The following is a 288358-nucleotide window of genomic DNA, read 5'->3' on the forward strand; positions in this document are numbered from 1 at the left end:
CTAAACACCTTGACATATTGCTTTACATACTGATGTACACACACACACACACACACACACTCTAAAGGGCTTTATCTAAACATTTGAATGCTAACATATTTCTGATTTACACGGAACAAAAATATAAACACATGTAAAGTTTTGGTCCCATTTTATAAATGTCCCAGCAATTTTCCATATGCACAAAAATCTCCTTTCTCTCATATTCTGTGCACAAATTTGATTACATGGCTGTTAGTGAGCATTTGTCCTTTGCCAAGATAATCCATCCACCTGACAGTTGTGGCATATCAAGAAACTGATTAAACAGCATGATCATTACACAGGTGCACCTTGTGCTGGGGACAATGAAAAGGCCACTCTAACAGGTGCCGTTTTGTCACATAACACAATGCCACAGATGCCTCAGGTTTTGAGGGAGTGTGCAATTGGCATGATGACTGCAGGAATGTCCACCATAGGATTGAATGTTACTTTCTCTACCATAAGCATTTTAGAAAATGTGGCAGTATGTCTAACCGGCCTCACAACCGCAGGTCACATGTAACCAGGCCAGCCCGGGATCTCCACATACGACTTCTTCATCTGCGGGATTGTCTGAGACCAGCCACCCGGACAGCTGATGAAACTGTGGGTTTGCACAACCGAAGAATTTCTCCACAAACTGTCAGAAAACTGTCTCAGGGAAGCTCATCTGCGCCCTGCTGAGATGAAACAATACATTACTTGAAAGGTATATGCCTTCAATCTTTACAGTATCTTATAGCCACCCAGGATTTGTCTGGCTACTGTATGTCTCTTTCTCTCTCTTACTCTCTCTTATTCTCTCTCTCTCTCTCTCTCTTTTGCTCTCTTAATCTACTCTCATCCGTGTACTGGTGTATTCACACCTTCAGTAGTCACATGTTGAGTGGGCGTCTGTGTTTGACCTGGGGGGGTTGTTATACGTTGTTGTTGTCTATCTCTGAGCACACGTATCTCTGGCTTCCTCCTGTTGCAATGAAAAAGAGATGAAAAGAAAAGATGAAGAATCCACAAAAGGGAGAAGCTGATGAAAAAAGGACAGTGTTAAGAGAAAATTGTGTGTTTTTAGAAGGGTCTCTCTATTCAGAGAATAAATTAATGTTTCTTAGTGGGAAGGCAGTATAAAAGCCGGTCAAGATGGGCTCTGGCGATAGAGAATGGATTGTGGCTGAATTGAGAAAAAAAGCTGCCATGATAAAAAAAAAACAATGCTTCCTTCTGTTTTGCTCCTCTTCCTGCTCCCTAAGCTTCTTCTCCCTGGTTGATAGACTGGATTAGAGTTCCCTCTGCAGTCAGGGAAGCCTTGTACCTTTACAGGTGGCTGAAAGCTGCTAGCTCGTCAGAGAGCCAATACCAAAGAGTGCAGAGTGATCCAACCTTCTAGTGGTTCAAGCTCAAATGAAAAAAGGGCATTATGAACTGAAGGGCTCAATCAAAGGGGAAACCGGAGAATGAAAGGGTGAACCTGAGTTCTGCAGACCTCAAGGTTGAACTCTTTATTGAATGAAGAGAGAGAGAGAGTTTTCCCATAGGGTCTGTTCACCCTGTCAAGAGGTGTTTGCCGTGTTAAAGCCACAGGGCACTGAAGGGGTTAATGATGTAATCATGCCAGTGATTAATTGATATTCCGAGTCACAGGGACATCGCAAAGGTTATTGTCTATTTGCCCTTTTGTTCCAAACCTCTCAAAATGTATTTATTCAGACTTTTACAGCCAGGGTTTATTTTCCTGGAGTGGCTTCTAAAGAGTAGGCAGAGAGAAGAAGATTAAAACTAGTCACTAGTGTCATACATTTTCTCCTTTTTACCCCTCTGTTATATAATCAAAGCCCAACAGGCAGGCTATCTCCGGTCGGGACAACCTTAACACGACAATTTAATGAGAAGGCATCATATCCCATCATCCTATGACTCAGGAGCCTAGCAGTCGGGGATCGGGGGACTGGTGCATGGGGCTGGTAGATGGGGCTGGTAGATGGGGCTGGTAGATGGGGCTGGTAGATGGGGCTGGTAGATGGGGCTGGTAGATGGGACTGGTGCATGGGGCTGGTAGATGGGGCTGGTAGATGGGGCTGGTAGATGGGACTGGTGCATGGGGCTGGTAGATGGGGCTGGTAGATGGGGCTGGTAGATGGGGCTGGTGGGGGAATGGAATATGGGGTTGGCGGGGGATACTGGTGGAGCTGCAGCGACATTGGAGGAGAGAAAGAGCAGATGGATGACCCCAGGGCTCACACTTTGGCAAAGCAATCGCACTTCTCATGTCTCAGCCCACACCTGGGTGCCTGCTGGCACATATTGGACGAGGTAAATGTGAGGATTGCAATAACCAGCTCTGTATGAGATAGGACTCACTTATCTCCCCTTGTAGTCCCTTTCACGTGTGCATGCATGCGTGCTTGTGTGTGTGTGCATGTGTGTGTGTGTGTGTGTGTGTGTGTGTGTGCGTGCTTGCGTGTGTGCGTGAACGTGTGAAAGTGCGTGTGAAGGTGTGCGCAAACATGTGTGTGTGTGAGCGAGCGTGTGTGAACCCGCTTCTTTACCTATAATTCTTTACACAAGACAGAATCCCGAATCCCATTAGAGCAAACCTGAATACAGCAGCTGTAATATATTGCAGAGTAGGGTGATGTGAGGATGTTTGAAAATCTTAAAAACCGTGGAAGTCTAATTGTGTACTTGGTGAGGTGTGTGTGTGTGTGTGTGTGTGGCTGGCATCAACTGTGCAGGTTAGACAGAGGTAGGATGATGTTCAGAACCACCTTTGCAGGAGGGAGATGATGGCGAAAGCCCCCTTTCCTCCAGCACTTTCTCCTAATGAGATGATCAGCGCTATTAATTACTCCGACTCAGTGGATGGAAATGGCCGTGATTGCATTCGACGAACGAGCTAAACGTGTTCATTCAATTACTTGACTTTCTTTAGATATTAGCAGATTTGAATTTGGTGTGGGTTATTCCCCACTTTAACCAACGGTCGGGATGTGAGATGAAAACCAAAACACACACTCTCCCTTCTATAGAGTGTCTAAGCGGAATACCTTTTCATATAAAAACAAAGAATTATGTGAAAGAGAATAGACTGTGGAGTCTTTCCAGGAAGGGTGATAGATGATAACCAGGCATAAATGTCAGTGAAAAGTGAAAGCAACATGCCACAGAATGTTTGATGTTTTGCACTACGGTATACCACAAACACACCTTGGTCTGCTTGGTGAATCCACCTGAACTTTGTTCCAAGGTGAGTTGAGTAGAGCCTGTTCCGAGGCCGTGACTATATTTCACATGCTAACGACGTTCGACAAGAGACCATCAGGAATGTCACTTCCACTACCGTTAGGAAAATCAGACATCAAGTAATTCAATTAGTGCCCTCGTCAAGTACACAGCACGGAGTGTGTGCCGGGATCACGTCGCTGTGCCGAGCCCTCTCATTAACGTCACCTTCTATTAGGCCCGCTCTTTACAGGAAGCTACGAACATAGAGTAGACTTGTTCAATGCGTGGGAAGGAGTTATTAGTTATTTGAATGGGATGGGATAGTGTGTGAGTGGGGGGGGGGGGGGGGGTGTTGATCATGGGGGAGCGTTGATCAGGTGAAGCAGAACTCTCCATAGGGGCACAGACAGGATAGTAGTCGGCGTTTCCATGACAACGCTGCCTTGAAACACCTGTACAAAGGAGTCCTCAGGCAAACAACATGGAGAGGTCGCTGGAAGGTTTTCATGCAGTCACTGTCGAACAAGGTTCCTCCCTATGCAAAATATGGATGGCTGGAAGGAAGAGTTAAATGTAAGTAATTTGCCAGAAGATGACATAGACTTGTTGATAGTAACATATGTGACTTGTTGTTGGACGCTCAGTTCTGTGCACACTACAGGACAAAAGCAAATGTCTCGTGAATGTTGGTTGAGCGCAGAGCTACAGTATATCAGCCCACATGGCGTAAGTAGTTTCAATACATTTCATTTGAAACTGTATGAAAGTGAAAATTCTTCTCTCTTTGTGCTCTCTAACCATGGTTGATGGCTTCTCTCTTTGGGCCCATTGTCTTCTTTTGCACACTACGTTCCCACTGCAGCTCAAGGACATCCATAGAGAGAGAGGGAGAGAGAGAGAGAGAGAGAGAGAGAGAGAGAGAGAGAGAGAGAGAGAGAGAGGGACAGCAGCCACCCCCTTTACCTTCCTCTTTTCCTCTCCTCCGCCTTCCTCTTTCTCTCCTTCCATGGCTATGCCAAGGCCCCTCCATCTCTCAGCGATGTCTCTAATTGTCCAATGCGATCCAGTGACCTTGCAGAGTGAAAGAGGCTGGCTTGACAGAGCTTGGTCTGTCACAGAGTGGCCTCCAGTGCATTCTCCTTTCGCCCCCGTCCTCACCTAAGTGCTAGTGCTTTCCTATTCATTGGTTGGAATATCTATTCACATTTTACCTTAACCGTTTGTGTATGTAAGCCATTCATTTGATACGTGTTCATAATGTTGAGTATATTTGAACACATAGAGAATGTGGTGTTACAAGGCAAAAGCTGCTGTGTACAGTCTGACGCAGGGAATACGGAACTCTGGGGGCTTCCTCAGTATGTTGTGCTTTCTTTCATGATTCTCTATTTGTTGTACATTTTACTGCATATTCCTACAGTCTGTTCTATGAATCATCTGTAATGAGTGTTTGACGCATAAAGTGAGATTAGTAACCGTGCACCAACTGGGAGTGAATGAATTATTCTCAATCAATAGACACATAAACTTCTCATTTCAAAAGGGAATGGATTTCCAAGTAAGCAGAAATCACCTGGTCGTAAAGGAGATCCATTCTGCCTGTAAATGTCACGCCGGTCTGATTGGTTCCTTTTCTTTGCATTCACTATTATTATTTATAAGGGCTTTATGTTGATGTCAGGTTCACTTATTTCTGAGATGCAGGCGAAACTATTTTGGGCATTCTATATTTATTAAATACACACAAGCACAAATATGCACGCACGCACGCACATATGTACTCACACACACACACATTCTATTCTAGGAAAATACAGGTGGAGCTAGGTCTATCAATTCAATCAACACAATTATATGAGTTCTCGGGATTTGAATTGAGCGGTCATGCTCTTCCCCTGAATCCATCGCTGTGCTGTTAATTTCTTCCCAAAGTGGTACTTAGAGTCGGGACTTATGGGATCTGGAGAGCAGCCGAAATGTTAATATGTAGCATCTGTTTAATCCTTGATGTCTTGGAAGCGGATTGTCTTGTTACTACATAACCTCTAGCAAAAAAAAACATTGTCATAAAAAGCCAATATGCTTCGTATTCTTAAGCTTTGGGGGTGTCACGCCCTGACATTAGAGAGACGTTTTATTTTATTTAGATATTTTTATTTATTTATAGTTATATATTTCTCTATTTGGTTAGGTCAGGGTGTGATATGGGGTGGGCATTCTATGTTATGTTTCTTTATTTCTATGTTTTGGCCGGGTATGGTTCTCAATCAGGGACAGCTGTCTATCGTTGTCTCTGATTGGGAGTCATATTTAGTTAGCCCTTTTGCCCTCCTTCAGTGTGAGTAGTTGACTTGTGTTAGTGGCATTTAGCCCTGTTAAGCTTCACGGTCGATTTGTATTGTTTATTGTTTTGTTGGCGACATTCAAATAAAAAGGAAGGTGTACGCTCACCACACTGCACCTTGGTCCGCTTCTTACGACGTCCGTGACAGGGGGCTTCTGTTGTACTGTACACTTATGCCAGTTGTAAACACAATGACTGAATACACTAAAACCTACAGCCTCATGATGAAAAATATGTGGATCCATTGAATCCAGTGATTATGGCAATCAATCGCAAATTGAGCAGCTGTTGACTCATAATTCACTTTTTTTACAAGCACTTACCAGGTACAAATATGGTAATGAGCTGGAATTGGCCGCTGTAGATTTCATTTAATTTCTATTGGAATGCATTAATTTCGTTTAACATCTTCTTTTTTTAAGTTGGGGTTTTTAAGTTCTTACAATATAGTATATGTACCCAAGGGAACTCTCAATTATGCACTGTGATGATGCATCCATTGAAATGCACAGTATGAGTTCACAGCACATACTGTATGTGTTTTTTAAAAACAAGTATTTTTCCAAAAAACAAAGCATATCATACATGTAAATTACACCTTTCAAATAACTATTTTATACATGCTTTGTGCATGTTTTTGCTCCCTGAGTATATTATTTTCAAGCTTTAGCTGAGAAAATTCACTTGTGCAGTGTTTTCGAGCTTTTATGTAATCAGACGGTACATAAAAGCATTGCTCAAGAGAGTGACTTTTAATAAAAGCTCTGCTATTCCCTACAGCTGGCTTGCCCCTCGCACCATCTGGACAGGATAGACACCTCAGAATCCACATTGCCTCAAACCATCGCCCCATCTGGACCAGCCCAGCCAGGTAGGGGGCCACAGCATTTCCAGACGGGTCATCAATGTTGCATGGCATCAGCAGCCGGAACATTAACTCATTCCACATGGATGTACATAGTTTGTCCAGGAGGATGATCAAATGTGAATATTGAAAGCAGCAGGATTTGCTGAGGTAAAATGACTTGTGTATAAAATGTTTATGGATGGCGCCGGAAGAGATGGATGCCGTTTTACATGCTCCCAACTAATTGTTCTATTGTGTGTGTTTTTTTTTTTGCGTTATTTGTAACTTATTTATTTCTGCCACTGTCTCTTATGACTGAAAAGAGCTTCTGGATATCAGGACAGCGATCACTCATGCCGTAAAAATATTTTCAGTCAGACGGGAAGAGTCAGACGGGAAGGATTTACTTCAGTCACCCGACAAGGCCCAAATCCCCGTCATTCGCATGAAGAAGAGACGGAGATATTGGGGACGTAGGTTGGCGTCGAGACATGACCTTGACTAATGTAATGACTGTTATTTATCGAATCAACTAACTATGTTTATTTGTTACTCGATTAAATGAATCATGTAACAATTAACTCATTAGGAATTTGGGGCGCCACGGAAGAAGTTGTTCTTCTTATGGCTGCCATCCCGTTAACAGGATAATTGTCATCAACAACCACTGAATTGCATAGGGCCACAATCAAATAATATTACTAAAAATATTTATATTCATGAAATCACAAATGCAATATAGAAAAACACAGCCTAGCCTTTTGTTAATCCACCTGTCGTGCCAGATTTTGAGAATATGCTTTAAAGCAAAAGCAATCCAAGCGTTTGTGTAAATGTATTGATCGCTTGACAAAACATTATGTACACCTAGTATCAAGTAGCTTGGTCACGAAAATCAGAAAAGCAATGTAATTAATCGTTTACCTTTGATGATCTTCAGATGTTTTCACTCACGAGACTCCCAGTTATACAATAAATGTTCCTTTTGTTCCATAAAGATTATTGTAATCCAAAATACCTCAGTTTGTTTGGCGCGTTATGTTCAGAAATCCACAGGAAAGAGCGGTCATGACAACGCAGACAAATTCCAAATAGTATCCGTAATGTCCACAGAAACATGTCAAACATTTTTAATAATCAATCCTCAGGTTGTTTTTAAAATATATAATTGATAATATATCAACCGCAACTGTATTTTTCAGTAGGAGAGGGAAAGGCAATGTCTGCCCAAACTCATGCGAACACCTGGCTCATTTTTCAAAATAAAAGCCTGAAACTATGTCTGAAGACTGTTGACACCTTGAGGAAGCGATAGGACAAGGAATTTGGTTGATATCCCTTTAAATGGAGCAAAGGCAGGCTATTTAACATGGAGATTTCAAAATAGAACACATCCTGGTTTGATTTTCCTCAGGGTTTTGCCTGCAATATCAGTTCTGTTATACTCACAGACAATATTTTGACAGTTTTGGAAACTTTAGAGTGTTTTCTATCCAATACTAACAATAATATGCATGTATTAGCAACTGAGACTGAGGAGCTGGCCATTTACTCTGGGCACCTTTTCATCCAAGCTACTCAATACTGCCCCTGCAGCCATAAGAAGTTAACAAGTTTCCATCTCCCGAATTAAACTCAACATGATATATATAAGATATATATCGATAACAGTAATATATGAATCATTACCTCATATCAGTCTCATTCTGAACATTGCAGACTTCTTGAATCCGCAAAAAAAACAGCCTTTTCTGATTATTCAGTTCTACACAAATGCATTTAATTATTTATTTATTCACTAACTAAATAATGACACAGAGAACACATACACACTTACATGAGAGAAAAGTCCCTAGTGGACTGAAAATATTTGACGGCTTGTTACACAATGGAGAGGGGGCGGGGAAAAAGAGAAATAGAGAAAGGGACATTTATCGTGGCTACTTTCTAAAACTATTCTCCCATTACTCAAATTCCTTGCGCATGAACCACCACCTACCTGGGTAAGTAATGTATTTCCGTGCGGTTGTCTTTGTTCGTCATCTCTTTGTTGCAACCAATCAATCCTTCTATGGGAAGGGCTCGATGGGTCTAAGGCTCTGGTTGTTCACCAGAGGTCACAATGTCCTTCTTCTGCTGTCTTGGTCTTGTGGTGGAGTGTTCAAATAGAACAGATCTTCAGATGCACCCATGATTGTCTGAGATGGGATCTTCTCCTTCCTTTCTCGGATAGATAGTCAAAGTTCTAGATCCTTTTACATGCACAGCTGCAGACTGTCAATGTTTTGTCTAGTGAGATTATCTTCTTCAACTCATGTTGAGTTTTGTGACGTTTAGCTCATGTTTCGCATCTGCTGGTCTGAATATGTTAATTCTTAGCAAGTCATTTTAAGCACTCTAGTCGAAAAGGGTGGTTCCATCACACTGACATGCTCTTCTGACCTCATTTGGGGCTTGGCTTAGTTAATGTGCAAGGGACATAAAAATTATGATCTCGAAAACTAAAATCACATTCCTATCTTAACAAAAATAGTTTAATTGTCCTTAATATTGTATTAACATCATATTGGATGGTAACTTAATAATAGCTGAAGGGGATTTCCTTCCTAAGTTATTGTATTTTGTTCATACAGTTTGTAATAACATCACAAAATGAAAAGCAATATGACATGACTATTCTTTAGATCCCCACTGACCAATCGTAACATTTCTATCTTAGAAATATTCTTCCATTAGTCACTTTTTGGACATTATAGTTTTTGCTGCAAAAATTTCCTGGAGGACAAAGGCATTCCATTGGTTGGTACTGAAGAGCAGGAGACGGTTCTCTGCTGCATAAGATTTACGATTGGCGTGAGGTATCATAAAACTGGCCTAGCTCCCCACTCCTCTCCTGTGGGAGAGAGGGGGGTCTGGCTATCTGTCAGCTGTTTGCCAAACTGATCTGAGGCCTTGGATCCTCGACCAGGAGAGTCATGACATCAGGGTGCCTTGTAAGGGTCTGACGGCTTGTGTGTAATACCATCAGACCTATTAGCCAACCTGCAATCATTGGATAACAAAATGGATGAGCTCCAATCACGACAATCCCTACATGGGACAATAAAAACTATAATATCTTATGGTTCACCGAATCGTGGCTGAACAACAACATGGATAACATACACCTGGCAGGGTTTTCGGTCCATGATAGAACAGCTGCCTCTCGTAAGACAAGGGATGGCGGTCTGAGTCTATTTGTAAATAACAGCTGGTGCATGAAATCTAATATTAAGGAAGTCTCAAGGTTTTGCTCGCCCAAGGTCGAGTATCTCATGATAAGCTGTAGACCTTCATCTATATTTTTCATAGCTGTCTATTTACCTCCACAAACTGATGCTTGCACTAAGAAGGCACTCAACGAGCTGTATAAGGCCATAAGCAAACAATAACATTTTCATTCAGAGGCAGAGCTCCTAGTGGCCGTGGAATTAATGCAGGGTAAATTAACTATGGATCGGTTTCCCTAAACCAGGATGGTTGTTGCTAACGTGCCTAGAATGAGGTTGTAAACAGCAGCCAACATGTCTTAAATGGGCAGAAAGCTTAAAATCTTTTTAATCTAACCGCAGTGCCCAATTTTCAGTAGCTATCACAGTGGAAAAATACCATACTATTGTTTGAGGAGAGTGCACAACAACAAAACACCCTTAGCATGGCAACTGGTTTGATACATTCAACTCTGAAGGTAAATAATGTGTGAGGTTCCCAGAGATAAAATGTAGCATAGTATAGTTTGATAAAATCAATTTTATATTCCTATGTAGGAACTGGGTTTTACAGTTTGTACCCCTGCTGTCTCTGACCATAACTCTATCCTTCTGATTCCTGCTTACAAGCAAAAACTAAAGTAGGAAGTACCAGTGACTCACTCAATAAGGAAGTGGTCAGATGACACAGATGCTAAGCTACAGGACTGTTTTGCTAGCGCAGACTGGGATATGTTCCTGCATTCTTCCGATTGCATTGAGGAGAACACCACATCAGCTTTCCCAACAGAACAAAAGGAACACCTGCGTGAGAATGCTATTCATTGACAACAACTCAGAGTTCAACACCATAGTTCCCTCAAAGCTCATTACTAAGCTAAAGACCTTGGGACTAAACACCTCCCTCTGCAACTGGATCCTGGACTTCCTGACAGGCTGCCCTCAGGTGTTAAGGGTAGGTAACAACACATCTGCCACGCTGATTCTCAACACAGGGGCCCCTCAGGGGTATGTGCTCAGTCCCCTCCTGTACTCCCTGTTCACCCATGACTGCATCGTCAAGCACGACTCCAACACCATCATTAAGTTTGCGTATGACACAACAGTGTCACAGATCACAGACAACAATGAGACAACCTATAGGGAGGAGGTCAGAGACCTGGTAGTGTTGTGCCAGGACAACAACCTCTCCCTCAACGTGATCAAGACTGGGTCCTCAGATTCTCAAAAAGTTCTACAGCTGCACCATCGAGAGCATCCTGGTTGCATCACCGCCTGGTATGGCAACTGTTTAGCCTCCGACCACAAGATGCTACAGAGGGTAGTGCGTACGGCCCAGTACATCACTGAGGCCAAGCTTCCTGCCATCCAGGACCCCTATACCAGGTGGTGTCAGAAGAAGGCCCAAAAAATTGCCAAGGACTCCAGCCACCCTAGTCATAGACTGTTCTCTCTGCCACCTCACGGCTAGAGGTACCGGAGCGCCAAGTCTAGATCCAAAAGGCTTCCTAACAGCTTCCACCCCCAAGCCATAAGACTCCTGATCAGTTTATCAAATGGCTACCCGGGCTATTTGCATTGTCCCCACCCCACATTTATACTCTGCTGCTATTCTCTGTTTATTATCTATGCATAGTCACTTTACCTCTACCTACATGTACATATTATCTCAATTACCTCAACTAACCGGTGCCTCCGCACATCAGCTCTGTACCAGTACCCCATGTATATAGCCTCACTATATTTTTAACTTGAGTTTATTTTAGTGAATACTTTCTTAACACTTTCTATTTGATTTATTATTATTATAACATTTTTTAAAGGGCTTGCAAGTAAGCATTTAACTGCAAGGTGAAAATGGGACTCCCGAGTGGCGCAGCGGGCTAAGGTACTGTATCAGAGGCTTCAGTACTAGAGGCTTCACTACAGATCCTGGTTCGATTCCAGGCTGTATCACAACCAGCCATGATTGGGAGTCCCATAGGGAAGAGCAAAATTGGCCCAGTGTTGTTAGTGTTTGGCTGGGATTTGGCCGCCATTGTAAGTAAGAATTTGTTCTTATCTGACTTGCCTAGTTAAATCAAATTTTAAAAAGCTGTTGTTTTCAGCGCATGTGAAAAATAATATTTGATTTGAGTATGAGTAGTGAGTATTGAGTATGAGTAGTGAGTATTGTAGGCAACTAATTTAGGAATGTCAGCAATAGGCAACAGTTTGATTTTGCAAAACGTTTGATTTTGAAGTTCACAGTGTTCTACGTTGCAATAGGACTACTTTAATACAGTATATACGTTTATTTAAGTTAATTTAACTTGGGGATAGGAAAATTCCAACTCAAAATGTTATTGGGGCTATTTGATTCATTAGTCAATTGTTGATATAGCTCCACAATGTTTTGCATGTCAGCAATCAAGTTTTCAAGATACAGCGTATATAACTTTCAAAATATAGAAATGCAGCCGGTTTGATGCATTTTACATCATATGATGCGGCGTTTTGTATCCTATGATGCAAAATGCTTCATAGCGGCTCTAAAGGCAATTCGTAATCCAATTCAAAACTTGCCTTGCAGGCCACAGCTATGTGATGCCATTGTCAGACCCACTTCCAAACAAGAGTAGAGGGAATCCACAGCTCCAATAGTGTACACAAACGTTTATTTTCCAAACAAAAGGACATTTTCATAGGCTGTATTACATCAAAGTCAAAGTGATACGATTTATACTGTAAACCAAAGAGCACCATTCTTAGTAGCGTAGCGGTAAAAAAAAAAACTGTAAGGTACCGACATACTCGAGGCCTAGTAAACCCATGCTGCAAAAAGCCTAGATAGGTAAAGGGAAGGAGAACATGGGAAAAAAAAGGTGTGTCCAGGAAAGGCTCCAAAATGCTTTGAAATACCCATGATAACTCCATAATTCATAAAGCAATATTTATACATATATTAAACAATACCCTTTTTCTAAATGGACCAAAACAATAAATATAGCACAAATAAAGAAAATGGGAATTTGGCTCCAACGCGGCTGTATTTCTGTACTTTGAAAGTTCTACATCTTGAAAACTTGATTGCTGAAATGCAAAATGTGTTGGGACTATGCCAACAATGGACTAATGAAACAAATGCACTCTCTCCAAGGATAAAAGTTAACCAGTTATATAACCTGTTATTTAAAAAAAAAAAAATGTTACTTTACATTTTATGTCCCAGTTTTCCTTTAAGACGCATTTGCATGTCCTCTTTTCCCACTCGCCTCTATGTTCTTTCATTTGAAACATGGGACATACTGTATACAGTTCTGCCAGCAGCAGAGACGTCAGGGGGTTTGAATAGTTGATGCAGCAACAGTCTCCTTTTCTTGTACCGTTATAGAAATCTCCCCATTATGCATGTACAGACATGGGCATCCCCATGGCAATTCTCTAGCTTTAAAGGGGAGGTCACCATGTCTAGACTTCCCCTGTAGCCATCATTTGCTGCCAAAGGGAAAGATCCATCACACTGATGGTTGGGCTTCTGGCATATGTATTCTGCTTGATGAGATGAAGCAGAGACTTCCTGCCTCACTCTTGTTAGAGATAAATATATTTTTTTCATCTTCAGTTAGGATGTATGTAGATAAGATAAAGCCAGTTCGACCTCGTTGCGAACCAAACCTTAGTTTAAAATTCACCATATCAGAAATAGTTCTGAAAATCAATGCCATTTATAGAGTAAAACGTAAATATCAGTACGAGCCAAGTGTACTGTATGTCTGTATCAAATGAAGGGCACAACATTAACAGGAGGGAATGATGTGTCACGCAGCCACTAAGAGGCATGACATCAGCTGTTAAAGCCATCCCTTTGAAGCAAAGTGCATGTGACTGGGACTGGGAGTCAGTGTTGACATGTTCCACGAGTGTCTCCCTGTAGGGTTGACAGGGTCATGGAAATGAACAACCTAATGGATCACTGCAGACTCTGACAAGTTGCGAGAAACAAGATACTCTGTATATGACAATAAGTTATAAACAGACAATTTTTTTGGCAAAGGAATTCCACGTGCATACATGTTAACCTGGTTAATGTAAACAGGTTAGGACTTGGTTTGTAAACCTATATAATTAATTTACTATAAGGCATTTCAATTTTAACTGCAGGCATGTTCCATCATCTATCCAAACATGGCCCTCATTGTGTCACTCATTTGTAGTCATTCAAAATGCCATAAATAGTTCATCACAAGTTAGCATCTCAATGAGTTAGGATCCAGGCTGAATAATTTAGCGTATTTTACAAATTCCACTCTGCTTTAGTTTCAGGTACAGTATTCATTGAGTCCGTACGTAATATACTGTACATACGACAGATATGGCAGCAGGCATCACACGTTCGAAGAAGAAATCTCCCAGGACTATTGCTTGGAACAATAGCAGATGTTTGTTTACCTGCTTCCAGGGGGCTTTTATTTTTCTGTCAAACCTGTTCCCCGACACCTGTGCATTGTAAATAATGAACGACACATTGAATACATATCCGTCCGCTTTGATTGGGCAGGTATTTCCACAGCTGACAACAACACAAAAAACACAACACAAACCCATGCATCAGTTCCAGAGGGAAAAAAACTAAACAAACTGGAAGTCAAATGATCTTTTAACAGTCATAAAGCATCTCCCGATCTGCCATTGGAAATCAGTTAGAGATTTTCTGATGCTTTATGCATGCACTTGCATGACTAAGGAGTTCCCTAAAAACGCCATGTTGACTGTCGCATCAATGACTGCCGTTGACAGTTTCCCCCAGTGACCGCAGCTCTGCTCCTCTGCTATCTCACTGGCACAGCTTTCCTGTCTATCATCACATGACGTGCGGCAGTGTCCCATCACTGCAGTCTTCAAAGGTAGGGTCCTTTTTTGTATATCAACAGACAAAGCTTGTGAATTATGTGCTAATCATTTCATTACAGCTATACGGGACGTTTGGCTGGGTTATTGTGAATTGCTACCATTAACTGGTTTATTAGGAAAGTAATACTGCTGTTTTAAAGGATGATTTATACCTATGATATTGCAAGAAACACTCAAGTGTAATGATCATCACCTTAGGTTAATATGCTGGGATTCATTCAATTTGTTTGGGCGCAGCAAGCATTGAGCCTCCATTTAGAAAACCATTTATTTAGATGGAGATGCTTTACTGTCGATGATTGCTTTTCCAAAAGCAAATACAAAGTAGAAACCGCAAAATAGTTGAAAGTTTTTTAGCAACTGCATGTACAAACTTCACAACGTAGGAGCCAAACATGTTTTTGACAGACAAGGTGATGTGTCGTGTGAGTTGTGGACCTGCCAACCGTCTTTTCCCCCACAACCATCACAGCCACCACATCCAGATCAAGCAAAGCAACACAGTTCCATCCAAACGACTGAAGGTCAAAAACGGTTTAATTGAAAACCTCCACAGCTGAAATCCGACTGTGTGATAAAGCGTTTCGGGAACTCCAACTGTCCTCAGAACACCCCTTTGTCTTAATGAACACAGTTTGTTCTGTCATTATTGAACCAAGGACCTTGAGTGTACCATTCTCCCCTAACACTGAACCGCCCATAGACTACACACTGGGAATGAGCAAACATAGTCATTTTGCCTCTTGCCTGGTTGGCGCTGGCTCAGGCTCACTTAATCATCCATTATGATCCAGTGAGGGCTTCTCATCCCGCCCCAGACTCCCACAGCCGACATTTGGTGCAGCCTATCCCAGCTTACACTGACCCACTGCCCGTGAAATGTGCATGAGGCCAAGACAATCCACTGGAACTAGGGTGGGATGGTGGGACAGAGGAAAGGGCTGTGGTTGCAGATGTGGGACTAAGTGCCCTGTCAGGGATTAATTATTCCACCAGTGATTATACTGGTGCACCCAATGCCCTTGCAATGCGTCAGGCTAGTGCTTTTTGTTTTGTAAAGTCACACAAGATAGAGAGCTTTCGAATTTAACCAGAATTTAACCAGAACAAACTGGCTAGACATCTTCTCAATGACTTGGCCCTTCCACACAAAACCAAAAAAAAGGTCCTTGATATTCTTTTTTTATTTACAGTAAATTTAAAAGGAAAGAAAAATATATTCAGGCCTTCCGATTATAGTTCCATCTACAATCCATTATGCTGGAGACGTAATATGATTAAACTTCAGCGCACGGATAGTATAATCATGGGCCGGTGCAGTCTGGCCAGGAGAGTGGATCCTGACACAGGTAAACACATGCAGATCAATTTCAAAGGGGCCTCCAATTGCTACTTCACAAAGGACACTTGTGAGACACGGACCGATTTTTGTTTTATTCCGTATTCAATGAGACACATTTCAATTACGGTCACATGTTACAAATCCATTTACGTCAACTTTGACATTCCCTCTACATCCAAGGGGCCTATGTTCAATTGCTCGAAGAGATCAAATGCCAAAAAAGTGCCTTGATCTATTTAGCCATCACAAAGGACATTTTTCAAAGCCCTTCCTGTGTTTTTTTTTCGGTCCTTGTGGAAACCACTGAAGCAGTAGATACAGATTAGATTTGACAAGGACAAGGCCTTGTGCCAATCCAACAACTCAAGGTTCACACTACTATCATACAAAGGCATACACACAAGATTATCAGAAGCAACAGGTATTGTATCCACACGTCTGCAATAACTAGTCCCTGGGCTTCTCTCTTGCATTTTGACAGTTTTTTGCCGGTCATGGAAATAATGGAAGCCTGCAATTTCCCTGTATGACGGATCAGGCTCGAAATCATAATCCCTTACATCACCCTAACAGGCTAATCAGTTCTCATTAATGGGGATATGTAGGAGTGATGTAACACTGCTCCTGTTTGGCTAAAGAGATCACGGAAACCATAGCAGCCATGGCTGCCCTTATATCCCTGCATGGTTTGGGATCAAAAAGGGATTTCTCAACTGTAGCGAATAGTATGAAAGGGAGAATATTCTGCCCACTTCCCTTGAGTATAAAAGCCTTCCGTTATAGGCCTAGGCCTTCACATCTTATCTCTCTCATTACTCTCATGTGAGGAAACATTATTTTCTCCTCACGATCAGATTTTGTTCACTGATGACTAATCTGAATTGCTGTGAGCATGTGTGTGTGTTTGTGTGTGTGTGTGTGTGTGTGTGTGTGTCACTGACCTTTTCAGTAGAGGTCTCTGAGATAGCAAACACACTGTACTTCAGTAATCTTGGCTTTGGAGTGAATGAAACACTGCTGGCACTGAGAGGAATATTGTGCACCTCGCCTGTCAAGTTTTTTTTGGTTCTTCCCTTCCCTTTTCCTCCATCTAAATATACCATAGGTCAATATTTTACCTTGCCAGCTCGGGGATTCAATCCACCAACCTTTCGGTTACTGGCCCAACACTCTAACCTGTCGCTGAGGCAGAGGAAGGGCCGAAATGGTTCATGATGATCGTCCACGAGGAACATGGAGCGGAGAGGGATTAACACACTCGTATCAGGGACCTAGCTACACACGCAGCACACACAAACAAATAAATCAAATCAAATTTTATTTGTCACATACACATAGTTAGCAGATGTTAATGCGAGTGTAGCGAAATGCTTGTGCTTCTAGTTCCGACAATGCAGTAATAACCAACAAGTAATCTAGCTAACAATTCCAAAACTACTACCTTACAAGTGTAAGGGGATAAAGAATATGTACATAAAGATATATGAATGAGTGATGGTACAGAGTGGCATAGGCAAGATACAGTAGATGGTATTGAGTACAGTATATACATATGAGATGAGTATGTAAACAAAGTGGCATAGTTAAAGTGGCTAGTGATACATGTATTACATAAAGATGCAGTAGATGATATAGAGTACAGTATATATGTATACATATGAGATGAATAATGTAGGGTATGTAAACATTATATTAGGTAGCATTGTTTAAAGTGGCTAGTGATAGATTTTACATCATTTCCCATCAATTCGCATTATTAAAGTGGCTGGAGTTGAGTCAGTGTGTTGGCAGCAGCCACTCAATGTTAGTGGTGGCTGTTTAACAGTCTGATGGCCTTGAGATAGAAGCTGTTTTTCAGTCTCTCGGTCCCAGCTTTGATGCACCTGTACTGTGCCTTCTTCAAGATGCTGTCTGTGTGGGTGGTCCAATTCAGTTTGTCTGTGATGTGTACGCCGAGGAACTTAAAACTTACTACCCTCTCCATTACTGTTCCATCGATGTGGATAGGGGGGTGTTCCCTCTGCTGTTTCCTGAAGTCCACAATCATCTCCTTAGTTTTGTTGACGCTTGAAGTGTTCGCCTCTTATGAGCTCTGTGAAAGTTCTGGCAACACTTAACTTAAATCCGGGCAGGTTATAATGCTTCGTAACTTATTACAGGCGTCTACAGTATGAACTTTCTAATGTCTTCTAAGAAAGATGTTGATATGTTTTGCTCACCGCATGTAACCCCACACATATTAGGCCACGATTGATAGTAAATCAATGTCTTACCTGTCAGTGTTGGACCAAAGAGCCCCGGGTCATAAGGCAAGTATAGGCCTAAGCAGGATTGGGACTATGGTCTTAGCTTGACGTTCGATAATTTGAAAGTCAAACAAATAACGAGCATCGAGCTAACCTCACAGTCACAAGTTGTGATTAGCTGAAGAATGCTCCCTGAAATATTGCATTTCTGTTTGTCTAATAGTAATCATGTTTACCAGCTATATTAAACATATCACTCAGGCATTCAAAGTGATCAAATTCATATATTATTAAACCAAATATGAGAGGAGTTCCAGTTTGTGATAAATATTTTGTCAATTCAGATTGGTCAATATTTAATGAATTCAGGTGGCGGATTTGTTTTGGATTTGAGTGTGTCAAGTGTAAATGTTTGCTGAAGACTAAACACTAGCACACTCACCTTGGAGTATTTGGTTCCAATAACAGGCTTGTTTTTTTCTCTGTTTCTCACACTCTCCTTCACTTCCCTTCCACCCTTTCTCTGTCTGGTTTTCTCTTTTTTTTGTTTTTCCCTCCCTATAACACCCCACTTCTCTCTATGTCACTCTCTCCCTACACTATCCATTATTACTCTCATATTCTTTCTTTCCCTGTCTTCCCGTGTGTTTGTTGTCCACTAGCCTTCTTCTTCCACCCTCTCTCTTCTGTCTAGCCCGCTCTCCTTCTCTCCATCTCGTTTACACAGCACTCTGTAATTCATAGCTATTTGTGCTGCCTGCCAAAAGGTTGCCTGCCTCTCCAGCAATCAATCAAAGCTCATTTTCCTGTGCGTGAGAGGAATGAACAGCGGCCCTCTGCAGGAGAAGGAGCGAGACTCTGCTTCTGTCTCACAATCCCACAGCTCATACAAACACCTGTTTCTCTTTCTCGTTGATATTCCCTCTATATCCTCTCATCTCATCTGCCACATCAAAACTTGAAAACAACATCCAACCAATGCATTCACTTTCAGGGGTAAAAGATAAGAGGACACAATGTATTTCTTTGGTAGATTAAAGGATACCCAGTTAGCATAATGTTTGGATAAGCATATGTTTCTTCGAGCTTGGTAAGAAGGTGGTTGTTCTACGGTTACTTTTCATTCAACCTTCCCACAACTTTCTGGGATGGGTGCAGGATAGTGACTTGGCTTTGGAACATTCTCAGCACCTTTAAGGAATTTAACAAAAAAAATCTACATTTTCTTGGTAGTTCATTACTTTAACAGAACATTTCCTAAAAGTTCAAACATGGTTGCATTTCATTTAAATTTGGTAATGTTTTAGGAATGTTCTCAAATAGTTCAGAGAACCTTAAGAAACAACGTTCTTCTGCGGGAATGTCAGTACTTCAGCATTCAATTTCCTACAGGTTCCATTTAATGTCATGTTCTCCAATTTTTGCAGAGGACAGTAAGAAAACATACCAGAAAAAAAAAACAAGACAACGTTAGTAACGTTCAGAGCACGTTCTAAGAATGTTATTTAAAAACATACGTTCCGTTCTCAGAACGTGAAGAACCTCAGAGATTTCCTGAGACGACGATGTGAAAAATCTGTCGATATGCCCTTGAGCAAGGCACTTTAAGTCTTATTGCTCCTGTAAGTTGCTCTAGATAAGAATGTTTGCTAAATTACTAAAGTGCAAAAAATGGAAGAAAACATTCCATGAAAAAAATCAAGAAAACTTTAGTATCTTTCAGAGAACATTCTAAGAATGTTATTTAAAAACATACATTTCTGTTCTCTTCATCAACATAACACATCTCTTTCCTCTATCATCTAGGTAAGTGTGTTCGGGAGTGTTGGCCACGCCCACTAACTGGCCACACCTGATCTTAATTAGTGCTTGTTTCCTTTGACATGGGGCCTGGATAAGTAGGCTAAAATTAACCGCTTGTATTTGTAAAAAAATAAACATTGAAAGAGAACAGATGATTATAGGCTGGAATCTCACTTATGCTTAAGCCTGTCAAAAAAAATGATGTGTTTGCATGATTATAGATGTTAATTCTCCCGTTTTGGGGACTTTGAGTGGTACTGGACAGATTCGGACTGACATTTAGGTGTCTAAAGCGCCCTGTGAATGCCGTAGTGTACCGTGCCTTATAGTGCCAAGCAGCCCCATCTGTCTGCTCTCTGTTTCCACTCTCTCAGCAGTGCTGACTTGAAATGTCAGGTTTCAGACCCCACATTTGCATTGGAGTGACGGGTCACATGTTCTGGTCTATCCAGACCAAAAAAATCGATTCTCTCTTCCTCTGAATGGCTGAGGCCAGCCTGTGTTATGGCATATGAACGAGTCCGGCTATTGTGGTTTCATCTCACTGTGATGATATTCTCAGCTGGATTTAGAGCTCTCAACATGGCAAAATATGAAATAGAGCCAATATTGTACCGTCACTAAGTATGATCATATTTATTTCAGAGTTGGAATAAATATGAAATCGTATATAGTCAGTCGCTTATAACGTCATTTTCCAGAGTTTTATATTTTCAGAATAATTGTACCATGTGCTTGAGCTTGTGTCCTCAAAAGTGAATCTCTGCAACTGTACCAGTTATTGTTTGTGGCCGTCTCATGAAAAAAAAAAACATATATGATGGAAATGAAAAGTTCGTTCAAGTGGTTTCAATTTAAAAAATTTACCGCCTGGTGATGGCAGGCCAAAGCTCCATCAAACCAAACAGACTGAAATTTCAGGCGCTCTCCGAATAACCTATCATTTCCATTCCCCAGAGCGATGGTAAAACCTCCCAGGAAAACTTTCAAGGAACAAGTGTGAAATATTCTCAGATCCTCCTAAAAAAAAAAAAAAACATTCCCAGAACAGCCGAAATGTTCACTTCTGTTCTCAGAACATAAAAAAAAAATAATAATGTTTTAACCGGTCAGGAAACATGTCTTTGTTCCCACAATCAATGTGAAACCAAAAATATACGTTCCCACAACTTCTAAGTGACCAAATGTGCTACCAGGGTATAGAGATGACTGCATTTTTCATGACTTCTGCCCACTTGGGAGTGCCCCCCAAAAAGGGTGTGCTCCAGTGGAGGCGGGTAGGATGAGTTACAGGAGGACGGCCTCATTGTAATGGCTGGAATGGAATAAATGGAACGCCGTCTGACATTTGGTTTCCATATGCTAGAGGTGTTTGACACTGAGCCTTTTTCTAAAATGTTTGACGAGACTGGAGAACGTACGGTGCATTTGGAAAGTATTCAGACACCTTGACTTTTTCCCCACGTTTTATTACGTTACAGCCTTATCCTAAAAATGGATAAAATGCATTTGTTTCCTCATCAATCTACACGCAATACCCCATGACGACAAAGCAAAAACAGGATTTGAGATTTTTTTTTGTAAATGTAAAAACAAAATACAGAAACACCTTATTTACATAAATATTCAGACCCTTTGCTATGAGACTCGAAATGGAGCTGTTTCTACACCTTGATTGGAGTCCACCTGTGGTAAATTCAATTCATTAGTCATGATTTGGAAAGGCACACAGTTGTCTATGTAAGGTCTCACAGTTGACAGTGCATGTCAGAGCAAAAACCAAGCCACGATGTCGAAGGAGTTGTCCACAGAGCTCCGAGACAGGATTGTGTCAAGGTACAGATCTGGGGAAGGGCACCAAAACATTTCTGCAACATTGAAGGTCCCCAAGAACACAGTGATCTCCAAATGGAAGAAGTTTGGAACCACCAAGACCCTTCCTGGAGCTGGCCGCTCAGCCAAACTGAGCAATTGCTGTTTTTCAGCGGCAGGGAGTGGGAGACTACACAGGATCGAGGGAAAGATGAACGGAGCAAAGTATAGAAAGATCCTTGATGAAAACCTGCTCCAGAGCGCACAGGACCTCAGACTGGGGTGAAGGTTCAATTTGTACACACCTGGTTTCCATTCCCATAATTATGTTCCTTATTTAACCCTCTGGTTCCCCCCATTGTTTTGTGAGTGTTTGTTCTGTGTTAAGCGGTCGCTTATATTTGTGAGCTGGTATATTTTCCCTGCGTGGAATATTTTGTTGTTTTGTTGAGTAAAGTCTGTTCTTACTCATTCACTGTGTCCGGCGCCTGACTCCGTCCCACCTGCTGCACATTGACTCTTAACACAGTGTATATATTTTTTCCCTTATATTGGGTCACATATAATGTAGGGAGAGTGGAGTATGTTGAGCCACTCTTGTTTCTATAAAACCATACACAAGATTAATAATTTGACCAAATATTTAGGAAGAGGTCATCGTCATGGAGTGTGTGAAGGGAGAAGCCACATGGAAAAAGTGGTAAGTAAGTTAGGGCTGAAGGACTGCCATTTAGAACTGAAGAGGCTCCAACCAATTTGCATCACATCACCTGCTCTTCAAAGACCCCCCTTCAAAATGCACCAGTGCACGCTTCACTTTGAACTTGTTGCCAGGTTAATACTTAACGAGCCTCCCATTTGATCTTTTGCTGTGTAAAGGGCACTGGCCTCAGTAGACTTGTTAGCAGAGATGCTCTCCACCAAAACCCCTCCATGTGTGTTTGTGTTTGCGGGCAAATCAGCAGTCGCAACCCATTCAGGCTTTCATTTGCGTAATTGTGCGCCCTGTATTAAAAACCTATGTTTAGCCGTCGTCCCGTAAAAGCCAAATAAATACCTTGGAGCATTTGTAGATGTTTAATGTTGGGGACGGCGTGGTGTGGGCCTCATGCAACGTTTCCGTAGGATAAGCTTTGTGAATGAAATATTCAGTAGGGTGGAATAAACCCCTCTTTTAATGATTTGTTCATGTGCTCTGTTTGGGTTTGGGGGTTTGGCAATAATTGTATTCTTCAAGCTAAACGACATGTCAGGGAGAAAATAAACTGCATTGAAAAAGTGTCTCTCTCTCTCTCTCTGTCTCTCTCTCTCTCTTCCTTCGTCCCCTTTTTCTATTTATGTATGATTGCATGTGCAGGTGCCTCTGTACATTAACGCTTGTTGTTCTGTTAATTGAACTCGAGTTTGTGTGTGTACTTCTGAGCCCATCCTTGTCTGCTTCTGCCAATCATTTTTTTATATATATATATGTGTGTGTGTGTGTGTGTGTGTGTGCGCGCGCCCGCCTTTTTGAGCATTTGTGTGTGTGTGTGTGTTATGCATGTGAAAAAACGAGGCACGTAGAATTTTATGAAAAATTGCTCACGCACTTTGGTAAACAATGATTCTTTACTCTGGAATGGATGAGTGATTCCAGGAAATGTTTCTTCACAGTGACTTTGTAGCCTACTGTACATTCACCGGAGACAGTTTTCTGTGCTCTACCACAGCAATTGGAATCGTACTATAGCACTGTAATATCTACGCTTCGCCTATGATTCATTTATTACTAATTTATGACTGTTTCATTTGGACTGATTGTAATGTCGCAAACACTTTATTGAAATCATTGAAGCATTGAAGGGTTATTCCCCCTTTGAAACAAACGTTGTCGTGTGTCGTACACCACCGCCTTTATTCCATACATTCACGTGTCGTCTTATTTCCCAGAAGGAATGGGGAAACAAAACAAATGAAACAATGTGCTGCAATGTATCGGCACCCAACTTTTCAGATATGTGTATTTTCACAGTATGCAATGAGACGGTTCAGTCAGAAGTCAAGCAAAATGGCAATGACTTGACCAGGAGGAGATTAACATCCATTCCAATCAAACAGAGGAATCCATTCACTATTCAATTGGGCCTGTTGAGCTGTTGTGCAAGTCAAACGTGGACTGTCTCCAGCTATTCTTAAATGCACCAGACAACTTGATTTGGCTGCAAGGTAATCTGTTATTGGTGAGTAGCCTCGAGGATTTCTTAACGGGTATTCGCCTGAGTTAACAAGCTTTACAAACATTGATGAATCTAATAGTACATGATTAGAGAAGAGCCGCTTGTGATTTTCACTCTTCCATCAAGCAGTACAATCTTATCAATGCACACGTGGGTGTACACACACACACACACACACACACACACACACACACACACACACAGGAGCCAATAGTCTGAATCAATCATGGATATTTAATCAAAGCTGTGACCGTGGGGCCACGCCTCTGCAGTACAGAGGATACATTATCGCAACGGAGGCATCAGGAAGTGTAGGCATCCAAATCTTGGAATGAGAATGTGGGGGTTTGGAATGAGATGCTCCTTTCTCTTCCCTCCACCATCACTCTCTTCTCTTTATAGCCCAAAAGTGGACACAGCAAACACAGCCATATAGCTCATATGATACAGTGCAGCCCGGTGGAAGTGATATACTGGGAGCTATATGGGGTCTATGTAATTGAAATAGAGACAGTGAAACAGTCCAAGACTAAAATAAGTGCATTTGAACGTCCAGTAATGTCAAAGATAGAGAAACGTATCATTCAAAGAACTTAAACCATTTCCACTGTATGAAATCTCATTCCGGTAGTTATGTAACTATAATTATGTGGATCACCGGACCTACAGTCTTGGAAAAAAGGGTTACAAAAATGAGCATTCTTCTAAAAACCGTTCTTATAATGAAATGGGATAGGGTTCAACCTAGAATATTTTTCATCCTAAGAACCGATATGTCCCAATATTGGCCAACATCAATTGGATATTTGAGTGATAAATAAAAGTGAACTATACCTGACAAGTACACGTGGTTTAGGTTAATTTATCATCTTTTGTTGGCTCTGCCTGTCAAACAGCTGAAGGGCGCATTTGCGGTGGTACTGTTAGCTGACAATGTTTACTTTGCAAGCTACTTGTAGAAACTTTGCACAGTTGACTGTGTAAGGACCGACGCTGGATGACAAGCAGGTACGGGGAGTCAAACATTTAATGAGGAACAGACAAGGTGTCACGCCCTGACCTTAGAGATCCTTTTTACGTCTCTATTTGGTTTGGTCAGGGTGTGATTTGGGGTGGGTATTCTATGTTTTATTATTTGTATTTCTATGTTTTGGCCGGGTAGGGTTCTGTCTATCGTTGTCTCTGATTGAGAACCATACTTAGGTAGCCCTTTCCAAACTGTCTTTGTGGGAAGTTGACTTTTGTTTATGGCACATAACAACCGTGAAGCTACAGGCTCTCTCGTTTGTTGTTTTGTCATTTTTTATAATAAAAGAACATGTACGCTCACCACGCTGCACCTTGGTCCACTTCCTTCAACAGTCGTGACACAAGGAACAAGACAGGAACAGCATCAGCACACGGGTAACGTTAATACGAACGTTAATGCGGAAGCGGGGAACAGAGCAAGGGGACAGACAGATATAGGGAAGGAAATAATACAGGTGATTGAGTCCAGTTGAGTCCAAATGATCGCTGATGCGAGTGACGAGGGAAGCAGGTGTGCTCGAGTGCCAGGGGGGTATGAGTGGGAGCAGGCGTGACAGTAACCCCCCTATAGGGGCGCCACCCGGGGTCCCACCTGGGCGAGCTTGAGGGGCTAGCCGATGAATGGACGCTGGACAAGCTGGCTGGGCATAAAATCCAGACGAAACGGCAGAGGCGTGGGAGCCTGGCGATCCGGCTGAGGCATGAAAGCCTGCTGATCCCATCGGAACATGGGAGCCGAGCCTTCTGAAGCGTGGACACCTGGCTGAGGCGTAAAACCGTGGTGATCTGGCTGAGGCCTGACGTGGGATGGGTGCCTGCCGGGCCAACTGGTGCAAGGAAACCTCTCAAGATAGCTAGGGTGTAGAAGGCTTAGGCACCCCCGGTTCTATTGACGGCGGCACCCGGACCCGACATCCCCACCAACCGAAACGTCAGCACTCCCCAATGCTTTGTTTGATTGCTTCCTGATATGGGATTTTTACGAAATGACTAAATTATGTATACATTTAGCTTAGAATTATAGCTAAACAGAATACTACTCTGTGACTGTATGAATGTATGAATCTTATTATAATCATAATACTGAATATAAGGTGTGTAGTTTTAGTCAAGAATTAGAACAAGGACTTTCTGTTCCTTGTTAGAAACGAATGGAGCTATCGTCAGACCGGCTGGAATACTGTGTTCCTTACAGGACATTCTGTCCCCACCCAGGGAGGGGAGAGACCTTGGTCTTGAAGTAGATTGTTTAACAGGTGGCAGACAATGTGAGAAGGCTTGTGAACTATATTGCTATTTTATCTGAGAGGAGGAGGGACATTTATGACGAAATGTGAGGTATATAGACCAATGTACAGGAAATGATAGGTAGAACGTTCCCGTGAATAAACATTGAACTATTGTAGACTGGGCCTCTGTCTGTTTTTATTTCTATCAGTATCCTACAAATCCTGATATAGCAGACTAGTGATTTTATAAGCATTAAAATTATTTATGAAAATAAGTTGCAGTTCTTAGGGATGGTAAAATACTGTAGATAAGGTATCCCACACTATGCAACATATATTAAATGATTGATGAGATCGATTTTACGGTTAACCCATGTTATTGTTCGATAAAACACAGTGGACTCCTGAAGGAGAGATTTCATTAGCACAGAAAGCATATGATATGGTTAGCATTCGTTTTGGCTTCATTTGATCATTAGAAGATTTTTATTTAAATAGTATAAAGTGGACAGGGATATATGACATCTGTGGTGATTCATGATTATTGATAGGATCGAGAACCTATGTGAGGACTTTAGAAATTGCCACCGTAGACATGTATTTTCAAATCCATGAGTTCAGATAAAGCCAAACAGTGAGACACTTAGTTCATGTTTGGAAACAACACATAGTTGTTACGGACTGTTATGAGAAAGAGCTACAAACAGATAGGGGAAAGGGCAGACAGAGGAGCCCTCCCTGCACCGCTGAGATCTTGAAGGTTTGAGAGCAGAGAGGAGAAGGTTTAGAAGGGGGGCCAGGACATGAGCAAGATAGGAGTGACATCGAAATAGTAGCATTGACTAGTGTCTGTGAAATAAGAAAGGAGAGAAAAGGGTTACTGTTTAAATAGACAAGTACATATACATCTAAGAACATACAAAGCAGCACAGATAACTCTTAAAGTAGATTGTCAAGTGTCCTGAGAATTGATACAGGATAGACATGAAAGGACGCCCAAGGGAGATTTGGACATGTGGAGAATGAAAGGGGTGCTCCTAAATGATAATGTCAGAACATAAGGATAATTTACTAATCTTACCTAAGTCATTGTTTAGAGTAGGCAAGTTTGTTACCTGGGCAGAGCCAGATATCAAAGGGGGGATGGGTAAATTGTGGTCTAGGATAGGACTGGGCCTAGGATAGCACACTGTGGTCTATTGGATAATAAACAAAAAATATATAAAAAATTCTAGCTAACAAGTAGGCATAGAAGTTGAAGATAGAACATATGAGAAACTGTTTGTTAACCAAACCTGTATGTCCAAGATTTTATGCATTACAGGTGAATTACAGGAGAAGGTGATTAACTCAATCCAGTCCCTGAGGAGAATAGACGGGAAGCAGCCCGTTGGGAGGGGCCATACCAAGTAATCCTGGAGACAACATTCGTTCGTGGTGAGAATAGCTGAAGGAGCTACCTGGGTTCATATCACATACTGCAAAAGGGTAAGACACGCTGACACTGTCGAACAATCACAGTGTTAGAGAGGAGAACCGAAACCAACAGGGTTCGGGGGTCATCTCTCTAATGAAGATTCCCTGATCCAGTCTTGTCATCCAGATAGCAAATGTTCATTTTTTCCAAAAATATTATTTGTGTAGACGAAATAGCTCCGTTTTGTTCATCACGTTTGGCTAAGAAAAATACTGGAAAATGCAGTCACTTACAACGCCAAACTTTTTTCCAAATTAGCTCCACAATATTGACAGAAACATGGCAAACGTTGTTTAGAATCAATCCTCAAGGTGTTTTTCACATATCTATTTGATAATCTATCAGTGGTGGTAGCTGGCTTCTCAACAGAAGCAAACGGAAAAATACTGCAGCTGGAGATTACGCAATAATTGCAACGGAGGACACCAAGCGACCACCTGGTAGATGTAGTCTCTTATGGTCAATCTTCCAATGATATGCCTACAAATACGTCACAATGCACCTTGGGGAAAATGTGGAAAACGTAAGCTGACTCCTAGCTCCTTCACAGCCATATAAGGAGTCATTGGAATGAAGCGGTTTCAAAAAATGCGCCACTTCCTGATTGGATTTTTATCTGGGTTTCGCCTGTAACATCAGTTCTGTGGCACTCACAGACAATATCTTTGCAGTTTTGGAAACGTCAGTGTTTTCTTTCCAAAGCTGTCAATTATATGCATAGTCGAGCATCTTTTCGTGACAAAATATCTTGTTTAAAACGGGAACGTTTTTCATCAAAAAATTAAAAGAGAGCCCCCTATATCGAAGAAGTTAACCAAGCATAAAAGATCACTTGATCTGGATAAACAGGGAGTGTAGTGAAGGTAAAGGTTTCGGTTGATACCCTAGTGTCATTCCGGGTAGAAGAAGTTAGGGCAGATGATAGCTCTATAGTCAGCCAGAATACAAGCAGAGCCCCTGACAAAGCAGATACTGACCGTGGAGTCGTCCAGAGCCAAGGGCCGGTGAGGATAGTGCAGACAAAAGTAATTAAGGAAGTGATTGAGGTTGAAACGGATTTTGGGGATTCTAACCTTTGGTTAGAATGGATTCAGTATAAAGCCAGATCAGTAGCGAAAGAAGAATGCTAGGCCTGCGCCACAGCAAAACCTCAGTTGACAACCATTCCCTTTCCATTTGATGGAATTGATGCACCCAGGGGAATGGCCGTTATGGTAAAGCTGTTCATGAGGGCAGGGAAGCCAGACATTGACAGTTGCATTGATCTGCATTATCTATATCCCCATGTGCCCATTACATCCAGACTTCCCCCTTTCTCAGTTATAGGAGGACATTATTATTGTATGGCTTGCTACATCACACACGGATGGGAGTTAGGGGAAGTAAGAACATACAATAGGACAGAGAATGTTACAACCGACAAGACAATGAGGGACTTGACTGACAGATGAAAAGGCCTGGAGTTGATGTCAGATGATTTGTGGGGGTGTGAGACTGTGACCTAACCTGCCTACCAATTGGACCGGTAGTTGTGCACTAGTGCAGCTAGGCATGCTCTTTACCCTTACCCAGAGCCAGGTAGAAGAGAGAAAAGGAGGGCTCCGTCAGGATCTTTTGACAATAGAGTTTATATTGATAGCATTGAAGTTCCACGGGGGTTACCTGATGAGTTGTGGATTGGAATCAAGCATCTTCTGGTGATAACGGCTGCAACTAGGTTGATGGGATGTCAGGATAGAATAGCTTTGGATATGTTACTGGCTAAAAAGGGTGGGGGGTGTATGAGGTTTCATGCCAGAATAACACAGCTCCAGACGGATCAGTGACCAAGTCCCTGGCAGAGAACTCTGGGGTAGATAATTCTCTAACAAATTGGTTTGATAGTGCGTTTGGGAAATTAATAAACGTCATGATCACTGTGTTTTGGGCAACCTTCACCTGTGTGACTGTGTTAGTTTTGTGCGGATGATTCCGGTGTGAAAGGTTCTCATTTCCAGGACTCTGGAGAAATCAATGATGCAACAGATGGTGAGACACGGACCGATTCCGAGCTCTGACCAGTGGAATGATGAATACATGACTCCAGATCTAGTAGATGGACCCGGCTCCTTCAATCATGAGGAGCCTATGTTACATGAGACCATTTCCAATGTTTAGGTTTTTTCTTGTTTTGATGTTTATTGGTTGGTTCTCAATCAGAGGCAGGTGTTAGTCATTGTCTCTGATTGGGAACCATATTTAGGTAGCCTGTTTGGTGTTGGGTTTTGTGGGTGATTGTTCCTGTCTTTGTGTTTGTTACACCAGATAGGGCTGTTTTTCACGTTTCTTGTTTTTGTATATTGTTCATTTATCATCATCAATAACCACGCTGCATTTTGGTCCGCCTCTCCTTCAACAGAAAAAAGCCGTGACAATAATATTTAGTCATAGGGTGGATATGTTATTGGATTTTTATGAATAATTACTACATGATGTATACATTTAGCTTAGAATTATAGCTAAACAGAATACTACTCTGTTACTGTATGAATCTTATTATAATCATAATACTGAATATAAGGCTTCTAGGAGTAGTGGGTGGAGGAGTCAGGCGCAGAGAGCAGGGTAGTTCAAAACGTGGATCTTTATTTCAAGACAGAGTAACGGTCACGCCACACACAAGGGCGCATAAATACCCAGTCCAACAAACAGGACGAAACTGTCAGGAAAAATGGTATCCACAATAATCCACACACCATGAACAGAAAAACAAACCCGCACAAAAGCCGGCAGGCCTACCGGGTTTAAATAGCCCAAAACAAAACTCAAACAAGAAACAGGTGAAACTAATCAGACAAAACTAACTGAAACAGAAAAGGGTCTCGGTGGCAACTAGTTGGCCGGCAACGACGACCGCCGAGCGCTGCCCGAACAGGAAGAGGCACCATCTTCGGCGGGATTCGTGACAAGGTGTGTAGTTTTAGTCAAGAATTAGAACAAGGACTTTCTGTTCCTTGTTAGAAACGGATGGAGCTATCGTCAGACCGGCTGGAATACTGTGTTCCTTACAGGATATTCTGTCCTACAAATCGTGATATAACAAGACTGAGTAATTTAATTGAATAGGTTGAAGAACATGAGAACTTAATTCTCCTAACACTTCCACATTCTGTGAGGATTCAACACTGGAGTCGTGAAGCAGGTACAGGGAGTCAAACATTTAATGAGGAACAGACAAGAAACAAGTCAGAAAAAGCTCCAGCACACAGGTAACAAAACGACATAATGTGGCAGCAAGGAACAGAGCCGGGGGACATACAGATATAGGGAAGGAAATAACACAGGTGATTGAGTCCAGGTCCAAATGATCGCAGATGCGCGTGACGAGGGAAGCAGGTGTGTGTTCGGGGGAGAATTGCTTTGGCCAGCGAGGTGACCAAGAACCCGTTGGTCACTCTGACAGAGCTCAAGAGTTCCACTGTGGAGATGGGAGAACATTCCTGAGGGACAACCATCTCTGCAGCACCCCACCAATCAGGCCTTTATGGTAGAGTGGCCAGACGGAAGCCAATCCTCAGTAAAAGGCACATGACAGCCACTTGGAGTTTGCCAAAATGCACCTGAAGGACTCTGAAGACCATGAGAAACAAGATTCTCTGGTCTGTTGAAACCAAGATTGAACTCTTTGGCCTGAATGTGTTCAGCGTCACATCTGAAACATCTCAAGGATGATCAATGGAAATAGGATGTACCTGAGCTCAATTTCGAGTCTCATAACAAAGGGTCTGAATACTTATTAAATGTGGTAATTCTGTTTTTATTTCTAAAAACCTGTTATTGCTTTTTCATTATGGGGTATTGTGTGTAGATTGATGAGGATTTATTTTAGTTTAATCAGTTTCACAATAAGGCTGTAACATAACAAAATGTGGGTCTGAATACTTTCCGAATGCACTGTACATTGGTAGTAGAATGGCATTACTGAAGAGCTCAGTGACATTCAGCATGGCACCATCATAGGATGCCAGCTTTCCAACAAGTCAGTTCTTCAAATTTCTACCATGTTAGACCTGCCGCGGTCCTCTGTAAGTGTTGTTAATGTGAAGTGTAAATGTCTAGGAGCAACAATGGCTCAGCCATTAATCAACCTTCCATACACAAGCTGACAAAACGGAACCACAGAGTAAAAATGGTTTGTCCTCAGTTGCAACACTCATTACCAAGTTCCAAACTGCCTCTGAAAGCAACATCAACACAATAACTGTTAGTCAGGAGCTTCATGAAATGGGTTTCCATGGCCGAGCAGCCGCACACAAGCCTAAGATCACCATGCGCAATGCTAAACATCGTCAGGAGTGGTGTAAAGCTTGCAGCCATTGGACTCTTGAGCAGTGGAAACGCGTTCTGTCGATTGATGAATCACGCTTCCCCATCTGGCAGTCCAAGGGACGAATCTGGTTTTGGCGGATGCCTGGAGAACGCTGCCTGCCCCAATGATTAGTGCCAAATGTAAAGTTTGGTGGAGGAAAAACAATGTTCTGGGGCTTTTCATGGTTCGGACTAGGCCCCTTAGTTCCAGTGAAGGGAAAACTTAATGCCACAGCAAACATTGACATTCTAGACAATTCTAGAATTTGACTGGCCAACACAGAGCCCTAACCTCAACCCCATCCAACACCTTTGGGGTGAATTGGAACGCCGACTGAGAGCCAGGCCTAATCGCCCAACATCAGTGCCCAACCTCACTAATGCTCATGGCTAAATTGAAGCAAGTCTCCGCAGCAATGTTCCACTATCTAGTTGAAAGCCTTCCCAGAGAGTGGATGCTGTTATAGTAGCTAAGGGGGACCAACATCATAATAATTCCATGATTTTGGAATGAGCTGTTCGGCGAGCAGGTGTTCACAAATGTTTGGTCATGTAATGTATTTTCTGTGTTTGTTTTTTTGCATTGAGTAGGAGAGTAGAAAAGAGTATTAACCAGCAGTGTATTTATTATATACAGTAAACACCAAATTGGCCAGTTATACCTAGTGTTGATTTTCCAGTGTTTCATTTGTAGTGTTGAATCAGGAATGAAATTAACTTAATTTGGTGGTGTAAAAGAACCTTAATGTTGTTGTTGTGTTGTTGTTGTTAATAACCAGGGTTGCATGTTTACTCTGTTTTGTGTAAAACACTCAAAACCATGTCCATCATTATCATATTTCCCAGCATACTCTATTGCAGGTTGCTTTTCAGAATTGTTTCAAAATCTGTGTTTTTGGATGTATTGGCTGGTGTATTACTCTTATGCTACCCAAAGATAAATAACATATTATACACAAATCCAATCTGTTATTAGTTAGACTTACTGCACCCATTACTGAAATAATTGTTCAAAGTTAGATGATTTAGGTCGTCCCATTAATCAACCTGCCCTACCCTGGCAGTCATTCTGAATTCAGATTGTGGGTGATTTAAAGTGCCAATTGCTGGATATCCTCACTCTGGCTTGATTCCAATAGGAATTACACTTCACTTTGCAAGCCAGCATAATGCCATTTGCAGGCCTGATGTGACCTGTAAACCAGGAGTTTCCTAACATCCCCGTGTTAGGGTATAACTAGGCCCTCACAGAAAACCCTTATGATGTGTCTATTCTCAGAAAGAGTTACATTTTAAAGACTAATAAGGCTGGTGGAACTGTTCATAGAGGGTTCCAGGAAGAACCCTTCATAAAGGGTTTTAGGTAGAACCATTTAAAGGGGGTTCTATGAAAAAAAAGAACTCTCTGCAAATGGTTCTAGATAGCAACAAAAAGGGTGGATAGAAAACACTCTGAAGTTTATAAAACTGGTTAAATCATGTCTGTGACTATAACAGAACGCGTTTAGCAGGAAAAATCCCAAGGAAAACTGTTCACAAAAAAAAAACCAAATAATATCCCTCCGCCAGTCTCGGAATTGTCTATGGCAAGGGAAAATAGATAGGGCCCTGTTTACAATGCCTACAGCTTCCACACGATGTCGCCAGTACTGTCAATTGATTAAATTAATCCTTGGTAACATCATCGACCACACCACAGGAAGTAATGAAAGAGAGAATGTGGACCACGATTTTAAAACGTGCTGCTATTGAATACAGATCGCCCCGTGATCAATTTGATTGATTATTAACGTTTACTAATACCTAAAGTTAGATTACAAAAGTAGTTTGAAGTGTTTTGTCAAAGTTTATAGGTAACTTTTTTAATTTAAAAAAATGACAGTGCGTTTTGAAACGGTGCTTTTCCATGGATCAGACGGGCTTCATAAATGGACATTTTGGGTGTACATGGACGGATTTAATCGGGAAAAAAAAAACATTTGTGATGTTTATGGGACATATAGGAGTGCCAACAAAGAAGCTCGTCAAAGGTAATGAATGTTTTATATTTTATTTCTGCGTTTTGTGTAGCGCCGGCTACGCTAATTATTCTGTTTACGTCCCCTTTGTGTATTTCGGGGGTTGCATGCTATCAGATAATAGCTTCTCATGCTTTCACCGAAAAGCATTTTAAAAATCTGACATGTTGGCTAGATTCACAACGAGTGTAGCTTTAATTGAGTACCCTGCATGTGTGTTTTAATGAAAGTTTGAGTTGTATCGAGTACTATTAGTTGTCACTCTGAAATTTCCACTGATGTCCGCTGATGTTGATCCCTGTACAGGGACAGCAGCCGTAACAGGTTTAAGACAAAACTGCTTGAAATTGAATTGGCAGAAAATGCTGCAGTTTGTAGTTATCATTCCATGGCCTTGGAGGATTAAAGTATGTGAGCACAGCTATTTCCCAGTTTGAATATTTTCGTATTCACTACACGGCTGTCTTGGCCTTGTTCATTTGGGCTGCATCCTCTTCCTGCTGCAGCTCCTTTCCCAGGTTCCTCGGCAAGTGGCAGGGTCATTTTCCCCCCTCCCTTTTTACCGGTGTCCTGTGAATTCACTTTACACAAGAAAACTGCTGATAGGAGCAAAAATCTTGAGGCTGCCGGAAAATGGCAGCAGCAGAAATGCAAGTACCAGCAACTACCATCTTTAAAATGAGAAACTAATTGCTATTTTCTAATGGTTCCTTAAGGACTCCTAGGCCTCACCTTCACATAAATTCCAGAGGCTATGATATTTCCAAATGATAGCCCTAATTGAAGCACGCAGGTCTTTTGCTGACATGCAGATTCAAAGGATTTGACTGGGGTGAGGTACATATGCTAATACGCACTCATAATTCACACTTTGGAATTGTTGTGCACAGCATCGGCTAAGCTGTGCAATTATGCATGTCATTTGGACAAACAGGTTGTTTGTCTGGAGGCTTATTATCATAAAAAAAAATCAAGAGTACAGTGTGCTGACACGGGGCTATCAGTACCCTATGCAGTGATCCTAAATGCCTAGCTTCCTGAGTATTAGCATTAGCTCCAAAATGCCAAATCCCCTTCTTTATTGAGCTACTTTGCCACTCCATCTCGCTCCTCTCCGGCGGTGGGATAATAGAGGCTTCATTAAGCAAGCAGCTTGCTGAGCTTCTTCTGTTTCCTGCCTCACCACTGCTTATATGGGTCATGTTATATTTTTCCAAGGGGGAGCAGGGTGTGATGCAGCCATCCACGTGTGGGTCCTGGCGAGCAGCCGAGCGCACATTCTCATGCATTTTCTCCTTAAATGGGCAAATTATGAAAACTTTGAGATGGAAATGATACATTTTGGACTTGGGAAGCAACGCTGGTTATGAATGATTTAAAGAAATGAGAGGCACATGCAGTTTCTACAACTCTACCCAAGTAAGAGAAATATTATATTTTTCTCCCTCGACCTTGCAGTCAGTCTAAATCAGAGTGTACAACCGAAGCCCAGAGCGGCTGCACATGATCCTTAAAAAAAAAATCCGTGCTCTCTTAAATGTCACAGTTTTTACCATCCACTCAGTGCTCAATACATACATGAATTTAACCTGATGACTATCCAACCAAATGCACACAGTAAGTCAAAAGACACGGGCGTGTGTCCTCTTACGCTGCTTCATGTCAGCGGTATCACTTAAAGTCAGTGTCACAACAGTTACAGTGTGATATACCTTTTTTGGTGTGTGTGTGTGTGATATCACGCTATGTCATTTTAGCCAATCAGACTGAACAACATGGAACACCACAATGTGAAAGTTAGATGAAAAATGACGTCCGGTTCACAACAGCAAAATGTAAAGATATTATTTGACCTTTTTTTTTTATGTCTTGGTGATGGTGAATGAAATGGCCAGGATGATAGAGAGTATATCTGTGGTGTATACATTGTATGTGTCATCTTCACAGCATTTCTTAGAAAAGTGTTTGGAGCTCTGCCGAAACTGTTGCGTCTGACTGTTCCCTATAAAATGTGGTTTGATTTGATTTGATAAGAGAACGCGGTTACATACAGTAGATCATAGTTCTCTCTCTCTCTCCCCCTCTTTCTGACGACCTAGATTTCACAAAGCCGCAATGAGTCCGCTGCAGTCCCGTCCTCCTCACTGAGAGCAGTCGCAGGCACACGTTGTATACTCTAGTATGGTTTATTTATCACATACTTAATTGATGGACTGTATCACCATCAGGAGTTACAGTACACACACAGGGAGTTTGGTCAAAGGACTCTGTTCTCTCTGTCAGGTCTCTGCATTTTTTAAATTATCTTGTAGAGCATCATTATCTGTTAGAATAGACCAAATAGACGCAAATAGAAAGAACATACATTTTTATACCTAGTAGGCAATAGTCTGTCTTTATGTTTGTCGTGCCTTTTTTCTAATAGCTTATTTGGGGTGCAAAACAGTATTTGGGAAACTCTGGATAGGACTCAACAGCATCTATAGGCTATCAAGTTGCGCAGCGGTCTAAGGCACTGCATCTCAGTGCTTGAGGTGTCACAACAGACACCCTGGTTCGAATCCAGGCTGTATCACATCCGCCTGTGATTATTCCCAAAGGGCGGCACACAATTGGCCCAGCGTCGTCACGGGTTTGGCCTAGGTAGGCCGTCGTTGTAAATAAGAATTTGTTCTTAAATGACTTGCCTGGTTAAATAAAATCAATCTAAGTTTACATTTGGCGATATTTTACTTTGCCTCTATGTGTGACAAAGCGATGACAAAGGTGTCTGAAATGTCTCCAAGGCTCTGGTGAACTCAGCACCATTAAGTTTAATGCACCCATGGCTAGGTGCTCAAATTCAGACCTAGTATTCATCTCCAAAGTTAATTAATCAGCATTTTGAACAATTAGGTCAAAGTGTCCAGAGCTTTGGGCTTAACAGTTCAATCCAGCCTTGTAAGGGAATAATGTTGATTATTGCATGCTTTTGCTTGGCCACTCATACCATGCCTGAGGCCAATGCATACGACAGCACTTACAGCTGAATGTGTCACATAGGGCTTGTGAAGAAGGAACCAATCTAAATATATTTCAGATTCTTCAATGTAGCCTCCCTTTGCCTTGATGACAGCTTTGCACACGCTTGGCATTCTCTCAACCATGAAAATGAGGTAGTCACCTGGAATGCATTTCAATTAACAGGTTTTGCCTTGTTAAAGGTTTATTTGTGGATTTTGTTATTGCTATCTTCTTAATGCATTTGAGCATTCTTAATGCAGTTGTGTTGTGACAAGGTAGGGGTGGCATACAGAAGATAGCCATATTTGGTAAAAGACCATGTCCATAATATGGCAAGAACAGCTCAAATAAGCAAAGAGAAATGACAGTCCATCATTATTTGAAGACATGAAGGTCAATGCGGAAAATGTAAAAAACTTTCAAGCGCTGATGAAGAAACTGGCTCTCATGAGGACCGCCACAGGAGAGGAAGACCCAGAGTTATATCTCACTATATTGTATCACTCCAATATATTGGTATCACGCAATGGCGGAGTTATACATCCGAGGTGCGGATTTACAGATTTACTCTTGTGTACACCTGTGTCACAGCAGGGGTCCGCCCCTATATATAGACCCCATGGCCGCGACACACGTTCTCTTTCATTTTCTCACCAGAGGTCTGTATGTTTTGAGGTACAAACTTTCTGATGTTCACTTGGTAAGTCACTGGTAAGTGTAATATCTTCCATGGAAGTATACTCACTGGCTGTTTGCAGCATGGAGCAGCTGCCCACATGGCCAGCCCCTCCTCTTGAGTGCTCCACTCGCTGCGTGCGATTGATCTGTATCTTCCGCCTGTGGTTTGTCGTACTCGTGTTTCGTTAGCGTTACACTACGTTTGCGTTACACTACGACTCCGTGTGCATCCATTAGTATGGTGGCTCTTGCTGCCACAAACTGTTATTTACCTTACACAACTTGCCGACTGGCTTGTTCTGTGTGTGTGTTGTGAACAGCTTTAACATGCTGTTCCCTGCGCCATAGACGGGTTCTCTGTTAAAACCTCTTAAGGTATAGGGGGCAGCTTTTTCACTTTTGGATAAATAGTGTGCCCAATTTCAACTTCCTGCTACTCATGCCAGGAATATAAGATATGCATATTATTAGTAGGTGTGGATAGAAAACACAGTGAAGTTTCTAAAACTGTTTGAATCAGGTCTGTGAGTACGTAGCAGGCAAAACCTTGAGGACTAACTGTTCAGAATTATTATAATTTTTTGCCTCTGACAGTTCCCTGAGTTGTCTTTGCCAAGGGATATTTCATAGAAACCTGTTTTCAGTTCCAACCGCTTCGATTGGATGTCACCAGTCTTTGGAATGTGGTTGAGGTTATTCATTTGTGCAACGAAGAAGAAGCACATCCTGGAACAACGTTACACTATTGAGAGTTGCACAAGACGTAAAAAGGAGCATGGTTTGTTTACTTGCTGTAATTGAACACAGATAGCCCCGTCTACAATTTGATCGATTATTAACATTTAAAAATAACTAAAGTTGTATTACAAAAGTAATGTGAAATATTTTGGCAAAGTTCATAGGCAACTTTTGAAATGTTTTGTAGTGACGTTGCGTTTATTGACAGCTGTTATTTTCTGGATCAAACGAGTCAAATAAATGGATATGTGGATATATATGGATGGAATTAATCGAACAAAAGGACCAATTGTGATGTTTATGGTACATTTTGGAGTGCCAACAAAAGAAGCTCGTCAAAGGTAATGCATGATTTATATTTTATCTCAGCGTTTTGTGTAGCGCCTGCAGGGTTGAAATATGCTGCTCCCTTTGTTGACATTGTGCTATCATCAGATAATAGCTTCTTATGCTTTCGCCGAAAAGCTTTTTAAAATCTGCCATGTTGGCTGGATTCACAACGAGTGTAGCTTTAACTGAGTATCTTACATGTGTGGTTTAATGAATGTTTGATTTTTATATAATTATTTGAATTTGCCGCTCTGCATTTTCCCTGTTTTTTTCCCCAAGTGGGACGCAAGCATCCCCTATACCATAAGAAGTTATTAATTTTTTTTTTTTTTTTTTTGGTTCTTTCCCCTGCAGAGTGTAAGTGTATCGGGGTGGGCTTTCCACTACGTTGAGACATTAACTTTGGAGTTCCTTGCCGGAGTTACTCCATCATATGGTTCTGTTTTTACTGCATGGATATTAAACCAGTAGGTAACATTGCAGTTGGCGAAAAACAAAAAAACAAGTCAATCAAATCCATTACAGGGTTGCTGTTTTTTTTGTCTGCCTGCTTTTCCCACACGTGTCTTCGCCATTTTTTGCAGAGGTAATTTATCCCTCTCCGGGTTCCTATTCCTCCAAGCGGGTCACAACATAAGCTCTCCTGGGGCGTCGGACCCCTGCTCCGTGGCCTTGTTGGCTGAGCTTATGGCTTCCCTTTGTAACAGGTGTGATGGTGACAACATCTTCATACCTCGTATGCACTGCCTGGGTCTGAGCCACGCGCAGAGGGTGGTGGAGCATCCTACTGGAAAGCTGCATGCCCTGCGTCAGGAGGTTGATAGCTTCGATGGTGACGACAGCTGTTCCCTGTTGACCAGTGATAGGCTGTTCCTGGGGGACGATGCTGGCACTGTTCACCAGCGTGAGCGAGGCTACCAGGCTGACAGTCCATCAGAAGCCGGCAGCGGGGTTTCATCACACCCCAGCCTACTCACTCGGGTAGCCACTGCACTGGACATCAAACTGGTGGATAGTGATGACTCTCCATCTGTCCTCATCTCTGCTGAGTTCCTCAAGGTTCCGGGAGTAACCAACCATGGATACCATGATAGCTGCCATGGTCCTCCCGGACCCCCTAGAGTCCTTGATGTGGACTTGAAAGCCACATATGGGTCCCTCTGCTCTCTTGGCTGCCTTATCAATGTGGCCATGCTGCTGCAGGCCTACCTGCAGACTCTGTTGCCCCTGCTGCAGGAGGGCAAAGAGGAGCTCCTCCGGGAAGCGGTTGAGGTGTCTCGCCTCCTTACTCTGTTCCAGAGGGATATGGCCACGGACGGGCCATGGCGCAGGTGGTTACCTCCCAGCACCATCTCTGGCTGGCCCAATCCCGTCTGCTCTCCAGAGCACATTTGCCACTCTCCTCATCACCCTAGGGTTGAAGTACTGCCCAGGGTTTGATGGCGGTCGTAGGGACCGGGAGACACTGATAACACCTCCTCAGGCCCCAGGTCAAAGGCAGACGGACCGTCGCCACCCACCTGCACCAGAACGACGGTGGGGTCCCTCTCCACCCCCATCGCCTCATGCTGAGGGATAACAGCGGGGAGGGGCACAGTGTGCAATGGAGCAGCAACCTGTCATCCATCACCGCCATATGGACGGTGAGCGCCTGGGGGACCAAGGCGCTCAGGGCGCCAGAGGAGAGGCGGGCCCCAACAGGACCCCTGACGCCATCTTCCCCGGCCTCGGCAGCTTCTCCTGGTCTCAAAGGGCAAGGTGGGAGGAGGGTGTGGAGTGGCCCTGGGTGTTCACAATGCTCTCGAGGGGTACCGACTCCAATTCCGGTCCTTCATGGGCCTTCGTGTCACCACGGTGGCCGACCCCCCTGAAGAAAACCCTACAGCTGGAGATCTCCTCACTCCTGGACAAGAGACATCAGAACGGCTAGATGGGTCCTACTCCACTTATTTTGTGGTACATTTGCTAGGTACTATCGGGTAAATGTGGCACATCCCTCTGCATTTGGTTCAGCGGTCCTGGGCATTACCTCCCTTTCTCCTTCCACTTTGATGGCCCCTTTTCTCCCATTTTCACCTGAAATGACTTGCAAGGATATGCATACTAACTACCACGGCCTGACGGTGACATCTACCTGAAAACGTACATAGTCAACCCCTCCGGATATTTCATCTGCAGCCCTTGGCTTCATCTGGTCCATTCTCATTTCCCCAATGAATCCTCATTCTCATATTCACTCCATTTCCTCAATAAATATTCTAAACCCATTTCATGTCCGGTCCTTAAACTTGTGAATAGAAATAGGGAATTAAAAGTGCATGAGTGCCAATATATTTTGCTGCAACTGTACATTGAAGTGCTTCCAGAGAGCCAGTCTGGCTGAAGTCTATATAGGCTTCTCAGCTCCGCCACAATGACTTTATAGAGATACAGTGAAAATATGACATCCTTTGTGACTTATTCATTCTTCAAATAAACAACATGCCTGCTCTCTTATTCAGTGATGATATTGGAAAACCACTTTTTGGTGATGTTTAATTACAAAAAAATATGCTTTTTTTGGTATGGATATAGGCCTGTATGGTATGGATATAGGCCTGTCAGATAAAGGACATCATCATCCATGGCATCCGTGAAGACCCGTCACTCAGGGCAGAGCCTGAGGCCCACCTGTTTCGCTGAAAAAATGTGTATATACAGTACCAGTCAAACGTTGGACACACCTACTCATTCCAGGGTTTTTCTTTATTTTGACTATTTTCTACATTGTAGAATAATAGTGAAGACATCAAAACTATGAAATAACACATCATGTAGTAACCAAAAAAGTATTAAACAAATCAAAATATATTTGAGATTTGAGATTCTTCAAAGTAGCCACCCTTTGCCTTCATGACAGCTTTGCACACACTTGGCATTCTCTCAAGCAGCTTTACCTGGAATACTATTCCAACAGACTTGAAGGAGTTCCCACACTTGTTGGCTGCTTTTCTTTCACTCTGTAGTCCAACTCATCCCAAACCATCTCAATTTGGTTGAGGTCGGGTGATTGTGGAAGCCAGGTCATCTGAATTCCAAGTCGAGAACTCTGGCCTCTTTCTAGAGCTCTAACCTGAAGGTCACTGATGTCATGATTCAACCTTGTTTGTCTCCATGTTCCCAGATGTCGTGAAAGCATCATAAATCCAGAGAATGCCAGACTTAGATGAAAGTTTGATGACAAAATTTCCCCAAAAGGACCGCCGCGCAACTTCCTGTTCAAATGAGCACAGCACAACAAGTTGAGGCCAAAAATGTCTTGTATGCTGCTGCATACATTATGTAATATGCCAGGGAGATACTGTAGGTCACTAGCTAAGAAAGTAATACAAAGTGTATGTTGTGTTGTAAGATGTTAGTATCGCATGTGCCTCACCCTAAACATTTGGTCTCTTTCCCTTTCATAACTTAGCCTACTGTTCTGACTTGGTGGTGCACATGTAGCCTATAGCATGTTTTAGAGAAATTAAATTGTAAGAGCCCTCTCTAATTATCCTAAGTTTCTGACTTGGTGTACAGGGAGAATACTGTAAGAACTGCCCATGTCCTGAATTCTATCGCTGTACATTTCAAAAGTGCTGAAGAAATAGTTACATTGACTAGGTCCATCCTAGCTTGCGGACACTGTTGTCTTGCTCCAAGACAAGCTAAATAACTTATTTGCAAGCTTTGGGGATAAGACTGTGGGCCCTTGTTCTCAGTGGCCGACGTAAGACATTTAAGCGTGTTAACCCTCACAAGGCTGCCGGCCCTGACCTCAGGGCATGCACAGACCAGATGGCTGGAGTGTTTACGGATATAAATCCCTCCCTATCCCAGTCTACTATCCCCGCTTGCTTCAAGATGTCCACCATTGTTCCTGTACCCAAGAAGGCAAAGGTAACTGAACTAAATGACAATCGCCCTTAGCACTCACTCATGTCATCATGTGCTTTGAGATGCTATCATATCACCTCCAACTTACCTGACAACGTAGACCCACTTCAATTTGCTTAATGCCTCAATAGATCCACAGACGGCAATCGCCATCGCATTGCACACTGCCCTATCCCATCTGGACAAGAGGAATACCTGAGTCAGAACGCTGTTCATTGGCTATACAGTGCCTTGCGAAAGTATTCGGCCCCCTTGAACTTTGCGACCTTTTGCCACATTTCAGGCTTCAAACATAAAGATATAAAACTGTATTTTTTTGTGAAGAATCAACAACAAGTGGGACACAATCATGAAGTGGAACGACATTTATTGGATATTTCAAACTTTTTTAACAAATCAAAAACTGAAAAATTAGGCGTGCAAAATTATTCAGCCCCCTTAAGTTAATACTTTGTAGCGCCACCTTTTGCTGCGATTACAGCTGTAAGTCGCTTGGGGTATGTCTCTATCAGTTTTGCACATCGAGAGACTGAAATTTTTTCCCATTCCTCCTTGCAAAACAGCTCGAGCTCAGTGAGGTTGGATGGAGAGCATTTGTGAACAGCAGTTTTCAGTTCTTTCCACAGATTCTCGATTGGATTCAGGTCTGGACTTTGACTTGGCCATTCTAACACCTGGATATGTTTATTTTTGAACCATTCCATTGTAGATTTTGCTTTATGTTTTGGATCAATGTCTTGTTGGAAGACAAATCTCCGTCCCAGTCTCAGGTCTTTTGCAGACTCCATCAGGTTTTCTTCCAGAATGGTCCTGTATTTGGCTCCATCCATCTTCCCATCAATTTTAACCATCTTCCCTGTCCCTGCTGAAGAAAAGCAGGCCCAAACCATGATGCTGCCACCACCATGTTTGACAGTGGGGATGGTGTGTTCAGCTGTGTTGCTTTTACGCCAAACATAACATTTTGCATTGTTGCCAAAAAGTTCAATTTTGGTTTCATCTGACCAGAGCACCTTCTTCCACATGTTTGGTGTATCTCCCAGGTGGCTTGTGGCAAACTTTAAACGACACTTTTTATGGATATCTTTTAGAAATGGCTTTCTTCTTGCCACTTCCATAAAGGCCAGATTTGTGCAATATACGACTGATTGTTGTCCTATGGACAGAGTCTCCCACCTCAGCTGTAGATCTCTGCAGTTCATCCAGAGTGATCATGGGCCTCTTGGCTGCATATCTGATCAGTCTTCTCCTTGTATGAGCTGAAAGTTTAGAGGGACAGCCAGGTCTTGGTAGATTTGCAGTGGTCTGATACTCCTTCCATTTCAATATTATCGCTTGCACAGTGCTCCTTGGGATGTTTAAAGCTTGGGAAATCTTTTTCTATCCAAATCCGGCTTTAAACTTCTTCACAACAGTATCTCGGACCTGCCTGGTGTGTTCCTTGTTCTTCATGATGCTCTCTGCGCTTTTAACGGACCTCTGAGACTATCACAGTGCAGGTGCATTTATACGGAGACTTGATTACACACAGGTGGATTGTATTTATCATCATTAGTCATTTATGTCAACATTGGATCATTCAGAGATCCTCACTGAACTTCTGGAGAGAGTTTGCTGCACTGAAAGTAAAGGGGCTGAATAATTTTGCACGCCCAATTTTTCAGTTTTTGATTTGTTACATTTTTTTGAAATATCCAATAAATGTCGTTCCACTTCATGATTGTGTCCCACTTGTTGTTGATTCTTCACAAAAAAATACAGTTTTATATCTTTATGTTTGAAGCCTGAAATGTGGCAAAAGGTCGCAAAGTTCAAGGGGGCCAAATACTTTCGCAAGGCACTGTAGCTCAGCATTCAACACCATAGTACCCTCCAAGCTCATCATTAAGCTCAAGGCCCTGGGTCTGAACCCCGCCCTGTGCAACTGGGTTCTGGACCTCCTGACGGGCCGTCCCCAGGTGGTGAAGGTAGGAAACAACACCTCCACTTCGCTGATCCTCAACACAGAGGCCACACAAGGGTGCGTGCTCAGCCCCCTCCTGTGCTCCCTGTTCACCCATGACTGCATGGCCACGCACTCCTTCAACTCAATCACCAAGATTGCAGTAGTAGGCCTGATTACCAACAATGACAAGACAGCCTACAGGGAGGAGGTGAGGGCCCTGGCAGAGTGGGGTCAGGAAAATAACCTCTCTCAACGTCAACAAAACAAAGGAGCTGAACATGGACTTCAGGATACAGCAGAGGGTGCAGCCTCCTATCCACATTGACGGGACCACAGTGGAAAAGGTGGAAAGCTTCAAGTTCCTCGGCGTACACATTACTGACAATCTGAAATGGGCCACCCACACAGTCAGAGTGGTGTAAGTGCAACGTCGCCTCTTCAACCTCAGAAGGCTGGAGAAATTCGGCTTGGCCTCTAAGACCCTCAGAAACATTTACAGATGCACAACTGACAGCATCCTGTTGGGCTGTATCATCGCCTGGTACGGCAACTGCACCGCCAGCAACCGCAGGTCTCTCCAGTGGGTGGTACGGTCTGCCCCACGCATCACCGGGGGCACACTGCCTGCCCTCCGTGACACATACAGCACCCGATGTCACAGGAAGGCCAAAAAGTTCATGAAGGACATCAACCACCCGAGCCACATCCTGTTCACCTGGCTATCATCCAGAAGGCGAGGTCAGTACAGGTGCATCAAAGCTGGGACAAAGAGACTGGAAAACAGCTTCTATCTCAAGGCCATCAGACTGTTAAACAGCCGTCACTAGGCAGATACCACTCGGCTACTCTACCCTGCACCTTAGAGACTGCTGCCCTATATACATAGACATGGAATCATTGGTCACTTTAATAATGTGTACATACTGCTTTTCCCAACTCAAATGTATTAACTGTATTCTATTCTACTGAATTTAGTCAATGCCACTCTGACATTGCTCATCCTAATATTTATATATTGTTTAATTCCATTCTGTTACTTTTAGATTTGTGTATTGTTAGATACTACTGCACCGTTGGAGCTAGGAACACAAGCATTTCACGACACCCGCAATTACATCTGCTAAATATGTGTCTGTGACCAATACAATTTGATTTGATTCATGTCTTAATTGAAATTACGGATTGCCTCTTATCAGCTCGTCTTCCCCTTATGCAATAGTTTGTACATCTCAATTGACAGTAGAAACTACATTTGTAGTGTCAGCCATGTCAGCAATGTTTTATTTAAAGACAGTAAATGAGGCTGAATGAACTGTTTCACTGCCAGACAAGGCTCCGCTGATTTCCAGGTGTAGCGGTGGTAAGGATTCACTCCATGGTGCTGAAATGACACCTCTGGTGTTGGGACAGCTTTATGTAGGCCCTAACAGTTTTATGGGCACCGTTTGTCACTGTTATAGTGCAATTTAATGCATTAAGTGTTGTGTTGTGTTATGTTATGTTGTGGCTTTGCTGGCATGCATCTACATGCTAAAATGCTGCTCATAATCATCAGAACACACCTTTACAGCTTTTCAAATGACTTCACAAGCTGTCACATAAAGGTTAAGAGACTGTCAGAATATCTCTTTCCTGTAGTCTGAGGGAGGAGTCTTGCTAGGGTATTGAAGGAAACAGGAAATGTGCAGTTGAGAAAACTGATCCACTAAAAGCCCCTGCCCCAGCAAACCCTAGGCGAAAAATTCCTCTCAGAAGTGCAAAATGAGTGAGGCATCAGCGGGGGAGAGCTTCTGTGGCTGAAAGCAGGGTGCCTGACCAACCATATCATACCAGCGGGATTACTCGGAGTGGGTTCCCTGGGGGGAACAGAAAGTATGTCTGCTGCCACAGAGGAGGCAATGCTATGCCTGCACAGGCACATGTGATACAGGTTTGTCGACATCTGATGTTTTCACACAAACACCGCTTGGGTAAATCCTGTCATGTGTCTGCAGTCGCAGCCAAAGCCGTCATTACATGAGTCTGCAGGTGTCCTCTAAAGCCTCTGTCTTCTAGGCCACAGAAAAGATCAGCGGAGACAGGTGACCAAAGCTAACAAGCTAACAAAGAAAATAAAACCAGAAGTGACAATAAAGAGTGCACAGCTTTACTGTCAAAGGACACAACGGATACTGGGGATGTATACTAATGACAGTATATTTTAAAGCTGAATTGTGTAATTGCGATGTACATATCTGCAGTACAGTATGTGAAGTGAAGAAACAGAGGCATTTTAGAGCCCATTTTCAAAAGAAGTTGGATTTCACTACTTTTCAATTAACATTTCAATAACTTAAACTTCTACATCCCCTCCAGCATGAGACTTACACTGGAAACGTTAACAAAAACAATTATCTTATATCAGCCTTTCTGTATTAGCCAAATGGGATTAAACTCAGTCATATACAGTATCAAGAGAAGATAATCTTACTTTAAAAATAATTTCAAAATTCTAGGTTGAGGATTTGAACCCTTTTTATAAGCGATTACAAATTGCTGCCAACCGGAGTTGGGGGCAGATTGACAGACCGTGTGCTCAATGTTATCTCTATATTCAATAAAACACTGGCACAATGGTAGAAAATCATTTCAAATGGCAGAACATTGTTTGGTTGCAAATTGGATATTCTATTTACAACCATTTTATATGGTTGCAGTGTTATGATAGTTGGATGACAAGTCCCAGCTGGTTGGCGTCTACTGTGACAAAATGGGAACACTGGATAATATGCTAATCAGCCCTCATGGCTACAATACCAAATAACATAGCTTCCACTAATCAAATAAAATCAAATGTAATTAGTCACAAGCGCCGAATACACTGACATTCTTACTTAGGAGCCCCTAACCAACAATGCAGTTTAAAATAAAATATGGATAAGAATAAGAGATAAAAGTAACAAGTAATTAAAGAGCAGCAGTAAAATAACAATAGCGAGACTATATACAGGGCGGGGTACCGATACATAGCAAATGTGGTGGGGTACCGGTTAGTGTGGTAGTATGTACATGTAGGTAAAGTTATTAAAGTGACTATGCATGATAACAGAGAGTAGCAGCAGTGTAACGGGGGGGGGGGGGGGGGCAGTGCAAATAGTCTGGGTAGCCATTTGATTAGATGTTCAGGAGTCTTATGGCTTGGGGATAGAAGCTGTTTAGAAGCCTCTTGTGGACGTGACTTGGCGCTCTGGTACCGCTTGCCATTCGGTAGCAGAGAGCACAGTCTATGACTAGGGAGGCTGGAGTCCTTGACAATTTTTCAGGCCTTCCTCTGACACCGCCTGGTATAGAGGTCCTGGATGGCAGAAAGCTTGGCCCCAGTGATGAACTGGGCCATTCGCACTATCCTCTGTAGTGCCTTGAGGTCGGAGGCTGAGCAGTTGCCATACCAGGCAGTGATGCAACCAGTCAGGATGCTCTCAATGGTTCAGCTGTAGAACCTTTTGAGGATCTGAGGACCGATGCCAAATCTTTTCAGTCTCCTGAGGGGGAAATAGGTTTTGTCGTGCCCGATTCACGACTGTCTTGGTGTGCTTGGACCATGTTAGTTTGTTGGTGATGTGGACACCAAGGAACTTGAAGCTCTCAACTTGCTCCACTGCAGCCCCTTCGAGGAGACTAGGGGCGTGCTCGGTCCTCTTTTTCTTGTAGTCCACAATCATCTCCTTTGTCTTGGTCACGGTGAGGGAGAGGTTCTTGTCCTGGCACCACACGGCCAGGTCTCCGACCTCCTTATAGGTTGTCTCGTTGTCTCGTTGCATTTTCTTCATCTGACCACTTTATTGATCTAGTCACTGGTGCTTCCTGCTTTAGTTTTTGTTGTAATCCGGAATCAGGAGGATAGAATTATGGTCTGATTTGCCAAATGGAGGGTGAGGCAGAGCTAATATGTGTCTCTTTGTGTGGAGTATATGTTGTCCAGTGTTTTGTTTCCTCTGGTTGCACATTTAATTAACATGCTGATAGAAATTTGGTAAAACGGATTTAAGTTTCCCAGCATTAAAGTCCCCAGCAACTATGAGCGCTGCCTCTGGGTGAGTGTTTTCTTGTTTGCTTACGGTGGAATACTGTTCATTCAATGCTGTCTTAGTGCCAGCCTCTGACTGTGGTGGTATGTAAACAGCTACAAATAATAGATGAAAACTCTCTAGGTAGATAGCGTGGTCTACAGCTTATCATTAGATATTCTACCACAGGCGAGCAATAGCTCGAGACTTCCTTAGATGCTGTGCACCAGCTGTTATTTACAAAAATACATAGTCCGCCGCCACTTGTCTTACCGGACGCTGCTGTTTTATCCTGCCGGTACAGCGTATAACCAGCCAGCTGCATATTGATAATGTTGTCGTTCAGCCACGACTCCATGAAGCATGAGATGCTACAGCGTTTAATGTCCCGTTGGTAGTTTAATCGTCTGCGTAGCTCTTCGACTTTTTTCTCCAAAGATTGCACGTTTGCTAGCAGAATGGACAGAAGCGGTGGTTTATTCGATCGCCTACAAATTCTCAGAAGGTCAGCCCGCCCTTTTGCCCCTCTTTCTCCGCCTCCTCTTCACGTAGATCACGGGGATCAGGTCCTGTTCCTGAGAAAGCATGAAAGAAAAAAAACGTGAAAGAAAAAAAACGGATTCTGCTAGTCAGTGGTGAGTAATCGCAGTCCTGATGTCTAGAAGAGAGGGTAGAGGCAACATTATGTACAAAATAAGTCAAAGAAATAAGTTACAAACAATGCAAATAAACAAACCAAAAAATACAATGAGTTGGGGGCATGTAAAACGACTGCTTTCTTCTCCAGCGCCATTTTACATGCATGTATTATTATTCCCCTTGTCAGTATGACCACAAACTGCTGCCACAGCACTCAATTTGAATTAGCTGACCTTATTGGGTTGTAGTGCTTTCATGAAGTGATTGAACTAAATACTATGAAAACTAAAAACCTGCAGTGAATAATACACGCAGAGAGCAGTTTAGAGTTATTTTCGGTGACACTATGCAAAGTCTGTGCATAATTGCTTCACATATGGCCCAATTCGGACACCTTTTCCGCATAGTGTATTTAGAGGGTATTCAGACCCCTTGAATTTTTTCCACATTTTGTTACGTTAGTCTTATTCTAAAATTGATTCAATTGTTTTGTTTCCTCATCAGTTTACAAACGGAACCCCATAATGACATGGCAAAAATAGGTTTTTAGAAAAAAAAGTATTCAGACCCTTTACGCAGTACTTTGTTGAAACACCTTTGGCAGAAATTACATCCTCAAGTCTTCTTGGGTATGACACTACAAGCTTGCAGACCTGTATTTGGGGAATTTCTCCCATTCTTCTCTGCAGATCTTCTCAAGCTCTGTCAGGTTGGATGGGGAGCATCGCTGCCCAGCTATTTTCATGTCTCTCCAGAGATGTTCGAACAGGTTCAAGTCTGGGCTACTCAAGGACATTCAGAGACTTGTCCCGAAGACACTCCTGCATTGTCTTGGCTGTTTGCTTAGGGGTGATCAAGGATCTCTCTGTACTTTGCTCCGTTCATCTTTCCCTCAATCCTGAGTAGTCTCCAAGTCCCTGTCGCTGAAAAACATCCCCACAGCATGAGGCTATTACCACAATGCTTCACCTTAAGGATGCCTTCTACTGAGGAGTGGCTTCCGTCTGGCCACTCTAACATAAAGGCCTGGTTGGTGCAGTGCTGCAGATATGGTTGTCCTTCTGGAAGGTTCTGTCAGAGTGACCATTAGGTTCTTGGTCACATCCCTGACCAAAGCCCTTCTACCCCGGTTTCTCAGTTTGGCTGGGCGGCCAGCTCTAGGGAGAGTCTTGGTGGTTCCAAACCTTTTCAATTTAAGAATGATGGAGGCCACTGTGTTCTTTGGGACATTCAATGATGCAAATATGTTTTCATAACCTTCCCCAGATCTGTACATCGACAAAATTCTGTCTCGGAGCTCCAAGGACAGTTTCTTCGACCTCATGGCTTTGTTTTTGCTCTGACATGCACTGTCAACTGTGGGACCTTATATAGACAGGTGTGTGCCTTTCCAAATCATGTCCAGTCAATTGAATTTACCACAGGTGGATTATGATCAAGTTGAACAGGAGCTAAATTTTTAGTATCGTAGTAAAGGGTCTGAATACTTATATAAAAAAGGTATTTCAGTTTTTATTGTGTGTAGATTGACGAGGGGAAAAATTATTGAATCAATTTCAGAATAAGCCTGTGATGCAACAAAATGTGGAAAAAGTCAAGGTGTCTGAATACTGGTCTCAGACGATCCCGCAGGTGAAGAAACCGGAGGTGGAGGTCCTGGGCTGGCGTGGTTACACGTGGTCCGTGGTTGTGAGGCCGGTTGGACGTACTGCCAAATTCACTAAAACGACATTGGAGGTGGCTTATGGTAGAGAATTGAACATTAAATTATCTGGCAACAGCACTGTTTGACATTCTTACAATCAGCATGCCAAATGCACGTTCTCTCAAAACTTGAGACATGTGTGGCATTGTGTTGTTTTACAAAACTGCACATTTTAGAGTGGCCTTTTAATTGTCCACAGCACAAAGTGCACTTGTTTATTTTTGATTTATTTCACCTTTATTTAACCAGGTAGGCTAGTTGAGAACAAGTTCTCATTTGCAACTGCAACCTGGCCAAGATAAAGCAAAGCAGTGCAACACAAACAACACAGAGTTACACATGGAATAAACAAACATAGTCAATAATACAATTGATAATACAATTGAAAAAGTATATATACAGTGTGTGCAAATGAGGTAGGATAACGGAGGAAAGGCAATAAATAGGCCATAGTTGCAAAATAATTACAATACAGCGATAGATGAGCAGAAGATGAATGTGCAAGTAGAGATACTGGGGTGCAAAGGAGCAAAATAAATAAAATAGATAACTGTATGGGGATGAGGTAGTTGGATGGGCTAATTACAGGTGGGCTATGTACAGGTGCAGAGAATTGAACCCCCATAGAGACTGCCAGAGGTCCGGACAACATGCCCTCCGATGTGACACACTGAACTCTGTCTGAGAAGGTGTTGGTGAACCAGCCGAGGCAGTCATTTGAGAAACCAAGGCTGTTGAGTCTGCCGATAAGAATTTGGTGATTGACAGAGTCGAAAGCCTTGGCCAGGTCGATGAATACAGCTGCACAGCATTGTCTCTTATCGATGACTTGTGTCATGATCATGCTGTTTAATCAGCTTCTTGATATGCCACACCTGTCAGGTGGATGGATTATCTTGGCAAATGAGAAATGCTTACTAATAGGGATGTAAACAAATTTGTGCACCAAATTTGCCAAAAAATACACTTTTTGTGCACAACAAACATTTCTGGAATCTTTTATTTCAGCTCATGAAACATAGAACCAACACTTTACATGTTGTGTTTATATTTTTGTTCAGTACAGGGAATGGTGCACATCCATGCTGCCCTGCACTCTATAGTATGAGACAGACTTCAGTTTGACCTTTTTCTTTCGACCAAAATCTCCAATAACACTTAGAACATCCAAATGAGTAGATCAACTGGATGAGGTCCTGGTAGGGTGTAAGTGCAGTGGATATTGCAGCTTGTACAATCACTCTGTCATAAATTGTTTCCTTGATCACTCTGAAGGTGTTGCATGATAATACTGCACAGAAAGTCTAACCAGTCAGTCATTTCTTTGAATTATTTTGACAGTCAACTGACTTGTTGATTAGCCAGTCTGTTGTATTGCAGTATTGCTGCTACTGTTGTTGTTGTTGTTGTGGAGGAGAATTAGGCCATGTTTTACAGTTCCCTAACGGCTCCCACTCACTCCCCCTGCCATGTTCATTATTAAGGCTTGGCTGACAAAGGCAACAATACCAGCATTAAACAAAGTTTAGCTTGCTAGAGGTGATGTGGAATGTACAGTACCTCCAAAATGTAGCCTACTAGGCATAAACGCTGCACTATAGAGATGTCTTGATAGGCCACACGTGCTTTCGGAATGGGTTTGCATATGTTCTGTGATGGCTACCGCTCATGGGACTATCTCAGACAACCCTGAGGCTACGGATGACGACAGGAACAAGTACAAGAAGTCCCGCAACGACCTCCGCAGAGTCATCAAACGAGCAAAAGGTGTAATCATATTAGACAGACCTCTGTCTATCACATTAGACAGACTTCGATGCCCGGATTTCAAAGGAAGACCCAGCCGTGATCTGCCCAACGGTGCCTCTCTTCAATACGAACTCCCTGCATTTTATGTATACTTCGACAATAACAACACAGTACTGTGCTTGAGGGCCCCCACCAACCCAGAGGACTGTGGGATCTCATCTCGCTCTCCGAGCCTGACAGGAGTAATTTCTTTAATCAGTTCAACACTCGCAAGGCCGCAAGGCCGGACGATATTCTAGCGTGTGTACTCAGAGCATGCTCAGATCAGCTGGCAAGTATATTCACTGTAATTTTCAACCTATCCTTGTCCCAGTCTGTATGTTTAAAGATGACTACAATCATCCATTTCCAAAAACTCTAAGGCTTCATGACACAATGACTACGGCCCTGTAGCACTCACGTCTGTAATCATGAATTGCTTTGAAAGGCTGGCTATGGCACTAATCAATTCAATCCTCCCAGACACCCTAAACCCACTCCAATTCCATACCGCCCCAACAGATCCATAGAAGACTCCACACTGCCCTCGCCCACTTAGATAAGAGCAATACCTATGTGAGAATGCTGTTCATTGACTACAGCTCAGCGATCAGCACCATTGTTCCCGCCAAGCTTAAGACTGGATCCGGGACTTCCTGACGTACCAACCCCAGGTGGTGAGGTTAGGCAATATCACCTCTGCCATTCTGAATTTCAACACAGGGGCCTCACAGGGTTGTGTGCTTAGTCACCTCATGCACTCCATGTTCACCCACGACTGCGAGGCCACACACACGACTCCAACACCATCAAGTTTGCTGACGACACAACGGTGATAGGCCTGGGCAGGCCGGCTACCCAAGCCATGGAATGTTCTCTCTGCTTCCAACCGGCAAGCAGTACCGGTGCATGAAGTCTGACACAACAGGTTCCTGAACAGCTTCTATCCCAAGCCAAAAGACTGGTAAATAGCTAACAAAATGGCTACATGGACTATTTGAATTGATCCTTATATTTTATTACTATGTTGTACTGTCTCTATGCACACTCACAAGACTCTACACACGCACACACCTGCACACATAACATGCACACACGTTTGTACTGACTCTACACACAAGCACATACACTCACATACAATCTTAATTTACGCCGCTGCTCCTCTGTTTATCATACATCATACATACATCACTTTACCCCTATGCATACAGTATCTACCTCTCACTCCAGTGTCCCTGCCCATTGTATATATGGTATTGGAACTGACCCTGTACATAACTTCTCACTTTCTCCTGTTCTTCTTATTGCACGTTTTTATTTCCTGTGTGTTTTTGTTCAACCTTATGTTCTTTTTAAATCCACATTGACATTGGTTACTGCATTGTTGGGTTTAGACCTTGCAGGAAAGGTATTTCACTGTACTTGGGCACGTGACATTGAAACTTGACGGGCAATGCAGACACTTTTGCCTTCAGAACGCTTTGCTCTCGGAATTTGACAGAACATCGGTTCTGCTCGCACATACAAGAGCACAGGCGAACTGTCAGGCTCAGTAAACTATCTCATGCAGAGATGCCATAAAAGTTCATTCATCCTCTCCATCTCAGTTCATTCATCCTCTCCACCTCAGTTCTTTAATCCTCTCCATCTCAGTTCATTCATCCTCTCCATCTCCTGTCCACCCCACTGTTTTCTTTCATTCAGCGTGGAATGTAGATTCTGTTTTCACCTCAGTGCAAAACAAACGGACGCTCCCTAAATTGGCTTGGTTAATCATTCAAAGTTTATACGAAGAAGAAGGAAACCTGAATGTTCATGTTCGCAAAGACCGTTTCAAGGTGGTCATGTGTACTGAATTGTTTTTGTATTTACAGGGTAGATTTGTAGGGTGAGCATTACAGTGTAATTAACTGCATTGGGACAGCTATGAACTCATGCCCTGAATTAGTTTACCATATTCAAAGAGAAGAAAATGAGACTGATGCAGACAAACAGTGGTGCATCACAGTAAACTATTTTTACACATTCAGACAATTGTACCCGGTTTCCCTAGTGGTACCAATCAAAAACTACACATTCTAGAAAACTCTAATCCTATATTCTGAATCAAAAGGGGTTACAATCAGGTCAACAAATTGAGAGAAAAAAAATCGGACCGTTGTAGATGTTGTAAAACAGCCTCAGAGAAATAAATACCTTGTCAGCAACCTGGGTTCAAAGATCAAATTAAGTGGGGAAATGTCATATTTTCAGTTGGGAAGCAGGCGTTTTCGCTGTCGAACAAGGCTTTGGGGAAAGGAAAGAGCTGTAAATATCAGATCATAGCTATCGGTACTGTAGATGATCTTCCAACCCCCTGTTGCCTTTGCTGGTAGCTTTCGGTATTAGATGCCTAGCTAGAAGAGGGTAGTGTCGGTTGTATCAGGGTCAACGTCATAGTGCGTTCGCTCACTGCTGCCCTATGCTAAAAACAGACGGCTGGATCAACAGCCTCAGGATGAAGATGTATGCACTGCCTTTTCTGTCAAGACTTCAACTCAACAGCCCTGTTATGCCTCATCCATCCCCTGACAGCAGCCATACTGTACCGCACAGGATCAAGCTTTTCATCAAACTGTGGGTAGACAAAACTAGCATTCATAAAACATTCGTCGACATGGCAGCAGGTGAGCAATTCTCCTTTTCCTCGTGCAACACAAAACATAAATGGAAAACATTAAAACGTGGCGCCAAAAAGAACATGCAGGAGACATCTCCACATATCCAGAACATTGGGCATCACTAATTCCTGGACAGGTTAAGGCGAGCTCTAACCACTGGAAGGAAGCACCGGTTGATGTACCTCTCAGGGGAGGGACAGTCACCTACTCTATCTATTTCCAGATCCCTTTGAATTGTAAATTCTTTAGTGTACAATGCACTATCCATCCTTTCATTCTATACTGCTCCCTGTGTTTGCTGTGGTTCTGTGCAATAAAACAGTGGGTGTGGATGATGCTGGACTTAGCCGTCAAAATGGATTCAATTGCACGAATCATGTCTCACTGTGTATGATTGTTACCCAAAGTGAATAGGGAATATACGTGAGGTGGATAACCCGAGGTGTCTCCAGGGGATGGCTGGAAAATGCCCTGTTGTTATTCCCGCCTGAATTCGGGATACAGAAAACTCTGGGGTTCTTAAGAGATCCTTACTCACTCAAAGCCAAACCCCACTTCTGCTTTAGAGTCTACAAAGCGAGGGGCACAACAACAAAAAAAATCAGTACATTGTACATTTCAAGACTGTACATTTCTAGATCTTGATTCCTCATCCGAGCGAGGCGGACCGTCTGGCAGCACCGCACCAATTCTCCCTGATAAGTGGTCCGGCAGATACGATCAGTACATGAACAAGCCCTACAGCTTGAATTAATCATGAGCTGAAATGTAACCTCCTGTTGGCATCAGAGCTGTGAAAGGAGCTCCACTCTCCCTAGTCAACAAGGTCCCTTGTCAACACCATAGAAAGGAGACCGAACATGGGGTGTGCTTCAAACTGCTCGCTTGCAACACAACTTTTGTTGGAGACCATTTTCACAATAGTGGAAGAAGGCGTCGGTAATGGACGTGGGGCTATTGACAAGGGCCCGGGTTCCCAAAATAATCTTAAGGTTAAGTTCATCGTTAGCCTTAAGATGCTTTTGAGAAACCGGGCCCCGATCAATATTAGCCTCCAGGTCATGCTACATGGACTTTAAGGCACGTTCTGCTGACTACTTCCATCCACTAACCACCATCCCCACTTTGCATTCAAGGCTCACCTTAGAATGCAATCCCTTTACAAGATATTGGTCTTTACCCCATAGTCAATCCATGTTTCCTTAGTATATACAGAATCTCAGCATAAATCACATTCAGTTTGAAAATATATATTTTTTCATTCATTTGTATTTATGTGCATGAGGCAAGTCTGTACCCAACGATAGTGGTTTGATTTGATTGTATACAGGGTGCAAGAGGACACAATCTAATTATTATTCAAGAAGAATGTTTCTGCCATGTATAGTATTTTTCAAGCTTTTCATTGTCAGATCCCTTATGAAAAGAGTTGGAGTGTACAATGGATATCGGTCACAAACACACGTCGGAGACACAGGCCGCTCTGGGACCATTCATGCTGGGAACATTCTGCAGCTAAGGCCTTGGCAAAACAAACACAGTCAGAAGAAGAGTATTTGTACAGTTTGCTGTTGTATAATAACAGAACCCACCACATGATGTACAGCGTTATAAATACTCCTTGGCAGTAGCCTTGCATCATGGCCCAGTGTTTCCCTTCAACCCACACAGCTTTGTTCAGCCCAAATATCTACCTCTTTCTCTGTGCCTCGGCACAGAAAGCCCTGGCAGGCTGGCAGCTCTCCCTGCTTTCTGTCCCACCTCCCCCTCGTTTTTGGAATGCCGTCCAAGGGGCCTCTATGGACTGGAGGCTCCTAACCTTTTGTCTTCTGTGGATCTGCCACAAATGTCCCTCTCTGAGTTGATCTGTCAGGGCTAGGGTTACAAAAAAAAATCCCACCAAAAATATGTCTCCATTGTCCATTATCACAATCTTTGGGCAACTCAACCACCTGGTAGAGCATATTTTTCGAGAGTTCCTAAAAATTGTCAAACAATAACATATTAGTAATTGAATCATTCTTAAATTATGTTTTAGAGGTCAACAATTTTACCACGTCGTAATTTCCCATTTGATACACAATTAGTACAAACAATGTGTTGGTAAATGAGGTTTGGTTTTGCTCAAGCTCTCTTCCTGGTCTTCAACCATATTTGAATGTGTGTTTAAAAAAAATATGGGAGTCCGGTAATGAAAAACACATGATCATTTTACTAAATGGCATTGGTTGAGGTGATGAAACATGCCAAACAAAATTGTGTTTAATTTCATTTAAAATTTGAAGTCAAAATTACCTCTCCCGCAAGGTTGCCTGTGAAATGGTTATAGTCCTGCTGTAACGATTTTCCTCCTCTTCTGAGGAGGAGTAGGAAAGATCGGACCAATGCGCAGCGTGGTAAGTCTCCATATTTTAATGAAATAACTGAACACTGAACACAAAAGAACAGGAGAAATAAATGAAAATGAATGAAAACCATTCTGTATGGCAAAACACAGACACAGAAAACAACTACCCACACCCCATAGTGGGAAAACAGGCTGCCTAAGTATGGTTCTCAATCAGAGACAACGATCGACAGCTGCCTCTGATTGGGAACCATACCAGGCCAAACACAGAAACACAAAACCTAGAATACACAACATAGAATGCCCACCCCAACTCACGCCCTGACCAAACTAAAACAGAGACATAAAAAAGGAACTAAGGTCAGGACGTGACACCTGCACTGAAAACATAATAATTGTCTCTGTTAAACTCATACTGATAAAGTCACTATATTGCGGTGCTTCAGTCCACCAAATGTTCTTCCTATATAACCATGTAAGGGGTATTGGAGAAAGGAAACTCTGTCTTAAAGAGAGAATAATGATGCAAATGAGGTGCATACATTACCTCAGTGAAAGAGCTTATCTAACATGTTAGATAATGCGAGTGAATGAGCACCATGTATCTAGCCTTCCGGTGAGTTCTGCCATGCATTTCCAAGACTGTAATGAAACAATATATCACCTCCCGCAGCCCACATATCGGGCTTCAGGAAGCGCTTGCTCACACTTCAACTTTCATCTTGAAAACACGGGTGAGAGTATATATAGAGTGCAAATGCTGCTCGTCGTCATATCTACTGTGAAACCAACCTGAGAGGCGGAGGAAAGCTAAAACCAGTCCGCAGAGGGTTCACACACACCGACCAAGAGCATACAGTTGCCTAGAGAAGTGATTGTCAAGCCAATACATTCCTTGGAGAGCAATTCTTTCAACTGTTATAATGAATCATGCTAAGAATATCTGTGGGCCCTCGTCTTTTTAACTTGGTGTTTCTCTGTCATTGCCTTGCTTGCAGATCAGGTGTTAGGTTCAGAGGGTGAGTGGGAATCTTGCAAAAATAATAAAAATAACTAAATGATAAGATATGCTGATAAGGCATGACAGGCAAGCCAAGGTGTTGGTTGACCCTGCAATCTCAAAGGATAAGTAGACCCATGAAGATATTTATCTTGACAGAAAACATATTTTATTAACGAGTTGGCAGCTTTTATTTATACCTTTGCGGTTTGGTTATGGCCCAAAGGGAAAACGTCATGTCCTGTGACGATGAGAGCCAGTAATAACGGGTGCAGGGGGTGAGTCCTTGGTTTATAGCTTACAGTGCAGATCTAAAAACAGCTGCTCTTTAAAGCTCAGTTCCTTGTGTTTGCTGGCCCTTTAAACCACAGCCAAGGAAAGCTAAGTGAAGACCTAGCTTAACAGGCTTTGGGGTACAGAGGCCAATGCAAGCCAGTTGATCTGGTGGAAAAAGGGTTGGGTCGGTGTTTCTATTCTTGTCTCACCTGTGAGCGCTCACCTGCAGACCACTTGTCATAGGTAGAGGGATGGATGATAGTGCCTCCAGCTATACTAGGCTACCACCCACATACATCATGTGAAAAGGTACATAAAAAAACAATAATAAAAAAAACATGAATACGCATGCGTTTAAATATGACGATAAGATGCAGAGGCACACACAGACCCGCACGCACGCACGGCACACTCACAGCCCTGATTTGTCCAGCACTTTTAGACTTTACCCAAATTCCTAATTGCCATAGTTTTTTTATTGTGGTGATTCAATGACTCTCTTTAAAAACCTTTGTATCCAGAGGGTATGAACAGAAATAAGGTGTGTCGTATTGTCTATTATGTTTAACGCTGTCTGTGCATAATTGGCTTTGACCGCAACACAAACAGCTTCATCACAATTAGCATATAAGCAATAGGAATGAAGGCCAGCTGGGGGGAAAACAAACAAGTAGACACTTTATTTGTCTCGTACGCCATATAACTTTTCAACTGGAGTTTGCTATGAAATAATGTAGTAAGAGGTTCGCAATCGGCCTGGAATCTTTCACTGTGTATTAATTGGCTCGAATCTGCATGGAAGTGAATGCAGATATTTTGCGACTGAGCTGATTCACCAATTGTTTTGCTGTATTTAAAAAAAGTTTGAATTTCTTCTATCAGCCATGAATTGAGCCTCAGTCGCCGCTCAATTAGGGACCTGGATTAAAAAGACAGAGGTTAGCTTAGTCGCACAAATCAGCAGAAGTTCTTCTCTATGGTACATTTTTTGTAGAATTAGAGGATTTGGGTTGCAATTATGCTCTAGATGACAGCGAGTGTTTGTTATTCGGGAGGAGCTCAAGTAATCTTATTTCGACTGAACTGCAGAGAAGCACTTATTAACACACTATTTTCCAATAAAACCTTTATAAAACAGGGGTTTGAACACTGACCTTGACTGTGATGAGAGGTTGTAAACAGCTATCTCAGAGGTCATTGATGGGTTTCACTTTTAGCTGGGGGGGGGGGGGGGGGTTAATAACAAGAAAATAACTTGCATTGTATGTAACTGACAGATGAGTGGTTGAAGGAAGAGGCTGAGTTGCTAGGGCTCGGAGCTGTCCGCGCTTCTACGCCTGCACTGCTTGCTGTTTGGGGTTTTAGGCTGCGTTTCTGTACAGCACTTTGTGACATCAGCCAATGTAAGAAGGGCTTTATAAATACATTTGATTGATTGATGGTTGCTGCAATAAGGCATAGGGTCACAGGTGGTGCTGAGTGTACAGCAACACTGTGTGGCTGTTCTGTGCGCTGCTGTCTGTGGTCCTGAAATGTCCATTTAAAGGGTAAGTCTCAACCCCAATATCAGTCTTTGCCCAACCCCTTAAAATTTTCATAAAATGCATTCAGGAGAGAAGTTGTGGGTGGCAGCAATTACTCGTAAATATTCATTTTGGGGCCCAACACTTTCTCACTAAAGCATACTTATTAGAATTCACACTCTCTGGTAATAAAATTATGAGCATCGCAAACAAATCTCTGGACAGTTAGCTCTCAGATGAAAGGCACCAAGTTCCTGACATCTGCTGGCACTTGTAGTCTAAGTTCAAGTCCCACATGGGGTGCAAATAAAATCTCACTTTTTGTGTTGGAAGGAAAGTGCAATTATCACCTTGAAAAGTAAGATTTGGGGTTAAAGCCAACCCGCGTTGCAGTGTTTATGCAATAACCCTATAACCAATGGTCTAAATATCTCAAAGATTGGTCTTGGGTACCGTATAAAAACATACTACCAGGTATGCTTTCACTTTCAGAATTAGCCCCCAAACAGTGACAGTAGTTAGTCAAAACTTCAACAACTTGACCTGACCACCATTGTCATCTATTGCTTGTTACAATGGATGTTGTTACAAGTATAAATGTACAATCCTTATAGCCTACATGTTGTTTTCTCCATAAAAGCAGATACTTAGATGTGTATGAAACACTAAGCAAAAACGTTGAAATGCGGAAATGTAGTGTTATTCCTTTAGAATTTTGTGTAACCTCAGAAGTCCAGTCAAGGAAGTACAGTGCCTTGCGAAAGTATTCGGCCCCCTTGAACTTTGCGACCTTTTGCCACATTTCAGGCTTCAAACATAAAGATATAAAACTGTATTTTTTTGTGAAGAATCAACAACAAGTGGGACACAATCATGAAGTGGAACGACATGATTTTAACAAATCAAAAACTGAAAAATTGGGCGTGCAAAATTATTCAGCCCCTTTACTTTCAGTGCAGCAAACTCTCTCCAGAAGTTCAGTGAGGATCTCTGAATGATCCAATGTTGACCTAAATGACTATGACTAATGATGATAAATACAATCCACCTGTGTGTAATCAAGTCTCCGTATAAATGCACCTGCACTGTGATAGTCTCAGAGGTCCGTTAAAAGCGCAGAGAGCATCATGAAGAACAAGGAACACACCAGGCAGGTCCGAGATACTGTTGTGAAGAAGTTTAAAGCCGGATTTGGATACAAAAAGATTTCCCAAGCTTTAAACATCCCAAGGAGCACTGCGCAAGCGATAATATTGAAATGGAAGGAGTATCAGACCACTGCAAATCTACCAAGACCTGGCCGTCCCTCTAAACTTTCAGCTCATACAAGGAGAAGACTGATCAGAGATGCAGCCAAGAGGCCCATGATCACTCTGGATGAACTGCAGAGATCTACAGCTGAGGTGGGAGACTCTGTCCATAGGACAACAATCAGTCGTATATTGCACAAATCTGGCCTTTATGGAAGAGTGGCAAGAAGAAAGCCATTTCTTAAAGATATCCATAAAAAGTGTCGTTTAAAGTTTGCCACAAGCCACCTGGGAGATACACCAAACATGTGGAAGAAGGTGCTCTGGTCAGATGAAACCAAAATTGAACTTTTTGGCAACAATGCAAAATGTTATGTTTGGCGTAAAAGCAACACAGCTGAACACACCATCCCCACTGTCAAACATGGTGGTGGCAGCATCATGGTTTGGGCCTGCTTTTCTTCAGCAGGGACAGGGAAGATGGTTAAAATTGATGGGAAGATGGATGGAGCCAAATACAGGACCATTCTGGAAGAAAACCTGATGGAGTCTGCAAAAGACCTGAGACTGGGACGGAGATTTGTCTTCCAACAAGACAATGATCCAAAACATAAAGCAAAATCTACAATGGAATGGTTCAAAAATAAACATATCCAGGTGTTAGAATGGCCAAGTCAAAGTCCAGACCTGAATCCAATCGAGAATCTGTGGAAAGAACTGAAAACTGCTGTTCACAAATGCTCTCCATCCAACCTCACTGAGCTCGAGCTGTTTTGCAAGGAGGAATGGGAAAAAATTTCAGGCTCTCGATGTGCAAAACTGATAGAGACATACCCCAAGCGACTTACAGCTGTAATCGCAGCAAAAGGTGGCGCTACAAAGTATTAACTTAAGGGGGCTGAATAATTTTGCACGCCCAATTTTTCAGTTTTTGATTTGTTAAAAAAGTTTGAAATATCCAATAAATGTCGTTCCACTTCATGATTGTGTCCCACTTGTTGTTGATTCTTCACAAAAAAATACAGTTTTATATCTTTATGTTTGAAGCCTGAAATGTGGCAAAAGGTCACAAAGTTCAAGGGGGCCGAATACTTTCGCAAGGCACTGTAACACGCTGAGTATAATGGCACACTTCACTTACCAGGACCATTGCCACAATCAGTACCAGTCAAAAGTTTGGACATCAATTCCCATGTTATTTAATGTATACAATACTGCAATTTTAGTTATTTCACGTGTACACCATATTGCCTTGTGTAGTGATTCAATTACTGCACTGAGGCCAGTCACTTGAAGTCAGGTTTTTATATATTTGAGGAGCATTGTCTAGCTGTGTACAGGCTACAGTACCAGTCAAATGTTTAGACACACCTACTCATTCAAAGGATTTTCTTTATTGTTCCTATTTTCTACATTGTAGAATATTAGTGAAGACATAAACTATGAAATGACACATATGGAATCATGTAGTAACCAAAACAGTGTCAAACAAATCAAAATATAATTTATATTTGAGATTCTTCAAAAGTAGCCATCCTTTGCCTTGATGACAGCTTTGAACACTCTTGGCATTCTCTCAACCAGCTTCACCTGGAATACTTTCCCAACAGTCTTGAAGGAGTTCCCACATATGCTGAGCACTTGTTGGCTACTTATCCTTCACTCTGTGGTCAATCTCCTCCCAAAAACTATAAATTGGGTTGACATCAGGTGATTGTGGAGGCCAGGTGCAGCATTCCATCACTCTCCATCTAGGTCAAATAGACCTTACACAGCTTGGAGGTGTCCTGTTGAAAACAAATGGTTGTCCTACTAAGAGCAAACCAGATGGGATGGCTTATTGCTGCAGAAGGCTATGGTAGCCAGGTGCCTTGAATTCTAAATAAATTACAGACAGTGTCACCAGAAAAGCACCATCACACCTCCTCCTCCATGCTTCATGGTGCGAAGCACACAAGCGGAGATCATACGTTCACCTGCTCTGTGTCTCACAAAGACAAGGCGGTTTGAACCAAAAATCTTAAGTTTGGACTCATCAGACCAAAGGACAGATTTCCACCGGCCTAACATCTATTGCTTGTGTTTCTTGGTCCAAGCAAGTCTCTTCTTATTATTGGTGTCCTTTAGTAGTGGTTTCTTTGCAGTAATTTGACTATGAAGGCCTGCTTCACGCAGTCTCCTCTAAACAGCTGATGTGGAGATGTGTCTGTTACTTGAACTCTGTGAAGCATTTATTCAGCCTGCAATTTCTGAGGCTGGTAAATCTAATGAACTTATCCTCTTGCCCCAGAGGTAACTCTGGGTCTTCCATTCCTGTGGCGGTCCTCATTAGAGCCAGTTTCATCATAGCACTTGATGGTTTTTGCGACTGCACTTGAAGAAACTTTCACAGTTTTTGAAACTTTCCAGATTGACTTACCTTCATGTCTTAAACAATGATGGACTGTCATTTATCTTTGCTTATTTGATCTGTTCTTGCCATAGCCCAATTTGGTAAAAGACCAAGTCCATACTATCTTCTTCAGACCTTGACACAACACAACTGATTGGCTCAAATGCATTAAGAAGGAAAGAAATTCCACAAATTAACAAGGCACACCTGTTAATTGAAATGCATTCCGGGTGACTACCTCATGACGCTGGTTGAGAGAATGTCAAGAGTGTGCAAAGCTGTTATCAAGGCAAAGGGTGGCTACTTTGAAGAATCTCAAATCTAAATTAAATTTTTATTTGTTTTACCATTTTCTGGTTACTACATGATTCCACACAGTATGTGTTATTTCATAATTTTGATGTCTTCACTATTATTCTACAATGTAGAAAATTGTCAAAAATACAGAAAAACCCTGGAATGAGTAGGTGTGCCCAAACTTTTGACTGGTACTGTAAGTTGTGCTGTCCACTGTTTGCCACCTTGAGGTGGTACCGCACAGCACATCTAGAGGGGAATGTATTTCATATCTGAACCCCTCTGTTGAGATGAGGTATCGGCACCTTCTCAAGCAGTGGAGGCTGGTGGGCGGAGCTATAGAATGATGGCTAATTGTGATGGCTGGAATGGAATGAATTGAGCGGTATCAAACGCATCAAACATATGGAAGCCACATATTTGACGCTGTTCTACGGATTCCATTCCAGCCTCTCCTGCTATACTACCTCCACTGTTCTCAATGTGCCTCTGCATCATGATTTCTATTGTAAAGTTGAAACGCTAGAGGCCCCAAAAAAAGCTAGATTTACTACTGAAAGACCAAAATAAACTTAGTGAAAAAAGAAATATCCCTTTTTCAGGACCCTGTGTTTCAAAGATAATTTGTAAAAATCCAACTTCACAGATCTTCATTGTGAAGGGTTTAAACACCGTTTCCCATGCTTGTTCAATGACCCATAAACAATTAATGAACATGCACCTGTGGAACGGTCATAAAGACACTAACAGCTTACAGACGGAAGGCAATTAAGGTCACAGCTATGAAAGCTTAGGACACTACAGAGGCCTTTCTGACTCTGAAAAACACCAAAAGAAAGATGCCCAGGGTCCCTGCTCATCTACGTGAACATGCCTTAGGCATGCTGCAAGGAGGCATGAGTACTGCAGATGTGGCCAGGGCAATAAATTCCCATGTCCGTACTGTGAGACGCCTAAGACAGCGCTACAGGGAGACGGGACGGACAACTGATCATCCTCGCAGTGGCAGACCACGTGTAACAACACCTGCACAGGATCGGTACAACCGAATATCACACCTGCGGGACAGGTACAGGATGGCAACAACAACAGACCGAGTTACACCAGGAACGCACAATCCCTCCATCAGTGCTCAGACTGTCCACAATAGGCTGAGAGAGGCTGGACTGATGGCTTGTAGGCCTCTTGTATGTAAGGCAGGTCCTCACCAGACATCACCGGCAACAACGTCGCCTATGGGCACAAACCCACCTTCGCTGGACCAGACAGGACTGGCAAAAAGTGCTCTTTACTGACGAGTTGCGGTTTTGTCTCACATGGGGTGATGGTCGGATTCGCGTTTATTGTCGAAGGAATGAGTGTTACACAGAGGCCTGTACTCTGGAGCGGGATCGATTTGGAGGTGGAGGCATCATCGGACTGAGCTTGTTGTCATTGAAGGCAATCTCAACTCTGTACATTACAGGGAAGACATCCTCATCCCTAATCTGGTACCCTTCCTGCAGGCTCATCCTGACATGACCCTCCAGCATGACAATGCCACCAGCCATACTGCCCAGTGTTCTGCCATGGCCAGCGAAGCGCCCCGATCTCAAATCCCATTTTTTGATTTTGAAGTTTGCTGAAAACACAGTTGACAGTGAGAGGACATTTCTTTTTTTGCTGAGTTTATATCACTTTTTGCAATGAACTGTCAAAATGAAGACCGGAATTGACGTGTTTCTCTATAACTAAGCCTAAAACATCTGGTTTTCAATTATTTCATTTTATTTGTGTAATTTTGACTATTTAATGATGCTGATTCTTTCTTCAGCACCATGTCAATGCATGTATTATTCACTTGAGACAACTAATTAACTGAAGAACAAACAAAAAAACACCCTATCCTTTAGACTTGGCCTTGAACAACATTAAAAGGGAGCTCATAAATATGCTGGCGGACGATTCAAGACCAGGCCTGGTCTTCCATGCCAGAACACAAATATGCAGCTGTTGGACCAATTCAGAATAATGCTTTGTGGAGTTGTTCCCTTGTTTTTTCACTGTGATCAGCACATGTTTAAGCCTGCGGCTGTCTTTATTGTACAAAGACAACAGTGACATGAAAAACTATGGGTTGGTTCCCAAAAAAAATCTGTTTTCTATTATTTTGCCCTGAACAGTTGCGCCGTGACGATCACTTTCAAAAATCCTGTTTGGTTCCGGAAGCTTCAGCCAACAAATAAGAGGATATTTCACTGAGACATGGACAGTCAGAAATCCTTCTCACAACCACAAACCACCTTTGGGATACTTAAACAAGTGCCATTGGTTGGCACAAGTTCACTGAACACATAGCATGTATTCCAGCGTCCATATAGTACTATGGATGCAAGCGGACAGATGAATTACCTACTTTATGTACTTCGTGTCAGTTCAATGTCAACAGACAACATGGGAGCATCATTGGGTGTGACTGTTAAAGGCTTACCAAAGGACAAGGTGTTACAGATGAGGGCAAGGTGTATAGGGTAATAGGATTCTACCTTATCTAACTCTAATTTAGTGGCTCCTTCCTCTGGGACCATGGCTAACAGTCTCCAAGGCAGTCAGACAGCAATGTTGTCCCTGAAAACCACCCTCAAGGTCGCCGGTGGAGTGACATCCATTTGTCAGTCGGACAACAGCTATCGGAGACACACAGGGGCATAAAGCCAGCACACTGTCACTCTGCTGGCCTCATTGTAATTTAGTTTGGATTATGCTTGGGTGGTATATTGTATATATCGCATACCGGGGTATTTGGAAATAGCCACAGGGTGTTTTTTTTGTGTGCTACTTTTAAGTAAATACCTTCAGTCAAGTTGTGCAATACATTAAGAGATAAAGAAAATTGCGTCACAAATTCACCTGTCACAATTTTTCATTATGAAGTTTTCCGGAAGTCCACGGTCACGTGGTGTTTGTTTACAAGCACACAATAATGAGAGACCGGAGCCTTGTGAGTCACTCACTGTTGTGCAGCCAAGTGATATAGGTGATCTAGTTAAACGTTTGTCAGCTCGATATCTCATAACGATTAAATACTGTAAACTGTCTAACATGTGCTAAATGCTCTGCAGTTTTGCATTTGGTTTGCTATCTAGCTACATGATTAGTGTCTTCCAAAACTAATTTTCGCTTGGTAACAACAGAGAATCCCCTCCTGGATCAAGAGTCTAATATTTGTTCTGTGCGTGCAGCAAACTATGATTAGCATTTTTGACTAACTTGTATAACTTTATGAGCTGGGATGTCTGTCCTGCAAATACTTTAGGTCAGAGACCGTATATAATGTTTGCAATTCACTTATTAGCATTTAGTTAGCATTCTCTATGGGATTTGACATGTACTTGATAACATTGCTAACCTTAGGATTACAATAGCGCCCCCTGTGTTCTGTGTCGGTATTACCAAATATCCCAGTATGGCACAAGGTATGACAATCTGGATACCGCCCAAGCCTAGTCTGGACTAGTAATTAATGCAATTTCAGGTCACATTTCAAAACCCATTAAGGTAATGGTTTCCATTACCTTTGATGTTGAGTGCATCTAATGAATATAGTCTAAATAAAAAAGATAAGGAACGTTTTGCCTATTCAAACATATCGGTGCTATGATGTGCTTGATGCATGATTTGTTACATTGTGTACATAAATACATCCTGTACTGTGCCTGCGCTATTATGTGCTCTTAAGTATCCCCAGAGAAGATGGCATACTTAGCATGTTAACATATATCTTTGTACTCTGGCTTTTTGTAGTAGTCATTTATTTAGAACGATGTATTCTCATGACTGTATCTGGAAGAGTCAGTGCAGAAGCCTGGCTTAATGTCAGCACTTAAACTCCAAGTGATGAAGCCACCATCCACTTGTGAGAAATTACAAATATGAACTTATCGTAACTGTACTGCACTGCAGTTATCTTGGAGACAGGGATATGATTTATAGTGTCTGAGCTTGTGTGTCAAGATCCAAAGCTTGAAACACGTCAGTACTTCCCTCTCAATACTTTAAAGTGACAGGGAATGTTTTACAAAATGGCTTTGAGGAGGGTGAAGTGGTCTGGGTAACACGGAACCCAGGAAAAAAAGAGAACATTCCATTATTCATGGGATGTCCCTGAAAGATGGAGTCTGTGGTTGAGCTATGATTGTTTGAGTATATTGTGGCAGGGTAGTGGCTTCTCCACACACCCCCTTATCAGGGAAGTTAAGACTTCAGCACAAGGCATGTCAGTCTGCCTGACAAAATGTTCCATCCCTTCTCCATTGGGACTCGGCGAGATGTCACCCATCAATTATATACAGTATTTCAGCAAACCACTTTGTTTGTCATTTGGAATTCATATCAGCGGGCAATGAAGTTTTATATTGTGTGGGATGGGCACGTCACGAAGCTCTCCCTTACTCTTTCTTTTTTGAGAAAGCACAAATAGTCCTTGCCATAGTTATTCAAATAAACTATCCCATGACATCATTAGAAGTTTAAATCCCATTACTATGTATTCATGTGGATTCTCATTGGTCAAACACACCAGATCCAGTAGCACGTTAGTTCATCAAAGTCATCTAATGTGGTCAGTGAAGTTGAAGTTGGGTGAGAACCGTCCACAAAGTGAGTAACAGCATTTTCAATTATTTCATACCATTAATGGGTTTTCCGTTAGTGCCTGTGTTTCGTGAAGTGTGGGACAGAGTTAGAGAGTTAGAGAGTGAGAGAGAGAGAGAGTGAGAGAGAGAGAGAGAGAGTGACAAAGAGAGAGAGAGAGGCTCCATAATTATGTCTGAAGTACCACGTTTCAAACTCCTTTCATTTGTCTGGTTGTCAAAAGCAAGGTGCAGAGGTACACATTCCCAAAATGCTAATAACTTAATGACATTTACACACTTAATACACAAAGCAAGAGGTGGTCCTCTGTCTCTCCTTGGTGAATATCATTATCCTGCACTCAGGCTGGTAGAATCTGAGAAACAGTAGTGACCTCAGATTGGAAAATCTTTCTCTCTCTGATCACTGGTAGAAGGCTGCTCATCTCAGATCTGAGACATAAGGCTAAATGGCGAAAGGAGATTTTAGCATTTTCTTAACTCCTCTCGTGTGTGTGTGTGTGTGTGTGTGTGTGTTTGTGCTAATGTGTCTGGCGTAACCTCAGTCCCTTGATGACACTTTGAAAATCACTGAAAAAAATCCAGATAACATTTAAGTAAGAAAAAATGTATTCAATATTTTGTGTCCAGAAAATTGTGATTCATGTTTACTCCTGAACCAGTCTGCAGAGTGCTGTGTAAATCCACTCTAGCATGCTAAAACCGTGTGTCCCTGCCAGGTACTTGGGCTCCACTATCTACATCAGTTTTCTGGATAAGTGCATCTCAGCTAAGGTCCAGTGGCCTGGTACTGTATGGGCTTAGGCTCAGGGGCTTGTGCATGCATTGTTAACCATATAAATGTCTGACCTATATCATTGTCACGTCCTGACCATAGAAAGCCTGTATTTTCTATGGTAGAGTAGGTCAGGGCGTGACTAGGGGTTTTAGACTAGTTCATTACTTCTATGTTGGTGTTTGTGTACGATTCCCAATTAGAGGCAGCTGGTAATCGTTGTCTCTAATTGGGGATCATACTTAAGTTGCATTTTTTTCCACCTGTGGGTTATGGGATATTGATTACGTCTAGTTGCCTGTTAGCACTGCATTGTCGCCACGGTTAGTTTATTCCTTATGGTTTTGTCTTTGCTAAAGTTTCACTTCTTTAATAAATGATGTGGAACTCAAAGTACGCTGCGCCTTGGTCCGACATTCATTATAGAGAATGTGACAATCATGCAGTACTCCAATTTTCAAATAAGTAGCTTGGTACAGAGTTAAGGTACACGACAGGTTACACATGTATGTAAAAAAAAAAAAAAAGAAGCCTTTACCCTCTGAAATACTGCTGAATATCACTAGACGGTTTACATATTTTTCCTTTTCCGCAATATTATTGTCGAGATGATCCACTTTAAAACTAGAGTTAGCTGAAATGTAAAAGCAATCTCTAAATTAGCCAAACATAAACCCCAATGGCTAATTTGCATCTGGAGTAGGCTGGAAGTCTGTGATTCTGTTCCAGTGAGTGTCCTCTCTCTTAATTGAGTTACAGTCATTTACGTGTCATTTCATAAATGAGACGAGAGCAGAGTAAAGGCACCCGCGGATAAGGCATTAATCATGCGTTTGACCATATGAAAGCTTCGCCGTCGCTTTCGACAAACACTCAGCTTATCGGCGGGCCCATCGCTTGTGTAGATAGCTGGTTAAATCACTCAATTTGAAGCTTGACTGCACTGTGAAATGAGTGTGGGTGAGGGTCAGCCACATCAGCCTATTTGGCTCCAATTAAGGGGGCCCTCACAGGAGTAGGGGTGTAAGGGGCGATGGCAGTATTGTCACAGCTGCAGCTGTGTGGTGGTATTTATAGGTAAAAAGCCTTGTACTGTATGTCCTAACATATTCATGACCAGAACATACCTCTCTGGGTGGTTCTGGGGAGGAGTAAAAAAGGCAGGGAAAGAACAGCCGACCCTCCACCGACCTCATCCGTTGCTGTTGGAAACACATGTGCTATACATTCCCACAGTCACGTTAGTAGAGAGAGTGTCTGATAATGTTAAATGTTGAATGCTGACACATAGCTGTCACTGGGTTGTGTGACGTTGTGGAAGGTTGAGTTCCCCAGTCTTTTTGCACTGCCAGTGGGTTATGGGATATTGTTTATGTTTAGTTGCCTATTGTGTTTTTCTACCCGCAGTCGATGCCTCCGCAATACACGTGCCTGCTGCCATGTGTCTGTGGTACTGCAGTATTGTGGTGTGGTCTCTCCAGAGGTATCGTTGTTCCCACCTGTGGACTACAGGGAGATATATCCACTAATCACATGGATTTGAGGGAGCTGCTCTAAAGATGCAGCTGATCCCGATCCAGGAAGGTCCCTGGTTCATACCGAGACATAAATTAAGATGACATGTCCAGATTTAGGATCTCAATTTGAGGCAGTTTGCTACAGCAGTAAAATAATCCAGCAGCAACAGGAAATGTGAATTATTATGTGTATTATAATGAATGGACATTTTTTTGTAGTTCAAATCACAAACTTTAGAAGCCTTTTTAAATCTTGAATGCACTGCAACTTTGAATTTTCTGCCATGCAGGACAATTCTCAGCAACAAAAGAGTGGTCAAATTAAGATCCTACGTCTGTAGTTGAAACTAGATAGAGGGCTCCACAACGGCAATCAAGGAAAAACATGTTTTTTTCCTCTTTCTCGTAGGAAGAATCATGCTGAAAATTCAAACCCTGTAAAGTGCACAAACTCATGCCTGGGTGCTGAAAAAAAGGGAGGAAAAATGTCATGAGTGTGAGCATTTCTTACCTCAGGGTGAAAGTATACGAATAGCAGTATGTAGACTATAGTATGTATTCACGCACTACCAAGGCTAAACTGTCACTAAAGGTTGCATATTTCAAGAAAAATTTAATATTGGAAAGGCATTACAAGAACTGAGTTCTAAAATATTTACTAAGCAAAACTTTGTGTGGCTAATATATGGGCTAATTCCTATGATCAAGGTACCCTTCTTTTTAACGGTTTCCAATAACTAATTCTGCAAATGCATATTATTGTAGTATTTAATGTCATGTTCAAAGTATTGTTGCATAGCTCAGAAAGATGAAGACATTTCCTACGACGATGATACATTATACAACCTTGGGTTAACGAGTGTGAAATGTGGAAATGTGTTTCTTTCTGAGAAGGGTGAAGTTCACAGGAAACATATAGGATCCAACCAGGCAACGTGGCACAGAACAGGGATTTTCTGACCATGTCCTGTTCACATTGTTTTGCAGTACAGCAGACCTTTTTTTTCATCGTCAATCTGTCTAAGTCTTGCAAAAAATGTACTGTACTGTACACAACATTGACCGTGTCTACTCTTCAATTAGAGAGAGACAGAAGAGGGTGGGGTTATTGTGTGGTTGGCTCTGTGTACCCCATCCACTTCACCGCCCAATCTCCCTTACCCTACAGTAGACTGGATTCTCTTTGCCACTCTGCCCCATGTGTGCCTCTAGCCTCAATACTCACCACAATCAGTTGATGCTCACCCTCAAAAACAGCTTCATTCAGCAGCTCTGACAACCTTGAAGATGCAATTGGCAACACATAATCTCAAAGAAAGGTTGCATTTGAAATGATTCACTTCACTTCAGGACCAAATGTAATAATCAAATGGTAGTCATTGACACAGTGTTAAACAGTCCTGCCTTGCTCTCCCCTCATTTCATGGCTATTGAGTTGATTATGATCATGATGTTACGTCTACTGTCTGGCATGTATGAGCGGTGCTCTGGAACAGTTGAATGCAGCATGTGGTGAAGAACAGCGTGAGACTGCGATTCGTCGCCTAAGCCACAACAGCTGGTATTATTACTATGAATCTATGCACCTTGTGGCAAGCTATCTTTACCTTCCTGTCAATGAGGTGCAACTTCATTTACAACTGTGGATGAAATCAATTTCAAGTGACAGGCGATAGATGTGCAACAGTGTGAGCAAACACACACATTGGGCAACAAACACGCAAGCTTGTCAACTTAGATTACTGTTTGCAAATTGCATAGTATTGCACAGAGTTGACAAGGACATTGTAGCATAAAATGCTATACCCACACACCTACAGTAATTGTCCCAAGATGATTTCCATGGAGTCCCATAGTAGCTAACCTCTCCATAAATACCTCCTCAAGTGCAGATTAGTGTTCTCTCCTTATTCATGTGTCTGTCATCAATTACACAGACAGAGGTTTTATGACATTGGGAGACGGTTAGGTACCGGGGAGAAAGAAGGGGAGAAAGAAGAAGGAAGCCCAAAAATAAAATCCTAGATGATCCCATTTAAACGTTAATCTCAGCACAAAAACAGAGATGCAAGCAAATAACGTGATTAAGAGGCACTTTGATTAAAATTGGCAGCCGGCGAATTACTTTCAACACGCTCTTACACCTCTCAAGGAGGACTGTATTTGAAGCTAAATAGCATCCAATTTCTAAACAAGTAGTCTGCAGACCATACGAAAAAGATCCACACACAATTAGGGAGGACACCGAATACGGTGCGTAATACAATGACAAGACTTACAATTATCTGTGGTCTGGAAATATACGACAACTGGGCCAGTGAGTTGAACGGAAACAATACTAGATATTTTAATAATTGTGAGTGATTGCTAATGCTGAACGCTCTGAGCTGTGTCCCACTACTACGCGCCTCAATCATCATCAACACACTCCGCTGGAAATGGCCAGCGAATCTAGGCCTATGGCATTACAGCAAAACAAATAGGAAAGGCGTATTAGGGCATAGCCGTCGTGACATTGACCTTCTGTCAGCTCCTGTGTTATTTGTAGCCATCCACAGTGGGTGTTTTTCCTCAGATAAAGGGGGCTGTTCTTAGAGCGTAAAGAACAGTGATTGCATTGTGGGGAATAATTGATATCGGATAGTTTGGGATTTACACTGTTGACTTAGGAATTCTGGTGTGTACCTAGTAACCAAAGGCTTGATTTGGACACCTGAAGGCTTTAAAGAGAGATAGTAATTTGGGGGTTTGATCTGTGCTTGGATCAAAGGTGTAATTGGGCAACCTGCTTTGGAGGCTTCATCTTACATGTGCACGGCATGCAACTGGGTTGATACGCCAGCGTTATATTGGAACAGAGTGAGCCGCTCGTAATGCGTTTGAATAAAACATACAGACCTTACATCAATGCTGTGAATGTGCTGACTCCCGTGTTCCCCTCTAGGCGGTAGACAGATGGGTTAATACTAGTCATAATTGCCCACCCCTCCCCTAGTGTCAACATTGGCTTTTTTTTTTTTGTTCGCCTGGCAGCCATTTCTAAAAAGCAGTCCCACACACACTATTTTTCCATCACAGCTTTTCCTCTTTCCTTCCCTTTCTAAAGTGACTGGTATGAAAATATCGGCCACCTTTCCGTTACCTTAATAACCTGACTTTAACATGAGCAATTAACATGACGCATTTCTTTCCGTTGTCAGCTTGTGGAAAATGGCCCATTTGAAGGAATTTGTTCAGGGCTGTGGCGGAGCAGTGCTCTCAGCCCATGCCCACACGTTTGAAAAGAGGGTGTGTGGCGTGACCGAATCAAACGAGGCAGAGGGTGAGGAAGATTGAATGTTCTCATATCAAACGCGGTGTAACTTCAAAGGGAGTTCACACCAGTCACTCAGTCTTTCAAACAATAATGTATGTGCAGAGCGCTCTATTTGACTCACCAAACCACTTCATTAATGAAGACGTAATATGAATAAGTCGAATAGTGTAAAGAAAAGTGTTCGTTACTTTCCATCCGTTAAGAATGTCTGAAAAAAAGGGGCATTCGGCAAAGATGAGCTGAAAAACATTACCGTGTCTATTTTGTGTTGTTTGACCCTCTGTTAACAACCAAACTCCTAGAGTAAATGTCTCTGTGGGGAGAAAAAAATACATTGATACCACTATCTCAGTGAAACACGAATACTCTCTCAATAGTCCGCCGTTTTTTGGGAGGAAGAGCCACACAAAATCAGCCTGCGAATGCACCAAACAGATAGTTGACTGCATGGTCATCCACCCACTCCACAGAAACCACGGGAGGTAGTCTTCCCCTGTCTGTCAATCCGCCAATTAGACTCCTACACCAGGCAAGCCGGCAACTCAGATACAATGGCAATTAATGGAACGGAAACACACTCCAGCAAAGGGAGTAAACACACCCTCTTTTCATGTAAAGAGCTGGCCAAGCTAAACAACAAGGAAACATCCCTCTCTCGGTACTCAGCCCCCTCCTTCAGGTAATACATTTATGCCGCAGCTCACCTGGGTTAAGGTGTTACATTAGAGGCGAGCTCCTATGATGACATGCTGATGAAATAATGCACCACGTCGGCCATTTTATTTACTCGAAACAAGCTCAGCGCCTGTTACCGGGCTGCTGAATGCTTAAATCAATGGTGTTTTACAAGACGCTCTCCACAATTAAAATGCATTGTCCCCGAGCCAGGTTGCTCTTTCATTATTAATTGCTGTGGATATCAAAGGCAACGAAGCACCTCACAAATGTCCGTCTTTACTGAGCTTCACTGGTGTTTCACCAAACAGGTCAGAAGCTAATCTCTGGCAGTGGGAGTTTCGGTCCTCCTAACAACAAATGGAGCCAACTTTACAACATACTGTAGGCTACAGTAAATCACAGGCTCACAAGCGCATAGAGTGTGAAAAGATCTGCAGTGCATGACATTATAATTTGTCCCAGTTTTCAATCTTCCTCCCACTACAAATTCTGCACTGTTGTGGCCCAAGACTAACATTTCCGATAACGGTCCTCAGACCAAGATTTGCCCTATTGTATCTTGTCACGGTAATCTTGTTTTCCTACTTATTCCATGTTGTTTCACAGGTTCGACACCACACACCTTTTCTCACGCCAATCTGTTTAATCTAAATCACCCAAAGAACAAAGAATTCCCTAAAACGGCTTTGGCTAAAACAGAAGCAAAAAAAGAGAAATGTTTTCTTGCTCTCTGAAAAATCGCTGCCTGCCAGCTATTCCAATCTGGGTGAGAAATACCCAGTCTGCGCCACAATGATTACAGTGAATAGCATTAGCCTAATCACGTGGGAGAATGGAGAGCTGCAAAGGCTAACGCCCGAGGCCATGTTTTTATTCACACAGGAGACGGCTGTGGCAGTGGAGGAGAATCCATGTCTCCTGGTTCCATGGTTGGAAGCCATGATAGAGATATGATGACCTTGCATCACAATGTCCATTCCACAAAGGTAGTAGTAGCTAGCCTGCAGCGGTGGACCAGTGCCAGGAATGGCCCTCCAAGGTAATTGAGGCCAATTTGCAGATATAGCAAATCATCCATTTTGGTTGCATTTATTTCTTAGCCATTTAGGTGAAATCAAACACAAATAAATAATACATTTTGTTTCTAAGTCTGTTTTTTGGAGTCAAGAAAATGTAATGAAACGAGGTCAATGTAAATGTATTCCTATTGGACGACGATCTCCAGCAGATCAAGCTTCTCTCTAAATCACAGATTGGAAAATGATTGCTCTTATACTCAAATTAAAGATTTGCAACGAAGCGATAGAGAGAACTGAGAATGAGGGTAGGAGAGGAGGAGAGCTCCACCAGAGTTTAGCCGAAGTTAAACTCCATCTCAGGAGTTATGACTTTATGGAATCCGACCCTGGTTTATCACCCAGGAGATGCCTATCTATGGAGACAGATTATTTGAGGACGACCATGACAGTGTACTTTGATTGAGATGTGAGTGCCTGTGGCCAGAGCTGTCCCAGACACTTGTCTCTTATCAGTTATTGGATAGATGGCCGGATGTCTATATGTGCTGCTGTCCCAGCTCTTTCCCTACACTTCACATCAATCACACTCTTCAATTCAATCTGAAAACACTTTACTTTTTCAAATTTCAAATTTTATCTTCATGGCTTTGCAAGTCTTTCTTGGATTAATCTAAAATTGAATCCATCTCATCAATAGATGGTTGGGGCAATACCTAAACAATATTCAGGTTCATGATTCATGTAGAAGGGAATAGTTACACAAGTTATATCTGATCATAAAACCTACATCGATAAAATTCAAAGGCGACCGTAGCCTGAGGTTCAATGTGAATTCGAAGCAGAACCTTCACTAAAGGTTTTTGGCTAAAACGGAATAATCACATTTGAAATCTTAATTTCACTTTATATACTCCAAACTGAGTTTAAGTGTTTCTATGGACGGTTTATTATTCACATCAGATTTCAGGAGTCTTGACTCCTGTCTGACTCAGTTTAGCATCACAATTGGCTCAGTTTGTGATTTGACAGACTGACACCAGCATTCATGGTCATGCTATCATTGATGCTTGTCTGATTTCAGAATGCATCATCTTAAAGTAGGTCCATGTGTGGTAAGAGCTACTGAGAATGCCATTCTCAGGAAGTGCTCGTTATGCCATGGTTGAGAGCAACACGCAGACACCCCTCAAATCACTGTTTATAATAAAGCCAACAGCCAACTCAGCGATCAATTTACAACTGAATATATTAAAATGTGCACTGTTCAGATAAGCCAGGCACCAACACACATCCACTCTGTAGATACAAATAATATGAGAGGAACTATAACAACCCCCCCCCCCTGTCCAGATGTTATCCTATTGCACGCGTGCTATACCATTGTCCATACTGTCAATCATGTGCATGGAACTTAATATTATGAAAGAACTGCGTTCAAAACTACAATGGCTCTAGAAGACATCGCACACGTCAATCACAATCATTTGAAGGTTAAAACGTTTTGGAGGTTGATGACAGATAAATTCCTTTGTGTCAAATTTGACGTGCAGTCTGATTAAAAACGCCCTCGCTTTCATTCACTTTAGAATAAGGGAAGGTTCCACCAAGCCTTTCAGAGAATCTCCCAGAGCATAGCGTACACAGTTATGGACAGAATGCCCAAAGGGAAATGAGACAATACACTATTGTTGTGAGTATCACACCTTCAGGAAGTGATCCAAACTCATACTCCTACTCCCACAAAGAGCCTCAATAGAATTATAAACTGAAAGTCACATACTGTTGCAGTCAGAGCACTCAATGAACTCTCTTAGAATCCTCGTTGATAATATGACAAAGTTATCAGTCAATCATGTGAACAGAAAGGCCCGGGTAGATCCAGCCAATTGTCGTCTATAGTCTCCCTCTGCATATATCCTTAAGTGAGAAGGTATTTCATTGAGCTACACAAAAAGGGCAGCTTTCTCTTGATGCTTGGTTAAACTACATCCTTGCTCCTCTCTGCTTAGTGTCATCTGGTAAATTATTTATTCCATCAGTCTTACCTAACAGACGTGCCCACTCCACAACTCCTTACTCCTCTCCGACTCCTTCACGGCAATTTTTTGTTGCTCAATTCAAAATCATCTGTCTAATTGTAACGTGGCACAGGGTACAACTGATATAAAGCCTCCTTATTGTTGCAAGGTTACATTGCCTACCTTAATGATGCTGCAGAAACAGCAGGGTAACCATCTGTAGTGCCTTTCACGATTCAATGCATTTTCCTCAAAAAAATTATAAGAACTTTCTCAGTTTTAAACATTCTGTAAAACTCAAGAAGAACCTTGAATTATGATCAAAAAAATATCGTTACATATTTAGCAGATTGTGTGCCATTTTTGCAGCGATATGTTAAGTGTACAAGAAGTACTTGATAAACATAATTATGTTTGTAATGAAGTTATGCAAGAGTTAGTGAATCAAGATGATGCCATAGGAGATAACAACCGTTCTCTCATTTGTTAAACTTGAAAGAAGAGCTGTGGCGATCTCAAAATATTTTTTCCCATGAACATGTGGTACATAATTTGGTGGCATCAACCCTTTTCCATATCATGTTCCAAATCATCAAGTTCATCAATGACTAGCCTTTTCCTCATACTGGGTCATATTGTGTTTGTGCAAGACAATGCAAGACAATCGACTACAGAACTGTTCTATCAGACTACTTCACACAAACCTTTCTACTGTCATGCGGAGCAGAACAGGTGGACCCAAGAGCAGACTCCGACGAGGAGACTGGGATGAGGTAACCAGGGTATTTATTGAAACACGGGGGGGAAGATTGAGTGCAGGCCAGGGGAAGCTCAGGTGGATTGCTGGAAACCAGGTGCGGAGGCTGAGGCTGGAGCGAGAGGTTTGGGGACAGGGTAAGCATGTCCGGAGGGGAATCCAAGGGAGTGTCGAGTGGGGAATCCAGGACAGAGTAGCAGAACTGACGAGAAGTTGGACTGGAGACAGGGACCATAGTCAGAGCGGGCAGAACTGTAGCGGAGAGGAAAACAGCATCAGACAAGGGAAACCAGGTACAACAGGAACTAATGGCTAGTAACATGGACTGACTGGGCAGAGATTACAATCTGGCAGTGAGGAAGTGGCAGGACTGAGTATTTGTAGAGGTCTTGATCTTGATTATGGAACAGGTTGCAGCTGGTGGGGATCTGCTCTGACTCCAGAACACCTGTCTCCGCCCACACAATCACACACACACACACACAGAGAGAGGGGAAGAGGAAGAGAGCACTGGGGGAGTGGCGGCAGGTCAAGGAGACACCGGATGAGCACGGCAGGAGCAGATGTGACATGCACTCAACAACCCTTTTAATGTATGGAACTAACACAGCCGTTACATACATTAGTGGGGCAAAAAAGTATTTAGTCAGCCACCAATTGTGCAAGTTCCCTCACTTAAAAAGATGAGAGAGGCCTGTAATTTTCATCATAGGTAAACTTCAACTATGACCGACAAAACGAGGAAAAAAATCCAGAAAATCACATTGTAGGATTTTTAATGAATTTATTTGCAAATTATGGTGGAAAATAAGTATTTGGTCACCTACAAACAAGCAAGATTTCTGGCTCTCACAGACCTGTAACTTATTCTTTAAGAGGCTCCTCTGTCCGCCACTCGTTACCTGTATTAATGGCACCTGTCCACAACCTCAAGCAGTCACACTCCAAACTCCACTATGGCCAAGACCAAAGAGCTGTCAAAGGACACCAGAAACAAAATTGTAGACCTGCACCAGGCTGGGAAGACTGAATCTGCAATAGGTAAGCAGCTTGGTTTGACAAAATCAACTGTGGGAGCAATTATTAGAAAATGGAAGACATACAAGACCACTGATAATCTCCCTCGATCTGGGGCTCCACGCAAGATCTCACCCCGTGGGGTCAAAATGATCACAAGAACAGTGAGCAAAAATCCCAGAACCACACGGGGGGACCTATTGAATTACCTGCAGAGAGCTGGGACCAAAATAACAAAGCCTACCATCAGCAAGGGCATTGAAGATGAAACGTGGCTGGGTCTTTCAGCATGACAATGATCCCTAACACACCGCCCGGGCAATGAAGGAATGGCTTCGTAAGAAGCATTTCAAGGTCCTGGAGTGGCCTAGCCAGTCTCCAGATCTCAACCCCATAGAAAATCTTTGGATGGAGTTGAAAGTCCGTGTTGCCCAGCAACAGCCCCAAAACATCACTGCTCTAGAGGAGATCTGCATGGAGGAATGGGCCAAAATACCAGCAACAGTGTGTGAAAACATTTGACCTCTGTCATTGCCAACAAAGGGTATATAACAAAGTAGTGAGATAAACTTTTGTTATTGACCAAATACTTATTTTCCACCATAATTTGCAAATAAATTCATAAAAAATCCTACAATGTGATTTTCTGGATTAATTGTGCCTGTCATAGTTGCAGTGTACCTATGATGACAATTGCAGGCCTCATCTTTTTAAGTGGGAGAACTTGCACAATTGGTGGCTGACTAAATACTTTTTTGCCCCACTGTATCTACATCCCCATCACTTTGGTAAGCATAGCAGTCTTCAAATGGGCTACATGATGACATAAAACATCAACTCATTCTCTGGACAGAGATCCCCTGGGGACGGTTGGGGCTCTGAAATGGAGTCTTCAAGCACGAATTGAAGTCTAGAGGAGTTGGGTGCTCACAATGAGGTGGCGGTAGATCTAGTGTTGCGACAGCGGTGTTGGCGTGTTCACCTCTAATCATAGGGATAAACCTGTCAGAAAATGATGGCCAGGGTCCACAGGGACTCCTGTTCCATCCCAGCTCTCCTGTTTCTCTCTGAACCAATTGTTGGCATGGCAACCGGTGTGCAGGTTTTGGGCTGACCTTTTTCCAGTATGCTTTTATTTTGTCCATGGTGTGTGTGTGTGTGTGTTTGTCTGTCCATGGATGTGCGTGTAGTATATTAGGTTTTTACGGGGAAAATATGTCTCTGCTCATTAGGCAACTTCCCTTTCAGATGTTTTAGTGTCTGACACATGCGCCTCCTTATTATGATCATTATTGTCCTATTCATCTCCATTATCAGGTAAGGAGCTAATGCATGTGGCTAATGTACAGCATTTCAAATAATGAGCAGTTTCTTGTTTGAAACAAGACAATACAAGCCACACGTGTGGCTGTTGATGTGTAGCATAATATGCTTATGTGTGAGAAACCTCTTTATGCACACCATTTTCCGGATCAAGCAACATGAGAGATTTTTCGGAAATTGTAGAAATCTACTTAGCAACACATGAAAACACAGAGTGCAGTTTGCAAATCAGGCCGAGATGGTCTGATGGGATCCAGGGAAGTGATGTAAATCAGGTGCAGGGGTCGAGAGGGATCGAATCACACAGATAAATCTTTGTCAAAATGGAACCATCCCATCTTTTGTACTTCTGGAATTGTAAGCATTTATTTTATTATAGAGACAAGCAAACTGCCTTTCTCTCTCTCTCGAGCCTGGTATAACATCCATGCGGTAACAGCCATATGTATTCTAGCACTACTCATAGTAGATGCTGAAAGACTGCCAAGTGAGGTCAATCTTTATAAGTGCCCTTTACAAGGTCCCATCTCATTGGTCTTACTGTAGATTTCAACCTGATTCTACAAGCCTCCTCTCAGCTGAAGGATGTTGGGGCATCCATCTGCCTGTGTTGTTTGTGCTTCGCCCTTGATGCCTCAGTAAGCCGCGCTGCCTGCCTCCACTTGGGGATGTTTACATAATCACAGACGCACAATGAACTCCCAGAACAATCTGCTCCTATCTCAGCACCCGGATTAGCTCCTCCGGCCCCGCCTTTATCTGAGACTCAAGCCAGACTGAGAGATATAGTCTCCGGTGGTGGTGGGTCTTTGTGATGCACCAATCGTGAAGGTTACCATGTCTCTGTTAAGGGACATAATGACCTCCTTCCCCTCACTCGCAACCGATAATGCTGTAATTTGTCTGTCTACACAGGGGGCCTCATAACCCTTTCCTTCATGGTCATTTTATGTGTGTGTGTGTGTGAGTGAGTGTCCGGAAGACATATGGTCCCCTCTGACAGAACACCTCTGAAAAACCAAAATAATATTTAAAGTTTGAGAACAGGTGGATTTGTCTTTAATACAGTGCCTTGCGAAAGTATTCGGCCCCCTTGAACTTTGCGACCTTTTGCCACATTTCAGGCTTCAAACATAAAGATATAAAACTGTATTTTTTTGTGAAGAATCAACAACAAGTGGGACACAATCATGAAGTGGAACGACATGTATTGGATATTTCAAACTTTTTTAACAAATTTAAAAACTGAAAAATTGGGCGTGCAAAATTATTCAGCCCCTCAAGTTAATACTTTGTAGCGCCACCTTTTGCTGCGATTACAGCTGTAAGTCGCTTGGGGTATGTCTCTATCAGTTTTGCACATCGAGAGACTGAAAGTTTTTCCCATTCCTCCTTGCAAAACAGCTCTAGCTCAGTGAGGTTGGATGGAGAGCATTTGTGAACAGCAGTTTTCAGTTCTTTCCACAGATTCTCGATTGGATTCAGGTCTGGACTTTGACTTGGCCATTCTAACACCTGGATATGTTTATTTTTGAACCATTCCATTGTAGATTTTGCTTTATGTTTTGGATCATTGTCTTGTTGGAAGACAAATCTCCGTCCCAGTCTCAGGTCTTTTGCAGACTCCATCAGGTTTTCTTCCAGAATGGTCCTGTATTTGGCTCCATCCATCTTCCCATCAATTTTAACCATCTTCCCTGTCCCTGCTGAAGAAAAGCAGGCCCAAACCATGATGCTGCCACCACCATGTTTGACAGTGGGGATGGTGTGTTCAGCTGTTGCTTTTACGCCAAACATAACGTTTTGCATTGTTGCCAAAAAGTTCAATTTTGGTTTCATCTGACCAGAGCACCTTCTTCCACATGTTTGGTGTGTCTCCCAGGTGGCTTGTGGCAAACTTTAAACTACACTTTTTATGGATATCTTTAAGAAATGGCTTTCTTCTTGCCACTCTTCCATAAAGGCCAGATTTGTGCAATATACAACTGATTGTTGTCCTATGGACAGAGTGATCATGGGCCTCTTGGCTGCATCTCTGATCAGTCTTCTCCTTGTATGAGCTGAAAGTTTAGAGGGACGGCCAGGTCTTGGTAGATTTGCAGTGGTCTGATACTCCTTCCATTTCAATATTATCGCTTGCACAGTGCTCCTTGGGATGTTTAAAGCTTGGGAAATCTTTTTGTATCCAAATCCGGCTTTAAACTTCTTCACAACAGTATCTCGGACCTGCCTGGTGTGTTCCTTGTTCTTCATGATGCTCTCTGCGCTTTTAACGGACCTCTGAGACTATCACAGTGCAGGTGCATTTATACGGAGACTTGATTACACACAGGTGGATTGTATTTATCATCATTGGATCATTCAGAGATCCTCACTGAACTTCTGGAGAGAGTTTGCTGCACTGAAAGTAAAGGGGCTGAATAATTTTGCACGGACAATTTTTCAGTTTTTGATTTGTTATAAAAGTTTGAAATATCCAATAAATGTCGTTCCACTTCATGATTGTGTCCCACTTGTTGTTCATTCTTCACAAAAAAATACAGTCTTATATCTTTATTTTTATTTTTTATTTTATTTTACCTTTATTTAACCAGGCAAGTCAGTTAAGAACAAATTCTTATTTTCAATGACGGCCTGGGAACAGTGGGTTAACTGCCTGTTCAGGGGCAGAACGACAGATTTGTACCTTGTCAGCTCGGGGGTTTGAACTCACAACCTTCCGGTTACTAGTCCAACGCTCTAACCACTAGGCTACCCTGCCGCCCCAGATGTTATGTTTGAAGCCTGAAATGTGGCAAAAGGTCGCAAAGTTCAAGGGGGCCGAATACTTTAGCAAGGCACTGTAAAAGCACTGGAAGACATTGTGCTTGTATGATCTGAACCTCACACACTCCTACTGCATCATATCAATATAAATCATGATTCATATCAAATTGATACAGGACAGATTATGTACATAACCACAAAAATCTGCCAAGCATTAAACTGTTTTTAGTATCATAAATTACAGATATTACATTCCATATGCACAAGAGCCTTCCATTATGAGCAATGAAAGACAATTCTCAAAAAAGTGAGATGTGATGATATTATTGTGTCTGAGAGGTCGCATTTACTGTAACTCGGAATGGGTCTGCTTTCATTCATTTGGCTCATCCATTAGAAGCTAATGAGATCCCATTCATCCAGTACGCTCCTTTTAACAGCCATCGAGTGAGCAGCTAGTATAGCCAAACCTCAGAGTAGACGCAATTAACTTGGCATAACCCTGTATGTGGGCTATCGATTTCATAATGCAGGACCCAAGGTTGCGGTGCATTAGCCTGCCAGTCTATACCCGCAACCAACTCGATGGCAGCCTGCCCGCGTGTGTAATAAAGGAAGTGCTTCTTACATTAACAGCTTTGTTCAGGGATCCGTTCACGGATGATTCATATTCTATTGACGTACAGTGTGGTCCAGGGTTTGTTTGGTAATGGCACCAAGTGAAATGGAGCAGCATCTTTGATGGAGTGACTGTGGGGCACGTATCACAGTGAGGCTAACAGGACCTGTCTCTTGTCCTTTAAATGCAGTCCCCAAAGGCAGAGAGAGAGAGAAGGTCACCAGTCGGTGGGTTGGTAGACTGACGGGTGCCGATTTAACAGACATCAAGTGTGTTTCCGCATGCTGGCACGTTATCTCTCAAACACACATGCACGCACGCACATGCATACAATCACTGTCAAGTACAGGCAAGTAAACACTCTGATCGTCGCACGCACACACATGTCCAGGTCATTTTTTCATACCACTGTCATTTCGATCCCTTGAGTCACTGATGCATGAGACAGGTTCAGTTTCTCATGAGATGTCTTAACAGTGAGGAAAATGCTCCTTAAAGGTGCCTTTGTTTCAAATTCAAGACCATGTTTGAAATCTAGCTTCTTTAATATAAAAACTGATGCTATTGGGCCATTGTTTTGAATGCTAGCTTCTATAGCTTTTATCCAGCTAAATTACTGTAATATATTACCACTCTGAAACAGAGAAACACATTTATTGTGCAGGGGAAAAGCACAAATGAATTCATCTTACTTTGAAGAGTCAGATGCTCTTTGAAGAGGGGAGCTCTACATCTCATTTAGGGGGCAGACGGCAATGAGGCCTAAGCCTGTTCAGAGCCTGGGCCCAAATTTACAGACATAAGAGGAGACACATTTTTTATAATCTATAGGGACCATAGCATTTATGACTACATAAACTACTGAGACTATAGACACTGAGAGACTATAGATACGCAAGACTATAGAGAGAAAATATACTGTAGAGACTACAGCGACTGTTGAGACTGTAGAGGAACCGCGGCAGTGATACGTATGACAGAGAAGACTAGAGCGAGTGTAACGGCAGATCTCCTCTTCGTCTGAAGAGGAGTAAGGATCGGACCAAGATGCAGCGTGGTAAGTGTCCATAATGTTTTTAATACAGACAAATGAACACTCGAACAAAAACAATAAACGATAACGTGAAATCTACAACAACCGCAACAGTACCGTGTGGCGACAAACACACACACGGAAACAAACACCCACGAACCAACAGTGAAACCCAGGCTACCTAAGTATGATTCTCAATCAGAGACAACTAACAACACCTGCCTCTGATTGAGAACCATACTAGGCCGAAACGGAAACCAAACATAGAAAAACAAACAGACTGCCCACCCCAAACTAAATAAAGACAAAACAAAGGAAATAAAGGTCAGTACGTGACAGCGAGGGCAAGTAACGGTACCATGCCCCACTGACAGCTGTCTGTAGGTATTTATAAGAGAAGTGTCTATGTGGTCTGCAGCCACTGATAATAGCACAAGGTGCTATTCTAAATGTATAGAAATATAGATATGGTGCATGGGAAGTAACGACAGAGAATATTTGAAGATGCACATGGGGTAGAAAGGGAGATCAACGAGTCAATTTGGGAATAGTACTAAGTGAATGTGGATGTCAAAGTTGTGTATGACTGTGTGAGTGTGGAAAGGACGTGTTAAGTTGATTGATTGAAATGTGGGTGTTAAGCTGATCAGAATTTGGATAACAAGATTGAAATGTGGGTATTAAGCTGATTGAAATGTCGATAATAAGATGATAGATGGAAATTTGGATATTAGGTTGATTGAAATTTGGATAATAAGAGATTGAAATTTAGCTATATCGTACTGAGTGAATGAGAGCTGTCATGGGACTAGCTCCAGTGTGAATTTGAAGTGATTGTGTGCTGAGTTTTCCAGGTCTGTGTGAGAGAGATTTTCAATCTATATCGTTATCTAGGAGTTCCCATCCACCACCGCCCAACATAGTGTGGGCTTACTAGCACAAGAGTTATTGAGCACTGGGTGTTGTTTTATATGTATAGGAAGTAGCGGTCAATAGGCATTTCTGGGAATTGTCTATGTGGTCTGGGAACACTGTACCATAGTCTCTGGGAGGATAGAGAACCATTGAAGATACATATGGTGCATAGGATGCACATGGAGTGCTGTGGATGTGAATAGCTAAGCATAGTTACAGTTGAAGTCGGAAGTTTACATACACTTAGGTTGGAGTCATTAAAAAATAATTTTTCAACCATTCCACAAATTTCTTGTTAACAAACTATAGTTTTGGCAAGTCGGTTAGGACATCTACTTTCTGCAGGACACAAGTCATTTTTCCAACAATTGTTTACAGACAGATTATTTCACTTATAATTCCCTGTATCACAATTCTAGTGGGTCAGAAGTTTACATACATGAAGTTGACTGTGCCTTTAAACAGCTTGGAAAATTTCAGAAAAGTATGTCATGGCTTTAGGAGCTTCTGAAAGGCCAATTGACATAATTTGAGGTGTACCTGTGGATGTATTTCAAGGCCTACCTTCAAACTCAGTGTCTCTTTGCTTGACATCATGGAAAAATCTGAAGAAATCAGCCAAGACCTCAGAAAGAAAATGGTAGACCTCCACAAGGTCTACAATTTCCAATGCCTGAAGGTACCACCTAAACCAATGCCTGAAGGTACCACATTCATCTGTACAAACAATAGTACGCAAGTATAAACACCATGGGACCACGCAGTCATCATACCACTCAGGAGGGAGAACTGTTCAGTCTCCTAGAGATGAACGTACTTTGGTGCAAAAAGTGCAAATCACTCCCAGAACAACAGCAAAGGACCCTGTGACGATGCTGGAGGAAACAGGTAGAAAAGTATCTATATCCACAGTAAAACGAGTCCTATATTGACATAACCTGTTAATATAGGTCGCTCAGCAAGGAAGAAACCACTGCTCCAAAACTGCCATAAAAAAGCCAGACTACGGTTTGCAACTGCACATGGGGACAAAGATCGTACTTTTTGGAGAAATGTCTTCTGGTCTGATGAAACAAAAATAGAACTGTTTGGCCATAATGACCATTGTTATGTTTGGAGGAAAAAGGTGGAGGATTGCATGCCGAAGAACACCATCCCAACCGTGAAGCGGGGTGGTAGCATCATGTTGTAGGGGTGCTTTGCTGCAGGAGGGACTGGTGCACTTTACAAAAGTAGATGGCATCATGAGGTTGGGAAATTATGTGGATATATTGAAGCAACATCTCAAGACATCAGTCAGGAAGTTAAAGCTTGGTCACTTCCAAATGGACAATGACCCCAAGCATACTTCCAAAGTTGTGGCAAAATGGCTTAAGAACAACAAAGTCAAGGTATTGGAGTGGCCATCACAAAGCCCTGACCTCAATCCCATAGAACATTTGTGGGCAGAACTGAAAAGGCGTGTGCAAGCAAGGAGGCCTATAAACCTGATTCGGTTACACCAGCTCTGTCAGGAGGAATAGGCGAAATGGGCCAATATTCACCCAACTTATTGTGGGAAGCTTGTGGAAGGCTACCCAAAACATTTGAAGTTAAACAATTAAAGGCAATGCTACCAAATATTAATTGAGTGTATGTAAACTTCTGAGCCACTGGGAATGTGATGAAATAAATCATCCTCTCTGCTATTATTCTGACATTTCACGTTCTTGAAATAAAGTGGTGATCCTAACTGACCTTAAGACAGGGAATTTTTACTAGGATTAAATGTCAGGGATTGTGAAAAACTGAGTTTAAATGTATTCGGCTAAGCTGTATGTAAACTTCCGACTTCAACAGTATATATGGAAATGAATGAAGACCCCAACCAGTTCTGTGTGAGCTGAGTTTTTAGATCTATCACGTTATCTAGGGGTTCTGTCCACCACCGCCCATTGATCTACAGGTAGTGAATGCTGATAGGAGAAGCCAATGAAAATTTTGAGAGGGGAACAGCCCCCGGACACTAATTTCCTCGATAACATGATATGTGTACTCTACCTCTCGTGCTGCTGCGCTGTGATCGTTGCTGGTGGTGTGGGCGTGAATAACTAAAAATGGACAACTTTATATAGGGATTATGTATGGAGATATGAAAGAAGAGAGTATTATTTCCAAACATAATGTTAAATAGAAAACTAGAGTGAATATTTAAACCCCTGTATGATGTAACACAAATGTATAACGGGATACTAGAGATTAAGTAACATAATATTGAGTATAATGGCTTACTAGAGTTCTGATGAAGTAACAATAGAAAATATATGTGTACACTACCAGTCAAAAGTTTGGACACACCTTCTCATTTATTTTGACTATTTTCTACATTGTAGAATAATAGTGAAGACATCAAAACTATGAAATAACACATCATGTAGTAACCAAAGAGGTGTTAAACAAATCAAAATATATTTTACATCTGAGATTCTTCAAATTAGCCACCCTTTAGCAGCTACAATTTGGGACAGATACAGATACTCCTGTTTACGGATACTCCCCGTAAAGCCCAGCTCATTGGTTATCTAGCTAGCTTTGTTTGACCCGCGATTGGTGCTTATTTGACAAAGTTAGAGTCGTTCAAGTGAAGACCTTCCATGTCATTGGCGTGCCATGAAGGCGTCGCTCTTTGACCAAATTTGTCCTATAGGATATACTACACCCCTAATGATATGGTGAAGTCTGATTACAGTCTAGGATCTCTGAGGAATACATACGAATGTGATTTGACTGGTTGAAACAACGTTTAGGGTTAGATTTTCAGATTCCTTTCTTTGCAAACTGAACGCATGGAAATACAAAATCGATCATGCATGCTATATGGACCTTTTAAGGATATGATAATGTATTTAATCTAACAAAACGACACTTCATGTTATCTCTGGGACCCCTTGGATGATAAATCAGAGCAAGATATCATAATGTAAGTACACATTTCACTTTCAGAGGTGAATTGATCAAACCTATCGCGGTGAAAAAAGTGTTATTAAAAGTGTTAAATTTTTTTTCATAGCTACTTTAAATTGGACAGTGCAGTTATATTAACAAGAATTTAAGCTTTCAGCCGACACTTATATGTACCGATATTTATTGTTTCTCTAAAATCTGCGATCGTGACACAGTTCGCTGCCTAAGTTTTAACCATTTTCTTAAAGAAGTGTTTGTGCTTTTCTAATAACCAATTTCTGTGTTCATGCAGGTGACTGATTGAACAAACCCTCACTAACAGTATCTGCAATTTGGCAGTACGCCCAGACCTTTGTTTTGAAAAGCAGACAGCAGAAAGAGAGGGGGAATTAGAACCTCTGACAAACTATTTTTTTGCCTGGTCACCTGTCTGTGCACATCTCTTTCAAGGTCAGCATTTCACATTGGGGAAAGATGTCTTCTATTACATGAATGGGCCTCCACAGGGTGCTTATTGGAAAAGAAAGAGTGAATAAAAACCTATTTTCCCTGATTCACCATGGCGTAGCAGATCTCCTACCTCTCTGTTGTTTCTTCTCTCCTTCCTTCGCACGCTCCCTTCCCCTTTTTGCCTCTCTCTCATCTCAAATGTCACCTCTGTAATTCTCCCTTTTCCTTTCACATTCCTCTTCATCATTTCTTACTATGTCACCTCTCTCCCCATTTTCACTCTCTCTTCCCTCCCTCTTTCATTTGGTGGTGAATATTCAGGAGGGAGATGGCCTTATAAACATACCCTCCATTTGCTTTTCTCTGCTGGCTTGAGTGGAACAGCAAAAAGAGAAATCCAGCCAAAGGCTGATCAAGCGCTCTGTTCCTCCAGTTTTGTCTCCCAGGATGGTTCTCTAAATCCCCCCCATCCCTCTGCTGCTGCCTCCAGCACGGCTCTCCAATGGCATGCTCCTTGGCATCAGCTCAACCAATCAGCATGTGGGGTTTGTTGACTTTGATGGCTATTTTGCTTGGCCCTGTCCCACTGGCCCTTGGCACGGAGGAGAAGAGAGTGAGAGGCTCAGCCTCTCTCCCTCACTCTGTCCTTCCCTCCTCCCTGTCGTCCTCGGATGTCTACCAGGTGGCTTCACACAGGTGGGAGTCCATGGGGTGGAAGGTGGTGTAGGTCGGCTACATATACACTCTTTGTCTTTAGAAAGAGGTCAGACAGAGTGCTCACTGTGCAGTGAATTAAAAGTCAATCAATTGAAACGGCTCGCATTAGGCCTGCTTTATCGCTACCCTGTGAATTCCTCCTCCTCCTTCATGAGCAGTATTTGTATTTGTATTTATTATAGATCCCCATAATAGTAGGGGTCCGGTAAAATGAAGGCAGTTATACAATTCTAAAAACCAAGGTAACCTGCCCAAATGACTACCGACCCGTAGCACTCACGTCTGTAGCCATGAAGTGCTTTGAAAGACTGGTCATGGCTCACATCAACACCATCATTCCAGAAACAGTTGATCCACTCCAATTTGCGTACCACCCCAACAGATCCACGGATGGCGCAATCTCTAATGCATATAACACGGCCCTTTCCCACCTGGACAAAAGGAACACCTATGTGAGAATGCTGTTCATTGACTACAGCTCAGCGTTCAACACCATAGCGCCCTCAAAGCTCATCACTAAGCTAAGGACTCTGGGACTTAAACACCTCCCTCTGCGCGAAGTCTAGGACCAAAAAGCTCTTTAACAGCTTAAACCCCCAAGCCATAAGATGGCCACCTGGACTACTTACAATGACACAACACCCCCCCCCCCCCCCCCCCCCCCCCCCCCCCCCCCCCCCCCCCCTATGTTTTGTACACAGCTTCTACCTGCTGTTTATTATCTATGCATAGTTACTTTACCCCTAACTACATATACAAAATAAATTGATGAACCTGTACCCCCGCACATTGACTCGGTACCGGTACCCCTGTATATAGCCTCATTGTTGTTATTTTACTATTTTTACTTCAGTTTATTTAGTAAATATTTTCTTAACTCTTTCTTGAACTGCATTGTTGGTTAAGGGCTTGTAAGTAAGCATTTCACAGTAAGGTCTACACCTTTTGTATTCGGAGCAAGTGACAAATAAAATGTGGTTCATTGTTTAGCTAGCTAGCTACATGTCTTAACAAAAGACTCCACTATGCAAGTAACCATTTCGGGCGCGTTCGTAAATTCAGTCTGACCGTTTACTCCGAGAGCTCTCTTGTCTGTGTGCCAAAGTTCATAATAATGTATGAATTTATGAACGCTCAACACCCATTGAATACGGCCGGTGTCAGTAAACGAAGGCAAAAAAGCGTAATTAAATTGTTGCCAGCAGCACAGTTACAGTCACTGCCTGTCTGTGCACATCTCTTTCAAGGTCAGCATTTCACATTGGGGAAAGATGTCTTCTATTACATGAATGGGCCTCCACAGGGTGCTTATTGGAAAAAAAAGAGTGAATAAAAACCTGTCACCAACAGTCACCAACGTTCTGGATAACACGGAAACAGCCTAACCAGCTCTGCTACGGCGAGTAAAATGGTCAAAGTGGGGTGTCCCTCATTATTTGTCTGGAAGTAGCTAGCAACTTAGCCAATGGTAGCCAGTTAGCTTGGGTGCTTGACTGCCGTTGCGATGTCAACCCTACTCATTGGCTAGAGCGTCCGGTGTACGCTCTGAATGCTCTGAGAGCTACATGTTTTGAATTTACGAATGAACAATCTGACAGCACATTTGCAGTCACCAACGATCTGGGTAACATAACAGCCTAACCAGTTATGCTAGGGCAAGTAATGTTCAGTGAGCTGTTCAGTTGTGTCTGGAGGTAGCAAGTTCGCTTGGGTGCTTGACTTCTGTTGTTAGCAGTGGTGTAAAGCACTTTTAAGTGAACATACTTTATAGTACTACTTAAGTTGTTTTTGGAGGTATCTGTACTTTGTTTACTATTAATATGTTTGGCAACTTTTACTTTTACTTCACTAAATTCCAAAAGAAAATAATGTACTTTTTACTCACACCCATTTTCCCTGACACCCAAAAGTACTCGTTACATTTTGACAGCAAAATGGTCCAATTCACACACTTATCAAGAGAACATCCCTACTCTGATCTGGCGGACTCACTTAACACAAATGCTTTGTTTGTAAATTATTTTGGAGTGTGCCCCTGGTTATCCGCCAATACATGTAAAAAATAATATGATGCCGTCTGGTTTGCTTAATATAAGGAATTTGAAATGGTTTATACTTTAACTTGTACTTTTGAGACTTTTAAGTATATATTAGCAATTCCATTTACTTTTAATACTTAAGTATATTTAAAACCAAATACTTTTAGACTTTTACTCAAGTAGCATTTTACTGGACGACATTCACTTTTACTTGAGTCATTTTCTATTAAGGTATCTTTACTTTTACTCAAGTATGACAAATTAGGATTTTTTACACCACTGCTTGTTCGTACAGAACGCTCAGATCAACCCTTAAAGAGATGGTTGGGGCTAAAGATTAAGAGGGTGTGAACTATGCTGAATGGGTGTACAGTAGACAAAGAAGGGCTCTCTGGTAGTAATACCAAAAGATTCAAAGGCTTTTTCTCAAAAGTGAGTTTACAACTTTATCAACTTTCAAAGCTAAAATTACTTTCCCATTGTTCCTCAACTGTAGTGTTTGAAATATAATTTTGTAGCTTTGAGTCTCTACTTTTATCCAATGTAAAAAAAAAACACAATTTCAAATTTTGCTACATAAGACCGATTTGAGCCGGTCGGTCACAATTTTTTTTTTTTATCATTCTATATGAAAAATGCATTTGTGGAATATTTTTCCAAAGAAAACGTTTTGTAGAATACAAAATGGGTAACATATCAACAATTCCCTCTGGGCAAGTCTGGACACTATATCCAAGGATAACCACACAAGATTTGGTAAATGAGTTGGCGTGTGAGTTTGACTTTCGGGAAAGGGTAGTTAAAGACAAGTACACTGAATTTAGACTACCAAATGCCAAACACCTATTTTGACCCAATCCCCATACTTTTAAAGTAAGTTACTAAACATAGTCCAGTTTGTAACATCCTCTATGAAATGGGCTATTAATGTAGGGAACTTTGAAATGATTGATGTGTCCATTTTAAAGTGGTTAAAAATAATTTAAATGTTCATGACGGTAGTATGATACACTAAAGAAAATATACATTTTCATCAAGTTTTGGATTTTTTTTTAAATGAACCAAAATAAGAACAATTCTCAAAATTGATACAGTGCCTTCAGAAAGTATTCATACCCCTTGACTTATTTCAAACGTTGTTGTGTTACAGCCTCAATTAAAAACAGATTCAATTGTTTGTTTTCCATCCCATCTACACACAATATGAACTTAGCTCTATTCTTTTTCATTTTATCCTAAAAAAACCTCCTCTAGTCCTTGCCGATGACAAGCATACCCATAACATGATGCAGCCACCACCATGCTATGAAGAATGGTACTCAGTGATGTGTTGGATTTTCCCTCAACATAAACCTTTGTATTCAGGGCACAAAGTTATTTGCCAAATTTCTTGCAGTGATGGACTCCATCCTAGCTGGAGGGGTGCTTTCATCTTATCTCAACATAGACAGGGCTCTAACTCCTAGCCTGTTGCGACGAGCAATCCCGTATCCGGGAGCGTAATTATAGCCTCAAGCGCATTACCATAGCGCAACGTTAACTATTCATGAAAATCGCAAATGCAATGAAATAAATATATTAGCTCTCAAGCTTAGCCTTTTGTTAACAACACTGTCATCTCACATTTTCAAAATATGCTTTTCAACCATAGCAAAACAAGCATTTGTGTAAGAGTATTGATAGCTAGCATAGCATTAAGCCTAGCATTCAGCACGCAACATTTTCACAAAAACAAGAAAAGCATTCAAATAAAATAATTTACCTTTGAAGAACTTCGGATGTTTTCAATGAGGAGACTCTCAGTTAGATAGCAAATGTTCAGTTTTTCCAAAAATATTATTTGTGTAGGAGAAATCGCTGATTGGCCTGACTGAAACATGGCTTAAGCCTGATGAATTTACTGTGTTAAATGAGGCCTCACCTCCTGATTACACTAGTGACCATATCCCCCGTGCATCCCGCAAAGGCGGAGGTGTTGCTAACATTTACGATAGCAAATTTCAATTTACACAAAAAAAAACAAGTTTGTCTTTTTGTAGTCATAGCAAATAATATTCTAATTTTTGGTGATTTTAATATTCACATGGAAAAGGCCACAGACCCACTCCAAAAGACTTTCGGAGCCATCATCGACTCAGTGGGTTTTGTCCAACATGTCTCTGGACCTACTCACTGTCACAGTCATACTCTGGACCTAGTTTTGTCCCACAGGATAAATGTTGTGGATCTTAATGTTTTTCTTCATAATCCTGGACTATCGGACGACCATTTTATTACGTTTGCAATCGCAACAAATAATCTGCTCAAACCCCAACCAAGGAGCATCAAAAAGTCGTATTATTAATTCTCAGACATCCTAAAGATTCCTTGATCCCCTTCCAGACTCCCTCTGCCTACCCAAGAACGTCAGAAGACAAAAATCAGTTAACCACCTAACTGAGGAATTCAATTTAAACTAACACAATACCCTAGATGCAGTTGCACCCCTAAAAACTAAAAACATTTGTCATAAGAAACTAGCTCCCTGGTATACAGAAAATACCCGAGCTCTGAAGCAAGCTTCCAGAAAATTGGAACGGAAATGGCGCCACACCAAACTGGAAGTCTTCCGACTAGCTTGGAAAGTATCGAAGAGCCCTCACTGCTGCTCGATCATCATATTTTTCCAACTTAATTGAGGAAAATAAGAACAATCCGAAATGTATTTTTGATACTGTCTCAAAGCTAACTAAAAAGCAGCATTCCCCAAGAGAGGAAGTCTTTCACTTCAGCAGAAATAAATTCATGAACTTCTTTGAGGAAAAGATCATGATCATTAGAAAGCCAATTACGGACTCCTCTTTAAATCTGCGCATTACTCCAAAGCTCAGTGGTCCTGAGTCTGCATAACTTTGCCAGGACCTAGGATCAAGAGAGACACTCAAGTGTTTTAGTACTATATCTCTTGACACAATGATGAAAAAAGTAATGGCCTCTAAACCTTCAAGCTGCATACTGGACCCTATTCCAACTAAACTACTGAAAGAGCTGCTTCCTGTGCTTGGCCCTCCTATGTTGAATATAATAAATGGCTCTCTATCCACCGGATGTGTACCAAACTCACTAAAAGTGGCAGTAATAAAGCCTCTCTTGAGAAAGCCAATCCTTGACCCAGAAAATATTAAAAACTATAGGCCTATATCGAATCTTCCATTCCTCTCAAATTTTTTGGGGAAAAGCAATTGCCTTCCCGAAGACAAAAAATGTATACGAAATGCTGTCTGGTTTTAGACCCCATCATAGCACTGATACTGTACTTGTGAAGGTGGTAAATTACCTTTTAATGGCATCAGACCGAGGCTATGCATCTGTACTCGTGCTCCTAGACCTTAGTGCTGCTTTAGATACCATCGCTCAACACATTTTTTTGGAGAGATTGGAAACCCAAATTGGTCTACACGGACATGTTCTGGCCTGGTTTAGATCTTACCTGTCGGAAAGATATCAGTTTGTCTCTGTGAATGGTTTGTCCTCTGACAAATCAACTGTAAATTGAGGTTCTGTTTTTAGGACCAATATTGTTTTCACCTCTTGGGGATGCAATCGAAAACATAATGTTAACTTTCACTGCTATGCGGATGACACACAGCTCTACATTTCAATGAAACATGATGAAGCTGTCACGCCCTGACCATAGAGAGCTTTTATTCTCTATGTTAGTTAGGTCGGGTATGATTTAAGGGTGGGTTATCTAGGTTAATTATATTTCTATGTTGGCCTAGTATGGTTCCCAATCAGAGGCAGCTGTTTATCGTTGTCTCTGATTGGGGATCATATTTAGGTAGCCATTTTCCCATTGTGCTATGCGGGATCTTGTCTATGTATAGTTGCCTGTGAGCACTATATTGGCTTCACGGTGCGTTTGTTCATTTTGTTAAATAAAGGATGGATACATATCACGTTGCATCTTGGTCCACTCCTTATGATGATTGTGACAGAAGATCCCACACAAAAGAACCAAGCTGCGTGGCCAGGAGGAGAAGACATCCTGGACTTGGGAGGAGATTATGGCAGGAGACGAAAGCCTTCCATGGAAGCAGACGCAAGAGGATCAACGGCGACTCCGAAGTTCACAACCACGACAGAAGCCCGAGAGGCAGCCCCAAAACATTTTTTGGGGGGAGCACACGGGTTGGTCGGCGAAGCCAGAGGCGAGTCTGAGAGTGAAGAGGAATATTGGGATAGACTGTGCGAGGAGTAGTTGAGGGGAGTGATGAGGTAGAGTGGTTTGGTGTCTGGAGCAAGAGAGTTGCCGTGAGGAGCGTGGGACCACCATGTTTTGTGGAGATACGCAATGTGTCTCAAGTGAGCATCCACAGCCCGGTGCGTTCTGTGCCAGCTCCTCGCACTTGCCGTGCAAAAGTGAGTATCCAGCCAGGACGGGTTGTGCCGGCTCAGCGCTCCTGGTCTCCAGTACACCTCCTCGGTCCAGGATATCCTGCGCCGGCTCTACGCACTTTGTCGCCAGTGCGCTTTCACAGTCCAGTGCATCCTGTGCCAGCGCCCCGCACTTGCCGGGCTAAAGTGAGCATCCAGCCAGGACTGGTTGTGCCGGCTCAGCGCTCCTGGTCTCCAGTATGCCTCCTCAGTCCAGGATATCCTGCGCCGGCTCTACGCACTGTGTCGCCAGTGCGCTTCCACAGCCCAGTGGGTCCTGTGCCAGCCCCCGCACTTGCCGGGCTAAAGTGAGCATCCAGCCAGGACGCATTGTGCCAGCTCTATGCTCCAGATCTCCAGTGCGCCTCCACGGCCCAGTATATCCTGTGCTTCCTCCCAGCACTCGCCCTGAGGTGTGTGTCATCAGCCCGGTGCCACCTGTACCAGTCCCATGCATCAGGCCTCAAGTGCGCGTCCACAGTCCAGTATGTCCTGTGCATCCTCCCCGCACTCGCCCTGAGGTGCGTGTCATCAGCCCGGTGCCACCTGTACCGGTCCCACGCATCAGGCCTCCAGTGCAACAGTTCCCAGTCCAGAGCTTCGGGTGACAGTTCCCAGTCCAGAGCTTCGGGCGACAGTTCTCGGTCCAGAGCTTCCGGCGACGTTTCACAGTTCGGAACCTCCTACGACGGTCCACAGTCCGGAAAATCCTACGACGGTCCGCGGCCCGGAACCTCCTGAGACGATCTGGGGTCCGAAGCCTCCAGCGTGGGTTCTCAGTCCGGAGCCTCCGGAGACGATCTACGGTCCGGAGTCCCGGGCGAAGATCTACGGTCCGGAGTCCCCGGCGACGATCTACGGTCTGGTTCCTCTGGCAACGATCCACGGTCCGGAGCCTCCGGCAACGATTCACGGTCTGGTTCCACTGGCGGTGACTCACGGTCCGGTTCATCCGGCAATGAGCTACGGTCCGGTTCCTCCGATGACGTGTCCACAAGCGGAGTGGGTACTTCGCCCCGCACCAGAGCCGCTCCTGACGTTAGATGGCCACCCAGACCCTCCCCTATTATGTCAGGTTTTGCGTCCGGAGTCCGCACTTTGAGGGGGGGGGATACTGTCACGTCCTGACCATAGAGAGCTTTTATTCTCTGTTGGTTAGGTCGGGTGGGATTTAAGGGTGGGTTATCAAAGTGAATTATATTTCTATGTTGGCCTAGTATGGTTCCCAATCAGAGGCAGCTGTTTATCGTTGTCTCTGATTGTGGATCATATTTAGGTAGCCATTTTGCCATTGTGCTTTGTGGGATCTTGTCTATGTATACATGCCTGTGAACGTTATATTGGCTTCACGTTTCGTTTGTTCGTTTTGTTGTTTTCTTTTCCAAAATAACGGATGGAAACATACCATGCTGCGTACCCATACCCACTCCTTATAACGATCGTGACAGAAGCCCCAAAATTGCCCTCGCTAGAAGCCTGTGTTTCAGACATAAGGAAGTGGATGGCTGCAAACTTTCTAGTTTTAAACTCGGACAAAACAGAGATGCTTGTTCTAAGTCCCAAGAAACAAAGAGATCTTCTGTTGAATCTGACAATTCATCTTGATGGTTGTACAGTCGACGTTACTCTGGACCCTGATCTCTCTTTTGACGAACATATCAAGTCTGTTTCAAGGACAGCTTTTTTCCATCTACGTAACATTGCAAAAATCAGAAACTTTCTGTCCAAAAATGATCCAGAAAAATGTATCAATACTTTTGTTACTTCTAACCTACCTAAAGCATTATATGGGCTTGCTCCTACCTATCTGTCCGAGTTAGTCCTGCCGTACATATCTACACGTACACTACGGTCACAAGACGCAGGCCTCCTAATTGTCCCTAGAATTTCTAAGCAAACAGCTGGAGGCAGGGCTTTCTCCTATAGAGCTCCATTTTTATGGAATGGTCTGTCAACCCATGTGAGAGACGCAGACTCGGTCTCAATCTTTAAGTCTTTACTGAAGACTAATCTCTTCAGTAGGTCATATGATTAAGTGTAGTCTGGCCCAGGAGTGTGAAGGTGAACGGAAAGGCTCTGGAGCAACGAACCGCCCTTGCTGTCTCTGCCTGGCCGGTTCCCCTCTCTCCACTGGGATTCTCTGCCTCTAACCCTATTACAGGGGCTGAGTCACTGGCTTACTGGTGCTTACTGGTCCCTAGGAGGGGTGCGTGAGTCACTGAAGTGATCTTCAGCCTCAGGACTACCTGGCATGATGACTCCTTGCTGTCCCTGTTCTGCCAGCGGCTATGGAACCCTGAACTGTTCACCGGACGTGCTACCTGTCTCAGACCTGCTGTTTTCAACTCTCTAGAGACAGCAGAGCGGTAGAGATACTCTCAATGATCGGCTATGAAAAGTCAACTGACATTTACTCCTGAGGTGCTGACTTGTTGCACCCTCGACAACTACTGTGATTATTATTATTATTTGACCATGCTGGTCATTTATGAACATTTGAACATCTTGGCCATGTTCTGTTATAATCTCCACCCGGCACAGCCAGAAGAGGACTGGCCACCCCTCATAGCCTGGTTCCTCTCTAGGTTTCTTCCTAGGTTTTGGCCTTTCTAGGGAGTTTTTCCTAGCCACCGTGCTTCTACACCTGCATTGCTTGCTGTTTGGGGTTTTAGGATGGGTTTCTGTACAGCACTTTGAGATATCAGCTGATGTAAGAAGGGCTATACAGTATAAATACATTTGATTTGATACATGTTTTGGGATACTTTAATTCTGTACAGGATTCCTTCTTTTCACTCTGTCATTGAGGTTAGTATTGTATAGTAACTACAATGTTGTTGATCCATCTTAAGTTTTCTCTCCAATCACAGCCATTAAATTCTGTAAACTGTTTTAAAGTCACCATTGGCCTCATGGTAAAATCCCTGAGTGGTCTCCTTCCTCTCCTGCAAACAGTATCTTTGTGGTGACTGGCTGTATTGATACATCATCCAAAGTGTAATGAATAACTTCACCACGCTCAAAAGGATATTCAATGTCTGTTTTTTTTTGTTGCCCATCTACCAATAGGTTCCCGTCTTTGTGGTTGAATCTTTGTTTGAAGTTCAATGCTCGACTGAGGAACCTTACAGATAATTGTATGTGTGGGGTACAGAGATGAGGTAGTCATTAAAAAATCATGTTAAACACTATTATTACACATAGTGAGTCCATGCAACTTATTTTGTGACTTGCCATTTTTTTTCGAAACTTATTTAGCCGTGTCATAACAAAGGGGTTGAATACTTATTGACTCAAAACATTTTGGCTTTTCATTCATTAATTTGTAAAAAATGTCTAAAAGCATAATTCCACTTTGACATTATGGGATATTGCGTGTCAGCCAGTGACACAACATCTCAATTTAATCAATTTGAAAATAAGGTTGTAAGATAATCAAATGTGGAAAACGTCAAGGGGTGTGAATACTTTCTAAAGGCACTATACGTAGATGCAATTTTTTTATTTCAGCCAGTGGTGCCTGACTTTAACAGGCCTATTCTTCATTTCGCTCTTCAGAATAAGGTAGCGGTCACTGCTTTTTCAATACAATACACTTAGCATTCCCTTCACACCATTGACAACTTCTCAACAATCTGTTAATGTCACAAAGAACCTCATTCTTCAACTCTGGAGTTACAGCATCTGTTAAAGTGGGACAAGAGAGAGAAGGGTAGTGTTTGAGCGGTTTGCCAAGGTCCTTAACAAAGATTATTTTTTACCTTTATTTAACTAGGCAAGTCAGTTAAGAACAAATTCTTATTTTCAATGATGGCCTAGGAACAGTCGGTTAACTGCCTTGTCCAGAGGCAGAACTACAGATTTTTACCTTGTCAGCTCGGGGATTCGACCTTGCAACCTTCCGGTTACGCTCTAACCACTAGGCTACCTGCCACCCCAAAACTGTGTGGAAATTACATGACCCAATATATGGTCTGTTTTATGCCAACCAATCCACACTATGCTGAAAATATGCATTCAAGGCCCAGTTTTGTTGAGAAAGAATCCAGGAAATAACTAATTCTGAAAAAGCTTTGGGGGATGTTGTGCGAGCTGTGAATTTGGTGACAAAGTTCAATGTGACAGAGTTCGTAATACATTTTCAGACAATGAAAGGTTTAACTTGAAGATAGAATTAAGTAACCATTTGTTGTCCCAATGTGCATAAACAATAACTTATAGTATAACAGAAATATCTAGCCCACACAGTAAGTACCAATATCGTCCCAAGATGAGTTAGAGCCAGTCTATTACTATCTCGGTATGCTAGCGAATGTAACATCATGCTCAATATTTAAAATCACCCTATCACAGACGGACTTTTTGAGTCAGCTGATAAGTGCCGATTTCCTCTATGACCGTTGCCTATATTTACAGAATGGTGCATTACAAAAGTACTGTTGTCTACACAAGTAATGAATACCTCAATAAAGAAATCCAATACACATTCACACGCCTGCTCCCCCTCCCTGGCGCTTGAGGGCGACAGGCTGCCCGTCATTACGCACACGTCACCATCATTACGCTCACCAGCGCAATATTGGACTCACCTGGACTTTCCCCTTCTACATCTGTCTGTTCCTCAGTTTCTTCCCGGTGTCAGCATTATTGTTGTGATGTTTCCCCTGTTCAGACGCTATCCTTGTTTGTTTCATGTCAGTTATTTATTAAATGTTCACTCCCTGTACTTGCTTCTCGTCTCCTAGCTTCTGTCCTTAAAGAATGTCCTTACACACATGGCTTTCAACCATCACCTCTGTCCCACATTCCATCAACTGGAAACAAGTACTGTCTGTGGTGGGGAAAAAAGGAAAAGGGAAAATCTAGGGTGAATGTGGACCGTATGTGGGTGTATGTGTGAGAGAGTCCAAAAGACAGTTTCCTAAATCAAAATGTCCCCCCAATACGTACAGTACCAGTCAAAAGTTTGCAACTCTCTTCAAGGGTTTTTCCTTATTTGGATGCTTTCCTACATTGTATAATAATAGTGAAGACATCAAAACTCTGAAATAACACTTATGGAATCATGTAAAAACAAAAAAAAGTGTTAAACAAATCAAAGTATATTTTATATTTGAGATTCTTCTAAGTAGTCACTTGATGACAGCTTTGCACACTCTTGGCATTCTCTCAACCAGTTCCATGAGGTAGTCACCTAGAATGCATTTCAGTGGGCCTTGTTAAAAGTTAATTTGTGGAATTTGTTTGAGCCAATCAGTTGTGTTGTGACAAGGTGGGGGGGTATACAGAAAATAGCCATATTGGGTAAAAGACCAAGTCCATATAATGGCAAGAACTACAATATGAATTAACTAATAGAAATGACTATTTATAATTAATCACATCACGGGTGAGCTTACCATTGATCAAAATAATTGAGTAAAACACTCTCTGGAAATCGAAAGTAATCCGACAATGGGTTGTTTCTGCACGCTGCCATTTTTTCTCTCTCACAGAAACCAAAAATAAGAAGACAAGATGAGTTTGGTCTATTTATAGTATGCATGTTGAAGGGGTTGTCGTCTACCATCGTTCACAACCCACCATGCATTTCCGGAAGTTCTCAAAAAATGTGTGAACCCTTACTCACCTAATTTTGTTATAACATATTTGGTTCGACAGACGATTACATGAAACCCAGAATGCATTGTATGTCAACAAACATGGCTCTACACACAGCTGGATTTAGCTTAGCTCATCATAATCAGTACAACCTTCAAAAAAGTATTTTACACACATTTGTGCCCATTACAATCTATGCAAGAATCGGAATGCCTGATTTGTCACCAGAACTTGAAAACGTGAATAAAACAGTAAATATATAAACAATTAACACACAAAACATTTTCTGATAGTCATTTACTGATACAATTGGTGCGTACTGACAGCCATTCACGTAACCTCTCACTCCCACTCTGAGCCGGTCAGTGTTGTTGTTTCTATATGTAGCTAGTGAGATAAGCTGTAGCATTAGCAACGTCTTTCAAAAGGAGACAACTCACAAATGCGTACATTTTGAAGATTTTTTAAAATTCTGACAATGAGTCTGAGTGTGAAAGTCAGGAATCAGATTCTGACAGTGAGGAGCTGCCCCCCACCAACCTCGTAGCCATTGAAAACCCTGAATCTGAGGACTCATTGTCCACTGACGAAGTCCCAGGTCCCTTTGAAGATGCTGGTGGTGATGAAGGCAGACCGACAGTGGATGAAGTACAGGAGTTCTGTGGTAGCTGGAAGGCCGCCAGCCATTTCACCCCTCCTGGCCCTGCGGTTTGCTTTGATGAGTCCCAGTCTGGAGTGCAATGCCCCTTGCCATTTCCATCTGAGGCAGAGTGCTTCAAGTTGTTTCTGACAGAGGAGCTGGTGGGAGACATAGTAGAGGAGACCAATCGCTGTGACTTGGAGCTACAGGAGAAGAGAGAGCCAGGAGTGAGTGGGAAACTCGCTAAATGGGTGACAACCACAATTAGTGAAATGTATACCTTCTTGGTGACAGTCCTTCTCATGGGAATAGTAAAGAAGAACTCCCTAAGAGAATACTGGAGCACAGATCCTATGTTTGCAACTCTCTTCTTTGCCACCCTCTTTTCCTAGTTCTATTTCATCAACAATGCTACTGCCATCCTAAATGACCCGTTATACAAAATAAGAAATGACATTAGCATTTGGTCGAGTCTTTGTGCCATACAAGGACCTATGCACTGATGAGTCCCTGACGTTCCGTCAATATATTCCCTCCAAAAGGCACAGGTTTGGTGTCAAGTTCTTTGTCATGTGTGACGTGAAGAAAGGATTTGTCCATAAAATTATAGTTTACACAGGGTCCACCAACATTATGAGGGGCTTGGGGTGTCCGGGTCCATGGTGATGACCATGCTGGCTCTTCATCTCAGCAAGGGACACACTTTGTATGTGGACAATTGTTACAGCATCCCACATTCTTCCAGCATGTGCTCTCCAACAGCACAGGGGCCTGTGGCACAGTCAGGTCAAACAGGAAGGGGATGCCGGTATTCGGATGCAGGAAGATGCGGAGAGAGGAGGTGGAGTTCAAGGAGAACGGTCAACAGCTGGCAGTAAAGTGGCATGACAAACGAGACGTCCATGTCCTCTCGACTGCCCATACAGCAACCATGTCAGCCACAGGGAAGGTGGACCACCTGACGGGAGAGAGAAAAATCAAACCAGACCGTGTGCTTGACTATCACCTCAAAATGGGGGCAGTGGATAAGGCGGACATGATAAACAGCTTTGTGGAATACACTCGGAAAAACGACCAAGTGGTATAAGAAGATATTTTTCCATCTGACCGACACTGCCCTCAATGGCCACATAGTTCACCGCCAAGTAACAGGTGAGATGATTACTGAACAAGGTATTTTTTGTAATTGGACATACAGTTACAAATCACATATAGAAACTATTAACGTAATAAGGCACTTACTTTGATAGAAACGCAGCCTGGATTTGAGATGCTGTGCCCTAGACCGCTGCGCCACTTGGGAGTCATAAGGCCAGGGTAGCTTCAAAATACAACACAAGCTAAAACTTCTCTGATGCAATTAGCATTGTTTTACAGAGCTAATAGAAGATTGTAGCTAGCACGATAAGCACGATTGAATATAACACCATAAAGGTTATGAAATGAGTAACGTTACCTCGCGTGTCCGCAGTTATAAGGAATATACACAAATATATTATGCTCCATACATACAGTGAGCTGCAGTAGAAACACCATAACACCACATGCAGAAACTATTATAACGTAATAAGGCACTTACTTTGATAGAAACGCACACATGTCCAAAGTTAATATTGGTAACGAAAACAACAATGACTGCGATGCGGGCAACAGATGGAAAATGTGAACACGTGTGCAGATCCTGCTCTGACGAGAGATGCGCAAGTGTCTGCAGACTTGAACTGCACAAATAATTGGGAAGTGCTTGGGGAATTTTGTCCGGGTCAGAAATGTCTAAAGAATTCATTGTCCGCAAAAGTAAAAAGGACTACTTTTATGTACAGTATATGAATGAGGAGGCGGAACACACCTCAATTGAAACTGTTCTTAGAAAATAAAAACATGTTTGAAAATCATTTGAAATTGACAAGTTGAAAACAAGCCTATAAATAATGGCTTGAGGGCAGCGCGGATTAAATCTACTGCTGCGTAACAATCACATTCTGGAAAGGAGAGAACATTCTAGCATCACGTGCATAAAAAAACTGTGACATTTGGAACTCACACATGAAAAGGTTAACATTATTTTTGGTTACTACATGATTCCATATATGTCATTTAATAGTTCTGACGTCTTCACTATTATTCTACAATGTAGAAAATAGCAAAAACAAACTGTGTCCAAACGTTTGATTCCAAACTTTTGACTGGTACTGCATATCGAACGCACTTTGACTCTCAAATTGACTGAGGTTAGCATTCATTTTCTGCTAGGCAATCACCTATTTCTGCACCTCAATGTTCCCCTGTGTTGATGACAGTCAGATCGTTCGATCTCCTGTCAAGAGGAAATACTGATGATTTCTCAATTTTATGACGTATGTAATAACAGCATTACGATGATTTAGCACAATGGCAGACAGGCATTACTCTCATGGCACACATCTCTCAGCAAGCCTTTAGGAGGGCTTTAAGGATAACTGTAAACAGCCATAAACACCAGGGTCTAGCACTTTAAATAAGATATCCCATTCACACGAAGCATTCTGTTGGTTCAATGCCTGACTTGGATCAGATTCACAGGCAACAGACGGTGAAAAACACCACCAGAGAATCTGTGCAAATTGCAGTGTTTGTATTCATGTCGGCTTTGAGGGTCAGGGGGAAAAACACAAAAAGAAGTCAGTGGAATTTAGTTTTCAGAAATAAAGCCTACTAGGTAGGGAAGTGAGGCTAACCCCGATACTAATGATGAATAACTCCATTAGGAGAAGGTTGTAGGACTAGTGGGGTAATATATGGTGGGGTGGGGTAATATATATAGAGAGAGCTGGACTTTTCAAACCTCATTTATTTTTTACCTCTGGGATCCCTTTTTCCCTCTAAAGTAACTTGGATTGGCTGCCATTGTGTTACAACCATCGGGTAACACAGGTTATTGGCTACATGGTGCCATGAGGCAGAAATAGGCGAGGTGGGGATAGGGTGTGGGTGTAATAGGTTTGTATAGGGATAATAAATGAGGAGGGGATGGATAGAATAAAACAGGAGAGAAGAAGGTGTAACAAGAAGGTAAATCAGCCACAAACAGGCCTGTTAGTCTCTAGGGAATGAATCCACTTTTTTATTTTATTAGAAAAATTTCACACACCAGAAAAATTACATGTACAAAACTATAAGATTTGGAATTGCGTTATGTACAGATACAAAAGATAAAGCCAAATAAAAAGTGACGGAGAACACAGAAGGTGAGTCCCCAAGCAGTGAGCGTTTATTCCCCTTTAAGTCTGTCTGTTCGATTCAGTTCTCCCTGGGTTCAGCTCAAAGGTGAGAAAATAAATAAACGCAACACACAGGAGGAGAGGGTGATGAAGACCATTGTGACGAAGAGGTGGTGGTGATGCACAGACATGCGGTTCAGTTTGCTTAGTCCCTTCTGGTTGGAGTTCTTCCTCCTATATATCCTTGGGTCCTCGGAGTCTGGATGGACGAAACACAGCACATACCTGCAGAGAGAGGGGAGAGAGAGACAGGGAAATCAGTGAGGAATATGTTCTATTCTGGCCTAACGTCGGTTACGGTTGACCACACATACAACCCCACTTAATCCAGGTTGATAATTGAAAGGGCTTCATAAAGATCAGCCAACAATTTAGCCCCTGAAGTATAGTGATGATACTGGTTCCCCTTGACCAGTGTTAGATTCATTGAATCCCTGCCATACTAAGGCTTTATATATGTATATATATACATAATGAAACAGAGAACATTCATAACATGTCCATAAAGACAATAGACCCAAGTACATCAGTTTAATACAAACACAGGAAGCTTTCACAAACACTGGCAGCCATACGGCCACCGTGCTTGGACAATGCACTCGGATGGATCCACGCAGTGTTGTGTTCTACTGCTGTTTGATACAAATGTAAAATGACTGGTTGCCATGACTTGCAGCCTCCCTCACAGCACTGGCCAAACCGTGGTGGGCATGCCTGCTGTGGCTATGAAACAAAACCGGATGACAAAACAACAACCCAGTGCCATTAAACAGCCATTGAAGTGACCGGATGCTTTCCCCAGTATAACGCAAGATTACATTTGGGACTCCTCGGCCTTAGACTCATCCTCAATGTCTCACGCACTGTCCACAGAACAGTGATAGGAGTTAAGCTGGTCAGCTCAGACAGCCAAGCCTGACTAAGCCTCGCATCGGGCTGGACATATCATGGCCATGGATACCTGGCTGGTGGTGAGCTGAAAACGAGCCTGGCAGACATTTTAAATTAACACTTTTGCTTACGTCTACACATGGAACTAGGCACTTTGAAAAATGTTGCTGTATAAATCAATTCAAATTGTATTTGTCACATGCACCGACTACAACGGGTGTGGACCTTACAGTGAAACGCTTACTTACGAGCCGTTAACCAACAATGCAGTTTTAAGAAAATACCTAAAAAGAAAATTAAAAAAAAAGGTTAAAAAAAATAAGTCTGGGTTTCCGTTTGATTAGCTGTTCAGGAGTCTTATGGCTTGGGGGTAGAACCTGTTTAGAAGCCTCATGGAAATAGACTTGGTGCTCTGGCACCGCTTGCCGTGCGGTAGCAGAGAGAACAGTCTATGACTAGGGAGGCTGGAGTCTTTGACAATTGTTTGGGCCTTCTTCTGACACTCCCTGGTATAGAGATCCTGGATGGCAGGAAGCTTGGCCCCGGTGATGTACCGGGCTGTACGCACTACCCTCTATATATAAGCTCTCTGGTGGCGTATCATTGTGTATGGCACCTGGAACTAGCTGGCACTGCAGGTGGTTTGAATTGGAGAGAAGAGGCTGAACAGGTGCGAGAGCTACAATTATGGATGCCATTTTGGAAATGCTGTTCCCTTGTATATCAGGCTAACATGTTTGTGCTGAAAGCACTGAGTGGACTGAGGCCTATAAAGTGGAGGGAGTTCAGAGGGTACTTATTTAAGCTCAAGCTTATTTATTTTCTCAGTTGGCTGTATGTACTAGCATGTCAAAAAAACATAACTGCATGACAGTGTTTTCAGTCAATTATTGCTGACTTCACGAGGCAGAAGTAGATTGTCCATTCGAAGCATAGGTGGCCATTACATCTTCACCCCCAACGCATTCAAACAAACAATTTGCTTTTCAATAACAAAGTGTACTGTAACAAGTGACTTGAATTGTTATTTTTTTAAACATTCCTTTATCCTGTGAAAAAATGTATGGCTTTAAGTGCGACATATTCCTCTTCAAGACCTTAGTGACCATGGGTGTTCTCTGCCACTCCCTCCCAGCGTGGGAGCGTTGATAAAGTCAGCTAGCATCTACCCAAAGCAGAACCTGCCTTCTCTACTACTCTCTCATTGACACAGCAGGAGAGTCTCTCTTGAAGCACAACCAGACATTACGAAGCGCTTGGATTCTGCAAAAGTGCAGACATATATTTCTGTACTTCCTTACCCACTTTAAACGTGTAAGTATCAAACTGAGTAAGGGAGACCTACTTGTACACTAGATTATAGCGTCATACCGTAGCTTGCTTTCCATTAGACCTGCCACTTGTTCTAAACCATTCATGGTGTTGCATCACACACTATTTCTAGCGAGTGTATACGAAATAGCTTCGTTTACATCCATTTACAAACAAATGCCTGTTTCCTTGCGCTGAGCGTGCACCATTGAGCTATTTCTATGATCTTCTACCACCATCCGGGAGAAAGGATATTGGACCTGAATGAGGACCGGACCAACATTGCATCCGCCACTCTAGAAATGTTCGAGAAATTTGACAATGTTCCAAGGAGGGGTCAGTCCGATACACATAGTCAGACTCTTTTACTGTCACGCCCTGATTAGTATCACCTGTTCCTATGATTGTCTCTACCCACTCCAGGTGTCGCTTATTTTCCCTGGTGTATTTATCCCTGTGTTTCCTGTCTCTCTGTGCCAGTTCATCTTGTATGTTAGTCAAGTCAACCAGCGTGTTTTTCTAGCACTCCTTTTGCCATTCTCTTTTTGATAGTCTTCCCAGATTGACTCTGGACTACTTTCCCGCCTGCCTGATCATCCTGCCTGCCCTGACCTTGACTCTGCCTGCTCTTACCTCGATTCTGCCTGCCCTTCGGTACCTTTTGGACTCTGAACTGGTTTTGATCCTTTTGCCTGTCCACGACCATTCTCTTGCCTTATCCTATTGGATTAATAAATATTGTAAGACTCCAACCATCTGCCTCTTGTGTCAGCATCTGGGTCTTGCCTTGTGTCATGATATTTACACTACCCTAATTATGATTCCCATCATCACACCTTGCTTCTCATCAGTACCTATTGATTATGCAATTCATTGTGGCTTGAACAGGAGATATAAATTGGGAGCGGCTGTATTATGGATTGCAATCCGCCCACTGGGGCAATCATCCAGTGATCATCTGAAATTAATCACCTCAGTGTGTCTGCCACACAAATCTCTCTCTCCGAATGCCATCCAATGCCTGCCGACCCAGACACTGTTCAGGGGGCAGACAGTAATTTATTCTCCACACCACCTTTCATCATCTCACCATTTTACATGGGATGTTGATGTTGTTGCTGTTTCACATTGTCTGGCTAGAGGGCGAGTGATAACAGCAGTATTTTGCCCTTGGTTTTAGGTGTCTTTTAGTCACCAAAACTGGCAAATTCTCTTTAATAAAACCATCACTGTGGTATCGTGAAGCTCCCGTAGCCTCCTCTGCATTTGCCCTGATCAGAAGAACATGATAAAGTGACAAAATGAAAACAAATAGAGCCTACAACCTAATGTCCCCTGCCGCCTCGCTTCTGCCCCATGATATCTGAGTCGAACATCATTCTGTCTCCTAAATAATAACAGAGCTTGTTTGCATAATGTTTGCATAGTGACGCCATAGCTGAGACTTCAGACAGTTCAGCACAGACCATTTAGCCTGCTGTTCTTGACTTCCATTAGTGGGGAGACCTCTGTGATCTCACTCTAAACAACCTGATCATTGATGCCAGGGACCTGTGATCATCAGGCGCTATGCTGCTGCTGATACATTGGGTAACAGGCTTTTCGCTGCGTCATCAGCTTGAAGCAACGATTAGCCACATCACGATACTTTAATTGCCAGAGAAATGAGGCAGGAGACTTGACACAACTTAATGCTAAGTGTGGGAGGATGGAAAGATGGTTGCCATCAAGCCATACAACACGTCATAATTGATTTCTCCCAGGCCTATTTGAGCAAAGTGGTGATAGCAATCTAAAGTCTGCTGCAATCTCAAATTTTGTTTGTTGTTTTTGTGCAGATCTTTTTTTTTGGGGGGGGGGGGGGGGGCTCCAGAGCAAAAAGGATCATAGCACATACAGCCAAAAAATGTCAGCCCCCAACTTGATTCTGTTCTTGCTCAATACAAACACGAAGAGACAAGAATGTATAAATATTTTTTTCTGGGCGCAGACCGGCTGTGTGACAAAAAGAAACAGAATCCATGTCTTTGCAACTGTTTGGAAATAGGGCCAAGTTTAAATTGAGCTGCAGCACGCCTCTGAGGCCCAATGCTTCATACACACAGAGAGCAGAAACTACGTCCCTGATTAAAGCAGCCATGACAATAAAGAAAGCTGCAAAATTTGCTAAATAAATTCCTCTCTGACATTTGCCGGCCTCTTGGTACAGTAGTAATTAATTACATTTGGCAGTGGTTGTGATATATAAAGCATCATCTGATTTTGGTTTGTGTCGTCTATGTATTGTAGGAGCACCATAATTGGCCTGAGGGTGGAATCTTGTGTAAATATGAGAGGCATGGTGTTCTGTTCTCACAACAAACACATACACGCACACACACACACAGGCATGCACACACACACACGTATGTATGAAAACACCGCACACGTATCCTACAGATTGCTAATCAAAGCAAGGGCGATGAAAAGACAAAAACACTAATTAGGAAATTACACCAGCAGCAGAATTACGATCCTCTTAAAATGGTTCTTTTTTTCCAATCCTCATGTTATTTTGTGAGACAGAATGCTGACGATACCAGGCTGTTTGAACTCGGTTTTAGATGAATGAAATAGACACACACATCTATCTTGGCCTCATCTCTTTCAAGTCTAACCTTAAACCCGTCTCATTTCTCAAACTCATGCTTGATGGTGAGATATGTCTTATCAATAGTGATTTCATGGCCCTGGCCTAGGTACTGACAGCCGGCTGAGCCTTTCCATTTGTCCCCGTCCTCTCTGGGAACGGTGAGAGCTTAGAACAATGGAGTCCCCTGATTTCACACATCACAACTCCTCAACCCTCTCCACATTACTATCCAACGAAAAATACAAACAAAAGCACCTGTCCACCCGCCACTCTACATTTTATTAATCAGACAGGCACACAATTAGTTTGCTGATAAAATATATTGATGGTCAGTTTACTCTCAACTATCAAAGGCTAAAGCCATCAGAGTCGGAGTAGGGCGAACCTATTTGTTAAGACATAAAGTGATGCTCCAGTGCATGTTCACATTGCACTCTCCTCTTCATTTCCCCTCCCTTCTCGACACGCTTCTGTGCTCTCAGATGTTAGCAGGTAAAAGAAAAGAGTTCGCAGGGGAATTGATGGCAAGTTTTACGTCTGAGGCGAGAAATAGCTGCAATTATCAATTATGCATACCTCCCTCCCTTGCTTTTTCAGAAAAGCCGATATTTAATAGCAGAAGCCCTTTCACTGTAACATCCCTCCTCTCTACCACACGATAGGGCCAGATCACCTTGTAATCACCTTGTCGTACAAATTGTAGAATGGCCGTCACCCAAGCCCTGTCTGAACACAAGCTGGGCGAGGGTGAGAAATAACCTGCAATGAGTTGTGGGATCAAATGTTCACGGGATTGATTTGTGTTTGGCTGTACTACGGTATACCATGACCACTGCAGTGATCTAAGATGTCATGGCTTAGGTCTATGTTAAGGTCATTGGATAAATCTCTAGAAAGCACAAACCTTTCATTGACTTGAGAATAATTAAGTATGATCTCATAGGCCTCCCGGGAAATGACCACCCACTTGCATGCCCTCCAAGAAACGTATTAATTGACTTAAATAAACAAAACATTTCATGTTAGCACGTAAAATAGGGCAGCAGGTAGCGGCAGGTAGCCTAGTGGTTAAGGGTCTTGGGCCAGTAACCAAAAGGTTGCTGGATCAAATTCCCAAGCTGACTAGGTGAAACATCTGTCTATGTGCCCTTGAGCAAAGCACTTAACCATAATTGCTCTTTCAACTGTTTAGCACTGCTGGCTTTGCCTCGGCAGCGGCCAGTCCTATGTGGGCCAAATACGGCAAACGAGTCCGTATTCATTATGGCAGGGCAAATTTGGGGCGAATGTGGCTTGCGATATAATGGCAACATATATTTCTTTTTTTCTTTTTATTAAATATGCACTCAATATTTTATCCCTATAATATGTACATATCAATTTCACTGTTATATTTAATTTCTTTTAACTGCCTGTTTGCACATTCTCTGTACCCTTTGATCCATTGTTATTCATCTTTTAGATTTTGTATCAGTATGTTTTGTTCTGTTGGCCTACATGGGAGTAAGCATTTCATTGTAAGGTATTACTCTAGTTCTTCATATGACAATAAACATACATTCCATACTTGCCTTGACAATGGATTGAAATTAACCCCCTATTTTGGTGCTATATAAAGTTGAACCTATTTACTGGTTTAATGGTTCTTTAGAACCATACAGGTTCCATTCCTAATCTTAAGCATGGCTTTAATATAAGTACAAATAAAATAAACATAAAATAGGGTTTAACTATCTTTAAGGCAACGAACTTTCACTATTGAAAACTGAAAGAGACACCTGAAAGTGAATACCTCCAACTCTTGGCGCCAGCCCCTAGTCATATGATATAAACAACCAACTAAACTGCAAAACCCCACCTATTTCGAGAGGAGACCCAAGATCAGTTAAAAACTTGCAGCATTGCTAGCTAGCTACATGTGACAATAACACTGTTGTTGGATCGGTTGCATCCAATAGCTAGCTAGTTAGCTAGCTAGCTAACTTCATGAAATCGGTACCTGACCTTTTATATAGCTTAGCTAGCTGTTTATAATATACGTTCCTTATGAAACTGCAATTGGACTGTGAAAATGTAGTGTAGGCAAGGTAACCTGGCAAGGTAACCTGGCAAGTAGGCTGTCAACTGAAATTATTTGGTGTCCGGTTATTTGACTAACATTTGTGAGCTAAATCGAGGAGCTTGTTCTTTGTGATCGCTAGCTTGCTATCTAAGTTAACATGTCCTTAGCTGCCCAGGTGTCACGTTCTGACCTTAGTTCCTTTTTTAAGTCTTTGTGTTAGGTTGGTCAGGGCAGTCTATGCTCTTTTTTTCTAGGTTGTTATATTTCTATGTGTTTGGCCTAGTATGGTCCTCAATCAGAGGCAGGTGTCGTTCATTGTCTCTGATTGAGAATCATACTTAGGTAGCCGGTTTTCCCCATTTTGGTTGTGGGTGTTTAATTCCTGTTTAGTGTCTGTTCACCTGCCAGAACTGTTTCGTTTTCTCTTCGTTATTATTTTGTATAGTGTTCAGTTTGTTCTATTAAAACATGACGAACACTTACCATGCTGCATTTCGGCCCTCCTCTACTTCCACCAACGAAAACCGTTACAGAAACACCCACCAACCAAGGACCAAGCTGTGTGGTATCGAGCAGCAGCGTTCTCTGGACTCATGGACTTGGGAGGAGATTTTGGAAAGCAAGGGACCCTGGGCACAGGCTGGGGCGTATTGCCGCCCCAAGGAAGGACTGGAGGCAGCGAAAGCTGAGCGGCGGCGATATGAGGAGGCAGCACGGCAGCGCGACAGGCACGAGAAGCAGCCCCCAATTTTTTTGGGCGGGGGCACACGGGGAGTGTGGCAGAGTCAGGTTGGAGACCTGAGCCCACTCCTCGTGCTTACCGAAAGCAGCGTTGTACTGGTCAGGCACCGTGTTATGCGGTCAAGCGCACTGTGTCACCAGTACGCGCTCATAGCCCAGTGCGCTATAGGCCAACCCCCCGCAAGTGCCATGCGAGAGTGGGCATCCAACCAGGGTGTATTGTGCCGGTCCAGCGTGTTTGGTCTCCGGTACGCCGTTTCGGCCCAGGGTATCCTGCACCGGCTCTGTGTGCTCTGTCTCCGGGGTACTGGGAGGGTGCAGTGCGTCTTATGCCTGCGCTCCGCCCGTGCCGGGCGAATGTGGGTATTGAGCCTAAGGGAGAGGTGCGAGTGGTATGCACCAGATCTCCAGTGCTCACCCACTGCCCGGTTCAACCTGTGCCTGCACTCTGTAGGGTCTGGGCTAAAGTGTCATCCAGCCTGGAGGTGTGGTGCCAAGGCTGCGCACCAGAGCTCCAGTGCTCCCCCACAGCCCTGTCCATCCGGTGCCTCCCCCACGCACCAGGCCTCCTGTAGGTCTCCCCAGCCTAGTGGGTCCTGTGGCAGCCCCACGCACCATGCTGTCTTTCCGTCTCCTCCCTCCAGGTTCTCTCTCCAGGCCAGAGCCGTCCGTCTTTCCTGAGCTGCCAGAGCCGCCTGTCTGTCCTGAGCTGCCAGAGCCGCCTGTCAGTCAGGAGCTGCAAGAGCAGCCCGTCAGTCAGGAGCTGCCAGAGCCGCCCGTCAGTCAGGAGCTGCCAGAGCCGCCCGTTAGTCAGGAGCTGCCGGAGTCTCCCGCATGTCCGGCACTGCCAGAGTCTCCCATCTATTCGGGGCCTGCTGCAAGGGTCCCCAGTCCGAGGTCGGCAGCGAGGGTCGCCGCTCCAAAGGCGCCACTTAAGCGGGCAAAGACTAGGGTGGAGTGGGGTCCACGTCCCGCGCCAGAGCCACCACCGCGGATAGACGCACAACCAGACACTCCCCTATAGGTTAGTTCCTTTTTTATATCTTTGTGTTAGGTTGGTCAGGGCGTGAGTTGGGGTGGGTAGTCTACGTTATTTTTTATAGGTTGTTATATTTCTATGTGTTTGGCCTAGTATGGTTCTCAATCAGAGGCAGGTGTCGTTCGTTGTCTCTGATTGAGAATCATACTTAGGTAGCCGGTTTTCCCCATTTTGGTTGTGGGTGTTTAATTTCTGTTTAGTGTCTGTTCACCTGGCAGAACTGTTTATTTTTCTCTTCGTTAATATTTTGTGTAGCGTTCAGTTTGTTCTATTAAAACATGATGAACACTTACCACGCTGCATTTTGGTCCTCCTCTCCTTCCACCAACGAAAACCGTTACACCAGGTAAAATGAGCAGGTGTACTGGCTAACGTTAGTAGCTAGCTACTGTTACTCACTAGCTAGTTCAAATTTTTCCTTTAGGTTGTGTGAGTTAGCTGTCAAGAGGCCACTACTGAGGACACTAGCTATTATAGGGTGAGTACTGTAGCTAGCTAACTATAGCCAACTCTATTTGATAAACATTTTATGTTTGTAGCTGTCTAGTAACAGTGCTATGGAACGTTAGATATATGTGTGTGCTTGGCTAGTGTTACCAAGCTAATTAATGTGTGTTAGCTTGGCAAACATTAGCAAGTAGCTGACATTACTGTGTAGACGAGAAGTCGGGAAGAGTGTCTGCCACTTGCCATTTAAGGTAAAGTCTCCCTCTTTACGTCTTTGTTGTTAAAGTTTAGTAGTTTCAAACATAACAGATTTAGTAGGGCATGTCATAATAATGGTGTATGCCGTTCCCCTTTTGACCCTCCTTTTGACAGTAGGACCTGTTCCTCTCCATTACCCAACATACAGCCCACAGTAAATTTCAATAATATTTATATTCTAAGGTTACCTAAACCTTCCTAAACACAACCAAATATACAGTATAGAATGTTTAATTACTGTTAGAATGTTGCTTATTTTGTTGCTTGAATCGGCCCAGCAGGTCTTATGTTAACTGTTTAGTGCTGGTAGAGAGGATCATATAATTACATAACCGTGACAAATTAAAGCTAAATAATTGTATTCTTCAATATTAATATCAATACATACTGCACTGTTTATGATTTTTAATACTTATATCTTGAGCTACCTTTTGAATATTTTCATGCCTCCTCACAGCGATTGAAGTGTCCCCAGTGTTGCTTGTTGTTTTGGCCTTGGTTGGAGGTGTTTTTTTTATCTGTAAGGTTTAGCGACATTGTTGGTCTCTTTTTTGCATTTACGTCTCCTGACCTAGTTAGCCATTATAATTATGCCTTAAAGGTTTGTGGAGTTATTAGCAGAAGACAACCAATGTCCAGATCTGTATGGAGCATTAGTTATCCAAAACTAAGATAGCGTTTGTGTTTTTGATATTGTAAAAAAAAACTAGTTACTAGTTTTTCAGCAAGCCAATAGGCTATTAAAATGAAGTGAATTGCTTAATACTGACGTAAAATATACATATCTTATGGTCCCTTTTATGTTGTCTGTGTGGTTACAGATTGACTATTTGGGCTTGAAAGGAGGCTGTGATGTGAAAGAGAGTGAGTGGAGGATCATGGCACACATAATCTTCCATGATCTTTCAAAGACCATGAACTGGAGGGGAATCAATGGAACGACTGCAGCTCAAACGGAGAGTTCACTGTAATTTAATGTTCTACTGTTGCCAAAGTCCTTCATGAATACTAGAAAGCATAGAAAGAAACCTCGAAATAAACCAACGATTCCCCAATTTTAATTTGAAAGCTGCGGTGCGGAGAATAATCAATTCCATTTTCAGGAATCTTCCAAGCTGATTAAAGGCACAGTCAACTTAGTGCATGTAAACTTCTGACCCACTGGAATTGTGATACAGTGAAATTATTAACCATAACCGGTTGTTGATAAAATGCATGTGTTATGGCTTTTCAACCTCTGCCAAATTTGTGCATTCAGCGCTATCTAGGAAGTAGAACTCATAGGGGTTTCTTTAATGGCAGCTTCTCCAATGTCAAACATGTAAAGTGTGGTGTACCGCAAGGCAGCTCTCTAGGCCCTCTACTCTTTTCTATTTTTCCAATGACCTGCCACTGGCATTAAACAAAGCATGTGTGTCCATGTATGCTGATGATTGAACCATATATGCATCAGGAACCACATATAATGAAGTCACTTCATTGAAGTGAACCCCTTAACAAAGAGTTGCAGTCTGTTTTGGAATGGGTGGCCAGTAATAAACTGGTCCTGAACATCTCTAAAACGAGGAGCATTTTATTTGGTACAAATCATTCCCTAAATTTTAGACCTCAGCTGAATCTGGTAATGAATGGTGTGGCTGTTGAACAAGTTGAGGAGACTAAATTACTTGGTGTTACCTTAGATTGTAAACCGTCATGGTCAAAACACAGATTCAATGGTTTTAAAGATGGGGAGAGGTCTGTCCGTAATAAAGAGATGCTCTGCTTTCTTGACACCACACAAAGCAAGTCCTGGAGGCTCTAGTTTTAGCTGATCTTGATTATTGTCATATGGTCAAGTGCTGCAAAGAAAGTCCTAGTTAAACTGCAGCTGGCCCAGAACAGTGTGGCACGCCTTGCTCATAATTGTAATCAGAGGGCTAATATTAATACTATGCACGTCAGTCTCTCTTGGCTAAGGTTTGACGAAAGGTTGACTGCGTCACTTCTTGTTTTTATAAGAAACAATGTGTTGGAAATTCCAAATTGTTTGCATAGTCAACTTTCACACAGCACTGACACACACACTTTCGCCACCAGGGGTCTTTTCACAGTCCCCAGGTCCAGAAATTCAAGGAAACATACAGTATTATACAGAGCATGAACCTCCCTTCCATCTTATAAAGCGCAAGTGAACAGCAAACCTGGTTTCAAAAAACAAATAAAGCAACACCTCACGGCACACCGCCTCTCCCCCATGTGACCTACTTGTTGTGTGTATGTACTGACATGTATCTGTAACTGATAGATGGACACACACACACACTACATGTAGCACTGTTTTTAAATGTATGTCAATTGTGAAAAAGAAAGACTAGCTGTCGCCATTGTCGTTGGCTAATGGGGCTCCTAACAAATTAATTAAAAAAACATCTAATTGGGGACAACAGTCAATGGAGTGAGTGGAATAGTAGAGAGTTAAGAGAAAGTAGCCTAATCCAGACAGATCTAGTAATGCCCACCCCTGAGTTGCGGCTGGGGTCCTCTCCCGCTGTGCTCCTCCATCAATGTTTTCAGGGCCTAATTGAGCTGATCACTTACCAAATTTGACTCCTCAATTGCCTGTCTACCCATAATTATCTCCCATCCGTTTAGCCATGTTATTAGTTAAGCCAGAGGAACCAGTAGAGTGGACAAGGAGGAGATGGGAGGCAGACATGAGATGACTCTGGGAAAAAGATTGGGTCCGCCTCCAGAGTACCCCAAGTTTATCCTTCCACACCCTCCCTCTCCTGTTTGTAGTCACAAACGAATCAGATTGGGCCTGTCTGGGGCCTCTAACATGGTTGGTTAAAAGCAACACAGAACACACATCTCCTAAATTAGAGATATCTGTGGCATGCATCCTTGAAATATATGGTCAACTTGGTTAAATAATGAGGAAGGCCCTGGGCGGTTTCCTGACCTTGTGACCCGACCAGGGAGTGTTTCCTGGTCAACCCACAGAGTACATAATCCTGTGTACACTCACCCTTGGCTGGGTCCCCATCCTGAGTCTGAAGACAGTCACGTAAAGTAAGGTACATTATGAGCAGGTCCAGGAACAGGTCCAGGTATTGGCAAGTCCTGGTCCCAAGTACAGGGCCAGGAACAGCGGACACACAGACAGTCTGAGCCACAGAGGGATTACAAGGCAATACGTTTCAAAAGCCACTGGCGAGGCCGTTGGCTCATCTAGCTCCAATCCATTAGATTATGATGGTGAATTGAGTCCTTATTAAATCCATCTTGGGGTGTTTTCATGGGGGGGTCTGTAAATACAGTGTGAACTAGTGAGGACGCAAGGAGGATGTCTGGCAGGAGTCCTAAAAATGTTCCTGATTTATAATCCAATCTCCTTGATTCCTGGAATCCTGGGAATATTCTGAAAAACAAAAACATGACCAATGGTTACTGATTGAGTGGAATGCATGTACAACCTAATCAGTGACTGAGTTGAATGCATGACATCAATCACAACTGTTCTCGAGATACGTGCAATAGTTTGAATGGTAATTGGATTTATAATGATGATATTTACTGGAAGGTGGATCCGATGATGTGTTTGTTTGTAATTGCTACTGTGCTAGGATCTGTTTTGTGTTGCTACTATAGTGTATTGGTATAGGAGGAAAATGTAAGTAATTGTAAGTCATGCTCCTGCATTATGTTGTTTGGATGTCTGCTGCTTTCAAAGGGGCAACACTGAGTGTTAAGGGGGTGGACTCTGCAATTAGTCTCGCTGAATATGCCATATGTATAGGAACCAAATCCTGAGGGAGGTCTCTGGCAGTAACGTGGCTAGCAATATGTTAGCTCTGACTAAGTGACATTTTCTCTCCGACACGGCCATCTCTCCATCTCTTACACTAAAGCCCCCCCCCCCCCCCTCATATTCTTCTCTCAAGTAGATGAATGGAGAGGAACAGGGAAAGAAGGGAACCATTACTCTTGGAGGTTGATGGCTGCTTCTCGCCCGAAGAAGCAGAAGAAGTCATCAAATTTTAAAGTCACTCCAGTCTCGGTGAGCCCTCTTGTCGTCGGCGGCGGCCACGGGCGCTGGCGTGTCTGGTGGGAGAGACAAATAGAGGTGAGGGATGAGGCGGCTAGAGTTAGTGACAGCCAAGCTGGACGCGGTGCGGTGCGTTCATCACCCCTCGTCTCAGGGACACAGCAGGGAGCCTGCGGACATGGCTGCGGGAATGTGATTCATGGCCCGGTGTCAACTGTACCAAATTGGCACCATTTTGTTTCACACAGGGCAGCTCCACAGGTTTTTGGCACAGATCTGATTTGGAATCCGGGCAAAGTGACTCAGATCACATGGTAGCCTTGCACTTACTGGTTGTGTGTCCGATAGGATTCTACTGGTGGAAGTAAATTGTGATTTTACCGAATGATTACAGAATGTAAGTGTATAGCGTGATTGTTCACTGCAGCACCTTTTCAGAATGAATATATGTGCGTTGCAGTGCAAAGTGTGCATTTACACAGCAATGACGTTGAGAATGTGGTTGCCCACTGCAAAGGTTTTGGTCAGGTTCAAGGGCAGCCATATTCAATCGTTTTCATTGACAAAATTATCCTCAGCCTAAATGGATCATTTTGGTTCATTATGCCCCTTACTTTCCACTAAAATCAATGTTGTAGCTGACATGGGTGATTGACGGAATTGAAAGAGAGGGCCTTGTCTCTCCCTGACCCTGATTTAATTCACCATATTGATTTAGTGATTTACAAGACCATGGCTCTGGAAATCCATGGCCATTCATTCAGAAAGTGCAATTATCCAATTGGAACAATGTATCCAAGTTTCTCACTCTGGCGAGGTTCTTTAAAATATATCTGGCTGTGGCCCATTGAATCAGCTGAATGGCCCTGTTCTTAGCAATTACATGTCTCTGAACTGCCATTTTATGTGATGCAATGAGGTGTGCTGGGTTGGGCTATGCAATGGGTTCATGTTCAGTGGCAGGGATCTAGCTGCCGATACCTACTGTAGGTCACAGAAGGAACACAAATGAATTACATGCCAGTTGTTTCAGACATGCCATAGAGATACCACATTGAAAATGATGAAAAATTGGGTCACTCTCTCATTCACCCCAATCACAATAATTTGTATCTGTCTCACTCTCTCAAGTACTTACTTCCCCCCACATCGACGATGGTGGACTCTCTGGGTGTGAGGGAGGCTCTCCTCTTCATCTCAAAGGCAGTCCTGGAGTGATGCCTCTTACTTGGCGACAGCAGGTCCTCAGCAGTCATGTCTGAGATCTGCACCGCCTTCTCACAGTCAACCACCAGCGCCATGGTGTTAGAGTTCTTTAGGGTGGCATTAGGCGATGCCACTCCACTCACACACCCCCCTAACCCTGTCCCTGGTCCCACTCCCACCCCAGCAAAGGCATGATCCTGCTGCTCCTCCTGACTCTCTGTAACTTTAGACCCAGAGTGGGACACCTGTCCCCCAGCCTGTCCTCCATTGGTCTGGGCACGGATGTTGGCCAGGGTGCCCACCTTGCCTGTGTCCATGCCCTGGTGGCTGTAGACCTTGTAGCGGATCATGAGGATGATGATGAAGACGAGCACGGAGGCCACGATGATGCCACCAATAATGATGATCATGGTGCCGCCCAGGAACTGGCTGTGGAGGGCCTGGCACTGGCTGTACTCGGTCTCCGTGATGAACTGGACGCAGCCCACCTGCCGCGTGGCCGTCAACGAGGTGATGCCGTCGTCGTACACCGCCAGGACACACAGGTCGTACTCGCGCCCTGACACCAGGTCACGCACCAGGAAGTCCTGACTGGTGGACGGGATCATTCTATTGATTAAGAGAGAGAAACATGTCTTAGGATTGATGATGAACATGGTATATACAAGGAACTAATAATCTGTAGATGGGGAATATTTTGAAAAGATGATTAATTCTGGGTAAAGAAAAGTTGTGTTAAAAAGTAGACTTGTCTATAGGGCTATGAGAATGGATATGGATGGTTCAAATAGACCGCTAAGACATACTTTTTTAAATCTTAAGACATTTTTCCACAGTATTATAATAGCGTTATGGTACACCCCTTGTTTTGAGGTGCGACCGAACTGTTACAGCCTATTGGGCTTACTAGTGGGACCGTCAAAAATGACTAACCTAAAAATCTATATTAAAAAGGTCCATAACAATGGATTTACCAGAAATGTATAACATGGAATGTATTGTGGGTGAAAGTAATCCGTGTAAAGGTCCTATCTAACCCTGGTCCAATGAGTTTGTAGAGAAAGACCATATTGAGATCAATGTCCATCCAAGGAGTAAAGCACGTGTCCAATAGGTGCCAATACTACCAGATAATATGGTGCATGTAGGCTTCAGAAGCACTGTAGAACCTATCAGCATCAGGAGATACTGTATGCTCCTCCAACACGAGCAATTTCCTCTTTTCCTTTTGGTACCGTATCTTTTCATTCTTACAATCACCCCTTTCAGCACGAAACTGAAAGGATTTGATATGATTGGACTCAATTTATCAGGAACGCTCCACTTTTCCAGATTATGTCCATTTCCGTGTCCCATTCACGCAGCTGTACAGCAGGGTCAGAAAAACTATGAAGAAAGAGGAAATAAAACTACGCAGTCCTTGGCCCGACACCGTTCCCTGTCATAATAGTCTGGCGAATCAGACCTTTGCAATGACAACAATATGCAGACTGTTGTGACAGAATCTACAAACTTGGCAACACTGTACAGTAGTGTCGACCCTTGAAAGGCACCGTGACAGTGTGTGGTCATGTGTGTGATTTCCGACAGTGTAAGTGAGCAGTGGATCATCTGTACACAAAGGGATGCCAGCGACATCTTGAGCTGTGATTTAATGTCAGTCCCCATTTTGCATAACTCCCAAAAGCTTCCAAATCTCCCATTTTCATGGTGTGTGTGTATCACTAACTGGCTAACAAGTCTTGACATTTAAATTCACATCAACAGTTCAAAAAGCTGAGTTTGTAAACAACGCCCAGTATCATCTCATTAAGCCACCTTGCTTGAGGCAGAACACAGTAGAACACTTGGTGTAAATTAAGAAAACTCTCCTGGACATGGCAAAAGAAATGACAATAATTGAATGTTCACCCTATATTGTTGACAGTGTTGAGAGAATGGATGATTTAGGCTAGGACCTCACCCTCAATTGACTCAAGTGACTACAGTACTGAGCTGTCCGTCCCGGAAAGTCCTCCCCCGGGACACTGACTGAGAATGTGCATGGCTCAGTACAGTGTTAAATCACAAGGTGCTTGGGATCATTAGCACCTCTTTTCATTATAAACCAATAAATATTCAAACTTTTCTGGTTGGAAAGTTTAACAATAAATTGTAAATATAATAATGGAAATGTCATTTTCATTGGTCAAATACATTTTATATTAGCGGAGAAATCTGTTATGCAAACCAGACATATTGACACAGTAATTAAATAGGAAGTATTCTCGGGAGTAGTTTGCGCCGACTTCCGAATGATCTAGTGCAGACAAGAAAATGAATGAATTGATGTGAATTGACAAAATGAATTACATGGGGGGAAATAGCAATAATCGTAACCCCGGCATACGACCTGAAATGTTATTACTGCCACTGCAACCCCTTCCTAATCTTTATTCACCCTGATTATCTTTGCATCTTTTTCTAGAGTCTTGTCCAATCCAGCACCAGCTAGAGAAGTGACATGCCAATCGCAAGGTTATGAAAGGTTCACCTCAGCCTTGGTCTTGACCCCCTCTTTTTTTTTCTCCCAAGAGTCATTGTAGCTAATGCTCTTACAGATGCTCTTGGCTACAATGAAATCTGAGTCCAAGGGATTTCCTCGTTCACATGTAGTACAAAGGCCTTATGGGTTTTCATGACAATACAACACATCACCTCAATGGGGATTGAACAATAGAAGAACATAAATAGGGTTCAGCTCCCTTAGCATGCTTCCATTTATCTTGGTCAACGTTCTCAATATCGCACTTACGTTGGGCAGGGAATTGGTTGAGTGTATTCCTGTTGAAAGACGGTGTTTATTAATTGCGGGTCCCCTGAGGTGGCCGTTTGGCTTGGGTAACTCCTCCAACCTATTGACTACTAAAAAGAGAGCACCTGTTAAGAGGAAGCATTATCCTAATCCAACTAGGTTCATGGAAAATTGGCCCACGAGTCTGCACTCTTTTTTTCCTCTCTCTCTCCATCTCGGTCTCTGTGTCCCACTCTCTCCCTCGCTCTCTGTGTCTCTCTGTCTCTTTCTCTTCCTCTCTCTCCTTTAATAGTTCATTTTATGGTCTGCAGGGAAAAAAAGAAGATGACCGTGCAGAAGAGAGTAGCTGGCGGGATCTCAATCCTGGATCCTATTAAAAGCGTGGCAGGGGAGAGGGAGGTTCTCTCCGTCTAACCACTTTAAAGGTGCTTTGAAGTCCTCTCATTTGCCTCACCTTTGCCTGTTAATTTGACTGGGAGCCCAGAGTCTCTCTCTCTCTCTCTCTCTCTCTCCCTCTCTCTCTCTCTCTGCGAATAGGGATGACATCCAGACTGCCTTTACGGAGATTCATTATAGCACAATGCCGAACAAAGTCGCCTTGATCTGGGCTGTGCAGAGGACCTTTATCTGGTGTTTCTGTGCTTTGGTTTATTATAGGACTTATCATGGACGTGGTGGCTCTGGAATAGGCTATCGGACATGAGACACTTTATGTGTTGGGGGCAAGGACGACATAACAAAACAGTTACAAAAATCAATTGAAAAAGGAGGTATTGGAGCGATGCAGGGAGACTGATTCCTGAAACACCCTTGCGGCAGATACCCCCCAAAATGAAATGACTCCGCAATGAAAGCCGGGTGCCAATTGTGAATAGGGGAGGAAATGATTCTCTCTGTGGGGAATTTTAGGGCAGAGAAATGAAACTGCTAGTTGTTTTTGCTTTTTCCATTCGTCACGAGACTGATTGACACCTCTAAATGAAGAGCCTGATGAGATGAGTGGAGCTTGAAATGGAACGCTGCTTTTTTTTTGGTAAATACCTACGACAATCCGCTTGTTGATCTCAAAACGCACACGCGGATCACTAATATTGATACATCTGTTTATTTAGTAGGCGTTCAAACACAATTTCCTAATACGCTAATTTCAAATGCACCACACATGCATCCTCTCAACAACATATGGTATCAAACATCGACCAGTAGTAAGAGAAGTCTTGATTGCGTAGACAGGAGGTAATGAAATTATTTCTATATACTGTACTCTGTCTGGACTCTTTAGAGAGGTGATAGTTTATGTGTGCTACAGGTGCCATCTTTCTATCAGTAACATACACTATTGTTCAAAATGTCATAATATTGGTAGTAGCTCTTACTAAAATCTCTGTTTTCTCAAGAGGAACACAAAATGTCCTTCCCACATAATCCCATCTGCTCGGATGCACTGTATCATTTCCTGAATGATTGGCGTGCAGTCCGGCGGAGAAAACACTTGGGGATTATGCTATGTGGATGATGGTGTATCGGGGATGTAGCGGAGATTTAAGGCATATCACTAGTGAGGTGTGTATGCCTAACTTATTTATTTATACAATTATCAGAGCTAGCTCTAGTCTCAGGCACACCTGACGACTAGGTTACTAATGAACCCCCATTGACTGAGGGGGAAGGGGGTGGGGGGTGGTGGTGAGTGGAGCATGCAACTTTGAATCATTGTGCTCTCTCTCTCTCTCTCTCTCTCTCTCTCCCCCCCCCCCCCCCAAGGTTGCAGTTTTTTTATTATAATTCCCCAAATGGGCTTTTCCAAAAGCAAGGTTGAGGATAAGTGACAGTCAATTTCATTTCTCTGACTCTCTTGTGCAGTCCCATTCATATCAAGTACGTCAAGCGGCCCCAGAATGAAATTCAGATGGGAAATATTTAATGCTCTTTGTTAAATAAATGAGCTTGACAGGATTACTCATACCAGGTTGGGATAATAGACAAGCCAGAGGTGAATTCAATTAAAGAGTGACAATAAAAAATACACTTCTCAAGTATTGTTGAGTTAAGCAAAGTTTGACACAGTTTGAGGATAAAAATGTTGGATTCATGGGGCTGAACTTATTTTTCCCTGGTATTTTCTTAGCCAGCCTGGGGTCACCGAGAAGCACTGTTTGGGGACAGATTAGGAACACTAACACATAAACACAAATGTATTCTTAAATTTCAACGCATCAGGCTGCATTTCCACTGAGATACAAACATCAATTTGATACAGTTGAGTCAATGATTTAAATAGAAGTTGTTTGATAAAAGAGGGAAGCATGAAATACTGTTGGTGCCGCTGCTCTCAAGGGTACGCACATACCCGGCGCATACATAAAAACGCACAGGTGCACGCACGCATCCATGAACACACGCACGCTCACACACATAGTTAGACACAGCTGCCTGCCAGCTTCTCTAACAGCATGAAAGGGGACTGTATTGTGCCGACAGGCCTGGTTTTCACAGAGACTCTGTGCCACGCCCCATTATTCATTCCACTCACAGCATCAGTGAAACACTGCCCCTGGGCCCCAGGACGAAGAGCACAGCCAGGTACAATCAGTCTGTGGGTGGTAGAGCCTCTATCCAATTCACTGATGAACTAGGCCTCTCCCCTCCTGATCCTTAGCACAGATCGAATCCTGCCCACAATGTGGTATGTAGGACAAAAAGGTCCTGTTTGGTGAGGAAGCAGGTCATAAATATAATCTATATATAATAATTATATATATATATATATAATGTATATATATAGTATATATATATATAATGTAATGTATTACATACAGTGGGGCAAAAAATAGTCAGCCACCAATTGTGCAAGTTCTCCCACTTAAAAAGATGAGAGAGGCCTGTAATTTTCATCGTATGTACACTTCAACTATGACAGAAAAAATGAGAAGAAAAATCCAGAAAATCACATTGTAGGATTTTTAATGAATTTATTTGCAAATTATGGTGGAAAATAAGTATTTGGTCACCTTCAAACAAGCAAGATTTCTGGCTCTCAGACCTGTAACTTCTTCTTTAAGAGGCTCCTCTGTCCTCCACTCGTTACCTGTATTAATGGCACCTGATTGAACTTGTTATCAGTATAAAATACACCTGTCCACAACGTCAAACAGTCACACTCCAAACTCCACTATGGCCAAGACCAAAGAGCTGTCAAAGGACACCAGAAACAAAATTGTAGACCTGCACCAGGCTGGGAAGACTGAATCTGCAATAGGTAAGCAGCTTGGTTTGAAGAAATCAACTGTGGGAGCAATTATTAGGAAATGGAAGACATATATTTTCTCATTTTGTCTGTCATAGTTGAAGTGTACCTATGATGAAAATTACAGGCCTCTTTTTAAGTGGGAGAACTTGCACAATTGGTGGCTGACAAAAAAAATGTTTTTCTCCCCACTGTATTCTGGTAGGGTAGGGGTGGTATACAGAAGACAGCCCGGTTTGGTAAAAGACCATGTCCATATTATGGTAAGAACAGCTCAAATAAGCAAAGAGAAATGACAGTCCGACATGAAGGTCAGTCAATCCGGAAAATTTCAAGAACTTTTAAAGTTTCTTCAAGTGCAGTCGCAAAAACCATCAAGCGCTATGATGAAACTGGCTCTCATGAGGACCACCACAGGAAAGGACGACCCAGAGTTATCTCTGCTGCAGAGGATAAGTTCATTAGAGCTATCAGCCTCAGAAATTGCAGCCCAAATAAATGTTTCACAGAGTTCAAGTAATAAACACATCTCAACATCAACTGCTCAGAGGACACCGTATGAATCAGGCCTTCATGGTCGAATTGCTGCAAAGAAACCACTACTAAAGGAAACCAATAAGAAGACACTTGCTTGGGCCATGAAACACGAGCAATGGACATTAGACCAGTAGAAATATGTCCTTCTGTCTGATGAGTCCAAAGTTGAGATTTTTGGTTCCAACAGCTGTCTTTTGTGTGACACAGAGTAGGTGAACGGAAGATCTCCGCATGTGTGGTTCCCACCGTGAAGCATGGAGGAGGAGGTGTGATGGTGTTGGGGTGCTATGCTGGTGACAATGTCAGTGATTAATTTAGAATTCAAGGCCCACTTGGCCAGTATGGCTACCACAGCATTCTGCAGCAACATGCCATCCCATCTGCTTTGCGCTTAGAGGGATTATCATTATTTCCAACAGTACAATGACCCAAAACACGCCTCCAGGCTGTGTAAAGGCTATTTGACCAAGGAGAGCGATGGAGTGCTGCATCAGATGACCTGGCTTCCACAATCACCCAAACTCAACCCAATTGAGATGGTTTGGGATGAGTTGGACCGCAGAGTTAAGGAGAAGCAGCCAACAAGTGCTCAGCATATGTGGGAACTTCTTCAAGACTGCTGGAAAATAATTCCAGGTGAAGCTGGTTGAGAGAATGCCAAGAGTGTGCAAAGCTGTCGTCAAGGCAAAGGGTGGCTACTTTGAAGAATCTCAAATATGAAATATATTTTGATTTGTTAACACTTTTTTGGTTAATACATGATTCCATGTGTGTTATTTCATAGTTTTGATGTCTTCACAATTATTCTACAATGTAGAAAATAGTAAAAATAAAGAAAAACCATTGAAAGAGGAGATGTGTCCAAACTTTTGACTGGTACTTTATATTTTCCTATATTATTTTCCCCTAACCCTACCATCCCTCCCCTAATTGGAGTAAACTAATGGACAACAACTCTTAGGCTTCTACTTCCATCTTATACATACTATATATACATTTAAGGACACAGTATAGTTTACATTTGTATCTTTTGCTTGTTTTTAGTGCCATCCTTCAGCTCCACTCAACCCCTCCCATCTATTTCTGAACACTATCCAGTTTTTAAATCTATTTAGGCATATTTTTCAACTGTGCTGTGATGTTTCACAAAAGTTCTGAACCTTCCTATTCTGACAGATACTACATATTGTAAATTAAATATATATATATATTTTTGGTAAGAGTATTATTGTGTTATTAATTGATTGACTATGCCTTTTTAATTCACCTGGCATTGCTAGCGTTATCTCCAGGTAAATGTTGCAATTCTTTAGCCTTTTCTGTACCTGTGAACAAGCTACATATGTATGGACAGTACCAAAACAAGTGATCTCTTCGCAGGAAAAGCTGCAGAGCTGGGATTGTTGTCTCCCCCATTTACTGTATATAACATTCTATTGCTTGCAAGAATTTTGTATAATAATTTAAATAGAAAAACTCTTAAGTTTGAATCCGGCACTGTTTTGGGTATCAGTTTATAAACCATGTGCCATAGAATAGGGAAATCGGACATTTCTTCCCAACTATTTTGCGATCGATTTGACACAGCTGTCAATTTTTTGTCCTTAAATGGAACTGTTATACTTTTTTTATTTATCACAATTTTGGTCTTTAATGCAGGGCCGACAGACAAGACAACTTTCTCCCCTTCCATTTGTGGTAATTCTGCAATTAGTTGGTTGTAATTTTGAGTAGAGCAGACATTTCCATATATTTTTGTTAACAGCAAGTTTGACAACTCCACCAGTCCTATTTATGATATCATTAACACAGATTATACATATTGTTTCAAAAAATGTAGTTTCTCAATTAGTATATTTGAGTGTAATCATATTTGTCTATAAATATATAAATATACATACACAGATGAAGTTGGATGTTTACATACACCTTACGCCAAATATATTTAAACTCATTTTTCACAATTCCTGACATTTAATCCCAGGAAAAAATCCCTGTTTTAGGCCAGTTAGGATCACCACTTTATTTTAAGAATGTGAAATGTCAGAATAATAGCAGAGAGAATGATTTATTTCAGCTTTTTTACATACACTCAATTAGTTTTTGGTAGCATTGCCTTTAAATAGTTTAATTTGGGTCAAACGTTTTGGGTAGCCTTCCACAAGCTTCCGACAGTTGGGTAAATTTTGGCCCATTCCTCCTAACAGAGCTGGTGTAACGGAGTCAGATTCGTAGGCCTCCTTGCTCGCACACGCTTTTTCAGTTCTGCCCACAAATTTTCTATAGGGTTGAGGTCCGGGCTTTGGGATGGAATACCTTGACTTTGCTGTCCTCAAGCCATTTTGCCAAAACTTTGGAAGTATGCTTGGGGTTGTTGTCCATTTGGAAGACCCATTTGCGACCAAGCTTTAACTTCCTGACTGATGCCTTGAGATGTTGCTTCAAAATATCCACATAATTTTCCTCCTCATGATGCCATCTATTTTGTGAAGTGCACCAGTCCCTCCTGCAGCAAAGCACCCCCACAACATGATGCTGCCACCCCCGTGCTTCACGGTTGGGATGGTGTTCTTCGGCTTGCAAGCCCCTCCCCCCTTTTCCCTCCAAACATAACAATGGTCATTATGACCAAACAGTTCTATTATTGTTTCATCAGACCAGAGGACATTTCTCCAAAAAGTACGATCTTTGTCCCCATGTGCAGTTGCAAACCATAGTCTGGCTTTTTTTATGGTGGTTTTGGAGCAGCGGCTTTGTCGTTGCTGAGCGGGCTTTCAGGTTATGTCGATATAGGATTAGTTTTACTATGGATATAGAACCATGGGACCATGACGGCTGTATGGTCCCATGGTGTTTTCCTTGCGTATTTTTTTCATATTTTTACAGATGAACGTGGTACCTTCAGGCGTTTGGAAATTGCTACCAAGGATGAACCAGACTTGTGGAGGTCTACAAGTTTTTTCTGAGGTCTGGCTGATTATTTTCATCTTTTCCCCCATGATGTCAAGCAAAGAGGCACTGAGTTTGAAGGTAGGCCTTGAAATACATCCACAGGTATTTTTTTTTATTTTTTTATTTTACCTTTATTTAACCAGGCAAGTCAGTTAAGAACAAATTCTTATTTTCAATGACGGCCTGGGAACAGTGGGTTAACTGCCTGTTCAGGGGCAGAACGACAGATTTGTACCTTGTCAGCTCGGGGGTTTGAACTCGCAACCTTCCGGTTACTAGTCCAACGCTCTAACCACTAGGCTACGCTGCCGCCCCAATTGACTCAAATTATGTCAATTACCCTATCAGAAGCTTCTAAAGCCATGACATCATTGTATGGATTTTTCCAAGCTGTTTAAAGGCACAGTCAACTTTGTGTATGTAAACTTCTGACCCACTGGAATTGTGATACAGGGAATTATAAGTGAAACAATCTGTCTGTAAACAATTGTTGGAAAAATTACTTGTGTCATGCACCAAGTAGATGTCCTAAACGACTAACAAGAAATGTGTGGAGTGGTTGAAAAACAAGTTTTAATGACTCCAACCTAAGTCTTCAACCGTATAACATGTTAATTCCCATCATCAGTCTGAGTTGAGTTCACCTTAGCCTAGCTAAGTGGACTGGAGCTAGGCTTCTAGAAAATAAGCTGGGTGCACAGCAACAGTCTCTCTCTCACAGCTATTCCATCACCATGTATCGTATGTAACCACTACAATTTATGGGAAGAACTATGGGCAATAGCACTGACTTAGTTGATTTGACCATGACTGGGATATAAAGTCTATTTTAGTTGACATGCCTGTGTGATGTGTCTGAAATACATAAATAAACATGTATTCTCTCTTTTGAATCACAAGCTCTTTGCTCTTACCACAGTAAAGTAAAACAATTTAATAAAGACCATGTATGCCAAACATGCTCTGAAAAAGTGCGTTTGCAATCTATCAATTGAAAAATGAAAATGAGTTGTTTATACAAAACTTTATTGCATTTGGTCACCCCCAAAATTAGGCCATTAAATGGTTAGTTACTTAGTTGCATCCTTCCTCAGGGAACTGTTTGTGGATAGCTGACAACAGGGTGGCAGGTCTTTAGATGTGCTGCTCTAGAGTTCCATAGCCCAGAAGACTCGCCTGGGGACAGAGGGATGGACACATGTTATTTTTTTTAAATAAAAGTCTGGGAAACTTTTACAGGGAGGAGAGAGCATGCGTTTGAGTGAGTACATTAAATCCAATCCCAACCAGTGGCCCAGGACAATATGCTATGCTATCACACCGGCAGACTGCCACAGTGAAGGAGATTTACAGAGTGAATCAAGTGTACTGCTACGAGTGGAGCTTACTTCTATGTGCTTTGGAGAGATCTCAGGTAGTTGGTCAGCGGGCTCTGGAGGTCCTTGGACCATTCTGTCGCTATGGTAACTGGAGAGAGACGGAGGTAGTGAGTGTGCTTGAAATACAGTCCTCACCCCTGACCTCCCACTGGCCCAGGGCATTCTTCCTAAACCCTGGAATCACAGTCTCTCTGACAGGGAGTTACTCCAGGATTATACAGGTGTATGGTGTACAGGGCTTCTCCACTTATATGAGTTGAGTATTAGTACTCTTGATACTGAAACAGCATCATGCAATTCAAAGAAAAACAATATTATGACTTACTGACAGAGTGTTTGTTCTATGTTCCTGCTGGTAGCAAACCTCAACCTGGATGCAGATACAATGTCCTGCCTTGTAGAATGGTGGCATCTATCTCCACCAGGCTCAAAGAAAACAGACGACAAACCTGAAGAGATTAACAAAAGAAAATGGTGCCTGCATTTAGGGTTCATGTATTAGTTTGCCTATTTCATGATTCATGTCTGTAAATGACAACAATAGAGCTGATTTAAAAAAAATATGGCATGCCATCCAATCAAATTATATTATGGCACAAGGTCCAGCTCACGAACAATTGCTACCTCAATTTATTCCATCACAACATCATGCTCCTCCTTATTTGACTGTAGTTAGTAAACTTAGATGCCTGTGATTGGCTGCCAAATTGGGTTTCAACAAACTGCCTCAAAGATGGTGATGTTGGAAGAAATTAGCTTGTCAACATGCATTGCTTTTGACACATGCCACGATTCTTGCTTTACGTCTTACCGTCGGTAGCTAGATAATAGATAAATTGTTTGATAATGGCAGTTTAGTTTATCATCTACTGCAACCAGCTATGTGTAAAACTGAAAGACTCTGGCTGTAAAACGCAACAAGTTAGCTAGCTAACTAGATAACCAACAAGCTAGCTAGCTACTGTAGCTGGCTTGACACTCACTCCTTAACGTTAGCTTACCATGCTTTTCAGGACAACTCAACATTCTTCTTGCCAATCCCTTCGACTCCTTCTTGCCTACTCCTGTCTCTCAGTCTTCTTCTAGGTTCAAAACGTTATGGATGTAGACAGTCCGGTGTCTTATTGTCAAAGAGCAACCCACTCATTATACAGCCACCTGGTGCAGTCAATGGCTCAGTGTTCGAGAGCTGGTCACTGGCTCAGCGGCATCGATGTTATCTCCGATTTCCCAACGTCAAATAAAAAAGTGACACATCACATTGATACATATCTGCACTACATATTATTGTTTGGGGGGGGGGGGGGGGGGGGTGCTAATGTCAAACATGGCATTTCACATGACGTGACATGAGTCTTGATGGATTCTCGCTGTTCACGTGTGAATCTGTCCACGAAAGATTAGCCAATACAGAACACACCTAAGGACTGCCTGCCTGAGCCAGCACGCAGGACAGGCATGACCATCCTCTCAAAACAGACAGCAATTATTTCATCATTTATTCATGGTCTAACCTCAGTGCCCTCTACCTGGTGGAGAGGAAGCACTATAAACCACGCTAGGTTTCCCCACCATGCTAATCAGAGTGAGCGCTTCAGCTCTGCATCATATGATGAGCAATGCTCAACAGGGGTCAACAACAGGGCTCTTCAAGCTCTACACCATGCACTTCAGGTAAATAGGAATAAATATGAATGGTTAGAAAATGTACTTGTCTGAATAATTAATTTCCCTAAGCACTTAGCACAAAATGGCTGTATGTTGACCTTTGCCCTGCAACCTGGTTCTGAAGGTCTGGCTCAGATTGGGGTGTCAGAGTCCCCTGGCCATGCAGATGGTAGGTGTGCGAATGCTATGTTATTGTATATGAGCCTAAACAGTTATTTTGTCATTCTCTCTACCGGCTATTCAGCATGCTACCATTTCTATCCACACATGCTATAATTTCTAACGAGATCTCATCCATGACCCTCCAGGAGACTATCTATGACTCTCCAGCATTCACCTAATCTGTAAAACACACAGATACCGCGTACGTCTTAAACACACACTCTCAAATCGTCAAACTGCAGTAAATAGCTATCCAAGGTATTACCGAATGTTAATGTGGCATCTGTACTACCCTCATAATAGTCATGTGTCCTTTTCCCAGTGCAGTTTAAGCATCTATTATAAATTCCTTTAGTGTGTACCAGAAGATAAAAGCACCAGAGATACTGTATAGTGATCCAATGGAATGCCCATTCCCCATGTAGCCTTCGATGAATCAGTGGTGGAGGTCGTTTTGCATGGCTCGGTGCTTCGGGTGGCTGAAGATTTCAATTAAGGACCAATGGAATGGTCTATAATGAGCAAACTCTCCCTACCCGGGGCACAGAATACGAACTCAACCATTGTCACGACGCCGCAATGCAACCAACCAACCAGCCAGCCAATGATAAACATCAGAGACCCGTGAAACCACTGCAACAGCCTTGAGATCCCACAATCTACCCAAATTAACAGCGAGACGATTCCATTCAGCATTTATCCCCAGATGAGAGACTGTCATTCGCCATCACCCACAAAAAAAACAGAAAAAAACAACCTCTATAGAGCCGACAACAGTCAGTCTCGCTAAAATGAACTGGGTGAGAATCACAGGCAGGATGAATAGAGTTTTGATGGCGTATCAGTGCCCCAACATTAGGAGTTATTCATATTCCCAGCGCAACGCTGCCTTCAACCGCCGCGGTGTAGGGATGGGATAATTCATTGTCTTTATGGAAGAGGAAGAGATAACAAATCCCCACGTGGAGGATGTGAGATCATTTTAGCTTCAGGTAAACAGTGTGGCCTCGTATCTTCACAGGGGGAGCCAGACTAATTTGAGGGAATTAAAGAAACCCCCTCAGTGACAAACACACGGAACCCACGGCCATAGAGCAGACTGGCACAGTAGACCATGAGAAAGGGCTACGTGGGTTGGATTGCGATGACAATGGCACACAAAGTGAAAGACAAAAGCGTACATTGGTTTCAGTAAGAGACTTTGGCAGAGGCAAGGGTGGTGCTTGTGCCAATTTTAAGATTGGGGGATCTGGGTGAGATGTGTGGTTGGATGTGTGTTGCTGCCCATCTGCCAGTGTCACTCCTCCCCTCCCGCCATGTGAATCATCTGTGGCCTGAGAATGCTGTGGTCCTGCGGGCTCAGCCCACGCTGATAAGAGTTAACTCTCCACCCCCCCCGCTAATGTGGAATGGTGCAGAGGACGGAGAGTCGTCACCTGCCACGGACAGACATGTTACCGATACGGAGGGGAGAATCGCAGGATCGTTTGCCAGACTCTGAGCAAGTCAGAGCGAGTCAGAGCAGGCTGGTATTGCTTTGGGATAGGTTCCTGTAATTGTCATGGCCATCATCCTAATTATAGAAGCCAACAATGTCATCACTGACGTCAGTCATTACTTTCAAGCCCGTCATCTATTTCCTGCTTCTGGTTGTCACCATCAACAGCCGAACCATCACCTGCAATCACCTTACCACCATATGAAAACTCCCTGAATAAAGTTGATCAGATCCATTGTCATCTGTGCGCCGTCGATATCGCATAATATATATACACCCGGCAGGTAGAGTAAAATAAAAACACTTATCTCCGGCTTTTATTCCACTGGAAGAGGAGGACATTTGTGTTAGTGCTAAGTGTGCGGTAGCTGATAAAATGGAGAATACAGTACATACCGGCGGGATGAGAGATTAAGAACAACAGAGGGAATAAAAGTAATGTATCTTTCCTCTCTGCAATCGCTGTAGGACGTCATGCTAAGAGGGCGCATTTATGCAATTAAAGTCTGTGTGTGCCGTACCGCATGCAAGAGACCCTGCTGACAATGCATTTGGCTATCCGAGTTTCGCGAGTTAGTGAGGAAGCTTTATGTACATGCCATTAGGCTGGGTAAACACATCAGACCCTGAATTATGTGATGAACAACGGCATTAAAACAATCTCTTTAATATGTAACTAACATACACGACTAACGTGTCTGTTCTTTTTGTGATTGAATGTTTTTTAACCCATTGTTTCTAGTAAGGTACACAAGACAGGAACACATAGACAAAGAAGCAAGCGACAAGATCGAAGAAAACATACAGTTCCCATCCCACAGGACTCCCAAAAACCCAAAGTTACATTAGCGGTTCACGATAGCAGTCTTTTTTTACAGTCATATGCTGATGCAAGAGCAGATCTGTTTCTCTCACCCGGCCAATGTATTCGTGCTACAGATATTTCTATGTTTATAATGTAAATGAATGGTAGCACCCACTGTTGTCTGTTTAACGAATGCGGAGCCTGCCAACGTGAGGCTGTCGTCTTCTTGACTGCTGTTAATCCAGCCAGACAAATACGTCGCTGTCTGGCAGATGGGTCTAAAGTAGTGTCATCATTTAACAATAAAACAGATGGTGAACATGGTACACTTCTACACATTATATCAGAGAGATGGGAGGATACAGCCCCAGAAACATAAAACCTCTCAATTTTGATACGGTTCTAGAAACTTAAAATAATTTCACAAATATATACACTTATTGTACACTGTTTTAAATCGGCTTTATCACGGTTGCAGCCGACAGTATTTTTCAGTGAAAACACGCTTCTGATGGCCTTCAGTTGCACACAGGTGTTCGGCGCATGCGAGATAGCAAATTAGCACAGCTGGTCCCTCTGTCTCCCGTCTCTCGTCCGTAAACTCACGCTGCAACATGGGAGACATTGTCGTGTGGGAACATTAACCATATAAAAAGGTGTGTATTCATTTAACCTTTAGTTTTTTTTAAAAAACATTATTTCTGGCTGATATGAAAGAGAAGGTATATCTCCAAAACCGTACAGCAAGCGATGCATGTTCATGTTCTGACCCAGCGCCAGGGGTCTTCACAAAAAATGACTTGCAGTCGGTTAGGGCGTCTACTTGGTGTCATTTTCCCAACAATTGTTTACAGGCAGATTATTTCACTTATAATTCAATGTATCACAATTCCAGTGGGTCAGAAGTTTACATACACGAAGTTGACTGTGCCTTTAAACAGCTTGGAAAATTCCAGAAAATTATGTCTTTGTCATGTCTCCACCTCCTATTGGAGTCAATATTTCAAGCCCTACCTTCAAACTCAGTGCCTCTTTGCTTGACATCATGGGAAAATCAATAGAATCAGTCAAGAACTCAAGAACTTTACAAACGCCTGAAGGTACCACGTTCATCTGTACAAACAATAGTACGCAAGTATAAACACCATGGGACCACGCAGCCGTCATACCGCTCAGGAAGGAGACGCACCTGTTTGAACTCGTTACCTGTATAAAAGACACATCCTAGAGATGACCACATGACCTTCTCCCATTCCTCTTCTGGATCATCCAGATGGGCCTGGACATGCGCTGGCTTGAGCAGGGGGACCTTGCGTGCGCTGCAGGATTTTAATCCATGACGGCGTAGTGTGTTACTAATGGTTTTCTTTGAGACTGTGGTCCCAGCTCTCTTCAGGTCATTGACCAGGTCCTGCCGTGTAGTTCTGTGCTGATCCCTCACCTTCCTCATGATCGTTGATGCCCCACGTGGTGAGATCTTGCATGGAGCCCCAGACCGAGGGTGATTGATCGTCATCTTGAACTTCTTCCATTTTATAATAATTGCGCCAACAGTTGTTGCCTTCTCACCAAGCTGCTTGCCTATTGTCCTGTAGCCCATCCCAGCCTTGTGCAGGTCTACAATTTTATCCCTGATGTCCTTACACAGCTCTCTGGTCTTGGCCATTGTGGAGAGGTTGGAGTCTGTTTGATTGAGTGTGTGGACAGGTGTCTTTTATACAGGTAACGAGTTCAAACAGGTGCAGTTAATACAGGTAATGAGTGGAGAACAGGAGGGCTTCCTAAAGAAAAACTAACAGGTCTGTGAGAGCCGGAATTCTTACTGGTTGGTAGGTGATCAAATGCTTATGTCATGCAATAAAACATTAATTAATTAATTAAAAATCATACAATGTGATTTTCTGGATTTTTGTTTTAGATTCCGTATCTCACAGTTACAGACCTCTACATGCATTGTAAATAGGAAAACATGCAAAATTGGCAGTGTATCAGTGTACCCACTGTAGCTACCATAGCATTTCACAAAATGTAACAACATAACATCTGGTTATGAAACAACAAAATGTTAACATGGATGCAACTGTAGGATAAACCATAAAGGGTGGCAGTAGATATTGGAGGGAGGAGTTTAATGTGCATCTTCTTGCGCCATCTTGCACTTGAATGACCTCTAACCTGTGAGCTTCTTCGTGTGGCTTTCTGGCAGACTAAATGCTGTGTTGCACAATTTGGGGAAAACTTAAAATGCAATGTAGGGGGTTCGGAACATAGGCCCTCACAGAATAGCAAATATAACCCAACCTGACCTTATCAAGGTAGACACTCTGTGTCAAAGCTCAACAAGACAGACAGGGTATCCTCAGTCACACCATTGCCGTCGGGTCTACGTCTCACCAAACGGCGGGCGTTACAAACACTAAGAATCTATTTAATTTGATCCGCCTCTACGCTGCCCCACTGATCATTCCTTTGAGAGGCGCCCTGCTCCGGAGAAAAACATCACACTCCCTCCAAAAGCCCTCTAACCTTGTCACATGACATGAGTCATGGCAAATAAAAGGCAAATATTTTACCAGTAGTTGGCAAGAAGCCACGTGACCACCCTTGGTTGAAGTCAGGACATGATCTTTGCAGCACCTGAGTCACACTGGGTCCAGTAGCACTTGCAGTTACTACATTTCTACTCTTCCCCAATGTTTTATGTGTGTGTGTGTGTGTGTGTGTGTGTGTGTGTGTGTGTGTGTGTGTGAATGTGAGAGAGAGTCAGAGAAGGTATTTTTTTGTATGTGCCACACACACACCCACATCCACTCACACACCGACGCACACACACAATCGTCCGGAGCATCTGCTTCCCTCTGTTGGGTCCTCAGGTGGCACACAGGGCTAGTTCAGCCCACTTACACTGATGGCCATCTGGCTTAGGCTATATAAGTGGCCCATCACTTTACACATGGCAGAGAGACTCCCTGCTAGGCTGCCCTCAACCCATGGTACACACTTCTGCCACCACTCAGAGTCTTATGATGTGCATGTTCACCAGACAAAACCTAGTGTCCCAAAACCAAATCCTTCTAGCCATCTCAAACTGCCCATACATTTTAGCAGAGCCACAAGATGGAGACTATTTATCTCTCGTTGTTTCCAGACAATGAGACGTAACTGTACAACGTCAGAGCTACAGTAGGAGCTGCACAGACACATAAAACACAACGACAGTACACCTCTCTCTATGGACGAGTTGCGAATCGATAGATTTGATGAATTGGGGGATAAATATGGCACTGCAAGTGGCTTCCTCAAATCTGCCCGATTACATGAAGTGGCTTTGAGCTGAAAGAGGGTGTAGGGAGTGTGGGGCTCAGAACACCTTAATGCCTTGCAGAGAAATCCCAGTCATCCACAATCACTAAGGGGCTTAGCCACAGACTTTGAGAAGAAACACCCCAAGAGCATATAATGGATTTACTATCAGTGGTCCTCTCACAAGCGGGATTGTACATTGGCTTAGTTAAATTGAGTATTTCACGAATGAAATCTGCTTGGAAAAACTCCCTGAAAATCATTGTGGGACACTTTCTGGGAGAGGAGAAGTGGACAAAGTCAGCTTAAAAAGTTCATTTGTTTTTGTATGACTTCACAGTGCAGGCGGCTTGTGTGCTTCCTACGTATCAAACTGTTTCTGCTCTGGATTGTAACTTAAAAGAGCAGGTGCGTACTTCGTATAACATTCCCGCTAACCAAATTAGTGTAATGCTTTGTTTGGTCGAAGTAGTCAAATGAGTCCTGCAGAGTTTTCCCCCAAAACAAATTAGATTGTCTATTCAATTCACCACAACAGCATCCAAAACGTAATAGCATTGACCTACGATACAATGCAAATAGTTTTAAAATCCCATGGAGGACAATTGGATGGCTTGTGTTTGTGTGTGCGCTTGTGAGAGAGCGCGTGAGCGAGGGCGAGAAAGAGAGAGAGCGCATGCGACTGTGTGTGTGTGTGTGTGTGTGCGGGCATGCATTCACACACGCGTGGGTGGACGTTCATGAAGACGCCGAAACAGGGCGAGTGTTCATATTACTAAAGGGTAATGAAAAAGGCATGGCCTTATCGCCCATCATTTCCGGTGCATCAATACACCTCGACCCATCCTCCTCATTCAATGGCGTAGACCTCCGTTATGACATCCACCAATAGGTAACTCGACCAGCGTCTCTCTTACATTCCGCTGCATTAACTCCTTTACAACAGGAGTGGCCCGTCGGCGGCTGCCGTTAAAAAAATAACTAACTGGGGCCAGCGCCTCCCTCCCTCGTTATCGCTACGGCTGTCGCGTGTCTGTCTGCTTAATTAATCGACACACTCTCAGGGATGGAGGAGGTGGCGTGTCAACGCCCATGATTAAAAATTGATCTGGGGCATGGGGAGGATGATGATAACTCTGAGCAAGACGCCGGGGATTAGCACATGATTATGGGCCTGGGGAGGTGACAGGGCCTTTCGCTGAGCTCGGCTGGATTTGGACCAGAGGAGGACAAAGGGAAAAGTGCTGCGGTGACTGTGCAGTACAAAAAGGGCCTCACTCAAGCCCATGTAACCAGCTAGAGCCAAGTGGCGTCTTTGAACTGTCGCCCTTGAATTCATTCATTATTTTTCATGGCTTGAGTACAATTGGCAGTCATTGAAGCAGGTTTTTGGTACTTGTGTGAATGCCCAGTTGATGCTAGGGGGTGTTATCCAATTAGTTAATAGTAAGTGAATAATTTAATTAAGAGACAATAGCCTAATGGTTAAGTAAGTGCGTAATGCCATGTGTGTGTGTGCGTGCACACATATTAGTAGAGAATTACAAACAAATTAAATAAGGAAGGCATGAGTTGTGGGTGAACTAACTACAGGCAAGACTCGGTAGAAGAATTGGGGAGAAACACACTGCTCACACATTCTCCCATTGATTGATAAAAACATACCATGACTGGGGTTACAAAGCTACCCGTAATTTACCAAAGTTACCAGAATCTTGAGTGATTTTGGTCATTAACAGAAAATCTATGGGAATCTATTGTAAGTTCTGTAATGTATACTTGCAAATAGCCTAATTAATGAAGAAAGGATCAAGAATGGCATTATTTTCAATTCCTTCTAACTCGCCCAACTATTGAATTATTTTCACAGCTGTTACCAGTTTGACGCCAAAACATTGACAACAAATACATATTGGCATAGTAAAAAAAATATCATATGAAGGCTATTTAATGCTGCAGCCCTCATATTAAACACCAACGGGTATTAATTAAGTTGATGGTTTGTATTTAGGATAATGTTTTACAGCTTTGTCCTATTTTTTCTTTGAAAATCATCTTATTAAATCGCATGTGATAAGGCCGCACAGAGAGCCAGGGATAATTACACACACTTCTGATATTCTGAAGTGCATAGATATTTTGTGATAGATTACGTAGAATCCATGAAAGATACCATAATGCTGGTAGTTTACTGGTAAAACCTCGAAAGTTTCCAGTAATATGCCCTGCCTTTGTAACCCGGACCATGACACAACATTCCTTTTTTTTAAAATGTTTTTAACTTAAGTTCAGGACATAATTGGATCATTCCAGAGTTGAAACAGGGATACCAGTGTGTGGTTTTAGGGTTATGGGTCATCTTACCACATAGTACACTCCCTGCAGCCTTCCGGCAAGGAGAGTCATGCTAATCATACCATCAATCATTTACGATGGGGGAGTTACTGGCTTGGAGGGGAAGACTATATATCTAGGCTATTTTCTGCTACATGTTGGGGTTTTGGAGGGGAGAGTCTCTTCTCCATGCTATCTCCCAGTTCGCACATTAACCGTCTGCCAATCACCTCTGAGGAAGTGCAGCTTCCAGAACTATTACTTGGAGCCTAATGACATGCTGCACTTCCTCATCTCCATGCGTGGCCTTGGTTAAGCTCATAGTACCACGTGAGATAAAAGGTCTGGCTTCAAATTGAAAATATCCTCTATTGCCCACATGAGAAGTCAAAGGAATCGGTCCACATTTCCAGCTCATTTCGTGTTGAGCTAAAACACTTGATCCCTCTGCAGTCTCGTCATAAACCTCGTTACAATCTCTTTCCAGAGAGTCATCTATTATTTATTCCACAGCAACGTGATCGTCACGTAATTGATATGCAGCCATGGTAGCATGCAGAGAACCAGGCCTGTGTACATTTAGGGAGTTGAGTTTTTTGGGGGGGCGGAGATGAGACACCCAGATTGGTTCATGTCTGGGTCTTCTGGTAGGGGATAAAGCCAATCGTCCCCTCGCTGCCCTTTCCAACAGAGGCATACGTGAGGAGAATACACTAAGATGTATAAACCTGGAAAAAGGGGAACATCACCGGATTCTAAGAGGCCAGCCATAGAAAATGTGAGCAACACAGAGGAAGAAGGAACACTTCTAAGGCTAAGCTTATAGATTTAGAGTCAGACGTGGTATGGTACTTTGAAGAGCAGTGTGTGTGTGTGTGTGAGAGATTGGCTTGCACAACGAGCATAAGTGTAGTGCACATGGTTATGTGCAGATGAGCATATTATGTGTGATCTCACAAACACTAGCTGAAAGCTTCAGCACGGTGGACGCATCCAAATGAGATATCGCACGTGATGGCAGCCTATCAGAATCCCCAACATCTTTTCCAGGCTGTAAATAACTTAAAAATGCCACCATGGGGTGTAACCTTGAATAAAGCGTTTCCGGTTGGTAGGCGGACGAGGAAGAGCAGGTTGGGATAATCATCTGTCCCACCTCAACATGCTCAACACAGCACCTGGTTTCATTTGGATTGGCAGGCCTTACAACCAACAGCTATTGTCTAATAGAGATTTCACAGCCTTTTTGTTCGTTTAATTTCATCAGTTCAATCGACTGATGTGGACATATGGTCCCTTTTGCTTTTAAACACATTTGTGTGTTTTGACTCAAATCTTCGAGAGTCGATTTATACAAAGGCGTGTTTTCCCATCGACATCTTACACAACGGTTCATGTTATACAGTTATTGGCATCTGATGACAGAAAAAAAATGTGTGTTATGTTGCCATTCTTTGTTGAAATATGCTGTCGAAAGGCAGGCCACAACATTCTCTTTCTTGGATCTCTATTCGAGATCTCCATGCGAGAGCCAATACTATGTGAACCTGATGAGTCATCCTTTAAGCTTTGCTGCCCATGCCAGTTTGGAGGTTAGTTCCAATGAAACATAACACCGAAGACTGTAATGTGCAGAGTCGTTGACAAAAGAACCAAGGTTGGCCGGCTCGTTCCCTCGGCCAAAACCGAGGGAACTAGTTAACCTTTATCTATCATTCTCTGTACAGGTGTTATGCTGCACCAATCGTGCACAGTGAGACAGCCACGTTGATGGTATAACCCGTTGCTCGGGAGAAGCTGTGTACAGCAACGTAATGCTCTTCGGTTTGATTCTATTTTGATTTCTCACGAGGCAATGCCGTGAACATGTCATGTACAACACCAAAAGGAAATTACCTGTCACGTTCAAAAATTGGGTGTGGGCAACAAGTCTTATCAAAACCATAATTCGGGGAATTCACTTATGCCACGCTCTGTTCCGCGCCACGCATCCTGCTTTGCCAAGCCTTTGTTTAGAAGAATCCCTATGATTTCGTGTTTTTATTTGTTTCGACTATATATAGTCCTTATAAGGACTGTCTGAGAGACATCGCAGGTACACTTCAAGTAGACACGCGTTTGCATAACAAATGATCCCACTGGGCCCAAACGTCCATTCAGCGTCGGTTCAATTGATTCAACCAGCGTGTGCCCAGTGGGATTGGCTTTGTCGCAACCCAGAAATGTCAGCTCAGAGGGGCCAACGAAAAGGCCCCAAATAAACAGGCGATGCAAGTTGCATGTATACTGATGAACCACTCCGGTATAAAACCGTCAAGTGAGTGGATTGGCGAGCTCATTAGTCGTCACAAAGTATTAAAACCACCAGTGGTGTAAAAATCACAGCGACAAAATGTCTGCTCCCTCAAATCTTTCTCTTCGCTTCTTCCCTTCTTTCCTTCTTTCACCGTCTCCAGCTACAGTGCTCTTCCACCCATCCCTAATAGAACCTCAAGCAGAGGGGACTTAAAAAGTAGAGCATGAATGTGCATGTGCAACGGTGCCATTCTATTGCGGTGGGGCCTTTACTCACCGGGGGGGGGGGGGGGCGCATCACAGAGCGGGACTGAGACTGAGAGGAGCTCGGAGGAGTCGGCGCGTCCCACAGTCCTGTAAAGTAGAGGCGTTAAGGGGAATTGAGGAGGAGTGACTATTGCCAAATGTCCAGCTGGGTCCAACTGATTCCTGGTGACACCCCGCATGGAGACACCATCAATGGCATCGATGGGCACCGCCCGAGTGACTGTGCCAGCAAATATACAGCGGGCCCTTGACGGACCTCACAGCCGGTCCCGTGTGCTTCAAGCCTCATCCGTCTGATATAAACTGTCAATCACTCACCGACATCAGAGGAATGGCGGAGGCCGTGTCCCAATACTGTCAAAAGCCTTCCTTTCATAGTCTCATTTTATTTTTTGGCCATTGACATGTGAGAGGAGGGCATTAATCAAATGGCCACCGGATTATTTACATTGACACCCCTCCGCCCCAACTGTTTTTTACACTGCTGCTAATCACTGTTTATTATCTATGCATAGTCACTTCACCCCTACCTACATGTACAAATGACCTTAACTAACCTGTACCCGCACATTGACTCGGTACCGGTACCCCCTGTATTTAGCATCGTTATTTTTATTTGACACGTTTTTACTTTAGTTTATTTGGTAAATACTTTTCTTAACTCTTCCTTGAACTGCACTGTCGGTTAAGGGCTTGTAAGTAAGCGTTTCGCGCTAAGGTCTACACTTGTTGTATTTGGCGCATGGGACAAAAAAAAGTTTGATTTGATTTACACTGTATCACATACATCTGTCAAGTCATTTTAGATCGGTGGTCTGGAAGGAAAGGACTATCAAGCCCTAATTGGGCCAAAATGAACATTTGCAAGAAACATTTGGATGGAACCTGTTTTTTATTTTATTTTATTGTTGTACAGAAATGCCTAAAATGATCAAGAACACATTTTGAGTAGGAGCTGGACCAAACCAAAGCGAACATAGAAGCTCATTTGCAACGGGCCAAATCAGCAGAAGGGTACCCGACAGACATTTCAATAGCCCTAATGCGTAGCGAGCTGGCAGGACAGACCATTCGTTCGGTCGACCCACTTCCTGTGGGCATGATACTGATTCGCTCTTAATAATCTTTGGGGCTGCAGCGTGTCGCGTACTGGGACCTGGCAGTGGCTGTTACGCCATTCCTCTGCACAGCGTTCGAAAATTGTCTAGAAATTACAGCTTCAAGGTGTTTGTTGTTCGCTTGAGCTCTTTGTCTCTGAAACGTGTCCTTTATGCACATTCCTCTCTTCTTCCAAATCAATATGGAAGACAAGAGGCAGAGTTTAAGCAAGCGTTTCTGCCCAAGAGTCGAAACAAAACCTCTGATTCGTCCAAAACAAAGAAAGATTTTTGTTTTTTTTATGATGAGCTGTTTGAGAAATGTACTGTACTTGCGTTTTGTGTGGGTGTGTGTTTGTATTAGTGTATTGAACATCTTTGAGTATACTATGTGCTCATAACCCTTCAGTGGGTGTGTAGAGAAGTGCAAGATACATAATATGCTATGTTTACATAACATAGGTGTATGTGTGCGAGCATGCATATGTTCGTGTGTCTGCAAGCATCCGTGTGTGCTCATGGCTTTCCCGGACCAAGTAAATAAAATCAGACAACTAGTCAATGAAGAACAGGGAGCAATGTTTAAGTACTTAGTCCTAGATAAATTCACCTATAGGAACATCTCTTCTGTCCCAGTCAGTTAATTGGCTGCCGTGTTCATTAGTTTCGGCTCCCCACAATATCTGCTGAGAGAGAGTGTTTATCAGAGCACAGACACATCAGTCTATAGAGACTGTGTACCAGCTCTGAAACCAGCCACAATCCAAACTGTGTCTCCCTCCGTGCACAACGTTCCTCTACGTGTTCGGCATTCAAAATCATCCCTCCAACTCCCAGTGGTAACAGAAACCGCTTGGGGAATAGGTTTCCCCTGAAAACACCAAAGAGAGTGAAGTTCCCTCTTTCTCTCACTCTGGCTGTGCTTTTTCCCACCGTGGGACAGAACCGCCTATCTTCAGTCACTAGGATTTGCATCCAGGATCTTGACCCTTCTGCTGATTAGGCCCGTTGCAAATGAGCTTGTATGTTCACTTTGTTATATTACTCATTGGTTATTACTGCATTGTCGGAACTAGAAGCACAAGCATTTCGCTACACTCGCATTAACATCTGCTAAAAACTAAACAGGCCGCCTGCACACAGGCTTGGGCCAGGCCCTGTAAGACAACGTGAGGAGCCCTGGGCCAGGCCCTGTAAGACAACGCGAGGAGCCCTAGGCCAGGCCCTGTAAGACGACGCGAGGAACCCTAGGCCAGGCCCTGTAAGACGACGCGAGGAGCCCTGGGCCAGGCCCTGTAAGACGACGTGAGGAGCCCTGGGCCAGGCCCTGTAAGACGACGTGAGGAGCCCTGGGCCAGGCCCTGTAAGACGACGCGAGGAGCCCTGGGCCAGGAACCTGTAAAACGACGTGAGACTTGGAATGGAAAGAAACACTTTTTGATGACCAAAATAATTCACAAATTACAGAACGGTCCATCAGCATCTATCAGAGTGCTACAAACTCAAAATAATTGATATAAATTGATGTTGGACCTGGCATATGCAATGAGGGAGGCATCAAAACAGAAAATAAATCAGAATAAACCTTGGAACAAGGACGAAGGAGCGAAATAATAAACAAGGAGAGAAGAGAAGAAACATGTCTTCTCAAAGCAAATGAAAAATCGGACCTTTTTTTATCTCTTACAAATAACGATTAGTAACTACCAACCTAATTTATTAACTCATTATAATTACATAAATGTATACAACATGAAATGTTTCTGGTGTTCTTATGATTGCTACTGTTTAGCTGATAGACATCTTGTAATTGTATGTCTGTGAGTCAAAATGTAATTTCATCATAAAACCTTGAGTAACTCATTAACGCACAACAAAAAAAAAACATTTTGAAAGTTTTTAAACTCATTCTAACCAAGAGACCCCATCAGCCCTGTTCAGATCCCTCCTCACCTGTAGATGAGTGTGTCATCCAGGGAACTGTTGTACTGGACCTGGTACATCCTGATCCCAGGGACGTGGTTCTGATATGGCCATTTGATCAGCACTGAGCTAGCTGTCAGCTCCGCCATCAGCACCCTTCCCTCCTGGTTCCTCCGTGTGTCGTTGCCCGTGGCCGTGGTGGACTTGGCCGAAGTGAGGATGTCTGAAGGGCCAGGGTCGGGCTCCCGTAGCCGATTGGTGCTGTTGGCCAGGTGGGGGAGGAGGTTGACCACCAGCTCCACCTGGCCCGTGGACTCCCCCGCCGCGTTGGAGGCAATGCAGGTGAAAGTTCCAGAGTCCTTCATGGAGGTGATGTTGATGTCCAGGCTGCCATTGCTGAAGGTGACAGTCCTTGATGTGTTGGAGATCAGACGGCCCTCGGGGGAAATCCAGTGAATCTCTGGGTCCGGGTCTCCGTTGGCCTTGCACTTCAGACTGGTTGGCTGGCCCTCCATGGTGAAGGTCTTGGCAGACTTCCTGGTCATGACCGGAGGGTCACAGATGAACTCCTCCTCGGGGATGGTCCAGAAGTACTTGGCTGTGAGGTCTGGAGGAGAGGCACAAGTCTCCAGGTCATCTTCCCTGGTCAGCCTCCTCAGCCACAGCAGCTCACAGTTACAGTGGAGCGGGTTTCCACCAAAACTCATCACCAATGACGACTGAGGGGATCCTTTGGCTTTCGCGTAGACGGGGATGCGCAGAAAAAGTGGATCCGGAGGGATCTTCTTCAGCTTGTTGGAAGTCATGTCTAGACGCGCCAGCTTGTGCAGGTTGGTGAAGATCCCTTGGGGCACGTGCTCTATAAGGTTATGGTCCATGTTAAGGGTGTTGACGTTGGTTAGACGACCTATCGTCTCCCAGGGGATGTCCACCAGGTTGTTGTAGGACAGGTCCAGGTCTTCCAGGGTTCCTGTGAAGTCGTCAAAGGCGTGGGGAGAGATATCGTGCAGCTGGTTGTTGGCCAAGATCAGGTGCCTAAGGTTGGTGAGCCCCCGAAAGTGGTCATCCCTGATCACACTCAGCCGGTTGCTGTCCAGGTGCAGCGCTCGCAGCCGCTTGAGGTCCTCGAAGGTGTAAGGCATGATCTGGCTTATGGTGTTGCGGGACAACGTCAGATGGATCAAACTAGTCATGTTGGCAAAGTCCCGCCTCCTTATGGCTGTGATAAAGTTCTCAGTGAGACGCAGCTCCACGGTGCGCCGGTCGATGACGGTGGGCACGAAGAGTAGGCCCGTCTTGGCACAGAGAATGGCCAGCGAGGGGGACAGGTTCTGGCACATGCAGCGCTTGGGGCACAACTGCCCCCTGGTGGAGACGGCCAGCACCAACAGGGAGAAGATCAGCCGGTCCATCCTCCCTCGGGCGTTCTGGGGAAACTGCAAGGCAAAGGAGAGAGGCACTAGTCAGGACATGTCAGGATGTGGTACTCCAAGCGGGGAATTGACTAGGTGAATCAAGATTTTATATCTACGTTGAGCTATTACAGTGGTCAAACTGAGATTAAATATCTCTATCAGCCATGATCGGAATGTAAAACAGCCGTGTTCATCTGAGCATTCAGATGATCAAAGCCAGTAAACGTATGCGAATACATTTCAACGAGTGGGCAATGCCCTCAATTAAATGTTTAGCACACACTGAAGCATAAGGCAGAGGTGACGTTACAAGCGAGCCAATTATATTCACGGCTTGTTTCTTATTTTCCTCCTCATAGATACTTCTTGAAGATTTTCGGGAATCATACACATGGCATGCCAATATGTCCAATGAAGAGATAAGGACAAAGAATAGGTGCGTGTAATTATAGCTTAGCAAATCATTTAACTCAACATGCAATCCCTGGACAACGTTAGCTGGCTGCCATATCACAGTTTAAGGATTTACCACAGCGGGTCTACCTTCTGTGGATTATCTAAAAGCCACTTTATTTTTTATTTTTCCATAGCTCCCTCCACCTCCAACATGAGTGAAAACACAAATATATCTGTATAGAAGACACCAACTGGGAATGCATATACAGTTGTAGCAAAAGCACGCAGTCATCCACCCACACACACACTTACAAACTCATTTTATACCAATACACACACAAAACAGCAATGCACACACAACACACAGCACGAGTGCATGCGTAACCCCCACACACACACACACACTCTGAAAAAAAAAAAACGATTGGTAGTCCTATTACAAATGGAAAAGATCTTCCTGAAATGAGGTAGCGAGACAGATTTGAAGTGCTGCGAACTGCCGATGGTCGAGATGTTCCCATCTCTCTCGTCGTAAAATGTCACTTGAATGTATTTATCGTGGTAATTCCTTGCTCATGGCAAAGTACCCTAAACACACACACACACACTATCTGTATTTACGACAGCCTTTCTGCAGCTACAGTTCTCAGCATTTACAACTCAATGCACCAGGACATGCAATGGGATTTGTCATCGGCCATTAAAAAGGCCTTATGTTCTTCTCTGTGAATTGAATGAAACCATTGAATGGAATTGGAATGGAGATGTAGGATGCCATTGAATAGCTTCTCGCCTGTGACCAAGTGGCCATCCGCCATACAGCATCAGCAGAAACATAGCAGCTGCCCATATGCATCTCATTTCACCCACCCATTTCACAGCTGCACCTTGGATTACGGGGCTGATGCTATGGTGAATACCAAACAGACGTAAAGCCATGGAAACCACGTTGAAACTCTTGAAATCTTTTTATTTATTTCACTTTTTGTTTGTACATGCATTCAATTTGATCTAGTGAATAGAGGTGCGGTAGACACTGATGCAGTTAGTCTCAAGGTCAAATCACTGTGTGAGACATTTAAGCTGCCATACATACCGTAATAGCCCACATAGCGTAAGTAGATCAAATGGGGTGGATGCTCTGGCAAACGTTTACCTCCTGGTTCTTCATAATTAAAAAGGAATTAACTGTACTGCCAGCCAACACAAAATCCAACTTAGCTTCCGTCAAGTGCTTATCCTGTAGCAATCCCGTCCTTTTAAAACGACAGGTCAACCGCTATTAGGAACTGTACATTGCGGTTTTGCAGTGAATACAAATAAAGATGAACAATAAACATACAGATGTGTAACTCCGTTGTTGAATAGATGGCGGGTCAGGTTGCGTTCAATTCGATAAGGGGAGATGCGGGTAAATGGCAAAACAACATGGCCGCTGTTAAATTTCCCTCTGTTAATCATCTCTCTCTCTCTCTCTCTCTCTCTCTCTCTCTCTCAGGCTAAGCTGTTGTAAGACAACACCATCATCTAAAAAGGTCAACAATCTGCTCTAAGAATGAGGGCCTGATTTCCAACTCCTCTCATATCACATATACTGAAGCCACAGCCCCGTCAGCTGGGGAAACATCATTATGTGGGCAGAAATCTCCCAAGGTACAGGGCTTAAAATGCCAAGCAGCTAACCGTCAGCTCTCTGGTGAATCTTGGTGTGGAGACTGGAGACAGTTGACACCCCAGAGCTTATTTACGGGATGAGCCTCCACTCTGCCCTGCTCTGACAGAATTCTCTGACCCCCGTGCCACCCCACAATGGAGATGGATTAGGCTGTCGGGCTGTGGAGTGGAACGGTCTGCAGTGCCCCGGGAAGGGCCCAGTCGATGAGAAGGGAGAAGAGAATAGGAGCAAGACCCAGAGCGGTTCACTACGCATGGAGTAAACACAGCCAGGGCGACACTTGATGGCTGCCGTTTCCTCCACTCTTGAGACAAACAGAACACGGGATCGCTTGTCCCTCTGTTATTAAAAGAGTCGAGCTTCTGCTTACTGTCAGTATGTTTTAATGCTGAAGAGTTGTACAGGAGCACTAATGTATTCTGGTTTTGCTCGTACAAGACAGGCTACAAGCGTGTGCAAATACTAAGTCGTTAAAACATGAGCATCGTTCAGTTTTTAATCATATAAATGACCAAGTTCCTACAGTATACATTGAAACATGAGGCAAGATGAAAAGAGCCTGGTAGAACGTGATGTCAGTAGTACACCAATGACCTCACATAGAGGACGACTACGGGAATATATTTCAAGGGAGATGAATTAGTCTTCTCAGAAAGGCCTACCCACATAAATGGACAGAGGAGATCTGGCACACGCAGACGTTTTGTTGTCTCAGCTAACCCATCTGCCTTTAGAGCAGGAACTTCATTGCGAGGACAATCGCATCGGTGCGCGATATTTACTCACGTCGCATGAAGTGTTCGTTTATCACAGCAATGTGGCACCACATCCTGTGTGTCTGGCTGACATGTTTTGACAGATATGCGCTCATGTCATTGTTTTCTGTGGTACGTAATGAGCTACAAATATCACAGTGGTGTTTTTTCCCCCCTACTTGACGGTGTGAAGCCGATATTCAAACAGAAGAGCTCCACAAATATTTTTTTGGGGATAAGTAGACGATTCTGGTTTGTGTGTTTGTTCAGAACGCTGCTCTGGTCTGGAGCTCATCCATTAGCCAACGGACCAAAGGCCTATCTCTCTCACATCCCATTACACACCACCGCCACTCTCCTCCTCTGATGAAGGGATGGACTGGAAAGAGAGAAAACAAAGTGCTTCAGCAAGACGCTGTGCCATGCAGCTCTGCTATTGGTCGGGGTGACCCTCAGAGTGTGCTCCGAGGTGTTTGGTCTCATAGCAACCGTAGACGAACAGGCAGACTAGGGGTCTAGGAGAAGGAGATTGGGTTTCAAAAACCCCGTAAATTGTATATTTGGAAACTTGTGTTTGTTTGTGCTTGGGCCTGTGTAGGATTGAGATGGCGGTGCTCAGAAGGAGGGAGACCGCAAGAGAGTCAATCATTTGACACACTGTCTCAGCCACTGAGTTATTTCAAGAGACACATATACACTGAGGGGCAACATACCAGCATATCCAATATAGTACATTTACGGTATTGCTAGTAGATACCCACAGAGTTCCAGTAATTGCGCTAACGCTAGTTAGCATTGGCTCGCAAAACTACCTCTAGCTTCTGGCTACAGACACAGAAATGGTACCCAATGAGTTCATCTGACTCTGGAGAAGTAGACAAAGGGCCTCAGTGCTAAAATCCCAAAGTATCCTTTGAATCATTAACTCCGCTGAGTGACATCAACTATGCAGTATTAATGGGGAAACGGGGCAAAAAGGAGCTTCTCGCCGTCTGTGCTCGTCAAATAAAATGGATAACACAGTAACTGGGTTCCGTTTGATGCCCGACACCGAGAAGACTTTCCTCGAGGGTATTTTGGATCCATATTCAATGTGCTCCAGCGGTTAAGTTACAGTACGACATTGTGTGATTATTGCAAGGCAAAATAACCTCAGGGTTTAGTATAACCTACCGTACCATAAACCCAGTGAGCCTTCAAAAAAAAACCCTGCTTTGACTGGAGCCTTTAGAGATCAACCATTTTGCTGTGAAACCCTACGATGGGCGTTTATACCTCGAAGTCGACGGACCCCTCGCCACACGTCCCCCACATTGGCCGCGACAAGCTACTGAGATCTAAGCCGCGCAGGGAATACAGTGCACGTCATGGGGATACCACCGCTAACACATAGCACTGCGATTGAATGATCCGCCCGCAATAGCCCCGCAGCATACCGCGACCGTGAAGCATACCGCAGCACTAATCGAACGCGACTGGTCAGAATGCATGTACATTTCATGCAGAGTCGCGGCAGGCCTCAAATGAGAGTGGAAATCAAAGGCGCCAAGAAAATACTCGGTCGGCGGTGGACTTTACACGGTGACACCGGCAAGCTGGGTTCCCTTTGAAAGACCCTTTTTAGCGAAAAAAGAGGCTAGGCGGGGGGCCCTACTTGGTAGTCAGCCGTGCTAACTGAGCTCGATTCAGGATCGCCACATGCAGCTGTTCCTCTAGGGGCTCGTCCGTTCGAAGAGATGAGACAAACTGTTTAGAGGTGTACACTGCTTGTGGTGTCGGAAGTGGGGCTATCATGCTCTTTTTATTTCATTTGAATATTCTGTTTCTTTAACCCCTCTTGGCATCTTACTTTGCGGTGAAAGAAATGGAGGAAAATAGTGCAATTGTAGAATGTGAAGCATATAGAATATTGTTTTTTGTTTTACATTGAATCAGACACGGTTAGATTTGCGCATCACAATCTGCCCGATTTTGCACGACTGGCATACTTTTCAGACTGCTGAGTAGGTTCATATTTAAATCCGTGTGCCGTTTCTTCTGCTACACCCCGGCTGCTATTACTTTGGATGAAAGGCACTGAGACATATTCAATGGTTTTAGAATTGTCAGATCGTTCCTCAAGTCTCACAGTTCCTTCATAGACAAGTCTGTGAGGCCTTTGTCTGACTGTCACATCACTGCATTACTGTGTGGTTCACCCAGATAAAATAACGTAGCTTCCCATAAAGTAAAGTTTTTTTTATTTTTAAATAACAATGAATAAGGTGGTATATGATGCTGTGCTATTCCCAAAATATGGTCATTTAACAGACTTTTATCCAAAGCTGTCAACAGTAAGACATACGCAATACACAGTATGTGGCCCATGTGGGAATGAAACACACAACCCCGCTTGCTGCCTGAACCATGCTCTAAACCATCGATGGTATTATAACTACCATACACGGCGGAAATCAAGTGATTTTATCCACGTGTGATGCTGGGATAAAAAAAAAGTTGCATTTCTGTCCGTTGGCCTACTTCTTATTCCTCCATCATGTGAAAAAGAGCCAGTCCTTCAGCCTCAGAGCATTATAAAATCCACTCGAGTATGCTTCATCAACCTTTCCTATGCAAAACTAGCTGAAATCAAGTATTCCATGGCCATACCGTAATGTGAATCTACACTGTTTGCCTAGTATTACTAAAACTACAAAATGCATAGAGAATATATGAATTCTCCCCTGTCCCGCAGTAGAAAATGTCCTTTATTTTTTTGCCTATGTTTCATGTGATTATAGTTGTGCTGCAAGGGTACCCAAGGGGAAAGGAACTCTGCAGTCTGTGATGGGACCCAGTACAGTTTGATTGAGTCCGATTTCAGAGCCACTCTCTTCTGTCACATCTCCCCGGAAAAGGGTTTGAATAATCTCTAGCAGCTTCAGCAGACTTGCTCCATTTCACAGCGACTCCCAGTGAATTACCTTGGGAGAAGACACACTCCCTCCCTGGATATATCTGCCTTGACTCATCCCTGTCTCCCACTGCCCCCCACCGAACCCATCCATACATGTCCCGCATCTACATCCCTTCATCTCTCTCTCTCTCTCTCTCCTCTTTCACCTTTGCCTCAGCTCCCATATCCATCCATCGTAATCTCCAACATATGGAAAATAATCATGAGAATGAAATAATCTGATATGGCAGAAGAGGATTATTTATACAACAATCTAATAAGAATCTGGTAAGATGTTGTATGTGTTGCCTTATATGACAGTGGTGTATTTGTATATGTTTTGATTTATATGCCTTTATATGTCATACACAATTGAATAAATGAAATGATGCCAACAAAGATATGGTATGACATATTTAAGACAAAATATTGTATACGAATTATGAGTCACCTATAAATATTTTATGAAAAGTATCTTCTGAGAATGTAACCTCTACAAAAATAAAGGATTTCCTTAATACGTTTCACATAGTTTTTTTGAAAGTCAACAAATTAAAAAAAAAAAAAATATATATATATATATATATATATATATATATATATATATATTTGCATATACATTTTCATGTATGAGTTTCCATGGTGAAGGTTGGGCAGCACTGGACTGTTGATTTATCTACAGCTATGCCTTTGTTCTCCCATCCAGGGTTTTAATCAAGCCCATCCCTGCTTAGGTTTGATATCTGTCACCGACTACTACCAATGTGCTATCGTGAGAATGGCTATTGAGAGATCTCCACTTAATAACCAAATAGATTCACTGCTGCTATCAAAGTCATTCCTCCTCATCTCCTCACTCCTTATCTTCCTCCTCTCCTCTCCTCCTCTTCTTCTTCTGATCATCCTCCTGTCCTCCTCCAACTCTCCTCCTCCTGCTCTTCCTCCTCCTGCTCGCTGCAGACTGCTTCTTTTTTTCAAAAAGTGTCACATTGCATGCGTCAATGATGTCAGACAGTGGTATGCAAGTGCTTTGAAATGGGTATGTCCCATGTACGTGAGACTTCAGATGCTATGCGTTTCATATGACGCATGCAACATTTCTGTTATGTCTAAATGTTAACCACCCGTATAAGTCAGATATTACGAGAATCTTCTAAGTGTATTTGCTGCCATATGTATTACTGACAAGTTCCAGGTAAAACATACAGGAATCTTGTTCAATTCTTCTTTAGCTTTCCCATATGGGATCCTGCTATCCTACCCTCTCTGATCTGCTCTTCATCCCCTACCCTATAGACTATCCATCAACCAATCCAACATTCTACCAATCCACCTATGCATCCACCCATGTATCCATCCACCCTCAAACCCACCCAGCCATCCAACCAGCCACCCCTCTGTAAAGTCAATATTCAAGATGGCTCCAGAATGTACAAATCATTCCAAGGGAATTCTTCTCAGTTTTTCTCCATTAACTCAAAGATGTAGAAATATCAATTTATGCACATTTAACACCACCACCTGCCCCAAAATGACCTGTTGGCATTTCTAGCGCAGTGTTTTCCTTAAATAAAAAATCTTAACAACATGCAAATAGAAAAAGGGCACTTTAGGGTCCGTTACGTGTTTCTACGGAAATGTCAAGGTCTCAGAATAGCTGAGAAATACTGCAAGACCTATCCAGGCAAATGACAAAATGACTCACTCAGACTGCATGCTGTGTTTTCTTCAAGCATTATCCCCATTTCTCTTTTCTGTTACAGCTCGTTCAGTGATCAATTCACCGCTAAATGTAGGATGCACATCAATGTTACTGGCTTTTAAAGCAACATCGAAAGTGCCTGAATAAATTAAGACTGGCACACAAGACAACCCTGGGTGCACATAGGCACAGCTACAGTATTCTTTTCAACTTCACAAGTAGTAGTTGACTTTGTGCTAATGTACAAGCAGATTTGACTTATGTATAATGTTGTGGTAGGTTCTGCCCCATTAAGGGACCAGTCACTTTGTGTTAAGGTACAGTTGACTTGTGACCCCAGGCCAGACAGGGGCCGCTGCCTCAGGGGACAGGCTACAGCAGGTCCCTGTACTTGATAGAGGCTGTGACACTGACCTTTGACCTTAAACCTCCACACACTAAGGGCAGCTCTCCCAGAGGGACGTTGTAGCAGGTGCCGCCATGGCAACCGGTTGTGAAAAGTTAAACCGGCCCTTAAACCTCAGCCAAGACGAATAGGAATGGGAAAGGCTTCCTTTAAATTCTGTCAATTCAGTTCTTGGAAATGAGATCCCACAAACCCAACTGGTGGTTTAGGGTTGGGATTTGGACTCATCAAAATCACCATTATTGATGGGCCAGATGGCCAGCAGATTGGAAATTGTGCGGGAGCTGTCTCTTGTCTTGGATATGTCAACGTTCCCCCTTCGTGCCTCTGAAATCAAGACCAAGTCCAAGACAGCTGTCTGCCATCAAGCCACTGCTGCCTCATTACAATATTCAATGGAAAGTCTGTCCATTATGCACACAGTGCTGTTCAATACGAGATGTATCGAGGCACGCTGCACTGACATACATACCTCTATCTGGTGTGGTCTGGCAGGGTCGTGATCCTCATGAAGACTGTGTGGGCTGTGTTGGCCTAGCAGAGGAGGGCAGACATGGGCAGCTATGTGGTCAGGGTGCCGGTGAGCAGGCGGTAAGGTTGACTACCCAAGCAGCATCTGGGTGTCGGTACTGAGAACTAAAGGAAACAACTGGGTCCCTTGTGGAGGATGTCCATTGACCTGTGGGTGAGAGAGAGAGAGACACACCACATGATATACACTGACTGTACAAAACATTAAGAACACCTTCCCAATATTGAGTTGAAATTTGTCAGGGCATGGCAGCGCTCCACAATGCCACTTAATATAATGTTTACATACCCTACATTACTCATCTCATATGTATATACTGTACTCGATACCATCTACTGCATCTTGCCTATGCCGTTCTGTACCATCACTCATTCATATATCTTTATGTACATATTCTTCATCCCTTTACACTTGTCTGTATAAGGTAGCTGTTGTGAAATTCTTGATACACAAGGGAAACTGTTAAACGTGAAAAACCCAGCAGCATTGCAGTTCAGGACACAAACCGGTGCGCCGGGCACCTACTACCATACCCTGTTCACCCTCTGAATGGCACACATACATACAATCCATGTCTCCATTGTCTCAAAGCTTAAAAATCCTTCTTTAACCTGTATCCTCCCCTTCATCCACACTGATTGAAGTTGATTTAACAAGTGACATCCATAAGGTATCATAGCTTTCACATGGATTCACCCGGTCAGTCTTTGTCACAGAAAGAGCTGGTGTAACGTGCTTGATATGTTTTAAGAAAACAATTGTGGGATCCACCAACATCGGGTAGGTTGTAGAACAATCTACCAACAACGAAATCAAAATCAGAGAACAGTTGTGTGGTACGACGAAACACATTCCACAATTGATTCTAACCCATTCCAGACTGGATTCGATCTATTTGATTTATTCTATCAACTTATATATGCGCTGCTCAACTTAACTATAATATCCTCATCGTTATTCTATGCTATGTATTCTAATCTGAGAGTACGTGACAGATCTATTCCCCTCTAAAACGGTCCCTTCTCCGGCTGACCTCTCGGGGGGAGAGCCGAGTTCAACTCTGCAGCGACTCCAAATCAGCCCCACTCGCCGCCTCACACTCCGGCTTAGAACTTTTTGCTGTCGGGAAATATGCCCCCAGAGTAGCAGAGCATATTTGCATTTTGCAGAGAGGAAAAACAGTGCATGATAACAACACACTGATGCACTGTCAAGTCCTTACATACCTAAAGGGAGAGGAAAATAACAGACTCGCTCACACACAACCCAAACAAAGAGACTGATGGTTAACTCTGGGGTTATGTACATTGTTGACCTGCTTTCAAACTAGGCGGGAAGGAATTGGGTTTTTATTTCGTCCTTGTATTTACCTACAAACACATTCCCGTCTTCCACTCCTTCGCTCTTTCCCACCTTCCCATCCAGCTTTCTTCTCTCCTCTCTCCCTCGCTCAGCAATATGATGATCGTAATTGGACAACCACTCATTAGAGCCTGCATAACAAAACCCCATATGCTCCCATTGGTTTCATGATCTAGCGAGAGGCTTAGTGGTGGCATAGGTTGCCACGAAAAAAGCATTGCCATCATTTACAGAAATGCATTCAAATTAGGAGAGGAAGGGAGATGTCACGTTCTGACCTCTATTTCTGTTGTTTTGTATTTATTTAGTATGGTCAGGGCGTGAGTTGGGTGGGCAGTCTATGTTTGTTTTTCTATGTTTTGGGGCATTTCTATGTTTTCGGCCTAGTATGGTTCTCAATCAGAGGCAGGTGTCATTAGTTGTCTCTGATTGAGAATCATACTTAGGTAGCCTGGGTTTCACTGTGTGTTTGTGGGTGATTGTTCCTGTCACTGTGTTTGGTGTCACAGGATAGGACTGTTTTGCGTTTTCACATTTCTTGTTTTTGTTAGTTTGTTCATGTGTAGCGATTTATTAAAACATGAATAACCACCACGCTGCGCTTTGGTCCGCTTCTCTTCCTCCTACAGACGAACGCCCTTACAGGAGAAGACACTACCTATGGTATTATTGATAACAATTCATCAGTGTAGCCATGTGTAAAGGGGTAGATCATGTTTCCCTGATCTACCATTTCCTGCATTTTTGATCCTCCATGTACTGAGCTGAAAGTTGGAGCTTAAAACTGCTCGATGTGTCACCTGAACTGAAATGCACAGGCTGGCCCTTTGTCTGTGGCGTGTGCCCTCTGTACCCACATGCTCTGTGTGTTTGAACAGACCTGAATCCAACTCTGTGACCGTTCACCTGACCCAGATGAGCACAGCGTCATGTCTTGCCTAGTTAAATAAAGGTTCAATAAATACAACAAACAAAAAAATATGGAGGAGCTGAGTGATCAGATGTAACCGTCAGCTCAACAGCCTTGTCAACCAGCAGAAGAACAACACCAGTGGGTTACTTTGATCAGACAGAAAAGACGTTCATTTTCCAAACCACAACACAAACATCAGACAGGAAACACTGGCAGCTGCTGTATGTGGATGAGGGGCGTGTGTGGATAGTGTCGGGTAAACGCGCCTGTTGTGTCTGCGAGACAGTCTGAAATATCCACTTAGGCCCAAGAACCCTGAATAAATAGAGAATGCATTATGATGTTTTTTTTTTTTTTTAAGTGTGTGTTTGTGTGTGAAAACGGACGTGTGAGTGCATGTGTGTGTGAGTGCATGACTGGGGAATGTGTACAAAGTACACATACGTGTGCGCATCTCACTGACACGTCTCCTAGCCGTGAATTACCAATCTGTCCATAGGGACATGCTGCGCTGTCTGACCTCGCACAGCTGTTCACGAGGAGAGGATTATACACATCTTAACATACAAAGGAATCGGTCAGCCACATAAATACTACTGGAAAGTCATTCCGGTGTCCATGCATAGTACACACTTAAATACATCAAAGATAAACCACGTCGGTTCTCATATTGGCAGTCAGTGAGACGCTTGTGAGTCTTAGTGCGTCACCGTGTCTGGAGATTGGAGGGGGCTCTAGCCAGTCCAGTGGCTTATTCCAGAACAGTGGGCGAAGCACTGTGAAGCACTGTGGGTGGATAGATGCCGAGATGTCACTTTGCATTGAGCAGAAGGAACGCTTTATAATTGGAGCCCACTCTCGCGATCTGCAGGGCGGAGAGCGACGGCCTCGGCGTGGTGTGAATCCAGTCACTCGTATTACAGCAGCGTTCCAAGTCACACACCCCTGTCGCCTCTACTGCAAAACAAACCGAAGGAGTGCGGCACCTCGTGTGAAACTGATGGGTTAGCGCTCACCACGACACATTACAATAAATCACGCTTAAAAAGTCTCTGAACGCATGCGATGCAAATGGTCCAATCTTATCTTCTCTCTCCAGTTTTGGTACCAAGGCGACAGATGCAAGACTACTGATAACTGACCGGCAGATGTGAGCCTAGCGAAATCCCAAGGGAACATTTCTCCGCATTACTGCCAACAGATACTAATCTGCTTTGCAAGCAGGGGGACAATTCAACTAGGTTTTTAGCAAAAGGCATCACATTTACTCCTCATTACGAGTATGCAAACGCATATCGACACACCCTCACTCCCCAGAATCCAAGCATCCAGTGGCCTAGCGTTAGGCTTATTGGCGTCTATTATTGGTCTGATTATCTTCCAAGTTAATGTCCTCCCTCCTTGTGGCTGTCATTTGTCAAATGCTGGTGTGGATGTGTTTCTGACACCTCTGTGGTACGGGCCTGTTTTCAGACGATGCAGTCAGCGTCTCTCTCAGCCTATCCTCTGTCTGTCTCGACAGCGGCTGTAGCAAGGCCCAGCTCGCCTCCCCTCTCTCTCTGACTGCACCGCTAACGATTTAGTCTATATATAACCCCCCTCCCACCGTCTGTCTGCCTGCCTGGACAGTCTGCATGCGTGTCCCTCCTTTTCTCTTTTCCCCGCACCAGACCCATGCATCTAAACCCCATTTCCATTAAAACTCCACAGCGGGTACCAGAATAAGACACGTTGGTGTGGATAAAGAACGGCGCAGTTTGAGTGAAAGGCTCAATATTTGCTGGTTGCTAGTTTTTGACGGTTGTGGCAAAGATGAAAGAAGAAAACGGAAAATGTGAGCACATGAGGTGCGGTGAACGAGGGGGGGGGGGGGGGGGGGGGGGGGGGGGGGGGGGAAGACGTGCCTGTTCTTCTGCCAGATAGCGCCGAGGGCTCTGTGTCTTACTGCAGTCAATCCAGAATGTCTGGCGGAGACGGATGTAATCTTCTGAACACCAGCGTGTTCATGTCAACGCCGTTCCCATCTCGGCTTGTAGACAGTCCTCGGCAGTGACATCGTGAACATTCGATTGCCTTCCAACGTCAAACGTGTCATTGCCGTTATGTAAAAGTATAAAGACAAAATGACATCAACGGCATGGTGGCCCAAGTAACACAACTGCTGTATTTTAACACCAATAAACACATCTGTTTAAATATGTCATTTGGTATATGTCAGTGTAGCAAGCCAGGCAACTAAAAGCAACTTTCTTTTTTTGGTTAGTTTCTAGCAAGGTAGCACTCCCTAAAAAACTGCCACTTCCATGCAGCTACGACCGGAAGTGGCTTTTCGTAGCAGGTTAGGAAAGCGTTTTCGCTAAACCTAACCCCAACCCTTTTCCTAAACGTAACCTAAGTTCTCCTAACCTGCTAAAAATAATCACTTCCATTCGTAGCTGTTTCGAAGTGGCGTGTTTTTAGGGAATCTCCTAATGTTCGCCAGTTCAAATAATGACCAAAGCATAGCTGACGACATCTTAACTTTAGCCAATTTGTGTTCATTATTACAGGAAGATAAATCAGAACAAGGTCATTATTTATAAGGTAATGATAATTACCTGATAATGATAGATAATCAAATGTTATTGATTGCATACACATATTTAGCAGAATGATAATGATAGATAATGACCTGAAATGGTCTCTTCACACAGACAGTGTGGTGAAGACGTCGCAACAGCACATATTGAACCTCAGGAGGCTGAAGATATGCGGCTTGGCCCCTAAGACCCTCACAAAAATCTCAGATGCACCATTGAGAGCATCCTGCCGGGCGGTTTCACTGCCTGGTACGGTAATTGCACTGTTAGCAACCGCAGGGCTTTCCAGAGGGTGGTGCGGTCAGCCCAACGCAATACTGGTGGCGCCCTGCCTGCCTTCCAGAACATCTACAGCACCCGGTGTCACAGGAAGGCCAAGAAGATCATCAAGTACCTCAACCACCCGAGCCACGGCCTGTTCACCGCGCTACCATCTAAAAGACGAAGACGGTGGAGGTGCATCAAAGCTAGGAGCGAAAGACTATCAATCAAACAGTCACACTAGCCAGTCTCCGCCCAGTACCTTGCCATGAACTTTAGTCACTGTTCTAGCCGACTACCATTCGGTACTCTACCCTGCTGCCCTATGTGCATAGAGTCATTGAACACTGGTCAATTTAATAGTGTTTACATACTGTTTTACCCACTTTATAGGTACAGTATATTCTGGTCATGGCTCATCCTTAATAACTTATTATTATTGGTAGGTATTACTGCACTGTTGGAGCTAAAAATACAAGCATTTAGGCTACAATCCTTAGGAATCCTCACCCAGTTGACTACTTTGACTACTTTAAAATGGCGGAAGCATGGTGGAAGCCCTCAATGGCGCTGTCAATGCTAAAACGGCCTTCTGGTAACTAGAGGCCTCTATCATTCTCTATGGGTGTGCACTGTCTCGTTGCTGGTAACCATGACAACGGACGCTGCTACAGGGTCAGACTTTTCCATTTGAGACATGGAAAACCAACAGTCGCAGGACGGCCTACAGACATTCCACCGTGGAATTAAATTATATTCTAATAGCCTACGGACATGTTGTTAGACCAAGTATAAACCAGCCTTAAAGAACCACTGGAAACGCACACGTTTTTTTCTGTTCCTCATTATAAAAACAAGATGTTAGTCTTTGAGGAGTGTTTCCTTGACCGATTCTGGATTTGTCCCCCATGAGACATTGTGGATTGGGAAAGCCTCTTTCATTTCCTCAAAATCCCCAGAATGATAAGATAACTCAAGAAATCTGTAATAAACGTTGACGTGTTGGTCGATGATGTTTCAGTTGCTAATTTTCACATCTAACTAAGGTGTTTAGTGCAGTGTTTCTCAAGTAAAAAAATGTGTGAGGTGTCGTTCTATGTAAACAGTTGGCGCTGCTGGGCAGGTCTGTCTCACTGGGGACAAATTACCTGCCCTCCTGGACACCTACAGCTCCCGATGTCACAGGAAGGCCAAAAAGATCATCAAGGACAACAACCATCCGAGCCACTGCCTATTCACCCCGCTATCATCCAGAAGGCGACAAAGCTGGGACCCGAGAGACTGAAAAACAGCTTCTATCTCAAGGCCATCAGACTGTTAAACAGCCATCACTGCCAACATACGGACTCAAATCTCTGGCCACTTGAATAAATGGACTTAATAAAGGTATCACCAGTCACCTTAAATAATGCCACTTTAATAATGTTTACATATCCTACATTACGCATCTTGTATGTACTGTATTCTATACCATCTACTGCATCTTGCCTATGCCGCACGGCCATCGCTCATCCATATATTTACATGTACATATTCTATTCATCCCTTTACATTTGTGTGCATTTGGGTGTATAAGGTAGTTGTTACTTGTTAGATACTACTGAATAGTCGGAACTAGAAGCACAAGCATTTCGCTACACTAGCATTAACCTCTCTGCGCACGGAACCTGCTAGCGGGCTGAAATTCCACAGCATACGGTGATTGCTACATAAATATTCAAATTAACATCTGCTAACCATGTGTATGTGACCAATACAATTTGATTTGATTTGACAGTCTATGCGATTGGATCGAGAGCAATCACTGCAGCTGTTCACCCCATGTTAGTGGGCAAACGGACATTGTCAAATCAAAACTCAACCTTAATTTACCCGGTGTGACGCAGGGATTTTCCAAACTCCGTTTTAGACGAGACTGACTTTATGGCCTTAAATGATCCTTTCACACTTTGCAGTCAATCGATGAACTGTTTCTGAGTAATATCGATGCCACATCGGCCGTTTTGTAAGAGAGGTGTTGCTTTGTAAAGGCAGTCCCTCTTTAACACCAGATTTCTTTTTGAAGGCTGCCATAGTAAATAGACGGTCTCCGTTCCTGTCGCTTTCTTTCAACCTACTGTTGAGACTAGCCTAGGTCCTAATCAGTGGAGGCTGCTCACTCAATCCACTCCAGCCATTGCCACGAGCCCGTCCTCCCCAATTAAGGTGCCACCAACCTCCAGTGGTTGCAATAGTAGAATGAACCAGGTCCCAATTTCAAAATCAGCTAGCCCATGTCAGCTAAATAGATTTAGCTAAGTAGTTAAGTGAGGCTATCCAGCTATCTAAACCTTGTAGTTATGATGGCAAGATTACGCGTCAAGCGGCCTAGACTTCCGAGGGGGTCCCCCCATTTGATTTTGTTGTAATGTTTGAGTCGTGCAGACATCATTAGAACGCACAAAAGACATGGCCATTTTTTTTTGAATTGCAGGAAATAAGCATTAAAACTGCAACACTGCCTCTCTGCCAACAAGAGGTGTGTGAACAGTTGTGTCATGGACAGGTTTTTGAGTGTGTGTGTGTGTGTGTGTGTGTGTGTGTGTGTGTGTGTGTGTGTGTGTGTGTGTGTGTGTGTATTAACACCCCTGTTAATACACTGATAAATGACTATATCCATCTGGGTCGCCTCAAATACTATTTGAGTAGCCCTGCTTTAATTAAGGTTCTACTTTGACCAGGCACATGGACCTCAGTCGATCTGTAGAGTACAGCCCAGAGATTGTAAACAATTCTAGCTTCCTTTTACTTCTTGAAACCCTTTATCTGATGTATTGTTCGGGCACTTGAAAGTAGGACTATTTTTCTTCATTGACTTCCTCTGCCCTGAAATTGTGGAGGTGCTTTGCCATCGTGTTGTGATATTTTTCCACTAAATTGACTTAATTCGATCAGGCTCGGCACAAGGTCCTCCAGCGTGGGCTATATTTAAGAGCAAATCCTCATGACCTTTTGGGAGCTCTGTGTCCGCTGGATGCCAGCCACTTAGCCTCACTCTCTCCCTCCAAGACTGAGTGTACCAGGGTGGAAGAGTTAAGCTTTGCCCGGATCCTCAGGCTGATTGGGACTGAAACCCCTTCATCTCAATGTTGGCACAACACAACGATGTTGTTCCTGCTTTTACCATGTCACCCATCTCTCTATATCTATTTGTCTGTCTCACTCTCCTCCTGGGTCCCAGTCTCTCACTTCAGCAAACAGCTTGACCTTGAAATGTCCTGGCCCTCCCTCCCCCACTCCATCCCTCGCCTCAGCCTCCCCTCCGGCTGCATCTTGTACTCATTAATTTATCCATTTCTTTATTTTGTGACAACCGGCTATCCTCTCCGCCTGAACGGCCATCGTGATGTAACGTGAGTGGTTGCTTGACGAACACCCCTACGCCTCTAACTCCTGGCGCTGTGTCCTCTGCCTCACGTACGTCAGAATCAGCTCCACTAATAGGGACTTTGACGGGCAGAGGAGAGGGAACCCCCTATCATTACTGACCGGCAACGTGAGCAGACGCGCTAATGGGCTGCGGTGTTGGAACAGACATAAAAACAGGCATTAGAGCACATGCTATTTACATTCTCTGAAACCTCCATTACAGGACATGCCGTTCAACATTGCACAGTCTTCCAAAGCCCTCCAACCATGTCACATCTTAAAAGCCCTTTATCAACATGCCAACCGCTAAAGTGTCTACATCCAGTATCGCTGCAAGATGGCCAATTACCTTATACACACACAGCTATACTCCCACCTCCTTGGGGATGACATTTCAGGCGAGTTCAGGGGACCTAGTTGACACGAGCACCACCACCTAAGAAAATGTCTGTAAGGGATCACACACAATTTAGGCCGTTTTTATGCCCACAAGCTATATCAATAACACCCATGAAAACTATGACATCTCATCCAACAGTAGAGTAATGGGAAGCAGTTACAGGAGGATATTTTTATTTTTAACCCCACCTACCTGCAATCAAGCAAAAATAAGGATCTGCTTACGACCCCCACATACAACCACTATTTGAATAGATCACAACAATACGCCCAATGGCACTGTTGGCCCAGCAAAATCTAGCAGACTGCCCAAGAATACGTTTAAGAGGTGGAAAATATAGAGATTTTTAAAGATGCAAAAATGTGTATAGGTGCATGTGTTACGGTGCGTGAATGAGGACCCAAAAGCGAATCAACTTAAACAGAGCTTCTTTAATTACCAAACATAGGTAGGCTCAGATGGACCGGCAGATTCCGACAGGACAGGACAAGGTTACAGCAAACATGACGACAGTCTGGTTCAGGCATGAATGACACAAACAAACAAGAATCCGACAAGGACAGGAGCAGAAACAGAGAGAGATATAGGGACCTAATCAGAGGGAAAAAAGGGAACAGGTGGGGAACGGGGTGAATGGGTAGTTAGGAGACAAGGGACAGCTGGGGGAAAGCGGGGGAGAAAAGGTAACCTAACACGACCAGCAGAGGGAGACAGGGTGAAGGGAAAGGACAGAGACAAGACAACATGACAGTACATGACAGTACCCCCCCACTCACCGAGCGCCTCCTGGCGCACTCGAGGAGGAAACCTGGCGGCAACGGAGGAAATCATCAATCAGCGCACGGTCCAGCACGTCCCGAGAGGGAACCCAACTCCTCTCCTCAGGACCGTACCCCTCCCAGTCAACCAGGTACTGATGACCACGGCCCCGAGGACGCATGTCCAAGATTTTACGGACCCTGTAGATAGGTGCGCCCTCGACAAGGATGGGGGGGGGGGGGGGGGAGACGAGCGGGGGCGCGAAGAACGGGCTTAACACAGGAGACATGGAAGACCGGGTGGACGCGACGAAGATATCGCGGAAGAAGAAGTCGCACTGCGACAGGATTAATGACCTGAGAGATACGGAATGGACCAATGAACCGCGGGGTCAACTTGCGAGAAGCCGTCTTAAGGGGAAGGTTCTGAGTGGAGAGCCAAACTCTCTGACCGCGACAATATCTAGGGCTCTTAGTTCTACGCTTATTAGCAGCTCTCACAGTCTGCGCCCTATAACGGCAAAGTGCAGACCTGACCCTCTTCCAGGTGCGCTCGCAACGTTGGACAAAAGCCTGAGCGGAGGGGACGCTGGACTCGGCGAACTGAGATGAGAACAACGGAGGCTGGTACCCGAGGCTACTCTGAAAAGGAGATAGCCCGGTCGCAGACGAAGGAAGCGAGTTGTGGGCGTATTCTGCCCAGGGGAGCTGTTCTGACCAAGACGCAGGGTTGCGAAAAGAAAGACTGCGTAAGATGCGACCAATAGTCTGATTGGCCCGTTCTGCTTGACCGTTAGACTGGGGGTGAAAGCCGGAAGAGAGACTGACGGAAGCCCCAATCAAACGGCAAAACTCCCTCCAAAATTGAGACGTGAATTGCGGACCTCTGTCCGAAACGACGTCTGACGGAAGGCCATGAATTCTGAAAACATTCTCGATGATGATTTGTGCCGTCTCTTTAGCAGAAGGAAGCTTAGCAAGGGGAATGAAATGAGCCGCCTTAGAGAACCTATCGACAACCGTAAGAATAACAGTCTTCCCCGCTGACGAAGGCAGTCCGGTGACAAAATCTAAGGCGATGTGAGACCACGGTCGAGAGGGAATAGGAAGCGGCCTGAGACGGCCGGCAGGAGGAGAGTTACCGGACTTAGTCTGCGCGCAGACCGAACAAGCAGCCACGAAACGACGCGTGTCATGCTCCCGGGTGGGCCACCAGAAACGCTGGCGAATGGAAGCAAGCGTACCCCGAACGCCAGGGTGGCCGGCTAACTTGGCAGAGTGAGCCCACTGAAGAACGGCCAGACGAGTAGGAACGGGAACGAAAAGAAGGTTCCTAGGACAAGCGCGCGGCGACGGAGTTTGAGTGAGTGCTTGCTTTACCTGCCTCTCAATTCCCCAGACAGTCAACCCGACAACACGCCCCTCAGGGAGAATCCCCTCGGGGTCAGTGGAGGCTACTGAAGAACTGAAGAGACGAGACAAAGCATCAGGCTTGGTGTTCTTAGAGCCCGGACGATAAGAAATCACGAACTCGAAACGAGCGAAAAACAGCGCCCAACGCGCCTGACGCGCATTAAGTCGTTTGGCAGAACGGATGTACTCAAGGTTCCTATGGTCAGTCCAAACGACAAAAGGAACGGTCGCCCCCTCCAACCACTGTCGCCATTCGCCTAGGGCTAACCGGATGGCGAGCAGTTCGCGGTTACCCACATCATAGTTACGTTCCGACGGCGACAGGCGATGAGAAAAATACGCGCATGGGTGGACCTTGTCGTCAGAGAGGGAGCGCTGAGAAAGGATGGCTCCCACTCCCACCTCTGACGCGTCAACCTCGACAACGAACTGTCTAGAGACGTCAGGTGTAACAAGGATAGGAGCGGATGTAAAACGATTCTTGAGGAGATCAAAAGCTCCCTGGGCGGAAACGGACCACTTAAAGCACGTCTTGACAGAAGTAAGGGCTGTGAGAGGAGCTGCCACCTGACCGAAATTACGGATGAAACGACGATAGAAGTTCGCAAAGCCGAGAAAGCGCTGCAGCTCGACGCGTGACTTAGGGACGGGCCAATCAATGACAGCTTGGACCTTAGCGGGATCCATCTTAATGCCTTCAGCGGAAATAACAGAACCGAGAAATGTGACGGAGGAGGCATGAAAAGTGCACTTCTCAGCCTTCACAAAAAGACAATTCTCTAAAAGGCGCTGGAGGACACGTCGAACGTGCTGAACATGAATCTGGAGTGACGGTGAAAAAATCAGGATATCGTCAAGGTAAACGAAAACAAAGATGTTCAGCATGTCTCTCAGGACATCATTGACTAATGCCTGAAAGACAGCTGGAGCGTTAGCGAGGCCGAAAGGAAGAACCCGGTATTCAAAGTGCCCTAACGGAGTGTTAAACGCCGTCTTCCACTCGTCCCCCTCCCTGATGCGCACGAGATGGTAAGCGTTACGAAGGTCCAACTTAGTGAAAAACCTGGCTCCCTGCAGGATCTCGAAGGCTGAAGACATAAGAGGAAGCGGATAACGATTCTTCACTGTTATGTCATTCAGCCCTCGATAATCTATGCAGGGGCGCAGAGACCCGTCCTTCTTCTTGACAAAAAAAAACCCCGCTCCGGCGGGAGAGGAGGAGGGGACTATGGTACCGGCGTCAAGAGCTACAGACAAATAATCTTCGAGAGCCTTACGTTCGGGAGCCGACAGAGAGTATAGTCTACCCCGGGGGGGGGTGGTTCCCGGAAGGAGATCAATACTACAATCATACGACCGGTGTGGAGGAAGAGAGGTGGCCCTGGACCGACTGAACACCGTGCGCAGATCGTGATATTCCTCCGGCACCCCTGTCAAATCACCAGGCTCCTCCTGTGAAGAAGAGACAGAGGAAACAGGAGGGATAGCAGACATTAAACATTTCACATGACAAGAGACGTTCCAGGAGAGGATAGAATTACTAGACCAATTAATGGAAGGATTATGACAAACTAGCCAGGGATGGCCCAAAACAACAGGTGTAAAAGGTGAACGAAAAATTAAAAAAGAAATGGTTTCACTATGATTACCAGAAACAGTGAGGGTTAAAGGTAGCGTCTCACGCTGAATCCTGGGGAGAGGACTACCATCCAGGGCGAACAAGGCCGTGGGCTCCTTTAACTGTCTGAGAGGAATGTCATGTTCCCGAGCCCAGGTCTCGTCCATAAAACAGCCCTCCGCCCCAGAGTCTATTAAGGCACTGCAGGAAGCTGACGAACCGGTCCAGCGTAGATGGACCGACAAGGTAGTGCAGGATCTTGAAGGAGAGACAGGAGTAGTAGCGCTCACCAGTAGCCCTCCGCTTACTGACGAGCTCTGGCCTTTTACTGGACATGAAGTGACAAAATGACCAGCGGAACCGCAATAGAGACAGAGGCGGTTGGTGATTCTCCGTTCCCTCTCCTCAGTCGAGATGCGGATACCTCCCAGCTGCATGGGCTCAGCACCCGAGCCGGCAGAGGAAGATGGTAGTGATGCGGAGAGGGAGGCGACGGAGAGCGCGAGCTCCTTTCCACGAGCTCGGTGACGAAGATCAACCCGTCGCTCAATGCGAATAGCGAGTTCAATCAAGGAATCCACGCTGGAAGGAACCTCCCGGGAGAGAATCTCATCCTTTACCTCTGCGCGGAAACCCTCCAGAAGACGAGCGAGCAAGGCCGGCTCGTTCCAGCCACTGGAGACAGCAAGAGTGCGAAACTCAATAGAGTAGTCTGTTATGGATCGATTGCCTTGACATAGGGAAGACAGGGCCCTGGAAGCCTCCTCCCCAAAAACAGATCGATCAAAAACCCGTATCATCTCCTCCTTAAAGTCTTGATACTGGTTAGTACACTCAGCCCTTGCCTCCCAGATTGCCGTGCCCCACTCACGAGCCCGTCCAATAAGGAGAGATATGACGTAGGCGACACGAGCAGTGCTCCTGGAGTAAGTGTTGGGCTGGAGAGAAAACACAATATCACACTGGGTGAGGAACGAGCGGCATTCAGTGGGCTCCCCAGAGTAACACGGCGGGTTATTGATTCTGGGCTCCGGAGATTCGAAAGCCCTGGAAGTGGCCGGTGGATCGAGGCGGAGATGGTGAACCTGTTCTGTGAGGTTGGAGACTTGGGTGGCCAGGGTCTCAACGGCATGTCGAGCAGCAGACAATTCCTGCTTGTGTCTGCCTAGCATCGCTCCCTGGATCTCGACGGCTGAGTGGAGAGGATCCGAAGTCGCTGGGTCCATTCTTGGTCGGATTCTTCTGTTACGGTGCGTGAATGAGGACCCAAAAGCGAATCAACTTAAACAGAGCTTCTTTAATTACCAAACATAGGTAGGCTCAGATGGACCGGCAGATTCCGACAGGACAGGACAAGGTTACAGCAAACATGACGACAGTCTGGTTCAGGCATGAATGACACAAACAAACAAGAATCCGACAAGGACAGGAGCAGAAACAGAGAGAGATATAGGGACCTAATCAGAGGGAAAAAAGGGAACAGGTGGGGAACGGGGTGAATGGGTAGTTAGAGGAGACAAGGGACAGCTGGGGGAAAGCGGGGGAGAAAAGGTAACCTAACACGACCAGCAGAGGGAGACAGGGTGAAGGGAAAGGACAGAAACAAGACAACATGACAGTACATGACAGCATGAGGTCTGCGCTGGTTGTCTGCTCTTGTTGCCCACAAGTGACAGTGGCAATTTTACACTGATGTCTAGAAAACAACAAATTATATGTAATAAAAAAAGTACAAAAATAATGTGAACTGGATGGAATATATGGGGAAAAATGCGCCACATGTTTTTTTTTTTATATTCAATGCAACCAAAAAATAATTTACTGAACAATATGTTGAAAGAGGAAGCAAAGTACTTTAAGCATATGTTTTCGTATCAGTCTCCTCCATCTCCACTAACCAAAGTTAATTTAATAAAGTTAATAGAGTATTTTTCCTTATTAATAAGGTCAAATTAACAGAGGAGGAACTTCTTGATGCCATTAAAGCTTTAAGTCTGGGAAAACTCCAGGGCTGAATGGCATACCATTTGAGGTATACCAAAACTTTATTGATGTACTATTGATGTACTCAGTTACTGGCATGTTTTAATAAAATGGTAAAAAATGGTAGATTAACAGATACTCAACAAGAAGGTCTGATTTAAGTATTACTGAAACAGGAACCAAGTGGTAAATATAAAGATCCAGTCCACTAAAAAAAAAATGGAGGTCCCTTACACTTCAGTGTTGTGATGCATAGCACTTAGAATTAAAATCATCTCTTCTACAATGGGTTAAACTGTGTACAATAACCATAGGTGTAAAATAGTAAATAATGGCCTCTTCTCAGAAAGCCTTAAGCTGTCAAGAGGAGCAAACTATCCAACAATAATATCAAGTGCCAAGAAATCCAGAGCTTAAAAACAGACAGATGTGTCATTGTACACTGATGATTCATGTTTTCTTTTAAATCCACAATTTGTATCCCTCCACATCCTCATAGAGGATCAAGAAATATTTTTCTAACCTCTCTGGATTAAAACCAAACTATGATAAGTGTACTATAGTACGTATTGGATCACAAAAAAAACAACTTTTACATTACTGTGTAGTTTACCAATAAAATGATCTGACGGTAAACTGGACATACTCTGTATTCATATACCGAAAGAAAGAAATTATCTCATTACAATACATTTGAATAGAAAGTTAGCAAAAATAGATAAGATCTTGCTACCATGGAATGGTACCTGCCTATTTGTGGAAAAATCTGATTAACAATTTATTCATATCGCAGTTGATCTATTTGCTTATGGCCTTCCCTATATCTAGCGACTTGTTTTTAAATTATATGAGCCAAACAGATTCAATTTTATTTGAAAGGGCAAGCCCCACAAAACTAAACGGGCCTATTTATAAAATGAATATAAATTCAGAGGGCAAAAATTATGAAATATTAAAGCATTAGACCTCTCACTAATGACTTCAGTCATACAAAAGTTATACTTAAATCCAAACGGGTTCTCTAGGAGATTAGTAAGAATGTCTCACCCCATGTTCAAGAATGGCCTTTTCCCCTTTATTCAGATTACAACCTCTCACTTTTGGTTATTTGAAAATGAAATGATCTCCAAAATATCACTATTTTCAAAACAAGCCAAAGAAAGTTGGTTTGAATTTCAGTTTAATCCACCAACAAATATCATGGTTAAACTCAAATATACTAATTGATTAAAAACATATTTGGGGGAAATAAATTAAGTCATAAACAGGACTGGTGGAGTTATGTCACACATGCAACTAAAAACAATATGGAAATGTCTGCTCTCTTCAAAATTACAACCAATTAATTGCAGCATTGCCAAAAATGGAAGAGGTAAGTGGAAGGGGGAGAAAGTAAGGAACGTATCTGTCAGCCCTGCATCAAAGACCAAAATAGGACTAAGAAAATTGGGACAAATAAAAAAAGTATACCAGTTCCCCAAAAAATGACCATACAAACTATATACTAAGCAAAAAAAGAAATGTCCCTTTTTCAGAACCCTGTCTTTCAAAGATAATTTGTAAAAATCCAAATAACTTCACAGCTCCTCATAGTAAAGGGTTTAAACACTGTTTCCCATGCTTGTTCAATGAACCTGCACCTGTGGAACGGTCGTTAAGACACTAACAGCGTACAGACGGTAGGTAATTAAGGTCACAGTTATGAAAACTCAGGACACTAAAGAGGCCTTTCTACTGACTCTGAAAAACACCAAAAGAAAGATGCCCAGGGTCCCTGATCATCTGCGTGAACGTGCCTTAGGCATGCTGCAAGGAGGCATGAGGACTAACAACACCTGCACGGGATCGGTACATCCGAACATCACACCTGCGAGACAGGTACAGGATTGCAACAACAACTGCCCGAGTTACACCAGGAACGCACAATCCCTCCATCAGTATTCAGACTGTCCACAATAGGCTGAGAGAGGCTGGACTGAGGGCTTGTAGGCCTGTTGTCAAGGCAGGTCCTCACCATACATCACCGGCAACAATGTCGCCTATGGGCACCGTCGCTGGACCAGAAAAGACTGGCAAAAAGTGCTCTTCACTGACAAGTCGCGGTTTTGTCTCACCAGGGATGATGATCGGATTCGCGTTTATCGCGGAAGGAATGAGCGTTACACCGAAGGCTGTACTCTGGAGCGGGATTGAATGTCCAGGAACTTGCAGGTGCCTTTGTGGAAGAGTGGGGTAACATCTCACAGAAAGAACTGGCAAATCTGGTGCAGTCTATGAGGAGGAGATGCACTGCAGTACTTAATGCAGCTGGTGGCCACACCAGATACTGACTGTTACTTTTGAATGTGATTTTCTGGAATTTTTTCTCTCATTTTGTCTGTTATAGTTGAAGTGTACCTATGATGAAAATTACAGGCCTCTCTCATCTTTTTAAGTGAGATAACTTGCACAATTGGTGGCTGACTAAATACTTTTTTGCCCCACTGTATATATATATATATATCACAGAATTGCTCGCTGTCGGGGACAAAGGAAATGCTCCAATGACAAAAAAGTCAATATTGTGTGTGAAAATGACTGGGGTGACAGACTATTCCTCTCCGTGGGATTGGTGAAGCAGACAGAGAGAGAACCACCTGTTTCTCCAAGGGACCCCGACGGAGATTGAAACAATCCACAACCAGAACCCCCCCCCCCCCCCCCCCCCCGGACTTTGATTATGACTGCAGGCACATCACAGACAGCCAGGCTGCAAGTTCACTTAGAACGGACTGAAGCGTTCTACCATTCTGGAGGGACGTATTCGCATATCAGCTGGGATGGCTTGGGGGGGGGGTCGAGGCTGTGTGAGTCTTGTGCTAGATCGTAGCTGGTGTGTTCAACCTTCAGCTCGCGGTCAGGCTTCCTCGGAAGACAAACATTACACAGTACATGCAACTGTATCAGATGGGGCAAAACTAAAACCTCTGAGCATCGACATTATCCACCTGTAGTGTTTCAAACCTTTCACTGTGAAGAAATAGTTTTTCCCTTGCAACTTTTATAATTTCATATACAGCTCGGTCAAAAGCTTAAATATTGACCCCCCCCCAAAATGAAAAAAAGCCACGGTGCTGGTCCCCATCGCTAACAGTAGGTGCTCTGAGGCCCATGCAGAGCATCTGAAGGGCCATGTTAAGGTTTCATCTGTCAGCAGCCAGGCTCTCTCTATCTCTCTCAGCAGCCAGCTAGTTTAAAATGTCATTAGTCTGACTGCAGCCCTGGCCGTCTCGCCTTGTTATGCTCTCTGGCAAACTCCAGGCTTGCTGCATTATGTATTCTTCCCGTTAGCTTCCTGCCACGGAACTAATAACGTTTTTTTTCTTTACTCCTCTTTTTCTTCTGGGGAGGTGAAGAAGTACAAGGAGAGGTTGGGAGGGGAGGGTGGAGGGTGAATATAGAGATAAACCAGATGTAGTGGGAACGTGTTCCACTCGAGTGATCGCTCCCAATGGAGACTACCCATCCCCGTGACAGTCTGCAACTCTGCTACTCACTTCCAAACGAGCTACAGTAAAAGCGGAGAGGGGAGGAGATGCTTCGGCAAAGGAACGCATGCTTCCAGGATGAGTGGCGCCTCTATGGGACCGGCCTCTGGCTGATATGATATGTATCTGCCTTTCACCACTTCATTTGCATGACAGTGGAACTTTTCAGGGAGAGGAAAGATGTGTTTGCATGGCTTTCCTCTAACTGACATTTGGAGATGACACCCGCATGCTTCTACATTTTCTTTTGTAGATGCTGCCCCATAGCTTAAAAATAGCCCCGTAATATCAACGGTCCACCACCATATATTATAGTAGGAAAGGGGTTATTTTCTGCTCATGCATTCTCCCACTGGTGTGCCTGGCCAAAGAGCTCTATTTTCATGTTATCCAAGAAATGTAAACACCTAGATTTTGCGGAAAGGCATCGGGGACTTGGATTGGAACCGGTGCTTTGATCCGATGACATAAAAACAGAGTTGTTTCAACCACACACACCAATGAGAAGAAGGTAACCCCACACCTACTGTAGTATGGTGGTGGATCTTTGATGTTACGGGGCTTTTGCTTTTTCCTGATCACTTCCTGAGGCCTTTGTTTAAGGTCAACGGCATTATGAACTTCACCCAGTACCAGGATTTAGTCCAAAACCTGGTTGCTTCCAGCATGACAATAACCCCAAGCACACATCAAAATCCACAAAGAAATGGTTCATTGGCATTTAAAAAAAAATAATCTCCATCTCTCCGATTCTGTATTGAAGTAATGGCTAAGATCCCTCCCAATGGGTTCCTCAACTCATAAAACACTTTAGAAAAAGGCTCAGTGCCATAATCCTCGCAGTGTGAAGTATTGATGGGTATTGTAAACAGGAGTGTCAATCATTTTGACCCCTACCTTTTTTGAGAAAAAAATAAATACATCTCTTTCTCTGAGCAAATGTATTAGTGTAAAATCATATAATTTCCCCCTTTTTTTTTTAGGAGCATACAATATAGCTCAGTATTTGAAGGATATATTTCATGCAGTAATTTCTGCTCAAGGACATCAAGGATGTCAATAATTTCGGACCCCACAGTATACGGTCACATCATATTAAGTAAACATTGGTCTACTGTGATAGATGATTAGCACAATAATTTACGTAATTAACAAGATAATTACAGTCATGTCTTGTGCACTCAGGCTCGCAACCCTTCCGCATGTTGAAGACAACATCATCCTTCACTAATGATCGAATTTCCACCATATTATTGTAGAAGAAAAAAAAAACATGGAAAGACAGACAAGTTACTGTAAAACGACTCCATGTTCTTTTATTCATGCCTGAAACCAGAACAGCAGCACTCCAGCCTCAATGGACTGTTTCATACATCAAAAAAATATATAAAATAAACAAACATCTGCCTCCTTTCCCTTCACACCAGCTTCCTCAATGCAGTCCTTGGGGCATTGCTGCACTACAGAAATAAACCCTGCTGGGAGTCGACACCACATGAATCAATAGACATCGATGACAGAGCAATTCCGAAGGGAATACAGGAGTTCATACGGCACGCTGCATCCCACATTGCTCATTGGCCGCCGTTTATCTTTTAACTCATCTGACTCACCACCCCATTCCCATACCATCCATCCCTATGCGAATTTACTGTACATGATTGGTTTCTGACTGCAGCTTCACCCTGTCAGCCATTTTTAAAAAGAGTTGCAGTGTAATCCCCATGAGCTAATTGGTTAACCATTTTCCCTTTACAGATGGCTGCAGGCACAGATGTTTTAATTTAGGCCATTGATTAGCAGTTATCCCCTGCCTGACTCACTAGCTAGCATTAGGTACCTGCTATAATCCAGCAACTCCTTTACTGCAATATGACCATTAACGACATGTGCACAATGGGTTTTCCTGGGCCAATCCATCCATGACATGTAATGAAGCAATCAATCACTCAGGCACGTGTATCTGGCACATAGCCTGTGGCAACTTACACAGTGACACCTGCGGTCATGACTATGAGTTGTGGATCTATGCAATGACTCTCACCTGGGTGCATTAAGTGTATACTTCCAAGGCCCAACTGTGCGTTGTAAAGAAGAGAATTTAGTTTGAGTATTTTGACCGGCAGGAAGTAAAACATCTCCGTGGTCAATTGATGCAATAGGCTACTTCCAGACAGTTTGTCTTCCCCCTGAGAGGAGGACAAAATGGATCAAAAGAAGAAAAAAAACACTTTGGGTTTGTTTCTGTTTTCTCCTCTAAATAATTTGCTGCTCCGGGACTTCAGCTTGCTGAGCTAATCCTTGGACCACTTGTCAACAGTTTGGCAGACATGACATTTGTGGCAGGCGAGGCAGATTTGGGTCTGTCTACTGACTGAAGTCCAACTAGAACTTTCAATATGCTTACCTAATCCGCTGCTCCACATGTCTTCCAAGCACTTCAATTTCCTGCCTCACAATGTCTTCCAAACACTTAATTTGTGCATCGTAATTTGGCCCCTGCAATACCATCAGGTCTATACAGTAAATGACTGATCCGTAATCTATTAGTGGATATGTCAGTAGTTAATCAGTCTGATCTTATCCTCTTTTACTCTGGTCCCGTCTATTGATACCAAGCAATGTCAATGTCAGTATCACTGATATGTGATTATGGTAATCACCAATGGATCAATTATTCAAAATCACTAAAGTGGCAATCTCTTTTGGGAGATGTCATAAATGCTCATCTAGACCAGTTTGCACAGCATGCCTCTATGGCACAATGATAGAGGAGCAGAGCATGAGCGAGAGAGAGAGACCATATTAGAGACACATATTTCCATCAGATTACACAGACCCACAATGAATTCGAAAACAAACCCACTTTATATAAACTCCCATATCTACTGGGTGAAATACCACAGTGTGCCATCACAGCAGCAATATGTGTGAGCTGTTCCCACAAGAAAAGGGCAACTAATGAAGAACAAACACCATTGTAAATACAGCCCATATTTATTTTCCCTTTTGTACTTTAACTATTTGCACATCGTGACAACACGGTATATACACAGACACATATGACATTTGAAATGTCTTTATTATTTTGGAACTTTTGTGAGTGTAATGTTTACTGCACATTTTTATAGTTTATTTAACTTTTGCTAATTATCTACTTCACTTGCTTTGGCAATGTTAACATAATGTTTCCCATGCCAACAAAGCCCTTAAATATACAGTTTATTGAAGAGAGAGACAGAGAGAGAGAGAGAGAGAGAGAGATGGGGGAAGGGGAGAGGAGCTCCTTTCAAACGGGCTGGATCACATGTGATTTGAGAATCATTAGTCAGAGAGTGAGCCTCTCCTCTGCCTATGTGTGTGTGTGTGTGTGTGTTTGTCTTCCTTCATGTGTGTCCTCACTGCAATGCAGCACATATCCTTGCCCAAGCTCCTCTCCTTCACCTCATACATGCAAAGCAACCTCCCCCCCCCCACTCCTCTCCTTACATGTCACCCCTGCCCTATAGCTTCACAGTATTTCTCAAACTCCTCTCCCTCACCCAATCCACCCTCCTCCTGGCTTATAGCAGCCCTCACATTATGCATTCCAAGTTAAGTCACAAGTTCAGTCTCACCTTCACACACACCATACACTGACGAGCACTCTCCCCTTCACACCACAAAAATCCTCCTCTCTCTCACCGTTGCACCCTACACCACCCGCACCTACCGAGCATCACCTTCATAACAGTACAATCCACACCTTGATCCTCTAGCCCGAAGACCTGACATTGAATTGCATAGAATTCTACGTCGGGCAAAAAATAAGCATTTGGATCAGGAAAGTTTGCTCTCACAACCTCAACCAGGCAGAATGCTGAATAAAATGATACTTTGCCGGTTGTCCATGTGGTCGGTCCTTTGGAGGTAGGAATGTGAGACAAATTATCCACAGAGTGGTGTTATCAGCTCAACCTTCAGTGGGCCGGTCTGTATTTCCGTTTTTTCTTTCCCAATACTGATGCAATTCGCACGTGACAAACACTTGCACAATATGGCCGAGCCTAACCGAAAGGCAAACAGCTCCAGCTGACTGCGAGGAAATGGGATTCGGTCGACTACATTTGGTTAAATTTGGTTAGTGTTGACATATTGTGCACCACGTGCAATGCTTCAACAGATTGAACATACAGTGGAGCAAAAAGTATTTAGTCAGCCACCAATTGTGCAAGTTCTCCCACTTAAAAAGATGAGAGAGGCCTGTAATTTTCATCATAAGTACACTTCAACTATGACAAACAAAATTATTTTAAAAAATCCAGAAAATCACATTGTAGGATTTTTTATGAATTTGGTCAATAACAAAAGTGTATCTCAATACTTTGTTATATACCCTTTGTTGGCAATGACAGAGGTCAAACATTTTCTGTAAGTCTTCACAAGGTTTTCACACACTGTTGCTGGTATTTTGGCCCATTCCTCCATGCAGATCTCCTCTAGAGCAGTGATGTTTTGGGGCGGTTACTGGGCAACACAGACTTTCAACTACCTCCAAAGATTTTCTATGGGGTTGAGATCTGGAGACTGGCTAGGCCACTCCAGGACCTTGAAATGCTTCTTACGAAGCCACTCCTCCGTTGCCCGGGCAATGTGTTTGGGATCATTGTCATGCTGAAAGACCCAGCCACGTTTTATCTTCAATGCCCTTGCTGATGGAAGGAGGTTTTCACTCAAAATCTTACGATACATGGCCCCATTCATTCTTTCCTTTACACGGATCAGTCAACCTGGTCCCTTTGCAGAAAAACAGCCCGAAAGAATGATGTTTCCACCCCCATGCTTCACAGTAGTTATGGTGTTCTTTGGATGCAATTCAGCATTATTTGTCCTCCAAACACGACGAGTTGAGTTTTTACCAAAAAGTTGTATTTTGGTTTCATCTGACCATTTAACATTCTCCCAATCTTCTTCTGGATCATCCAAATGCTCTCTAGCAAACTTCAGACGGGCCTGGACATGTACTGGCTTAAGCAGGGGACACGTCTGGCACTGCAGGATTTGAGTCCCTGGCGGCGTAGTGTGTTACTGATGGTAGGCTTTGTTACTTTGGTCCCAGCTCTCTGCAGGTCATTCACTAGGTCCCCCCGTGTGGTTCTGGGATTTTTGCTCACCGTTCTTGTGATCATTTTGACCCCACGGGGTGAGATCTTGCGTGGAGCCCCAGATCGAGGGAGATTATCAGTGGTCTTGTATGTCTTCCATTTCCTAATAATTGCTCCCACAGTTGATTTCTTCAAACCAAGCTGCTTACCTATTGCAGAGTCAGTCTTCCCAGCCTGGTGCAGGTCTACAATTTTGTTTCTGGTGTCCTTTGACAGCTCTTTGGTCTTGGCCATAGTGGAGTTTGGAGTGTGACTGTTTGAGGTTGTGGACAGGTGTCTTTTATACTGATAACAAGTTCAAACAGGTGCCATTAATACAGGTAATGAGTGGAGGACAGATGAGCCTCTTAAAGAAGGTCTGTGAGAGCCAGAAATCTTGTTTGTAGGTGACCAAATACTTATTTTTCCACCATATTTTGCAAATAAATTCATTAAAAATCCTACAATGTGATTTTCTGGATTTTTTCCCCCTCATTTTGTCTGTCATAGTTGAAGTGTACCTATGATGAAAATTACAGGCCTCTCTCATATTTTTAAGTGGGAGAACTTGCACAACTGGTGGCTGACTAAATACTTTTTTTGCCCCACTGTACATATTGACAGAACCTACCGGAGCCACAAAAAGTTGGGTAAACAACACTTTCCTGTGGATACCCTATCGCCACCTCCTACCACCAAAATTACCAACAGCATGTACGGCCGGTAAAGTAAGTGTACATATTTTATTCAACATTCAGCCCTTGTAGAGGCTATTACACATTTTTTACAGAGTGATATCCATGGGGTAACCGTGGTAACAGTCTGATGTTTAGGCAACCCTACCCCCATTCCTTTCCTCAGTTTCCCCTGGTTCACCTCACTCCTGATGCACCTCACCTGCCCCCTCCCCCCTCCCCCCGTCCCCTGCCAAAGGCTAAAAGATGGTTGCTTTGATGTGACCTCTGAAGAGAAATTACACTTCACACCCGATATCGGCCGGGCCGCTTCAAACTCTCCTTGAGCACCACTTCTTGACATGTAAGCATTATCAAAAACTGAGCGCGTACGTCGATGCTCGTCGTATGGAATCTTGATCAGTCGTCCATCGTCTGCCTTTCGTAGGAACTGAGCTGGTAGTTTGATATGATTCAGAGCAAGCTTACTGTTTAAGGGATACCCTCCTGTGAAGGATGTTTGCCATAGGAGATATTAAGAGGCTGTCTCTCCCATCTCTGAAGCAGTGGACTCCTGTTGTTAACACCTACACTGTATTTGCGAGCTCTTACCTACTCCCCCTCTCATCCATCAGCCACAGGAGCCTTGTGGAAATGAGAGTTCTCACCTGCTCTTCTTCCAGCCAATCGGATCGCTGGGACTGATCAGTGAGGTGAGAGGTAATCTAGGAGGAACTGCAGTGTTATTACTGCCACCATCTTTTACACCTCTGGAAGATGGAAGGTCTTCTTCTTTGAAGCTAGATTCTGCACTCCAAACCGTAGAGCGTTTACATTTTTTTTTAAACCTATTAAATGTACCTTTTAAGTATTAAAAAGCGACCATGGTGAAATACTACTCTAACATTTCCCTAGGTGCACATAATAGGCTGATAATTACCATTATTTGGGAGTTGAAAAACTGAGTGCAGGTTAAGCCGGAATAAATATCTCCCTTCGGTTTTCATTTTCTAACGTTTACTTTCGAATAGAAAGACCTCTTCATTGTCCCCACATAAGTGTTGCATGTTTAATCACCTTTGTTTTTGCTCTAAATTCACACAAGATACTTCAAAAACCACATGTCCAACAGATGCCCTTGAACAAAGAAAGGAGGAGACCATGTGGTGTGAAGCAGAGAGCTCCTTCTCTTTGATATTTCCGGCTCCAGCTCTGGGCTTGTGGGAGAAGGTGTGATCAATCACATTTGAAGTGTTTGATTGCTACCAAAGGTGTGGTGATGCAGAAGGCAACCGCGGCAAGACCACGGCAAAACAACAATACTAGCAATCTCTTATCCTCTATGATTGATTAATTGGACCCCTGGCTTTTGTTTCTTTGTGTCTGACTCAGAAGAAAGGGGAAAGGTGAGGCACTCCACCTCCTACAAAAGGGATGAAATCCAGAGGTCTCTGTGTCTAGCTGTCATGAAAACCATCCGTGGTGCTATCTAAACTGCAGGCAAAATGTAAGATTCGAATCAAACCCTTGATATAATGTGTTTATCTTTCTCATAGAAAAATAAATATCTCATCAGAAACATGTTGGGGATACTAAAGCCTGTCGAGGTGATGTATTCCTCTTTTCTGCCAGCTTCATGCAAATTCCCTGCTCATTAGATATTGCATGCATTCTGATTTCAAAGATTATCATCTCACTCCTTGCACACACACACGCACACGCACACACACACGCACACGCACACACACACACGTAGTGTGCATGTGCAACATGAGCAACATAAGCCCTGAAAATAAGACTTCAACGCTCCGTGTCCACACATGTGCATGTTCCACTCGCTAAACTTGCCATGGCGTGCTCTCCCACAGGAGAAGCGGCGTGCTACAGTGTCACCAAAGAGGCTTGTGCGCTGTGCACTGAATGTTTTAGCGAGGTCCCAAGGTTCACCCCACCGCCCGACAACAGAGTGCTGTGGAAATGTGCTTCAGACACAGTAACTGTGGATTGACCATGTGTTCCAGGTTCTGGAGGAGCACTATTAGTGAAAGGTTAATGGTATTCTGGCTCTGAGACAGTGGGGAGAAGGGGGGACAGAGAGGGGAGGGATGGGGAGAGGAGGAGACGCAACGATTAAAGGGACGCATGACAGATCGACGTACACAAAGTGCCGGTAGGCGACAAGGGCCTTGGACATTATACAATGTTTTCCAGACAACAGCAGTGTTCCTGCTCCATCTCTGTCCCTCCTCGATCCCCCTTGCCTCCGACCAGCCGTGCCCTCTCGTCCTACTAGGCATGCTCTGCTACAGGTGTGAATGGTTGGGAAGAGAGAGAAACGGGTCATAGAAAAATAGGGTAGATAGTGAAAATCCGACCGTACTAAGCTATGTATTCTACCATTCTACCTGTTAGGTTGATGCTGTGTCCAACAGGAACGCTTTGACATACTTCGAGTCTTCGACAACAAGTTATAGCCTCTAGCTAGCTATTTATTTAAGCTGTTGTTGCTTGTCTCTGTGGTACTGAGGGAGTAACAACCACCTTGATACGACTGGGGTGTTAGCATGAGCAGATGACAATTCACTTGTGTTGTGTTGATGGCAGGTCTTCTCTGCAAGTCTGCTTCCGTAAATACACTGAGTGTACAAAACATTAGGAAAACCTTCCTATTAACCCCCTTTCCCCTCAAAACAACCACAATTCGTCAGGGTATAGACTCTACAAGCAATCCACAGCGATGCTGGTCCTTGTTGACTAATGCTGGCCCATGTTGACTCCAATCCCACTGTTTTGTCAAGCTAGCTGGGTGTTCCTTGAGTGGTGGACCATTCTTGATATCCACAGGAAACTGTTGAGTGTGAAAAACCCAGGAGCGTTGCAGTTCTTGACACACTCAAACCGGAGCGCCTGGCACCTAGTAAAATACTCCGTTCAAAGGCACTTCAATATTTTGTCTTGCCCATTTAACCTTTGAATGGCACACATACAAAATCCACTGCCAAAAATAACCTTGATTGACAAGAATAGTAAAATAAGTATAAAATAGAACCATATTATGTGAAACTGACTAATTGCTTCAAAAGTATAATCCCAAAGCACACAGTGAATTAAACAATTTCTTATGAACGTTTGCATATTTCATATTTGCATATACACTGAGTGTAAAAAACATTAAGACTACTTTCCTAATATTGAGTTGCACCCATATAGTACAATCCATGTCTCAATTGTCTTGAGGCTTAAAAATCCTTCTCTAACCTGTTTCCTCCCCTTCATCTACACTGATTGAAGTGGATTTTAACAGGTGACAGCAATATGGATTCCCCTTGTCAATCTATGTCATAGAAAGAATGCTCCTAATGTTTTGTACACTCAGTGTCAGTGTGTATGTGTGCATACACTGTGCCTGCATGTGTGTACGTGTGTATATCATAGCATGGGAATGTGTGTGCATGTGTGCAGGCTTGTGTGTTTGGTGATGGAAGGATGTACATAGATGATGTTGACATGGATTAACTCATTGCCACGAAGGGACAGCTATAGGCTGGTGAGGCAGCATGGAAGACATGTTGTCTCGGCAAACAACATAATGCTTTGACAAATGAGGCTAATAGTATCTACACATTGCAAACCCCTCTGAGCCGATTGCCATCAGTACAGGTGGATTTAGTTCACACTACAGTATTAGAAAAAAAGGTGTTATCTTGAACCGAAAAGGGTTCTTCGGCCTGTCCCCATAAGATAACCCTTTGATTGACCTTTTTGGTTCCAGGTAGAACCCCGTTTAGTTCCATGTAGAGCCCTTTACACAGAGAGTTCTACATTGATCCCAAAATCGTTCTAAATGGAACCAAAAAAGACTTAGCCGAACAACTCTTTTGGAACCCTTTTTTCTTGGTGAAAATGAATTCCTGTCCCGTTTTCTCCTGTGAAATGTTTTCCCATACTGTCCTGATCACCAACAGTGCTATAACCCTGGAACTTTCCTGTCCCTATAAAAATCACTCCAGTCATTTTGCATTTTAGTAACTTAGCAGACATTCTTATCCAGAATCGACAGATTACTTTTCATCTAGTTGGCTTGGGGATTCGAACCAGCAACCTATAGGTCACTGACCCAATGCTAAGCTACCTGCAGTCCCATCCTGTACTCATTTTTACACGCAGATACCAGAAATAACTTCCTCAGTAAGACACTCATCTGCCTGTCATCCGCTTTGCGTGTGAGTAGCCATAGCAACTGCTCCGTTTGCCTGCTGCTCAGAGCTCATGAGACAAATTGCCTGCACACACATTAGGAGATTTTGTCAATGACCTACTACCTACTTACCCAAAGTCGGATAAACTCATAGATATGGAGATGTGTAATTCTGTATGTCTCCGTGTACATTATGGAGCGAAATTTAGCATAGTTTCGTGAGTGATTGCTAACTAGCGTTAGCTCAATGACTGGAGTCCTTCGAGATGAGCTAGCACGTTAGCTGACCCTATAGGCGTCTAGTCAGTGCGCTGACGCTAGTTAGCAACTTCCTCCAAACTGAGAAATAAAAATGGTATATGTGAGTTCATCTGACTCTGGATAAGTAGAAAATGGGCATCATTAATCCTGCACTATCCCTAATGACATAACATATGCCAAATATGTCCAATCGATGCATATATATATTATTCAACAACATGGAGGACATGTTTAGCATAACAACTAAACAAACACACTGGAATAGGCTAAAAACAAAACATTCATAGTTCATACCATTCCTCCACAGTATTTTAAACATGTAAATAAAGTATTTGGCACTCATACAGTGCTTTCGGAAAGTATTCAGACCCCTTGAATTTTTCCACTTTTGTTTCATTACAGCCTTATTCTGAAATGGATTAAATTGTTTTTTTCCCCCATCAATCTACACACAATACCACATGATGACAAAGCAAAAACAGGTTTTTAGAAATGTTGAAAAATGTAGATAATAGATGTAAAAGAGATAATCAAATATCACATTTACATAAGTATTCAGACCCTGTACTCAGTACTTTGTTGAAGCACCTTTGGCAGCGATTACAGCCTCGAGTCTTCTTGGGTATGACACTACAAACTTGGCACACCTGTATTTAGAGAATTTAACCCATCCTTCTCTTTATGTCCTATCAAGCTCTGTCACATTGGATGGTGAGAGTCACTGCACAGCTATTTTCAGGTCTCTCCAGAGATGTTCGATCGGGCTCTGGCTCTGGCTGGCCCGCTCAAGGAAATTCAGAGACTTGTCACGAAGCCACTCCTCATTTGTCTTGGCTGTGTGCTGAGGGTCATTTCCCTGTTGTAAGGATAATCTTCTCCCCAATTGAGGTCCTGCGAGCACTGGAGCAGGTTTTCATCGAAGGTCTCTCTGTACTTTGCTCCGTTCATCTTTCCCTCGATCCTGACAAGTCTCCCAGTCCCTGCCGCTGAAAAACATCCCCACAGCATGATGCTGCCACCACCATGCTTCACCGTAGGGACGGTGCCAGGTTTACTCCAGATGGCCAAAGATATCAATCTTGGTTTCATCAGACCAGATAATCTTGTTTCACATGGTCTGAGAGTCTTTAAGTGTCTTTTGGCAAACTCCAAGCGGGCTGTCATGTGCCTTTTACTGAGGATTGGTTTCCATCTGTCCACTCTACTATAAAGGCCTGATTGGTGGAGTGATGCAGATATGTTTGTCCTTCTGGAAGGTTCCCCCATCTCCACAGAGGAATTCTAGCGCTCTGTCAGCGTGACCATTGGTTTCTTGGTCACCTGCCTGACCAAGGCCCTTCTCCCCCGATTGCTCAGTTTGGTACCCTTCCCCAGATCTGTGCCTCGACACAATCTTGCCTCGGAGCTCTACGGACAATTCCTTTGACCTCATGGCTTTGAATTTGATCTTATATGCATTGTCAACTGTGGGACCTTATATAGACAGGTGTGTGCCTTTCCAAATCATGTCCAATCAATTTAATATACCACAGGTGGACTCCAATCAAGTTGTTGAAACATCTCAAGGATGATCAATGTAAACAGAATGCACCTGAGCTTAATTTCACGTCTCATAGCATCGAACGGTCGGAATGCTTATAAATAAGGTATTTGTTTCTATTTTTATCAATTTGATCAAAAATCTTAATTCACTTTGTCATTATGGTGTATTGTGTGTAGATTGATGAGGAAAACAATTCATTTAATCCATTTTAGAATGAGGCTGTAACGTAACACAATGTGGAAAAAGTCAAGGGGACTGAATACTTTCCAAATGCACTATCTGCCACCCTACTCTTCACCTCAGATGGCAGTTGAATACGCAAATTGGTCTTGACTGGTATTGTTGTTGGTAGTAGAGCAGCTATGCTGCTTCAGGCCGCTTGTCCTGCTCTCCGGTTGGTATTTGATTAAACTGCAGCATTTATTTTTTTACAAGCCGTGTACCGCTGCACTTTAAAAGACAACTATTTCTGTCCTTCTAATGGCTCTAATGTTAGTGATGGGTCCTCGGCTGCAATGAGACGTTGAAAGTTTTATAATTCACTGACCGCACGTTGGCATCTGAGGTAAAGTAGGCACCGGCAGTGTCTACAACTCGAGTGAGCAGACGGAAAGGGAAGGGAAGAATGACCATTTATTTTTGTTTAGATTTTTATTAACCCCCCCCCCCCAAAAAAAACTATACCTGTACTGTCCGTTTCTGTGGACTGTCGATCCTGTCTAGTCCTATCCCAAAATTGACTCCCTTTCCTGATGGAATCACAAGGGACCCGCGAGAACCTGCGAGAATCCTGTTCCCATACCGACCTCTAGTCCACACACCACACAAGGCTACGTATGCACAGGCTCCATCGGACAACACAGACATAAGCATGACAGTCCAAAGAGTCAGAAATGTTAGATGCAGCCTTTGAGTTTGTTTGAATTGGAGAATGTGCTTGCCATACCATCTCGGTCATTCTGAGCAATCTTCTCCACCCACCGACTGCTACCCTGTCAGTGGTTCATGAAAAAAAATTAAACATTGGTTTCTCATTGCCTTTGTGTTCAAGCTCTTCTAGGTTCTCCTGATGGCAATAACGATACAGGAAGAAACCAGAATGCCCTGCTTCATAGGCCCACTAGGGGATGAAGTCATGTCATTTCATTGTCGTTCCTCTCCTTAGCATTTCGTATCACACACTGCATTCGTACTGTATTGCAACCTCTCTCTGCCATGCCTCAAAGGGCTGCCGGGGGTAATGAGTGAGTTAAGGCACGCAACACATCCCAGTATCTCTCCTTTCAAAAGGGATGTGGGCCTTTCATTCCCAGTTGTCCCTAAGGACTCGGTCATCAGACTGTCAAGTCAGAGAGACATCGGTCCTCAGAACACACTTTTTCATTTCTTACATCAACAATCGCTCCTCTACTTATTGGCTTCATTGTGACATGCCCAACAGAGGATTCGGTATGTTTGCGCCACGATGCTCGGGTCACACATTTCCAAGGCCAAAAATGTTCTTCTTTTCAGTGTAATTATGTATTGGTGAAAAATCGAACCGGGCATCTCGTCTCGACATCTCCTCGGCTCAGCTCTGCCCGTCATTTTGACACAGCCAGGCCGTCTTCATACAAGCTTTAGCAATAAAGCTAAAGCCTCATAATGGTAATATTACCAGAGAATAGCTTCCATATCTACTGCTATTGTAGGCTCTCCTCTCCCCCAACCGTGCTACTCTAAAAGGGGCCAATAGTAGATAACAGTGAGTGGTTTAGGCTGGAAGTAGTAAGGAGAAGAACTAGACAGAGGAAAAGCATCTGAATCGTCAATCAAATTCCACTCGGCTGGAGACAGGGAGAGGGAAGAAACGAGGACAGTCCACAGTTTATCATTTTTCTTGGTTGAGCTAGATAAAATGAGAAGATAGGCTAAAGGTAAAGCCAAATACAATATTAACACACAACACTGTTAACACGTTAGCTGGACTAAGGCACGTGCGCCCCTGATGCTTTGCAAAGCAGCATGAAAGCGAGTGACAGTTATCCACTTTCCCAGGCAGCTTCTCGGAGTAGTAAACCACTAAAATGCAGAGATTGTCAGGCTGCGGAGGGGGTATGAGAAAAACACACGGACCCCCTTCCCTGGGAGCCTCAAGTCAGCCACCGCTGTCACGGCAATGTAAGCCGCTAGCCCCCATCACACGTGTGGCTCCTGGGGAGGCAGAGCCCGTTCCTAGCCCTATGATCCAGGAACAGATCAGGTTCCTAACAGACGCCCCGTCACGACACACCTCCCCTTTGATCAGCCTGTGGAAGCATTCTCCACCCATCCCCCACCCAACCACCAACGCCCGGGACCCTTTGAAATCGCATGAAATCAATGACTAAGGCTGTGACAGCGAGAAAACGTAAGAACTCTGCAAAGTTTGCCGTGTGAAAATAACCTAGAAAACAAACACGTCAAACACATTGTTTGCAGTGTGTAGACTTTGTAGATGAACGATTTTCATTTGATGCTTTTCTTAGTCTCTTTCACCTGTCACTGGGTGATGCCCATTAATTCGAGAGGAAAAAAAACAGAAAAGAGAGTAGTTTCGAGACCAGTTTTATTCTGTTTTAGTACAGTACAGAAGTGTGATGAAGTCACCAGAGAAGTCGTGTCAATGTGCAGAGCTAGGTTCCTGTCACTAATAGAAAGAGACTGCTTGGCTCTGCTCGGCCTCAGGCTGAATGTTAGTCCACATTGCAGAACCAACTGTAGGGCAATACAGGCTAGGACTTAAATATATACAGTCCCAGTCAAAGGTTTGGACACACCTACTCCATTCAATGGTTTTTCCTTTATTTTTTTACTATTTTCTACATTGTAGAATAATAGCAAAGACATCTAAACTATGAGATAACGTAATAACCAAAAAATGTTTTTTTTTAATACATTTTATATTTGAGATTCTTCAAAGTAGCCACCCTTTGCCTTGATGACAGCTTTGTCCACTCTTGGCATTCTCTCAACCAGCTTCATGAGGTAGTCACCTGGAATGCATTTCAATTAACAGGTGTGCCTTGTTAAAAGTTAATTTGTGGAATTTTTTTCCTTAATGTGTTTGAGCCAATCAGTTGTGTTGTGACAAGGTAGGGGTGGTAAACAGAAGCCCTATTTGGTAAAAGACCAAGTCCATATCATGCCAAGAACAGCTCAAATAAGCAAAGGGAAACGACTGTCCGTCATTACATCAAGACATGAAGGTCCAAAGGGAAACGACTGTCCATCATTACATCAAGACATGAAGGTCAGTCAATCCGGACAATTTCAAGAACTTTGAACGTTCATCAAGTGCTTCCTGTTCTCTCCCTTTTTTTTTACTTCAACCAATCACAAAACAGCAAGTTGGTTGCCAGGTAAACACTCAATAACTCAATAATAAATTACCATTCCAAATAACTGATTCCACATTATTCTTAACAAACCAACAGAAAATAACTCTCATAAAACAATCCTACAGGTGTCTCGTGTGCCATACATTTTTGTTATATATTTGCCACTGCTCAACAAAAAAATCTCTTTCGACCAACCGCCTATCGACCAAACAATCGACTAGTCAACAAAATGGGGTCAGCGCTAGTAAAAGAAAACATCGGAACACTGCCACAGGCTTCGGACCTGTCTGTCAACCTCAGCATCTAGATGATACCAAAGTTGTCCTTTTCATGTGAATTTTCTCATACCATCACAGAACTAGAGATAGCCAGAGCTTATTCTGTTTCTCAGAATCATAAGTACAGCCTAAACCCTAAATCCACATCAAGTGCATCAATATTTGTTTTATTTTTTAAAAAGGCCACGTAGATTTGCACATCAAACTTTCGTGTCAGCGTCCATTACTAGACATGCATCTGGAGTAAATTAGTAGAGGTTACAGAAGTTACAAAGCCCCCCTTTTACAGAGTCCTCCTTTAAATGTCCACATAAAAGGGTTGAATCAGACAGATGAAGCTTTATACGAGAGTGATTCATCACGAAACCAGGACAAAAAAAGTCCATGATTTTCAAGAAATATAATCCATAGAATAGTCCTTCGGAGGAAGGATTGTTGACATACGTTATACATTTGCATCTGAAAGTAGCATTGAGAAATAATGAATTAAAGTGTGCTTATTTCTGACATCTTGGCCTTACTCAGGCTGTAGGTGCTACAAAGCAAACATTTGTTTCGTATGAAGCTTAGCCGCTTGCTCTGTAATATGAGTAGTATTTTGTGAAAATAAATAAAAATACAAAAAGAGTACACCCTCACATATTTGTGATCATTGTTGAATGGTCCCTGCAGCTTGCCATTGCAAATATGTGATTGGAACAGTAGAAACAGAACGTATGATACAACAAACGCTTCTAAACAGCATTGCTGTCTGAAAAAGCCTCTAAACAATGTTTTGTACTGATGGGAAATAAAGGTCTTCACAACTCTCTTCCTCAATGTCACCTTTTATTTTATAAGATACATGCGGATTTCATCATCCATGCATCACACGGAACACATCCACAGCCCAAAAAACAAAACATAAGTTAGAGACCTAACAGTTAGACTTGTTTACAATGTACCACATCTTTGGTGAGCACAAGGGAAAAATGTAATATTGTTTAGAAAAGCGTGTCAACTAAGCTAACAGCAGCTAAATTGCTTATGATGGCAGCCATGTTTGTTTATGTTTGACAAGCGAAAACTCCCATATCCCAGAATGCCATTCATTATAAGATGCAAATAAAAAAGTCAAAGTTGGCTGCGCCCATTGCCTGAAAAATATGAACTTAGTTTGGCCACTTTTCAGCATATTACAAATGTTCCAAGAACTTGTTACAGTATATACAAGAACCGGAGCACATCACTTGACAAGTCGTTTACAGTTTTGACAAATCACAAAGCAAATAAAATGTTATCACATCACCCGAAATACAAGCCTACTGCCTAGCCTAACCGTAGTTTGAAAGTTAAACAGGGTTGCCAGATATGGATGAAACAATTTTAGGGGGGGTGGGTCATTTAATTTGTGGTGAGTTCTCAAGTCCATGGGGGGTAGAAATGGGAGAAGATAAATCAAATAAAATCAAATTTATTTGTCACATACACATGGTTAACAGATGTTAATGCGAGTGTAGCGAAATGCTTGTGCTTCTAGTTCCGACAATGCAGTAATAACAAGTAATCTAACTAACAATTCCAAAACTACTGTCTTGTACACAGTGTAAGGGGATAAAGAATATGTACATAAGGATATATGAATGAGTGATGGTACAGAGCAGCATAGGCAAGATACAGTAGATGGTATCGAGTACAGTATATACATATGAGATGAGTATGTAAACAAAGTGGCATAGTTAAAGTGGCTAGTGATACATGTATTACATAAGAATACAGTCGATGATATAGAGTACAGTATATACGTATGCATATGAGATGAATAATGTAGGGTAAGTAACATTATATAAGGTAGCATTGTTTAAAGTGGCTAGTGATATATTTACATAATTTCCCATCAATTCCCATTATTAAAGTGGCTGGAGTTGAGTCAGTGTCAGTGTGTTGGCAGCAGCCACTCAATGTTAGTGGTGGCTGTTTAACAGTCTGATGGCCTTGAGATAGAAGCTGTTTTTCAGTCTCTCGGTCCCAGCTTTGATGCACCTGTACTGACCTCGCCTTCTGGATGATAGCGGGGTGAACAGGCAGTGGCTCGGGTGGTTGATGTCCTTGATGATCTTTATGGCCTTCCTGTGACATCGGGTGGTGTAGGTGTCCTGGAGGGCAGGTAGTTTGCCCCCGGTGATGCGTTGTGCAGACCTCAATACCCTCTGGAGAGCCTTACGGTTGAGGGCGGAGCAGTTGCCGTACCAGGTGGTGATACAGCCCGACAGGATGCTCTCGATTGTGCATCTGTAGAAGTTTGTGAGTGCTTTTGGTGACAAGCCGAATTTCTTCAGCCTCCTGAGGTTGAAGAGGCGCTGCTGCGCCTTCTTCACAATGCTGTCTGTGTGAGTTGACCAATTCAGTTTGTCTGTGATGTGTATGCCGAGGAACTTGCTACCCTCTCCACTACTGTTCCATCGATGTGGATAAGGGGGTGTTCCCTCTGCTGTTTCCTGAAGTCCACAATCATCTCCTTAGTTTTGTTGACGTTGAGTGTGAGGTTATTTTCCTGACACCACACTCCGAGGGCCCTCACCTCCTCCCTGTAGGCCGTCTCGTCGTTGTTGGTAATCAAGCCTACCACTGTTGTGTCGTCCGCAAACTTTTTATTTATTTATTTATTTATTTTACCTTTATTTAACCAGGTAGGCAAGTTGAGAACAAGTTCTCATTTACAATTGCGACCTGGCCAAGATAAAGCAAAGCAGTTCGACAGATACAACAACACAGAGTTACACATGGAGTAAAACAAACATACAGTCAATAATAAAGTATAAACAAGTCTATATACAATGTGAGCAAATGAGGTGAGAAGGGAGGTAAAGGCAAAAAAAGGCCTTGGTGGCAAGGTAAATACAATATAGCAAGTAAAACACTGGAATGGTAGTTTTGCAATGGAAGAATGTGCAAAGTAGAAATAAAAATAATGGGGTGCAAAGGAGCAAAATAAATAAATAAATTAAATACAGTTGGGAAAGAGGTAGTTGATAGGGCTAAATTATATGTGGGCTATGTACAGGTGCAGTAATCTGTGAGCTGCTCTGACAGTTGGTGCTTAAAGCTAGTGAGGGAGATAAGTGTTTCCAGTTTCAGAGATTTTTGTAGTTCGTTCCAGTCATTGGCAGCAGAGAACTGGAAAGAGAGGCGGCCAAAGAAAGAATTGGTTTTGGGGGTGACTAGAGAGATATACCTGCTGGAGCGTGTGCTACAGGTGGGAGATGCTATGGTGACCAGCGAGCTGAGATAAGGGGGGACTTTACCTAGCAGGGTCTTGTAGATGACATGGAGCCAGTGGGTTTGGCGACGAGTATGAAGCGAGGGCCAGCCAACGAGAGCGTACAGGTCGCAATGGTGGGTAGTGTATGGGGCTTTGGTGACAAAACGGATTGCACTGTGATAGACTGCATCCAGTTTGTTGAGTAGGGTATTGGAGGCTATTTTGTAAATTACATCGCCAAAGTCGAGGATTGGTAGGATGGTCAGTTTTACAAGGGTATGTTTGGCAGCATGAGTGAAGGATGCTTTGTTGCGAAATAGGAAGCCAATTCTAGATTTAACTTTGGATTGGAGATGTTTGATATGGGTCTGGAAGGAGAGTTTACAGTCTAACCAGACACCTAAGTATTTGTAGTTGTCCACGTATTCTAAGTCAGAGCCGTCCAGAGTAGTGATGTTGGACAGGCGGGTAGGTGCAGGTAGTGATCGGTTGAAGAGCATGCATTTAGTTTTACTTGTATTTAAGAGCAGTTGGAGGCCACGGAAGGAGAGTTGTATGGCATTGAAGCTTGCCTGGAGGGTTGTTAACACAGTGTCCAAAGAAGGGCCGGAAGTATACAGAATGGTGTCGTCTGCGTAGAGGTGGATCAGAGACTCACCAGCAGCAAGAGCGACCTCATTGATGTATACAGAGAAGAGAGTCGGTCCAAGAATTGAACCCTGTGGCACCCCCATAGAGACTGCCAGAGGTCCGGACAACAGACCCTCAGATTTGACACACTGAACTCTATCAGAGAAGTAGTTGGTGAACCAGGCGAGGCAATCATTTGAGAAACCAAGGCTGTTGAGTCTGCCGATGAGGATGTGGTGATTGACAGAGTCGAAAGCCTTGGCCAGATCAATGAATATGGCTGCACAGTAATGTTTCTTATCGATGGCGGTTAAGATATCGTTTAGGACCTTGAGCGTGGCTGAGGTGCACCCATGACCAGCTCTGAAACCAGATTGCATAGCAGAGAAGGTATGGTGAGATTCAAAATGGTCGGTAATCTGTTTGTTGACTTGGCTTTCGAAGACCTTAGAAAGGCATGGTAGGATAGATATAGGTCTGTAGCAGTTTGGGTCAAGAGTGTCCCCCCCTTTGAAGAGGGGGATGACCGCAGCTGCTTTCCAATCTTTGGGAATCTCAGACGACACGAAAGAGAGGTTGAACAGGCTAGTAATAGGGGTGGCAACAATTTCGGCAGATAATTTTAGAAAGAAAGGGTCCAGATTGTCTAGCCCGGCTGATTTGTAGGGGTCCAGATTTTGCAGCTCTTTCAGAACATCAGCTGAATGGATTTGGGAGAAGGAGAAATGGGGAAGGCTTGGGCGAGTTGCTGTTGGGGGTGCAGTGCTGTTGACAGGGGTAGGAGTAGCCAGGTGGAAAGCATGGCCAGCAGTAGAAAAATGCTTATTGAAATTTTCAATTATGGTGGATTTATCAGTGGTGACAGTGTTTCCTATCTTCAGTGCAGTGGGCAGCTGGGAGGAGGTGTTCTTATTCTCCATGGACTTTACAGTGTCCCAGAACTTTTTTGAGTTAGTGTTGCAAGAAGCAAATTTCTGCTTGAAAAAGCTAGCCTTGGCTTTTCTAACTGCCTGTGTATAATGGTTTCTAGCTTCCCTGAACAGCTGCATATCACGGGGGCTGTTCGATGCTAATGCAGAACGCCATAGGACGTTTTTGTGTTGATTAAGGGCAGTCAGGTCTGGGGAGAACCAAGGGCTATATCTGTTCCTGGTTCTAAATTTCTTGAATGGGGCATGTTTATTTAAGATGGTTAGGAAGGCATTTTAAAAAAATATCCAGGCATCCTCTACTGACGGGATGAGGTCAATATCCTTCCAGGATACCCCGGCCAGGTCGATTAGAAAGGCCTGCTCGCTGAAGTGTTTCAGGGAGCGTTTTACAGTGATGAGAGGAGGTCGTTTGACCGCTGACCCATTACGGATGCAGGCAATGAGGCAGTGATCGCTGAGATCTTGGTTGAAGACAGCAGAGGTGTATTTAGAGGGGAAGTTGGTTAGGATGATATCTATGAGGGTGCCCGTGTTTAAGGCTTTGGGGAGGTACCTGGTAGGTTCATTGATAATTTGTGTGAGATTGAGGGCATCAAGTTTAGATTGTAGGATGGCTGGGGTGTTAAGCATGTTCCAGTTTAGGTCGCCTAGCAGCACGAGCTCTGAAGATAGATGGGGGGCAATCAGTTCACATATGGTGTCCAGAGCACAGCTGGGGGCAGAGGGTGGTCTATAGCAGGCGGCAACGGTGAGAGACTTGTTTTTAGAAAGGTGGATTTTTAAAAGTAGAAGTTCAAATTGTTTGGGTACAGACCTGGATAGTAGGACAGAACTCTGCAGGCTATCTTTGCAGTAAATTGCAACACCGCCCCCTTTGGCAGTTCTATCTTGTCTGAAAATGTTGTAGTTTGGAATTAAAATGTCTGAATTTTTGGTGGTCTTCCTAAGCCAGGATTCAGACACAGCTAGAACATCCGGGTTGGCAGAGTGTGCTAAAGCAGTGAATAGAACAAACTTAGGGAGGAGGCTTCTAATGTTAACATGCATGAAACCAAGGCTATTACGGTTACAGAAGTCGTCAAAAGAGAGCGCCTGGGGAATAGGAGTGGAGCTAGGCACTGCAGGGCCTGGATTCACCTCTACATCGCCAGAGGAACATAGGAGGAGTAGAATAAGGGTGCGACTAAAAGCAATAAGAATTGGTCGTCTAGAACAGAGAGTAAAAGGAGGTTTCTGGGGGCGATAAAATAGCATCAAGGTATAATGTACAGACAAAGGTAAGGTAGGATGTGAATACAGTGGAGGTAAACCTAGGTATTGAGTGATGAAGAGAGAGATATTGTCTCTAGAAACATCATTGAAACCAGGAGATGTCATTGCATGTGTGGGTGGTGGAACTAATAGGTTGGATAAGGTATAGTGAGCAGGACTAGAGGCTCTACAGTGAAATAAGCCAATAAACACTAACCAGAACAGCAATGGACAAGACATATTGACATTAAGGAGAGGCATGCTTAGTCGAGTGATCAAAAGGGTCCAGTGAGTGGAGAGGTTGGTTTAGGGTCACGGCGATTTAGACAGCTAGCCAAGCCAACCGGTAGCAAGCTAGCATAGGATGGAGTCTGTTGTTAGCCACCTCTTGCGTTCGGTCAGTAGATTAGTGGGGTTCCGTGTGGTAGAGGGGATTAATCCAAATCACACAACAACAAAAATAAGAACAATAGATATAGTTATAGAGGCCCGAGAAGAAAACATAATAATTCAAATAAATAAATTGTCCGATTGTCTATTCAGATAGCAGCCGGAAAGACAGCTAACGGTTAGCGGGCCGCAGATGGGCGTTCCGGTAACGTCGCGACAGAGGAGCCAGCCGGATCTCCTTCAGGTAGATAACGTCGGCAGTCCGGTTGTGAAGGCCCGGTGGGGCTCCGCGTAGGCAGTGAAACGGGTCCGGATAGGTGACTGCAGCCCAGGAGTGAATGATGGAACTCAGGCGTGATTGACGGAGCTGGCTAGCACCGGAACAATCGATGTTTGCTCCGGAATCGACGAAAGCCGACTGTCACACGGATAGCAGCTAGCTAGCTGTGAGATCCGGGTATGAATGTCCAGAGAGCAGTTGAAATCCAGGGACATGGAGAGAAAAATTGGTCCGGTATGTTCCGTTCCGAGCCGCACAAAACTGGCGATAGATTTTCGAACTAAAGGACAGCCGATGACCACAAACCGTGGTTAGCTTCTGATTAGCTTCTGGGCTAGCTCCTGGCTAGCTTCTGGCTAGTTTCTGGCCAGCCTCCTGGAGTTTCTGGCTAGCTTCCTGAAGGATTGCAGATCTGAGGTAAATAATACTTTTTTATAAATATAAATTGGTGAGGCTGGTTGCAGGAGAGTGTTTAGAAGATGAGTTGATGGAAAATAAAAATAAAATGTACGTGAAAAAAGTTGTAAATATATATATATACAGGACACGATGATTGAGTTGGAGGCACGCGCGGCCACGCAGTCGTGGGTGAACAGGGAGTACAGGAGAGGGCTCAGAACGCACCCTTGTGGGGCCCCAGTGTTGAGGATCAGCGGGGGGGAGATGTTGTTGCCTACCCTCACCACCTGGGGGCGGCCCGTCAGGAAGTCCAGTACCCAGTTGCACAGGGCGGGGTCGAGACCCAGGGTCTCGAGCTTGATGACGAGCTTGGAGGGTACTATGGTGTTGAATGCCGAGCTGTAGTCGATGAACAGCATTCTCACATAGGTATTCCTCTTGTCCAGATGGGTTAGGGCAGTGTGCAGTGTGGTTGAGATTGCATCGTCTGTGGACCTATTTGGGCGGTAAGCAAATTGGAGTGGGTCTAGGGTGTCAGGTAGGTTGGAGGTGATATGGTCCTTGACTAGTCTCTCAAAGCACTTCATGATGACGGAAGTGAGTGCTACGGGGCGGTAGTCGTTTAGCTCAGTTACCTTAGCTTTCTTGGGAACAGGAACAATGGTGGCCCTCTTGAAGCATGTGGGAACAGCAGACTGGTATAGGGATTGATTGAATATGTCCGTAAACACACCGGCCAGCTGGTCTGCGCATGCTCTGAGGGCGCGGCTGGGGATGCCGTCTGGGCCTGCAGCCTTGCGAGGGTTAACACGTTTAAATGTCTTACTCACCTCGGCTGCAGTGAAGGAGAGACCGCATGTTTTCGTTGCAGGCCGTGTCAGTGGCACTGTATTGTCCTCAAAGCGGGCAAAAAAGTTATTTAGTCTGCCTGGGAGCAGGACATCCTGGTCCGTGACTGGGCTGGATTTCTTCCTGTAGTCCGTGATTGACTGTAGACCCTGCCACATGCCTCTTGTGTCTGAGCCGTTGAATTGAGATTCTACTTTGTCTCTGTACTGACGCTTAGCTTGTTTGATAGCCTTGCGGAGGGAATAGCTGCACTGTTTGTATTCGGTCATGTTACCAGACACCTTGCCCTGATTAAAATCAGTGGTTCGCGCTTTCAGTTTCACGCGAATGCTGCCATCAATCCACGGTTTCTGGTTAGGGAATGTTTTAATTGTTGCTATGGGAACGACATCTTCAACGCACGTTCTAATGAACTCGCACACCGAATCAGCGTATTCGTCAATGTTGTTGTCTGACGCAATACGAAACATGTCCCAGTCCACGTGATGGAAGCAGTCTTGGAGTGTGGAGTCAGCTTGGTCAGACCAGCGTTGGACAGACCTCAGCGTGGGAGCCTCTTGTTTTAGTTTCTGTCTGTAGGCAGGGATCAACAAAATGGAGTCGTGGTCAGCTTTTCCAAAAGGGGGGCGGGGCAGGGCCTTATATGCATCGCGGAAGTTAGAGTAACAATGATCCAAGGTCTTTCCACCCCTGGTTGCGCAATCGATATGCTGATAAAATTTAGGGAGTCTTGTTTTCAGATTAGCTTTGTTAAAATCCCCAGCTACAATGAATGCAGCCTCCGGATAAATGGTTTCCAGTTTGCAAAGAGTCAAATAAAGTTCATTCAGAGCCATCGATGTGTCTGCTTGGGGGGGGATATATACGGCTGTGATTAGAAATCGAAGAGAATTCTCTTGGTAGATAATGCAGTCTACATTTGATTGTGAGGAATTCTAAATCAGGTGAACAGAAGGATTTGAGTTCCTGTATGTTTCTTTCATCACACCATGTCACGTTAGCCAAAAGGCATACGCCCCCGCCCCTCTTCTTACCAGAAAGATGTTTGTTTCTGTCTGCGCGATGCGTGGAGAAACCCGTTGGCTGCACCGCCTCGGATAGCGTCTCTCCAGTGAGCCACGTTTCCGTGAAGCAAAGAACGTTACAGTCTCTGATGTCCCTCTGGAATGCTACCCTTGCTCGGATTTCATCAACCTTGTTGTCAAGAGACTGGACATTGGCAAGAAGAATGCTAGGGAGTGGTGCACGGTGTGCCCGTCTCTGGAGTCTGACCAGAAGACCGCCTCGTTTCCCTCTTTTTCGTTTTTTTGGGTCGCTGCATGGGATCCGCTCCGTTGTCCTGTTTGTAAGGCAGAACACAGGATCCGCGTCGCGAAAAACATATTCTTGGTCGTACTGATGGTGAGTTGACGCTGATCTTATATTCAGTAGTTCTTCTCGACTGTATGTAATGAAACCTAAGATGACCTGGGGTACTAATGTAAGAAATAACACGTAAAAAAACAAAAAACTGCATAGTTTCCTAGGAACGCGAAGCGAGGCGGCCATCTCTGTCGGCGCCGGAAGTAGAGATAACATGGGGGGATATGACGCAGGAAATATTAGCATGATGGGGAATTTAACAACAAATAAGGCAAACACATGAGAAGTTTAAAAGCTAAATGAAAATAAAACAGCTGGAAAGGTGGTCTGAGCTGGCAACCCTGAGGTACCATACTTACAATCTGATACCACGTTCAAGACAACTGGGACCTCGTAAAAAAAAAAACTAGGGAAAAATCATTTTGAACGGTCATCCAACTGATTTCCAACTTTGGAACTCGGGCCTCTTTCTAGAGCTACAACTTTCCGACCGGAAGATAACTGACGTCATGATTTTACCTCATATTCCTCCGAGTTCCCAGTTGTCTTGAAAGTACCATAAGTCAGTCGAGGGAACTATCCCTTCACCTTGTTTTGTTATAACATCTTTGGTCTGACAGAAGCTTACATGACAACCAGAATGCATTGTTTGATGTCAACAAACATGCCGCCACACGCCGCTGGCAAATAGCTTAGCATTAGCTCATCAAAATCGGTACAACCATCAAAAAAACATTGTATGTGTCCATTACAATCTATGCAAGAATTGCAATACATGATGATTTGTCACCAGTACTTGAAAACATATGAATAAAACAGTACATACATTAAGCTTCATACATACATACATACATACAGTATGCTAAAGTACAAATGACAAAACAACATACAGAAAACAAGGCACTATGACTACGCACACATGTCCAAAGTTATTTTTTTTTAAGGAAAACAATAATGAAGGCAATGCGGGTGCCAGCCAGAAAATGTGCCAGGGGAAAAAGTTTGAGCAAGGCCTGTTCTGACTCGGGATGCACACTTCTGGGGAAACAATGGGGAAGTGCTTGGGCTCCCGTTGAAGAGAGAAGTTTGTCCAGCTCAGTGAAGACTCAAACATAAATTGTCCGCAAAAGTGAAATGTCTATGTGAATAAATGAGGAGGCAAAACACACCTCAATTCAAACTTATTAAAAATAATTAGAAATTGAAGTTGATTGAAGAAAAAAATTGAAGAAATTGAAGAAAATTGAAGAAAAAAATCCAGAAAATCACATTGTAGGATTTTTTATGAATTTATTTGCAAATAATGGTGGAAATAAGTATTTGGTCACCTACAAACAAGCAAGATTTCTGGCTCTCACAGACCTGTAAATGCTTCTTTAAGAGGCTCCTCTGTCCTCCACTCATTACCTGTATTAATGGCACCTGTTTGAACTTGTTATCAGTATAAAATACACCTGTCCACAACCTCAAACAGTCACACTCCAAACTCCACTATGGCCAAGACCAAAGAGCTGTCAAAGGACACCAGAAACAAAATTGTAGACCTGCACCAGGCTGGGAAGACTGAAGCTGCAATAGGTAAGCAGCTTGGTTTGAAGAAATCAACTGTGGGAGCAATTATTAGGAAATGGAAGACATACAAGACCACTGATAATCTCCCTCGATCTGGGGCTCCACGCAAGATCTCAACCCCGTGGGGTCAAAATGATCACAAGAACGGTGAGCAAAAATCCCAGAACCACACGGGGGGACCTAGTGAATGACCTGCAGAGAGCTGGGACCAAAGTAACAAAGCCTACCATCAGTAACACACTACGCCGCCAGGGACTCAAATCCTGCAGTGCCAGACGTGTCCCCCTGCTTAAGCCAGTACATTTCCAGGCCCGTGTGAGCATTTGGATGATCCAGAAGAAGATTGGGACAATGTCATATGGTCAGATGAAACCAAAATATAACTTGTCGTGTTTGGAGTACAAAGAATGCTGAGCATCCAGAGTACACCATACCTACTGTGAAGCATGGGGGTGGAAACATCATGCTTTGGGGCTGTTTTTCTGCAAAGGGACCAGGACGACTGATCCGTGTAAAGGAAAGAATGAATGGGGCCATGTATCGTGAGATTTTGAGTGAAAACCTCCTTCCATCAGCAAGGGTATTGAAGATGAAACGTGGCTGGGTCTTTCAGCATGACAATGATCCCAAACACACCGCCCGGGCAACGAAGGATCGGCTTCGTAAGAAGCATTTCAAGGTCCTGGAGTGGCCAAGCCAGTCTTCAGATCTCAATCCCATAGAAAATCTTTAGAGGGAGTTGAAAGTCCGTGTTGCCTAGCAACAGCCCCAAAACATCACTGCTCTAGAGGAGATCTGCATGCAGGAATGGGCCAAAATACCAGCAACAGTGTGTGAAAACCTTGTGAAGACTTACAGAAAACGTTTGACCTCTGTTATATACCCTTTGTTGGCAATGACAAAGTATTGAGATAAACTTTTGTTATTGACCAAATACTTATTTTCCACCATAATTTGCAAATAAATTCATTAAACAATGTGATTTTCTGGATTTTTTTTCTTCATTTTCTCTGTCATAGTTGAAGTGTACCTATGATGAAAACTACAGGCCTCTCTCATCTTTTTAAGTGGGAGAACTTGCACAATTGGTGGCTGACTAAATAATTTTTTGCCCCACTGTATATGTATACAGTTGAAGTCGGAAGTTTACATACATTTAGGTTGGAGGCATTAAACTAGTTTTTAAACCACTCCACAAATGTCTTGTTAACAAACTATAGTTTTGTCAAGTCAGATAGGACATCCACTTTTTGCGTGACACAAGTAATTTTTCCAACAATTGTTTACAGACAGATTATTTCACTTATAATTCACTGTATCACAATTCCAGTGGGTCAGAAGTTTACATACACTAAGTTGACTGTGCCTTAAACAGCTTGGAAAATTCCATAAAATGATGTCATGGCTTTAGAAGCTTCTGATAGTCTAATTGACATCATTTGAGTCAATTGGATGTGTAACTGTGAATGTATTTCAAGGCCTACCTACAAAAATAGAACTGTTTGGTCATAATGACCATTGTTATGTTTGGAGGAAAAAGGGGGAGGCTTGCAAGCCGACGAACACCATCCCAAAAGTGAAGCACGGGGGTGGCAGCATCATGTTGTGGGGGTGCTTTGCTGCAGGAGGGACTGGTGCACTTCAGAAAATAGATGCCATCATGAGGTAGGAAAATTATGTGGATATATTGAAGCAACATCTCAAGACATCAGTCAGGAAGTTAAAGCTTGGTCATGAATGGGTCTTCCAAATGGACATTGACCCCAAGCATACTTCCAAACTTGTGGCAAAATGGTTTAAGGACAACAAAGTCAAGGTATTGGAGTGGCCATCACAAAGCCCTGACCTCCATCCTATGGAAAACTTGTGGGCAGAACTGAAAAACTGTGTGTGAGCAAGGAGGCCTGACTCAGTTACACCAGGTCTGTCAGGAGGATTGGGACAAAATTCACCCAACTTATTGTCAGAAGCTTGTGGAAGGCTACCCAAAACATTTGACCAAAGTGAAACAATTTAAAGGCAATGCTACCAAATACTATTTGAGTGTATGTAAACTTCTGACCCACTGGGAATGTGATGAAATAAATAAAAGCTGAAATAAATAATTCTCTCTGCTATTATTCTGACATTTCACATTCTTAAAATAAAGTGGTGATCCTAACTGACCTAAGACAGGGAATTTTTACTAGGATTAAATGTCAGGAATTGTGAAAAACTGAGTTTAAATGTATTTGGGTAAGGTGTATGTAAACTTCCGACTTCAACTGAATATATATATATATATATATATATATATATATATATATATATATATATATATATATATATATATATATATATATATATATATATATATATATATATATACACACACACATACATATTATACCAGTAAAAAAAAGTGTTCCTCAAATCAGCCACTCTTTGCCTTGATGACAGCTTTGTACACTGTTTACTGTACACATTCTCTCAACCAGCATAATGCTTTTGAGCTAATCAGTTGTGTTGTGACAAGATAGGGCTATCTTCTGTATACCACCCCTATTTGGTAAAATACCAAGTCCATATTATGGCAAGAACAGCTCAAATAAGCAAAGAGAAATGACAGTCCATCATTACTTTAAGACATGAATGATAGTCAATGTGGAAAATGTCAATCATTTTGAAAGTTTCTTCAAGTGCAGTCGCAAAAACCATCAAGCGCTATCATGAAACTGGCTCTCATGAAGACTGCCACAGGAAAGGAAGACCCAGAGTTACCTCTGCTGCAGAGGATGAGTTCATTAGAATTACCAGCCTCAGAAATTGCAGCCCAAATAAATACTTCACAGAGTTCAAGTAACAGACATATCTCAACATCAACTGTTCAGAGGAGACTGCATGAATCAGGCATTCATGGTCGAATTGCTGCAAAGAAACCACTACTAAAGGACACCAATAATAAGAAGAGACTAGCTTAGGCCAAGAAATACAAGAAATTGACATTAGACCGGTGGAAATCTGTCCTTTGGTCAGATGAGTCCATATTTTGGATTTTTGGTTCCAACCGCCGTGTCTTTGTGAGATGCAAAGTAGGTGAACGGATGATCTCCGCATGTGTGGTTCCCACCGTGAAGCATAGAGGATGAGGTGTGATGGTGTGGGGGTGCTTCGCTGGTGACACTGCCAGTGATTAGTTTAGAATTCAAGGCATACTTAACCAGCATGGCTACCATAGTATTCTGCAGCGATACTGTTATGAGAATTTTGTTCTCAAGGTTCTAAAACTGAACTTCAATTAAACTACTCAGTCTGCAACCCAGAGGTTGTAAGATTCTGGTTGAATATAACAGACAATAGCCAAAAAGTGTATTCACGAGAGCTCTAAAAATCATACAATGCACATTGGGTTATATACCTCACATTTGGTCATAAATGCCCCTCCTCTTCTCCTAACATTGTCAATACTATTTACCAGTCTTCTCCTACACACACACACATAGCTTATCATTTACTACAACATGTTACACAATCTACTGCAAATCTAACAGTTTCCCCCCTCCTTGGGTGGGGAGACCTCCTTCCTGTTATCAGTTTCACAGTGGTCACAAGTTGTCTGTCACAAGCTGTCTGTTGACAGTTCATCTTTTCCTATGCACATACTGTCTCGCCTAGATTGCTAAATTGTAAAGCCTTATCTTGTCCTATGATTCAAATACATTTCACTCCATTATACAGTAACAGGGTGGAATGTGCTTAGTCATTACCTTAAACCTATACATCATATACATTTCTATATCAGATACGTCATGTCATCTGGTTTGTGCTTAGTTTGTTATCATTTGTTTTTCAACAGAAAAATGACCCAACACAACTCCAGGCTGTGCAAGGGCTATTTGACCAAGAAGGAGAGGGATGGACTGCTGCATCAGATGACTGAATTGAGATGGTTTGGGATGAGTTGGACCGCAGAGTGAAGGAAAAGCAGCCAACAAGTGCTCAGCATATGTGGGAACTCCTTCAACACTGTTGGAAAAGCATTCCAAGTGATTACCTCATGAAGCTGGTTGAGAGAATGCCAAGCGTGTGCAAAACTGACATCAAAGCAAATACACTTTTTTGGTTTCAACATGATTCAATATGTCTTATTTCATAGTTGTGATGTCATCACTATTATTCTGCAATGCGGAAAATAGTACAATAATTAAGAAAAACCCTTGAATGAGTAGGTGTGTTCAAACTTTTGACTAGTACTGTATATTTGGCATTTTTTAAATATATTGTTAAATATAATACACTCTACAGGCCTCTCAAAGTTCCAGAGTGCAATCTCTGCTAGTTTTAAAGTTATGTCACATTTTGTGCAGAGAAATTGGCATAGGTGGCAATGTAACCAATCCTGCATATCACCAGCAGAGGGAGACCATTGTGAATCCCATTTTCACATTCACTCTTGTTGGTGATGCTTACAAATTCAATCATAACCCTAAAAGTATCAGAGATCCTACTCTGGAACTTACATATGCCCATATTATGTTCAACAATATATTGACATTTTAAAAATAGATATTTTCATATTTACAATGTTCAATATTCATAAGTTAATATATATTTTTTTTAAATCAAAATACCACTCATATATATTACAGAGCAAGCAGTAGAGCTTTATATATTTCAAATAAACATTTTCTTTGTAGCACCTACAGATGAACCGTTTTTGAGTCTTAAAAGGAGGCGTGGGGGAATATGCCAAATTCGATCAATTAAAGATGCTTTCAGATACGCATTTCAAATATACATGAAGTATTCTTCCTCCCCCCAAAAATAGATGACTTACTTGTCAGACGAAATGGATCTTACAAAGTCAATATAATTGAGGGATATCCAAAATCCAAATGTGGCCCTCCTTCTAATAGAAATACTGTACTAAGAGGTGTATTTCAATGTGACAATGAATTATGTAGTGTTCGCTAGTCCTTCAATAAACCCATTGATGTGGATACGAACCTTTCTCAACCCACCGGTTGGTGTCAAAGACAAACACTTATTCTAGGGGAAAATAGCTCACGATACAAGATACGTTGTTTTATGTCTATTGTTTAGGAGCAATTTCAGATGCGACAGCAATAACCTCCTCTGAATATCATATCACACGATGAGCCCATTTGTGTATTCTTCGGATTTTACAGGGATAACAACATTGTGCTGTGTCTGCCTTAAAGCCGTCTCCCAGTCCCTCTACGGTGACATGGAGCCAGCTAATGAATGTCTGACCAAACCATAATGGCGTCTGAAAACAAAACAAGTGAGAAGGCTCCACCATTTATAATGGACCTCGCGTTGATGTCATTCACTAATATCATGGGTTAGTGAGCAGATAACGTAAAAATATCCACTGCAAAACATTTTTTATAATACTATTAGTAAAATAAGTATAAAATAGAGCCATATGCGAAACTGACTAATCGTTTCAAAGGTATGATCCACAAAGCACACACGGAATTAAACCACTTCTTATGAATGTTTGCATATTTCATATTTGCAAATACACTGAGTGTACAAAACATTAAGAACACCTTCCTAATATTCAGTTGCACCCATATAGTACAATCCATGTCTCGATCAATTGTCTCCGATTTGAATATAGCAAGTGAGATCAATAAGGGATCATAGCTCTCACCTAGATTCACCTGGTCAGTCTATGTTATGGAAAGAGCATGCTTTCATAACGTTTGGTACACTCAATGTATCTACATGCATTAGTAATTATTGTATTTTTGGTATGGGAATTGCTACCACTAATCATAACCTTTGTTATGCTAAAACTCATTAAATTATACATTTTCACGGTAGTAAAGCATTTCTAGGCCACTGCATTGGAGACAATGATCAAACAGTCATCTGACAACTCAGTGCAGGGTCTCAACACCGCCTATTCATCTACCCATGAACACATACAATCCAACAACCCTTTCTCAAGCTTCACTTCTGTGAAAAAAAAGGGCAGGGCATTAAACAAAATAATACAACCTGTGCGATATCCCCAAACAGAAATAAATCACAGTGTAAATTTCTCATCTCTTCTCATCGCTCACCACGGCCTCTCCCTCTCTCCCACTGGGGAGCAAAGCAGACAGATGTCACCCTCTGAACGAATCACATCTCTGCTAGTCTAGCAGCACAACTAGAACTGTCATGTGACTGCTACACACAGACTCAGGTCAGTTGAGTTAGTGCCAAGCCCATCGGAAAGTAGGACTGGGAGCCAGGCAACAGAATACATCAAGGTGCGAGCCTGTCATGTACACACACACACACACACACACACACACACACACACGCACACACACACACACACACACACACACACACACACACACACACACACACACACTCTTACATAACAGCCGTTAGGACCCATTGGATCCCACTCACAAACACATTTTATAGACCTTGCACTTAGGGTAGAGTTCAAAAGGTGAAAAGGCTCAGACAGATCCAGTGACAGCCCAGCCACGTATGGCCATGAAACAGGAGACGTCAGATGAAATGAAGAGAAAAACAAGTATGTGGTTTGGGCGTGACATGAGGAGTGATGCAATGTGATCTACAGGTCACATGTAATGGGAGTGCAGTACAGGAAATGGCTTTGGTCTTTGGCTGCATTGGCTATATGATCAGGTGACACTATTTATGACGTATTTAGGTTTACCATTTCAGTTTGTTTGTGAGAGCCATTTCAGAAGGGAAGTGAGGCCAACATAGGGGATCCTGGATATCCATGGTGTTAACAGCATTAGACCTGTGTCTAAGCCGAGTTAAGCCAGCGAGAGTGGAGCGGATGTTGTTGGTTAAACTACTTTAGGTCCTAGCAAACAAACTATACACTCTAAGAAAAAAAAGGGTTCCAAAGGGGTTCTTCAGCTTTCCCCCAAAGGAGAACCCTTTTAGGTTCCAGGTGAACCCCTTTTTTGGGTTCCACTTGGTAAATATGTTCTTCTTCTTTGAACTGCACTGTGGGTTAAAGGGCTTGTACATAAGCATTTCAGGGTAAAGTCTACACTCGTTGTATTCGGCGCAGGTGACAAATGACGTTTGATTTGATTTTGATGTAGACCTGTCCGTGGAAAGGTTAAACTTAGAAACATTAAGGGTTATTCAAAGGGTTATGGGGACAGCTGAAGAACCCGTTCAGGTTCTAGATAGCACCTACTATTTAAAGTTTTTATAATTTTTTAGTTATACAAGACAAGCAAAAAAAAAAAAAAACGATTATTTCTAAGGGTGTACGTATGGGTTAGGAAGAACAAGTGGGGAAGTTAACTCCTATCGCTCAGGAACCATGCATATCTAAGGGCCCTATAAATAAAATATGCAACGCGTTCCCATGAACATACATTACCCTCGGCAGACAACCACCCAGAGTTAGCGGGAACCTTTTACAGTGGAGATGTGAAGGTGTTGAGTTTCAAATGGTATGACTCCGCAGGAGGTTGGTGGCACCTTAATTGGGGGGAAAGCGGGCTCGTGGTAACGGCTGGAGCGGAACTAGTGGAATGGTATCAAGCGCGCCAAACACGTGGCTTCTGTGTGTCTGACGCCATGCCATGCGTTCCATTCCAGCCTCCACTCTATGAGACCTGATAGAGTGCACTTGGCGAACCGGTTTAAACGAAGCATCAACATTATCATAGCGAACTTGAGCCGAGGGAACAATAATAAAAACTGAACGTGTGAAATACGGTCCTAGTGTAATAGGACCATTCCATTTTGCCTTACAAAAATAGGGCTTATAAGTCTAAAGTGTAAAAAAAGATTTATTTGCTTTCAGTCTGTTAAATGCTAATGTTATTTTAAACACATCTCACACTGCAACAAGAACAGGAGCATCCGTGGGCACATAAATAAGAGAACTGGTATGAAATGTGACATACTGTCACACATCAAGAGGAGAAGGAATGTGGCTTCTCCATTCAGGCTGGCCATGAAAGTCGTATGAAAATCAGCCTGTTTAACCATGCGCCCCCGTTACCCATATCGATGTGCGGAGCGATATCTGCCAACAGATCTTTGTCACTTTGACAGTACACTAACTCAATGGGAGCTGTAAATGCCACTATAGAGAAGTGATGTGTCCTGGAGTTGGTAAATCCAGTGGTGTAAAGTACTTAAGTAAAAAATACTTGAAAGTACTACTTAAGTAGTTTTTGGGGGTCTCTGTACTTGTCTATTTATATAGTTTTGACTACTTTTATTTTTACTTCACTACATTCCTAAAGAAAATTGACTCCATACATTTTCCCTGACACCCAAAAGTACTTGTTATATTTTCAATGCTTAACAGGACAGGAAATGGTTCAATTCACACACTTTTCAAGAGAACATCACTGGTCACCCCTACTGCCTCTGATCAGGGGGACTCACTAAACAGAAATTCTTTGTTTTTAAATTGCGTCTGTTGGAGTGTGACCCTGGCTGTCTGTAATATATATTGTTTTTTTAAATAATTATTTGTGCCTAGTTCGCTTAATATAAGGAATGTTTAATCATTTGTACTTTTACTTTGATACTTAAGTATATTTTGGCAACTACATTTACTTTGATACTTAAGCATATTTAAAACCAAATACTTTTAGACTTTTACTCAGGTCGTATTTTACTGGGTGACTTTCACTTTTACTTTTACTCAAGTATGAGAAATGAGTACTTTTTCCACAACTGGGTGTCTCCAAACTTCACACCTTTGCTTGCAGGGGGAAACCTAGAATTATGCTTGGCTAGCAGACACTATCTGTGATTGACTGTAATGTACTCTGAATGTCTAATTGTACAATTATGGCTAGAAATGCTCTATATATTCAGTACTATATATAGTACAACTTAGTTATGCTCATACTCTGGATGAGCATGATCTCACGACTCTCCATGAAAGCCATCAAGAACACTACTAACCTCCTTACCGCCGATGCCCTGGCCTAACCTAAACTATCCTAACTCAACTCAGGGCTCTGGACTGGATCTTTTCTCTAATTACCAAATTGTAAGAAAAAAAAAACAAGAGAATGCTATTGATTTCAACTGACTTGAATTACGAAAAGATGCTGACAAAGAATTTCTCCAACTAGCTAGACACAGTGGCCCCAAGCAAGTAATCTCCTCTGCTGCCTGATAGTCAAGGCCCATAAGAGACCTAATTACAGACATGCAATTTACAGCACCCAGTAGAATCACCACACTCCACGTCAGCTACTGTATAATGGATCAGCACGGAATAACTCACAGCAGTTGTCCTCAATATGTTCAGCACTCAGGTTGACCTCTGGCTAGCGTCTACCCACCCTCTGCCCACACACACACATGCCGAGCCACACAGCTGTTGCAGGGATCATATGCAGGACGCTTGGGGCAATGTGACGATGGGGCAGAGACACTATGGAGAACATTGAACCGCTGACTCAGGGAAATGTGCCAGCGCAGCATCCACCTCCTCACATAGATCTGCATAAACAGACAGAAAACGGGCAACAAAGACAATGCCGCTCCACCGCTCTAATGCACTCCACTGCTGCTTGAGGAGCGGGTTGTGTAATTGTTTAACCTGTTGTAAGAGTGTGCAAGCTTGTGTGCTAACACAGCATGCATAATTTCTCACTGGGGCCAGGGTTAAAAGACTGTCATGATAAGAGCCTCTCGGCAAGCAGCATCTTGTTCCATAAATACTCTGTCAATCAGGAGGCGCTTTGTTTATGTAGCAGCTGTTTGGATGTAAAGCCGGGGGTAGAACAAAGAGAGAGTGGAGCGTCCTGGAGCGTTGCACTGTGGGGGGAGGGGTTAAGTGGGATACAGAGAGTACCACGTGCACAACTTTCACTGGGGCCGGGGGTCAGCTGAGTTTGTCCCCTCCCAGTTTTATCATTGGAATGTGATACAAAACGAGGCGTTGTGTGTTTTAGGAGGCTTCCGAGTGGTCGGGTAGGCTGTTTGCTGCTCATTGAATGCTGCTCATTGACGATAGCTCAGCATTCAACACCATAGTACCCTCCAAGCTCATCATGAAGCTTGAGGACCTGGGTCTGAACCCCGCCCTGTGCGTCCTAGACTTCCTGACGGGCCGCCCCCAGGTGGTGAAGGCAGGAAACAACACCTCACTTTACTGATCCTCAAGACTGGGGCCCCACAAAGGTGAGTGCTCAGCCCCCTCCTTTACTCCCTGCATGGTAATGCACGCCTCCAACTCAATCACCAAGTTTACAGACAACACAACAGTTGTAGGCTTGATTAACAACAACGACGAGACAGCCAACAGGGAGGAGGTGAGGGCTCTCGGAGCGTGGTGTCAGGGAAATAGCCTCTCACTCAACGTCAACAAAACAAGGAGATGATCGTGGACTCCAGGAAACAGCAGAGGGCACACCCCCCTATCCACAACGACGGGACCACAGTGGAGAAGGTGGAACGTTTTAAGTTCCTTGGCGTACACATCACTGACAAACTGAAATGGTCCACACAGACAGTGTGGTGAAGAATGTGCAACATCGCCTCTTCAACCTCAGGAGGCTGAAGAAATGTTGCTTGTCACCTAAAACCCTCAAAACCACCCACAACCGCAGTGTTCTCCAGAGAGTGGTGCGGTCTGCACAATGCATCACCGGGGGCAAACAACCTGCCCTCCAGGAAACCTATAGCACCGGATGTCACAGGAAGGCCGACAACAACCACCCGAGGCACTGCCTGTTCACCCCGCTACCATCCAGAAGGCGGGGTCAGTACAGGTGCATCAAAGCTGGGATAGAGAGACTGAAAAACAGCTTCTATCTCAAGGCCATCAGACTGTTAAACAGCCGTCACTAACACAGAGAGGCTGCTGCAAACATACAGACTTGAAATCATTGGTCACCTTAATGAATAGAACACTAGTCACTTTAATAATGTCACTTTAATAATGTTTACATATCTTGCATTACTCATCTCATATGTATATACTGTATTCTATATTATCTTAGCCTATGCCGCTCTGTCATTGCTCATCCCTATATTATACAATGGCGAGAAAAAGTATGTGAAGCCTTTGGAATTACCTGGATTTCTGCATAAATTTGTCATCAAATTTGATCTTATCTTCATCTAAGTCACAACAATAAACAAACATAGTGTGCTTAAACTAATAACACAGAAATGATTGTATTGTTCTTGTCCTTGTTGAATACATAATTTAAACATTCACATTGTAGGTTGGAAAAAGTATGTGAAGCCATAGGCTAATGACTTCTCCAAAAGCTAATTGGAGCCAGGAGTCAGCTAAACTGGAGTCCAATCATTGAGACGAGATTGGAGATGTCAGTTAGCGCTGCCTTGCCCAATACAAAACACTCACAAAATTTGAGTTTGCTATTCACAAGAAGCATTGCCTGATGTGAGCCATGCCTCAAACAAAAGAGATCTCAGGAGACCCAATATTAACCAGTTAGAGCTCTAGGGGCGCTATTTCATTTTTGGATAAAAAACGTTCCCGTTTTAAGCGCGATATTTTGTCACGAAAAGATGCTCGACTATGCATATTCTTGACAGTTTTGGAAAGAAAACACTCTGAAGTTTCAGAATCTGCAAAGATTTTGTCTGTAAGTGCCCCAGAACTCATTCTACAGGCGAAACCAAGATGATGCATCACCCAGGAATTAGCAGAATTTCTGAAGCTCTGTTTTCCATTCTCTCCTTATATGGCTGTGATTGCGCAACGAATGAGCCTACACTTTCTGTCGTTCGCCCAAGGTCTTAGCAGCATTGTGACGTATTTGTAGGCATATCATTGGAAGATTGGCCATAAGAGACTACATTTTCCAGAGGTCCGCCCGGTGTCCTTTGTCTAAATTTGTGCGTAATCTTCAGGTGCAGGCATTTTCTCCTGGGATTCAGGAGAGAAACCATGTTTCCAAGAACGATGTATCAATGAAGAGATATGTGAAAAACACCTTGAGGATTGATTCTAAACAACGTCTGCCATGTTTTCAGTCGATATTATGGAGTTAATTTGGAAAAAAGTTTGCGTTTTGAGGACTGAATTTATGGATTTTTTTTGGTAGCCAAATGTGATGTATAAAACGGAGCTATTTCTAATACACAAGGAATCTTTTTGGAAAAACTGAGCATCTGCTATCTAACTGAGAGTATCCTCATTGAAAACATCAGAAGTTCTTCAAAGGTAAATGATTTTATTTGAAGGCTTTTATGTTTTTGTTAATGTTGCGTGCTGGATGCTAACGCTAATGCTAACGCTAAATGCTAACGCGAAATGCTAACTCTAGCTAGCTACTTTTACACAAATGATTGTTTTCCTATGGTTGAGAAGCATATTTTGAAAATCTGAGATGACAGTGTTGTTTACAAAAGGCTAAGCTTGAGAGATGGCATATTTATTTCATTTCATTTGCGATTTTCATAAATAGTTAACGTTGTGTTATGCTAATGAGCTTGCTGATAGATTTACACAATCCTGGATACAGGGGTTTTTTCATAGCTAAACGTGACGCAGAAAACGGAGCGATTTGTCCTAAACAAATAATCTTTCAGGAAAAACTGAACATTTGCTATCTGAGAGTCTCCTCAATGAAAACATCTGAAGTTCTTCAAAGGTAAATGATTTTTTTGAATGCTTTTCTGTTTTTTTGTGTAAATGTTGCCAGCTGAATGCTAATGCTAAATGCTACGTTAGCCATCAATACTGTTACACAAATGATTATTTTGCAATGGTTGAGAAGCATATTTTGAAAATCTGAGATGACAGTGTTGTTAACAAAAGGCTAAGCTTGAGAGCTAGCATATTTATTTCATTTGATTTGCGATTTTCATGAATAGTTAACGTTGCGTTATGGTAATGAGCTTGAGTCTGTATTCACGAACCCGGATCCGGGATGGGGAGATCAGAAAGGTTAAGAATTGTTGACTTGCATAAAGCTGGAAAGGGTTACAAAAGTATCTCTAAAAGCCTTGATGTTCATCAGTCCACAGTAAGACAAAATGTCTATAAATGGAGAAAGTTCAGCACGGTTGCTACTCTCCCTAGGAGTGGCCCAAGAGCACAGCGCAGAATGCTCAATGAGGTTAAGAAGAATTGAAGCTCATCAGAAGTTGGGTGATGCAACAGGACAACAACCCAAAACACAGAAGTAAATCAACAATAGAATGGCTTCAACAGAAGAAAATACACCTTCTGGAGTGGCCCAGTCAGAGTCCTGACCTCAACCCGATTGAGATGCTGTGGCATGACCTCAAGAGAGCAGTTCACACCAGACATCCCAAGAAAATTGCTGAACTGAAACAGTTTTATAAAGAGGAATGGTCCAAAATTCCTCCTGACCATTGTGCAGGTCGAGTTTGGTTGAGGTTATTGCTGCCAAAGGAGGGTTAACCAGTTACTAAATCCAAGGGTTCACATACTTTTCCCACCCTGCACTGTGAATGTGTGCATGGTGTGTTAATAAATAAAGACATTAAAACGTATAATTGTTTGTGTTATTAGTTTAAGCACACTGTGTTTGTCTATTGTTGTGACTTAGATGAAGATCAGATGAAATTTTACTACCAATTGATGCAGAAATCCAGGTAAATCCAAAGGGTTCACATACTAGAAGCACAAGCATTTCGCTACACTCGCAATACCAACTGCTAACCATGTGTATGTGACCAATACAATTTGATTTGAGGGGAAGTTTCCACAGCAGCAGCTCTCCTTCTTAGTCGAGCACTAAATAATTGAACAAGTTATCAAGTGACAAGGCCAGAAAGGATATGATAGAGGAGCAGCTGGCAGCAGTCCCCTCCCCTAACCCATCTCTCTCTCTGGCCTCTATAACTCTCTCTCTCTCTCTCTCTCTGTCCTCTATAACTCTCTCTCTCTCTGGCCTCTATAACTCTCTCTGTCCTCTATAACTCTCTCTCTCTCTGGCCTCTATAACTCTCTCTCTCTCTCTCTCTGGCCTCTATAACTCTCTATGTCCTCTATAACTCTCTCTCTCTGTCCTCTATAACTCTCTCTGGCATCTATAACCCTCTCTCTCTGGCCTCTATAACTCTCTCTCTCTCTCTGTCCTCTATAACTCTCTCTCTCTGTCCTCCATCTCTCTGTCCTCTCTCTCTCTGTCCTCTATAACTCTCTCTCTCTGTCCTCCATCTCTCTGTCCTCTCTCTCTCTGTCCTCTATAACTCTCTCTCTCTGTCCTCCATCTCTCTGTCCTCCCTCTCTCTGTGCTCTATAACTCTCTCTCTCTGTCCTCCATCTCTCTGTCCTCTATAACTCTCTCTTTGTGTCCTCTATAACTCTCTCTCTCTGTCCTCCATCTCTCTCTCTCTGTCCTCTATAACTCCCTCTCTCTATCCTCTATAACTCTCTCTCTCTCTGTCCTCTATAACTCTCTCTCTCTGTCCTCCATCTCTCTCTCTCTGTCCTCTATAACTCCCTCTCTCTATCCTCTATAACTCTCTCTCTCTCTCTGGCCTCTATAACTCACCCTCTCTGGCCTCTATAACTCTCTCTCTCTGTCCTCCATCTCTCTCTCTCTGTCCTCTATAACTCCCTCTCTCTCTGTCCTCTATAACTCTCTCTCTCTGTCCTCTATAACTCTCTCTCTCTGTCCTCTCTCTCTCTGTCCTCTATAACTCTCTCTCTCTCTGGCCTCTATAACTCTCTCTCTATCCTCTATAACTCTCTGTCCTCTCGCTCTCTATCCTCTATAACTCTCTCTCTCTATCCTCTATAACTCTCTCTCTCTGGCCTCTATAACTCTCTCTCTCTGGCCTCTATAACTCTCTCTCAATCTCTGTCTCACATGTTTACTCTATTCCTCCCTCTCTCCCTGTTTCTGCCCATCCCTCATCCTCTTGTCATGAATAGATCCTCTGCTTTTTGGGTTATTTATATGTTTTATATTTAGATCTGGACCAATCTACTCCAGGATCTTTGAGGTGAATGAGTTCGGGAATGTGTTTCTACCTGCATAATTCTGATCATAACCAACCCCCCCCCCCCCACCGTCTGCCTTTTCCGCCCCTTATCCCAACCTGATGTGTCAGTAAAGTCTTAGCTCAGGAATCCTCCCGACCGGCACACTAACCTAGGCAGCACTAACGCTAATGTGGATGGATGGATGGATGTACGCAGGCCCAGATGTGGCGTCATGGCCTGCTGACACTGAGCGGGATAGGTCTGCATAGATCCCACCGTCTGATAGGAGAGGATGCAGATGGTGACAGAGAACATTGTTATTTATATCATCCGCCCGGCAGGCTGCACTAGGCTGGGAGGGGGATTGGGAGAACACTGATATTCACAGGGTATTGCTGTGTGTCATGGTTGAGTTGCTGGCCAAGTGCTGCGCCCACTAGGGCTAATATAAAAAGTCCAGACAGAAATGTGTGACTTTGGACGTGTACAGCACAGGAGCTGACCTGGCAGTGAGGCCTGTCCCAGCCCGGGCACAGTGCAGTAGCTATCCATTAATACCCCCCCCCCCCCCATCTAATCAGGCAGTGAGTGGCAGCAATCCAGCTGCCTGGCAGCAGAGGTCAGAAGCAGGCTGATTGAGATTCTGGCCGCTCACTAGGCAGGATGCAGCGGGATTGAGTCACCTCGGAATGCGGCAGCCGGGGAGGAGGAGGAACAGCCCCACAGAGCCAGATCTGTTCCCCGGAGGGGATTCGGAAAGGGATTAGTTCAGTCTGTGGCAGTGGTTACAGCAGCAGAGAGAGAGAGACAGGTGGTGGGGCGAGAATATAGAGCACAGAATACAGGCCAGGATATGAAGTCAAAGGAAGGCCAACTGTTGAGATAAAATAAACGAGGCGTAGGAATTTAAGGTTGACTTGTGTAATAACAGGCCGTGGGACTTTTTGAACCCCCATAATCCATCAGCGAATGACGTGGAATCTTCTGTAGCCAAGCCAACCTAGTGAGATAAGATAGGGTTAGGGTAACCCTAACCCCTCACCCATTATCCCATACTTAACCTCTACCTTAGTGTAAAATGACAAACACAAAGGAACTGAAAGACCCTCATTTGCCTACCTAGTAATTCGGAATTCAAATGAGATCCTTCCTAAACGTTGCAAGCAAATTATTGCAATTACAATCTTACATTTTAACAGTGAGGTGCCATCGATGTGTCATCCTCTCGCTTTGATGTCACCCAAACGAATAAGAAAGGTCAAATAGACAACTGGCATAATTAGCGAGATAATAATAGTTGTACAATAGATGGAATACGAATTTGTTAATAGAAAAGTTTTGGGGAAATTTGAAAATTATACATTGTCAGATGCCACGGTCTCCCTCTTTTTCTTGTACAGCCACAGTAACAACCACCATGAGATGCAGAAGGCTACAGTCCCCAGGTCCAACAATAGCCATAGAGCCCAAGGTTCCATCTTGAAGAATGGCTTCTGGCGTGAGATGGGGGAGCGATGGACCCCCACTTTAGTCATAAGCCTGGTATGCAAATCTGTTCCATCACAGTGGGTGGTAACAGGGGGGCTGATGACTAATAATAATATGACTTCTGATTTGATAAGGATCAATTGGTAAATGACATGCTGGGCTAATTGTGGACCCATAGCTAAAAAGGACCATTGTGATGCAATAGAGCTACACTTAGTGGTGTTAAGTACTGGATGGAGTGGATGGGGTGGGGGGGGGGGTTAAGGGGTGGCACTAGTGATGGGAGTGGGGTTATGAGCACTGTGGAGCTGACATACATGATGAGCAGGGAAAGCGGTGTCATTTAAGTAAGGGATCTGGGAGCTGGCTGTGATGTTAGTCTTTGTAGAACATAATTATACATGCATAAAACACACTTCCTGTAAATCACGCTCCCTATGCTCGCCGGGGATTAGGACTTCCTGTCGTCATCATGCAGCACCGCGCTCACGACAAGGCCTACTCCGGTGCAGAAATATCTGCCTCAATCCCAGGGAGAAATGCATCAAAAAATGTCATCAAAGAAACACATTTGGTGCTGTGCCCTCTTCTTTTGGAGAAGGCCCAACCCTAACACACATTTGGAAAAGCCTTGTCCAAAAGACTCATTTAACCGATGCAGGGACAGAATCAACAACACATTGTTGACTGTCGATGCAAGTAAGCGCGTAGCCATTGTGAAACGATCAACATGAGAGCAGCTAATGGAGGCCAGGCTTCCTGGCGTAGCTGGCAGGAAGCCTCGTCAAAGACGCCAGCTACATCAAGGTACAAAAACAGGAAGCCAGGAAAAAGGTATTAAAACGTGTCTGACACATCCATCTCAGCACACTTTCACATGTGATGAAAACACCTTGCACATTTTGAGGATCACATCACTTCACCAAGTTTTCACATTAGTATACAGCTATTCCTGAAGTTCTGTCTTTTTACCCCCCCCCCCCCTTCTCTATCTTGGAGCATTGTTGGGTTTTTCCTGACACCGGGATCCTTGGGGGTGAAGAGACTTAATTACCCCGCTGAAGTGTTTGGCTAACACGCCATCCTGGTTGATAAGCCCAGGCCTACGAGCTAGACTTTGTGGCCTAAAGGACTGGATGGAAGAACACACGTTTAATCAGTGCTTACTAAGCTGGAACCAACACTTGCATTATCAACAGATCAGGTGATTGGTCCAAAACTGCTGAAATCTAGCACCTCGGTGGCCACTGTAGCCTACAGGCACTGCTCAACCGAGAACGACTCTGACCATTATTTTCCCAAAACCGTTAACGAGACCCTCCGACAGACTAATGGCGACGGAGCTCATTTTCAACACAGAAGCAATATTGCGCTTTACCATTCATTTCAAAATGCACCATGGAATACGCATGCACCTCTCGTCGTTCAGTTGATCTGCGATCATAGTGAAATGTTGTTCCAACTGTGTCCATTTTAGACACATTCATTCTGGGAGGAACTCCTCCATTTTGGGAGGAACTCCTCCATTTTGGGAGGAACATTTCAGGAACTAAATCCAACAGTTCCTTTTCGACTTGCCATGATTTGCGCTACATGTTTTACGGTCTCCAAGTAGAAAATACAGTTTTAGCTGTAAATCATATCTCTGGAAGATCCAACTGATTTCGGGAAAATCCTTACAAACCCTTCCGAGGCCAAGATGTTCCACCAGGCCTATTCTCACATTTAAATGGTGAACCCAGGAGCAGATGGGGCAGCCATGTGCCGTATTATAGAGTCATGTTCGCACTGACAGCCACAGGCTGGCGGTATGATGTCCTCACCAGCAACATGGAAACTACATGGGCGGAGGGCACTGTCATTTCATGTGTCTTTGAGACAGAAGGGTAGAGGGTGGGAGAAGGGATGGAGGAGGGAGGGGAGAATCTGGCATTCATCATCGCGGGACAAAGGACGCCAGACAGCACTAATAGATCTCGAGAGATACAATACCTCGGGAGCGCATACACTCTTTGTTAATTTGAGGACAGCGTATCTCAAGATTTCAAGTGTTTTTTTGTCACCTCCGGGCACACAGCAGAATGATAAAAGGAGGGAGATAACAGTCCAGACATGCACACAGATCCTCGGCAGAGCCAACGTCAGCCTACCCATTAACACACACAGGGAGTGGATCAATGCAAGAATGCAGAGGGTAACAGGTTACTGCCAAAATAAAGAACACACCAACATGAAGTGTCGTAAAAGGGCGTCGAGCCACCGTGAGCCAGAACAGCTTCAATGCACGTTGGCATAGATTGTACAAATGTCTGGAGGAATGTTGGAGGAATGTGACAACATTCTCCCACGAGAAATTCCATCGTTTGGTGTTTTGTTGATAGTGGTGTAAAACACAGTCTCAGGCGCCGCTCCAGAACTACCACTGGGATCGTGCTCCCACCCATCAAGGACATCTACTCGAAACGGTGCCTGAGGAAGGCCTGCAGCATCCTCATCAAGGACCCCACACACACCAGGCATGAGCTGCTCATTCCCTCACCGTCAGGGAGACGATAATCGGAGCACGAGGTCTGATAACAACAGGATCAGAGACCGTCTCAATCTACAAGCCATCAGACTGCTGAACACTTGAACTGGAGTGACCACCTTCACTGACTCTCTGCACCTTAGCACACACACACACACACACACACACACACACACACACACATATATATATATATTTATACAGTTGAAGTCGGACGTTAACATACACTTAGGTTGGAGTCATTAAAACAAATTTCTTGTTAACAAACTATGGTTTTGGCAAGTAGGTTAGGACATCTACTCTGTGCATGACACCATTCATTTTTCCAACAATTGTTTGCAGACAGATTATTTCACTGCATCACAATTCCAGTGGGTCAGAAGTTTACATGCACTAAGTTGACTGTGCCTTTAAACAGCTTGGACAATTCCATAAAATGTCATGGCTTTAAAAGCTTCTGATTGGCTAATTGACATAATTTGAGTCAATTGGAGGTGTACCTGTGGATGTATTTCAAGGCCTACATTCAAACTCAGTGCCTCTTTGCTTGACATCATGGGGAAATCAAATGGAATCAGCTAATACCTCAGAAAATAACTTGTAGACCTCCACAAGTCTGGTTGATCCTTGGGAGCAATTTCCAAACGCCTGAAGGTACCACGTTCATCTGTACAAACAATAGTACGGAAGTATAAACGCCATGGGACCAATCAGACGTCATTCCGCTCAGGAAGGAGACACGTTCTGTCTCCTAGAGATTAACATACTTTGGTGTGAAAAGTGCAAATCAATCCCAGAACAACAGCAAAGGACCTTGTGAAGATGCTGGAGGAAACAGGTTCGAAAGTATCTATATGCACAGTAAAACGAGTCCTAAATCAACATAACCTGAAAGGCCGCTCAGCAAGGAAGAAGCCACGGTTCCAAAACCACCATAAAAAAGCCAGACTACGGTTTGCAACTGCACATGGGACAAAGATCGTACTTTTTGGAGAAACATCCTCTGGTCCGATGAAACAAAAATAGAAGTGTTTGGAAGGGGGAGGCTTGCAAGCCGAAGAACACCATCCCAACCGTGAAGCATTGGGGTGACAGCATCATGTTGCGAGGGAGCTTTGCTGCAGGAGGGACTGGTGCACACAAAATAGATAGCATCATGAGGAGGAAAATTACGTGGATATATTGAAGCAACATCTCAAGACATCAGTCAGGAAATTAAATCTTGATCGCAAATGGAATTTCCAAATGGACAATGACCCCAAGCATACTTCCAAACGTGTGGCAAAATAGCTTAAGGACAACTAAGTCAAGTTATTGGAGTGGCCATCACAAAGCCCTGACCTCAATCCCATAGAAAATTTGTGGGCAGAACTGAAAAAAAAGTGTGTGAGCAAGGTCTACAAATCTGACTCAGTTACACCAGCTCTGTCAGGAGGAATGGGCCAAAATTCACCCAACTTATTGTGGGAAGCTTGTGAAAGGCTACCCAAAACATTTGACTCAAATTAAAAAATTTAAAGACAATGCTACCAAATACTAATTGAGTGTATGCAAACTTCTGAGCCACTGGGAATGTGATGAAAGAAATCAGAGCTGAAATAAATAATTTGCTCTACTATTATTCTGACATTTCACATTCTTAAAATAAAGTGGTGATCCTAACTGACCTAAAACAGGGAATTTTTACTAGGATTAAATGTCAGGAAATGTGAAAAACTGAGGTTAAATGTATTTGGCTAAGGTGTCTGTAAACTTCTGACTTCAACTGTGTGTATATATATACAGACACATACACAGACACACAGTGCAATCGGAAAGTATTCAGAACCCTTGATTTTTACCAACTTGTGTTACGTTACAGCGTTATTCTGAATTGAATAAATCCTTTTGTTCATCATCAATCTACACACAATACCCTATAATGGCAAACCAAAAACAGTTCATTAGAAATTTTTGCAAATGTATTACATTTAAAAAACTGAAGTGTTACATTCAGACCATTTACTTATAACTTTTTTAAAGCACCTTTGGCAGCGATTACAGCCTTGTCTTCTTGGGTATGACGCTACAAGCTTGGCACACGTGTATTTGGGGAGTTTAATTCATTCTTCTCTGCAGATCCTCTCAAGATCTGTCAGGTTGGATGGGGAGCTTCGCTGCACAGCTATTTTCAGGTCTCTCCAGAGACGTTCAATCGGGTTCAAGTCCGGGCTCGGGCTGGGCCACTCAAGGATATTCAGAGACTTGCCCCGAAGCCAGTCCGGCGTTGTTTTGGCTGTGTGCTTAGGGTCAAGGTCCTGAGTGCTCTGGAGCAGGTTTTCACCAAGGATCTCTCCGCTCCATTCATCTTTTCCTCAATTATAACTAGTCTTCCAGTCCTCGCCGCTGATAAACATCTCAACAGCATGATGCTGCCACAACCATGCTTTTACCAGAAGGTTGCAAGTTCAAATCCCCAAGCTGACAAGGTCCAAATCTGTCATTCTGCCCCTGAACAGGCAGTCAACCCACTGTTCCTAGGCCCTCATTGAAAATAAGAATATGTTCTTAACTGACTTGCCTAGTTAAATAAAGGTAAATAAAAATGCTTCACCATAGGGATGATGCCAGGTTTCCTCCAGACGTGATGCTTGGCATTCAGGCCAAAGAGTTCAATCTTGGTTTCATCAGACCAGAGAATCTTGTTTCTCATGTTCTGAGAGTCTTTACGTTCCTTTTGGCAAACTCCAAGCAGGCTGTCATATGCCTTTTACTGAGGAGTGGCTTCCGTCTGACCACTCTACCATAAAGGCCTGATTGGTGGAGTGCTGCAGAGATGGTTCCCCCATCTTCACAGAGGAACTCTGGAGCTCTGTCAGAGTGACCATCAAGTTCTTGGTCACCTCCCTGACCAGGGCCCTTTTCCTCTGATTTCTTAGTTTGGCCGGGTGGCCAGCTCTAGGAAGAATATTGGTGGTTCCAAACTTCTTCTATGTAAGAATGATGGAGGCAGATGTGTTCTTGGGGACCTTCAAGGCTGTAGAAATGTTTTGGTACCCTTCCCCAGATCTGTGCCTCGACACAATCATGTCTCGGAGCTATACGGACAATTCCTTCAACATCATGGCTTGGTTTTTGCTCTGATATGCACTGTCAACTGTGGGACCTTATAAAGACAGGTGTGTGCCTTTCCAAATCATGTCCAATCAATTGTATATACCGCAGGTGGACTCCAATCAAGTTGTAGAAACATCTCAAGGGTGCACCTGAGCTAAATTTCGAGTCTCATAGCAAAGGGTCTGAATACTTAAGGTATATTTTTGTATACATTTGCAAAAATGTCCAAAACCCTGTTTTCACTTTGTCATTATGGGGTATTGTGTGTAGATTGATGAGGAAAAATTAAATGTAATCAATTTTAGAATAAGGCTGTAACGTAACAAAATGTGGAAAAAGTCAAGGGGTCTGAATACTTTCTGAAATCACTGTATATATGCTACCGTTCAAAAGATTGGGGTCACTTATAAACAGACACCGCACAAGGCCTCAACTGGCAGCTTCATTAAATAGTACCCACAAAACACCGGTCTCAAAGTCAACAATGAAGAGGCAACCCTCAGGATGCTGGCCTTCTAGGCAGAGTTGCAAAGAAAAAGCCATTTCTCATACTGGCCAATAAAAATAAATGATTAAGATGGGCAAAATAATACAGACACTGGACAGAGGAACTCTCCCTAGAAGGCCAGCATCCCGGAGTCGCCTCTTCACTGTTGACGTTGAGATTGTTGTTTTGCTGGTACTATTTAATGAAGCTGCCGGTTGAGGACTTGTGAGGAGTCTGTTTCTCAAATTAGACACTCTAATGTACTTGTCCTCTTGCTCAGTTGTGCACTGGGGCCTCCCACTCCTCTTTCTATTCTGGTTAGAGTCAGTTTGGCTGTTCTGTGAAGGGAGTAGTACACAGCGTTGTACGAGATCTTCAGTTTCTTGGCAATTTCTCGCCTGGAATAGCCTTAATTTCTCAGAACAAGAATAGACTGACGAATTTCAGAAGAAAGTTATTTGTTTCTGGCCATTTTGAGCCTGTAATCGAACCCACAAATGCTGATGCTCCAGATACTCAACTCGTCTAACTAAAGAAGGCCAGTTTTATTGCTTCTTTAAATCGGCAACAGTTTTCAGCTGTACTAACATAATTGCAAAATGGTTTCTAAATTATCATTTAGCCTTTTAAAATTATAAACTTGGATTAGCTAACACAACGTGCCATTGGAACACAGGAGTGATGGTTGCTGTTAATGTGCCTCTGTAGATATTCCATAAAAAATCTGCCGTTTCTAGCTACAATAGTCATTAACATTAACAATGTCTACACTGTATTTCTGATCAATTTGATGTTATTTTAATGGGCATGTCTAAGTGACCCCAAACTTTTGAACGGTAGTGTGTTTGTATGTATACAGTGGGGCAAAAAAAGTATTTAGTCAGCTATTGTGCAAGTTCTCCCACTTAAAAAGATGAGAGGCCTGTAATTTTCATCATAGGTACACTTCTACTATGACAGACAAAATGAGAAAAAAATATTCAAAAAATCACATTGTAGGATTTTTTATGAATATATTTGCAAATGATGGTGCCTGCTACAAGGAATGTGTTGTTTTGAGAGAGAAGAGGAGCAGAAACAAAGAGAAAGATTATATTTCCCCTATTGTACTGTTCCGTTATGTATAAGTGCAATAGCTTTTGTCCAGTTATTCGCAAGTATTCATTCAGTTGTTGCTAATGGTTGTACTAAATTATCTTCTAATTATACAAGTTGATTTTGTTTACATTGTGAACATAGTCAAGGTGGCTTGACTTCATAAATCTTAGTAAAAACAACCAGTCGTGTCTACTCGAGGCCATGCAATAATCAACTTTATTTCTCCTTATTTCTTTAAGGAATGACAGGATGAGCTGTCGCGTCAGCCATCGAGAATTGAACCTTGGCCATTCTTGAGCTTGGACGCTGCAACGCGAGCGCAACATGGGCAGTACAGCAGCTTCGATTGACTTCAAAGGAAGGCATTCCCTCAATTGCTGACGGCTGATGGCAACGCCGGACGCCCGGTGGCTGTAGCCTTACAGCCCTGCTTTTCAACACACTTTGCATCCTTCATTTGCTCAAGTGTTTCCATTATTTTGGCAGTTACCTGTATCTAACCAGACAAACATGCACGTGCTATCTGACCTGGATGGTTTAGTAGCATATTAACTTTGTTTCCACAGACATAAGGACATTGCCATGTGAAGCATAACTGACTTTAGCTCATGTGAGGAGGGAGCTGCAAAGCGCTGGTGCTCCGTGGCCCCCTACCTGCAGTATAAAATAAGACATTATCAGGCACTGCAGCTTGACATTCAGAACACTCCTCGCTGGATTTACGGTAGAAAGGATATACAGCTAGGTGTAGAAAGGATATACAACCAGGTGCTGCATCAGTGGGAGAAAAAAAATGCACAGCCATGAGTGGGCAATGAAGAGGAGAGACCTCGGGCGGCGGCCAAAAGCCGAATTGCACAAGCTCAACGACGTGCATTAGGCTAACAGCCAAGTAGCTCAGGTGGAACATATTCATTAAAAGTGGGCCTGTGTTATGTAATGCCAAGGGAGGCGAATGATTAAAAGTCATTTTGAATTATTGAAGAAACATAGATCCACCACGGTGCAATACAAAAACAAAAAAAAAGGCTAGACCAGACGTGAGTAGACGAGACGAAATTGTGTTACTGCTCATCACATTAGTCATCACATTACTCATACGCAGAGGCATTTCTTAAACTTCCTCCTTGACGTTGTGGGGAACATCAGTGTCCCAACATAAATGCTGTGTAGCCGTGTGGAATTGCAAGGTGATTGGAGATCGATTTTACAGACACGGTCTCGCCCTTTTTCTGTCTTTTTGAAATGGATCAACACAAATAAACACGTTGGCTAGGTTCCGTTCAGTTAACGTTATTTAAAATAACTTCCAATGCATTCTTCATAATTAACACTTTCTTCACATTCTAGGCTACCATCTCCATTGGCCACAGTGGACTTGACACCCAATCGAATCGATTTAGAAAATGCAATGGCTATAACGAATCGTAAGAAGCTTATTTCACAAAGTCGCCAAGCAGTTTGGTGTGCTATAAGAGTGCATGTCGTATTTGTCACAAATCAAGGCAGAGAAGGATGATGATTGGATGAAAGAATGTAAGTGGTAAATATCTGGATAGGGGAACAAACTTGATAATGACCATATCTACATTTCCTGTGGTTGTTTGTGTCGTGAGACAGTCAAACAAGACTAGAGTAGTCACCTTTCTCCCAACGAATGGTGCAATTGCCTATCCATAGACCATTACGCCGCATTCTGTTATAGACTCCCACCAAGTCAAACAAACCACACCTGATCCACAGCTCGTAATAGCCTACCATGAAAAGGGAAATTACACGGGGAACTCTACTATAACGTAACAGCTCAATGTGACAATATGTAGAAACAATTCTCACTTTTTTTCTTACTATGTTTTGTCCGGATTGAAAATCATGCATATGATAAAACAATGAAATCATGATGATAGATGGTTACCTCTATTCCCGATGTTGCCTCTCCGTTATATGTCACTCTCCAGGAGGCTATGCCACGAGGTAAATAGCCCGAGTAGATTTTAACAATAAATGCATCGATTTACCGCCGGTCTGCTTCCCCAGTAACAGAGTGAAGAAGCAACACAACCAGCCAAGATTTCTGGACTTGGTGCGCAAAGAACACTCACTTGCACCGAGGAGGGCAGTTGCGTTGCAATTAGTTCCCACATATATTATCACCCAAATGAGTAGCATCTGTGCGTGCGATTTCCAAGTCTGACATTTCTTACTTTTTTAGCTTCAAATGAGCCGACCCAGACGGAATAGCCCTGTTTCCCAATGTTTTCTGCAGAACACAACGGACATTATAAATAGTGGCAGTGATTGTAAATTAATCTGCTGAGTCCATCATATCCGAGCCCCGACTTCGATCGTTAGTAGCCTTGTTGAGGCAGGGATATCCGTATCAGGTATACATCCTTTGAGCGAAGACCTGGAAGTTCAGTTGGTAGTGTCTGGTGCTAACCGGACGACTCACACTACATTCCGCTGCTCTGTAGTTCGCGGAGAAGAAACTAACGTCCGTGGGCGTGGCGTACCTTTTGGCCGGAGCTAAGAGTCTGGATAGCCAGGCAAATTCTCTCCACAGCTATGTGCCGCAGCCGGCCAACAAACTCTGTACACCTCCGACTTCTATCGTCAAAATGGTACTGCGTTTATGGGATTACAAATCGGTAATTCAAATCATGCCATCGAGCGTGGTGTTTTGCTTTAAGAGACAGTGTATTGACTGTTGTCAAAGATCACGTTGTATTGACAGTGAAGCCTTGATCACGAAACAGAGGACTCCTCCTCCTCAAAAAAAAAAAAAGAGCACAACATTTATTGATGATGCGTGCGCTTTGGCGAAGCGTCTACTTTAACCAACCCACAGCAGGGAGTGGATTACTGTGCTCAATTTACATGTTTTATAGGATTATTTGAATGTGCGCAATTATAGGATTAATCTGAAGAAATGTTCTACATGCAAACCGCTATATTTTCAAAGAGCCATATGATGGCGATGTTTCAGAAATTAGCTAAAATATGTGGTCGGAATGTGTATCCTTTCTGACACATGTAGATTATAAATGTAATATAGCCTAATATATTTATTCCCCCCCCCCCCCCCCCCTGTTGTGTTCGTTTCATGTTAATTAATTCTGTGTTCCTGGTCCAAAATGACCACCCCATTATAGCCGATTATAAATCCATAATAATACATGTATTATCACCTAATGTTGTGTTAAAAAGATCTATCAACTTAAGTTCTTGTGAACATTACAAGTTTTTAACTTCTATTTGTTATTTATGGCCTGTAGGTCTCATTGTCCTGAGCTCATACAACCAGTTTTTTAAAGTAAACAAAAACGTAATGTATGGCTTATTTTGACTATAACAATAATCAGAGGAAACATATTGTGCTATTTATCACAGACTACTTTGAGTCAAAGTTTAACAAGGACTTTCTCCTCCTCATCAGTGTCATGATCACAGTTATGATCATGAGCCTCACATACAGTATGTTGTTTGGTCATTGTTCTGCCACAGAATGGATTGTGAGCAAGGCCTCAAAAAAGCTTTATATACCAGAGCTCAGAGAAAAGTTCTATATATTATTGAAACAAGGTTGCGTTTTTTTGTGAGAATGCCAACAGGTGTGGTTAATTTGGGGGAAAGATTCTATTGGGGAAAGGTTCCCAAGGGGGTTGCCATGGAAGCCAAAAAAGGGGAGTGCGGTTTGTGTGTGTGTGCTCAAACACACATGCATGTGGGAGGTTTGGGAGAGGAAGTGTGTCCATCTGATGAATGGGCATGTGCCTGAACTCAATTTTATGCACTAATTGTAGTCTCACCCACTCATTTCTAACGACCTTTTTGACCGGGAACACGACAAGTGTACAAAACTTAAATAAAACACCCAAATGTTATGAAAATCAAAATGTGTTTTGTGTGTTCAGATGCCCTGTGTGGACAAAATCATGGAATCTCATGACAATTAGATTAAATTAACTACATTTTTCAAAGAAAACGTGTAGTTCGGTCCAATTTGACCAGAACACAGCAGGAGGGTTAAGTTAGTATTGATTAAGAAAGTATACCACACTGGTAAAAAAAAAAACATGATTTCAGGGTCCAGAAGCGCTGTATCACCAGTCAGTTCAGCACCATGGACAGCGCCGAGCATGCATAGAAATTCAGCACCGTTTTCTCACAAAGTAGCATGGACAGCAGCACGATTTAGGTCTGAAAATCTTTTTTGATCAGGTCACGTCTCTCACTCACTCAGACACGTTTCTCCTCTGCTACCTCTGTGACAGAGCGGCTCTTCTCCATTTTGATCTCATTTTAGGGAAGACTGCTTTTAGGTACTCGGCGTCAGACACTGATACAATGATGATTCAGAAATTGAACCACAGTCAGTGGGGAGTAAGCCGATAACCCACTGAGTCAGAGCAAGGACCAAAGTTCATAAGGACCGTATAATTAATCAGATTGTTTTGTTTAGGAAATTTGACTAAATTGTTGGTCACAAGACATAAATATGTTCACGTGTAGTGTAGTTGAAGCGTGGCTATAGCATAACCTATAGCTAAAGCATACAATCACTCCGTTATTGGTGAGCTCCAATATCCTCCAATTGAATTCAATTTCTCCAGCTTATGATTAGTGTCCTTGACTGGGCTTGAGTCCCTATCTGGTTTTCCCTGGATTTGCTACATCGGTGTCAAATGTGGCATGAGGCTATCAGGACATGTGACTTGTGGGAAGATATGAGTGAGTAACAGAAAGAGGGATTAATAATATAGACATCCTCTATAAGTGCATTACCAGCTTCCCCAAGGGAGTCCACTCTTGTGGAGAACATGTCTGCTTGGGAAAAACCAGAGGGGCATGGGTTCGAGTCCCAGTTGGACTTATGGGGGAAAAAAATACTTAACTCTAAACTATCTGTCTCTAGTAGCAGGCATATTGTCTCTGGCATACTCCATCAGGTTCTATGCCAATCAATTGAGCCATAAATCAATCAATCCCTTCTCAAGCCCTCAATTTAGAATTAGCCTCGTTTAGTTTTAACCACTTTGATTTCCACAGGAGTCTGCATGAGTTTCTGCCTAGTCGGTGGATGGTATGGAGTGAAAGCAACATACCCAAATAGATTCCAACAAAATACTGTAGCGTCAACACAGTTGTTGAGGCCGACAACATTCCGAATGGATGCCAATTTCCTGAATTACTAGCTGATTTGTTTATACAAACACATTTTAAGGAATTGTCTGTGGTGAGTAAAATACCTTGACCCTAATGTTCAACTTTGTTCTTCGGGAATGTTGAGAATATCAGACAACTTTGGAAAGCCAATAGCTGTTTTAAAGGTGTCCTTCAGTGACACATAGATTGAACTCAGCAGACCTTTCGATATCTCACCAGGTAGGTCATTCATTCTACCCCTGGGAAACTGGGAATGAGTCCGATGGAGAGGAACAGAGACAGAGTGAAAAATCGAGATCCGAAAATGGAAGACGAAGAGATGGAAGAGATATTCTGCCAGCGGATGTCTATCTCAGAGAGGGCAATGAAAGAGTGATTGATTGAAGATAAGGAGGTGAGGAAAAGTCAATACTGGATTTGAGATCAGGAAGTTGGAACAAGGTTTTAAGGTTTCCCCTGACAGAGTCAGGACAAGGGCAAAAATAAACTGCACTATTGTTTCTGTACCAGAGTAAGATAAAGGAAGAGTAGACTAACTGAAGTATGTACTGTCCCAGGAGAACATGGAAGATAAGGTGAAACCTGGAATAACATAGATAACGGTGAAACATTCCCAAGAACCAGACAAGGTTGTGTGTAGTAGAGTACTGTACCTGATAAGGTAAAGCACATCAAAAGTCACAAAATATTTGTTTCAAGTGCAGATACTGAGGAGTGAGAACAGTTCTCTAAAGGTTGCCTGAGTTTATGAAATTGAAGCTACCACATCAGCATGGCGAAAGTCTCCTTCAGATATACCCGTGTCATATATGTGTGTTAGTAGTTAGATTGTGAAGGTAAACTAACACTAACTCACACAACAGAACAGGCTGTGGAACATTTTCCAACCTGGTCTCGAAACATTTTCTCAACCTAGTCCTCATCTCCAAAAGACGCAAAGGGCTTTTCACTCCGGTGAACCTGACAGACAGAAGGGAGGAACAGACTTTAAATGAAGTGGGGTGATTGATAATGCATTTTGTATGAGGGGAAAAAGAAGATCAACTATTATTTTTCAATAGGAAAGAAAACATTGACATAATTGTAGAATTCATTGTATGCAGTGTACATATTTTCGTTATATGTTTGCATGTCTAATGTGATACTTACACACATGTGCTGTATCATACAGTCATGTAGGTGCAGCTGCTGTTTGATCAAGTCAAGAGAAGGTTATAATTGTAAATGTTGTTCAATGTAATGGGTGTGTCATGTCTAAAAACTGAAAATATAATTGTGTCAATCAGTTGTGCCAGACGTGATGGCTACCTCCTGGCAAAATGATCATTGAAACACTCACAGGGTTTGTTAGGAGAATGTGGTCATTCCATGGATCAGGTGCCTTTCATAGGTGCTTTTTCATATATCCCTTTATTCTTTTCAATTCATGCCAGTTAATGGTGGATTTTGTCCGCGTTTGACGCATAATCCATTGCGATGCCCTGCATGCTCTGAGCTCTAGGGTGTGCGCCAGCCAGGAAAGCCTAAGCCAAGCCAATAGCCTAATTACACTTCAGTGATGGATGGCTACTGTATAGTACAGTGCTGTTTTTCAAATATTACTTGCAGCAAAATTAATATTACTATGTTTATGTTGATCATGCAACAGATTCCGGGGAGCGGAAATTGATTTAGATTCATGAACGTATGCGTGCAGAGTGCAAGGCAAGGTGCGTGCTGCAACATATAATGACGTTAACAACTATCTCGATGCATACTCGGCCGTGAGGTACCAGGTGAACTCCCCTTACATGCAGTGTAGGCTGAGTGATGGACATGGATGCAGCCCGTACATAATGACATAGACACACACATCTAGATGCATCTCTTCTGTGAGAGCCACGGCCTGCGTTTCCATGCTGGAGAGGAACTGAGGAAAGGATCATAGTTAATGATGAACTCGCTGCAGTGAAATACTAATCATCCACAGCACGCTGAAATTGGCTTTCCAGAATGGCAACGTGCTGAAGTTTGCACCAGTGGTAATCAAACCAGCTTCACGGCCTACGGTCCATCAGTAACTACGCAGAGCATATAAACTCTAGGAGCAAGACAAACAGTGGTGCTAATGTTGCACAGGAACTGTGCCTTTACAGAGCTCAGGTGATTTTGTTAAAGGGTAACAGTCAAACCTAACGTCATTATATGCATGGTACAAATGTGATGCTTGTAAGTTGCAGCGATTTCTGTGCTTACAACATTACAGTGCACACAACAGCAATACAATGCTGCTCTTGGTAAATGTATTTTTTTTTGTCCAGAAAGAGTTTTTCATAAAGAACATTATGTTAATATCATCCGAGCGTCTTGGGAGCTTCATTCCGAGAATTTGCCACGTTTACCTTGCATAAAATTCAGACAATCTCTAGGAGACCAGCAATAGTTTTTTTTTCTCCTGGGTTGATTCCTCGATTAAAATCAAGACAGGGACCCGGAATGGTCACTGAGAAAGAGTCTGTTATATGACGATCATCGGTCATGAGAGGAGCCTTAGGGCAGAGACAGACTAGATTACTATTGAGTCAGCAGCCAGGCAGGGAGGGGCAGGTGTGTTGGAGAGGCTCATTGCAGTGTTATTCATCAGTTGTAACACCATCAGCCCTTGGGCCTGTTTTCTGTTTCTTTTGGTTTACTCATGAGACCAACAGACAACACTCTTCAAATCATCAGCTGCTTTTAATTGAATGCCTGGAAGGATCTGCGTTCAGATATTGTTAGAGGACTGGCTGAATCTCTGGTTAGGGGCTAGATTACATATATTTAGGGACCTGTTCCAAGGCAGATTACCCACATTAATACATGGCAAGCAAGTTCTAGCTATTGTGAATGGGGCGTTTCACCAACTGCAATTACTGCTTTCATTACCAAAATATAGCGTGCTCTATTTAAACAAACCTAATGCAACGGTAAAGCTCCGTTATACTCCTGTGTTGATGTCTATGGTTTTTACTTGATTACTTGTAGTTTTTCATGTTGTCTCTCTGTAATTGTGTAATGACTAGGTGCTGCCTATCCTGGCCAGGGTGCGCTTGAAAAATGTATTTCAAATCTGAATGATCCCTTCCTGGTTAAATAAAAGGTTCAAACAAAATATCTTAAAATTTGACATTGACCTAACGTTATAATAAGATTAGCCTTCCATCGCCGTTGATATGGCCTGTTAGTGACTTTGCCACGTGAAAGGTAAACAAACGAATAGGAAAATAGCCTAGGGTACAAGTTGATTCAGTACCAAGGACAGAGATTGGAATTACTGCAATTTGACAGTTAGGTCCCACAAATTAAGGCCGAAAGATGCAATTTTTTTTTACAAAACGAGAAAGGAAAAACAATAAGTGGTATATTGTAATAACTTGATCTTCCTAACTAGACTTCCTAAAGTGACATTTTGTTAAGTTACAGCCTCATTCTAAAATTTATGAAATTGTTTTTTCCCCTCATGAATCTACAAACAATACCCCATAATGACAAAGACATTTTTGCAAATGTATTAAAAATAGAAAATGTCAATATTACATTTACATAACATTCAGACCCTTTACTCAGTACTTTGTTGACTCACTTTTGGCAGCGATTACAGCCTTGAGTCTTCTTGGGTAAGATGCTACACGCTTGGCATACCTGTATTTGGGGAGTTTCTCCCATTCTTCTCTGCAGATCATCTCAAGCTCTGTCAGGTTGGATGGGGAGTGTTGCTGCATAGCTATTTTCAGATCTCTCCAGAGATGTTTGATTGGGTTCAAGTCTGTGCTCTGGCTGGGCCACGCAAGGACATTCACTCCTGCGTTGTCTTGGCTGTGTGCTTTGGGTCGTTGTCCTGTTGGAAGGTGAACCTTTGCCCTAGTCTGAGGTTCTGAGCGTTTTGGAGCAGGGTTTCATCAATGATCTCTGTGTACTTTGCTCTGTTCATCTTTAACTCGATCCCGACTAGTCTCCCAGTCCCTGATGCTGAAAAACATGCTTCATCGTAAGGATGGTGCCAGGTTTCCTCCAGACATGATGCTTGGCATTCAGGTCAAAGAGTTCAATCTTGGTTTCATCAGACCAGAGACACTCTCAAGTTTTTTTTTTTGGTCTTACTTCTTGTTTGTTTCACATCTTCAAAGTGGAAGGCATGTTGTGTAAATCAAATGATACAAACTCCCCAAAGAATCAATTTTAATTCCAGGTTGTGAGGCAACAAAATAGGAAAAATGCCAAGGGGGTGACTACTTTTGCAAGCCACTGTACATGTGTGTATGCCTTTCCAAATCATGTCCAATCAATTGAATTTACCACATGTGGACTCCAGTGAAGTTTTAGAAACATCTGAAGGATGATCAATGGGAACAGGATATACCTGAGCTCAATTTCCAGTGTCATAGCAAAGGGTCTGAATACTTATGCAAATAAGGTATTTCTGTTTTTTAATTTTTAATAAAGGTGCAAACATTTCTCTTTTAACTTTTTAATTATGGGGTATTGTGTGTAGATTAATGAGGAAAAACATTAATTTATTCCATTGTAGAATAAGGCTGGAACATAACAAAATGTAGGAAAAGGGAAGGGGTCTGTATACTTTCTGAATGCACAGTGGGCATAATGAGTCCAAGCTTTTCCCAGAAGCTGCATCGACAAAAATCGAATCAAATCAAATGCATTTATATAGCCCTTCTTAAATCAACTGATATCTCAAAGTGCTGTACAGAAGCCCAGCCTGAAACCCCAAACAGCAAGCAATGCAGGTGTAGAAGCACCGTGGCTAGGAAAAACTCCCTAGAAAGGCCAAAACCTATGAAGAAACCTAAAGAGGAACCAGGTTTATGAAGGGTGGCCAGTCCTCTTCTGGCTGTGCCGGGTGGAGATTATAACAGAACATGGCCAAGATGTTCAAATGTTCATAAATGACCAGCATGGTCAAATAATAATAATCACAGTAGTTGTCGAGGGTGCAACAAGTCAGCACCTCAGGAGTAAATGTCAGTTGGCTTTTCATAGCCGATCATTGCTGTCTCTAGAGAGTGGAAAACAGCAGGTCTGGGAAAGGTAGCACGTCCGGTGAACAGGTCAGGGTTCGATAGCTGCAGGCAGGACAGTTGAAATTGGAGCAGCAGCACGGCCAGGTGGACTGGGGACAGCAAGGAGTCATCATGCCAGGTAGTGCTGGGGCATGGTCCTAGGGCTCAGGTCCTCCGAAAGAGAGAAAGAAAGAAAGAAAGAAAGAAAGAAAGAAAGAAAGAAAGAAAGAAAGAAAGAAAGAAAGAAAGAAAGAAAGAAAGAGAGAATTAGAGCATACTTAAAGTCACACAGGACACCAGATAAGACAGGAGAAATACTCCAGGTATAACAGACTGACCCTAGACCCCCGAAACAAACTACTGCAGCATAAATACTGGAGGCTGAGACAGGAGGGGTCAGGAGACACTCTGTGGCCCCATCCGATGATACCCCCGGACAGGGCCAAACAGGCAGGATATAACCCCACCCACTTCGCCAAAGCACAGCCCCCACATCACTAGAGGGATACCTTCAACCACCAACTTACCATCCTGAGACAAGGCCGAGTATAGCCCACTGGGGGGGCAACCCAGACAGGAAGACCACGTTAGTGACTCAACCCACTCAAGTGACGCACCCCTCCTAGGGACGGCATGGAAGAGCACCAATAAGCCAGTGACTCAGCCCCTGTAACAGGGTTGGAGGCAGAGAATCCCAGTGGAGAGAGGGGAACCGGCCAGACAGAGACAGCAAGGGTGGTTCTTTGCTCCAGTGCCTTTCCGTTCACCTTCACACTCCTGTCAAATGCTGCTCTTGATATATTCACAAAACATTGGTTATATGCTACTGATTACGCTACTGTGCCCCTCTGCTGGGAAAATCGATGCCAAAACCATTTGCGCTACTGCTAAGACCAGCTTTTGGTGAGTCACCAGTAGCGCTGCATGAATTTGGCACATTGGCACGCGTTTTTAAGGACACACCTCAAATATTTCCACCCCTCCCACCTCAGCACAAGCGAGCTGATATAAGACAGGTAAAGTACCAACCCTGGCGCCAGTTAGTTGATATCTGGTTTACCAAATGTAATTGTGCACAAGTGTAATGTCTTCACAGCATTGGCCTTTCAGTCTCATCCGGTGTTAGACTTTAGCTTCAAAGTAGATTTTCGTCGTTGTTTTTCAGCTCAAGGCTCTTGATTTTTCAACTGAGCGATTTAAAGGCAAGCGGCATTGTTGATCTTATCTCCCAGCTTTGCCAATTTACTCAATTTATAGAGAGGCACTTTCGCAGCTATCGAGGCATCCAGAGAAGATTTCCTGAGGGCAGAACTTTGCGGAAAGGGTGCATAGCCTCCAAACAATTGTTTAGAGACACGGGGGATGAGTGTTTGATTTGAGCCAGTAAGGCAGAAGGACAAATGCATTAAACGGAACAAGTTTGTGGAGGCTTGTTGCCTTGCTTTCTCTCGATGCCAACGTTCTCAAGTCATATCGCAGTTGCCCAAGTCCAACAGGATCTGCGTCAATAATTAGCGTGCTTGCCTTTTTGTATCCTGCACAAGGTTTGCCGCCTGATTACAGCAATGTCCATAACACTTGTCAGGCATGCTAAGAAAGTGCCACAATCCCTGTCAAGTACCATCTGTGTTGTTTTTCCTGAAAATACGGTTCATATTCTCTGGGTAGCTGCAAGTGCTGCAGTGCTTCTGGTCATGTACAATGATGGTTGAACAAACTATGATCCCAAAGTAAAAGGCCACATTGACTGAGGTACAGTAAGACAATCCAGGAATGACTATAGAATAACACTAGTATAATGTCTTGGTTTGCCAACAAGTATACTCTAATGAAACAATAAACTGGCAACAGGCAAGCACCATATGCTCCGCTCAAGAGCTAAGCTAAAACAATTCTGAAACAATTAAATATACATGTTAAATGAGAATGTCCTAAAGCCTTTAGAAGAGAGTGTTTGTGTACTTGGTGATGTTTGAAGCTCAATAAGGGGACATAGCCTGAGGTGTGAAACCTTTCCCTTTCCCAAGCTTGTGTCACAGCAACAGGGTGAGGAGGAAAAAACTTAAGGGCAAAGTACAGAGAAGAAATACCTTTTATGGTTCAGCACCAGAAAGCCAACTAGTGAACGTAAAAGGTTTGAAAGCCAAATTGCAATCTATAAGTCAAGTCATTCACCATGTACACATGGAAAACTACAATGTACTGTATTGTCGCATAAACATCTGCTTGAGCATGATGGGCGATTCCATACCGGCGTGGCCCTGAAATATTTTTGGTATCTCAGATCGTTCTGGCAATTCTCACATAGTAAACCTCATTGTGATGAAAGATGTTTGATATGCTTTTTACATTTGTATCACAATTTATTTTTAGACCTATACATGCATCATTTAAGAACCTATTACCCGTAAACCGTACTTCATACAGACAACATCTGTAAATACGTACATTTATCCAACATTAAACATATTAATAAGCATATCTCAAAATTATCCTGTTTTTAGACATTAGTGTTTGGAACAATATACTCCTCAAACACATCACATTTCCAGAGCTGGTACTTTTTTAAAATATGATACATTTTATACATAGAAATTGACATTATAGGTCATTAACCAATCACATCCCTCCTTTAGGATTGCACATTCAGCAAATCCATTTTACCATTCACTGTGTTGGTGGTGCTCATATCATTGATATTTACTTCAAAAGTAGCAGAGTACTCTCTCTGGAAATGCAATATACTTTTGTTTAAAACAATGTGTAATATCGAAAATGGTACTTTTGAGATAATTGTAATATTTGTAATGTTGAATAAATTAACGTCAAAATGTGTATTTCAGAATCTAGACATCGCTGTGATGACCCTCCCACTCTGTCTGCCGTATTCTCTCTCTTTGCTCTTGTTTTCCTTATTAGGATGTCGGCGGGCGGAGCCGGGAGGGTCGTCAGTGACTTGGGACATACCTGGGCCCGGGTTTGTCCCGGGATGAATACACCTCTTCCCCATTCATTGAGGAGACTCTCTCCATGCAGACACACTGATAGGTTTTGGTTGTGACAAATTTTTGTGGCTGTTTTGTTCATTTGCGTTGGCACCTTTCAACACCCCTCATTATCACATTTCTGCACGCAACCACTCACTTACACTACTGATTACTGTCTACACACACCATTGTTAATTGTATTTAGTTAATGAATACATCATGTTATTCGTTGTCTCCCTTTTTTGTTACAAACTTTGAGCCGGTTCGTGACAAGTGGGGGCTCGTCCGGGATCTTGAATGGATTGTGTTTGGGAGAAAACGTGGAGTTAATGTTTGAAAACTCTGTAGGTGCTTTGTTTTGAGTTGTAATGTTTGGTGCCCAGTTTTGGTTGCCTTTGTTTGGTAAACTTTCCACTGCGGTGGATAGTTGGTTGTGTGCTGCGTTGGAGAGAGTATATTGGTTCGTTTCCAGGCCCCTGCCCAGGCTGGAGACTCTTGCTCTACTTGCTGTTGGGACATTGGTCTGAGGTGAGTACAATTGGCTGTGTACCTCAGTGGGAGATTTGGGTAGGGTAGTGATACTTACTACCCGGAGCTATAGCCCTTTTCCCCATGTTAGGCTTAGTGACGTGTTTCACTTTGGAATTTGTTGGGCATGATTATTTTGTTTGTTATTTTTGTGTGGTGTCTGTGGACTGAGCAGTTGTCTTGGGGGCACATCCATGGCTTGGGGGAATCTGCCAGCGTGATGGATGGTTTATTTCCTTGCCAGCGGTCTACAGTGCGTAATTACCCACCGCAAATCCGCACGAAGACTAGCATTGAGGAATTGTAGGTTTCTGGGAAGCTCCATATATATATATATATATATATATATATATATCTGTGGTGCCCAGTGTGAATGTCATTTATCTTGTTGTGGTCTGGTGTGCTCATTAGAGGGGAAGAGCGAGATACTAAAAAAAAGTATCTACTTCTGACTATGGTGTCTTACGTCGACCAGTTAATTTGTTTACCATCCGAGGAACTGTTAGAATTATGTACTAAAGAACAGCTGTTGAAGATTGCTGAACGTTAAGTTTGAAATTAGTGATAAATGTTTTTTAAAAAAGTCTTATGTTGATGTGGCCAAACTTTAATGAGAAGGACCCCGAGTTATTTTTGTTGGTGCTTGTTGCTAACATGTGCCCCGTTTCTGAATGTTTACGTGACTGACCATTACGTGGCGACCCTCCAACTCTGTCTGCTTTATTCTTTCTCTGTGCTCTTGTTTTCCTTATTAGGATATCTGCGGGAGGAATTGGGAGGGTTGTCAGCGACATGGGACACACCTGGGCCCGGGTGTGTTCAAGGATAAATAAACGTCTTCGCCGTTCATTGAGGAGACTCTCTCCATGCAGACACACTGATAGATTTTGGTTGTCGTTTTTGTGGCTGTTTTGTTTGTTTGCGTTGGCACCTTTCAACACCCCTCATTATCACATTTATGCGCGCAACCACTGACTACACACACCATTGTTAGTCATATTTGTACTTTTAGTTAAGGAAAAACCAAATATATTTATCTCCACGTTGTCTCCCTTTTTGTTGCAAACTTCAAGCTGGTTTGTGACGTTACTTACTTCAGAATCGACTCCATATTTTAGAGCACACTATGGAGTATAATGATACCAAAATTGTGTAGGTACTATTTCATCCAGGCACTTGTCTTCTCTTATCTGGACATCTGCAACTCTCTGTTGGCTGTGCTCCCCGCTTGTGCCATAAAACCCCTGCAAACGATCCAGAATGCAGCAGCCCACCTGGTTTTCCACCTTCCCAAGTTCTCTCATGTCACCCCGCCTCTCCCCACACTCCACTGGCTTCCAGTTGAAGCTCGCAGCCACTACATGACCATGGTGCCTACATTACGGAGCGGCAAGAGGTACTGCCCCTACCTACCTTAAGGCTATGCTCAAACCCTTCACTCCAACCTGAGCACTCCATTCTGCCATCTAAGGTCTCATGGCCCTCCTACCCCTATGGGAGTGCAACTCAGCCCAGTCCAAGCTCTTCTCTGTCCTGGCACCCCAATGGTGGAAGCAGCTTCCCCCTGAAGCTGGGACAGATGCGTCCCTGCCCATCTTCCGAAAACATCTGAAACCAGTATCAAACAGTATCTTAAATAATCCGCCTCTCCCCCTCCAAAAATAATACAAATGAATTAAGCAGCACTTGACCCCCCCCCCCCCTTCTAGCTCTGACTCTACTGATAGCTACGTTATTGAGGAAAAATGTACTTTCTATGCCTGTGATATGTGGTTGTCCCACCTAGCTATCATAAGATCAATGCGCTAAATGACTAAAATGTCCATCTAAGTCTATGGTTCACGGATCATGGGGTCTTACAGGAGGCATGTATGGGTCTAAAAAGGAGCTTATTTGTTTTCTTCACAAATGGTTTGTGATACCATACAAATGTAAAAAAAAAAAAAAAAACATATCAAACATCCTCCTGAAGTTTCTATTGTGGAAATGCCAGAACATTCTGATACCAAAAATATCTGCTGGCCACACTGGCATCCATATGGTTCAATGTGGGAATCTCAAAGGTTCAGACTAAAGGTTGAGGCAAGAGACAAAGGGTCAGCACTGACTAAATGTGCTTTTTCTTCCAGTAGGTATCATTATTGGAGGTTGCATCACCACAATCAATGGTTATGGGTATCAGCTAGTATGGAAAAACAAATCCAGTGACATAGCATCATACCAATTTTGTTCACAGACGACGCACAGCTGACAAGATCTCAGGAAATGTAAGCAGGAACATTGTACCAGATCAATCCCTTGGGGCTTCACAGTAATATGGTCGTGGGAATTATTATTTGAGGGTCGTCTACCTCCCTGGTGATTTATTGTGCGTGAGCACAAGATGCAAAAACCCCCCCAAAAAAATTAAAACATATATGACTGTTGTACTTCATGGGCCATGTTGAGGAATAACCATAGGCTGGTTAGCGAAGTTAATGAAGGTAAATAGGGTTTGGGTAATATTAGGCTAAATCATTTCTCTAAGAGCTTGGGAAGACCAGAGGGAGTTCTGTCACGGGGAGGGTTCAAGGTATACTCAAAGGTTTACCTTGAACCCTCCCCGAATGTGTTGTGTTAAACGTGAAAATGTGTATGTTTTATGGCTTGAACCATGCTACTTAGTCAACAGCATGCTACGTAATCTCAAACTAGGATCACATTTCAACATCTTCTTTGATAACAGCTCTTACATTTCCAGATGAATGCAGTTCATTTACATATGAACTACTGTATGTACACATAACATGTTTGTTATGCTAAGACCAAATAAGGAAGCTTTGTTGAGTGCCCCTTTGAGTGTTTTGGGAGCCTGTTCAGTTATGCATACTGCTCCAGTCGGACTTCTGAAGGCCTTTGTCTTGTTTACTCTTCTGTGAGAGGACAACACACACACACACACACACACACATGTCACTTTATTTAGAGTTCAGTAGGTTCTGAAAATTGTGACGTTGGACTTCATACAGTAGCCTATTCCCTTTTTACTCCAGTGCAATCTTTAGCCATGTCAGTTCTAAAACGTTCTGTCACCTGTATGAGTATTCTCATCCAGTCATTGGTATGTGACGCCGTGGTTCACATTTTAAATGAGTTGAACTTGAATAATCCTGGGTGGAAGTTAGGAGACTGAGGCAAACGTGGGATGCACACAGCCATAGCGGATTACACTTTGTCTTAGCTTCTTCTACACCTCTACTCCAGCTAATTGAGAATGCACTGCTCAAACACCTAATCCCATAACAAATGGAGGAATTTGTAATTACGATTTAGTGTCTGTTGGGGTAAGTCAGTGCTATTACCTAAAACAAAAGACTGGCTCCCAAATAGGAGGTAAGAGCAGAGAAACTTTGACTGCACATCTGAAATTCTCTCTTGTCCCAAATAATATTTAGAATAATGCCACAGATGGTAAAAACCAGTCACGCAGGGAAGGTTCATGAGGAACATTTGAATCTGTCACAGGGGTTAACTGAATCAGGACCCGAGTTGTTTTTATTTACATTTATAATGGGATTCCCTGAGTCGTCTCCTTCGGGGCCTGCAGGGCAATGTCGCGATGCTGTCAGCAGCCTAGGTGGCAGAGAAAGGCAGTCTTAGTGTAACTCCCAGGCTTCCTGGGTTATTGTTGGCAGTGTTTTGCATTCCAGGGAAAGTCAGCGGGCACTTACTGCTGTGCCCAGGGAGATTCCCTATGCTGACCTTTTTGGTGATTTATCAGCTCTGACAGTCTGGGTTAGTGCTGGGGACATGCAAATTCAGCCAAGGCAGAGAAGGGTGAGAAACGGCATCGGCATCCCCAAGCAGCATAGGAGGAGGGTCATTCTATTTCTATGTGTCGAACATTATTCAATGTTTACTAAATAAAAAATGTCTTCCATTATCCATATGACAAAACAATTAGAACTGAACACAATCAATCATTGCGTCAATGACCCATGCCAGATTACTCCTTAACCATGTTTCTGACTGAGGCTAGACCGGCTGAGGAAACTGGCAGTGTGTCAATCCTGCTCTGTTTTTGTCACTTCTCTATAAGCATTCTGATATTCCTCTTGTGTTCACTCAAAGCCATAAACATTGTTTAAAGACCCATTATAAGAGGACAGACACAAAGGAATGCTATGAATTATGAATTGTCCCACACTCATCTCTTTTAGACATTTCAGAGCAGGGCACCTTTCAGCTACATTACTGTGACTCTTAATTTCACGGCCCGTCACTCTCGGATCAAACGCTATGGCAAAAGGCTGTCGCGCAGGCCAGGGGGGACACAGGTCGATGAGGGAGGGGGGTCAGGGGAGGGTAGGAAAGACAAGAAGAAAGCTATTACATTAATACAAACGGGCAATTCTAAATTACAGAGCTGTGCGGAAATCGGTTACACAAGTCTCCCAAAGACGGATTCAAACCCTCGTTTTAAATCCCCCACATTTCCAAGTTCATCATAACACTGACGACAAGCCATTAACTACATCCTCCTCTCCAATAATAAAAAAAAAATGCTGACCCCCCCCCCCAAAGCATTGTGATTTATGGATGTTTAACTTTGTCTTCACCACCTGGGAGGGATTGACTGTGCCTGTTGAAATCAACAGAGGGGTGGAGGAAAAGGATTACACCTCTTGAAATGAAAATCACTCATGTGGAATACATTTGAGTATTGTGATATAACATTCTTAGTGGGGGATACAGTATCAGCCAACGCATCCAGAGATGAGATAATAATAATGAAAGTAATGGTAATACAAATAATAACAATAAAATAATAATACATTTTATGTGCGCCTTTCAAGGTACCCAAGGACACGTACAGAGTAAAACTGAAAATGGCTAATATAAACATGACAATACCAAAAGCCAAGTGCATTACAAAAAAAGGCACATGGCACCAAAAATAAGAGCAAGATCAATAATACCTGGGGGAAAAACAACAACAACAGAGGAGAGGTTATCAAGGCAGTTCAAATCCTGAGGCTACTTTAAAGTAAATGGAAATGCACTTTTTTCTCAGGTGAAATACGATGCCTAGAGCTTACCCCCTGATGTTGTACAACAGTTGAATTCATATCGTTTTAGTCCAAGTCTGATATGGTCTCCCTTGGGGCTCAGTTGGTAAGGCACGGCGCGTCCAACGCCAGGGTTCGATTCCCATGGGGGACAATTATGAAAAAAGGATGAACTCACTACTGTGAGTCGCTCTGGATAAGAGTGTCTGCTGAATGACAAACGTGCAAATGTATTTGTGCTTGAAGTGGGGACTTATATTTTTTGGGGGGGAATCCGTGCCGTGTGTTTCCCCTATGACATCACGTGCCAATACTTTTCAGTTAACATTAATTCTATTTGAATGTTGCCACCCACCAGCATGGCATTTTTGATTAAGTAATCAGAATCACCTGCAAGTTTTTCCTCTTCGCGAGTCACGAATGAGCTGAGTCAAATAGCTTTTTTCCATAGCCTAGACTTGGTTACCTGAGCAAATTGAAATAGGTTGAGCAAACTTATGCTTTTGCACCTCCACTTTTAGTTGTTGAAAATGAACACAATCCATTGGATAATTTGTACATTTTCACTTATTTTGAGCTCCCCCCCCCCCCCCCCCCCCCCATCATCGCCTCAATCGCCTTGATTCACTACATGTTTCGCTGCTTGGATTGGTGCAGCTAAACCACAAGTGTCTATCCTGTAATTAACAGGTACCTATTTTGTTGTGCTGTTGTTACATTTGCATCAGTGTTTTGTGTCCGATGCGCTCAAGGTCTTGTTACATGTCATTTGCAACATGCATCATGAGCAAAGTCATTGTAGCCTATCATTTCACTTCCCCCGTCAGAACCGTGAGCACGGGCTGACTTGGATTTGTTGTCCCACAGACAAAGCCTGCCAGGCTTTAGAGGTTGAATGCTAGTCTGAAGAGGTGGATTTTGGTGAGGGGGGTGACCAGTACGCCAGAGTCAGAGGACTGTGGGTGTAGATGTGTAGCATGTTGGAGAGATAGGAGGGAGACAAGCTATGCAGCGATTTGTAGGTTAGGAGCTTTATTGGAAGCTAGTGGAGGGTGTGGTGTGTTCCCAGGGTTTGGTGTGGGTGAGGAGTCTCATGGCTGAGTTTTGAATATACTGAAGTTTGATGAAGGAGCTGGCAGGGAGTCCATACAGGAGAGCAATAGACCAGGCATAATGAAATGAAGGCATGTGTAAGGGTTTCAGCAGCTGAGTCGGTAAGTGAGGGGCGGAGACTGGCGATGTTCTTAAGACGGAAGAAGGCAGATTTTGTGATGGCTTTGATGTGGACATCAAAGGAGAATGTGGAATCAAGGATGACCTCCAGGTTCTTCACCTGAGGGGCGGGATGACTGATAGAGGAGCCGTCAATGTTAAGGCCAAACTCCTCCACCTTCTTCAGGAGCGATCTGGGGGCCATCAACATGGCCTCTGTTTTATAGCCGTTGCGCTTCAGAAAGTTTCAGCTCATCCATGATTGTATTTATTTTAGAGAGTTTATTGGCGTTCAAGTGTCTCAGAGATGGTTAGGGGTGAACATAGATTCGTGTAACAGTGGAATTGGAGACTGTTTTGATGGATGATTTGACAGAGGGGTCGGATTATAGATAATGAAAAGGAGAGGCACTAGGACTGAGCCTTGGGGGACCCCCTGGCGGACAGGAGCATGGGCGGATTTTGTATTTTGGTATTTATTAGGATCCCCAAATCAACAGCTGCTCTTCCTGTGGTCCACAAAAAACATGACATAATACAGAACATGAATAAACAAGAACAGCTCAAGGACAGAACTATATACATTTAAAAACGGCACACATTGACTACATATCAATACATACATACAAACTATCTAGGTCAAATATGGGAGAAGCATTGTGCCATGAGATGTTGCTTTATCTGCTTTTTTGAAAACGGGTCTGCTGTTAATTTGAGCAATATGAGATGAAAGGGAGTTCCACGCAATAATGGCTCTATGTAATATTGTACGCTTCATGGTTTTGTACTGGATTTTGAGACTGTAAAAAGACCCCTGGTGGCATGCTCGGTGGAGCAAGTGTGTGTGTAAATTGATTATGCAAATAATTTGGAATTTTCAACACAATGTTTCTTATAAAAACAAGAAGTGATGCAGTCAGTCTCTCCTCAACTCTTAGCCAAGAGAGACTGGCATGAATAGTATTTATATTGGCTCTCTGATTACAATGAAGAGCAAGATGTGCCGCTCTGTTCTGAGCCAGGTGCAGCTGAACAAGGACGTTCTTTGCAGCACTTGACCAAATGGCGGGACAATAATCCATACAAGACAAAACTATAGCTTGCAGAACCTGCTTTTTGGATTGTGGTATCAAAAAAGCAAAGCATCTCTTTTTTTATGGATATACCTCTCTCCTCTCTCTAATTACTTAAAAATCATACAATGTGATTTTCTGGATTTTTGTTTTAGATTCCGTCTCTCACAGTTGAAGTGTACCTATGATACAAATTGCAGACCTCTACATGCTTTGTAAGTAGGAAAACCTGCAAAACCGGCAGTGTCATCAAATACTTGTTCTCCCCACTGTATATGGTTGAGTCATAGATGCACAGGCGTTGTTTAATGTCAGTGACAGGTCATTGGTAAAAATAGAAAAGAGAGCCTAGAGAGCTGTCATGCGGTACACCACGCCCTACATGTTTGACATTAGAGTGACTTCCATTAAAAAAAAACTCAATTCTATTATATAGACAGCTCTGAATCCCCAATTTTGCAGAGGTTGAAAAACCATAAAACATACGTTTTCTCAACAACAGGTTATGATTAGAGGTTTTGCAGTGACTGTGTTACCGCCACACTGGCAATCATGAGTCATGACAGCAGAAATCTCCTTTTATGCACTCTGGACGTGCTTTGGTAGTACCCAACTTACTAACGACCATCAGGTCCTAAAGACCTGGAATTTGGGGCTCTATTGTCCCACTGACGTCAATGCAAATGATTCGAAAATCACATCCACCATATATCATAAAATCTGTAGGCCTATAGTACTTTTAAAACTCACCTCGCTGTGCTGATCTATTTGAAGAAAGAAGTTCAGCAGCAAGATGAAACAGTGTAAAACATGGTTGTTATGGATGATGTTTCAAAGCCTAACACAATGAAATGGACATCGCTTTCAAAGGTGATGATTCATTAGAAACACCAGATGGATATTAGACCTTATGCATATGCATAGGTTTATGAGCCCAAAACCTGAAAAAAACAAGTGAAGTATACATTATACAATACATAGCTTACCGCATGGCATAAATCATACACCAAAACTGATTTAAGATGTTTTGGTACATAATTGGTCTAGTCTGTACTGTACTGTAATTAAACACATTTGAGTAATCGCCTTTGAGTGTGGACTGCGTTTCCATCCCCTCCTCTCTCTCCTCCTCTCTCTCCTCTCCTATTCCTTTCAACAGTTTAGTGAAATATGTTTTGTTGCAAAAACATGTTAGTGGCGATGTTTCCGAACACACTTTACTTGGTTTCCCAAATTAAGCCCTGGGTAGCAGCAGGAACAAGGTTGGAGAGCCCATGGCATACGGAGTTTGGGCGGAATATCACCTGTCGGGGCAGCGAGAGCATGCTCCTCAAACAGTGGTTGACGAGTGGAGTGAAATACGTTCTCTTATATTTATTTCTCATGTGCTCATATTAAGCACATGCTCCTCCGCTATAAATCCGTGGTGGCCTACAAATTGGACCGGTGGGAAATCACGTGGCTTCCATTCGCTGTTCCGAGGACATAGTTGACATGTATCTTTTCCCGTGTCCCTGTTCCTGCCTATTTGATAACGGGCCATTCTAAATCGAAATATTAGTAAAGTCGAGATTAAGTTGAGAATTGTCTGATGGGTGAAAACATGATCACTTGATAAGAGAACAGCTGTGCAGCCTGAGGGAAGGAACAGAGCGCAGGCATTTTATTTCCTTCTACTTTCTCAACTCCTCAACAGACCGTATAGTTGCCTCATGCATTCCATACATGTTTTGATTTCATGTTTTGATTTCTAAGACATTCCAACGTTTGAATAAATAGCTGTAAATTTAGCATAGGACCTATTTAAAATGATCCCTTTTATGCTCAACATAGCCACTTCATATGCGCAGTTGCTCTGTAATGGGAAAAAATATCCTTTCTATTTCATTCATTATATTCTTCTTACTATAAATAATGTCACAGGACTTATAACGCATATCTTGTCAGCTAAATGAACAAGCCTACAGCCTATGGCATGGAGCGTAGTCAGACAATGTAGGCCAGGGGTGTCAAAGTCAAATGGACGGAGGGCCAAATAAAAAAATCAGCTACAAGACGAGGGCCGGACTGTTCGAATGTTCATTGAAAAATTTTTAAATGACGCATATAGTCTAGTGAACCTAATTGAACCTACTGAAAACCTAACAAATATATTACAATATGATCAGATAAATAAAGCAATATTTTCTTATGGCTCTGTCAGTAATCTTTAATTTTCAACAGACACAAAAGACAAATTTCCTTTATATAAATATCCCCATAACATGAACATTAAATGAAAGAAACCGGTATTCAAGGCACCATCAGTAGACTATATTTTCTATTTTAGCAAAAGTGGGCTAAATTTACTTCAAAGAAAAAACAATAATAGCAATTTTCTATCATCCACTCAACTGAAATATTTTTAAAATATAATTGGATTGAAATACAAAAAAATAAAGTGCAAAAATCTATTAATCAAAAACAACACTTTGTTTAAGGAGAAGTAACATGCAGTGAAAACAAATATTAAATTTTAACTTTTAAACTTGAACTGAGTAAAAACTCTAAATATGTGATTGCACAGTAATGTTCACTTGTTTGAGGTTGAGGGTGATACTTGGTGGTGTCCCATCTTTTCCACAAGTTCATCAATGTTCGGGGTAAGGCTCTGAGCTGAAGAAATCCTCAGAATTGAGTGGAGGTGTTCAGCAGTAAGTCGACTTCTGTGTGATGTTTTGTTCAGGTTCATCAAAGAAAACAGTTGTTCACACAGGTATGTGCTGCCAAACATAGACAACGTTTGAGCAGCCTGGATGCGCAGCTGGGGCATTGTGCCGGGGAGGAAACGGGCGAACTCCGCAGCACCCACTGCCGCATATTTTGCCCTCAGTGCATCATTGCATTGGAGGTCAATCAACTCCATTTGGAGGTTTGGTGGTGAGCTTTCCACGTCAACAGCAAATGGGTTACCGAGCAGTTCCAACCTGCTTTTTTGTGCTTCAAAGTCAGCAAATCGGCGTCGAAAGTCAGCGGCAAGCATACCTATTTTATCAGCCAACTGTGTGCTCGGGAACGCACTGGTAGAGAGCTTCTCTTTCATGGTCTGGCAGCTGGGAAAGTGGCTCAAATTTTCTTTCCGCATCTGCGTCTCCCACAGAGTCAGTTTGGTTTTAAATGCCTTCACTGTACTGTACATATCAGAGATGACACGATCCCGACCCTGCAGCTGCAAGTTTATTGCATTCAGATGACTCGTAATGTCACACAGAAAAGCCATTTCACACAGAAACATTTCGTCTCGGAGTTGTGTTGTGTCTTTCCCTTTGCTGTCCAAGAACAGACAAATCTCCTCACGAAGCTCGAAACATCTTTGAAGCACCTTTCCCTGGCTTAGCCATCGCACCTCTGTGTGATAAGGCAAATCACCATGCTCCGTTTCTAACTCCGTCAGAAATGCCTTGAACTGGCGGTGATTCAAACCTTTGGCTCTGATAAAGTTAACTGTGCGCGTGATGATGCTCATTACATGCTCCATTTTCAAGGCTTTACCGCACAACGCTTCCTGGTGTATGATACAATGATAAGCTGTCAGCTCACCTGTCGCGTTTTCCTCTTGCATCTTTTCCCGTATCTTCGCCACCAGTCCGCTCCTGTGTCCACACATCGCAGGTGCTCCGTCGGTTGTCAAACCCACGAGTTTTTCCCAAGGCAGCTCCATCTCATTTACACATCTTGACACCTCTTCATACAAATCATGCCCCGTAGTTGTGCCATGCATAGGACGTAAAGCCAAAAACTCCTCTGTCACGCTTAGGTTGGAGTCCACTCCGCGGATGAAAATTGACAACTGGGCAATGTCAGAAATGTCGGTGCTCTCATCCACAGCCAAGGAATATGCAATAAAATCTTTTCCCTTTTTCACAAGCTGCTCTTTTAGATTGATGGACAACTGGTCTACTCTCTCGGCAATGGTGTTTCTGCTCAGACTCACATTTAAAAAGAGTTGCCTTTTTTCTGGGCAAACTTCGTCACAAACTTTAATCATGCAGTTTTTGATGAAATCCCCCTCCGTAAATGGCCGGGCTGATTTAGCGATCTCTTCTGCCAAAATAAAACTGGCCTTGACAGCAGCCTGGCCTTGTGATTTGGCTTTTTTGAACAGAGCCTGTCGAGATTTGAGGCCTCGTTTTAATTCCTCTGCCTTTTGTAGCCTTTGTTCCATGTCCATATTCTTGTTTTTGTCCGCGTGTTTCGTTTCATAATGTCGTCTCAGATTATACTCTTTCAGTACCGCCACACTTTCTCCACACAGAAGACACACAGGTTTTCCAGCTACCTTCGTGAACATATACTCCGACTCCCACCTTGTTTGAAACCCCCGGTTCTCAGTATCCACCTTCCGTTTTGCCATTTTTGATGGGTATCTGAAAGTTAATTTTACTGTGATGCTGACGACTGCTGTGCCAATAAATATTGAAATGAAGCAGCCTACTGCTCGGTGCGTCACCTTTGCATTGTGGGAAATGTAGTATTGGTGCGTGTAAAAGATCTGCGGGCTGCCGGCTTGCTGCGGGCCGGTTCTAATAATAAATCAAGATCATCCCAGGGGCCGTAAAAAACCTTCTTGCGGGCCGGATGTGGCCCGCGGGCCTTGACTCTGACATATGTGATGTAGGCCAACTCCTATTCTGTTCTTCTGAAACATATCTTCTTCATACCTAACTAAAATAAATAATGGATTCATTGTGATGGTGTAAATTAAATGTATTTATTAGACTTTAAAAAAAAATGTAGATGGTCCAAAGGTGCGCGCATCAGCGCCTTGTATGCACTGAAAGGCCAAGCTGAAATGAACAGAACAGCTCCCACAATCTTCTTATGATCAATGTATTTCAACCAATCATCAGTCATTTTTGTCATGGCAGTACATGTTGAGTGCCCTTCTCTATAAGCATTCTGAAAGCCTGTTGTCAATTTCTTTACAGATAAACTGCATTGTACTTGGTCAAACACAATTTTTCCCAACAGTTTGCTAAGAGCTGGCAGCAAGCTGATAGGTCTGCTGTTAGAACCAGTAAAGGCTGCTTTATCACTCTTGGCTAGCGGAATTACTTTGGATTCCCTCCAGGCCCGAGGACAAACACCTTCCTCTAGACTCAGATTAAAGATATGACAGATTAGAGTGGTCATAGAGTCAGCTACCATCCTCAATAGCTTTCCATCTAAGTTGTCAGTGCCAGGAGAATTGTCATTATTGAGCATAACAATAATTCAAAATTACACTTCATTTTTTTTCAATGCCTCACTGTTCGTTGTTGGCATTTCCTGCCTAATTTTGCCCACTTTACCAATGAAGTAATCATTCAAATAATTGGTAACATCAAATGGTTTTGTGATAGCCACCAAATTCAACGAATTTGTCTTTCTGCCCGTACATCATTCTTTATGTCATTGATCTTGGAAAATTTAGTCACGTCATTCCTCAATTTGCAATAAGTCAGCCAGACTTATTAGCCACTCCTTTCGTCCCATCTCTTTCAACCATACAGTTTTTCAACTCCTCATAAATCCACGGAGCTTTAATAGTTCTAGCAGTCAGTTTCTGAACAGGTGCACGTTGCTCAATTATTGGAAGAAGCAATGTCTGTGCAGCATCTGGATGCTCTTTATTAATCACATCAGATCAAAAAAAAACATGTTTACATCCACGTAAGAGTCCCAGCAAAACCTTTAGTATGATCTCTTATCCACTATTTTATGAACCCGTTTTGCAACTTTGGCTTTCCTGGATATAGCCACTATATTGTGATCACTGCATCCAATGGTTATGCATACAGCTTCGGAACACAGTTTAAAAGTAGTAGTGAAAATGTGATCAATACATGCAGATTCTCTTGTTCCTGTAGTTTGTAAACACCCCGGTAGGTGGATTAATAACCCAAACTGGATTACAGTGAGAAGCTTCCTCTTGATCGGACAGCTTGATGGAAACCAGTCAATATTCAGGTCCCCAACGAAGTAGATCTATCTGTTTACATCACATAATGTACACTATCAAGCATTTCACACACATTATTCTGATACTGACTGTTAGCACTTGGTGGCCTATAGCAACACCCCAAAATAATAGGCTTTAGATGAACCACAACACTTCAATAACACTTAACATTATATATTCTCAAAAACAATTACAGGGATATAAATATATATAGCAACACCTTCCCCATAAGCAATTCTGTTAGAGGTCCCCAAAGCACAGACATCCCTGGGTTGCTCATCTTTTCAGTTTGCTGTAGCTAGAGACTGGAAACACTCAAACTGGACAGTCAAATCTCAATCTCTTCACTCACAGACTCAATCATGGGCAGTTGTGTATGTTTTGCGGGATGTATTGTTGTCTCTACCTTCTTGCCCTTTGTGCTGTTGTCTGTGCCCAATAATGTTTGTACCATGTTTTGTGCTGCTAACATGTTGTGTTGCTACCATGTTGTTGTCATGTTGTGTTGCTACCATCTTCGTTTTGTCATGTGTTGCTGCCTTGCTATGTTGTTGTCTTAGGTCTCTCTTGTCGTGATGTGTGTTTTGTCATACATTTATATTTTATAAAAAAATTCATAACAATAATAATCCCAGCCCCCGTCCCCGCAGGAGGCCTTCTGCCTTTTGGTAGGCCGTCATTGTAAATAAGAATTTGTTCTTAACTTACTTGCCTAGTTAAATAAAATAAATAAATACATTTCTGTCTCTTCTATAGATTGTATATCCTTGAATTGCTACTGCTGCATCATTATAGGAATTATAAAAGTGAGTCTCAGAAATGGCTAATATATGAATGTTATCTGATGGGCTATTTTCAGCCGTTTCCTGGGTAGCGTCTCTAAAGATAGACATAATATATATATATTTTTTATAATAAAGCAAGAAGAAGAAAAGAAACATTCAGCAGTCTATTAATAAACTGGTGTGTGTAAGTGTGTGTGTCTGCTGCGAGGTTGAAGCTATGAACCCATAGGCTTGGCTCTTTAATCCTTTCTACGGTTTTGGGATGGAGGGTGGACAATGAGCCTGTCGAAGCGGATGTAAGCAATGTCCCCACGCGCTCTTGCAGCTTTCATGGCCGGGATGAGTTATTTTCTCTTCTGATGCACAGCTTCAGGATTGGAAGTGCCCCCAGGGTCACAAACTGATGCCTGTCCGACAGGTAGGACCTGAAACAGGCCTGGGCTGTTCAGGTGATTCCCATTGTCCTCTCCATTCGCTAGTAGGAGATCATTGACGACTTTGACCAGAGCCGTTTCCGTGCTGTGACTGGCCCCAAACCCTTATTGAAGACGCTCAAAGAGGTCATAGATTAATGTTCTTGTGTCATGAAGCAGGTCACCAACACAAACCACAGGTGATAAGGTATTAAGGAGTTCATACTGTCCACAATATATCCACACAGAACATAAAGTATCTGTCATATCAATGCATAGCACACACCTCTACTTAATTAGAGATGTGTCTGTGATAAAGCCATTCATTCATTGAATCCCATAGGAGCGACTTATACAATGGAACCTGGTCAGTTAGTTAGAAACATGTTATTGTTAATCCAGACCGTAATTTGAAAGGAACATGTTTAATTAAACATTAAAATCACACAGACACTGCAGATAAATCATACCGTAGGTCCTAAAATGTTTCCCTCCGACTATCAGGGAAAATTCATCATCAACCTCCCTGAACAATGGCTGTTATTCTTTGCCTTTCCCCATGGCGATGGATGACAAATGGACTTTACGTGTGTTACCTCATTTTTATACCCCGACGAAACAGGAAGCAATTGAAGGCCACAATACAGTTCCTTAACCTGAGAGGAACTTTAAAAAGTTGAATTTCAATGCAGATTTGTTTTTGTTTTTTTTGTAAGAATCTTTAGGGATGCCAATAGCTTTGACACTTAAATCCACCATGTTAAAGCTAATAGGTTCAGTTGAAATTGATGGACCATAATGGTGTAGGGACATATTACAGTCTCTCATTGTCTGATTGCTTTAATGTGCATCATGACCACAAAGTTTATCCTGTGTGATATTGGAAAGTTCTTCCAAAATGGTTGGTCTAAGATTATTTTCAGCTTGTTTGCAGAAAGGTTGCAGAAAAGGTTGCAGGATTGCTGAAAGCGTGCTCAAGGTTGACCTCATTCAATTCTCCCTCTTCGGTTGGCATGTTCAGAATGGATGCTGGTACTACAATTGAAGTTCACACTCCCACTGACCATGTCTTTATAAGCCACTTCTCATAGGAGGTCAGGTGGAACTTCTATAATGAGTGAACTAGACGGCCAATTGTGCCGTTAACAGCTGAAGAACCCTCCCTTTAGTCCCCAGACACTAAGAGGTGCACCAGAGGTGCGTTCAACAAGGGAAATAGTTTGTAAACGCTCGCTAACGTTTGATAATATACTCCATTTGTTTTGTGTTAGCCGTGACCGTTCGCTAACATTAGTTAACAGTCTGAGAAGGTAGTGCGCAACGAACATAAGTGTCTGTTTCGGGTCTAAACTACCTCTGAAAATAATCAAGTGGCCATGTAGACTTTATACTATATTTAGGAATAGCAAAGTCTTTTTCCAGTTTGACTATTTACACTAAAAAGACACAGTAATCCTTTACAAAAGGTTTCACCATAACATTTTGGAACATTCATTCAAATTGCTCAACTGAAATTGTTACTCTGGAAGCATGTCACCGCAAACAGAAGCCTTGTTGAACTCAGCTTTTGAAATGACGTTGCACAAGCCCTGCACTTTTACAATGTCTGTGTTCCTTTTGGAATTTGCACATGTTTAGAGCGAGACATTAGGTAAAATAACAGATTTTGACAATGTTTTTTTTGGCCTGGTGTATGTCGGGTTCTGTAATAGTCAGATTGCTTCTGACACCTTTATCAGAACCCCACAGGCATATGTTTGCAGGACTTTTAGTTTTTAAATGTACTTTATGAGGGTAGTATACAAAATTATGCATCCTTTTGAAAATCCCACCAGAGTTGAACAGTTTAAATAGTATCTCCTATTACTTGACTCTAAGAAACAACGAGAAGGACTTGACAGCGTTTACAGTGGAAACAAAGGTAGGCTAAAATCAAATGATCTAATGGAATGGTATGAATGTAGGAAAGGGAACAAACACCATATTGGCAATTAAATATGCATGGTTTATTAAATATATGTGTTTCGTGATGCTTAAGTTCTAGGTCAGAATATGCATGAAGAGAAAAATGCATAAAAAGGGAATAACGAATAACCCTTTACGTGCACCTAAATTCCCCCAATAGTGGTTTCGTCATAATGCATATTGTTCTTACCAAAGCAATCACCTACGATTGAGCCAAAATCAACTTGCTGTATGTGTGTGTGTTTCTGTATGTGTACCAAGATATCATGGTCTTGTATCTCTCAGATGTAGGACAGACACTTCAAAACACTTCTTTAGATTTTTTTTGGGGGGGGGACTGTTGTTCAATGTAGTGAATCTGTTATTCAATGAGTTTGTATGGGCTAATAGCAGTAAGGCCCAATATGTTATATATATATATATATATATATATATATATATATATATATATATATATATATATATATATATATATATATATATATATATATATATATATAAAAATATACATACAGTACCAGTCAAATGTTTGTACTTGTTTCTACATTGCTGAATAATAGTGAAGACGTCAATTACGAAATAACACATATGGAATCATGTATTAACCTAAAAAGTTTTTTACAAATCAAAATATATTTATTCTAAGTAGCCAGCCTTTGCCTCGATGACAGCTTTGCACACTCTTGGCATTCTCTCAACCAGCTTCACCTGGAATGCATTTCAATTAACCTTGTTAAAAGTTCAATAGTGGAAATTCTTCCTTCAATGCGTTTGAGCCAATCAGATGTGTTGTGACAAGGTAGGGGTGGTATACAGAAGATAGTCCTATTTGGTCCAGATTATGGCAAGAACAGCTCAAATAAGCACAGAGTAACGACAGTCCATCATTACTTGAAGACATGAAGGTCAGTCAATGCGGAAAATTTCAAGAACTTTTACAGATTCTTCAAGTACAGTCGCAAAAACCATCAATGAAATGATGATTCTCATCAAACTGGCTCTCATGACAACCGCCACAGGAAAGGAAGTTACCTCTGCTGCAAAGGAAAAGTTAATTAGAGTTACGAGTCTCAGAAATTGCAGCCCAAATAAATGCTTCACAGAGTTCAAGTAACAGACGATCTCAACATCAACTGTTTAGAGGAGACTGCATGAATCACGCCTTCATGGTCAAATTGCTGCAAAGGATACCAATAATAAGAAGAGACTTGCTTGGGCCAGGAAAAATGAGCAATGGACATTAGACCGGTGGAAGTCTGTCCTTTGGTCTGATGTGTCCAAATTTTAGATTTTTCGTTCCAACCGCTGTGTCTTTGTGAGATGCAGTATAGGTGAACGGATGATCTCCGCATTTGTGGCTCCCACCGTGAAGCATGGAGGAGGAAGGCTGATAGTGTGGGGTGCTTTGCTGGTTACACTGTCAATTATTTAATTAGAATTCAAGGCACACTTAACCAGCATGGCTACTACAGTATTCTGCAGTGATCTGTTTCAACAGGACAATGACCCAACACACCTCCAGGCTGATTAAGGACAATTTGACCAAGAAGGAGAGTGATGGAGTGCTGTATCAGATGACCTGGTCTCCACAATCACACAACTTCAACCCAATTGAGATGGTTTTGGATGAGTTGGACCGCAGAGTGAAGGAAAAGCAGCCAACAAGTGCTCAGCATATGTGGGAACTCCTTCAAGACTGTTGGAAAAGCATTCCAGGTGAAGCTGGTTGAGAGAATGCCGAGAGTGTACAGAAATAAATTGTAAAAATAATGAAAAACCCTTGAATGAGGTGTGTCCAAACTTTTGACTGGTACTGTATATTTCTTATATTTATTTAAGCTGTCTTGGAAGTATAAATCAAAGAGCTAAATGATTCTTGGTATGACCTTCTTAAAACAATTCCATATACCTTAGTAGAACCTGCAATCCCCAGAGCCATAGCCTGTGGTTTAAGCCCTTTTTCTAACCCCATCCACAACTGGTACTGAAGACATCGCCCAATGCCCTGGGGACATGTTGAATACTGAAGTCCATCTGGTGTTACCTGGCTGGTGTGTTTGTTTCCACATTTGCACGTGTGTGCATGCTGTGCCCTGAAGTGGATGTAAATGATGTAGGAGTACACGTTTAATGGATATCTACGACAGTAACGGCAGAGCATGCAAATAGACATATATACACAATCTATCAACCTCTCCTAGTTGATTGATATTGCCTTCATAAACACCATGGGAACATTCAAGGTTCAGAACATAAATTACCCAAATCCATCCATCTCCCAAATCACTTTTACAAATAGATTGTTCCATCTTAGCAACCTGCTAGCAATGTATAGGCATTCTCATTTATTATTGCCTTGTCATCAGGGTATTAAGATGGTGGTCTGTTGATATCCCTCTAGTGGTATGGGGGCTGTGCATGGCAAAGTGGGTGGGGTTATATCCTGCCTGGTTTGCCATGTTCAGTTGGCCCTGTCCAAGGGAATCATCGGACGGGGCCACAATCTCCCCCGACCCCCCTGTCTCAGCCTCCAGTATCTATGCTGCAATAGTCTATGTCCTATCTGGTGAAATTGTCCTGTCTTATGGTGTTCTGTGTGAAATTAAGTTCTCTTTCTCTCTCTCTCTCTCTGAGAAGGAGGAGAAGGATGTGAGCCCTAGGACATTGCCTCAGAACTACCTGGCCTGATGCCTCCTGGCTGTCCCCAGTCTACCTGGTCATGCTGCTGATCCAGTTTCTGCTGTTTTGCCCCGTGGCTATGGAAGCCTGACCTGTTCACCAGACATGCTACCCCGTTGTGCTGCTGCGCCAGGGACAACTGTTCTGCCTGCGGCTATGGAGCTCTGACCTGTTCACCAGACGTGCTACCTTGTCCTGGACCTGCGATTTTTCATCCTCTCTCTCATTTCAATTCAATCAAATTCAATTAAAGGGCTTTATTGGCATGGGAAACATATGTTTCCATTGCCAAAGCGAGTGAAATAGATAATAAAACAAAAGTGAAATAAACCATTAAAAAATTAACAGTCAAGATTACACTCAAAAGAAAAAAAAAGACCCAAAAGAGTAAAGACATTTAAAGTGTCATGTTTTGTGCAAATGGTTAAATTACAAAAGAGAAAATAAATACACATAAATATGGGTTGCATTGGTGCAATGGTGTTTGTTCTTCACAGGTTGACCAACTGGTCACAAATCTTGCTGCTGTGATGGCACACTGTGGTATTTCACCCAGTAGACATGGGAGTTTATCAACATTGGGTTTGTTTTCATATTCTTTGTGGGTCTGTGTAATATGAGGGAAATATGTGTCTCTAACATGGTCATACATTTGGCAGGAGGTTAGGACGTGCAGCTCAGTTTCCACCTCATTTTGTGGGCAGTGTGCACATGGCCTGTCTTCTCTTGAGAGCCATGTCTGCCTACGGCTGCCTTTCTCAATTGCAAGGCTATGCTCACTTGAGTCTGTACATAGTCAAAGCTTTCCTTAAGTTTGGGTCAGTCACAGTGGTCAGGTATTCTGCCACTGTGTACTCTGTTAAGGGCCAAAAAGCATTCTAGTTTCCTCAGATTTTTTGTTGATTCTTTCCAATGTGTCAAGTAATTACTGTGTTGCTGTCCTGGGGCTCTGTGGGGTCTGTTTGTATTTGTGAACAGAGCCCCAGGATCAGCCTGCTTAGGGGACTCTTCTCCAGGTTCATCTCTCTGTAGGTGATGGCTTTGTTATGGAAGGTTTGGGAATCGCTTCCTTTTAGGTGCTTGTTGAATTTAAAGGCTCTTTTCTGAATTTTAATCATTAGCGGGTATTGGCCTAAATCTGCTCTGCATGCATTATTTGGTGTTTTACGTTGTACATGGAGGATATTTTCTGTATGCAGATTCTCAATTTGATGTTCATCCCATTTTGTGAATTTTTGTTTGGTGAGCCAACCCCAGACCTCACAACAATAAAAGACAATGAGTTCTATAACTGATTCAAGTATTTTAGTCAGATCCTATTTGGTATGTTGAATTTTATGTTCCTTTTGATGGCATAGAAGGCCCTTCTTGCCAGAAACAAGACTGTGATTGTGTCTTGATGGTCTCCGGTGATGAGGTGATAAAGGTGTTAAACTCCCAAGCTATACAGTGTGTGAATGATCTGAGAGTCACACACATAAAGACAAGGTAGTAACTCGTGAAGTGTTGATGCATACTACCGTAGACCAAATTATAATCTATAAAAGCATGACAATGGGAGGTAAACAGTAAGTGGTATTACATACACTGGGACTGTGTATTTTGACTTGTGATTGTGAATGAACCCATTCAAAGTAATCATGCAACAGTTCTGATGTGTCAATGGACTCGTTCCACCAAGCGGAAAGAGGATTTCGACACCCACCATTCCGAAATCATTTCTGTAGTTAAAAAACAGATAAAATAGGCAATCCTGCAATATTATTTTGTGGAAAGACAATTTGAACTCTGAGAAATTAATCTGATTGAACCCAAATTGGCCATTTTAAATTAGTTGAATTTGTATAATATTCAATAAAATTCTACTTCTTAAGAATGATTAATCCAAATAAATGGTAAATAACCACCCACGGACCCCCAAAAGCCCACACCATTCCCACCCCATTGTCCAGTATACAGTATCAGATTTCTATGTTTGACAAGTAGTATGAATCTGTGTATTATTTATTCATGCAATGTAATGTATTCTCAGTGAATTTAGTAACGTGTTCATTAGCCATTGAAGTCGTTTGCATTTCCCCGCATAAATGAGTGTGGAAGTACCTGGCTGTTCCCTTTAGATGCCGCTGTTCCTGCTACGGCCACGCCCTTTTAGAATTTTTTTCTGGTCTCTTGTGGATCACAACATTTTACTTTGCAACTTTGCTCATTGCATTTGCTCTTGATGAAAATAAATTGTGTGGTCATTCTCACAACTCCAAACAGTCCTCCATGTAAGCAATTCAGTTTGTCCTTCTCATAGGCTTAATTGGTGTCCAGGAAACAGCTCTTGTGTGTGAGGTTTTTTTCCCTTAAAAAAAGGTCTGGATTAGTTAGATCATTCCTGGTAAACAAGAAACCCATTAAGCTACAGCCGTTCTAATGGTTTCAATGCAATTGTCTCTAAGGTTATTCAATGGTAAATGTCCCAAGCACTGTTTGCAATGGTATCGGGTTGGGTTTAATGGTAAATGTCACTATGAGGAAAAAAAAGAAGACTGCCATATTTTATTATTGTTGGCACAACATTTTTGTCACTAGCCCACTAGCTGTCCCTTTTTTCGACTATTCAAGTAGAGTTGGGATAAAGCATTAGGTTGCAAAGAGAATTACAAACGGAATTGCTTTAATTGAGAACTGGCTTTACTTGTGAGGATGACCACTATTAATTTTCATTGTGAGTGAAAGCTATTGGTTCTCTTTCCGATGTGGTCACAACAGGCTATTCTGTTACGATGTCCGCAGTCAAACGGCGACTCCTCATCACTGTCAAACGCTCCCTAAAACACTTCAGCGAGGAGGCCTTTTAATCGACCTGGCCCGGCTATTCTGGAAGGATATTGAACTCATTCCGTTAGTAGAGGATGCCTGGTTATTCTTTAAAAGTGCTTTCCTCACCATCTTAAATAAGCATGCCCCATTCAAAAAATGTAGAACTAAGAACAGATATAGCCCTTGGTTCACTCCAGACTTGACTGCCCTTGACTAGCACAAAAACATCTTGTGGCGTACTGCATTAGCATCAAATAGCCCCTGCAATATGCATCTTTTCAAGGACGTTAGGAACCAATGTACACAGGCAGTTAGGAAAGCAAAGGCTAGCTTTTTCAAACAGAAATTTGCATCCTGTAGCACAAACTCCATGGAAAATAAGAGCACGTCCTCCTAGCTGTCAACAGCACTGAGGCTAGGAAACACTGTCACCACCGATAAATCTACGATAATCGAGAATTTCAAGAAGCATTTCTCTACAGCTGGCCATGCTTTCCACCTGGCTACCCCTACCCCGGTCAACAGCTCTGCACCCCCCACAGGAACTTGCCCAAGCCTCTCCCATTTCTCCTTCTCCAGATAGCTGATGTTCTGACAGAGCTGCAAAATCTGGACCCCTACAAATCAGCTGGGCTAGACAATCTGGACCCTCTCTTTCAAAAATGATCAGCCTCAATTGTTGCAACCCTTATAGCTAGCCTGTTCAACCTCTCTTTCGTATTGTCTGAGATCCCTAAAGATTGGAAAGCTGCCCCGGTAATCCCCCTCTTCAAAGGGGGAGACACTCTACACCCAAACTGTTACAGACCTATATCTACCCTACCCTGCCTTTCTAAAGTATTTTGAAAGCCAAGTTAATAACCTGTTAGAGCTCTAGGGGCGCTATTTCATTTTTGGATAAAAAACGTTCCCGTTTTAAGCGCGATATTTTGTCACGATTTTGTCTGTAAGTGCCCCAGAACTCATTCTACAGGCGAAACCAAGATGATGCATCACCCAGGAATTAGCAGAATTTCTGAAGCTCTGTTTTCCATTCTCTCCTTATATGGCTGTGATTGCGCAACGAATGAGCCTACACTTTCTGTCGTTCGCCCAAGGTCTTAGCAGCATTGTGACGTATTTGTAGGCATATCATTGGAAGATTGACCATAAGAGACTACATTTTCCAAGTGTCCGCCTGGTGTCCTGCGTCGAATTCGGTGCGCAATTGCCAGCTGCTTCTACTTTACCATTTGATTCAGGGGAGAAAGCATGTGTCCAAGAACGATGTATCAATGAAGAGATATGTGAAAAACACCTTGATGATGGATTCTAAACAACGTTTGCCATGTTTTCAGTCGATATTATGGAGTTAATTTGGAAAAAAGTTTGCGTTTTGAGGACTGAATTCATGGATTTTTTTTGGTAGCCAAATGTGATGTATAAAACGGAGCTATTTCTAATACACAAGGAATCTTTTTGGAAAAACTGAGCATCTGCTATCTAACTGAGAGTATCCTCATTGAAAACATCAGAAGTTCTTCAAAGGTAAATGATTTTATTTGAAGGCTTTTATGTTTTTGTTAATGTTGCGTGCTGGATGCTAACGCTAATGCTAACGCTAAATGCTAACGCGAAATGCTAACTCTAGCTAGCTACTTTTACACAAATTATTGTTTTCCTATGGTTGAGAAGCATATTTTGAAAATCTGAGATGACAGTGTTGTTTACAAAAGGCTAAGCTTGAGAGATGGCATATTTATTTCATTTCATTTGCGATTTTCATAAATAGTTAACGTTGTGTTATGCTAATGAGCTTGCTGATAGATTTACACAATCCTGGATACAGGGGTTTTTTCATAGCTAAACGTGACGCAGAAAACGGAGCGATTTGTCCTAAACAAATAATCTTTCAGGAAAAACTGAACATTTGCTATCTGAGAGTCTCCTCATTGAAAACATCTGAAGTTCTTCAAAGGTAAATTATTTTTTTGAATGCTTTTCTGTTTTTTTGTGTAAATGTTGCCAGCTGAATGCTAATGCTAAATGCTACGTTAGCCATCAATACTGTTACACAAATGCTTGTTTTGCAATGGTTGAGAAGCATATTTTGAAAATCTGAGATGACAGTGTTGTTAACAAAAGGCTAAGCTTGAGAGCTAGCATATTTATTTAATTTCATTTGCGATTTTCATGAATAGTTAACGTTGCGTTATGGTAATGAGCTTGAGTCTGTATTCACGAACCCGGATCCGGGATGGGGAGATCAGAAAGGTTAACAAACAGATCACTGTTAATAACAAACAGATCTCACCGTAACTATGCAATCTGGTTTCGGAGCGGGTCATGGGTGCACCTCAGCCATGCTCAAGGTCCTAACGATATCATAACATCCATCGATAAAATACTGTGCAGCCATCTTCATTGACCTGGCCAAGGCTTTTGACTTTGTCAATCACCGCAATCTTTTCGGCAGACTCAACAGCCTTGGTTTCTCAAATGACTACTTAGCCTGGTTCACCAACTACTTCTCAGATAGAGTTCAGTATGTAAAATCGGAGGGCCTGTTGTCCAGACCTCTGGCAGTCTCTATGGGGGTGCCACAGAGTTCAATTCTCGGGATGACTCTTTTCTCTGTGCACATCAGTGATGTCGCTCTTGCTGCTGGTGATTCTCTGATCCACCTCTAGCTTCAATGACATACAACACTCCTTCCGTTGCCTCCAACTACTCTTAAATACATGCTCTTCAACCGATCGCTGCCCGCACCCGCCCGCCCGTCTAGCATCACTACTCTGAACGGCTCTGACTTAGAATATGTGGACATCTACAAATACCTAAGTGTCTGGTTAGACTGTAAACTCTCCTTCCAGACTCACATTAAGAATCTCCAATCCAAAATTAAATCTAGAATCATCTTCCTATTTCGCAACAAAGCATCCTACACTCATGCTGCCAAACATACCCTCGTAAAACTGACTATCCTACTGATCCTTGACTTCGACGATGTCATTTACAGTATAAACTTCTATTTACAGTATAAACTTCTTCTAACTTCTATTGTGTTATTGACTGTTCATTTGTTTTTCCCATGTGTAACTCTGTGTTGTTTGTGTCGCACTGCTTTGCTTTATCTTGGCCAGGTCGCAGTTGTAAATGAGAACTTGTTCTCAGCTGGCCTACCTTGTTAAATAAAGGTGAAATAACCATATCATAATGGCTGACATAACTTGCAGTAACCTGTCAAAATATGGTCATAACCCTATCATGACCAATATAAATATATACATACACACCTGTTTTGACATATATTGCATTATTTTATGGCTGGTTATGACACCTACATAAGACTGTCATAATTCTCTGCCAAAAAGTTTCCTTTCTTTTGAAAGTGTGTTTCTTAAAACCTTTGTTGTTGTTGTTGTTGTAATGAATTCTGTGCAGCCCTGTTTTCGTTATCATATTTTGAAGAACTCGTAGAAAATACACTTGATACTGTCAAGAAGCATTATGACCATCCTGTATCACTTTACAGTGGCTTGCGGAAGTTGTTGCCTTACAACCTGGAATTAAAAATGTTTTTTGGGGGGGTTGTATCATTTGATTTACACAGCATGCCTACCACTTTGAAGATGCAACATATGTTTTATTGTGAAACAAACAAGAAATAAAACAAACAAACAGAAAACTTGAGCGTGGATTATTATTCAACCCCCCTCCACCCCCCAAAATCAACACTTTGTAGAGACAAATTTTGCAGCAATTACAGCTGCAAGTCTCTTGGGGTATGTCTCTATAAGCTTGGCACAACTAGGCACTGGAATTTTTGCCCATTCTTCAAGGCAAAACTGCTCCAGCTCCTTCAAGTTGGATGGGTTCCGCTGGTGTACAGCAATATTTAAGTCATACCACAGATTCTCAATAGGATTGAGGTCTGGGCTTTGACTAGGCCCTTCCAATACATTTCAATGTTTCCCCTTAAACCACTCAAGTGTTGTTTTAGCAGTAAATTTACGGTCATTGTCTGGCTGGAAGGTGAACCTCCATTCCAGTCTCAAATCTCTAGAAGACTGAAACAGCTTTCCCTCAAGAATTTCCCTGTATTTAACGCCATCCATCATTCCTTCAATTCTGACCAGTGTCCCAGTCCCTGCTGATTAAAAACATCCCCACAGCATGATGCTGCCACCACCATGCTTCACTGTGGGGGTGGTATTCTCGGGGTGATGAGAGGTATTGGGTTTTCGCTAGACATAGCGTTTTCCTTGATGGCCAAAAAGCTACATTTTAGTCTCATCTGACCAGAGTACCTTCTTCCATATGTTTGGGGAGTCTCCCACATGCCTTTTGGCGAACACCAAACGTGTTTTCTTTTTTTCTTAATTAAGCAGTGTATTTTTTCTTGCCACTCTTCCGTAAAGCCCAGCTCTGTGGAGTGTACGGATTAAAGTGGTAATATGAACATATACTCCAATCTCCGCTGTGGAGCTTTACAGCTTCTTCAGGGTTATCTTTGTTGCCTCTCTGGTTAATGGCCTTTTTGCCTGGTCTGGGAGTTTTGGTGGGCGGCCGTGTCTTGGCAGGTTTGTTGTGGTGCCATATTCTTTCAACTTTTTAATAATGGATTTAATGGTGCTCCGTGGGATGTTCAAAGTTTCGGATATTTTTTTTATTACCCAACCCCGATCTGTACTTCTCCACAACTATCTCCCTGACCTGTTTGGAGAGCTCCTTGGTCTTCATTGTGCTGCTTGCCTGGTGGTGCCCCTTGCTTAGTGGTGTTGCAGACTCTGGGGACATTCAGAACAGCTGTATATTTATATTGAGATCATGTGACACTTAGATTGCACACAGGTAAACTTTGTTTGACTAATTAGGTGACTTCTGAAGGTAATTGGTTGCACCAGATTATATTTAGGGGCTTAATAGCAAAGGAGGTAAATACATATGCAAGCACCATTTTTTCATTTGACATTTTTTACATTTTTTTAATTTCACTTCACCAATTTTGACTATTTCGTGAATGTCCATTATATGAAATCCAAATAACAATCCATTCAAATTACAGGTTGTAATGCCACAAAATAGGAGAAACACCCAGGGGGATGAATACTTTTGCAAGGCACTGTACATGGACTAAGAAAATACACTTTATGACACTGTCCTGAAGCATTATGACTATAATGTGTCACTTTACTTGGACTAAGAAAACACACTTTATGACACTGTGAAGAAGCATTATAACCATCAGAATAATGTAAGCGTGATAGGCCTATCACGTACATGCCCTAACAGGGGAGGCGCCGGAGGGGATTGCTGCTGTCTTATCGACTCTTAACCAACCATGCTATTTTGTTTGTTTTTCACGTTGTTCATAACTTGTTTTGTACATAATGTTGCTGCTACCATCTCTTATGACCAAAAAGAGCTTCTGGATATGAGAACTTGGATTACTCACCTCAAATTGGAGAAGAAGTTCTTCTTCAAATGAGTCGGACACGAGGGATATACTACAGACATCCGACCATGCCCAGATCCCCGTGATTCGCTGGAAAAGGAAAGATGTTAGGATGCCTTGTGAGGATCAGTGGCTAATCTGCCCTTGCCTTCTGTTCCGCTATCTTACGTTCAATCACTGGAAAATAAATGAGACCAACTGAAAGCACATATATCCTACCAACGGGACATTAAAAACTGTAATATCTTATATTTCACAGAGTCGTGGTTGAACAACGACATGAAGAACATACACTTGGCAGGTCATACACTCTATCGGTAAGACATGTGGCAGGGGCCTAAGCGTATTTGTAAACAATAGCTGGTGCACAGTATCTAAGGACATCTCAAGGTTTTGCTCGCCTGAGGAAGAGTATCTCATGATAAGCTGTAGACCACACTATCTACCTAGAGAGTTTTCATCCGTTTTTTTTGTAGCTGTCCACATACCACCACAGACTGAGGCTGTCACTAAAACCGCACTCAATGAGCTGTATTCCGCCATAATCAAACAGGAAAAATGCTCATCCAGAGGCGGGGCTCCTAGCGGCCGTGGACTTTAATGCAGGGAAACTTAAATCAGTTTTACCTAATTTCTATCAGTATGTTAAACTTGCAACCAGAGGTAAAACAATTCTAGACCACCTTTACTCCACACACAAAGATGTGTACAAAGCTCTCCCTCGCCCTCCATTTGGCAAATCTGACCATAACTCTATCCTCCTGATTCCTGCTTGCGAGCAAAAATTTAAGCAGGAAGCACCAGTGACTCGATCTATAAAAAAAAGTGATCTGATGAAGCAGATGCTAAACTGCAGGACTGTTTTTCTAGCACAGATTGGAATATGTTTCGGGATTCTTCCGATGGCATTAAGGAGTACACCACATCTGTCACTGGCTTTATCAATAAGTGCATTGAGGACATCATTACCACAGTGACTGTATGTACATATCCCAACCAGAAGCCATGGATTACAGACAACATTTGCAATGAGCTATAGGGTTGAGCTGACACTTTCAAGGAGCGGGACTCTAACACGGAAGCTTATGAGAAATCCCGCTATGCCCTACGACGAATCATGCAAAGGGTCAATATAGGACTAAGATTGAATCGTAATACACAGGGCATGCAAACAATTACAGAGCACAAAGGGAAGCACAGCCGAGAGCTCCCCAATGACACAAGCCTACCAGACAAGCTAAATAACTTCTATGCTCATTTCGAGGCAAGTAACACTGAAACATGCATGAGAGCACCAGCTGTTCCGGACGAATGTGCGAATACGCTCTCCACAGCCGTTGTGAGTAAGACCTTTGAACAGGTCAACATTCACAAGGCCACTGGGCCAGACGGATTACCAGGACATGTACTCCGAGCATGCGCTGACCAGCTGGCAAGTGTCTTCACTGACATTTTCAACCTCTCCCTGTCTGAGCCTGTAATACTAACATGTTTCAAGCAGACCACTATAGTCCCTGTGCCCAAGAACACTAGGGTAACCTGCCTAAATGACTACCGACCCGTAGGGCTCACGTCTGTAGCCATGAAATCATTTGAAAGACTGGTCATGGCTCACATCAACACTATTCTCCCAGAAACCCTAGACCCACTCCAATTTGCATACCGCACCAACAGATCCACAGATGATGCCATCTCTATTGCACTCCACACTGCCCTTTCCCACCTGGACAAAAGGAACACCTATGTGAGAATGCTGTTCATTGACTACAACTCAGTATTCGACACCATAGTGCCCTCAAAGCTCATCAATAAGCTAAGAACCCTGGGACTAAACACCTCCCTCTGCAACTGGATCCTGGAATTCCTGATGGGCTGCCCCCAGGTGGTAAGGGTAGGTAACAATACATTCGCCACGCTGATCCTCAACACGGGGGCCCCTCAGGGGTGCGTGCTCAGTCCCCTCCTGTACTCCCTGTTCCCTCATGACTGAATGACCAGGCATGACTCCAACACCATCATTAACCTCTCTGCGCACGGAACCCGTTAGCGGGCTGAAATTCCACAACAGACGGTGATCGCTACATAAATAGTCATATTAAACATTCATGAAAATACAAGTGTCTCACATGTATCGAAGCCTAGAATTTTGCTAATCCAACTGCGTTGTCAGATTTAAAAAAGGATTTACTGTGAAAGAATACGATGCGATTATCTGAGCATAGAGCCCTATAAAAAAAAATTAACCAGCACAGGCATAACATAATCACAAACTGCAAACTTCGTCTGTTTGCAATTCCAATGCTCATTGTTACACAATGAATTATCTTTTGTTTAATAAAATCAGTTTTTATAGCCTAACACGAAACATTTTGTGAACCGCTTGTGTCGACGACACATTCCAGGTAAATAACCCATACAGAACGTGACTTTTCCAGTCATGTTTGGTTTCACTGCAATCAACTGGTTTGTTTGTAACACAATCAAACCTGATGGGCCATTTCGCGGGAAGTATTGATTGAAATAAACCGATTTAAAGACAACAAGTCATGACATCATTGTGCACCAATGATTTGCCCGCTGTTTCGTTGATTGACTGTCTTTTAACCCAATGACTACTGATTGTCTTGAAATCTAGCAGGGTAGATAGCCAATGAGCTGGGCTAAACGGCAATACGACATGTTTATGTGTTGCAAGACCAACCCATGCAGTAAGCTCCAGCGTAACGAGAGTCATTTGCCATTGAAGTTTCATACCTTACGGAGAAACCCATGTTACGCACTGCATTGTTTGGTGAACGCACAGATTCAGCTGTTTATATATCAATCATTATTGCGACTAAGTCAGGGAAAGCTAAATCTAAGTCTAGATATACAGATTTACACAATTTTAGAATAAATTGATTGGGAAGGTGAGACAGAGATTGTTTAGCGATTATGGAGGTATATTTTTTGAACGGGAGAGGACATTATTTTGGACTGGTAAGTTCTTATCATGCTAATTCCAGGGCTCATATGTGAAACTATTCTAACTGAACATTTTCTTTCATGGTGACACTGACTCCGAATGGGAGTCTTATCCAGTGTTCTATGTGAATTTAAGTATGCTCTCTCTAATTCTCTCTTAATCTCTCTCGGAGGACCAGAGCCCTAGGACTATGCGTCAGGACTACCTGGCATGATGACTCCTTGCTGTCCCCAGTCCACCTGGCCTTGCCGCTGTTCCAGTTTCAACTGTTCTGCCTGCGGCTGTGGAACCCTAAACTGTTCATTTTTACTCTTGAGGTGCTGTCCTGTTGCACTCTCTACAACTACTGTGATCTCCACCCGGCACAGCCAGAAGAGGACTGGCCACCCCTCATAGCCTGGTTACTCTCTAGGTTTTTTCCTAGCTATTTGCCTTTCTAGGGAGTTTTTCCTAGCCACCGTGCTTCTACACCTGCACTGCTTGCTGTTTGGGGTTTTAGGCTGGGGCTATATAAATAGATTGGATTTGATATATATATATATATATATATTTTTTTTTTTCATAGATTTTTTCATCAATTATTATTATTTTTTTCAATTTTTTCCCCATTTTTTTCCCTCCATTTTTTGGGGGGAGGTGTGTTAGAATACAATTTTGGTATTTTGTATATAGTTATTTGTTTCAAAATGTATACCTTCACCAATTTGGCCACTTGGGTACATTTGGGCTACTTGTGTGGGACACCTGGGTGACTTCACAAAATGTCATGTAGCACACTCATTTTGAAAGTTATCATTCTGAAACTTTGCACAAGTACTGTTGCCCTCTTATATTTTTCACTGAAATTGTCCCCATCATCCGACCTGAATGTTTGTTTTATCTTGTTCATTTTAAAGATGATGATACAAAAATAAAAATAAAAAACATGTTTATTTTCATTGTTTTATCTAAACAAGATCTATTGTGTTATATTCTCCTACATTCAATTCACATGTACACAAACTTCAGAGTGTTTTCTTTCAAATGGTACCAAGAATATGCATATCCTTGGTTCTGTGCCTGAGCTAAAGGCTGTTAGATTTGGGTATGTCTTCAGGCGGAAATTGCACAAAGTAGGGGGGGAGCTGTAGGAGGTTATTAAGTTGGCTGACAACGATGAGACAGCCTATAGAGAGGAGGTCAGAGACCTGACCGTGTGGTGCAAGGACAACAACCTCTCCCTCAATGTGATCAAGACAAAGGAGATGACTGTGGACTACAGGAAAAGGAGGGCCGAGCATGTCCCCATTCTCCTCGACGGAGCTGTAGTGGAACAGGTTGAGAGCTTCAAGTTCCTTGGCGTCCACATCAGCAACAAACTAACATGGCCAAGCACACCAATACAGTCATGAAGAGGGCACAACAAAATATTCACTGTCAGGAGACTGAAAAGATTTGGCATGGATCCTCAGATCCTCAAAAGGTTTTACAGGTGCACCATCGAGAGCATCCTTACTGGGTGCATCACTGCCTGGTATGGTAACTACTAGGCCTCCGACCGCAAGAGGGTAGTGCGTAATGTAGTGCGTACATCACCGGGGCCAAGCTCCTGCAATCAAGGACTTCTATACCAGGCGGTGTCAGAGGAAGGCCCTAAAAATTGTCAAAGACTCCAGCCACCCTAGTCATAGACTGTTCTTTCTGCTACCTCACGTCAAGCTCTACCGGGGCGCCAAGTCTAGGTGCAAGAGGCTTCTAAATAGCTTCTATAAGACTCCTGAACAGCTAATAAAAATGCTACTCTCTGTTATTATCTATGCATAGCCACTTTAATAACTCTACCTACATGTAGATATTACCTCAATTACCTTGACACCAGTGCTTCCGCACATTGACACATTGACTCTGTACCATTACCCCCTGTATATTGCCCCACTATTGTTATTTACTGCTGCTCTTTGATCATGTGTTATTCTTACTTTTTTAAACATATTTTCTTAAAACGGCATTGTTGGTTAAGGTCTTGTAAGTAAGCATTTCACTGTAAGGTTCTACACCTGTTGTATTCAGCGCATGTGACAAATAAAATGTTACGACAGTCATCAGTCAAAAGAGTGTGTCTTGTCCTGCTCCTGAAATCTGCTCCTGCATTCATCCCAGTCATCAGCAACAGAGCATTGGGGTAGGTGCATGTCTGACATCAATGTGTGCACAAATACAAGTACAATTTAAGAAGGTACATTTCAGAAAATGTTATATAACATAAAATTACTGTTGACAACTAGGCTATGGTGTAATTGAATGTTTTGCCTTGTGTGGTAGTTTTTCAAGGTTTTTACTCTTTCATATCCAGCCAAAAACAAACGCAATATATGTCACAACAGGTCTAAATATATGGGTCATGACAGTGTTATATTATATATATATATATTATATTATATTATGGCAAGTTATGACAAGTAATGTCAGCTGTTATGACATGGTTATGACCGTAGTTAATAAGTGTTGCCCCAATCATACACTTCTGTCAGGGACAGACAGGTCGAGTGGTAACCAAGGGAGCCCCTCCCCTCATACTAAAGAGTCACTCACATGCCCTCTGATCTTTCTCACCTCTCTTACTCAAAGAAGACATCTATCTAGTTCTCCTCAGCACGGCTTGATCTGTTTTCTGATCTGTTACCTCATTTGCACACTGTCTATAGACTTCCCCTATTGTATTATTGACTGTATGTTTGTTTATTCCATGTGTAACTCTGTGTTGTTGTTTGTGTCGCAATGCTTTGCTTTTTCTTGGCCAGGCCGCAGTTGAACTTGTTCTCAACTAGCCTACCTGGTTTAATAAAGGTGAAATAAAAAAATAAAAATCCTGTTTAAATTTTCACAGGTGTGCCATCAAGGTTAAGCAGCAGTTCGCAGAGTTATCAGCTTTCATATTTTGGGTTGGGTGACATTACCGGAAGGAAAGTTTTCACTTTGGGAAAGAATTAGCTTTACACGGCTAGCTGTGGAGACTTGGCTAGCTTAGCAAGGCTATCTGTCCTACCCTCGTTTAGTTCAACGCACTACCCGCATTGACTATACCGACCATCCTAATGTCACTGCTTTTCAGTCGAGAGCAACGATTTTGTTTGTCGCAAGACCAACATAGCGCTAGCTTCCATTGACTAAATGTGTGCTAATTAGCCAAGCTACTATCCCACATGGTGACCAATGCTAGCTATGTTCAAATTGTTAAAGGATTAGCTTCTCCGGCAAGCACTGTGCTAAGCAGCTAGGCTACTAGCCCCAAGTGGTGAACGCTAGTTACATTTCACTTTGTTCTCGGAAGAGCTGTTTTTTGGAGCCATTGAACCTGGTAGCTCAGCCCAAGGGGAAGTGTGCAAGGCCCCGGCCCCTGTCTCAGCACCTGCACACCTGTGACACCTACCCCACAATTTCAAGGAATATTCTGATCATGTTACTGAATGTATTCAGAGTATTTTCAGATTTTGTTATCAACAAATGTGGCAATTAGTACAGTAAATGTAAAATGCATATCTTTGGTAATTCTGCTTTAAACAGTCAGTGCATTTGTTCATTTTTACATGAACAGGGTAAAGATGTGAATTCAGAACAAGGAGAGCAATCATTTTTGCGAGCCACACTGGTCAGAATGCTAAAGTTCCAAGCCATTCGCTTTCGAGACAGGGGCGTAATCCAAAACTGTTATATTAATTGGCTATGTATGTCATAGCTAATTTCTAAAGATAAACATTTACATTATTACTAGCTCAAAACATTTTAATCTGCTAAATGACAAAATCATCAGTGGGTGGTAAGGATTTCAGATAAAACCTGGGGGGATAAAAACACATCCCCTAATCTGATAGTGGTGGCTCAGCCCTATGGCTCAGCTGACACACACACACACACACACACACACACACACACACACACACACACACACACACACACACACACACACACACACACACACACCTAGGTCAGATCCAGCTCAGCTCTTGAGCTTCATCAGCATCAGATAATCTTTTAAATAGGAAAATGAATGTGTTCATGCAACAATTGTTACTGCATCGAATCGTTTTCGAATCACATCGATTCGTTCAACTAATAAAAGCGAATAGCACCGAATCGTTTCAAACTAAAATATGGTTCATGCATCGTATCGGAGCCCGTGTATCTAGATGCGTATAGAATTGTGCTTGTAAGGAGAGATCCCTAGTACTAGGGCCCCTTCTACACACTCATTGTGTAGAAATTAGTGGTACGTTTTTGAAAAGTGGCGTGAACAAAAACAGATAATTCCTTATCAATTCCTTACTAATGGTCTGTGTCCGAGGTTCTATGCTTTCTGCAGGACCTTTTTGGATATAGGGAAGGTCCTTCAGCTGAGTAGTGAATTTCAAGGACAGATTCAACCAGAAAGACCAGGGGGCTTTTCTGTTCTACGATCCCTTCCAATGTGTTCTTCAACTCATAAAACATTTGAGAAAAAGGCTCAGTGCCATTATGCTCGCAAGGTGCGGTAGTGAAGGGTATTTATAAACAGGGGTGTCAGTCATTTAAAAAAAAAAAACATGACTTGCTAGACAAAAGGTCTTTCCCTTTTATATGTATAAAAGAAGATAATTCCCCACGTTTTTTGGAACTCAGCATTTTAATTATTTATTTTATACAGTCATTTTTGCTCATCTTTAACAAGGGTGTCAATCATTTCGGACCACACCGTATATTTTGAATATCATTATGGTAAATATCATGACATACAGTACCATAAAGATCATCATAAATTCATGCTATGATGATTTAGTTGACCGGTCCCATTAGTTGGATTATGTAGATGTGTTTTGAATTGATTAGGTGGATATTGTAACTGTACAACACAAGAGCATTATCCATGTTCTATAGGCCTAACATGGAGCATGGGAAGCATCTAACAGACAAGACTCAAAGAAAAGGACTAACATTTTCCTTTCATGTAGTAAAACACAGCAATTGTCTTTGAGGAATGACAATTTCTTACACAAAAAGCAAGGTAATGTGGTGAATGTGTTGGCGGTGAGGTAATCAAGGTAATGTGGTGAATGTATGGGCGGTCCAGGATTCATGGAATTATTGGAAGGACATGTGAAACTTGTTGCCAAATGGATATCGAATTTAAGATAAGCATTTAATAAAGGAAAGAAATGGGACACCCTATAGTGTTCTTGTGGGCCATTTGATAGCCATGGTAAAATCAAGATGAAACTAAATTAATTATTAACAAATCCATTAGCTAATTCCTTGACCAATATAATTGCTTCCCTTTTAACTGAATGTATTTCACAGAACCACGTAAACTCTTCTGAACGCACAAGTTCAAACACTAATATGTCACAAGCATGTGTCAATAAAACGTTTGTTTTAAATCCCTGGTAGAAAGCGTTTATCCTTTGCCAAGAAAATCCATCCACCTGACAGGTGTGGCATATCAAGACGCCGATTAAACAGCATGGAGGATCATTTCTGTCTGTAATAAAGCCTTGCCCACCCATGGCTGCACCCCTGCCCAGTCATGTGAAATCAATAGATTAGGGCCTAATTAATTTATTTCAATTGACTGATTTCCTTATATGAGTTCTAACTCTGTATAATCTTTGAAATTGTTACATGTTGAGTTTATATTTTGTTCAGTACATAGAATTTACACTCAAGTGGCTAGATCTACTGTAAATTGCAATATAGAAATGCCAAACGTTGTCATTAAGCAAGATTACATTCATGATTGATAAGGCTTAAAAAGAGAGAAAATAATTATAATCAAATTCTAAACAACAACTTGTTTTAAATACTTACAGGCACCATAATTGCTTTCCATGGGCATATAATATTAAAATGAGAAGTATTGACATGTTGAATGCACAAGCTGTCTGTCTAAACTACAGACACATAGCTCGGACACCCATGCATACCCCACAAGACATGCCACACGAGGTCTCTTCACACTCCCCAAGTCAAGAACAGACTACTACATAGAGCCATGACTACATTGAACTCTATTCCACATCAAGTAACTGACGCAAGCGGTAAAAGTAGATTAAAAATATTAAAAAAAACAGATTAAAAAACACCTTATGGAACAGCGGGGACGGTGAAGCAACACAAACATTGGCACGCACACACACACACACACACACACACGCACACACACACACGTGTATTTAGTACTGTACTTAAGCGGTAGTGGTGGAGTAGGGACGCACAGTGTGTTGTGAAATCTGTGAATGTATTGTAATGTTTTGAAAATGGTATAAACTGCCTTAATTTTGCTGGACCCCAGGAAGAGTAGCTGCTGCTTTGGCAGCAGCTAATGGGGATCCATAGTGAATACAAATACAAATAAAAACTATGGAAAGTATGGAGAGTTTTACACACATCAAAATGTTTCACAGTTGCTGGACAAATATCCAATATAAAGAGAAATGGAGAATGTTCACTTATACTGCTCCCAAATATAATATTTTATGTACTGTACATATTGGAACCACCACATTCACACATCTCCAGAAGTTGCATTGGATGCACGCCACGGACGTTCTCGCCATAAAATCAGGAGAGTGAATCATTCTAATGGTTAGTTTTAATAAAATAAAAACAAGCCATCTGTTTTCTGTCAATAATACATGTAAATTGTAATGATATCATGAAATCGCCACCATAAAAAAAGATCAGCCTTGGTCATAGTAGTCCTAGATTAAGGGTAAACATTTAAACTTCTAAATACAAGGTTCACCAGTATTCCCCCCGAGGGTCTCATCACTCGTTTCATGATGTGCATGGACACATGTAATCTACATCATAGAGCGGGTTTTATGCATGTCCAAATGGGGGCCGCATGGCTAAAATAATGTGGGCCTGCCTACAATACGTAGATAAAAGCAGAATGTCAGCTCACTGATTTTCTCCTCTCAAACATGATATATATATATATATTTTTTTTTTAACCACTTTTTCATGATATCCAATTGGTAGTTACAGTCTTGTCCCATTGCTGCAACTCCCGTATGGACTCGGGAGAGGCGAAGGTCGAGCGCCATGCATCCTCCGAAACATGACCCTGCCAAGTCGCACTGCTTCTTGACATACTGCTTGTTTAACCCGGAAGCCAACCGCACCAATGTTTTGGAGGAAACACCGTACAATTGCCGAATGACGTCACTGTGCATGCGCCAGTCCCACCACAAGGAGTCACTAGTGTGCGATGGGACGAGCGCTTCATCTATGGTCTTGACTAGCCTACTTGATTGCATTGGGCAGGACAAAAAGAAAACAGCTTTCATTGTGTGGACGGGAGGCTATGAGCATATGGGCAGTGTGCGTCAAGGCTGCATAAGCTGCATTTTTCCCTATCAAAATTCATGCCATAATGTACTGCATTACTGCTAAAACCAGCTTTTGTTTGTTAATAAATATTCCTCCCAGTACTGCCTGAAAATACCACTTTGGATCATGTTTTTAAAACTTCTTAGGGATAGCCCCCTTTTTTAAATTTTTTGCCTAAAAGGACATTCCCAAATCTAACTGCCTGTAAATCAGGCCCTGAAGCAAGGATATGTATATTCTTGGTACCATTTGAAAGGGAACACGTTGAAGTTTGTGGAAATGTGAATTGAATGTAGGAGAATATAACACAATATATCTGGTAGAAGAAAATACAAAGAAAAAAAACGTTTTTTTCTACCACCATCTTTGAAATGCAACAGAAAGGTCACAGTTCTAGCCATCACTCTAAATGTAATTCTGATGGTGTATGTGCAAAGTTTCAGATGGATAACATGAAGTATGAGCGAACTACATTACATTTATTGTGATGTCTCCCAGGTACATTTGGGCAAATTGCTAAGGTGACACTCGCATTCATATTACTTTTTTCTGCAAGAAAATCGTCAAATCTGTAAACTTTGATTTAGCTTTTCCAGTATTAGTAGCCATATTATACGTTCAACATTTGCAAAACAACCAGTTTTCACAACTTCATAGCTCTGAAAATTCTTCTAATATTTGTCTAAAATAAAAAGGAATGCTGTCGCACAAAGTTAGCAGCTACAGTTGAAGTCGGAAGTTTACAGATTGGAGTCATTAAAACTTGTTCCACAAATTTCTCTTCATCAAACTATAGTTTTGGCAATTCGGTTAGGACTACTTTGTGCATGACACAAGTAATATTTCCAACAATTGTAAAGAGACTTATTTCTCTTCTAATTCAATGTATCACAATTCCAGTGAGTCAGAAGTTTACATTCACTAAGTTGACTGTGCCTTTAAACAGCTTGGAAAGTTCCAGAAAATTATGTCATGGCTTTAGAAGCGTCTGTTAGGCTAATTGACATCATTTGAGTGAATTGGAGGTGTACCTGTGGATGTATTTCAAGGCCTTCCTTCAAACTCAGTGCCTCTTTGCTTGACATCATGGGAAAATCCCCAAAAAATAGCCAAGACCTCAGAAAGAAATGGTAGACCTCCACAAGTCTGCTTCATCCTTGGGAGCAATTTCCAAATGCCGGAAGGTACCACATTCCGCTGTACAAACACCATACTACCACGCAGCCGTCATACCGCTCAGGAAGGAGATGCGTTCTGTCTCCTAGAGATGAACATACTTTGGTGTAAAAATCCCAGAACAACAGCAAAGGACCTTGTGAAGATGCTGGAGGAAACAGGTACAAAAGTATCTATATCCACAGTAAAATGAGTCCTATATTGACATAAGGCCATAAGGCCACTCAGCAAGGAAGAAGCCACTGCTCCAAAACCGCCATAAAAAAGCCTGACTACGGTTTGCAACTGCACATGGGGACAAAGATCGTACTTTTTGCAGAATTGTCCTCTGGTCTGATGAAACAAAAATGTAACTGTTTAGCCATAATGACCATCGTTATGTTTGGAGGAAAAAGGGGGAGGCTTGCAAGCCGAAGAACACTATCCCAACTGTGAAGCGTTGGTGTGGCAGCATTATGTTGTGGGGGTGCACTGCTACAGGAGGGACTGGTGCACATCACAAAATAGATGGCATTATGAGGCTGGAAAATTCTGTGGATGTATGGAAGCAACATGCTTTAGGACAACATAGTCAAGGTATTGGAGTGGCCGTCACATAGCCCTTACCTCAATCTTATAGAAAATGTGTGGGCAGAACTGAAAAAGCTTGTGCGAGCAAGGAGGCCTACAAACCTGACTCAGTTACACCAGCTCTGTGTGGAGGAATGGGCCATAATTCACCCAACTTATTGTGGGAAACTTGTGGAAGGCTACCCGAAATGTTTGACCCAAGTTAAACAATTTAAAGGCAATGCTACCAAATACTAATTGAGTGTCTGCAAACTTCTGAGCCACTGGGAATGTGATTAAAACCTGTTAAGGATATGGCAGACTTATGCCCCCTTTGGAGGAATTGGGTACCCCTAGTAAACTGAAAAAAAAATCTGTCAAAAATTGCTAATATATGCATATAATAATTATTATTGGATAGAAAACACTCTAAAGCTTCTAAAACCGTTGGAATTATGTCTGTAAGTATAGCAGAACTCACAGGGCAGGCATTCTTCCAAACTAGTTTTTGTGGTCATGAAAGTTGGAGCAACTTTGACGTCATCGCCCCCACCCTTCCCAACCAGTTATGATTCTATGTCTTCCACTAGATGTCCTCATTCAGTAGAGCTTTTAATTGTTCAAATCCCGCGAGAATTGGCCCTATGGGAGTGAAATTAGTGTGTGCCATGGGAAAATATGTTGTGCGTTGCGGCGCGAATTGGTCCCAGCCATTCCTTTGTTCCAGCACCCAGATGAAGTACAAGCAATGACCGGTTGAATTGAAAATTGTTTAGTATGTCTATAACATCCTAAAGCTTGATTCTGCACTTAGTTTGACCAGTTTAGTCGACATATAATATGTAATTTTGAAGTTTTGATGCGCAACTTTTCCGGACCAGAGGACATTTTGGGTGCATTTCAGCTGATGTTGTTAGCAGTAGCTAATACAAAGACGCAAGACTTGAAACCAAACGATGTATTGGGTAAGTATGAACCTTTCCAGAACATTCTGAACGAAGACCATCGAAGGTAAGGGAATATTTATGCTGAAATCTGTGTTTCTGTTGACTCCAACATTACGGAGAAATGTAGCTTATATCTGAGCGCCGTCTCAGAATATTGAATAGTGTGCGATTTCTGTAACATTAAAAATAATTGTAACAAAGCGTTTGCATAAAGAAGCAGTGTATCTTTCTAACTATATGTAGAACATGTATATTTAGTAAAAGTTTATGATGTCTATTTACGTTATCTTGCCGCGCTACCTAGATTTCCTGCGGACATTTTTGAGTAATTTCTGAACATGAACTCAATGTAAATGGACATTTATGGATATAAATGGCATATTATTGAAAGAAAAAAAATGTACTGTGTAACATGTCCTATTACTGTCATCTGATGAAGATTTTCAAAAGGTTAGTGAATTATTTATTTTTTAATCCTGCATTTGTTGATTGCATGTTTTGGCTATTCAAATGAGCTGTGTCTGGTGGTGGCCGTAAAACATTTTAGAAATCTGACTTGCTGGCTAGATGAACAAGGTGTCTATCTTTCATTTGAGCTATTGGACTTGTTAATGTGTGGAGGTTAAATATTTCTAAGAATATTTTTGCGTTCCATGCGCCACCGTTCCAGCTGAACGTGGGAGGGTAGAGTCCCAAATGGGAACCAATATCTTTGAAAGGTAAAAAAAATAAAAGCTGAAATAAATCATTCTTTCTACTATTATTCTGACATTTCACATTCTTAAAATAAAGTGATGGTCCTAACTGACCTAAGACAGGGCATTTTTACTATGATTAAATGTCAGGAATTGTGAAAAACTGAGTTTAAATGTATTTGGCTGAGGTGTATGTAAACCTCCGACTTCAACTGTACATTTTAAGACAGATACAGGGTTTCTCCAGTAATGATACTCCCGTAAAGCCCAGCTCATTGGCTATCTAGCTAGCTTTGTTTGAACCCGATTGGTGCTAATTTGACAAAGATACACTCAATAAAATGAAGACCGGCCGCGTCAGCGGAGTTCTATGAAGGCGTAGCTCTCTGACCAAATTTGGTGTCCTATAAGATATACTACACCCGTAATGATATAGTGAAGTCTGGTTACGTTCTAGGATCTCTGAGGAATACATACGAACGTGATTTGACCTAGATTTTCACAGATTCCTTTCTTTGCAAAATGAAAGGGTGGAAATGAAAAAAATCGATTGTGATATGGAACATTAGTATATGAGTATATATCTAGCAAAACAACAATTATTGTTAACTCTGGGACCCTTTGGATGATAAATCAGAGCAAGATTTCAGAATGTAAGTAGGTGAATTGATCAAACCTATCGCGGTGTTTTGTTGTTAGGAGCTCTCCTCAAACAATAGCATGGCATTTTTTTCAGTAATAGCTACTGTAAATTGGATAGTGCAGGTATATTAATAACAATAATTCAATCTTTCAGCCAATATAAGACACTTATATGTGGCCTTGTATTTATACGAAGTGTATTGTGATATATTTAGGTCAAATTGATTTCATTACTCAAATATATCACAATACAAGTCGTATAAGTGCAAGGCCACAAATACGGGCCGCAGTACAAAAAACAATTACTCACAAACAAACATGGGTGATCAGAGGGTTAAATAATGAACAAGTAATTGGGCGATTGAAACCTGGTGTGTAAGACAAAGACAAAACAAATGGAAAATGAAAAGTGGATTTGCGATGGCTAGAAGGCCGGTGACGTCGACCGCTGGATGCCGCACGAACAAGGAGAGGGACCGACTTCGGTGGAAGTCGTGACATATGTACCAACATTTGTTGTTTCTCTCAAATCTGCGATCGAGACACAAGGCGCTGCATGATTTACAACTGTCCCGTTAATGGGACGCCTATCCCTAAGTGTTAATAAGGACACACCTCAAATATTTCCACCCCTCCCTATTAGACAGGTCAATTGTCAAACCTGGCATCAGCGATTGATAATGATTGATAATTGATAATTGATAATGCCAGTTTTCCCATGGAAAAATGGAAAACTAACGTACATTTGACACTAGTCCCACCTGTATGGGATGTCCCTCCTATCATTTAAGTCGGTCTTATGACAGTCCATCAACTCCTGTCACAGCCACTGACAAAGCACATGCCTGCAATCTTTACATCATTGCGCAGAGTTGATTCGTCACTCTAGCACATTAAGACTGATTTATAGCCAACTTTATCAAAGTAATCTAAAATTATTTAAAGATTTGAAGCAAAAACCTACTTATGTTTAATATGAGATGAAAGGTGAGTTCCTAACGAGTTCAGGAAGCCAAGCTAGAGCTGTGTGTGGGGGCAAACGTTTTAAATCAGGACAGACCTCTCTACCACTAAACACATAAGTACTGTGTTTATTTTACAGTTGTAAGAAAGGTGAAATCTTAGTCGTTTTATAATTTTATTATACTACACTGAACAAAAATATAAATGCAACATGCAACAATTTCAAAGATTTTACTGAGTTACAGTCAATTAAAATAAATATATTAGGCTCTAATCTATGGATTCCACATGATTGGGAATAGAGATGCATTTGTTGGTCACAGATACCTCGAAAAAAAGTTGGTGAGTGGATCAGAAAACCAGTCAGTAGAGTTGATCAGGTTGTTGATTGTGGCCTGTGGAATATTGTCCCACTTTTCTTCAATGGCAATGTCAAGTTGCTGGATATTAGTGGGAACTGGAACGCACTGTCTTACACGTCAATCCAGAGCATCTCAAACATGCTCAAAGGATGACATATCTGGTGAGTATACAGGCCATAGAATAACTGGGACAATTTCAGATTCCAAGAATTGTGGACAAATCTTTGCGACATGGGGCCGTGCATTATCAGCTTGAAACATAAGGTGATGGCGGCAGATGAATGGCACGGCAATGGGCATCGATCTCGTTACAGTATCTCTGTTTATTCAAATTGCCATCGATAAAATGCAATTGTGTTTGTTGTCTGTAGCTTATGCCTGCCCATATCATAACCCCACCGCCACCATGGGGTACTCTGTTCACAATGTTGACATCTGCAAACCGCTGGCATTGTGTTGTTTGACAAAACTGCACATTTGACAGTGGCCTTTTATTGTCCACAGCACAAGGTGCACTTGTCTAATGATCATGCTGTTTAATCAGCTTATTGATTTGCCACACCTGTCAGGTAGATGGATTATCTTGGCAAATGAGAAATGCTCACTAGTAGGGATGTAAACCATTTTGTGCACAACATTTAATAGAAATTAGCTTTTTGTGCTTGTGGTTCATTTCGGGGAACTTTTATTTCAGCTCATGAAACATGGGACCAACACTTTACATGTTACATAATTTCGTTCAGTGCAGTTATTGTTTACATTTTTATTTATAACATGAACAATTAGGCTGAGCAAACATTTAACAGAGAACACACAAAAAACATAAAGCAATTACTTCTTCGCACTTTGAAGCGCTATGCCTTTTTGGGGCTTTTAAGCCCCTACTCCTCTCCTAATGCACCAGAGGTCTGTGGATTATGTTATTGTACTCACATTGGAGAAAGACTGCCACTTAAATACTGTGGTCAGTTTGTAATACCTTGTGAATGAAATCAAAGTATAGTGACTGGTGGCGCTCTACTTGGGGAGAGTGGGTCCACCGAGAGACTGAAGTGAGATGAGTGGAGGCACCACACACACTTCAGGGAAGTGTCTGAAGCCCCCCCCCCCCCAGCTCCCCTGTTCTGATCCCTCAGATAGAGCCCATCTCCACTCTCGCCAATAACAACCATTGGACCTTAACTATGATGGCAAACAAGGAATAATTATGACTTGACGTCCTCTCCTCTCCATTTTACAGCAGGTTTGCAAGCCACAAAAATAGATACAATTACATTGTAGCGTCCCTCTCCAACTCCCCCTCCCAGTTCCCCACCACCACCACCTCCTTGCCAACGATTAACCACCCACAATGTTGTTCTATGACAGTACAGTGAATTGTCATACGTTGAGATGTGTTGGTCGCATCTTCCCATGGATGATGTGTTCTAGTCTCCCTTAATGAATCCCATTCACAATGGAGCAGCTTGGAATCACATATTAGGTATGTTTATGCTTGTCAGGGATTAACCATTGCTAAATTAATCCAGTGCATTGAACCGCCCACAGAGTCCCCCGGTCTATTGCCAGGAGTGAGGGTGTGATCTTTGTCCTCGCTAAATGAGATTAGGGCTAGTGCTATGACAGATGAGCCACCTCTGGCTCCAGCGTGGAGATACACAACATCTTATCAACCCCAAGGAAAGGGAATAACACAATCATCTATGGATCCCCAAAGTATAGTATATCTGTAGTGCCAAGCAGAGGCGGTATTGTCCTTGAAAGATGTACAGAGACACTCTGCACACCGGATAATTCAAGGGATTGGTGACTGAGATGATATGGTTTATCACAAGCAAATAATAGTCTCTTCGTGAAGTCTTTATTGTCAAAATGCAGATGCGTAGACCAAACTAAGGAATTACTATAAGAACCACACAATTCACTGGTTGTGAACTAAGTTACTTTTCTCTTTAAGCCACTCACCTTGTTGGCTCAACCAATAGCAGGACAGTAGGCTTTGTCCTGTGTTGTAGGGAGATGAATGTTGGACGTGAGTCGACGTTAGTCAGGTTGTGTGAATCCCGTCCAGATGCTCACTCTACCCACACTGCACCTGAGAGATTCAGCGACTCACCTTGCAACGTCTCCAGGGACCAGATATACTTTTCCCCTTTAGTTCTCTAACTGAGCATGAAGAAACTTATTGTAAAAAATTAGATTTGTTGGTATATTTGGTGCTTTCCGACTTAGTTACCTGAGAGTAAATACATATAGTTTGTCTCTATTCTGGGTAGCTATCTCACCCCAGCTTTAGCAGCTTACCACCTAATGCGCAACATTAATTATACAGATTCTCATTCTATTAAGTCGATTACAGCTTGGAGAAGAGCAGGAAAATGTGCTGCCATTTGGGTCGGCAGAATACTCAAGCTGTTTCTCATTTGCAGTTACTTATCAAGATTAATATTCTATGCAAATGAGATAAGCTCCGATACCCACTCTGAAAGCATACCTCCAGAAATAATCACAACACAGCCTTATGATTTATCTTAAAGGTCCAATGCAGCCGTTTTGATCTCAATTTCTGGGTAACAATGAAGTACCTTATTGTGATTGTTTTCAATTAAAATGGTTAAAAAAAAAGACGTTTTAAATAGCTTCTTAGCTTAATGTAATTTCTCAAGCATGAATTTTGCTAGGACTGTTTGGGAGGGGTCTGAGAGAGGGGCCTAATTGGAGGAGCCCAATTGGAGTGATGTGTAACCTGAAAACTAGCTGTTATTGCAAGAGAAGAGGGCAAATTATTTTTGTTATTGGTCTATTAATTCATACCACCTGGTGACATCACCAGAAAAGCCACACCCAGATGACTGTACAACATCGACTTCAGAAATGACATCATAGGAGAGAATATCAACTGTCAATTGCTCATTTTAAGGCCATTTCACAGGGCTGCCAAGGGTTCCCAATTGATTTGATTGATTTTCTACTCCATCCCAAAAGGCTTATATCCACCGTACATCCAGTGTCGAATACTATTGGAAATGACTGTACTTATGTTGGAGGAGGGGCATCATTTAATCTGCAGTCATTCTCGGTAACATCCACTTGATTAATGCATATTGAATAATGGAAAGTGAAACAAGTCCTCTGATTCACCTCCTTTTTTGTTGTTGAGTAATGTCATTTTTTTGCCATTCTGACCAGTGTGGCTCGCATAAACGATTGCTCTCCTTGTTCTGAATTCACATCTTTACCCTGTTCATGTAAAAATGACCAAATGCACTGACTGTTTAAAGCAGAATTACCAAAGATATGCATTTTACATTTACTGTACTAATTGCCGCATTTGTTGAAAATCTGAAAATACTCTGGATGCATTCAGTAACATGATCAGAATATTCCTTGAAAATGTGGGGTAGGTGCCACAGGTGTGCAGGTGCTGAGACAGGGGCCGGGGCCTTGCACACTTCCCCTTGGGCTGAGCTACCAGGTTCAATGGCTCCAAAAAACAGCTCTTCCGAGAACAAAGTGAAATGTAACTAGCGTTCACCACTTGGGGCTAGTAGCCTAGCTGCTTAGCACAGTGCTTGCCGGAGAAGCTAATCCTTTAACAATTTGAACATAGCTAGCAATGGTCACCATGTGGGATAGTAGCTTGGCTAATTAGCACACATTTAGTCAATGGAAGCTAGCGCTATGTTGGTCTTGCGACAAACAAAAACGTTGCTCTCGACTGAAAAGCAGTGACATTAGGATGGTCGGTATAGTCAATGCGGGTAATGCGTTGAACTAAAAGAGGGTAGAACAGATAGCCATGCTAAGCTAGCCAAGTCTCCGCAGCTAGCCGTGTAAAGCGAATTCTTTCCCAAAGTGAAAACTTTCCTTCCGGTAATGTCACCCAACTCAAAATATGAAAGCTGATAACCCTGCGAACTGCTGCTTAACCTTGATGGCACACCTGTGAAAAGTTACAGGATTTTTTTTCTCACCTTTAATAAACCAGCTAGGCAAGTTGAGAACAAGTTCTCATTTACAACTGCGACCTGGCCAAGATGAAGCAAAGCATTGCGACACAAACAACATCACAGAGTTACACATGGAATAAGCAAACATAGAGTCAATAATACAATTGGGGAAGTCTATAGACAGAGTGTGCAAATGAGGTAACAGATCAAGCCGTGCTGAGGAGAACTAGATAGATGTCTTCTTTGAGTAAGAGAGGTGAGAAAGATCAGAGGGCATGTGAGTGAATCTTTAGTATGAGGGGCTCCTTCGGTTACCACTCGACCTGTCTGTCCCTGACAGAAGTGTATGATTGGGGCAACACTTATTAACTACGGTCATAACCATGTCATAACAGCTGACATAACTTGCCATAATATGGTCATAACACTGTCATGACCCATATATTTAGACCTGTTGTGACATATATTGGGTTTGTTTTTGGCTGGATATGAAAGAGTAAAAACCCTGAATAACTACCACACAAGGCAAAACATTCCATGGCACCATAGCCTAGTTGTCAACAGTATTTTTATGTTATATAACATTTTCTGAAATGTACCTTCTTAAATTGTACTTGTATTTGTGCACACATTGATGTCAGACATGCACCTACCCCAATGCTCTGTTGCTGATGACTGGGATGAATGCAGGAGCAGATTTCAGGAGCAGGACAAGACACACTCTTTTGGGGCTAAATGTCGTAACATTTTATTTGTCACATGCGCTGAATACAACAGGTGTAGAACCTTACAGTGAAATGCTTACTTACAAGACCTTAACCAACAATGCAGTTTTACGAAAATACGTTTAAAAAGTAAGAATAACACATGATTAAAGAGCAGCAGTAAATAACAATAGTGGGGCAATATACAGGGGGTAATGGTACAGAGTCAATGTGTGGAAGCACTGGTGTCGAGGTAATTTAGGTAATATCTACATGTAGGTAGAGTTATTAAGGTGGCTATGCATAGATAATAACAGAGAGTAGCATTTTCATTAGCTGTTCAGGAGTCTTATAGAAGCTATTTAGAAGCCTCTTGCACCTAGACTTGGCGCCCCGGTAGAGCTTGACGTGAGGTAGCAGAAAGAACAGTCTATGACTAAGGTGGCTGGAGTCTATGACAATTTTTAGGGCTCGTACACTAAAAGTGCACCATCATAATTTTCAAAATGTCACAGTATTATTCCAGAGAATCACTTTTTTTGACTGCACTGCCCCTTTAAGGAGATCACATCGTACCAACATGACAATTGAAATACACTATATTGCCAGTGACTCCCTAAAATGAGTAGGCCTATTTTATAACGTGACTTTGGATGTGATCCAGGAGTTTGTTGTTGCCATGTTCCAACTATATTTGTTACACAATGTTTGACTTTAAAACTTCTTATGGCTGGGGGGCAGTATTGAGTAGCTTGGATGAATAAGTTGCCCAAAGTAAACGGCCTGCTCCTCAGTCTCAGTTGCTAATATATGCATATTATTATTAGTATTGGGTAGAAAACACTCTAAAGTTTCTAAAACTATTTGAATGATGTCTGTGAGTATAACAGAACTCATATGGCAGGCAAAATCCTGAGGAGAAATCAAAACAGGAAGTGAGAAATCTGAGCTGTGTATGTATTCACCAGAGTCCCCAATGAAATCCCCTTGAGAT

General features: G+C 42.8%; 1 protein-coding gene across 5 annotated transcripts; it reads right to left on the minus strand.

The window, feature by feature from the left end:
- Positions 1-106889: 106889 nt before the first annotated feature.
- On the minus strand, positions 106890-228700 carry LOC110503574 (leucine-rich repeat and fibronectin type III domain-containing protein 1-like protein). 5 transcript variants are annotated; one of them, XM_021581974.2, is made up of 7 exons: positions 228152-228697; positions 157711-157917; positions 147985-149390; positions 121626-122302; positions 120425-120543; positions 119468-119860; positions 106890-107301 (listed from the first exon to the last, which is right to left on the minus strand). In XM_021581974.2, the coding sequence occupies exons 3-5, from the start codon at positions 149364-149366 to the stop codon at positions 120473-120475; spliced, it is 2130 nt and encodes a 709-aa protein (XP_021437649.2). In that variant the 5' UTR covers positions 149367-149390; positions 157711-157917; positions 228152-228697; the 3' UTR covers positions 106890-107301; positions 119468-119860; positions 120425-120472. The 5 variants fall into 5 exon arrangements, with proteins under 5 accessions (XP_021437649.2, XP_021437648.2, XP_036817373.1 ...); XM_021581973.2 differs by having other exon boundaries at positions 227863-228697; XM_036961478.1 differs by lacking the exon at positions 228152-228697 and adding an exon at positions 166643-166759.
- Between the last annotated feature and the right edge of the window lie 59658 nt (positions 228701-288358).

The sequence above is a fragment of the Oncorhynchus mykiss genome, chromosome 24 (assembly GCF_013265735.2).
Source record: "Oncorhynchus mykiss isolate Arlee chromosome 24, USDA_OmykA_1.1, whole genome shotgun sequence".
In the NCBI taxonomy this organism is placed as follows: domain Eukaryota; kingdom Metazoa; phylum Chordata; class Actinopteri; order Salmoniformes; family Salmonidae; genus Oncorhynchus; species Oncorhynchus mykiss.

What these genes read in the sequence shown, in the direction of transcription:
- LOC110503574 (XM_021581974.2), bottom strand. Translation starts at nt 149,366, where the DNA reads ATGGACCGGCTGATCTTCTCCCTGTTGGTGCTGGCCGTCTCCACCAGG. An exon ending in GATGACACACTCATCTACAG is followed by an intron (nt 122,303 to 147,984) that starts GTGAGGAGGGAT and finishes CTTAATCAATAG; the next exon opens with AATGATCCCGTCCACCAGTC. An exon ending in CATCGTCGATGTGGGGGGAA is followed by an intron (nt 120,544 to 121,625) that starts GTAAGTACTTGA and finishes CTCTCCCACCAG; the next exon opens with ACACGCCAGCGCCCGTGGCC.